Consider the following 288358-nt stretch of genomic DNA (forward strand, 5'->3'; position numbering starts at 1 on the left):
TTTTCACCCACATTTCTTGTAAACGAGGACAAGGCTGTGCTAGAATAAGCTAAGTGTTTCCACGGCAAATTCTGTGTCGTTATCAGGACTTGCAGTAAACTTACATGATACCTCTAATACGAAGCATTTATACGTGAAGGGAACACATATAGGAGCGGGAACACATAGGAGCGGAACACATAGGAACAGGAACACATAGGGGCGGGAACACATAGGAACAAGACATCCAATTGCGGGAGGGGTCGTTAAGAAGCAAAGTACAAACAAAAAATATTTGAAAGCAAATAGCAAGTAAGTGAAATTATTAGCACTCCCCAATTAACCATGGTGATATGATGGAATAGATAAACATCACACACACAGTTCCCTTCACTGCTCAATTGGTTCAAGGTGCCCCCCCTCCCCCCTTCACCACTTCCCCTCCTCTCAAGCCCAAGGGATGATCTCCTATGAACATTTTACCCCCATGCGTATGCAGTTTGTTTTGTATGATATTAATTAAGGTATTAGCTAATTAACGTAGGATAATCAGTTACATTCTAAACCTCAAACCAGTCAAGACATAGAGGCGTTCATAGCCAGGTCTCTCACATTCTTCATATATTCTATACTTTCCCGAAAATCCTCCATATTTTCCGGCCCCGGGACCCTGCGTTATGACCCCGTGACTCCTTGTCCCCCCCCCCCCGCACCCCTCTCGAAAGTCCTGTCAATAAGTAAGTGGTTAAGATGCAACCCTGTATGCTTCATGTAGTTTGCATATATATTTTGATGCTAAACGTTGGATTCGACTCTCGAGTACTTCATTTAATAACCAAACCACAGCGGATGTGTCATTAAATTATTGTGACAAATATTTCCATAAATTTGGCTGGTATAAATATTTCACTGCTAATTAACTTGTTAACTAATATGCTAAATTATAAGCAAACCCCCCAAAAGAAAACAACAACAAATTTTGGTGCTAAAATTAGCTTGTTAGTTTATATTTCTACTATAACTGGAAAGTCACTCAGGAAATATATCATGATCTACTTTCTAAAAATGAGTATGTAAACAACTAATAACTAATTCAAACTATTATCATTATTAAAATAAAATATTATTATCATTAATATTTATCAGTTCTTTGGCAGTAAACAATTATTTTTCTTTAATCTTTCCAGTCTAGAGTTCAAGTTTTGTGTACCGGAACTAAAGACCAACGATCCATGGGGGAGGGGCGGGGGGGGGGTGAGTGGGGGTTGTTGGGTGATGTTACAAGTATAACACAAGTAACCGCTCCATATACATATCATAAAATTAGTCACACCAGCTGGATATGGTATAGTCAGAAGTGTCCAACTTGCACGTAAGATTTCGAACTTGTCAAAGAGGGGGAGGGAGGAGGGGTGGAGGGAGGGTGGGTGTCACCATACCAACTTTGCGTTCGCCACTGAACATAACAATTTTCTGACTCAAATCATGTTTATAGTATCCTATTAATTTGAGAATTTGGATCGTGTTATAGGACATTGTAAACAAATAGTGTGAATATGGTTTGCATGGTCCCATATACACTTTTTAACGGTTGGGAGAAAGCGCCCCTTAAGCAACTACTTTATCATAAATATCGAAAGTTAGAGAAAACGGCATAAACACACATTCACCTATAATAATTTGTTTTTGGGATGATTGTTACTATGGTAACTTTGTTGATATGGCGTCATCATTGAAGACGGATCTATTAGCACTAAAGTAGGAATATTCAGAAATACGGACAGACACCGGAAAGGAGCAGGTATAAGTTGTACATTAAACCTGCCAAGTTAATTATATTGTAATACAAAAAATATATAAAAAAAAAACGACTTGCGAGGGAGATTTCTTTTCGGTGGCCAAATTTTGATGGATGCAGGCCATTACAGCTACGTTTGAGGAGATGACGTCATAGTATATTTTAAGTAAGCCTCACTTCTACAAGGAATTATAGTTCTTAGGAATAAGTTAACATTTTGAAAAACGAGAAATTGCCGGATTCAGACGATTTCGCTATTATTAGATTTATAGATATATGACTGCATATTTCCTGTTATTATTTAAAGTTGATTCTGATTTTCCAGTTTTCAATCTGCATATCCATGGTCAATTCGCCTCCAACGATCAATCCCTCTGTCAATTAGGGACTCATTTTATTTTGCTTATCTCACACGTCACCTTCATTAGCCCTCGGGTATTAGTAAATATCTTTATTCAATTTTCTCGATAAAGATCACCTTTTTTTGAACGGAGAAGTCGGGTCCTTGCTGCTATTTAAAACCATTATCAGTCTCAGGACACAACCAATTTACAGGTCGGAAATCTTTATAAGCTTTAGCTTTCGACTTTGCTGGCACATTTCTGTGTTTTGAAAACTTTTCAGGTAAAATAGGATTTTTTTTACTACAAATTGTGCCTTAAGTTATAATCGAACATACAAACAAGCTTGTAGAGAAGTTGGATCGACGAGACTTGAAGGGGAAAAAAAGTTATATCAATTAAAAATAGAACTAGCGGTCTACCGATCTCAAGATGTTTTCCCTTCTGGCTAAATGTTCGGTTTTGTTTAGTATTTCAGTTATTCTCTTTCAAATCACTGAAGGCAGTAGTAGTAGAAACCATCCAGGCGGTACGATCACCGAACCAGATCTCACAGAAATAAGGAATCTGGTAAGTATAAACTATTTATGGATAATGATTTCATATATTTATAAAATCATTTATTTATTGCCTTAAAATATCATTGAATTTTTTTTAGCCTAAATAAACTTAAAAGGCCAACAAAAATGAAAGAAAAAACTCCTCCACCCCCCCAAAAATAAACAATCACAGAAAAAAAAGGAAGAGAAAAGTGATGAAGTTAGTTGGATGGTTAAGAATTCTTTACATATTAATTGATATGAATAAATTATTTTCTTGTACATGAATGTACTTGATATAATTCTGGCGGTTTTCGTTTTATTATGAGCTTAGTTTCATTTTGTCGAAGAATTTGAAAAAACTTGTTGTTATGCGCCAACATTTTTCAATGTTTTCATGATTTGTGATGGAACAAGAATGAATTTGTGAGTCAAAGTCTCTTAAAAGTTTGTTCAATATATTGGTAAAACAACGTTTCGAATTAAACTTGGCCAAGTCGCTTTTTAAATCCGTAACTGTAATATAAGGGCTTTTGCGGTTTATTCCTATAGTTGTATATCTTTCTCGATCAACTTATAGAACAGTGGTTACTACAAATAAATAGTTTAAAGATGATAACTTTTAAATAACCAAATCAACTTTATTTATTAAGTCGCTATTTTGACTTCCATGATTTGTGATTTTCACACGACAATTGGTGGTAATGGAACGTACATGGCACCAGTTTTCACTCATAAATGTAATATATAGATTCGATCCTGGAACATTCTTGCGCTTACAACGGCAGATTACGGTTGTGTATATAGCAAAGGGCGCTTCGTTGCGCCTAGTATGTATTGTGCTGCACGCATTGATTAAAAGAAATTTCTCCGCTTGAAGCAACCGAAGACTTTGATAAAGACCAAAATGAGCCGATTTTCGTGATGATTAGTTTAAGTTTTCTTAACAGACATTCCAGAAATGTCTTCTCAAAGTGTTAGTGTAATCATATAATGATATACTGCATGCATGTGTAATCATGTAATGATACTGTGTGCATGTGTAATCATGTAATGATACTGTGTGCATGTGTAATCATGTAATGATACTGCATACAAGTGTAATCATATAATGAAACTGTGTGCATGTGTAATCATATAATGATACGGTGTGAATGTGTAATCATATAATGATACTGTGTGCATGTGTAATCATATAATGATATACTGCATGCATGTGTAATCATGTAATGATACTACATGCATGTGTAATCATATAATGATACTTCATGCATATGTAATCATATAAGGTTATTGCGTGTGTGTGTAATCCTATAAAGACAACACATCTTCAGTCACGTGATTACACATCTTGACAACACCACGATTAGATATATGCAGGGATAATCTACGCAAATATTTTTACAAGATTGAACAGGCAGTATAGATTCATATATAGCACTGCATGTTATAAATCAAATAATTACACTGCATGTACGATTCTGTTAGTATAGTCATGAGATTACATTTGCATAGGTACGGTAATCACGATAATACACTGCAAATGTAATCAGGTGATTATATCTTCATGGTAAATGATGCAACTATTGTGCGCGTATATTCATACTACATTGGGCAATGATGTGATTACCAACTGCATGTGTAATCATTCATGTGAATGCGATTATATGATATTTATATTCATATGATTATATGAGCTGTTTTTTTCTTCATGTAATTGCACTGCATATGTTACCATGAAAATACACCACGTATATGTATAATCATGTAAGTACATTACTTCACTTACCAGCAACTTCTTGACTGAACAATAGACAACTTTCCCAAGAAAAAAAAATGAAAAAAAAATGTGTCTATTCTATAAAAACAATCTTATTATCCCCCGTAGGACCTCTCGCGAGGTCGACCAGGGGTTAAACTCCTTTTGATTTGAACATCACATCATTCACATGTTAATTCTTTGACTATTGCAAATACATGTGAATGCATGTTTCAGTGTAATCAAGTAACACTAGTCTGTTGTTTCGTTCACTTATGAAGAACGCAGAGTGATAAGTTTACCATGCTAAACGTTAATGTCAAACGCAATGCACTATATAGCATCCAGAACGGACATACTATACAAAATCCACTGTTTTGAGACTTGATTTTTTTCTCGGTGATTTTAAATTTTAAATTTCCTCTCCATTCGTTTAAGCTTCTACAAAGTCAGCTTAACTTGTACAAGGTGCAGAGACGAATTGACCACATTTCAGAAGATGCAGGTGGACTTAGTCTGACGTCATCAGCCGAAGAGAGCTTACCACTAAGCGGATCTGTTGACGAGAGTTTGTCCGCTCTTGAACCACTATCAGCGGCTAACAAACGTGAGTTAAACCGATCTAAAAGTTAACCTTAACTCAATGCCAGTCATTATAACATGTACCTTACGATTGACCGACACGTGAAGTTGGTTTGGGAGGGGCACTCAGGGGGGGGGGGGGGTGGATATGGTGGCTGCATCCACCTGTCAATATATAATCATTGTGGGACTTAATGGTAGATAGAGCAGTCATATTCAAGAAGTCCTTTCACGAAGCGAAATGCTTCAAAACAAAGTTTTAAATCAAACATTTATGAGGTGAGTGAATTAGGGCCTTACAATTTAACTAAACGCTTATAGGAACCATACAAATACAAGACTGTATTTAATGATGAGTTTCACGTTGGGTAGATAGTTAACGGCTATTGTAGAGCTCCCAATCCGCGTGTTATTGTTACGTTTAAATCGAAATTAGTAAGTTCGTTTCCATCAATGTCTTTGTAATTACATTGCCTGTATTTGCAATATTTTCCCTCCCTTAACGGCCCATTTACTACTGCAGAAATGTGGTGAAGTAAAACAAACTTCACGTCGAAATAGTCTGTTGATTTCGATCACTAGTTTAGTTACTGCAATTTTACAACCCTGTTTAAAAACATAAATAAAGTAATATTACACTTGATCATTCCCCAATATTTATGACTTATTCGCAAGCAATAATATTTTCACAATTGTAAGAGATTATTGGTTGCCTACATATATTCCGCTTGTAGCGTTAATCATATGCAAGATGCAAATCGAAAAGAGCGCCTTTTTTATATCAGACAAAAACAACTATTGACAATTGTCAAGCTTATTATTGAGTTTTAGCATATACTATCAGAAAATCGAACAAAACCAACCTCAATAACTGCTTCAAGCACAGCCACATTTAAGAACTGTATATTACCATCTTAAACACCCCTGAAAACGACGATCACGTACATATTAAATAGGAATCTCTTCCAGGAAAATGATCATATCAAATATTTCAATCGCGAAAAACACCATTAAAGATTGTTGGCCTAGAGGCTTTTATATTGTTGAGAACTGTATATAGTTTAGGATAACGGGATCATAACATCCAGATCACGTGAGACAGAGGGTACAGCGAAATACAAAGAAATACTCTCGCTTTATATGCGAACACCCTGGCCAATAGGCTATGGATGCTGATTGTACGTCCAGAGTTCGAAACCGGCAAGGAAGGTCGTAATTACACTGTAGGCGGTATAATATATATATATATATATTTATTTATATATATATATATATATATATATATATATATATATATATATATATATATACATATATAATTGAAATCGTAATGAGTTGGAAAATCAAGAACAGTGAAAAAACTTCCAGCCTCCACCGGGATTCGAACCCGGGCCTCCCGCTTTGTACGCGGACATCCTAACCACTAGGCTATGGACGCTGATTGTATGTCCAGAGGTTCGAAACCGGTAAGGAAGGTCGTAATTCCACTGTAGGCGTTTGTCACCTGTATCGAACAATACTAGTCCTGTGTTTGGTGACATATTTTGCCTTACTCTAGAGATCAAACATGATGCTAACCAACTCGTAATCATTTGTGATTCCTAAAGCCGGATCTCGAAAGAGATATCTTGAACAGACTTTATGTTAATGAAATGGAGGTAAACGATAAAGGCAAATGAATATATATAATTGAAATCGTAATTATATATATATTTATATATATATATCAGCAAATCACTCTTAGGAGTACTGAACAGAATTAATACTTTTAAATATGAATAACATAATTGTTTGTCACATTTCTTGGTCCTCGATACCGGGCCCCATGGGGTCCTGGCCTTGAGTAGGCCTAGGTAGGCCACGGATTACAGACAATAGGAGTCGAGTAACAAGTCCGATATGACCGTAAACCTTGTACAACTCAACAGAGTCTGCTATTATACGAGCTGATATTTCCAAGGATTTTCTTTTGCGGTATTATGAGAGATCTTACTTGGTTCCTATATTAAAGGCATATTTCGTTGGCAGAGATTGTAACACTCATCCTGGGGAGGAAGGCATTCCACGTACATATGTTAGGTAGTTTAAGACCATGCATTCTATATATATATATATATATATATATATATATATATATATATATATATATATATATATATATATATATATATATATATATATATATATATATATATATATATATATATATATATATATATATATATATATATATATATATATATATATATATATATATATATATATATATATATATATATATATATAAGATATGTGTGATAGGATGTAACCTAGTTTAATCTTCTTGTTGATTCGTCCTGAATGTGATAGGTGTGTTTATTGTTTGTTTAGCCGACAAATGTTCCTTGTTTGTAGAATTTCAGCAAAAGTCAACTATTGTCGAATTAGATTAAATGTACGGTACGTATTTATCTATATCTTTTTCGAAGGGGCAGTGTTATACTTAATTTGATGTAACACAGGCATGGTCACATGGTTACAGTCCCAACGTAATTGGACTGACGGTGTTGAGAGTAAATCGTGTTATTTGATTTTCGTACCAAGACTCCTCTATCTTTAAAAAGATTTGAAGGAGAATACTATGCGGTATTTATCCATTTTTTCAAGGGAATGCCGATACTGCAATAACAGCAAACAGCGTGATTATATTACATCTGTACAGTCAGATATTGTAACTGTATGCTGTGAACTTGTTTAATTAATTAAAAGAACAAAGAAAGCCACAAAGAAGGGGCTAGGATGAGGGTCAACCAGCAATTTGGATTCTCAGGCCCTCACTATAATAAATATTCGCGTAAGATTAACAATGATCCGTCTTGTAAGTAGATTTTGACTCTATTAAAAGAGAGACTTGAAACAGAAATAGTTTATGTATAACTATGTAAGACCAAGCACAAGCACAGACAATCTCACCTTTTACGTAAAACTGTTCATTCGTATACTCTACAGTGTTAAAATTTGAATGTTGAATCCCATTATTCTGTCACCCTAAAGCCAATATTTCAGATTTTTTCTTTTGTTACTTTTTTTTTCATACTTTACTTGATAATCAGTTCTGACAGCAAACATCGCTATCGTGTTGAATATGATCAGTATTGTCAGTGTGACGTCATCATGACATACTGTGTTACATTCTTCGCTGTGTCCCGAGGCCAATAGACTGTGCTATATAATTGGAAACAATTGAAATGCGGTATGAAAATGACACACACACACACACAACCGAAGTTATATTTGTCTTCCTAATGGGCTATCATATCAGCGATAAATTGCTTATCTTTCAAAATCGTTACATATCTATTGAAAATTTCTTTTTGATTGATTCTATCAACCTTATAAACATCTTGAAAGGTCATCTGTTTTACTCTTAGTTTTGGAAGAAAACCAAATAAATGCAACTGTCAAACATGTGCTTCGCTAGGTACAAAGAAAAAGATACCGCTTTGGATACCGCAGTATATGTGAACCCCATAACTAACTGTCCTTCTTTTTGGATCAGAGATTTCTGCCATCAGTAAGGCTAACTTACCCGACGAGCTTAAATATGGTCGGTTCTCCTGTTACAGGTATGGCACTCTTCAGTGGTGGATCAAGGTTTGCTCGAAGGAAGGGGTCCGGGAGACCAGTATCGGTACAAACCGAAAGAAAAAGTAAGAAATGCCCGGCTAAACCTCTCCACCATATCCCTCAAATTTGTTTGCAGCCAATTTCTTTGTGAGAGAGTACAGACGAGGCGGAATGGCCCCCGATCTCGGAATGGCCCGGTTCCCGGAATGGTCCCCAACCCCAGGAATGGCCCCGATCCCGGAATGACCCCCGGTCCCGGAATGGCCCCGGTCCCAGAATGCCCCCGATCCCAGGAATGACCCCCGATCCCGGAATGGCCCCGGTCCCGGAATGGCCCCCGATCCCGTAATGGCCCCGGTCCAGGAATGGCTCCGGATCCCCCTGCCTGAATCCGCCACTGTTTTGTATGACTTACCAAAGTGTAGTGTTAGTAATGGGTCGGATAACACATGCGCAATAAGGGGACAGTCACCAATTTTCATATAACTGGTAGTGGTAAGGGTGAGGTGAGCTGGTTTCATACAATATAATGGAAAACACATTCACTTTCAATGCGCCTTGTACCGATGTCTAAACATAACATAACATTTATTATTATATTATTATTATTATAGGAGACACATCAATCAAAACGACTGAACAATATTAAGTTAAGTACCACATGAACTTGTTTTTACCAGCTCTTCAGAAGCTACATACGATCGACAGGTAAATTTTAAAAAAAATCGTCCGTTCTCAGAGAACATGAATTTAATGCAAATGGTTGAATTTCGTCTCATAATTTCTTTCTGTTTTACGTCGAGGACAACATGTTGTCACATATAGTTATTAGAAATGATGGAACAGAAGGTTGACATTATCATTTAGGCCTAGTAAATAAATATAGTTCAGAGGTAAGTTTAGTTCGGGGATGTAAAAGAGGACCTTGATTAGCTAAGTACCCAAGCGAAACTTGTGATCAATTCTTACATATCGTTTCCTGGGAAAATACCAGTTGAAGATGTCACAAATGCGTTACTTGTTTCTCTTTTATTTCTTTGATATTGGGTTGGGTGAGGTTCCAAGTTTTCCCTACAGAGTTTTGAAGCTTATAGAAATACCAATCAACGCAAGTGCGTTCATATCCGATTGAGTCAAACGGTTATACATATGTATGTATATATATATATATATAAATGAAAATCGTAATGAGTTGGAAAATCAAGAACAGTGAAAAAACTTTCAGCCTCCACCGGGATACGAACCACGGGCCTTCCGCTCTGTACGCGGACACCCTAACCACTAGGCTATGGACGCTGATTGTATGTCCAGAGGTTCGAGATCGGTAAGGAAGGTCGTAATTCCACTGTAGGCGTTTGTCACCTGTATCGAACAATACTAGTTCTGTTTTTGGTGACATATTTTGCCTTACTCTAGAGATCAAACATGATGCTAACCAACTCGAAATCATTTGTGATTCCTAAAGCCGGATCTCGAAAGAGATACTTTGAACAGACTTTATGTTAATGCAATGGAGGTAAACGACAAAGGCAAATGAATATATATAAATGAAAATCGTAATGAGTTGGAAAATCGAGAACAGTGAAAAAACTTTCAGCCCCCACCGGGATTCGAACCACGGGCCTTCCGCTCTGTACGCAGACACCTATAACCACTAGGCTATGGACGCTGATTGTATGTCCAGAGGTTCGAAACCGGTAAGGAAGGTCGTAATTCCACTGTAGGCGTTTGTCCCGGTGGAGGCTGAAAGTTTTTTCACTGTTCTTGATTTTCCAACTCATTACGATTTTCATTTATATATATTCATTTGCCTTTGTCGTTTACCTCCATTGCATTTATATATATATATATATATATATATATATATATATATATATATATACATACTCAAGTTTGAGAAGAGTGTGAGAAGAGTATAAGAGCAGAACATATATTTTGCGTGATTCAGCGCAAATTTCGACTCGCAATACCTGTCTTATAGAATACCAGTCTAGAAACATGTTTGTATATGTTAACATTTATTACGTTTGTACGCTTTCGATGTTTACGGTCAATTTCATTTTCCTCGTATTTTTGTTGCGGTCTTTAAGGTCCTTCCTAATTACACGCTCTAATAGAGTAGCATTAGCTAATTCTGGCAAATTTAACACGATATGCAATAATTATGAAGCTGAATTTAAAGTAACAACACACGTCAAGAAGTTGTTTACGATAATAAATTATATAACTTGATACAGGTTATGTTTTTAAAGGTCTTGTACTGGCATCCATTAGACGTCGGCTAATCTAAATATAGCTTCAAATTTATGCGAAACTCTGGGATTTTCCCTTTTTTAACCTCTGCAATAGATGGATGACTGATGTATTAATTGAGAAAAAATATAAAAATAATCAACCTGGGGGTGGGGGTTGGCGGAGAGTGGGAGGGTGGGGTGTAGGCGAGGACGCAGAAAAATGTGTTTATATCTCATTTTATCTGAAAAATATACGATTTCTGTTTAGAAATATACAATTAGAGGTAACCTGATATAAGCTCCGATTAAGTTTATCTTTCAAAGCAAAAGCGAGGGAATCGTAGAAAGCGTAAACGCAGTTCTAAATTCTCAATCAACATGCCGCTTGTATTAGACGCCCTCGGCGTATTTTTATATAAGCGTGAATTTTAAGACGGTACCGGCCACTACTATAGGGCCCTCTTAAAGAGTAATAAGCGGGGGGGGGGGGGAAGGGGATGCAAGCAACCCCGACAAATTTAGGTACGTGCTGAGCTTTTATGGAAGGTTCAAATGCGAATGAATGATTTCATAAAGGATAGTTTGTGGCCGATGGGTCGTTGAAGGCGTCTCCCATATAGGGGGGGGGGGGGTCCTCGCCCACTTGGAGATTAAAGGTTAGACGTCAAATATCGCATTCTGAGGCACAGTTAGAGCTAATAGATATTCTTGATTTTTGTGTGAGGTTCAAAATGGGTAACACCATTATAGCAATATGTAGTCTAATTCTTTCTTCCCCGGCTGAACTGTTCCCCTCCCCTCACACCCCCTAAGTATTCAGATTGTATTCATTAGTGTGTTAGTTTATTCCAGTATATCCTGTAATATCGTCCAGGTATACACCTGTACCCAACGATACTAAACTCACTAGTGCATTAAGTTTAGAGTCTAATTTTGTAGCCTGGAGCTAAAAAATATAGCTCCATGTTTGTAATGTATGCAAACATCTGAGGCTTTTGAGGATAAACATCAGTTTAATATATTAACAAGTCTTTTTACCTCATTTCATAAGTTAAGCATAACAATTCACCATCGATACTGAAAACTTCAAAGCACTTTATAAAGTAACAACAACAACAACGGCAACCACTCTTACGCCACCCCGACCCCCACCCCACCCCCCCCCCAAAAAAGAAAAAAAGAGTATTATAAAGCACATTCTAGCACTTTTGTTGAAGTATATATTGCCTGTATAGTAGGAGTGAAATGAAAGACACAGTGGTTCTACTCTAACACTTTTTATCGACACCGTTCCAGATCAGTGTGTTAGGGTAACTTACGATATGTGTATTGGGGTTCCTTGTTGCTAAGGATTTCAACCTACTTTCTCTATCACGTTTACACAATGAATTGCGGCAAACTGCATGACGTTGTTATTGTAGAAGAAAAATATTCATATTAAGTGTGCCTCGAAACAGAGAAAAAAAAAAGGCGTTTGAATATAATAGAATTTGTTTATTTGTTATATTAATGTCATCCCTTTTCTTTTGAATCTTCATCAAGTGTCGGTTATTTTGTTTCAAATTAACGAGCTATCTCAATTGCTTTGCAGACACAAGAGTTGCTGAAATGACTTGAATAAATATGCTAAAAGGTGCAAAGTATTTTGTAAATGGAAAGGAACCATATGTATATATCTCATAACGTGGTTAAGACTGTTATAGAACATTTGCAAAGGCCACATTATTTGCAAGTACTAAACGACTAACTGTTGTCATGTAAAGGTCTATGTAAAGTAGGGTCAGACCAAGGTCAGTCTCAGACCAAGGTCAGACCAAACAATTCCAGAGAGATATAAAGCTGACATCTTAAGTAGAAGTTTAATGCTGCAGACATGCTGTATTCCAACAAAACTGAAGACAAAATTTAAAATTGCAACTAATGTTTCTACAGCCAGTCCAGATTTCTAGATATTCATTTTTAATATATGTTTAATATCTGAAATACTACTTCAACGCTCAGTCGTTGACGACATTGCCAGTTTCGCGAGTCAGATCTGTGACGATTAATTCTAAACCATGCATTGTTTAATCAGTTTTGATCAATCAAAGCATTATTCTTTAATATCATACAACTAACAGAATAGGCCGACCAGTGGTTGACATCCGCCACCGTTGTAGTCTTGAAATGATCTCTTTGTACATACGGTGATATTAGTCTTAAGTTTTGTATTATTTCTGAGAAGCTAAACTAAGTAATTCAGCCACTTTAATTGATATAGGGCAATTTTTCACAATAAATAATTTTATTATTATATACCACTCATTTGTACTGCCGTTGTTTTTTTTTTCTCAATCTTTGTTTTGTCTTTGATTGTTTTACTATTCTATGTTTTGAAATTTTTGATATTTTTACGAATGATTATTAACAACTTATCGATGTTTTTTGTCATTGCAGGCAGCAAGTGTAGTTTTTGGAAGATCCTGTGCTAAAATACTGCCCTCTCACGGAATAACCTACCATACATACAGCCCTCGTACGGAATAACGTGCAATGCAGCCATCGTACAGAATAACCGTAGACCTCGAAGACCTGCCATGAAGACCTCAAAATTACCCACAGACTTAACTCAGCAGTCAGATGAAGATATATGTTACCATTATGGACACTTTTGTTTAGAGTTGCATACAAGAGGCACAAGTGAAAAGACCAGAGGATGGGAACGGATGGGGTGTGGACAGGGAGGCGGTGGGGTGAGGATAGGGAGGCGGTGGGGTGAGGATAGGGAGGCGGTGGGGTGGGTAGTATTCCCACCGGATCAAAAGAACTTTTCACATTGCTAAGTTATTAATTCACACTAGAATGGACTATGACACAATATACAACTGTACAAAAAGTTACAGGACACGATATGTCTCAGCACTTTACCTAATCATTTTATATATACCGAGGGTTTACCATCAAATGACCTATGCGGACCGGAGGAACGTTTTGCTTCGATCGTGCTGATCTCAATAGCATCAACGGATAGAGACGTTATTCGAGTCAAGCTAAGAATGAAAAGTTGATCGGCGCCCCCTATTTGTCACCACCGTAGCTGTGAAGACTGAATGTCTGACGATAGTTTCACTTACGGAAAATCATTGTAAAGGATACTTAACAGGGACAATTAATGCACCTGGTGGACATATCTATAACTATACTTTAAAATCTTAAGGGACATTCAATGTTGACATGTGTTATTTCTTTCTTTAAAATGATATACTCGGATATTTCGCCACTGACGATTTGTACTGCTCAAGCACATCGAAACAGACATATCAATGAATTGATTTTATTTCTAGAAAACGAATAACTATCTTTCACACAAGAATACCAGTTGACTGTTTCACTTAGTTGATAAAAATAATTGGTGATAAGGTTGCAAACATCGCCTCTAATGTTGCTTTCATGAGAATCGTGTTTATGGATATAATTGACGTTTTAAGAAACATTATCATCGTAAGAGAAAGATGTATATATATATATATATATATATATATATATATGCATATATACATATATATATATATATATTAAATATATATACATATATATATCATCTAGTTTATTCCGATCTCTTTAATTGAGTTACAAATATAAAAATTAATAAAAATAATTCTTTAATTAAATAATATTTAACACATAGTGTATGTCACAAACTGAATGTTTGTTCAACCATGGAACATAATTCTTTGTTATTCGTGTTGAGAACATGATTTCAGCTTCTATAGAAAATATGAACTTATGAAGAAAAATGGAAACCTCGGGTGTTTAATTATTTTGCTTGCGATGAAATATGAAATACTTATCAGGTAGTAAAAAGAAATTAATAGGATGAATAACATCATCAAGATACCCAAGCTTAACATATTCGTAATTAATAGTATTTTTTTTTTATAAGCAGTGGAGAAGTCTTTATCCAAATATCGTTTACTGGGGAACATAGCCAAAACAGATGTTCTAAAGTTACATCCTCCGAATTCAGTGTCGGACTTGGGCAATCGGACTTGGGCAATGCCCGGTGGGCCGGAAGGCCGGTGGGCTGGGGAGCCTGGTAAAAATTACAGTCCATTTAACAGTAGTTAATAGAAAAAATACAGGCGGGCTGTGTAGAAATATATTTTTATCTGTGGGAATCAGCTCATGAAATCACCATGTTAGTTAGTCTGTTAGTTCGTAACAAAGAACGTGCTATGGCAACCCGTCCGTGCTAATGGATTTATTAGTTTTTTTTCCATATTTTCCAAGCATGTTGTCACAAAATGCTTAAAAAACTAAATAAAATCCAGTCTAAAACATATATTTTTGTCTATTTTTGTTAACGTTTTTTACTTTTCTCAGTTTCATTAAAGGTGGGATCGCTCGTAATTTCCTCGTAAATTCTGTCCTTCACACCACCCGATTCAAAAATAATATCAATACTACCCTCTACCGGTTCGTCGCTGTTGTCTCGTAATTTCTCAGCAATCCAGTATTTACGGCTAGTAAGCAATAAACGGGTTCGGTTACTTGAACGGTGGCCTTGGCGAAATTCCTGCATAGTTTCTTGTCTGTGGCAGTACAGGGAGTTGTTATGGAACAACTCCCTGGTCAGTAGTATGCGGTATTACGCCGCGTTTTCGTGTGTGTTGTGTGATACAAAACTCTGTGCTTTGTTTTACGTTCAGAACATTTCACAACTAATGGGCTGTACAGTATAGGTTACGGTCGAGCTCTGCATCAGGCGTAATAGTTCGACCAGGGCGCTGCTACTCTAGGCTCTAGCAGCTCCCTGCTTTTACTCTTTTAGGCCTACCTGGTGAGCAGTCGACGTCAAGAAACAGCTCAAAAAACTATAGTTATGAACTTTATGTCTGATTTACGCTGACTGGTGTCACAAAAAGACAAACGCGAATGAGTGAAAAATATGACTGAAGTGATTACAAAATTGGGTATCAAACGTAAAGTCAAGTCCGTCATGTGTGAACAATTGGTATTTCAGCCAATATTGGTATTAATTATACATAAACAGAGTCACAGCTTACATTGTATTTTATAGATAAATATTAGTTATATATCAGGAGGGTAAGACAAAGCATTTTATGTCATATAAGACATATACCATATATAGATAAATATGTATATTTAATTATTTTTGGACTCCTGGCAACGGGCCCTTTAGGCGATCACAGAGCACTTGCCCTAGCTGCACCCCGTCCTCCTAACCGGTGCACGTAAACCCTGTCCTTGCACCCCTTGACCCGAATTAAAAAATAACGAAACTTGAACGGAAAAGGGAAGAAAAATACGTTGCCATAAGGGGCGGCTCCACCCTCTTTAGAAAGGATTGGCAAAAAGGGAATAAGTACATGAACAATAAACTAATAGTTATTTCCATTGAAAAGTGTCTCGCTGAGCATCGGCCGTCAAAGCAAAAAACTTTTTTTCCTAAATCACGTCAGTGTATTGCTTTCCAGCGTACTGTACTCCCAGAATTGACTCTCCTGCTTCTTGTTCCGAACAGCTCCCAACGAAATGCCAAAAAGTCGGCAACGGGGTTGGGGTGGGTTACCCAGCTCCACCATGGGGCACCTCATTTCGACTGACTCGAATTACAACTCGAAACTTTAACTGAAATTGGATTGAATTAAAAAAAATATATACTAGCTGTCTGCATGGATCATACTTATCTATACTATTGTGTGACCATATAGGCGTACAGGCTCTATATAGTCAACCAGGAGAGACTGGGGGAAGCTTTTTTTCTTGCCACAGAAAATTAAACATTGCCCGGAAGTTCCTAGCATGATTAATTCATTTCAAACTTCGACGGCAATGAAGGACAAAGAGAACCATATAGGCCTATGCCTGACTATAAGATCATTGAACCATCAGGAACAACTCCGAATAATCTTCCATTTGCCGATTCATTACACTGGGAATAAGGGGTGGGGGTGGGGCTTTCCATTTGATCCCCAAGCTATACAACAAGGGTGTATAGCTTGGGACTAGCACGGGGAGACTTGTCAACCTTGTGAACTTTTTTGGGGGTGAGATGCGGGGGGGGGGGGGGGAGTTGGCAAACTAAAACATACAGGGTAAACAGAGGGGAGGAAAGAGGTCAATAAAGAAAGAGTGAAAGACAGATGAAGGGATGGAGGAAGAAAGTAAAGAAAATGTGGAGATGGAGGCTATGGGTAGAGATAGATATGATATGAAAGTACAGAGAAAAAAAAATCAAGAGCAGAAAAATGGAGATCACTGGGATACTGTCAAATACACAAGAAGAATATACAATCTAAATACTGGAATTAAATAATGCACAACATAAATACAGCTTTATGACATCAACAAATCAAAGGGGAAAGATATAATGTTTCAAGGATGCTGGAAAATAAGACACAACAGAAGATGGTCATGGTTTCTGATCTATTAGGCTTCTTCTCTCTACTGCTACCAGGATGTAAGAGACCACAGGGACTCGCACAACTCTTTAAGTTGTGATGACCTCTGACCCTTACTATGCCTAACTGTTATCTTGCCAGGAAATAAATACACCAGTGCATGAGAGGAGGTGAGAGACAGGACTGATTGATCGTGTCGATAGGGGTACATGTGATTCAAGAGATAGATGTAAAGATTAGCATCGTTTGGACACTTCAAATGGGACCCCCTCCCCACCCCCCCACACCCTCCCCCACGTTCAAATCATATCCCCTCCTGGCAACGGAAATGAACACCAGTATAAATAAACCGATACAGATATTTATACACGCTGTGCGTGTAGGCCTATATACAATAATATAAAGCTGGCCATTCTCTGATTGTTACTCCTTGATTGAATTTCCCCAACCTTGCCCACCTTGACTTAGAGGGTGGCCAAGCTCCTGATTTACAGTCATAGCTACTATCGAACAAAATGGACGAAAGCAATTTATCTCAATCTGGTGATGCAGATGTATCATTAGCTGCTAATTCAACGTTTGTGAATGTCGCACAACCTGTCAACAAAAGTCTGGGAAAAGTGCTTGCCCCTGCCATATGTATGATCTCTTTTGTTCAGGATCATGTAAATGTGGCAATGTGTATTCGTATAGTCTGAGGTTTCTCTCCCATGCTGCTCCATATCTAATCCTACTGGTGACATTGGACAGAACATTGGCAGATGGCTTCTTGAGAGGTGTTGAAGTAACTGGATCAGGAGTATCTGTAGAGATTACATAAAACAATAGTTACTAGATTGCAAGTATCCTGCTATAGCTTCTATGGCTGTGACTAAAAATATACAGTACCTTTTGTTTAGAACTTATCACACTTATGCAGCACTGGAAACTGATATTTCAATTTAAATGGTGTCATTGAGTTTAGAGGACATTGAAGTTACAAGTATGTTGGTGAAACCAAGACCACCCTCAAGAAGCAGTTCTAGTCACAAGTCAATACCATGAAAATGGAGACTCCAGTAGGGGAACACTTTCAGCTCCCCAATCATACCATTAAAGACATGTCCCAACAGGTAACTAACTTCGTAGACTAACCATCTCAGACACAGTACACCACAGCAGAGATAGAGAGAGTGGACGGAGTGCCCTAGCACCATTCAACTGAATGGGCTCAATATACAGGAAGGACATGACTAACTTTATCCTGCTCCATCTCTGTATTCTGCTATAGTTTATTTGCCCTCTCTCCTTACTTAATCCTAGCTTTGTACTCGGTACTCCACAGTTTATCTAAATACCTCTGCTTTCACTGACTCCTTTTGTTCAATACACCATTAACTTCTTTCTTTGTGTTCACCATGTCCTCTCTGTTCCAGGCTCTATTGTGTCTCTTTAATTTACTGTTACTAGTCAGTTTGCCTCTAAAGAAGATCCTGATAATATCAGGCCCACTTACTTTTATAAATTCTCATACACATGTATGCTTTTTAGTGGATGAGCAATATGCTACCATCTTTTTCTTTTCTTTTGGAATTTAATGAGAATGAAATTGTATTATTTTTCTGATCACACCAGATCAGATAAGATTAGCACTGCTCTTCCAGTCTGTAATTCATGCAAGGATAAACATATAAATTTACCTTCTCCTTTCTGAGTGTCAACTGATCTTTCTGTGGTGACAGCCGCTGAGAATGCCTCTGTTTGACTTTCAGCATCTTTCCGGAAAAGATGCATTTGAAACCTATACAATGAAACAAAAAAAATTGTCTGTAAATCATATAACTGAAATAGTAATTTTACTGTACACCTCAAGCTTAATTGTATGCGTAATGAATCTGGTAATGACCAAATCATTACAAACATACATGTTGTTATCATACCTACCCAAGAAAAAATATGAAAGAGAAAAGTAACAAACAAACACTTAGGCAGATTTCAATAATAACATATTGTTAACCCACATTGATTTAAACCCAGATAAGGATGAGATATTCTTTCATACTCTTCTTCAACATATCCATAAACCGCGGTACCTTTCAAGAATTGTAAGGATAATTTTGTGTTGCCCAACTGCTTGCCCAACAACTTGAGCTCACATGTCAATGTAAAATTTACTATGTAAACTTCCTGTCTTAGTGAACTGATTGGTTTCATATCGCTAAAAGATGTCCAGTCTTTTAACAAAGTTTGATGTACACTCATTATTTACCTACTGTGTAAACTTCCTGTTTATGTGAGCAGTTGGTTTCATGAGTGAGAATTGAGATGCTAGCTTACTCCATGACACCATTGTGAAAAATTCCTGTTTACATGAATAGCTTGATTTCAGACTACCATTAATTTAACGCTAGATTACTCTCCACAAGAGATAGTTTCGGCCACCAAATTTAATAGATATTATAATTTTTGAACACTAAACATCAGATCATTCACAAGAAGCTGAACAAAAACAAGCATAGTACTGACTATATATAAAAAATATGATAACTTAGCACAGCATCATAAAGTATGAGCATCAGGCCTACACAAAAAAAACTGGTACTTTCTTACCTCCAGGCATGGCTATATAAAGGTTTATAAAGGTATAGCTATATGTACTAATATGGTCCCTCAATTTGTGAGGCTAATTTACCTAATTTCTTGCATAGCAGTTGGGTTCCTTCAAAAATCCCATTCACAGAAATGTACACATGATTGCTGGAATATTGGACAGACAGTCAGTAGATAACAGTATAACACCCTGTTGCCCACATGAACCATTAAAACTTGATTGCATATATGCTGGCTGTGGCTGACCTTAGAAAAACATAAGGTCTAGTTGCATACGCAGCGGTGTGAAAACATGTGAATCAGTTAGTAGTGATTCTAAATTATTTATGTATAGTAGATGCATTATTTTTATAGGAAAAATTGCAGGTTCATGTGGTTGTACTTGTACAGCACAGTGTGCCTTCCTCACTGGTGTATATTACAAAATTAGGGAATACAGTTACTATGAACACTTAATTCAGATACTTATTACTAATACTATAGGCCTTAGTCCTATGTTATATGCCTAGTTAATTATGACTGGGCATAGGTGAGGCTTTTCTTTCAAATGCTCATTCACAAGAATTATTCCTCAAACAAGGACAGCTGATAACAATTTAGAACCTGGAGGGGTGGGGATGAACAGATCACTTAGGCCTAGTGGTTAGAAAATATATTTCCATCAATTTGTTGAGGCAAAAAAACAGTCTACTTTTTGGTGATGAGAAGGCCCAGCTTTCCATGGCATAAATATGAGGAGTGAAACTAAAGACCCCCAGTCCCTGTCAGTCTTCTTTAGGAAGGATATTTTAATTTTTAACTGTATACAGTACAAAGTGGCTATTCTTACGACTAGTTGTAAGAATAATTTCCGACTACGCATGGGCAGTTGCTATTTTTATGATTAGGAGTACTAATTTTACGACGAGGAGTAACAATAACTTCCGGTTAGGGTTAGGATTGAGGTTTAGGGTTATGTTTAGGGTTAGGGTTACCCCTACTACATGCGCAGTTGCTTTATTTACTTTACTGCACTTGAATTTGCCTTTGTCGTAAGAATAGTTTAGAAATAATTGTTACGACTAGTAGTCGTAAGAATAGCCACGGCCTATACAGTATCCTCATGACAAGCATTCACAAACAGTGATGATGATGACTCAGTAATACAACTTACTGCTATTTTGTGCTAGGATAAGTATGATAAGGTTAGCATACGTTAGGTCCATTGGAAAAATAATGAATGATAGGCCTAGTTACAAAGCCTAGGCTCATCAAATCATGTATGTTACAAATACAATAGCATAGACACTGCAAAGTTCGAACACCTAAGCCTTAAAATACCCCAAAAACTATCTTCATTTTATTGACAGATATGTACGTACATACTTGCGCACGGGTCATTTTGGAGAGGAAATAACTGTAGCTTCCTACTTTTTAGTGATATTGGCTTTCGCTTGTAGGTTATCATGGTGAAATATTGTATTTCTTAGGGGTGTCCGAACTTTGCAGTTTTCTGTACTTCGCAATACTGACAGTTACCTAGGACAATACCCTGTAGTACTACTATGTACTAGTATTACCCTATACAGTTTTAGCCTAGCTTAGCAAATCATTACCTTTTTGTGTGATCCTGAAGCAAATGTTCTGCGAAATCTGCGTTGCTAACAGAAGTCAAATCGTGGACATGTTTGTAGAGCTCTTTCTCCATTTGCCAGTTTACGTAGGAACGTAGAAGATATATCTTCGTGGCATCTCTTCGTCGCTGTTGTTCCTTTGCACTGCTGTTTTTGTCAGGTCCATGCAACAATGGCTTTCCTCCACTTGAACCTACGCTCGTTCCAGGATAAGGTCGTTTTCTTTCGCCCGATTCTCCTTGCCCTGATCCCTTTTCCATGATTGTCACTATACTCTAGTCTAATCGAATGTATTTGTACGAAAATCGTACAGTATTCTTTACTCAAAAGGCACACAAACAACAAACTATCGCGTACGAAAATCCTTTGCGGTAAACAGCACAATATTCTGAAATGCTGTGTTATAACATTATGTGTGCATGGGTACGGGCTTGTTACGCATACGCTTGCCTGTGCTATTCACTGATCTAAATTTGCCACCGAGGTCACGTGAGTTTTCGGGGTCCCATTAAACCTCGCTGAAACCTCGAAAATGCCAGCGCCCTCTAAAAAAAGTCTACGAGCGATATCGCCTTTAAGTGTTGCTTCTGGAAAATTATTTTTGGGTCTTCTTTAAAGGATTATTGTATCCTACAAAATTGAGAAATATAGCACCATTTTGCATCTAAGCATTCCTTAACTTAAAAAAAAACCTCAAAGGGGAGGGGGACACCCCTACCCTTACACCCCTCCACCAGGATGGCGATCACTATGTAAGTAACATATCAATGCATAATGGGCAGGTCTATAGGTGAAAAATGCCCGGTCCGCTTTTAAGACCCTGTCCGCCCCCCGAATTGAAAAAAAAGCATACAACGGTGAATCCTTGCTTTAATTTTGTGAAGAAAGCGTTTGTACCCTATATTCTGTGAATAAACCTGAAATGGAGATACTGTATCTTTGAGTCTCGTACAGCAACAAAGGGTGAGGAGGGTGAACAATAATTTGATATCTTTAATGTTCTCATTAAATTACACAAAATAAACATTTCTAACACCTGGAAGGTATTTTGGAGGGTCGTTACTGTGTAAAAGTTAGTAAGGTATAAAAATTGAAATTTAATAAATGACTGGGAATATGAAATTCAGGTTTATTTAAAACGACCTTGAAATAATCAGTTAAATATCAAGTTTGATTGAAAAGTACGTTAACGTTTCGAGCAACAGCTCCCTCTTTCCAATCGTCCGCAACAGTCGAAGTTTGGTGGAGTTGATCAATTTTTTAAATTGGCTACCTTTAGAGAAACCACTCCTGATGTTAGCGCCATGTAAACAGACAAAATATTAAACATTCCGGATTGTAACTTTCGTCTAGCATAAGTTTAAGACTATTTGCTTGCTAATATTTGCTTTTAGTTGTTTAGTTAGAAGGAATGACATAACTATGAACTTCCGAGTAGTGCTATCAATATAAACAAGTAATGCGACATTCTGATGAATTAATTTGAATAGCAAACGGATAATTGATATTGCATCAGTTTTACTTTTGTATGAATATTCAACGAACTGGCGCCTTAGTTGACGACAAACGTGTACAATCTTGATGTAAGTTCTGGTTGAAGTCACAAGGTCAAGAAAATGAAACTCGTGATCACAGGCAGGGGGTAGGAGCCAGGGGGGCACTGGGGCACGTGTCCCCACCCCCACTTTTTTCCAAAATAGCAAATGTGCCCTACTGGCAAATAAAATGTGCCCCTTTGATGAAGAAGTTTGTTAATTTTACTTATTTTAATATTTTAATTATTTATTTTTAGTCTGTACATGCTATGTTTAAAATGGTATCCCATATTTTTTTGTAGCACGGTTAACAATAAACAATCTCAATAAATAGTATTGATAGCATTCTAACACATCACATATATTCAAGTGATATGGCCGGTGTGTATCGGTTGATAGCATAACGAGTGGTGGTTGTGGAATGAGAAAGTGCCCCTCTGATGTTGTGTCCCCCCCCCCCCGACTTTTTGGAAGCTTCCTTCCCCCCTGATTCACAGGCCTGCATCATACTACCAATCCTGTACAAGTTCAAGGTATCTATCTCTAACTCTTGAATTTTCTACAATGAAACCTAAACAAGTATATCCTTGACATTTGATAGAAATGTTGGTTATGAACAAGGGCGGCGGAAGCACTTTTAATCTGGGGGGGCACCAACGTCGAAGGGCACTTTGCAGAAATTCGATTGGACTGATGCAGCCAGATATTTAGTACCCTTTATAACTCTAACTTCTATCCCTCCATCAACGCCCCCCCCCCCCAAAGGAAACAATGCATACTAGCACTGCAATATCTAATGTGCAAATTGGGAACCAAGGAACAAGTTTTCTTTCGAGACAAAATGAGGTGAAATCATTATAAAGTCCAAGTCCCTGCACACGATACATGCATGAAAGCAAATGAAATATGTCAAAATACGAAAGGATGGGGTAGGTTAAGGGATATTAAAACTATACTCATTATTCATAGTAGGCTATAAATGGTTTCTGCTTATTACAAAGTCACAATGTAAAATAGCAAGGCATTTTTGAAATGCAATATGGAAGGGTAATAACACGGCAAATGATTGTATGTTATTGGCATGTGATTTTAAAACCGACGCATGCCTATATGATATGCAAATTAATATGTAAAACGCGCGCGTAGCGCGCGAAAAATTTTGGTTATATTTTTCGGGCACGTCGTTACAGCCCCCCCCCCCCCCCCCTCAATCCAATTGGGCTCCTACGCCTATGGTAGTAAACATTTAAAACTTCCCGAAATATTTCATTCGACGTGGGTTTCGCTTTGTAAACTCTTTTTTTAATTAGAAATTTGTATGTAGAAAAGGGGCACATTTTTGACCTGAGGAAAAGTGGGGGGGCACGTGCCCCCTGTGCCCCCCCGGTTCCGCCGCCCTTGGTTATGAAAGTCCCCAGTTTAACTCAAGTACGTGCTACACATCAGTGTTGTAGTCAAGGATCTTATCCGAGCACCAAGTGCTTCCGACTGAGTACCAAGTACCACAGTCCGAGTACTGCTTCTTAGAAACCGAGTACCATATATGAGGACAGCATTGCTGAATCCAAGTACAGTAAAGGTACTTACATACCAGTACTTTTGAGTACTTTTGATTTCTTATCAACAAGAACATTATGCTGCACACATGCTGAACACATGCTACACACATGCTGCACACATGACACACACATGCTGCACACATGCTACACACATGCTACACACATGCTGCACACATGCTGCACACATGCTGCACACATGCTGCACATATGCTGCACACACGCTGCACACATGCTGCACACATGCTGCTGCCTGATGGTCACTGATTGTACTCAATGGATTATAAGAGTGGAATGTGATGACCCTGCTCCGATCTTGTTATTGTTAGCCGTAATAAAAATGTCTACTTTGATATTGGGTAGACGAAGCGGTTTACTGCTGTACAGTCAGTGTTAAGAAACTGTTGTTTTGTTAACATAAGTACTCGTAAAGCACTCATCCTAAGCAAGTATCAAGTACTTTCAATCGAGTTCGAGTACTAAACAACGAGTGCTAGTGGTACTTAAACATCCCAGTAATTTTCACCTAGTGCGAGTATACGGATTACTTGTACCGAGGTACTCGTGTAGTATACTCAAGTACGGATTCCTTTTCGAATGCTTCAACACTGGTGCTGTACACATTAGTTTACAACACACAACTGTAATCCAATCGTATCGTCATCATCACCATCATTTTCATCGTCGATTCCATCGTCAACGTCATCGATATAGTCATCGTCATTATAATAGTCATCGACGTCATCGTCACTGTAATCACCGTCGTCGTTGTAATCTTCGTCATGGTAATCGTCATCTTCAGCGTAATCGTCATTGTAATAGTTATCGTCACTGTAATCGTCATCGTAGTCGTAATCTTCGTCATTGTAATCGTCACTGTGATCGTCGTCTTCAGCGTAATCGTCATTGTTATCATTGTCGTCACTGTAATCGTCTTCGTCACTGTAATCGTCGTCGTCGTTGTAATCTTCATCATCGTAATCGTCACTGAGATCGTCATCGTCATCGTCAACGTAATCGTCATCGTAAACTTCATCGTCATAACATCGTCATCATCCATGTTGCTCTCCTCATCGCCAACAGTTTTACTATGCATTAAATATATGATCAGATCGGGTAAGAGGTTATTAAGGTCCAAATTTGAGTTAAAATGTTGAATTGGAAGCCACCCGACGTGTAAGTTGTAATCCATAAGCCCTTTCGGGTTTCTCCCACATTTGTAGTCGCTTCAGCGTCGTAAAAATAATTGCTGATTATTATTATTATTAAGGTGGGCGGATTCATAACGAAATCACACATTATTAATACTCAATACTACATGACAATATCCCAGGGGATTGTACGTCGTTCTTCTGCAGAAGAGAATTCAATTAATTTAAGAGAGTTCATTGATATTATCAGAAATGCGAAGGATTATTTTAGACTGATGAAGGTGTCGGAAAACTTAAGTAACATGGGAAAAATCCATGTTTGTTTTCTTCTAAAGCTTCTCACAAATGTCTTACTACACATAAAGAGTCTGAAGAGTGTAACATAGATACGCGTTTCCTTGTTGGTAATTGTAATATATTGTTACAACTGAGTCATGTAACAACTGTCTATACCTTAAATAACATATATTAAACTATATTAATATTTGCTCGAAGTTGGGCAGTAATAATTCAATGTAATAATGGAGACATGTAATATCAGGCTGTACTAACGAATCGTATTTCCATAATCCTCTTCATTTATGTTCAAATGGGCTTATAGTGAGTGAATAACCGAGTCATGTAATTAACTACTGCCTCTACCAACAAATTATACTTTACAAAATCGCCCCATGTTTCGTTCAAAGCGTAATTTTTGTAATAACTGGTTTATGTAATAACTGATTTATGTAATAACTGGTTTATGTAATTACTGGTTTATGTAATAACTGGCTTATGTAATAACCGAATACAAATAATTCATCCTAACTTACGTTTTATAAGGGGCTTATAATATCATACGGTTACAAGTAACTACCAAATCACATTAAGAAATCGTCCTCTCTTACGTTTGAAGGGGCTAGTAATATCATGTTATAAGTTAGTCATGTATTAACTGCCGACTAAAAAATCACTTTCCAAAATCCCCCTTACCTAAAAATAAGTTTAAGGGGCTAGACACATCATCCGTTTTGACCTCCGTTATAGTTCAGATTTGAGTTTCGCAACATGTAGAAAAAAAATATACGTTAGACAGGAAGCAGCACTTTTCTTTGTAACGACTTTGTGTCGATTTTTTTTCTCAGGAAATATCATTCACCCCCAAACTGGCCACACGGAGATGTACTTCGATACATCACAAATGGCGCAATACGTCAAGATTTTTAGGGGGAATTAATTTGTGTTATTGAATCCTTTCTGTCTGAGCAGCAAAAAGTAAGACCTGCTGTGTATAGGGACTGTTGGAAACTTTAAGTAATTTTAGCAATTTCTCTTACCCTAAAATTAAAATAAAGTACAAATAACACCCGACCCATACATTTTTTTTGTCAGTTTATTTAGTGAATGGTTCAGACCAAAGTTTACAAAACCATACCTCGATTAGTAATGAATGAAAACTAACAACAGAGTGTACGTAAATATATATGAACGTATACGCGCAATGTCAGCGATATCAATAATTATTATTTCAATATTGTAAGAAGTTTCAGTTTATTTAATTGCTGGATATTCTGCTCAAGCTTCCTTGTGAAAATATTCTTTTGTATCTTCGAGATCAATCTCAAGTATCCTATTAATGTAACATTTAAACAAAAAGACCACATATTATCAGTTTCTTCAAATGGGCTGTCCATGCGCGTGACGGTTGAAAAACGGACAAAGGCTGATAAAAATAAAACAACCAATACTTATGTTAGGCTGTTCAAGTGGATCAAATTTCAGTATCAATGTGTTATGTTGACGGGTGTGAGAAAGGAACCAACCTTCCAATCAGTCCTAAAGACACCTTAAAATGAAATAAACTGTGGCAGGTACTTACATGACGTGAGAAAGGAACCAATCTTCCCCTCCTCACGACCCCTTAAAAGGAAATAAACTGTGGCAGGTACTCACGTGACGTGATATGCAAAGTGGTTTGATCTTGAAATGTAACAAATCTCAATATGTTTGTTTCTTTACAAGATATACATCAGAGAGCTAAGACTTAGTATGAAAACAAGTGCATGTTAAAGGGGATGTACACTCTCAGTACGTGTTTGTGTAACGAACAAAAGACAATATAGACTAGACTAGCGTAGACAAGATTCGAATAGACTACATTCTGGCCACACTGGACAAGGCAAGGCAAGGCAAGACAAGTCCAAAAACAGTATAATTGGGCAGGGCAGGACAGACCAGGAATGGACAGGACAGAACGGAACAGGACGTAAAAGACATGAAAAAGCAGTACTGAGAGGGACAGGACAGGACAGAGCAGGACAGGACAGGACGAGACGGTAGGTGGAACAGGATAGCACATTACATAACTGAACACGGCAGGACAGAGGACATGTTGCAACAGGGAAATTCGCATATTTTGTCAAAACTCGCATCATTTATCACATAGACCTATGAACGTACTTTGAATACGGTTGCATAAACATGTTGCCAAGGAAAAGTCGAGGTATTATCATTATAGTCTAAGGAGGATTTCGAATGAATCGGAGTCCTTGTGTACACTGCTATATATATATATATATATATATATATATATATATATATATGTATATATACACACAGGATTTGTTCATCAAACTAACATAATGTACGGCGGTAACCCGAAAAATAATTCCGTTTTATCATCATTGGTAGCACGTATTATGACCAAGACTCACATGTCTTTGGACACAATTGTGAGAATTCCGATGAGAAATGTGCGAAGTGAAAACTACATCCAGCCACTCAGTTAATCCCCCGAGGTTACGTATCAATGACCGTGTAAATAACCCCACCCCCGCCCTCCTACGAAATTAGGAGAAAAGTCTAATGGAATATTGTGCGAACTTTGCACGCCTGCGAAAATTGAAAACTGCGAAAGGGCACTGGGTGTTTGCTATCAATATTCAACGTATGGTAACACTCAACGTATAGCTAAACCAGGGAACAGTCACCGACCTCCTTCGCTGAATAATACATAGCGTCATCATTCGGCCACTAATACCAAGGCGCGAATCCAAGGCGCGAATCCAGATGGATGTAGGTGCATTCACCAGCCATTGAAATCTCTCACAAAACTTACAAGGTAGTTAGTAGTATTCCATGTTAAGCTAATTACAGACCTAATTTATCGTCTAAATATGTCTCAGAATGCATCATTTGACGTCCAAAATTTTGATTAATTTTTTTATAAAAGGAAGATCGGCCTGGAGGACCTCGGGATCACCTTGTCCTTTATGAAATCACTTGCTTTTTATATATACATATATATATATATATGATATAGTATACCTATATACGGTAACTTATAGCATGTTGTTACTCGAGTTTCACGCCTGTAGTGCGCGGCGATCATCACACAACTGGCCGTTAACATTCGTGTATGTGACCTTATCATGTTTTTTCTACCTAGCACGGTCGAGCAGTTTGTTGACATACCTATACTGTTCCTTACAGCATGTTGAATTGAATTAAAATTGTGGTGACTTGGAAAATTCAGAACAGTGGAAAAACTCGAACCCCGGCCTCCCGCTATATATGCGGACTCCCTAACCACTAGGCTATAGACGCTGATTGTATGTCCAGAGGTTCGAAACCGGAGAGGAAGGTCGTGATTCCACTGTAGGCGTTCGTCACCTGTATTGAACAAATACTAGTTCTGTTTTGGTGACATATTTTGCCTTACTCTAGAGATCAAACATGATGCTAACCAACTCGAAAACATTTGTGATTCCTAAAACCGGATCATATCCTTTCCCAAATAGTATTCGCAGTAACTGTGCGGTTCACATGTATCACTTCAATATATCTCTTTAACATCGAATCTTAAAGTGATATTCCGGTCTAACCAAGGAATTTTACACAACGTAGAAATTTTGAAATGCCAACACCACACCTGCTGACTGGACAATGATTCCATAAAAACTTCCAAGTTAAAAGTAAAAAATATATTGATTCTTGTCAAAAGGGCAAACCGTTCTTTTTATAGCTATGACGTCATATTTTAACGTTGCTATTAGTCTGATGTTCTTGTATGTATTTTAAAGCTTTCAACCTAGAACAATCCATAAAGTTGCTCGGGGGTGTTTATATATGATTACGTGTACTATTTCTCGTAGTCTTATACGACTCCGTGTAGACTATATAGTCAGAAGAATTAGTAAGCTCGATAAAAAACAACAGTAACAACAGCAAAACAAAGACAACACAAAAGTGAAAGAAAAGGAAACTAAACTACTAATCATGTCACTACACGAGTGTACGCGAAAATGCGTTATATATTAATATATATATTAATATATACAAATAATAGTTTGATAAAAAAACCCAACATATATAGTTACAAGAGTATGAAAATACATTACTTAGTATAATAATATATGAATGTAGATCCCCAAATACAGTATATAATATATTAATATAGATCCCCAAAATACAGTAATAATATATTAATATAGATCCCCAAATACAGTATAAAATATATTAATATAGATCCCCAAATACAGTAATAATATATTAATATAAATCCCCAAATACAGTAATAATATATTAATGTAGATCCCCAAATACAGTGATAATATATTAATATAGATCCCCAAATACAGTAATAATATATTAATGTAGATCCCCAAAATACAGTAATAATATATTAATATAGATCCCCAAATACAGTGATAATATATTAATATAGATCCCCAAATACAGTAATAATATATTAATGTAGATCCCCAAATACAGTGATAAAATATTAACATAGATCCCCAAATACAGTATATAATATATTAATATAGACCCCCAAATACAGTGATAAAATATTAACATAGATCCCCAAATACAGTATAAAATATATTAATATAGATCCCCAAATACAGTAATAATATATTAATGTAGATCCCCAAAATACAGTAATAATATATTAATATAGATCCCCTAATACAGTATAAAATATATTAATACAGATCCCCAAATACAGTAATAATATATTAATGTAGATCCCCAAATACAGTAATAATATATTAATATAGATCCCCAAATACAGTGATAATATATTAACATAGATCCCCAAATACAGTATATAATATATTAATATAGACCCCCAAATACAGTGATAAAACATTAACATAGATCCCCAAATACAGTATATAATATATTAATATTGATCCCAAATACAATAAATAATATATTAATATATAGATCCCCAAATAAGTAATAATATATTAATATAGATCCCCAAATACAGTATAAAATATATTAATATAGATCCCCAAATACAGTAATAATATATTAATGTAGATCCCCAAAATACAGTAATAATATATAAATATAGATCCCCAAATACAGTAATAATATATTAATATAGACCCCCAAATACAGTGATAATACATTCATATAGATCCCCAAATACAGTATATAATATATTAATATTGATCCCAAATACAATAAATAATATATTAATATATAGATCCCCAAATAAGTAATAATATATTAATGTAGATCCCCAAATACAGTAATAATATAATAATATAGATCCCCAAATACAGTAATAATATATTAATATAGTTCCCCAAATACAGTATATAATATAATTAATATACATCCGCAAATACAGTATATAATATAATTAATATACATCCCCAAATACAGTAATATAGTATATATAATCCGGCATTCACATATTGTCAAAATATTTAAATAGATGAATATTCATATTGATGCAGAAATACAGAAATAAAAGTTCAATATCGATAAGTATGTCGCATATGAAATACAAATTTAGTATCAGCACTATATGAGTATCAAAATACGTATATCTGTATACTATACCCGTTTATGCATCTCTCTTCCATAAAGTGCCACTATAATTGTTTTTCAATCTTACTTTAATTCAACCAGAGCCGCATATAGAGAGAGTTTGGCCAACTGGCGATTTGTGACGTCACACGCAAACCATGGGCATCAAAATAGGTCCAGTTGTCGTTACCAGTTGCGCGAAACACGAAAAACACCACACACAATATATAGCAGCTTTGCAAACTGTGCTCGTTGCGAACAAACGAAGCGACTCAGAATGTCAGATTTTGACAGGCATACGAGGAACAAAATGGATATCAGGTAATGAATTAGAGTATGCGTTAGTAAATGATATTTACGTTTTATCTTCACACCTGAAATGCATAGAAAACTAGCTGAAAACCTGTCATTACACTTGTTTTATTTTACGCCTCATACTACTAGTCCTACTTTAGTCATACAAACGAAAAGCACACATCACAGTACTGGCTAGGCTAGATTACAGACGCACAACTATAGCATCAGGCCTACATTAATAGATCCTTCAATTAAATAAAGTAGGCCTACACAAAAAATGACAATTTATGCTTCACTGATCTTTTCAGGTTTGCCAAAAAGTGGTTGTACCAGAGGTCATTGTATTCAACTCCAGAAGTTACATAGTAGGATTAATATTCGGCATAACTTTTTCTCTAAAGTCTAATACAACTTATACAAGGGTTGTGAATGAATGGAATGGTATGCCTGAGAAGGTTGAATTGTAAGTAGTGTGAATGGGTTTAAGAATACTTTGGATGAGTACATTAAGCATTGTAATTGGGTATGACATTTGATGTCCTCGGTTTTATTCCTCTCATATAGCCTTAGGGTCCTTAATGGGGACTTGAATGTCTCTCCTGGTCTTTTTTTCTACTAAACTAAACTATATACTTGAGTGTAGGAGTTAGCAATAGTTGGGAGTCTGTGGGCAAACCTAAGACTGATATTGTGGTGTTAATTTCTCAGGAATGTAGTACTAGGCTATAGTAGGTGCAACAGATTGAATGGGTCTGTCGAGAAAAAAAAACCTGCAACAACTGAATACTGGTGTATGTTGTAGCTTATGTATTTTCCATTAACATATATACTATATGGTCATGTCCTTAATAAGGTTTCATGGATCACACTGACATAGTGTGCCTACTTGTCAGTGTTGTCAACTGAGCACAGGGCTGATGACATCATTCAGTTTGTTATTATGCAGACAGCAAATGGCCATATTGGTAATTATTAAAATACTTATTCTTCATACTGCCCTTACTGGCCTTACCTGAACAGTGATGTATAAAAATGCAAGAAGTCGTTATGCTTTTCATTTAAGAATCGTTTCAGCCTGTCCTATTTCAAACATATGATTGGCAGGTTTCCACGTTACATAGCTTATCAAAATGGAGCTGTTCTGTAAAGCAAGAAAATCACACATATGCATGCATACAAACACACTCATATAACAATTTCTGAATATCTTTTCAGCTGCCCAAAGGTACTGGAATGCAAGCTCTGTTGAGTGAATTAAAAAACCCTCATTGTACTCTTTTATTATGGTCAGCGTAGCTGGAACCAGCAATGATGGTGATGTGGATTTGACAGTACCTAGACAAGAATTCAATAGCTGCTTTGTGTTGAAGTGGGTTCAACTTGCTCAAGGCCATGACAGGATGACGACTAGACATCAGGATGAATTATCTGTTGCAGAGCTCTATAAACCAGGCAGTTGTTAAAACATCCATTGGGTGACCCTCACAGTCTACCAAGCACTGCATCGCAGAAGCAAAATGAAGTGTGTGTGATATCTTCATCTTATGAGAGTGGAATGGTATCAGTGTGGCCTCTGTCAATTTGGCTTCAAGTCTTTGTTTTCTTGAAAGCTGAGAAGATCTTTCAGTGGTTTCACACTGACCTCTGTACTTGACAATTCATGTGTATTTGCCAGCTCAGGAGGAAGCCAGATTTTAATTACATTAACCAATGCTGACTTTTTTTTGGACATGTGGTACATCTGCAAGGAGGTGAAGGAAGCAGTTGGAGTTGCATGGATGTGGAATCTTGTTGATAGTCTGGCAGTCTTATCCACAGATTATCCCAAAGCTTCTCCACATTGCCACATTCAGAACTTATTACATTGATAAACTTGAAAATTGCAGGAATCTAACGAAGCACCCATCAAGGGAATTTGTTTGTATAATTATTGAAAGCTGTGACCTTCTGATGTGACAGACTAATGTGAAATAAAGGGCAGTAGATTACCTTGTAAATGAACCTTGTTATTGTTTGATTGTATCTAATGTTTGCAAAATTTTAAGTTGCATGCTACCAATTGAAACATAATTCTTTCTCTATTAATGGGATATAAATACTTCTCCTTAAAGAGTGTGAAGACTCCCGCACAAAGAAACGTCTCATGCCGGTTAACTGACCTAGTTTCGAATGCGGTGTAACAGAAGTGTTAGACACCACCATTGATCCCAGAAAATACACACACAGCTTGCTACCATCTGTAAATAGACATTAGTGTACAGTCAATACAAACATCACGGTCAATACCCACAACACAGTGCACATAGCAGCGTGGACATCTCAGGTCTAGATAAAAGATAACAAGGTATCAGGTTTCATTACTGTCTGCATTTTGTAGCGACAAAAAAACTTCACTTGCAAGCCATGGAAAGTAAACTTTTTCAGAGCGCTGCATGCAGTTTAGGGCGAGTCTTCAATACCTTTAAATATACTGCATCGGTTGTTGTCACTTGATCATTTGCTTGTGTGTGAGCTAAACAGTTTAAATAATATGTAAAAAAATAATACAAACTTTCAAATTGCCAGATATTTACTTGCTCAAAATCATTATCCAATCATGATTTGTTGCTATCCTTGAGTCCATTATTCAGATGATGAGGCAGATTCCCTTCAACTGTCCATGATGAAGGTAAACCCTTATATCTTAACCAACTGCCATTGAGTGTCCATTTGAAAGTTTCAAACACACAAGTGCATTGATTAAAACAAAGACTTTATTGCTGTGGTTGCAGGAACTGGATTTCAGTCTAGTAGTCACTCACCAGGTTCGTCTTTATCACAGTCTGCTAACTGTGGCTTTTTATGTTAGGAGTTTTTCTTCAGAGCACATGTCACCTTTGATTTGTAAAAAGTCCTGAAATTCAGGGAGTTAAAATTTACTAGATAATTTAAAAAGATTTTTTTTAACTTCAATCGTCAATGTGGGTGTCAGTTAAGGGAATAAGGAGGTACTGATGCAACTTTGATAAATGATAGTTGACTGCATCCAAATTAAACCAAGGCCTAGGCTATACTTTTGAAGAAGAAAAAATTAGGCTGAATTCATGTTAGCCTAAAAAGCTAGGCCAATGCTGACAATTAACACAAACCAAGATCATTTAACCATTTGGGCACTTGTTTATGGCATACTAAAAGGGTCTATATAATTAGGCCTGTATGGGTACACAACCCACAAGTTGCCAATGAGTATAGACCTAGCCTAACTAGTTTAGGCCTAGGCTACTTTGTTTTCCTTAGGCCTAGTTTAATTGGGCCTTATACTGTGCCATATTATGTAATGTGCTATAACAGTTGTAGTAATAGCAAGAATGGTCCAGGTCTAAGCCCAGGCTTAACTTATGCTTCGGGCTTAACTAAGGATTAGGGCTTTACGTGATGCCTAGAGGCTAGCCCACCCTTTTACATTAAACTAAAAGTGATACTTTTTTAGGCTAGGCATAGCCTAGGCATACAATAACTAGGAATTAGGATAACTATATGTGCGACTGAAACTGCCATGCCTATGATCAGGAGAGCTGGCATAATGAAATCGAATTTGTGGATCGTAAAACGAGAGAGAATAGCCATTACAGAAACCAGTCTGAACGTAAAATTCTCGCATTGCTTGTACATTACTCGTATTACACTAGGGCCTATGGCTAGTAGTATGGGCCTAGGCTACACAGACTTTTTTCATTAGATCTCCATCTTGTTCTTTCTACTTCCAAAAAATTCCTCTTCTTTTATGGTCAGTCGGAAAATCAAACAACAATATCCATGTTCTGACCGATTGCAGCATCCCCAGCACCATTTCTTTCATAATTTCGTACTTTTTTCGTGTACACAAACGATAGTCTATACACTGTGAGTATGCGTGTCGCCTGCTATAAAGTTTTCAAGTGGACCTATTTTACCACCCTGTGTGGGCGTTTTCCCTCTCGACCAATCCAAATCGGTTACATGGTTGGCCAAACTCTCTCTATATACGGCTCTGAATTCAACAGATATATACCGCCCTCACTACTTATTGGTTCGACCCATTCGGGCAGAGAATTTGCTTCCCTCAAAAAGTCCCGATTTTGTGCAATTGAAAACGATAGTTAACGTAGCATACTGACAGTTGACAATGGCCAAGATTTTCAAACAGCGGTCTGATGACATTTCGCTTATCTTTCCAATGCATTGACTACAATCTGTACTGGTCGTGCTTGCCTCATCTTCTTTATCTTTACTGCGCCTGCGCAGTCATATTATTCCACAGCGTCAGGTTTTATGCAGGGGTATTAATCGAGATAGTAAACTTTCATCACGTGGCCATTGCTAATAGGCAACGACGTGTACGGACGGTTCTGCATTTAGCAAACCGCTGGCTAACCAACACTTTGATACAGTTAGATATCATTTTATATTATATCGCTTAAATTTAATCCATCTTCTTCAATTAAATATGACAATTTCATTTCGACCTAAGTCGTATTTTATTTAGGTTTGGTAATCTGATTAAAATTGGCCGTTTTTACGTGAACAATCTCCACAAATAGAACAGCAGGAAAAATATAAATAAAATTGGTTTGAAGCAGTCACATGTATAGGGATAGGTTATAATGGGGAATGTTACAATGAATAATTGGGGATCGCTTCTCGGCCTTTGGCTAAGATCATGTGTAGTATCTGTTCCATTTCGAGGGGAATGGTGATGCACACCTGACGATAATCACACAGTCACAGTCCCGATGCAAGGGGACTGGGGTTAGAAGCGGATCAGTCGTTCAGTAGTTTGGTTTTCGTGCCGGCCAGGTTCTTTCCTGGGCGACTTTTTCTTAAAAAGTATTGGGGTAAACAAAAAGTATTTTTCTCTTCAATTAAACGTTCAATCCTAGCTAACCTAAAAAAGAAGAAACGAAGGAGAACAGAGAGAGAAAGATAAAACCAATAACAACTTGAATTTGAAGATAAATTGGCTGCTAAATTAAACAATATACATATCATAAAGTTTAAAATATGGATTCTTTCACCAGTACAATTCTTTTCGGATGATGAAATGTGTTTTAAGATCATGGTTATAACAAGTATACGATATAGTACAAAGTAAGTTATTGTACAGCACAATAGTATTATTATAATAATTTACAGCACACGATCAAGCGAATGATTAAGATTGATTGGTCATCACCCGTATGACGTCATGTTTATGTGTGTTTCGAGAAGCCCTGTCGCAGAAGACATTCCCTCTGGTTTTCATAGCGCAATGCATCCTTTATCTAACAATACCCCCTCCCCCCCCCCCCCACACACACGCCTTAACAACGATCTATATTAGGCACCATGATATTGAAGTTCAATTATCAAATGTGGACTATTTTTCACCATTTTCTGACGGTTCATGACAAAACTGTTAAGATCAACGTAACGTGGATATTTGCAGCAATTTTGCTTCCAAAGAAAGCAAAAGAAAAGAAATAACTTCTAGATATAATAATAGTAATCGACCAAGTATCATCATTTGTAAGGCCTCAGATTCTTAAAGATATTACGTTTCACATTTACGTTTTAAAAATTATCATCTAAGCCAATCGTATTATAAGGTTGTTTATAGTTACGACACACTTTGAGTAAGGGTGTCGGCGTTTGAATGGATAGTATTACAAGCTTAATTTACATAAATATTGCTAGCGGCTCGTATTCGTTATATAACCTCGCTATGTACTATACAAATTTTTCCTCTATCTATCCAAAGAGGGCAAATATGTGACCAGGCACGTCATATATGTATACTTATCACGTGTATACCTATATCACATTAAATCTCTCTTCTTTTCTAGAGCATTGATAATTGCATGAGGTCTTCTTTCAACTTTTGATTCACTTTAGAGTATGAAATTCCAGAAAGGGGCCTTTTAAACACAAACCCTATATCTATTTTCTTATTATATTTTATGTAATATATCGTCTGCTATGATGCTGAACCCTAAATCGAAGTCTTTCTTTTTGTCGCCTTTCCGGACAGAAACCACGTCTGAAACCTATATACTCTGACGTAAAAATGTTGACTTTAGATCATGTGTCCGTTCTTTATCTCTCGCCTGTATCTCGACACCTTAAGCCGAACATCTCCATAATTTAGCCTTACAACTGAATAATGCAACATACACATTATGTACTTAAAGGGTAACTCTTCATGTGGAAGATACAGAATTATGTACTTAAAGGCTAACTCTTCATGTGCCACATAAAAATTATGTACTTAAAGGGTAACTCTTCATGTGCCACATACAAATTATGTACTTAAAGGGTAACTCTTCATGTGCCACATACACATTATGTACTTAAAGGGTAACTCTTCATGTGTAAGATATAGAATTATGTACTTAAAGGGTAACTCTTCATGTGCAAGATACAACTTATGTTCTTAAAGGGTAACTCTTCATGTGCAAGATACAACTTATGTACTTAAAGGGTAACTCTTCATGTGCCACATACAAATTATGTACTTAAAGGGTAACTCTTCATGTGCCACATACAAATTATGTACTTAAAGGGTAACTCTTCATGGGCCACATGCAAATGATGTACTTAAAGGGTACCGTATAATTCTTTGTGTGCCACATACAAATATGTACTTAAAGGGTAACTCTTCATGTGCCACATACACATTATGTACTTAAAGGGTAACTCTTCATGTGCCACATATAAATATGTACTTAAAGGGTAATTCTTCATGTGCTACATACACATTATCTACTTAAAGGGTAACTCTTCATGTGCCACATAAAAATTATGTACTTAAAGGGTAACTCTTCATGTGCCACATACACATTATGTACTTAAAGGGTAACTCTTCATGTGCCACATACAAATTATGTACCTAAAGGGTAACTCTTCATGTGCCACATACACATTATGTACTTAAAGGGTAACTCTTCATGTGCAACCTACAAGTTATGTACTTAAAGGGTAACTCCGATGTGCCACATACAAGTTATGTACTTAAAGGGTAACTCTTCATGTGACACATACAAATATGTACTTAAAGGGTAATTCTTCATGTGTCACATGCAGTTTTCTCTTTGGTTCCATGATATTTAAAAGAATAGAACATGGGGTCAAAATTTATTTTGAGCTGATGAAAGAGTAACTTCCAAGCACCATGCCGATATTTGTATTCAATTCCCATATGACGTATGACGTTTGCCCCGTCCCCTCCCCATATAAGTAAGCTTGAAACTAACATGATGTCATCGCTACACAACGACTGGAAAAAAAGTTGTTTTGCTTGGTCCAGAAAGTGCAGTTAACAATATACCAAAGTCATTAGTGCATTCAAGGGCGTAGGAACCGGGGGGGCTGGGGGGGGGGGCGCCAGCCCCCCCAGTGAAAAATGTGGAGGGGCGGAAGTATCATTCCGCCCCCCCACTTCGCAAGTCAAAAAACCCCTTTTTCATTTCCAAATGAGAAAAAAATCTCATTTGGAGCACCAAATTGCATCTAAGGCCAGGTGAAAATACAAAATTTAGTTTACAAAATGGAGTGGGTGTTGAAGTGTGCTATATTGCACCAAATTGCATCTGAGGCCACCTGCAAATGCAAAAAAATCCAAAGGGGAGGGGGAACCCCCTCCCCTTAGACCCCTCCCCCAGGCCGGCCATCAGTCTTCAGCCCCCCCACTCAAAAGTAACTTCCTACGCCACTGAGTGCATTCATATTTGCTTTGCATCCTAATTCTGAAGTAGAAACTTGAATGTATAATCTGACGAAAAATATAAATTTCTGAGGGAGGACCCCCAGACCCCCTATATGGGAATCGGCGTCAGTGACCCCATGCAGCACGCCCTCGCTTAATAATCATTCATTCGCCTCTGCTCATCCCTTAAAGCAGGGTTTCCTAACTGCATCACCCCACAAACCCCCTGTGGATGTCAGAGTTGTCCACGAACCCCCAACTTTTTGAGACACGATCTGAGTCATTATTATACTATTATACGCATAACAGTGCTTCGCAAATTATCAAGTTCATAGTGTTATATTGTAATGAAAAAAAAAAACAAGGTGTTACAAATATTTAATTGAAAACTTCAGCTCTTTATCTTCATGACGTACTGCCATGCGTACACCAACTTCACCAAAGTCATGCGGCCTGTTTCTGTTTCATAATTCAGTTATTTATCACACATGCACGGCACGGTACTACTATGGCAACATATGCGTATGGAACGCGAAAAGAGTTTGTACATTACTAAATTATATGATATATCAGATATTAGTTCAACAAAAAGTACTCTAGTTTTGACTTTCAGAAACGTCTCACGAACCCCCTAGGACGGACTCACGCACCCTCTGGGGGTTCATGCACCCCAGTTAGAGAACCCCTGACTTAAAGGTTCAGATTCCTACATAAATCAGTCGGGAAAATGTTAATTCACTATTTATTAACAAAATCATCTCGTTTTAGCGCTACTTATAAAGACCTAATTTTACTCTGAATAATGTCTCAGAATACACCATTTTATCTGACTGGGGCACGACCTACAGACCCCCATACATGTGAGTCGGCTCCAATGACCCTGGTGCTGCACCCCCTCCTTCATATAATTCTTGATTCGTCTCTGGTCCTACCATAAAGGTTCAAGGCCTCGCTATGTAAATTAGTAGAGGGAAATTTTAAATCCCCTCCCCATTCCTGTCTCCGCCTATTAAAATCCTGCACACGACACTCCTTAGCAACACTTTTTTGCCGCGGGAAGTGCTGTAGTCAGAATAATTGTCCTTTGCTTCACCCTCAGTACATCGTTTTCACAATGTTAGTGTCCAAGTTATCAACAAGTGGTAAGCTACGCGCACCAAAAACCTGTACCGACAGTATAACGCGTGAGGAGAAACCGAACCACTTTGGAAAATTAAACTGAACCCGGCCCGCAATTACACGAAATTATTACGATGTATCGCCCGTTGTATTACTCGAGATTCTTGTGCAGACAACATTTTCTCAAATCAGTTCGGAAAGTATCATTCAAAGAATATCATTCATCAGAACATTTCAAGATTCGTTTGGAACGCCACAAATGTAAACAAGATGAAAGTGCTTCTCTTGTGGTTGAATAATCAGCCGGGACATTGTACTACTGCATATTGCATTGAAGCAACTGAAACTTTTGACCAATGCAAGTTAACTTAATAAATAACAAGATACCTTAAAGTCTAAACTTCAAAAAATTTCCAAAATTCTCATGATTTTAAATTCCATTATGAGACTATATAATGGATTGCAATAAAACAAAAGACATTTGAAGTTAACGAACTCTCCTTTGATAACACACTACGTGATTTAGATCATAGCAGTTTGTGACGATTCCACTCACTGATTTTCACGGAAATTTTGCCTGTCTATTAATTTCGTTTCACGCTCTGGTAAATGAAAAAACATGAACAACGTCATATTATCAAAACTTGATATAGGGTTTATACAAATAAACGTTTCCGGTTAGAAACATGACCGGGAACGCTGCCAACTGAATCAAAAAGAGTGTTTTATTCAGAGTAGATCAATTTGCCATAACGCAGAAAAAGAAAAAAAAAACCCAGAAAAACCCAATAAGAAGGAACGAATCCTTCGGTTCATCTGAAAATCTTTTCTTTTGGTTAACTATAAATAGTCACAAATTAAATTGATTTTTGGTGGCAAATTTAATAGGTATCAAACTGCAAATCTTCTGCGTCGGAAATTGCACTGTAAATCACACTATATAGAATGGCGTGTTTTGATGCAACGATATATACACACGTTGAATTGGTGGGTGGGTATTGGTATATATGGCTCACTGAGAAAAGTGAGGGCGGTGTTAGCAATTCATCGGCAGAGCCTTATATACAGAGAGTTGCGACAACTGAAATTTGGGCGCCATTTTGGGGCCAAATGGGCAACATACAGTATGTGTGGGAATGGGCGTTCAGGTGGATAGGGGAATTTTTCGATAGCATTGTAGAAGTGTGAGCGGGATTCTGGGTTTTATTTTTGGCCTGCTCATGTTGTGGTGCTTTTATGCGCCGAGGCTGTGTAAGTAGGGCGTCGAGTGTCGAACGGGAGGGGGGGGGGGGGAGGGATTGGCTGCGCTCAAGTTCATGGGGATGAGGTTGGCACATTTGGAAGTCCAAATTCAACAGTTGATATTCTGGTACGGTAAAATTGTATTATGACTGGTTATATATCATATTGTAACACATATTGCACAGTTGCGGAATAATGTACATTCTTCCATTGTTGCCATGGTAACCAAACAAAGCCTGTGATTGGTCAAAATTGGGATTAACTGTAACTTGAGCTAGCAATGGCTGATGAAGTTGATATTTGGACATGTGACTGGTACTGACATGGTGCACAGAATCATGAAGCTAAGTCTTTGAAAATTGGTTGCTATGGTAACTAAATGCTGCTGGAATTTGAAAGGATTTACTTCAGAATATTTTTGTATGAGAGTCAGGCTTTTATCTACGAATTTTATGTCTAATAACTTGAAAAAGCTGCATCTATATATACTATAGGATCCAAAAAGTCAGAAATTCTTCAAAATACCAATTGTGCCTCTATTACTAGGCATGGGCTTCTATTATTAATGGATAAGGCAATCGTGACCAGACAACACCCCCCGGACTACCCTCCCCCCAACAGAAGCATAAATATGTTGTCAGAAGTCGAAAATTAGAGTCGTTTTTTGGGGGGGGATTGCCGGGGGGGGGGGGAGTTGCCCGCCAACCACGGTAAAATGCTAGGCCTAGGCTCAGTCAAATTGAATTTCCTGGGTTATGTCCTCTTTTGCTTGGAACTGCCCGGTTGTAAGAATATGAATTAGGATCTGTATACCGTACCTATGTATGACATGGACAAACATGACTCCTGAGCCTAATTAGGCCTATGGTTTTCAGTTGACTCTGTTAGTTTTACCTGCTATCCTCTAACAGGACACATTGTTCTAGGAAATATTTTTACCTAGCCTACAGTGATATTTTAGTAACCTAAGTTTTCAATATTATTTCATAGAAGATAGTGGAGTTCTGGACCAGTTCAATTCAAATCATCAAGTGCAAAGCAGAATGATTAATCATTTCAATGGTGTGCCAGATCGCCACCCAAATTTTCATAAATAATAATCCAAACAAGCTCATGACTCAATGGAGTCAAGCACTTTTTCATTAGGGGGCTAGGCTAGCCCTTGGTGCTTTGTATTGCACACTGTGCTTCGTAGATCCCCGATTTGTCTTGCCACGCTGGAGCCTTCAATTTAAGGAATATACTCACTAAACTTTGCAGAGATATTTTTATGCACCTTATAACAGATCTCATCCCAACATCGCAACTTTCTTGATCAGAACTTGTTAAAAATAGACCATTTTCATGCCTGAAATTTATGCTCTGTTTTCTGTGTTGTTAACTATGTGTGTATGTACACTGCACAGTGCACCATACATAGCTGTAAGGACTGTGTGGTGTAACCCACAGTCCTGGTTATGGACTAGGCTAGGCCTAGTGTTACGAATCTTAGTTCATTGTACTAGGCCTAGGTGAAGTACTCACATCGCAAAGTTTGTGATTGGAGTTCGCCTTCCAGTGAAGCCTGTTTACTTTCGCCTCCCATGTTTTCCTCCGATCTGGGTTTGTTGGGAATCTGAACAGCTTTGACCCATTTTCGGGACGATTCGAACAGCCCCACGCTGAACAGCCAGGCATTCTGTGATGGCAGCGCAGATGTTGACTGCTCGAACGTACGTTGTTGTCGATCTTACGGCCAGAATTAGTTGGCCCCAAAATGGTGCCATGAGGTCACGTGATCGAAAATTCCCGGACCCGAGTTGTCGCAACTCTCTGTATATAAGGCTCTGCTCCACGGGAAGAGGAGGTACAGATATTATCGTTACGAAAGAACACTTGATATCAGAAATTAGAAAAAAAGTAAAATTTGTTTCCCACTAGATTAAATTTTTATATTTCAACCTGGGATATAATCATTGGCGTAACAATGAGCCTGAGGGCCCCGGCTCCTGACCCAAAGGGGCCCCCTATCAGGAGGTCCAAGCAAGGGCGTCCGCAGAAATGTACACAAGGTAGGGGGAAATCAGTAGGTCATGTTGGTGTAACACTATACTTGATACTATCTAAGCGGAGCGCCACCGTTAGTTGGCGCGGTGCGTACCACGATTTTTTTGCGCAAAAAATACTCCTAGATCGTCGGAAAAGACACTTCCCGGGCGTTTCAGGTTGCATTTACACATCGGTTATTCTGATATCTCATGTCTTAGGATTTTGACTTACAATAATTTCAGTAATGCATTATGGGTCCGTACGCAAGTGCCCCCCCCCCATTTGCCCCTCCCTGCGGACGCCCATGGGTCCAAGGTCTAAGGATTTATGCAGGATCAATGCAGGGGGTCTTGGTTTAGAATATTTGAATAGCCATTTAGCATTTACACATTGTTTCAGCGGGCAAATATGTTTTAATGCTAAAATACATCAAGCGAAGTGACAGAACAATACTATTAACATAGCTTTGTAAATTCTTTGTAACTATAAACCATGGAATGAGGATTGAGGAATTCGGCTTCTGGATACATCTTACAAGTTGTATGAGTGAGAAACAACATTCAGTCTTGCATGACTTTTTCTTTCCCAGTAAAAACGGGCCCTCCCTATCCAAAGAGGTACCCTTTTTCTGTGCATCAGTATAACGGGCCCCTTTTGGTCGGGTCCCCCGGCTCAGCACGGTCCGAGCCCATAGGAGTTACGCTACTGGATAATATTCACTATAACCTGCTAGAATACATGCCCTCATACTACAGGAATGCATTAGTATCAGGTATAGCCAACTTGAGTACATGCCCTCATACTTAGCAGGAATGCATTATTGTTCAGGTATAGCCTGCTAGAATACATACCCTCATACTAAACAGGAATGCATTAGTATGATGTATAGCCTGCTAGAATACATACCCTCATACTTAACAGGAATGCATTATAGCATCAGGTATAGCCTGCTAGAATACAAACCCTCATACTAAACAGGAATGCATTAATATTAGGAATAGCCTGCTAGAATACATACCCTCATACTTAACAGGAATGCATTAATATCAGGTATACATAGCCTGCTAGAACCCTCATACTAAACATGAATGCATTAATATAAGGTATAGCCAACTTGATCTAGTCCATGAAAAATATCACTTGGCAGTAGTATACACAGTGTAAAGTTAATTAAATCCGTGTAGATAAAGGAATATACACTTTGAAAGATCTTCTATTAACGTACGAAGGGATAAAATGTTAAATCCTGTTAAATCCTGTTTACTGAATCACCGTGACAGGATATAATTCGCCTTTGGCAGGATATATTTTCCTACTGACTGTAGGCCTATATATTGTATTTGTCCTCTTTGATAATATGCATTTCCTTCTTGGCATTATATATTTTCCATATTTGACAGCTAGTAATAATATGGCAGGGCTTGTGCAATGTTTTGACATTTCCTCGACAGGTTTGTTTGCTACAATATATATATATATATAGATATGTATATATATGTATAGATATATATTTATATCTATATATATACATACATACATACATATAAATATATATATATATATATATATATATATATATATATATAGTGTGATGTATACAATGTCCTACTGATATTATACATGAAATGTTCAGAGTTATACGTCATCAGGATATTTAGGGTTACATCCAGACTATTCGTTACTATACCTCTATGTTTGATGATCTGCAAAGTTGTGTTAATCCTCTTATTGGCCATGCCTACAGTAAGGCTTAGAAACTCTCACCTAAAATAAGCCCAAAACCGTCATTTAAGCGATTTTCAATATCAATATGAAATCATATCAAATTCTAGAAAAGCCGGTGAGAATAAATAGTCCCAAAGAAACTTAAATGTAAGATACCCTCATATATCAGGAAGATGAAATTTCATATTTAAAATAAAAGACAAAGAAATAAATTAATCAATCAATTTATAAAGACAAAAAAGAGAGTAAAAAACGAAGCAAAAAAGAAAAGAAAAGAAAGAGCTCGTTGTCACTCCTTTGATTGATTCGTATATTACGATACACAGAGGTTAAATAGGGTGCAACTTCAGTTGAAAAATGTCTGTATTGAGCTGAAGAATAAAGCACATACGAACAACATCGTTGCAGTTTTATGATATCAATTATACAACGTGGTTAAGTTATCATTCTTAGGAAGCGTTGGACCAGTTGACAGTGTACCGTAGATCTTTTAACAGTGAAAAAGGTTTTCTTATGAACTCTTTGAGTTTTAAAGAGAGAAAAGCAAAATCAGATTCCTCTCAATTGACTCCTTTTCAGGATTTTTGAGGAGACAAACATTTCAAAATTCCCTCAATGGAATATTTCAAAGTGCTCCCAAATGGCCTAGTTTTGAAGATTAAACAATCTTAACAAATATTTTGATTTCATAAACACTTGGAAGCGCAGACCAATGCGAGAAGCAATACTTTTTACAAAAGTATAACATTATTAAAAAAAAGATCATTAAAGCAACACTCTAGAATCCTCGTAGAATCGATTATAAGCACTTGCGGCACCAGCCTAGGCAATCTGGGGGTGTGGGGAGGGGGGGGGGGACTATACTGGGCAAGGAATGTTTTTTTTTAGTCTATGGGGGAGGGAGAATTTTTCAACAAATAAAATGACTTGGACACAATACAATCGATTAGACTAGCTCTATATATTTGGATAAGTACCAGATCTGTTGGGAGGGAGGGGGTGGGGGGGGGGGCAACTGGGGGAATTCCCCCACATACCCCGTCAATAAAACTACACAACTAGCAAATATGTTACAAATCATTCCATAAGGCATTGTCATGAACGAATGAATTATAGGTATATATTGTTCTCTCCATGAAATCAATTGACCTTTTGTGTTTGGTCAACACTTTTACCAAACCAACTAAACTAAACTAAAATTACACTTTACTTTAAACACTTTAATTCTTGGATTTGTCATCAAATGATGAAAATTATATTAGAAAGGTGAAATAAAGTCAGTCTACGAGTACCGCAGGGTTTTCGTCAGTAGCCGGGACCCGGGTCAAATGGCCCGCTTACTGCACGTACATGACCCGGCTACTTTGCGACGCTCAGTAAAAAAATAAATAAATAAAAAAAAATTAAAAAAAAAAAAAAATGACGAAAAAAATCGAGAGGAATAAATACCCACAACCAGGTCAGGTGTGATTGAAACTGTCACAGCAGTTAACTGTTGGTAAAAACTACAAGAAGTTGAACATTAGTAGTATGGTCGAGGAGATGAGGCCGAGGGGTGGGTGAGAGTAGAGGTAGGCGAAGGGCTTCTCTTGACATACAAATTGTTGCTCAACAGAGATAAAAGCTGAATAAAAAACAGAAGGTTCTATCACAGACCTAGTTGGGTATTTTTTGGCAGTAAAATCCTACTCACTTTGTAGGTACCGTAGACCTATTATCATTTTGTTATGATCGCACTTCATTTAATGCAGCAAGTGCGTCACACCCTTGCTAAGTTCGGTTCAGTGGCATAGCTACCTCCCTAGGCTCCATGACCCGAGTGTTAATAAAAAAATACAGGAGAAAAAAAGAAAAATAGGACAGAAGAAAGGGGTGATTGGGAGGGGGCAATATCATTGACCAAACAACTGTATATTGCACCATTTTGCATCTAGAGACTTTTTAAATTGCAATTTTTCGGGGAAACCCCCTCCCCTTAGACCCATCCCCCATGTCCGCGTACAGACAGTCCCGCCTACTTTTCAACTTGACCCACCTACTTCATTTCTTAACAAAAAACTGGTACCATCTATTACTTTATCCGGTATGACAGATGGTATGTATACAATTAATGCAAGGAGATATTAGTCTGAAGATAAGTATATTGTGATAACAATTTGAGATGTGTTATCAATTAAAAAAGAAAAGAAAAGAAAATGAAAGGAATAAAAAGGAAATTAATTTTGTTGAAAACTTTGGGAATCTATGTTCTTGTAATTAGTTATTTTGTGAGATTCTAGTGTTCACAAATTGTACTGGTGACATGTTTACTGAACACGGCAATCTTTAACTGAAATACTGAAGCCACTAAGCGATGATTTATTTGATGTACATTATAAAGGGGGCGCCACCACGTATACTTCAAAAGTAAAATCATTACAGCCTCACTGGTAGACAGCATATTACTATAAATCTAGAACATACATCCCAGTGAAACATTAACTGTAGAAAATTCTTCAACACATTTGAAAAGTTGCAAAATACAAGCACCTATTTTCATCCAAGCACCTTTCATGCATCAGAGTAAAGAGGGGACCATCCTTCCCTTTAGACCTCTTCCGTGGACGACATAACATCTTACTTCTTAGCCCCCCCCCCCACATTGTAATACTTTTAATTAACAATCCCTCTGTGCCGTATATAGTATTTTTTGTCTCCAGATCTTCTCTTGATTTCAGTGCCAAGGTTCACTAATGGCAAAATAGCGATATGTTTATGATTTCTAAAACAATGTGTTGACTAGAATTGAGACTACATGTTAAGGGAGTTTTGACTTACCTATATCAAATACACGCTTTACTAGGTCCATTTCGAACATAGAAATGCATTGTAATCATCATATGTATGAATACTATACCCCTCAACAGAACCATCCACAGAAAACGTATGCCCCAATCAATTTTAATTACCCAGATAACATCATGCTAGCGGTCCACCGGCGGCCCGCCAGCTGCACCACTGGCGGTCCACCGGCGGGGAAAGCCGGCGGAACGCCAGAGATTTGGCCGGCTTTAATCCGGCGGTCCGCCGGCGACTACGCCAGAAGACCGCCGGAGAAACGCCAGCGTACCGCCGGTGTACCGCCAGTGTTTCACAAGCAGACCGCCGAAGAAACGCCAGCGTACCGCCGGTGTACCGCCAGAGAAACGCCAGCGTACCGCCGAAGAAACGCCAGCGTTCCGCCGGTGTACCGCCAGTGTTCCACCGGCAGACCGCCGAAGAAACTCCAGCGTACCGCCGGTGTTCCACCAGTAGACCGCCAAAGAAACGCCAGCGTACCGCTGGTGTACCGTCAGTGTTCCACCAGCAGACCGCCGAAGAAACGCCAGTTTTCCGCCGGTGTACTACCAGCAGACCGCCGAAGAAACGCAAGCTTACCACCGGAGTACCGCTGAATTTCTGTCAGAGAGAGCCACTGGCTATCCACTAGCTAATATCCAGTGTTCTGGCGACCTGCTAGCCCAAATCTGGTATTTCGCCAGCAACCTGCTAGGCAGAGATCTTCACATGAATTGCTAACCAAATATCTGTGTTCCGGTAGAAAACTGTCCGTCAAATATCTGGTTTTGTCCCAGCACATTGTCAAGGGAATGCTAGCAAGAGTGCCAGCTTGTTTGGGGTGTACTACTAGAACAGAGCTATTGGTCTACCTGCAGATTTTACTGAATTACACATGCGGTTACATATGAAGAAATAATGACTAACACAGTGAAATTAGTTGCTATCATTTTATTACGCCTATAAATTACAAAGCGAGAAAATGAGTTCCAGCGTTAAATATTGCAACAGCACTAAAGAAATTCACTCGTCAACTGTTTGTGGTGAAGTCCGAGATTTTCGCCCTCCCTCACAATCTGATGCATCCTTCAGAAATCTAACCACCGCCGCCTGAATATCAGATGAAGTCGATTGTGCAGTTCCTCCGTACAGCTTCTGTTAATACAAAACACATTACACAAAACATTACATAAAAGATTGCATTCTACACAAGCAATAAAATGAAGCCAATAATGGGTTACCCGATACTCATAGCTAGGACAGTTACTACTGTTCATGTTCCACAACCATGCATCAGTTACTACTGTAACTGCTCGTAACACAGTAACATGTGTTACAGGTGGCAAGTTTTTTGTAAATGCAAATTTAAAAAAAAAAAAATTAAATTATAAAATTTAATATACTAATTTTTTTTTTTTTTAAATTACTGCAAATTTTCACCTGTCTGACTCTTAGTTCAACGTGTCACAGCTTTTTGATAATTACTGTGCCAACTGTAACACTAGCTATGAGTATCGGCTGGGGTCTCACATTATGATCACAATTGGTTAAACTACATTATTCACATTTTCACACATTTACCATTTTTTCAGTGATATACGAAATATTTCCTTTGCATTTGACAGTCACCTTCTTTCATTTTATACTGAACACATGCATTACTGTTGCAAATCCAGGTCCCATCAATTGGGAAAGAAAGTGACAATGGACTGGTCAATAAAATCATATGGTGAATTAACTTTAAAATCAATGCTGAATGCTGCTTTTCAACTGCATCTGAAACAACACATCTTACATCAAAATATATTTGTAGTAACTTATTTAAATGACCAGAATTCAATGTATATTAAAGCAAGAATTCTCGTTGATGGGGTTTTGCATTGAAAAGCTGGCCGATCCATGAGTCAAATGCACAACCCCCTCCCCACAACTCAAGGTTCTCTTCACTGCTGCTGAAAACAAAAATGACACATATAAACTCACTTTCAATTATGTATTTCATACATGCAGCTTCGCAAAGGCTGTTTTCCCAGTGGTACATGTCCAGTTCAGTGTGGTAGCAACTGCATTTGCCAATAAATCACCCATGATTCTTTTAACGCACTCCTTCAACGTGTTGCCACCAAGAATTGATAGTCTTCTCTTCTTGAAACAACAAAAAGAAAGAAAAGTTAATCAGAAACCATTCAATAATTATTATACAAACAGAAATATTCAAGTAATTCTATTTCATCCAAACTTTGGCATCTTTTGCTAATTTCTTATCAATATTTTAAGAGGAACTAGCAATGCAGTGCTGCAATGTTCCTTTCTGGGTCCAGTCAAAAACAAGATTGATTTAACAGCCCACTTTTGTAGAATGCACCGCAATGTAAAATCATTTCTGGCCTAACTCTTGTTACCTAAATGCTTTCATGTCTGTTACTACCTTAGAGTTTTAATTTTCTCCCAGGAAAAGGAAATTAGCCCCTCAGGAAATATTTTATTTTGTACAGACCACTGACACAATAAAACCTGACTTGGCTTCAAATTTATAATGATAAACTAACATTACACTCTGGAAAACTGTTTTCTGATTACTTTCCTTACACTTTTAAACTGACTTACCAAATATCTTTCCAAAGCCTTGTTTGTTTCAATAGAGTCATCCAGGTTATTAAATTCCTCCAAAGATCCCACAGGAATAGTAATGCGCTGGCTTCTAACTTAGTTCCTGAAATCCTGATCTGGAAAAATTGATAAATTGTGATTTAATCTGCTGACTCCATCTTCCTCAAAAAACAACAACAGCAGCATACTTTGGTGTTTCCATACTTCAAATTAAAGTTAACAGTAAATAAGTTCACAACAACATATTGTGCAGGAGAGGAATGGCTATCTGTGGCTCCTTTATATACTTATAATCCTTTCACTCTTAACTTCAACTGTGTCATCATGCAGCTCAAAGTTGTTATCATTATTGCATGTTTCTTGTAAAACAGTGTTGACATGCCCATCAACCTCATTTTGTATTTTCCTTGTTTAGTTCGCCAGGGATTTCACATGAGTCATTTTTTCCCTGTTAATCTACTGCAAAAAAAGAACCAAAAACAATAATCTAGAGCTCTTCATTCTGTATCCATTACTTACAATTGGGCATTAACCCTTGGATTATTATTATTTTTTTTTGGGGGGGGGGGGAGAACTATTATATAAGGTCAAATTTACATCATCAAATACAGACAAATCATGTTATTCGTTACTCTGTCTGCAGAGCTTTTTAAACAGAATAACATACCTTCCTGCTTGCCGAAAGTTGTATCTACTTTCATTGCCATTTAATTCATCTGGGAATACAATAGAGGGGCAAATTGAACCTAAACTACCTCCACTAACTATGCTTTCAATGATTTATTGCCAAGGAATTTAAACAGTTCTCCTCGCAGCACCTTAAACTTTGAACCCTTTAAAGTAACTTTCCATAGAGTTAAATAGTGGCATGCAGTACAGACATAGCACAGAGGCAGTTCAGCTATTGGGCAAATATACTTTACTTTAACTGAGGATCACTTCAATGTAGGCAGTTATTTTCTTGGAAATCATGTGCAGAATGATTCACCAGAAACTGAGCACATGGAATAGACCCAATGCAAATATTTCAAATTGACAGTAGCTAAGACAAAAAGCAACAAAAAGAGATAAGGCAACCACAATTTTTTTAGAAGCCTAGAGGCTAGATATGAAATATTTTTCATTATCGTGTTGGTTGGTATCACCAAGAGCGTAGGAACCGGGGGGGGGGGATGGGGGCGCCAGCCCCCCAGTGAAAACTGTGGAGGGGCGGAAGTATCATTCCGCCCTCCCCCCTGGCTTCGCAAGTCAGAAAACCCCTTTTTCATTCCCAAATGAGAAAAAAATCTCACTTGGAGCACCAAATTGCATCTAAGGCCAGGTGAAAATACAAAATTAAGTTTACAAAATTGAGTGGGTGTTGAAGTGTGCCATATTGCACCCTCCCCCCAGGCCGGCCATCAGTCTCTTAAGCCCCCCACTCAAAAGTACCTTCCTACGCTACTGGGTATCACTATACTCCACATGAGTACTCATAAACTATGATGACGATGACCTATTGTTCTCCAAAATGCTTAATTTGTCACAAAAACTTTGAAGCCTAAGCACTAAACATGAAATCCAAAAAGATTTAACCACCAACCCATTCCTGATATTTAAAAACAACCATACTTAGGCCCTATATTATTAATAAGGTTTTAACATTGAGTCTTAATTTACCTTCTTAACTAGCCTAGGCCTAGCTATAAACAAAAAAAACAGCACATTATTTCTTAAAAGTTATGGATGACCATGATTTTTCAATACTGTAACATACCAAATGATTTAAAACTAGGCCTAGGCCCCTAGTACTAGTGTACTACCACTACTAGTAGTAACTAGTAGTAGTACTGTACTACTAGTAAAGTAATATATATTTCAGAATATGATATTTAAAATTAGGAGGAAGCCTTCCATAGTCATCTAGTAATATTTACAGTATTAACCTTCTGCAGATAACAGTTTTCTTCTAATACAGTCAGCAAACAAATGTTTCGGCATAACATTGCATAACCTAGCTATTATACAAACAACGGTCATTAGTTTACCTTTATGTGTGATCGTTATTGCTCAGCCTAACACGATTAACACCTACAAATGTAGGCTAGGTGTAATTCATACACCGCGAAAGGCTTCTCATTAAGCGATACATTCTAGCCTAACGCTAGATTACGTCTAAGTTTATTTAAAAAATAGTCACTTCAAATACTTGCGAAATCAAATGTACAACTGTCAACCCTTAGTAAGAAAAAACAGGTACATACCTCTTAAGCAAATTTGTATCTGCAGACTGCAAGTACTTTCAAAACAATTGATCAGGATATCCAACATCGAAAGAGTTGTAACGGATTACGAAAGCGACCGCTTTTCAAACTAGCTGCTATATCTGAGGACACTGAGCATTGCGGTTTAGCGATTGGATGCCAGTTATACTAGGCTCGTTCGATCAGTGAAAAATGTTTTCTGAACTGTTTTCTCTCAACTACGCTAAATTGTTGATTAATAAATACTTCTTGGGATAGTTAAAATTTATTAAAGTATTTGAATATCGCTTATAACGTTATTGCTATTATTTATTTTAGAATTTGAATTTGTTGAAAATATTATTTTGTAAGTGTTCCTGTGGTTAAGGGTATTACCCGCCCATTTTGCCCAAATGCTTGCCAAGATTTCTTCATGTGGTATCCGTCAGACTCGTTCGATCAGTATTTTTTTTCCCTTCAAATATTATGTAGTGTATGATAATATATATTACATTGGATGGTAAGCAAAATTTAACTACTTTGAGTTAGCTCAATCTTTAATTACCCTATAGTTATTGGCGAATATAGGTTTTAGGAAAATATTATTCTGTTAATTGTGCCAGTTTGGTAAGGTAACTTCCCGCCAATTCTGCACAAAAGCTATCCAATATTTCCTCCGGCGGTACTGCTGTCGGCATTCCGCTGGACTTACAAGCCAGCTGTAATATCTATCGGTCCGTTAGCGGACCACCAGCCGTTGCCTAATAACGTATAAGCCCATGCAGCCGCACCTAAACCTGGCCTATAATACTACACAAAATCCAAGTATTCTTAATTTTTCTCTCCACAGGAACAAATATATACAAAAAGCACGGGTAAATTAGTTTAATAGAAACTCATCTTTAACTAAACTTTCACATAGAGACTTAAGATTTTGGACAGACCCGATGGCCAATGTGTATGTGAACTTGTGTAAATTGCTGAGTGACTTTCATAACATAATATTTGTGGGAAATTTTCTACGGCGTTACGCTGTCGGTCTGCTGTTGGAATTCTGCTAGGTTTTTCCAAGCAACAATGTCTATCGGTCCGTTGGCGGACCTCCAGCGTGAAACCACCGGCTCGTTTACGACGTTGATACGCTGTTGGTCCGCTGTCGGCAATACGCTGGGTTTTTTCCAAGCAGCAATGTCTATCGGTCCGTTGGCGGACCTCCAGCGTGTAACCGCCGGCTTTTTAACGACGTCGATACGCTGTTGGTCCGCTGTCGGCAATACGCTGGGTTTTTCCAAGCAGCAATGTCTATCGGTCCGTTGGCGGACCTCCAGCGTGTAACCGCCGGCTTTTTTACGACGTCGATACGCTGTTGGTCCGCTGTCGGCAATACGCTGGGTTTTTCCAAGCAGCAATGTCTATCGGTCCGTTGGCGGACCTCCAGCGTTTTACCGCCAGCGTTTTTACGCTAGCGGACCGCCAGTGTGATGCGTACTGGGTACTAGAATAACTAATATGTAGGCCACCACTGTAAGCTTCCTGCAAACATCTAATTTGTAGAGAGTGAAATAACGTTATCTAAAGAAGAAGAAGAACAAAAACACCGAATCGTCTTAACAGCAGTTTTGTTTTCTGATTTTGAAGATTGGAATTTATTACAGTTTAGAGTGTAAATTCAAGTTTCCGTTCTGGGAATAAAAGAACCATCGCTATGGTCGTTTGGAGAGATAATTATCTGTTCCCTTTGAAGTTTGATGAAACTGTTTTATTAGCCAAACTAACGTTGAACCAGAGTCCCGCGGGCGTTAGAGATGTCGGCATGTGAACCTAGCCTCAATTCTAAACCCCAACAAAGGCTTGTTTTTACTCACGATTAATCTGCTTACTAACATGTATGGAAATAAACTCCAGCCCGCCAGTATACCGCTACTTCGAATATTAGTTTGGAGGGTCACAAATTTTTGCCGTTCTAAGGAAGGGAAGGAGTGTAAAAAAAGGGGAGGGGGGAGGTGTAAGTGGACGAATAAGGGGGTTTAGATGTAAAATGGTGCTTTCATCTTCACCATTTTAGCTGTACATTTGTGTTTATATGTTGCCAGTATACACGGCTTTGTGTGCATGCGTGTGTTATTTAAAATAAAACCTGGATTATCATATACCGTACGTATAATATACCGTACGTAGCATAAACCGTACGTAGCATAAACCGTACGTAGCATAAACCGTACGTATCATATACCGTTCGTATCATATACCGTACTTATCATACACCGTACGTATCGTATACCGTACTTATCGTATACCGTAATTATTGTATACCGTACGTATCGTATACCGTGCGTATCGTATACCGTACGCATCATATACCGTACGTATCGAATACGGTACTTATCGTATACCGTACGTAAACTATACCGTACGTATCATATGCTGAACGTATCATATACCGCACGTATCGTATACCGTACGTATCACAACCATTCATTATTTGTATACTGTATACCGTAGAGTTTAAAGCTAACAAAGCCAAACTTGATTTACTTAATATACTATATAAACTTGATGATTACGTCTCCCTCAATATGTTGGAGGACTTGTGGCATTGTCCTTATAATAATACAACACAATATATGTTCATAGAAATCTATTATGAAACACAATTACCTTTTGTTGTCTTCTATTATATCTGTTGACGTTTTAATTGTATTATCATAAACCTGTACCTTCTAGATCTCTATCTGTATATTAGAGCGTGACAAAGTATTCATTCATTCACATGTAATTAACTTATTATTAGCCTACCAGTTTTTATTTTATAAAACTTTATTTGTATGTATATATATTGTATATATTTTATATAATTTTATATAATTCTTTTTATATTACCAGTAATATTTTAGCAAGGCCTTATATTAAAGTCTCATGTTAAGATGTCCTAATGATGCTCCTTCGTTTATAGTTCTTGCTTTGATTCCAGTTTTAGAAGATAAGTGAATACATCAAGAAGCCCATTGGATAAGGAGGGGGACGAAGGAGAAGTAGAAGAGAAAGAGGAAAAGGAAGAGGTGGATTAAGAGGAGTATTAAGAGGAGGAGGAAGGGAAGGGGGTGTAGGAGGAGTGGATGGGGAATAGGAGGACGAGGAGGAGGAGGAGGAGGAGCAGGAGGAAGAGGAGGGGAGAAGGAGAAAGGGGACGCAGAGGAGAAGAGGAAGAAGAAGAGGAAGAGGAGTAGGATGAAGAGGAGGAGGAGGTCAGTTCTATCATTATTCTTGCATGATTTATCCAAACTTCTATCATCCGACTTGTGCTCGTTTCAATAAAAAAAAAAAAATCTTGAACCCTCATTTCACCAGCAACCGGGATGACGTCACAACTTACAGTCAATGTATAACATCACGCTTGAAAGCAGCAATGCTAATGAAGTAGCAAGTGTATTACTCGAACATTCGAGTTTTTTAATACACAATACAACTACACAGTATTCTGCTATGAAAAGTGTCTATAGTTTCACAGACGCAATCACGCCCCCTTCCCCCACCCCCTTACCACCATCCCATACATGTGCGCAATGATATCACGTAGCTTCATTGCGATGTCATTTTGCAAAACAAGAAAACAAATCCGTATAATATTCCTGCCATTAACGATCTTCTGTACGTTCTCAACTAAGTAATCAAACATATGCTTGTTACTTATTGAGTTTAGAAGAGAAACCAAGCCTTAATTCTACTAAATTTTTTACAAAATGTTACCATGTAAAAGTCAAGGAACTTTGCCACAAATATAGGTCAGAGATGAAACCCTCTGCGAACTTGTCCCCCCTCAAACTTTTGGTTTCTTAATATACATGTCATCTCATATTTCAGAAGCCACGATGTGAGGTGGAATAGTCAGTAGCAGGTGCCTGCTAATTTCAGTTCGGTATCTTTAGAAATCCCTTTGGGTATTGAATCGTCAATCGCCATTGTAGGAAATCCCACGTCAAAAAATGCTAACGGAAATTTCAAGATAAAACTTGACTTAATGGTTTTCTATGAAAAATTCATCAGATTGAACTGAAGAAAGACAGACTGGCAAATAAAGTACTCCTCGTTTGAATGACAAGCTGACCTATTGGAATTGAAATCAATAAAATTCACTCAGATTTACAAAATAATGCTTGGAAATTGATTATGCACTATAATGTATCGTTTATATATATAGGTGCACGAGTGTGACATGCGTTCATTTAGCATACGGTGCGAAGATTGCCTTAAGAGACGAGGGGTATTTTTATGGGTATGTGCTCACATTCGGGTAGTATAATGAACCAACATGGATGTGTACTTATGCCTTAAACGAGTGAACTTTCTGGATGTTGTTTTTCCTTTCAGAATGAAGAGGGTCACGTTCAGTGACATATCACGTTATCGAAGAGACAGCTAAAATGGCGAAAAGTGTATAAATAAGTGAACTAGTGCGACTTATATAAAGAGTATTTACATGGTGCCGAAATCAGCCGAAAAGTCATTGGTTGTAAAAGGTTAGAATGGTAAGCCCATCGAGGATAAATTAATACTAGAGTGATTTTAGTTTTGATTTAATATATAATATGTCCGTCTGCCAAATAAACCTGGCTTGTATAAAATTTCGCGCTATTTTTAGTGCATAATTCAATGTACGATATACACCAAAAACGACATTCTCTTTGGTACATATATTGGCGTTCCATGGAGTACCATACTTTTATTAAGAGGATATGCCAGAGGAAAATGAAGAACGTATTCTAATCATCGTTTTCTGTACCTTTCTTGAGATAACAACATCTGAGGTTGCTATGATTGGTCCCAAAATGGAATTTGAAGCAATAGGTGTGATGTCGTCATACATATTCACACTGACAAGTTTTGTGTAAGGGTTTTCGTGAAAATCTTCCCGATCCACTTTCATTCAAAATTGGGATGCATGAACAGCATATGAAAACAGTAGTCGTTTTTGGGGTATTGATAAATTCGTATCCCTACAAACGGTTGGAACCCTATCTAATCCAAGTTTAAAACAGTATAGTAAAAAATGACGTCACACCATTTGGCTTTATGTGCATTTATGGTACAAACTCACCATTTCAACTGTTAATAACTGGAAAACGCAAAGAACGAACTGCATGCTGTAAACTTCACCAGTATGGTTAAAATATGTTCTTCTTTTATTAATTAAAAATAAAGTTTCCTCTGGACTATCCTTTTTTGAAGGTCATCGACATCTTTGGAATGCGAGTTTCTCAGGTTGGCGAATGGGAGATGAATTATGCATGCTAGATTATGAATAATCGATAAGTTACCTTTTTGGGCATGTCCTTGAGATCCAACGAATTCTTGAGATGTGAAGGACTTATACAGCTCCATATATATATATATATATATATATATATATATATATATATATATAGTCGTGAATTATCTAAAAACTAAATTAATATAAAGATGGGGAGGGAAAGGGGACCGAAGAATAATGACTTTCCTCGGCAAAGATCACCTTACCGTATTATCAGAACATTAATCTATCAATATGTCTTAATGTACATAATTAAATCGTTGATTTAGACTCGGGTGTAGTCTAAACCAACGATTGCGATGGATTGACGAAACGGTGATATAACTGGCAATCTTTAGACTGGTGATTTTAGTGATACATTATCCTACGTTACAGAGCTAGGAGGATATGAGGGATTCAGTGACATAAACGGGTAAACAGTCCTCGTATATGGAAGTACAATCAGACGGAAAGCTACAGCTAACAACACTAACAACAGCTAGCAACAGTTCTACCACCTCTACTGACGACTGTTTTGTCCTAATTCATAGTGAATCATTGCTTTTTTCTCTCTCCTCTCCACACAGGGATTTGTAATACGGCTCATAGGATCAAAAACTGTACCCTATAATTCTTTCAGTATGGACGAGGTGTTTGGGGTGGGGTGGGGGAGGGGGGGGGGGGGAGTTGCTGTTGTACCTGCTAGAAACTTCTGTATGTACTATACAAAAGTTTTGGCGCGATGCGACGAAATAGCATATACCAGGATTCAAATAGCTAACCTTGGATATTCTAAGATACTATTCATGATATTTAAAGAAACTATTCATGATATTCTAAGATACTATTCATGATATTTAAAGAAACTATTCATGATATTCTAAGATACTATTCATGATATTCTAAGATACTATTCATGATATTCTAAGATACTATTCACGATATTCTAAGATACGATTCATGATATTCTAAGATACCATTCATGATATTCTAAGATAATATGCATGATATTCTAAGATAATATTCATGATATTCTAAAATACCATACATGATATTCTAAGATACTATACATGATATTCTAAGATACCATTCATGATATTCTAAGATACTATTCATGATATTCTAAGATAGTATTCATGATATTCTAAGGTACTATACATGATATTCTAAGATACCATTCATGATATTCTAAAATAGTATTCATGATATTCTAAGATACCATTCATGATATTCTAAGATACTATACATGATATTCTAAGATACTATACATGATATTCTAAGATACCATTCATGATATTCTAAGATACTACTCATGATATTCTAAGATACTACTCATGATATTCTAAGATACTATTCATGATATTCTCAACATCGAAATATTATATATAGTATAATATAATATATAATTATATATATATCATATTTTATTAAATTCTAGTCACTTCATTTCTTTGCATTTTCAAATTGATAGATAGTCGTCGAGTCAGTTTTCTGTCTATAATTTAATAACCTAAAACTGATCTTGAAATCTTGAAAGCTGTTAAAGGTCACATCTCTCGTCCTCGTATGATAACGTTATTATATGCATATGGCATCAGCTCATGATGACAGTATGGATGACCTCAATATTTGATGACGTCAGCATAGGATGATATGTAAGTATGGTACGTGCAAGGGCGTAGGAACCGGGGGGCTGGGGGGCGCCAGCCTCCCCAGTGAAAAATGTGGAGGGGCGGAAGTATCATTCCGCCCCCCCCCCCCGCTTCGCAAGTCAGAAAACCCCTTTTTCATTTCCAAATGAGAAAAAAAATCTCATTTGGAGCACCAAATTGCATCTAAGGCCAGGTGAAAATACAAAATTAAGCTTACATAATGGAGTGGGTGTTGAAGTGTGTTAGACCCGTCCCCCAGGCCGGCCATCAGTCTTCAGCCCCCCCCACTCAAAAGTACCTTCCTACGCCACTGGGTACGTGGTTATACTGTCCAACATATCAGTAATAAGAGTTGTACGGAAGTGCAGAATGTTGCAAATTACGAACTTCTGTTTATCTCTTTCATAATACTTACATAAATATATCCCAAACCAATTTCTTAAACCCATACTCCTATCTGTACGCACCTCGTCTGACCAGGTAACTCTGTTTAATGTGCATGATTAGTAAAGCCTGAAAGCTTCTTATGAAATCATGTGATCCACTTGCTCAAAGATACCTGTATAACCAGCAATCCATAGCATAATACCCATAGCTATAGACATTCATTATAGTTTGCCCTGAAGTTACAGTTGCGCTCCTCCAAAATGCTCCCCAGTTCTTTGCCATTTTAGTTGCCCTCCAGGCGATAAGACGCTCAACTAACAGAGGAATAAAATGTCAAGATAACATTCCTCCGAAAGATTTTAATAATGAGAACATAAAATTGCTGTAGGCGGGTTGGAAAATCAAGTTCAACCAAAAAAAGATCTCTCTCGTTGGTTGGAAAAGGTCATACCTATGCCATTTTTATAGAATATTAAAAAATATAATTTCTTCTTGCTTCTGAAATAAATCCTACCCAACTGACTTCCCCCACCCACCCCGTCATTGAGAAACTATAAAATCTAACTATATTAATAACTTGCCTAAATTTACCTAACACATGGTGCTCTCGACTTTCCCTATCCATTTGATTTTTTTATTCGAGTGTCTTTGGTGTAAATTCTCAAACATAAGCGTGCGTTTTGTCGTAGATTTACGTCATAACCACTTCTGAGATTTTCTTTATAATACTTTGTATATGTTAAGGAGAAACACTCACTGATAGAATCACAAGCCATATGTCACCACAAAAAAAGTCTGTATTTTAAGCAAAACAAAAAAGAGTGACAACGAATGGAAGAAACTTACCTAATTTTTATTTTTATTTTGGTGATAAAGAGTAGGGACGATAATTCAAATTATATTAAAGCAATAACAGCTGACGACGTCGACTTGACAACTCATTTTTCAATAATGTATCTATTCATTGTTGAGTAATTGATGAAATGAATTATGCCAAGCGTGAAAACTCAATTCACATTTCGGGGCCTCAATAATTCATGGTATAAATCGTAAATGAATCAATAAATTTGATAACTCAATAACCGGTTAGAGAAAATTTATAATTAATTTTGTTTTAGCAACAATGGTATATATATATACATACATACATATATATATATATATATATATATATATATATATATATATATATATATATATATACATATATATATACATATATATATGTATATATATATATATATATATATATATATATATGTATATATATATATATATATATATATATATATATATATATATATGTATATAAAAATATATATAAGCAACAAAAGAAGAAGGAGAAGTCAATCATAGCAACGACATAACATATAGCATACAGCTATATCTGTGATAAGTAAGAAAGCAGGAAAGAAGTTTACGGTATGAGAATTGTTAATTGTATTTGGTAAAGTTGATTTATTCTTTTCATATCGATGACGTCAAAGAGTCGTTTATATGTTCTTGTTTAATGCATATTCAATAGTACCTTCAATGGATTATGACAAAACATATGATATAAAAAAAAATCCTTACAGGTCTATTCTTTTTGCCGGAACTGATTATTAACAATCGAAAATATAAAAATAACGAATGAAAGTATAAACCAATAACAATAAAACATTACCGAACATGGCCTCAGACGTGTAAATGCAGTATTTAAGAACTAAAAATATTAGGCCTACTCAGATATAGATCAAGTTTGTGGGGAAAAATGTAAGGATATGGAATATTTCATATAATATCATTGTCTAATTATGCACTATTTAAAATACATTCTATATTAGGTCATAACCTCACATTATTCTGACCAATGTGTTTCATATTCACACCAAACTGGATACTTACCAATTTAAATAATTATCTAGATCTAAGTGGATCCGATCAAACCCATTTGAATGGTTCATTATTAACGAATTAGTTAGGCTACTCTCTAAGCCACAACCGACAATTTTGTGTCCCACAAATATTAATGTACAGCAGACCGCCGAAGTAGTAGAAATTCCATTCATTAAAATATAATTACAGAATTTCCATTTCTCAAGAAAGCTATAAAAAGTGTTTCACCTTTACGCAAAGCGCCGGGCGAGGTGACCTCACTCGCAAAGATCAATTTTGCTGGGTTTCTTCTTTGGTGCGCGCGAAGTTGGAAGAAATTTGCATGAAATCACCTGGTTGATCAGCCGATTTAGAATAAGAACGATATATACGCCTGTTTACGACTATAACGTAACCAGGGGTCAAGGGTTATTGTTTGCATATACAACGAAATGAGAGAATTTTGTAAAAATCTCTGTAAAATTTTCGATTTCTTCCGTATACAATTTCATGTATTGCGTGAAATTTCCGCAAACTTAAGTAAATCCGTGAGGTATTTAATATTTTCCCATAACCGTATTTTACGCCCATTTTCGCGTGATTTACGGCAATTTCGTGGCACTTTAGAGGTATGGTAATCTATTGGGTTACTTTGTGCAAGCCTTTTCAGTTTATATGTGAATTTCCGTGCTGTGGTTTTGCTGTACCGAGTATAGTCGACCGTGTTATGCGGGCAATTTATCGTTCCTTAGTGACACATGGTACCAAAGGATTGTGGGAAACTTCAAAACCAAACGCAATCTAACTCGACACGGTCTGTGGGGTGCGACCAAAATGTGGGTTTCGAAATATTGTTAGTGGGTCGCGGGATGTTTTCTAGAGGTCGGAATATTTTATTTACGATTTTTGGAGCTTGTCAATGGATATTGATTACGTTTTTTTTTTCTTTTGAAACGTCAAATCCATTGTCCCAACTAGTGTTCATTTATTCTGAACATTGATTCTGAGGGGAAGGAGAGGGGGGGGGGAGGGAGGGGGGGGGGGGTGTCCGGCCGTTGTTACTCAGTCCTCATAGAAGATCCTGGGTCGTGAGCAATGAATGAGACACAACGATTTGTTTTGTATATAATGTTATACATTGACACCAGATGCTGCTATTATCTCATATATTTAAAATAAGATCATACTTCAGTTATTGTAAAACAATGCACATCATCTTTTAAGAGAGGTTAAGGACATTCGTATCTTAACGTTTCACTTCTACAAGACTCTGACTACGCAAAGATTATCAGGGAGACCTAACAGAGGACATTTGAGTAATTTTAGGATTTTAGAAAGTTCGAGTGCAAGCAATTTTTAAAAAAAGACACTACCAGATAACGAAATACTAAGAAATGTTGTTGCCAGATACACTTTTAAAACTGAACAAACTTTAACGTCTTAACATATTAACAGGGAGTAGTTTTCACTACACCAGAGAACGCATCATAACTGATAACAAATAGCCTTGCAGTATAGTGCCATATTATAGCTTTTGAAATAAACGTTAAAGTTATATAACAGAGACCTCATTTAACCTCACTTGAGCATGTCCAATTACTGTTCTACAAAAGCCTCCATACTCCAGATTCGAGCGGTAATTTTTTCAAGCTGAAAATTTTGACGTGTGATAAGTTCATTCCAAGTTTCGTTAACTGACTTAAGAAAACCACGTATTACCGTCTACTTCAATAGTTTGTGTAAGGTGATACGCATTTAAAATGAATCAATTATGGTTATATAAACGTCGACAATATGACAAGTCTTTGATTTTTACCGATAGAAACTCACCAAGGGCGTTAAAATGTTGACACTTTTCATTTTTTTCAACGGATCATATGAAAGGAGAAAAATTCTTGAAATTAATGAATGATTTGACAATATGTTTCTGCTTAAGCTTTCGATTGATTAGGCCTTTTATTGCGAGAACCGACCAATCTAATCAATTTATGTTCCGCTTGGTTACAACGCCAAAGGCGGCACCTACAACGTCAACTCTGATTTAAGTTCATGCAACGTTTTTTTTTTTGAGTGAAGTGGCAAAACAGAGATGGCAAAGGCAATAAACGGAAAGGTTTCACTATTTCACGGAATTTTTCCATTAAATTTGGTCATTTAAATATACGATTATTGATTTCCCATTGAAACACAACACGTCATACGTGCGGCAGGAAGGATGCTAAAGGACCAGAGTTAATTGAATTTACATAATGTTTGTAACTTTTTTTTGCAGTTTGTATAACTCAACTGACAAAGGAAATAAGCGGGGAGAATTCAGTCCATAAATTCATTTTGATCGAAATCCTCGATATGAATTTGTTTCATGTTGCTGCCTGTATGTGGTATTTATGCATATGGTTAAAAATATTTTCCATATCAGTGTAAACCTATTTGATCTTTCGTATCATTTATTGGCTTGGGAAAAACATATAACATATTTACTAACGCAAGAGTAAAAATTCATATCAAACCCGCACCATCTCAAAGTAAAAAACAAATTAAGGTTTGTGAGAGGCAAGGCTAACAGACATGGGCTGTCTACTTGAATTGAAACTGTGCGTGTTAGTAACTTCAGGTTCCATATGGAAACGTTTAAGGCCATTTGTCGCATTAAACATTGCACAATACATATAGGCTACATCACGATTCTACGATACAAAACTCGGTAAAGGCGTGACGGGGGCATCGTTTCATGTTTCTACAGACACTGTGTTTTATACACATATCCATTGACGATATTTACAGTCAAACACCCGTGATTATTCCTAATTAGTTTCATTTCGTGTTCAACTTAAGCTACAACAAGCTACTCATTTTAAGCTATGTTATCACACGAGTGTGTCGACCATCATCCTAGTACTGCATTACCACTAAGCCTAACGTAGGTCTGCATGCTAAGTAACAGACTGATAGGATAGGATACGTAAATACCGTCTTGGATCTATGAATCAAACCATGCGGAATTCATCACCTTTGACCAACTGCTATCTCTCTATACCAAATATATTGAAACTTACCGTGTCCTGCCTTAAGATTCTTTACATTTTCAGTGATTTGAATACTGTTTAACCCCCATAGCAACCGCGTTTTAGAATGTGCGGTTCAATGTACACAACGTGTAAAATTTGCACGTGCGTATGTGAATAATATTGGTAGAGTGTTTATTTCAGTGCATTACGACATTCCCCCACAACCCCCCCATGACACTAGTCAGCACAACCATCAAGCTAATTTTCGCAGAATATTGCTTTCTAGTTTATAAGAGATGAATCATATGATAGATTATTTTGACTGAGGCAATTCTAACACATACTAGAGCATTTCAATATTTATGATATTAAAGAAACACGAAAAGAAAAAGCTATCTTTGTTGACAACTGTTGCATATCAATTAGCCATTAGACGGAGATTTATCACTTGATTTTCATAACAAAAAGGCAGGCGATAAAAATACTTAACCAATAGACACAGCTTGTATGTACATGGTTGTAACGCTTACTAAATATTTAATGTAATATCGTTTGCCCTAGATCTATCGCATTATAGTTTCGACCAAGTAAGAGCGTTGTGAGTATGAGAAAAACATACAATTTCGTGGGTTTGAGGATGTTCTACATTGACAAATTACATAATATTTTTTTATTTTCAAATCCTCAGTCCGACAAGAAAACTGAATGAAAGTTGTTGTATTTAACAGAAACTAGGCACACCAAAGTAAAACAATCACTATAATTACACAATGAACCAAGTACTTAAAGGCCTGCCGGATAGCACGACACAGCAAATGCGACGTTTCCATATGGTCCAGTAAACGAACTCTATCACTTTATCTCGACTTCCTATTTCGGTTTAATTCCTGCCTGAATCATTGTTGTTTACATCAAGTACCATGATGTTCTTCCGTGAATTACCTCTGTTGCTTCTACGCCCTCTTTCATGTAGTAATATTACCACCGCTGCCACCAAGGGCGGCGGAAGCACTTTTAATCTGGGGGGGGGGGCACCGACATCAAAGGGCACTTTGCAGAAATTCGATTGGACTGATGCAGCCTTATATTTAGTACCCTTTATAACTCCATCAAAGCCCCCCCCCCCTCCTCAAGGAAAATATGCGTACTAGCACTGCAATATCCAATGTGCAAATTGGGAAACAAGGAACAAGTTTTCTTTTGAGACAAAATGAGGTGAAATCATGCTAGTTGCTAATGTAGGAATCTTCTGAATTAGAGTTTATTTCTTGATAATATCTTAACAATTTTCCATTCGAAATAGCTTTGAGTTTGACCCACAGAAATTCATTAAAAGTCAGGGGCGCAGCCAGGATTTGCAAAGTTGTATGCACGACTATCTGAGCGGAGCGCCACCATCAGTTGGCGCGGAGCGTACAAGAAAATTTTTGGTTTTACAAACCCCTCAGATGGCCGGAAACGGCCCTTCCCGAGTGTTCATCTGGTTCCCTGGCCTCTTGCTAACTAGAGACACCTCAATTTTTATGTAGAAAAAGGGCACATTTTTAACCTGAGGAAAAGTGGGGGGGGGGGGGGCACGTGCCCCATGTGCCCCCGGTTGTCTGGTGTTTCCAGTAAAGTAATGCTGGTGACAGAATATTCTCGCTCAGTTCCTTTTTCTTATAAGCTGTTACTGTTTCCACTGTAATACTCTACTCATTTCAATAGGGTCTTCCCAAAGTACCTTAGATAAATTAACTATGCCGCTATCACAATCTCCTCCTCACAAAAGTGTAATCATGTTGCTTTTTTCTTGACATTACTTTGCCACATTGATATTACTCCCTCTAAAGGGTTCTTTAGCATCTACGATAAAGAAATGTTGCTATAGCACCAATGTAGTCACACTAACAAAACTTGATTCACATTTTGGATAAAGTATTACTGTTACCACAATAATATCACTCCCTCAAAGCAGTTCTCTTGTTTCTTTGATAGAGTAATGCTACTGGAACTATTCTTGCTGCCATTTTGGATATAAAGTATTGTAAATGAACTTGCGTAGTATATTAACTTTTGAAAGCTTTTCGTTACACTGTATTAACTGTTTAAGATTGTATGGACTGGTAATGTTGCAATTCTTTGCCTGTGGAAACCCCCGTTAACCTCCAAGGTTGTCACTATGACGCAATCAATGGCATACATGGCCTTCTGTTCGAGCAGCTGAGATTCCTGGTCCCCGCAAGACGTGTAGTAGTAACTTCTCACAAACGTAAACTTAGGCCAATTGTTAGGCTAGCATAGAAGGAGCTGATTGTATTATTCAGCATCACATTCTTTGACATACAGTCTCATACAGGACGAGATTACTGTACACAATCTTATCATATTTATCAACCAAGTTGGTATGTTTCTAAAACCACGGCACCATATATAACTAGCTGTAGATATTTTAAGTTATTAGAATATGATTTTAGGCTTTTCTTAGTCATATGAATTGCTAGCACACTGCACTATTGTACTTTTTGGGCTTGGTGTTCTTAATAGATTGTTAAGTTTCAATTTATTAACATTATTTATTTGTGCTCTGAACTGCGTGAATCTGCGTGTAATTTAGTAGCGCTGCGTTAAATGGCCTTAGTTTAGTCAGTCCGTACTATAGTATTATATATATATATATATATATATATATATATATATATATATATATATATATATATATATATATATAGAAAGGAAAGAAGAAGAAGAAGGAGGCTTGGATGAGAAATCATCGCGGGTAATCATGCATTTTTGGAGAGAATCGGCTTAAATTGGCTCACATTTAGTCCTCATAATATTCTTTCCTGGGGGTGGTGCAGTATTTCTGTTCCGAGCTCTCAATCAACTGGTTGGTGGTACAAAAAATAACTTTTGCATGAAGTTATATTAATGGAGACAAATTTTTGGTAATTGTTCCGAAAAGAGTTCACTTTTATTATGCAGCATGCATGCATGCATATTATTTTGCAGACTCCTCCTATTCAATCAGAATGGACTAAAAACTTTCATCCACTAAAAGTATATTGGTCTCGTCATTTAACGCTATTAAAATAATTTAAAATCACGTAATTCCTAAATAATTGAATGATAAAGTTAACCATGAATGTCAGTGTAACACGTAATGACTACCACCTCTAAAGGTCATCCAAATGTCAATTTTTTTTTATTAAAAAAAAATTATTAATGTAAAAAGTGAATTATTACACTCACAATCTAATCATAGAATTCAAATTGAGAGGATTAAACTAGGATAGATCGTGCCTGTGGTGTGGTCTTTGGGAACACTGATCTGTCCGAATGAGATGCGGAAAGTTATTATCAATTGGTTAGCGAGTCTGTAATCTAGATTAATCCATATTTAACACGAACAAGTCGCTAAATGCCATACATGTGGCAATCTTAAATTGACTGTTTGATAATTATGTGACACTTTTAAAGGAAGCAAAATATATTACAGACTGCAAGATTGGTAATCCAATATCATTTTTTTCTTCTAACTTAGTAGATATTTTTGTCGAATTATCCCTGTAAGAGTTATACACTTATACGCACCGCCCCTTCCCTTCCAGAGTACACTGGTTAATTCTCTCTCCTCTGTTGTCCTTTTCAAGAGGAAGCGATGCCCTCTAGAACAAAACAAGTTTTTTTTAGCATAGAATGGTTGTAAACAGTAGGAACTGCAGAAAAACAACCTTTTAACTTGAATTCTACTTAACTTATTGTGATATCTTGACCACAGCGGTAGATATATGTGGCAGCTCGGCGCGCCTGGGCCCATCTTATGAGATCCTAAAAATTATTTGCAAGCATACTTTCTGTCAGCACAAGGTACAAAATGTTTCTCACGCTGTGTTCTTATAGGCATTCCCTAGGCTTTTCTTAAATGTTCCGCTTTATCGGTAGTAAGATTGGTATTTTACCACCATTTGTCTCCAGACTTCCCTCTTCAGAAACTTCTGGATCCACCACTGGGCCAGACTTTCTAGACATGCCTGTCAAAAAATGCATGTTTAGACCAATAACCCTATAGATATCTAATCCCTGAGCCTTTGAAAGGTTTGAAGTTGCTGACATTTTGAAGTATATATATATTGCTATTCTAGGAACATGTTATAAAACTGCTGCAACTTTGCCTGGCTCAAAAGGGTACTCAATGCTTATACATAAGTATCGAAGTAAAGCAGATTTTTTCCAATTAACGTTGCTACGGGAAACAAATATCATCATTTGTAAACAGACTTACCACAAGTCGAGTCTGGAAAGTCGTTTCGACGGATCTGAGTGACGCGTTCTCAATGAGTCACTTTAGCTGTTAATTCTAGTCCGGGATTTTACGGTCAAAGAACCTTTTACGCAAATGAAGTCTCGTAAATCTCTCACAAATTGTCATTTATTAAAACATATTTCAAAGTTTCCCGCCAAATCCGTCAGGATTGACCATCAAATCCATCAGCTTCATATTGTCTGCCGTTCAGTCATATCCATTTTAAAGAATTACTTTTAGGTATAACCGTGCTTGTGAATAACACAGCCGTTGTGTTTCTGTACCACGTGACTTGCGAAATAACGCGGAAACATCAGACTTGGTTCGTAAATGAAAACGACTGGACTACAAAATGCTGTAGGCGTACAGACAATTCCATCAGCTTCCCATAGAAGCAACACATACACATAAAATAAAAGGAAAACGGATAAAATTTTTGACCTCAATTAAAAATTAATACACATAAAATAAAAGGAAAACGTATAACGTTTGTGACCCCAATTTAACAATTAATGTTTTTTTTTATACATCGTTTATCTACTCTCTCGCTTACATGAATCTAAAATTTATTTTCGAATTTTTAGAACTTGTGAAGATTTTTTTTTATTATTTATACCTGCACTGAGAAGCCGATATCATATATAAATTTGTTGACATTTGAATTTTTTTAAAGGGGAGTATCGAAACAAGGAGACATTCCATGGAAATATTAGAGTTGCAGATCTAATCCCCAAATTTTGGAACATTACGCAGGTGTCAAAATGACAAAATGGGTGAAAGTGTCACACGCCTCGAAAGGATAATTTCTTTCATTGTAACAGATCGCATTAAGCAAAGGTCATTACGTAAAATATTCAAGATTTCAAAATGAGTGTCCAAACACTTCTGGCACACGGTAAATTTGGTGGTTTGAATGAAGATACGTCTTTGGAGTAATAACATTGTGTAGGCATTGTAACCAAAATATTGGGTGATATCTGCCTCCCACTGGATTGTCTATACTTACTTTGTAATTTTAAATTGGGTTTTGAGATTTTAGACGTTTTATAATATAATTGCATTAATGGTATTTTAGATTGGCTATGTTGATCATAAAGATTGCTCAATATGCCAATGTTTTAATTGTTATTTCATTTCTATTCCAGAGAAGACTGTATTCCAGTCCTAAATACTTTCTCTATACGACCTTGGCTTTTTCAACAGTTAGGATAACTCATTTGTTTTACACTTCATTGAGGTGGACAGTTGCAATATCTTCCACATCATTCAATGTACTTTAATTTGAACGTTACTGTTGGTCATGACTTATGTTAGGTCAGTGCGGTATAGTTACGTAGATTGATAACTTTTCAACGACACATTTTCGTTGGCCATAGTTAACTGCTTTTAAAGCAACTATTAGCGTTTGGTCGTCAAAAGCACTAAACGTACCAAAAACTACTCAAAAAAAGTAAGCAAAATAGATTGCAATTGATCAATACAGCATTTATCTGTAGATACATCCGTTAACTTAATATAGATACATAGGGCTACTATATATAGATACATATGGTAACTTAATATAGAAACAAAGGGCAACTTAATATAGATGCATAGGGTAACTTAATATAGATATAACGGTAACTTAATATAGATACATGGGGTAACTTCATGTAGATACTCAGAGTAACTTAATATAGATACATAGGGTAACTTAATATAGAAACAACGGGCAACTTAATATAGATACATAGGGTAACTTAATATAGATATAACGGTAACTTAATATAGATACATGGGGTAACTTCATGTAGATACTCAGGGTAACTTAATATAGATACATAGGGTAACTTAATATAGATATAAACGGTAACTTAATATAGATACATGGGGTGACTTAATATAGATACATAGGGCAACTTAATATAGATACATCCGTTAACTTAAATAGATACAAAGGTAACTATATATAGATACATAGGGTAACTTAATATATATATATAACTAGGGCAACTTAATATAGACACATATGGTAACTTTATGTAGATACTCAGGGTAACTTAATTTAGATACATATAGGGTAACTTAATATAGATACAAACAGAAACTTAATATAGATACATAGGGTAACTATATATAGATACACACGGTAACTTAATATAGATACATAGGGTAACTTAATATAGACACGTAAGGTAACTTAATGTAGATACTCACAGTAAATTAATATAGATACATATGGTAACTTAATATAGATACATTCGTTAACTTAATATAGATACATAGGGCAACTATATATAGATACATACGGTAACTTAATATAGACACGTAGTGTAACTTAATATAGATACATATGTAACTTAATATAGCAACATATGGTAACTTAATATAGATACATAGGGTAACTTAATATCGATAGATAGAGTAATTTAACATAGATACATACAGTAACTTAATATAGATACATTGGGTAAATTAATATAGATACATACGGTAACATAAAATATATACATATGGTAACTTAATATAGATACATATGGTAACTTAATATAGATAAATATGGTAACTTAATATAGATACATACGGTAATTTAATATAGATACATCCAGTAACTTATAGTACAGGTAAATATATATATCCGTCACCAGGATAAAACAGACAAGATCAATACACACAGCACACATGTACGTTCAGAGATGAAAATACTATAGGTAACTATTGGTTACAGGTTTTCTTTATGATCGTTGCAAACCTAATTAAATTTCTTTAATTACGAACAAACAATCAATGGTCTTTTAACCTATGAAAATAAAAAAATAAATGTACTAAAAGTAAATTAGTTCCTTACATCTTATATTCTATGAAAGTTTTGGCTTTCTCAATTTCTTAATTTATTTTGAAGTATTTATGTAAATCTCAGAGTAAGAAGCGGCGGAAATTGGTTTAATGCGTTGTCCTTATATACAAGCAGAAAGAGATAAAAAAGCAAAGCGATTTAAAACTTCGGAATATATTTTTTGGGTCGGCTTGAGATGTAAAAGTAGATTTGATGTTTCTATTTTCTCTGTCGATAATTAGGCAATGTTTCCGTTTTCTTGATCCGTTCTATGTATACTTCAAACGCTAAACACTCAAGTTTATCGAGAAGCTATTTCCGTGGTTACCATGAACCATCAAGGTTATTAACTGTTACGTCAAGAAATGAAAAATATTTGTCTTCAGAATTTGTCAAAGTCATGATGACAGTGCAGTTTCTTATCACAAATACCAATCGTGTCTTTCTTATCATTTGAAATGTCTTTACTTTTAATAAACTATTACTCAACCGGCGAATTCATCTCACGGTAAATTCTATACGTTAAACCCAATCTCCGTAGAAGTACCTTAATGTTATTTTCACTATAAAGTATGATCCAATGGAAGACATATTTACTAATTTACCGAAGATATGCAGGATGGTACGCCTGCATGGCTCCATTCTTTCCATAGGCGTAGGAGCCCAATTTGATTTGGGGTGGGGGGGGGGGGTGTAACGACTTGCCTGAAAAATATAACTACAATTTTTTTCGCGCGCTCCGCGGGCGTTCAACATTTTAATGTGCAAATCAAATAGGCATGCATCGCTGATTACATCGCATGCCAATTACATACAATCATTTGTCGTGTTATTTCCCTTCCATATTGGTTATCATTTTGGGGGAAGTCGTTACAATAATGATGATAATAATAATAGAAGTTTAACCATTGAAAAAAACACATTGCAATTTATTGTTCTTTCAGTAGGTGCCCGAAAAATTCTCAGCACATTGCCCGAATTTTCACAAAAATATTTGGATGGAGGGGGGGGGGGGGGAGGCTGCAGTCCTCCAGCCCCGCCTCCTACGCCTATGATTCTTTCTCTTATCATTCTATATATACTCTGCGAATTACTCTCTTGCAACCTACCTGCAACAAACCGTACTATGTTCACAAGATGTATTGCCTTAACTCCGTGAACACATAATTCACAGATAGCGGAACACATTTCAATTGCATTCGTGCAAAGGGTTACTGCATGCATCCGACCGTCAACAAAAATAAATGTTTATTTTATATCAAATGAATATCTATTTTTAAAATGAATATTACCGAACGGTAAATCTACCTGGAAAATCTCTCCTTACTTTAGCCGGTTATGAGGGTTCGAATTACGCAAAACAGTACATCGGCTATAGGCGTGACTGCTCCTATATGTAAAACCACCACCTTTACGCACTCTGTGGTTAAATAGTACTCTATAGTCGATGAATAAAAAATATTAATTAAGTAATAATTAAGAATAAGAGCAATATTGATAATTTATGAAAAGTGTAGTACATGCAAATATGTTTTCAATATTTGAATTGTGTTAAGAAAAGAGCGAAGACTTTTAAGTAAGATAAAATATATATTACTGCTATTCACAACGTTTAAATTATTTTAAAGATTTTTTAACGCAAGTCAATAGCGAACAGAACAGGTACTAACAGGTGTAAGCTATATGCTGCCAAAATTATTATTGTAACAATTATGCCTGCTATACTTACGAATTTCATGGTCAACTTACACACGCCCGTATGGCGTCTCCAAGAAGACCATATGATAGACTAATTTACTCATTATTTTGTCATTTCAGATAGCGTGTGTTTAATGATATGTTAGTTTCATAAATCGATCTGTTACAACCTCGCTTTGTCTAGAATATCCTATGTCGGTTCTTGGCACCATAATAACCCATCACAGGGCCGATAAAAGGAACTTAAATCAATCTCTCTTACTTTAAGTCAAGAACAATGGAATTAGCCATTTGGAAATTTTAAAAATTGCATTTAATGTTTAGCATATACAGTTTCTGTATATCACTAAATCAGGGTTTCCCTAACTTTATCCCTCCACGAACCCCCTGTGGATGTCAGAGTTGTCCACGAACCCCCAACTTTTCGAGACACGATCTGAGTCATTATTACGCATAAAAGTGCTTCGTAAAAGATCAAGTTCATAGTGTAATATTGAACTGGTATATCATGTTAAAACAGGCTAGTGACTGCATGTTGTCACTCAACAACAATTTTCAAGCATGAATTTATGCTAACTTCGCCTTGTGTCGGACAAAATGGAGCTCATCTGGAATTTCCAAAATAATTATAATTACTTTGGCCAACCTTTCAGTTACTTTCTCAGCTCCTTATCTTCACGACGTACTGTCATGCGCACACCAACTTCAGCAAAGTCATGCGGCCTGTGTCTGTTTCATAATTCAGTTATTAATCACATGCACGGTACGGTATAAATGGCAACATATGCTTATGGAACACCAAAAGAGTTTGTCGATAGGTACGACTTTTGTACATTATACTAAATTATATGATATATCAGATTTTAGTTCAACAAAAAGTACTCTATAGTTTTGACTTTCAGAACGTCTCACGAACCCCCTGCAGCATGGGATGGACTCACGCACCCCTGGGGGTTCATGCACCCCAGTTAGGGAACCCCTGCTCTAAGTGGTACCATCCACAGAGCTTTCTGACATTACGAGTTATCAAATATGTGTAAATATTTCACGGTTTGGTCAGATTTGACACAAACTTACAAGCTTACGATATATATAACTTTGAAATGCTTGGACGATAGTTGCAAACCTTGATATAAATCTTTTTGTTATTTATTTAATTCATCATTTAATTTATCAATCATTTTGGGGAGCTAAAATTAATTATCATATTGGGCTCAAACAGTGATCTTTACTTTAAGCGGGTGTATTCTAAAAAATTTTTTTTTTTTAAATTTCATATCCTAAATTAGATTGAACTGATGAAGTGTCCAGACTATATAAAGCAAAATAAACTTCCTTCGTGTAGATTGTTACTCAATCTAAGGCATGTACACTTTGTAAAAAAAAATAAAACAAATATAAAACAAAAACCCAAGTAAAGTTTGAGACTTCATTTTGCTATACTTTGTCACACGGAGTTATAGGCCTAACCAATAATTTTGCTATGCTAATGATTATGAAAATATTTAACCTATTAAGATATCATCATTAAGTCGTAATCCTGTATTGTTTCGTTATTTGAACTCATTCGCTCGTTTGGCTTAGTAATGAGGAAATAATCTCACGAATGTTGCAAATGTTGTGAGTACTCAAGTGTATACTATACCAAGCATGAAATTATAGATTCATTCATCAGCTCTTTTCGACAGGAATTAGTCTAAATTGCCGTTAGATCAATTTTTCGATTCAGCTCTTATGGGAGACTCAATTAACCTATTTTCCTTCTGTTTTAAAGTGGAGTTTGGAACTGACATAAGTTTGTAAATGACTTCAATCAACTATATATATGTATATAGGCCAGCTTTATTTAACAGATGAATATCAAAACTGATGATCTTCGAGAACGCTTCTGACGAAAAACGAAAGAGTTGTTTTATAATATAATCTTAAAAGTCGTAATAATAACATAAACCCGCATGTTAATATATGCGGTAGAGCTTAGCTTATGAGAGCTTCATTAAAATAAAGAAAAAATATAAGCAAAAAAATGAAAGAAGAAAAAAAACCCAGCAGTTTGCCCTAAATCGTCGATTTTCATCAATATTACCTTTACCGGTCTAGTTTTATCAGTTTTACCTTTATCGGTCTAGTTTCATCAATATTACCTTATCGGTCTAGTTTCATCAATATTACCTTATCGGTCTAGTTTCATCAATATTATCTTTACCGGTCTAGTTTTATCAGTTTTACCTTTATCGGTCTAGTTTCATCAATATTACCTTATCGGTCTAGTTTCATCAATATTACCTTAACCGGTCTAGTTTTATCAGTTTTACCTTTATCGGTCTAGTTTCATCAATATTACCTTATCGGTCTAGTTTCATCAATATTACCTTACTGGTCTTGTTTCATCAATATTATCTTTACCGGTCTAGTTTTATCAGTTTTACCTTTATCGGTCTAGTTTCATCAATATTACCTTATCGGTCTAGTTTCATCAATATTACCTTACTGGTCTTGTTTCATCAATATTATCTTTACCGGTCTAGTTTCATCAATATCACCTTATCGGTCAAGTTTCATCAATATTACCTTAACCGGTCTGGTTTCATCAATATTACCTTTACTGGTCTAGTGTCATCAATATTACCTTACCGGTCTAGTTTCATCAATATTATCTTTACCGATCTAGTTTCATCAATATTCTCTTTACCGATCTAGTTGCATCAATATTACATTTATCGGTCTAGTTTCATCAATATTACCTTAGCGGTCCTAGTTTCATCAATATTACTTACCGGTCCTAGTTTCATCAATATTACCTTTACCGGTCTATAGTTTCATCAATATTACCTTACTGGTCTAGTTTCATCAATATTACCTTTACCGGTCTAGTTTCATCAATATTACCTTACTGGTCTAGTTTCATCAATATTACCTTTACCGGTCTAGTTTCATCAATATTACCTTTACCGGTCTAGTTTCATCAATATTACCTTTAACGGTCTACTTTCATAAATATTACCTTTACCGGTCTAGTTTCATCAATATTACCTTTATCGGTCTAGTGTCATTAATATTACCTTACCGGTCTAGTTTCATCAATATTATCTTTACCGGTCTATAGTTTCATCAATATCACCTTATCGGTCTAGTTTCATCAATATTACCTTAACCGGTCTAGTTTTATCAGTTTTACCTTTATCGGTCTAGTTTCATCAATATTACCTTATCGGTCTAGTTTCATCAATATTACCTTACTGGTCTTGTTTCATCAATATTATCTTTACCGGTCTAGTTTCATCAATATCACCTTATCGGTCAAGTTTCATCAATATTACCTTAACCGGTCTGGTTTCATCAATATTACCTTTACTGGTCTAGTGTCATCAATATTACCTTACCGGTCTAGTTTCATCAATATTATCTTTACCGATCTAGTTTCATCAATATTCTCTTTACCGATCTAGTTGCATCAATATTACATTTATCGGTCTAGTTTCATCAATATTACCTTAGCGGTCCTAGTTTCATCAATATTACCTACCGGTCCTAGTTTCATCAATATTACCTTTACCGGTCTATAGTTTCATCAATATTACCTTACTGGTCTAGTTTCATCAATATTACCTTTACCGGTCTAGTTTCATCAATATTACCTTACTGGTCTAGTTTCATCAATATTACCTTTACCGGTCTAGTTTCATCAATATTACCTTTACCGGTCTAGTTTCATCAATATTACCTTTAACGGTCTACTTTCATAAATATTACCTTTACCGGTCTAGTTTCATCAATATTACCTTTATCGGTCTAGTGTCATTAATATTACCTTACCGGTCTAGTTTCATCAATATTATCTTTACCGGTCTATAGTTTCATCAATTTTACCTTTACCGGTCTAGTAACACCAATATATGTGTTAGCTCAGTGGTGTTAGCTCAGCGGAGTGTTAGCTCAGTGGTTAACACCGGTGCCTTTCAATCATAAGGTCCCCGGTTCGAGTCACTCCCAGATTAATGTATGTCGTCCAGTTACAGAGTTGTTGACAATTAACAATTCATAATCATGGACGTTAAATATGAATGTGAGAGACTGACTTCGGTCAGTTTGCGGCTTTGATAAGCCAATTAGGCTTCTTCGCGAGTTCCTGCTTGCAGGAGGATCTAATATACATACATATGTCTACCGCGAATGACACTACAGACCCCTACAGGCTACTAACATTTGTTAAAAACATTACTAATAGCGAGTAGTTAGAGTCGGCCTTATTTTATACAGTTCTATGAAAGTTTGTCGCCTAGACACTCTCATAGAATTATTACACACATTCCACTTTTCTTCATTAACATTAGCAAGCAACCATCCGGTGGGATAAATTTTCCAAAATAACAGCCACATACACACAAATGTACTTGAATATGTGTTCTTAATTTAATAACAAAAGAGCAAAAATCCATAAACTCAACCGACAAAATCCTCATGCTTACAATTTGTAGGCTAAAGGTTAATCAAGTACTCATGGTACTTTCCTTTTTGCAAAACCACATACATCATATCCTTTCCCACAATGCATGTGTATATACAAAGCTTAAGTGCTCTCCCATATGCAATTGCGTGACCAGATTCCAAAATATACGGTGCTCGTTTTATTTCTAAAGGTTTTATAATTTTTCGCATAGTATATTTCTAGAGAATCGCAGAGTATGTGTGAAGTACTTCATTTATCTCTTTGGATCCATTTTCCTTGTTCTTTAAAGGAGTAAAATAGTCTTGTAGTCGCAAAAAACAAGGTTGGGTTTCATGAGATCACGTGACCATGTGAAAGTTTGCTACAGCAAATCGTCCTATAATAATTTATATCGATGTATAATTTCAACGAAGAATTCTTAATGATTTAGGTAAATAATAATCATAACAATTCAATCGAGTTTCCATCTGTCGTTTATACATCAAATGAGTCATATCATTTACATCAAATCCCATTCCATTCATTTGTATGTACGAGTGTTCCTAACTTGCAACGTGATGTCTTATATATTAATATCATAACTTAACATTTCATACTTTTTCTCAGCAAATCCAATATTCACCGATAGTTTTATATATTTAAGAAAAAAAATTCATACAATTAAATACAATTTTCATACAATTTCATGACTGCAGTTTCCGAATCCAACGTGACATTCATCTAACATAATTTCATGTTATATCATTTCAATAGTGCATTTTGAACATTATATTTATAATATTTGACTCATGACGATTGCATTACTTCAACAAGTTCCCTAAGAAGAGATAAAAACGATAGTAAAATCAGACATCAAACGAATTGGGCTGAATGTAAACAGCAGTAGTAGCTGTTTTCATGAATGTTATTGTTTGTGATTAATTACTGTAATTTAATAATCTTCTGTGTTCGTCCTCTGTTTTTCAATGGAAACATTAAGACCTGCATTATAGTGAATGTAGTAGCCATGAGTCATATCACATGAGTTATACTCGTTCTTCTAAAATGAAAAAGACTCTTCAGTTTAACGTCACTGACTCGAATCAAGTCCGGATAGCTACTGGTGTAACGTAACTTATAGTGACTTTATTATGGGCGTAGATGTGCAGGGCTGACGAGAGGAGGGGGTGGGGTGGGGTCGTAGGGTCAAATACAGCCGCGATACCCGGGGTTGCAGGGGGAAACAATACAACAATACTTTAACTGTTCGGTTTTACAAACTTTATTGTGTCGGACTGAAAAGTTGGTCGAGTTGTCAAGTTACGCAGATCTCGACAATTTGATAATTTTCGTCAAGATACAACTTTAGGGTAAATCGATACCTCAATGAAAATATACAAATTTTCAGATAACCAGTCAACGCAAAATAACGTTTTATACCTGTTCTAATGTAGCATTTGCTTGTATTACATACGGTTGACTTCATGGGCTTATATTACATACGGTTGACTTCATGGGCTTATATTACATACGGTAGACTTCATGTGCCTATATTACATACGGTAGACCTCATGCATGGGAAGCAGAATGCAGTAGCCTACAGTACATAAATATCAATATACAATCAAGTAATGTTATATGAGTAAACCTAATTCTTGGGTTCTACTACTCGTTGCCAACGTCTGGAATGTTACTAGTGACTCAATTATACAATAATGGAGCTATAATTCGTCTCTGTACAATTATCAGCTATACTTATAAAAGTTTATTTGTTCCTTTAAAATATTGCTCTTTGAGGACGTGTGTCGTTATGGTATGTGGTCTTCTGCGATATAACATAAAGCTATTTTTTCATTATGATTTATTATGCACCTCTTAGCATACACTCCTTGACATTAAGACTAGTCTGTATTACCTTGATTATCCAATACAAATCCAAACCAAAGGGGGCAAATCTGAAATCGTTAAATGAGATGGAGCATGCCTTTAATCCCTATATGGTTTGTTGAAATATATCAACAGGAATCCTAAACCCCAAAATGACGTTTACACTTCTGAGGTTGTTGATTACAAATGACAAAAGTCAAAACAAACTGTCAAACGACGTCATCAGAAATTGCACTCTTCTCTTGCGGGTTGTTTTTACCATAATATTTCATTTTCTTTCTGATATTAAAATACAAAAAAAGTTCAGTCAAATTATTGGGCTGGTTTTCTCGATTTGTAACTCGATAGCTAAGAGCGAGGGTTACGAGATCCTAAGTTTCCAAACTCAAATTGATAGTCAGCTCAGGGCGCGGAGAATGTGTTATGAGTTCACCCCTATAAGAGTTCATTAGCGGCACGTGTGTGACGTACGTACTGCGGAAGAATGGTGAATGAACTTTATTGTCGACTGTATTGTTTAGTGTAATTACAAGATCGGCTAATGAGGTTTCTCCGACACAGCATATATCGAGGGTGTCAAAGGTTCTAGATGTCAGAGATATATATATTTTTATTTTTTTATTTTCGTTAAGCTAGATTATTATTATTGTCTCAGAATTGATTAGTTAATAGTGGAATTGACTTTTCTTGAATGATCGTGCATTTAGATTAATGCGATAAGATGGTAATGACACACGTTCTTTCAGAGTAATCGGTTACGTGCATAAGTGCATGGTTACAGAAGTGAGTTTCCAAGTAACCGGTTGGTTAACTTATACTGTAAATTATAACCGACTAAAATTCTTAGAAAAATAAAGAATTCTTAAATCATATTTGAGAAGCGAAAAGACATCGAAATCCTAAATTTAATTATCCATTTTTCCTGTTGCAATGGGCGTAACGTGTCTTTCATTAAGACAGGTAAAAGGCGGAGCCTTAGAAATATTTTCTAAAAATATAAGAATAGCTTTTTGTAATGTCACATAAGACCACATATCATAACGATACACGTACTCAGAAAGCAGAATATTTTGAAGGAAGACATATACTTTCATAATAAGTAGATAATAATTTCACAGAGATGAAATTCAGCGCCATAGTAAACAAATAAATTATAAGTATACATTGCCAAGGAATTTTAGTATTTACTTTACGAGTTTATTTACAAATTGACGTAAAAGGCTGTCTTTAGATATTTTGCAGCATGCCAACACATCAGAGTCTTACAGGGGTTTTAATGAACTCGATTGAAGTGAGGTTCTCTATTGACTATAACTAACCATGTGGCCAGCTGTGTCCCATGTGGACTATATTTTTCATTATATTTAAGCGGTTTTCGTATATCTTATGTATATGTTTATTTTGAATATATGATATATGCTAGTTACACTTTGAATTACGTTTACTGCTCTCTCTTGATCACATCACTCAAGGGCGTAGGAACCGGGGGGGGCTGGGGGGGGGGGGGGGCGCCAGACCCCCAGTGAAAAATATGGAGGGGCGGAAGTATCATTCCGCCCCCCCCCCACTTCGCAAGTCAGAAAACCCCTTTTTCATTTCCAAATGAGAAAAAAAAATCTCATTTGGAGCACCAAATTGCATCTAAGGCCAGGTGAAAATGCAAAATTATATACAAAATGGAATGGGTGGGTTGAAGTGTGCTATATTGCACCAAATTGCATCTGAGGCCACCTGGAAATGCAAAAAAATTCCAAAGGGGAGGGGGACACCCCCTCCCCTTAGACCCCTCCCCCAGGCCGGCCATCAGTCTTCAGCCCCCCACTCAAAAGAACCTTCCTACGCCACTGACATCACTAAACATGAAACCAACATCTACGCCTACGACCACCTCCCCCGCCGCCCCACTACCCCACCTCCCACACCACCCCACCTCCCCACCTCCCCAACCTTCCTAACCTTCCCAACCTGCCCACAATGATGTGATTGACCATTAGTATTGTAGAAATAATCGCTATATAATATGCGACATAATAGTGTGTCTTCATGAATCATTCGTTCCAATTTAAACCATTTTGCTCACATGATCAATTTTCATTCGAACTTACAAAGATTGTTATCTTCAAAGAGGCGAAAATACATTTCAAGATTTATTCTTGTTTTTAATACATCGCAATCAAAAGAGCATAATTATTCAATGATAAGTACAACTATAAATCACAAAGTATACTTCTTGTTCCACTGTAATGTCAACAATTCAGACCTTGTGTACCTACTATATACAGGTCATGTACAGTTCATTTTCGCTTACAGTTTACAATCTTTCATTTCAGCTATACATAATAAGACCCTCGTAAATAAGTGAGTCAAAAATAGTTCATTATAGTAATACGTGTCAATGAAATTCTTGTTTAGAGAAATTTCTATACATGGAAGGAAAGCGTTCTGAAAAGCAGATCTCACCATGATATACAAACAAGTAGGCTATCTAGTATAACTTATTTACTTGCAGAGCTATTCCACCCCCCCCCCCCTTGCCAATTGTTTTGCTCATTTCCTATTTTCTTTCCCGAACATTTCTGTGTGGGAGGAGGCACTTAGCCCTCTTCCCCTCCAGCTACGCCACAGATACTCTTGATATGAAGTTACAACCTAACTCAAATGGCCCTTTAAAATGTGACCATGTAGCAGCCATCTTGGTTTGTATACGTTATTTCAAAACAGCAATATCTATAGTTCGGAAGTCAGATATGATAATTACAAGTAAACAATTCAAATAACAGCTTCAGAAAAAGGTATTTTAGGTTTCCGTAAAATTTCAGGTTTCCATAAAGGGGAGAAATAATGGATAAGCTATAAGCACAAAATGATACCGGGCTGCTTAATATTCACATAATCTATTACAGAATCTTTAATTCAACCAAAATATATTTTTGTGATCACAACCATTTCCATGCTGTTTTGGCGGGTTATGCACGTTCTAATCTACTTTAGAAGCATAGCTTGTCTACAAAATTTATGGAAATTACTATATCTCTCATTTCCAAAACTATGAAGCTAATAATCCTGAGGCGATTTTTCGAAACTTTAGTAATGCAAGGTTCCTATATCTTAACATTTTTGAACCACAAAACTATTAAACCACATGCTTTGGCATTTTCAATTTAAGATAGTTTTAAATGTTAAGTTTGTCTCCCAGCCAGACGCTTTTAAATGATTAGGTCTGTTTCAGAAACCAACTTGAAACTAAATTAAATGATGTCTTCACTGCATCGACCTTTTCTTGAAGTGTAACACTGTCATGACTCGAATGCGGGATACTTCGTCTCGAAAAGCAAAAGCGAATATTTCTGTTTTTTATTTTTAAAATCATATAACTTTGTTACATAAAACTGATAAAGTTCGATACAACTGTGACATACCTGAATTCACTTATTGTAATATGAAGCAGGCAGATTTCAACCTGTATTAACATTACATAAGGTCACAGCACGGATTCGTTCTAAGTGAAAGTACAAACTGTACATGAAAATATTTGATATTGGCTCATTTTGCGGTCGGCCATTTTCACACCGTATATTTCCTTATAACAAATTACATCATCACTGTAGCAACGTATTGCATTTGTCTTCACCATGCAGAGAGGCTTTTTTTGGGCTCAAGCAGTTTAGTGCAATATTTATAAGTGGTAAAAATGGCCTACATTTGACCTACTCAAATACCATTTGTGTTGTGATTTGGTACTACTTCAGTTGTAAGAGATTTGAGGTGGATGAAGTTCAGTAAGAAGTCAAAGCGTTCCATTCGTATTTAACATAATGATTCCTCCGTGCATTGAAACTTGAACTCACTTCAAATGTGGATGGGACCAATTAATCGCATGCTTCTCGAGGAATAATAAACAGAGAAAATAAAAGAGCAAGGGTGGGTGGTGGGGGTGGGGGGTGGGGGTGGGGGTTGTGGGGGGGGGGGTCGACTCACATCCGCACTGGCAGACACACTGTTACGAAACTTTCCCAGTGCACATAAATATACGACATGTATGAGCGATACAACAGTCGCACATTCATCAACATTATTTCAAAAGTGTCATAATATAGCACCGGGTCATAGAAAATCAAACAAAGTATCGTTTTGTTGCCACCTGAAAAAATATTTCTAATCCTATATTCATTTCATGCAGGTCTAACTTAAACCATAATCAGTGTCTGTAGGGTAAACTTGGAGAGTTAGATCAAGTACTTTTGAAAAGTAATAGTATTTTTAGCATTTTCATCAGTTACAATTTTGGGCCAAATATCCGATTTCCTTTAGTTACAGCAAATACAAATTATTCAATTTACTACTCATTCGCAGACATATTTTATTGCATAAGAATGAAAGCAATTAACATGGAAATTAGGTGGATCTATATAAAAAAATCTTCCTAGGAAAGGGCAAGACAGAAATCCATTTATAAATGTAAACATTCAAATAGCTCTTCTGCATGTTATAGCTGTAAACTTGATTGTATTAAAACGCTGTTGTGAATTTGCTACATCATGAGGTGAACATTGAATCCCGATACCATATTCTATCGCCAAATATCGTTTAGTACAACTTTTGCGACATCTTATGAATGTATATTTTGGCTCGGCCATTTGAATGGCATCGTCATGGCAGCTGAGCTAAACACGTCTAGCTTTTTTTCGTTTTCTTTTCCAGAAAGCGAAAATCAATTATCCAGAGAGGGGAATAATATTCTTAAAAATGAAAAAAACAACGATGAGAATAAGAAGGAAAAACTATTTTGACGTAGTGGTAAATGCAAGTTTAGCTTGACAGTTCAGCAGACATTCCGAAGTATCGTCTTTCGAGACGAAATTAAAACCAAATTATAAAAGGAAAATATTATTTTTCTTCGGATATTATTTCATGTCATATGTTTAACGTTTTCCAAAGTAAAGAGGGTTTGTCTGTCAAAGCTTTACTTTACCTTTTAAGTTTTTAGAGTCGCTAGGGAGGTTCCATTTCTAGAGCCAGGATATGGATCTCTAGAGTAAGGCAAAATATGTAATCAAAACAGAACTTGCATTGTTCGATACAGGTGACAAAAGCCTAAAGTGGTTTCACGACCTATTTTACTGGTTTCGAACCTCTGGAAAGACAATGAACGTCCATTGCCTAGTTGGGATAAGTTGTTCTCATGTAAAGCGGGATGCCCGGGTTCGGATCCCGGTGGAGGTCTATATGTATATGTATATATGAACACAGATATACACATACACATACAAATATATATATATATATATATATGTTGATACTAGCTGAGACTAGTGGAACACTATATATATATATATATATATACATAAAGTCTGTTCAAAGTATCTCTTTCGAGATCCGGCTTTAGGAATCACAAATGATTTCGAGTTGGTTAGCATCATGTTTGATCTCTAGAGTAAGGCAAAATATGTCACCAAAAACAGAACTAGTATTGTTCGATACAGGTGACAAACGCCTACAGTGGAATTACGACCTTCCTTACCGGTTTCGAACCTCTGGATATACAATCAGCGTCCATAGCCTAGTGGTTAGGGTGTCCGCGTACAGAGCGGAAGGCCCGGGTTCGAATCCCGGTGGAGGCTGGAAGTTTTTTCACTGTTCTTGATTTTCCAACTCATTACGATTTTCATATATATATATATATATATATATACAGATATATATACAGATATATATAGATATATATATATATATATATATATATATATATATAGATATATGAGATATATGAGATATATAGAGATATAGAGATATAGAGATATAGAGATATATGAGATATATGAGATATATGAGATATATGAGATATAGAGATATAGAGATATAGAGATATATGAGATATAGAGATATATGAGATATAGAGATATATGAGATATAGAGATATAGAGATATAGAGATATAGAGATATAGAGATATAGAGATATAGAGATATAGAGATATAGAGATATAGAGATATAGAGATATAGAGATATAGAGATATAGAGATATAGAGATATAGAGATATAGAGATATAGAGATATAGAGATAAAGAGATATATATACATACGTACAAACATATACATTTATACTGTCAGCTAATCATGTTCATACTCTAATTAAAATGTAATATAATACACGGGTGTTGTTATTATCCCAAATCCCTCTCACAGATGAATTAAATGTTGCTGTATATGTGAGCGGGATGTTTATAAACATTGGCATTCATACATAACATATCATATAGCTCTTCACATGCATGAGCATAATAAAGATGTTATATCACCAGCTATACATGTTGATCTAAAGCGCATTGAACCAAATCATTAAACAAATCATATTTCAGAAATGACAAAAACAAATGTACAAATAACTCTCTTCTTATAGCTGTATGTTGTAAGTTTAACGGTAATGTTTTCGCCTCGGTTAGTAGTTTAGTTTAGTTAATATTACAGGTATAGTCTAATCTCTGGCAAATTTAATGACCAGATTGTCCAATCAGGGATCCGTTATACTGGATAAGATATACAACGATTTCACCAGGAATTGAAGCCTATCCTGCATAAATTAGAATCTTGTTAATGTTATACAATCTTTTCAAGTTGAGTCGTTAACGTTGTTTGCTTTTCTTCTTATCATGATCGTTTCATTATGAGCAAAGACTGACATGACATAATACATTTGATTATTTGGGTGTTTTAACCACAATATAACGATTTAAGATTTATCTTAGAAGAAAGTGGAAATCTATTTCTGTCCATTTGTGCGAACGGAACCGTGTATTAACGTGTATACTAACCTATAACGCACATAATACTACGGCACGTCTCTTAAAATGTAATAGCTTAAAAATTGCTCATACTTTCCATTAGCTTCGAAAGGAATATCCTTAGTTTAAATATATAGCGTTTGGGATGGTATTAAAACAACTTCTATCGTGTCACCAATTTAATCACTAACGGCTGGTAACAGTTTCATCGTACTAATGAATTTTTGTGTCTCTAAATTCCTGTCACACCCACAGACAAGATTGGCATTGTTCGTCATAATGACGTCACACGTTTTAACGGGTATACACCTCGCTAAGATGGTAGGTACAACCTAATGACGACGTCAGCCGTCTGTGTTGCAAATACTGTTTACCATGGTTCATCATATGACGCAAGCTGTGTGTACGTAATGCCTACACTGTGTTCCGATAGCTCGTCGCAATGATGGAGAACGTACAAATTTGACACAGTGCTTATGTACCATTTGATGTAGTAACGAGCCAGTTGGAATATTTCATGTCGTGTTAAATGGGGCTGTCCAGGGTTACAAAGCTATCAACCTAAAACGCTGTCATAGATACAGGTGCTAACGGGGCCGTAAACAGATATCTACGACTCTTGGTCCGACACCGTGTGTGCTATGTATTGTCTAAAGTGTAGTTACCGAAGCCGTAAAATTTAGCAGTCAAATGTCTAAAAATGGCTGATTGATTGTTAAACTATTTGTCAAGAAGTAATATTAAGGCTGCCTTCGCACAACAACCGTCGTCAGATAGGTTTAATTGAAAAATTCCAGAAAATGCTCAATCGTTTCCTTCAAAACCATCCATACTTCGGCTTAAAATCGTGCATGTAGTACTAATCACACGTTCCTACTGATTGATATGCCAGCTGTTAATTTAATGCATGTTGGGATTAAGAAAGATGTCATGTTTTGTAAACAAAGAACTTCTTTTTTCTTTAGAAACAGGTGGCAAGCGGTGGGAAGAGGAAGAGGCAGGTTTAATCTCGCATGTACGTCATATGTATCCCTCACCCCGCCCGTACACCCACGTTAATCAGTTATTAAATTCTTACGCGCTACAAAATTGGAAGTTATCCCGTGAACTAAATCAAGAATTACGCACGTCACAAATGGCAGAGTTTGATTACTGTTTTTTCTTAATATACATTTTTTTTTTATCAATCTTCTCTTAATTTTGAGATACAAGACTGCTATCTTGTGGAACAGTACAGTAACACCCAGTGATGTCATATCATATTTAATAATTTGTGTGGGTGAATTAACGATATCACACACTACAATTTTCTAGGAACGTACTTTATATGGATGACATGTGTCTTCATGCTCTGGTCTGTATCGTGGATCAAGCTAGTTATATATCCATTCGCCTCTTCATATTTGTGGTGTTACTACCATTGATAGTGAGATATTATACAATAAACAAATCCCTCCAGGAGAGATAAAACTCGGAGAAAGAAGAAGGAGAGAGAGAGAGGGGTGGCGGGGGGGGGGGGTGGGAGGAGGGAAAGGGAAAAGAGAAAAATATTCCACACTCTTTAGCTACAAAAATATACACCTCTTCTTCGGGTGTTTCTTTTAACCAGTTGTGCCTGCTCGTATAGATTGAAGAATAGTTACATCCGGCAATATTGATTTGCAATCTATAAAATAACTTGCGAAGGATATTTTTTTAAAGTTATATTTAATTATGTAGTCGTGTAGATGTTTATAACCCATATATCATTCACGTTTTGCGCAACAAGATAGGAAACAAACAATAGCGCCCTCACTTAATTTGTTCCCACCTTTTGTAATCTTACACTCCAACTTTAAGTCGCAACATCTCTCACTTTTGATGGGACTTACATTTAAAGACCACCCGCAGCTTATAATTGTTTTGATGATTCAAATGTTCTTCGTATGATTACAAGAGTTGTTATATCATGTGATGTATCTATGAGACCACTTTGTATAGGTGATCAAAGGGTACATGCGAATTTTCAATTCAAATGAATTATGCTTCTCAATCATAATCCACTTTCCGCTCAGTTTACTCGAGTTACTAGTGTAACCAGTGCCTTATTGAGGGCGCCGCCACTTGGACCGCGGACCGCTCCTTCCCTTAATAATCGCCATCTGATCACATATGGGAATGTGATATTTCCAACTGTCTCTGCGCGATCTGAATACCTGAGATGTGTGCACGTGATATTCAATTATACTTGATTATTTGCGTAACACAATAGTGGTAATACAGCAGTTATACCTAACAACCTTATAATGTTTCAATTGTAAAGTGACCACGTTTGTGATATGTATGTCTCTATAACGTTATAGTGTGTTTCTAGTGGTAGATTATGCTGAAATGATACCCACATATGCATGGTCACGCCAACTTTTTTTTTATAGCAAATCCAGTCCTAAGTGCAGTTTGCAGTGAACTTTTTATAAGGTTTTTCTTCTACAAAAACGTGATATTAGGTGTTAATTCACCTCAATAATGAATGGCCCTAATTATCTTTCCAATTGGTATATATGGGTATAGTTGGTAAGAGTAGGTATAGGCTTACATCTGCTATATTGAGACTGTGTTAGGTCTAGACTAGTATAACTGTCCTTAGTACACTGTAGTTCATTTATGCATTATATATGCAACAACCTAACACTACAGTTTCTTCTCAAATAAAACTATGTATCTATCCAGTTATACTTAAATCCTTTCACCACTTTATTATATCATTATACAATGGCACAAAGAACAAAACATGTATTTCGCTCTCATAACTTATCTACAACAAGTCACGTGGTTTTCATATTTTGCACTCTATTTGCACCTAACAAATGTATGTTACTTTTGCTATTTAAATTTTTGTAAATTAACCTGTAAAATCTATCCATTTAAAGACCACCGGCAGGGTTACAACAATTTCTAATTAAATACCTAATTTTGGCGCAAACAATTATTGTCCAAAGGAAATTGCTTTTCTTTGGTGTTTAAGGATCTTTTCAGCACAATTTCGAAATTTAAACACGTTTACCTAATTGGAATTTTAATGAGGTTGCTATATTTTTCAGAATTTGTTCATTTTGGGATTGTGCAAGGTACTTCAGGAGATGTGTTCTAAAACGGACAGAATGATTAATCCAATGTTTGTAAGAGAAGAAAAGCCAAAACCAATGTTTTTGTCAATGCGGTGCTTTGTATTGAGTTTGTTACAATATGTGTATACTACATCCCAGTGGCGTGCGCAAAGAGGCGTGCGTGGGGGTGGATGTGGGGGAGGGGGAGGGCCTCCAAATCCATCGTCAGTCAGCGGAAGAACCTTCAGTAGGGGAACTTTTATATTCATGTACGGGATCCAGGGGTTTGGAGAGGGTACACTCTGCTTCAACCTAACAGAAAAATTCAAAATTAGATGTAGTATGTCTAATCGCTAAAAAAAATGCGACAGATATGGACAAGTTCGGTTGCAGATATCATAAAGTTATTCCTAAATACTCAACTTCCAAACAATGCCAGATTCGTTTTCTAACTTCATTCAGGTGGGTAAACCGCCTTCGATAATGTACATATACGGTATTTTGCCTGTGAAATGTCGGCGCTACTCGTTCGATAAAGTTCCAGCTTGTTTGGTGCATACATTATACTTCCTGACAAGTGAAGCCATGCAGACACTACAAATATAAGAATTTGTTTTTTCTCCTGATATTTCAGTCTGTGACGAAGCAAACTGCAACATTCAGTCCATATGTTATTAGAAGGAGAACCTCAATTGCAAGAGTGAACGAAATATTGACCAAACCTTAAGAAGGATTTCAAATTGAACTGTAAAAGCCCTACAAGGACATAATCTTGGCGTTCTTGATAATTACGTTAGATTAACTTACGTTAGTAAAAAGAAATTCTCTGCAGATTCAAAGTCATGATTTATTGCCTTGTTTAATATTTAGTAATTACTTTTTGCGTTTTTTTTTTTTTTTTTTACTAATCACTAAAGTCACGAAGAGCCATATTTACCTTTAATAACATATAAGAGTATTTGTCGTAAAGTAAGCAAGTTTTCATTTTGTTTAGATTCATGTGGTTGAATGTATAAGCTGTTATATCTTAAGAGACAGAAGTTCATCCTAAAATCAACACAAGGAAGACTTTAAGCAGACCTTGTACTGTTGATACGTTATAGTGCAACAAAAAAGATATTTTGAGTTAAAGGAATACTTCGCCGCCTATTCCGTAGTATTTAAAGATATTAATATATGCAAAACTTCTGTATGTATGTATGTATGTATGTATGTATATTAGATCCTCCTGCAAGCAGGAACTCGCGAAGAAGCCTGTAACAAGTCTTTTTGACTAAATCAACGATGTTACTATTAATTCGTTTCTTCTTCAACACAAGCAGTGCTATTGTAAAGAAATGTATATAACGGAGCACACGTACGTGACATTCAACACCGGTTGCTATTACCAATTTGTAATTGATATTAAATCGTTACTTGAACCTATAACAGTTTTACGTTTCTCTTCTGGTTTTGTTTGTGTATGAGGTTCTGATGAGCTGACGTAATGGTCTCTGTGTTAGACTGATACATCCAGCCACTTCAATTGATAAGCGTCTGGTATTTAAAGGGTCATTTCTGTATTGAAGTGTTTAACTTTCTGTAACATATCAAAGCCATATCAAAGTGAATTTCATGCTTACAGTCGTCCTTTAAGACACGGATGTACTAAGTCTGTAAATGTGTGTTTTCTATTCATTCACAGATATATAGGTCTCCGCAACAGGTCATCATGTTCATAAAACTCGTGAAAATGACTTCTAGACAGTCGCATGGCTTACTTCACAGTCGAGATATTTACATACAAATGACTTTTATTCCAGATGAATTTGGTGAATTTCCAACTCCAATCAAGGAAAAAGCAACGCATGTTTCCCAAATGCTGACATAAAAAATAAACGAGAGAAGAATAGCGGAGCAGTACGAAATCATTGATTTAAGTGGTTACGTAATGTCATTTGCAGTATGTACCGGGTCATATGTACGCATCTACACATAACAGGTGTTCATATGAAGTGTTACATGGACCAATACAGTGTCGGATATTATATAATGTGAAGAAGGTAGAGCTACAGTATAACAAATGGAAACCAGTGATATGAACAAAGTGGGGAAGGTGTATTCAGTCGGGGGATATTTTACATACAGTCAGGAAGAATTAGACCACTCCGTCACTTGAATGCTCTGACCACGTGATGTCGGAGGTCATACAGGCTAGCTGAGGATGTGATCTAATGGTCGGTGCCTTGGTCTAAATAGTCCAGTAACTTTTATCGATGAAACTATGACGTTGAAAAAATCAAGCATGGATGCATAATAGTGGTCCTTTTTTAAAGGTAATCACTATTGACCCCAAATTTTAGCTTGCTCAAAATTGCTAGAAATTTTAAAAAGGGCACTCACAGGGGCTTTGATTCTCCAACTTATTTTTTAGATATTCAGGTTTATTACAATAGATAATTGAATATCTCAGTATGAAAAATTACTTTCGAAGTGCATGGACGTAGAATGCTGTTGAAATTTGAGCATCGCTGATCATTATTTGAGCATCTCTGACTTATTTCTATCTATTGAGGGTTATTGCAATAGATAATTGAATATCTCAGGATGACAAATTACTATCGAAGTGGAAGTAGAATGCTGTTGAAATTTGAGCATCGCTGACCCGTGTTTGAGCATCGCTGACCATTATTGGGGCATCGCTTATGATGAACATTAAAGGTAATATTACCACTCTAAGACAATTTGGATAACTTTGTTCAGAATTCAATAAATCCAAATGCTTTATAAATACTGATATGGGCAGAAATACCACACAAGTTATATAAAGATTGACGTCAAATTAATGTTATTAACATGTGTTTTCTATAGGCGTCTTTTCATTCTCATAACAAACTCCTATATGTCCTTATTAGCATGAACAAACCTTCCTACTATGACAGAGTACTTGTTGCACAAATAAGTTTATAATAAAAAAAAAACCTATCTACATTTTGTGACTTTTCGAAACATGTTTCTTCTGGCTAATTCACTCAATTATTTGGTTTTATTCCACGCTTATGTGATATTGCTTCAGGTACCAACACCTAAAATCTTGCAAATAAACTTTGATTTCCAGACAAGAGACGAATAACCTCGCTGAAAGGTGACAATATATGTATTATTTCACTTCAACACCGACGAGATACTAAAATATTCATAGTTTCCTTTACTATTACTATTGTTTTCACTTGCCGATATACGTAGACACACGTCATACATGCAATCATAGAGGCCAAAGGTCATATGAGGTAACCAGAGGTCAAAATCTAAAAGCCTTGTAATACGATTACTCCCCTAAAGTAAAGCGTGTACGAGTTTCATACATACAATTTGAATTAAAAGTTATTTGAGGTCGACAGAGGTCAAATTCTGAAAAGCTTGTAAACCTGATGATCAAAAAGTAAGGCGTATATAAAATTCATACTCGTTATGTGAATGCACCTTATTGAGTACCATACACATGTTGATTTTTGTCAAAGGTCATTCGACGTCAAAGTCTAAATACTTACAAGCATGATCAAAACTTAATCTTGGTTTTGCTACATTGGCCTATTGGTAGGTGGATCCATCTTATTACGTACAAGAACCTTGTGTTCTCAGCAAAATGCGTCACGGAATCTCTTTCTTGCTCACCATTATTTTACTAACACCATATTAGTACTGCAGCCAGGGTAGTTTACCATACCATGTCAACTTTCAAGAAAGACACAGATATAAAGAGATAAAGTTTGTGAGATTCAGCTTCGAAAACGGAAGTGGCTCGGTTCCTTTGTTAGGCATTCGGTACAGTTTGTTGCATGGTCGATCAATCAATGAACTACAATAGACCAATCAATCGATCAACTAATCAGTCATTCAATCAAACGAATAAGTAAACAAATATTTTTCTCATTTTTAATTTTCTTTATTTTGTTGTTTCTATCATTAGTATGTACAAATCCCTAGAATCAATTCATATGGAAAAGGTTTGGGCCGTTTGTCGCATTAAAACAGTGTGCAATATGTACATAATGATTCTACGATACAAAACTCAGTCATATAAAGACATTCCATTCTCTTGACGGGAGGTGGGGCGGGAGGGGGGGGGGGGAGGGAACGATGATATTTCTATAGACATTATGTTTATGCACATATTCGTTGCTAATCTATGTACGATCTTCACACAGTCAAGTACCCGTGATAATTCCTAATTACTTGTTCAAGTAAATTTTGCAACAAGCTTCTCAATTTAAGTGATCTTATCGCACCAATCTATTGAACACCATCCTAGTACTACACTTCTAGTAAGCCTAACGTTAGGAATATAGCTACCTATGGTAGGCCTACTGATAGGCTAGGCTACTTAAGTACCGTCTAAGATGTAATAATCAAACGATGCGGAATTCATCGCCTTGACCAACTACAACCTTTCTATTCCGAATCCTTTGAAACAATAGCTCACTTACCGTGTACTGCAGTGACATCCTTTATATTTTCAGTGATTGGAACTACATGTTTAACCCCATAGCAACCGCATTCGTTCGGCAAACTGGCCGTACGGTCCTACGTTGTAAAGCTAGCCTATATGTGCGATTAAGTGAACACTACATGTACTTAAACTGTTCGTGATGTGTAGCATAGCGGCAGTGCGGTATTCCCCACAACAGAGTATCATCATCCTACTCAGCATAACCATAATAACTGTCATTTTTCTCAGAATATCGCTTTCTAGTTTACACGAGATGAATCATATAAAGAAAAGTTTGACTGGCAACAAATCTAGAAAATATGAAGCATTCAATACTTATTTAAGTAAACAAACCTCGAACGAAAAAATAAGAACTTGGTCACGTGTTCTTTGTTTCAAATAGCTGTAAGATGGCGATCTGTCACTAATTTTTGGACCCCCAGTCCAAAAAAAAAAAAAAAAAAAAAAACAGGCGAGTCCGATTAAACGACTGAACCAATCAGCACAGTTTTGTACATGGCTGTAAAGCTTGTATAGTATTGTAAAGCTTGTATAGTTTTTCTAGTTAAGCGATTTGACAAAAATGTCATCATATTTTTATCTTAATTTCCCATTGCAATGATATGAAAAAAAACCAAAAAACAATTGAACCTCAATGCTGACAAGCCTTCCACTGATAATTAGCAATTACATACACTAATTAGCTTTGTAGTAATTGTTTGTTTAAAGCCAAAAAACCCCATCAATAAAACACTGTTATCTATCATATTACTTCCGTGGTCTTTGTTGTGAGGAAACAATACAATAAAAAGCACATTTTTAAATTTTGATTGAATTACAAAATATAACAAACGTATAGTAAATTTAATGTACCGCAAGATGTCTATGAAAACTTCCTAAATTTACACTCATTGCCAATCTTTCGAAACGAAAACAGTACGTATAGGTATATATACACCTCCCTGCATGGTTACACAGATCGACTGATTGTTCCATGTATGGTTTTGGAGTGCGATTTGCATCCTACTGAATTTACCAATCAATTCTATAAGCTACTTACAAACCACCAGAGGAATTCACTAAAATTTATCAAAGGATGACCGTCTAGTCACAAAATTATTTCTCATATGTCACACCCCATTGTAAACCGGTGCTATGTGTGCAGCTTTCTGTTCCACCGATTTCATATCGATATTTTTTTCTTTCAAAATCAGAGTCTCATCAAAGTTACTGGAAAACATATTCCAGCGCACATTACATTATAGGCTTATATCAGTTACTCAGGGGCAACATACATACAAATTAAAAAAAAAAAATGAATTTGACCTCACGTGACATTTATATAAGGCATACTGTGTCGTATTGCTCAAGTTTCAGGGGTTGTTCAAACGTGAGAACCTCGGATCCTTCACTCTTAATTCATCTAAACTGCACTTGATTCAAAGCCAGCAATGCCAAAACGAAAAACCGGACAAAATAACACTGTTACATGCATCGAACCAAGGGAAATGACACTTTGCAAGAATTGCTCCACTTACAATTCTGCAAAATCAGCGATCCCCCCCCCCCCCCCCCCCCCTCCAAACTGAGCTTTTATGTGCCTAAAATATGTGGTTTGCTCTCTAGCACAGCTTTAACTATTTGTGAACACTACGGGTCGAAAAGCTGCTACAGTATTTAAAGCGAGGGCTTGTGAAAATTCTCTTTCGGAAGGTATAACTTATGATCGCACTTTGCACTGTAGTTTCTGCTTCCGCGTCCGAAAATGGCTCCCTTGGTTTGAAATCTTGTTCATTGTTCGTGTACTAATATCCATTTCCCGTTATTTGATTTTATGTTTACCATTTTTATCGCTCAAAAGTTAAGACAGTCAGTTGACGCATTATACAACCACGTGACGCAAATTGAGCAGTCATTACGTTGTAGGTATAAGGAGCTGTTTCTATCACTACGATATTTTGACGTAGGTCTACAGCCATACATCTATAGTAACAACCATTACGAAAAATCAACGTGTGCAGTGTTTTAATAATTTAACATGATAAATAAATTTCGTTTTCATAGACCAAAGGAATCAACCAATGAAAAACCAGAGTGACGATGTTATTTTGTAATACTTTATATACATTCCAGACCTTTCGATTAAGTTTCGATTAAAGGATGACTTTGGGTTTAAGTTTACTGTATTGTAGACCATTCAAGCACACTGCTATCAATACAGGCTGTTTTTTCTGTAACACTTCCAGTCTCTTTTTTTTTCAGAAAAAAACCCTTTGAACAAGTGAGGTTCATTAATTAAAATGACTGAACTATTCAGTCTAAAACTACAGCCCATTTGGTCAGTTTACCAAGATGCAACACAAACAAAACTCGTTGGCAAAAATACGACTTTGATTACCACAAGTGACATGTTTACAACACATTACACATTTGACAAAGACAAATGTCATCCAAGCTTACCATGTGGTTTGTATTAAGCTATAAAACAACATGTTTTGGTTGAGTAATCAGAATTTATAAAACAATGGATTGGCATTAACATTTATGCCTGTACTGAGAAGCAGACGTCATCATTATTTTCTGTAGTCTTAACGACGCATTCCAAAGATTTTAACTTATTTTGCAGATGAATATCTTAAGAAACTCAATAGCATATTGAACCATCACCATAGCACTAGAAATATCAATTGGACTAAGGCATTCAAGGCATGTTGATTCTAATTCGAATATTCATGCAAAACAATGCAAACTGGCAGTTTGGATGAAAAATGTTGGAACCAACCCTTTAGGAAACCCTAAGCACTGGGACCTTGCTCCAATTAACCGCCTATTATCTCCTCGCTTCTGAATGCATTGTACATATTCAACGGAAATTCCTTTGGGCGCCTTGTTGTTTTATTTCGAGTGTAATAAAAAAATATTTCGTTGAGCTTTAGGAGTACTTTCGTATTTTTTTTATTGCCAGTTGATTTTTCATCCTCACATCTCAGGTGTGAACGGATAATCTCTCATGCTGTGATCTCAATAGGTTAGAATACTAATAACATCACACGTGACCTTCACAAAACGTTTTCCTGTCGACCAAGTTTACCTCTTGTACGTAATAACGATGAGACTTCTCCTTCCCACCTACTCATCATATTCTCTTTTCATTCATTTCATTTAACAATAAAAAAAAAAAATCATATTTAAAATAAAACATTCTGTTTCCTCTTTGTACACCGGATATAGTACAGTGTAAAGTCCTTTTCAACTCTTTCAAATAACATTCCATTGTGTTAAGAGTTGCCGTTCCATTCATTTTAATGATGGTTCTTAACGGCCACCGTAGATATAAGCTTCCGATAGTCAGGTGAATTCTATAAAACTAAGGAATCAACAACGGATCCTTTCTATTCCAGTCCAGTCGAAGTACAAGTGGGTGATCGAAGAAGTCTTAATTAAAGTTCCGTCATCGAGAACACTTTTCAAATCCGAGGAAGAAAATCAAGCCTCCTCTTTTTCATCGAGTTTTATTTTTCAAAAAGATCTTTATTTTCTCAAGCCGAAGTGAAGATAGAATCCGTATCAAGAGATTTTCAATTTTCCTTGGTCGAAGTACTAAGACCGACATCTTGGCCTTAAAAAGAGATCACTTGTTCTTCTTGACTTAGAAAACAGCCAAAGAAACGATAAGTAAAGACTTAAAAACAGAAGCAGAAATGATCATGTCAGGTAAGACGAATTTGGTTATCCTGGTGTTTGGGATCGTGATAACAGTGGCCGCCGCCAGAAGTCTGGATTTACGAGACTTTAACGGAGCCCCTCAAGAACCAAATGAACAAAATTTTGAAGATCTAGTTAATGAGGTAAGTTTGATCATTAAAGATGAATTTAGAACATGGTTGCCGAGACAAATATGAAGAAAAGTACCTTATCGCCAGAAATTCAAACAATTTGCATCAGAAAAGAAGTTTAAAACGGTGTTATGTTTGTTTAAAATATTGTCAGGAAAAAAAAAGACATCATGGCCGGATTGGTTTAAAAGTAAGCCGTGAAGATTTAAAAAAAAAAAAATGAATAAAACCTGCCAATATTGAATGAGCATTAATGAGTTGTGTTTTTAAAGAGATTTTTATAAACTGAAAACTGGCTTAGTATGGTGACAGTTTATAATACAATCATTGACAATATATTGTTCTAGATTATCAACAGTACTTTTGGTGTTTAACAAAGCAGACGACAGTAGTGACCAAATATTAAATATTGCTGTAAAAATAGTAGAACTAATTTTTCATATGTAATATGTTTTACAAACCTTTCTTTCTCATCAATGTAAAAAAAACTTTAAAAGCAAAGCTTTATCTGATGAAAACGAAATCTCGTGACCCATGATGCTCAGGTTATCAGTTGGTTAAACGGTTCATGTTTAGATACCTTCCTGTTTCTGTTTATGCATATCATATATTGGTTCTTGTTCTCTGTTTTTGTAAATTGATTTTATCACTTCATCAGTGTTATACATCAGTATATTAGAACGCTATAATATACACATAGTGTCAGTGGAATCGCACCGTTTACCAATAACTCTAATAAAAAAGATTAAAAATATACATTGAAAATAGGCGAACATTTGTAATAAAATTTAATGAAACAATTCAAAGGTTCGTTTGGCCCCAATTAGGAGGAGCATTTTGCTTGATATAGCTTTTCTTGTTAAATGCTGCCGTTGAGTAGTCTGTCATCACGAATGCTTTCAATTCATCTGTGTTATCGTTATTAGCTTACGTCAGCTCAAAGACCACAGGGGCCTTCAATAGGCAAGATTGAATTTCTATTATTTTATGCCACGCTATGCTCTTTGCTGAATGATTGGGCTGCTAAGTGTTATAACCATATATCGTAACGCTTGCATACCAACAGAACTAACAAAAAATTGCGTTTACTCGGTAGAGATATAAGCTACTTGTTGATACAAGAAAGAAAAACAGTTTGATAAAACTAATATGAGAGACCAATTTCCTGAAAGAAACGAAACGAAATATTGTCTTTAGAGAACAATTTTATTGTGAGAAAGCTGAATTACAACGAGACAAAAATAAAATAAAAAATAAACAATCAAACACACAAAGAAACTCGCTATATGCAAACGCTCTCTATACGAGTGATATCCAAATTCAAAAAATAAAGTTTGTTATGTATTTTTGCATCAAGAGTAACATTTTGATTATTTGTCGTCAACTTTCTTCCCTTATAACGGTTATTTTGCGATATAAATACCTAAAAATGCTATTAATTAACGCACTGTCACCTGACTACATGCTTGGCGTATCGTTAGTTTCGTTTTGTAAACTATATTTACCGTGAAATACCATATTTTCGTATCGTTTCTCAGTAGAATATGTTATAAAATTCGTATGTCATCAGAGTTTAAGTCTCATCATGTCTCAATAATAATATAGTAAAGTGTATTTCATATGCGAAATTAGCAATTTCATTGCTACTGTAAAAAAGTAACACGGAGATCATGTGAAGCACTTAATAAAGGTTATATATATATATATATCATTTATACAATGTTCAAGTTGAACGCCAATGTTGAAATGCTGATCCAAACAGCCCTCTCGTACATGAACGTCCATTTGTAACAATATAGTTATTAGTATTATTCCATAATTTTGCAAACTGAAAAGACACAATATTATCTCATCGCAAACTTACATAATCGTCACAACGAGCACGATATCCAGATTTGGCTAATATCTTTAATAAGCCAATTCATGGAGCCTGACTTATTGAATTTTCATTGATACAATTGTTTCTTTTGGGCGATTAGTTTCATTCTTTACTACTTTCTTATTGCAGTAATTACAACATATATTAAGCAGCACCGTATTATTCCGCACATCGCTGAACAAATACTCTCATCCGCCATAAGTAATATAGACACACGCAATCAATATCTCTTGACTTTAAAACAGACTTATTAACTGTATTGACCAAAGCTTTAGATGGTGTTTTATACAGCGCAGAGTAAATTTGGTCTTCATAAACACCACCAGATAGTCCCTTACTACTTTGGGAATGGTCGAATATGAACGTTGCTCTGCACTTTGTGGGTTTTCTTGGATTCATTTAGAACATGACACCATCTTAAACCCAAAAGGTGATAGATTTGTCCTCCCGGTATTGTGCCGTGGATGGCTTTCCTCAGTTTTGTCATGTTGCGTCACTTTTCATGTATAGATGGAGGGCATTTTAACAGCGTTCTTAATAGTTAATACAAAACGTTGAGTTTACTCCTACCATTTTCATGCAAAGGCATGGTAATATGGTTCAAGAGTGAAGAAAGAAATAAATAAAAAAGAAAGAATAAACTGCCTGGTTAGAGGTTATACAGCATGTTGTAAAAAGTTGTCGTAATATCCAAACTTTCTTGATCACGTCCCTTATTTCTTAATTAATCCGACTTTCACGCCGTTTGGATTAGGTTTAAAGATGAGCTTAGTCTTAAATTCTAATCCAGCATTAGGTGATTATTACGGTATATGACTCCGTGCTGATCAATATGAAAATTGATTGATTCATATAGAAGGAAATATATCCCTTAATTTGATCACTTTCTATTTCTTGTTCCGTAGTAAATGGAAAAATTGTTACATAATATGATATTCGATTGTTTATAGTCATATTCCCATCTCTACTTACAACAACGTGGCAAAAATTGAAAGAGCAGGGTAGCTATTGCCAGCTTTGTTTTTGTACTATGTACTATTCCGTTCTATATAGGCTACGTGTTTCTCCAGCACTGTCATGAAGGACGATGGAAATTCTACTTACCGCCCTCTCCAACAATTATCATGAATGTTAATGTGCGACTCCATTGACCACCTCAGTATCATACTACTTCCCTATTTAATTTGGCAATCCATTCACTGCCGCAATGTTCTACTGACCGCTCTCTTCAACAATTATCATGAATGTTAATTTTGCGAGTCCATTGACTACCTCAGTATCATACTACTTCCCTATTTAATTTGGCAATCCATTCAATGCCGCAATGTTCGACTTACCGCCCTCTTCAACGATTATCATGAATATTAATTTGCGAGTCCAATGACCACCTCAGTATCATACTACTGCCCTGTTTAATTTGGCAATCCATTCACTGCCGCAATGTTCTACTTATCGCCCTCTTCAACAATTAGCATAAATGTTAATTTGCGAGTCCATTGACCACCTCAGTCAGTATCATACCACTGCCCTATTTAATTTGGCAATCCATTCACTGCCGCAATGTTCTACTGTACGCCCTCTTCAACAATTATCATGAATGTTAATTTGCAAGTCCATTGACCACCTCAGTATCATACTACTGCCCTGTTTAATTTGACAATCTATTCACTACTACCGCAATGTTCTACTTACTGCCATCTTTAAAGTAATTTACATTGTCAGATAATTTGACAAGCCAGCGACCAGTTCATTATTCTCGGTACCTGTTCTGACTTGAACTTCCATACTTTTGACGCCTTTCGGAAGCATCTCCTTTTGTATTACACACCATCAAAATGGATATTGGCTTTTGAGTCTCAACACGCTGTCACTTGATCACACTTTAGTGCAGACGGATTTGTCACTTTCAGTTGTGGAATTGACGGCTGGTAATACTTTAGACGTATCATGTATGAATTGGCGTTAAGTTAAGTGTTCACCATGGTGCTAACATATGTCAAAACGTTAACATTGTTTTCTTTTTAACTTTGCTTTATATTATTTAGTTTGATTTGTCAAATGTAAGCTAGCTCAAAAAGGAAACTATAACTACTTTACTATTAAGTATGAAATAAAATAGCGATGATCGTGCATGAACGAATCAAAAGTTATAATACTCATTATAATGATAATATAAACATTAAAACAGAAAACAATAACACGAGAAAAAAAACTGTTACGTCCCCATTCATGCTGATATTATGACTCAGTATACACCAGCAGCCTAATCACACTAATGTACGCTGGCTAGTGGCAATGTGTCTGCCTCACGTGTCATCTAAAATTCCATTTAGGACACAAATGAATACAATAGATTGAACTTACTATATTCAGGCAATTGTTTAGTCCATTAGTTTCTTCTCCTTAGAGAAAAATACAGTCCTCTAAATTATACGATTTTTGTCGAAAGAAGGAATTAAGAAAGCGACAGCCGCGAAAGGCTTTTACATGTTATTTTCTGTCAATGTCTGCATGTTAAAGCCTTTGCGTATAGGCGACATTCGAATACCTTCTTACTGTATTAGATCTACAATGGTTACAAATACGATACGTTGCGATATGGAGAAAATTAAATATGAGTTTGAAATAATGAAATATGTAACAATATGAGCTCTACAAAGAGGTGTGCCAAGCTGTTTCACCTTCTGTTGATACAAAATGATTGTCCGACCAAGTTAGTAAAATAAAGAGATTTTTCTTACCAGAGTGTTATCATTTTTAATATGTGATGCTGAAATGATTGGGAATATAATTGGACGAAATTAAGCTTTTTTGTGTGAAAAAGGTAAAATATAGAGATTCTTTGTATATATGCCGAAGGTTGTTATGAAATAAAGCGGACCTTGATAGCTTTGCTGAATATGAAACTCAAATATGTTACATGTGATTAATCGATTAAGTACCAGAAGATATCTCTCATACCAGAAAAAAAAGTCTATTGACTGTAAATCTCAACGACTGTCGTGATTTACATGTATAATAACCAAAACTTTTGCGTTTTTTTATCAGAATAATCATACAATTTTCTTCACAAATGTACTATTTTCCCTTCAATTTTACTACCGTTGCAATTAAAAGAACATACTTGGTTGGATTAGACGAGGAAGATATTTTTTGTAAATTTCGTGCATAATGAAAAAAGAAAAGATAAACAGAGTACGATTTTTCTAGGTTGGTATAAGAAAGAAAATAACAAATATTGTTGTTGCACTTTTCCCTGCATAATCTTCAAACTGTTTGTCATGAAAGGAAGGCGAGGTATGCGAGAGGGTGGATGACTAACAAGAGAGAGAGGAGGTGTTAAGTGATATCAAGTACCTAACGAGAATAGAAAGACATTTAAGGTGATACCGAGTGTGTTAGGAAAATAAGATAAAAATACTGCAGAGAAAAGCGGAAAATAGAGATTGATTATGAAAGTATCAAGCAAGAAGGGAAATCAGTGTTTTGAAAATCATATGTCAACTCGTGTGATGACGTAAGATCTGAGCGGTATTTGATTGTATTCGATAACGGAGAACATATTGCATTGTTCATAATGCGTGTGCATTTTCTGGAAGTTGCATATGTGCAGTTTGTAATAGATTTGCGGTACGAATGCAAAATTCTGCACATGAGTACAATAACAATTCCCGTAACGTGAGTACCTACGCGAGAGTGTATAGGCTGTAAGAGTGAGTACGAGTTCGTGTACTTAATCTTACGACCTACATGTGTAACTATTAGATTTAAGAATTACCTCGCGTACGAGTAAAACTCCATGGGGGGGGGGGGTAGGGGGGGGAGGAACGAGTACAGGCAGACAGGAAGGAATGGACAGGAAGGTATCAGTGCGGACTCATGTACTACTAGTCTGCTTTCGAACATATTTCTTCAAAAGGTCACTCTACTTACTTACAGTAAGTCTGCAGTGATAAATGAATCCTTTATTCCTTTTTTTTTTTTTTGGCAGTGAGGCGATCCCCCCGTTTATAGCGCTGTTCAGTTCCAAGCTTAATTTGGTTTTACTGAAAAGGCTTAAAATGGCAAAAAGTAACAGCATATCTCTTAAAGTATTTTTGAAGAATATTTACATTTATGTTAATTTAAAATGTTGTTTTGATGTTAAGACCAGTTTACATGGTAAAATAAACTCTAATGAAGGTAGTATTCAAGGTTATCAAACTTCGAACTTTGTCGCACATTATTGCTGCACCGTATATATACTGTTAGTGCACAATGATCACGCTTTCGAGTCGTGATTTCAGTCTTCCCCTGCAGAATGAATGTCGGGCAAATTTTGGGCCATTTTATAGATGAAATCGAGTTTTTAAGTGAATTACCCTGCCGCCACTCCGTTACTAGAGTGATATTCACTCATCTCAGTGATCCTTACCAAATCGGTAACTAGTGTGTGTTTAAAGAAGCTTATCATATTTGAAGTGATATATGTATATATATATATATGTATATATATATATATATATATTTATACCGACACTGCAGTTGCAATATACAGCTTAAATGCGAATATCAAAATTATCTATTTCTTTTCCGATGTTGATTTAAAGTAAAACGGAGACTAACCTGGCCAGTCAAAACCCCAACTGAAAACAATGCAGTCATCACACCTTACAACGGTTCCATCTATTTTGTTACATTAAGGCCTCTGGCGTCCCTATAAGTATCTAATATAAAACCGTTGACTAGAATAGACTTTCAAGTTTTATCGGTGAATCCAACTAAAATACAACATGCCTCTTTAAAATGAGATTAATTAATGAAATACAGTTCATAAAACTCTCGGGATCTCGACGATCAATCCTTTTATCCTACAACCCAATTCGATAGCTAACATTGTGTGTTTTTACACCTCAAAAACACATTTTTCTCTGGTGATTTGCTTAACCTTTCTATTCGATTCCATGACCATTAAATCTTTCAGGCTGTAGGATATGTTTCAATGTTGTAGGTGTATATATCGCCTGCAGTAAGCCTCAGGCATACAGGCATCTAACAGGCGTCCGAAAATTGCGTGCATCAAGCCTATTGAACATGCCTACTAATGTCTCAATCACGCGCACATCAAGCCTCAAACATGCATTGAGCATGCGTCAAGCATGCGTGCTGAAATATCAATGTTTATATATATCTTGCGCCAAACTTGTGCCTATATACGTGTATCAAGTATAGGTATAGGTAACACAGTTGACAAAACGAACAGGGAACCAATCGTGCAAGTATACTACACCATGGTCGTACATCTAAGAACATGCGTCATTTCTAAGGATTGGACGAGTAAATCAAGTACAAAGTATACTTATAAAATAATCACCGACAGCCTATTGTATAGAGGAAAACGCTGATGGTGAAGTCACCAAGAGTTCTAAAAGTTATATCTCATTAGCGGAGTGTGATGCAAAGAGATGAGATTGGTACAGAGATTGAGAGATCGAGAATGAGACAGGGAGATGTCGTGAGGGGTTGGGGGGGGGGTGTCAAGGGGTCAAGATTAATGCAACCATAATATCAATAATGTTTTTGTGTCTACGGTGAATTGTTACTTCTTACGACTTTAAGATTACTAAACAAAGTCATATCATATACTGATTATCATATCCCATTTATAAGTAAACAATAAACAATGAACACATAAAGAGTTATTATTGTCCCTGAATCATATACCAGAAAATCGAAAACCTTTAACCTGAGCTCGAAATTTATCCATCCTTTCACTGGCCTTTCCCACAGAGCATTTTCTATCGCCATAATATTGAATGTTGTTTTTAAATAATGCAAGTAAGGTTAAAGTACTCTTGTTATAAGATTAATTTAAGAGTAATACAAATAGCGCTTCATTCAGGAATAAACAACTTTCAGCTTTTTTGTGTTTTGATTCTATGTCATATTCTTCTTTGGTCATGTAGTAAAACCAAACAGACTTAGCTTCCCTACTTATCACGACTTGATAATCGATACAGCGCTTTTCATGAGTATATTTCCAGGTCTTATAAAAACGCAGTTCTCATCCTTTTAAGACTTTCATCACGACGTATACAAAAAAAAAAAAAACGATGAAAAAAAAAAACGATGAAAAAATAAGAAGATGAAGAAGAAGAAGAAAAGAAGGAAAAATCGAAGTGGCCTTGTTTGCTCTCGAATGATTTTCAATCTAGCCGGCGAGGTTGATATTTTAAAAGAAAGTGTATCAGATCCGGACTCTACCGGAATGAATAACTGTTGGCAATCTTTTGTATAAAGAGAACAATGATTTTGTTAATAACATTAATTTGCGACATATACTGTAGGGAACAATTGTTGGTAGAAAAGGCAAGATAAAGAATGATGGAGGAAAACAACCAGGAATTATATATGGAAAGAAAGTCCGCTGTGTCCATAAATAAGTTTTTTATATATTATGTTTTTTAATAAAATAGTAGGATCATATCAAATACTGTGTTTCCTAGCATGCTTAGTCAGATATTATCCCAATTGGGAAAACTACTTTAATAAAAATTGCATATACATTGCAAATCTTTGTCACTTTGCTTTCAATTACAATCCAAAAATAGTAATACGATACCCAAATAATGCATATTCGTAAAGTGAACTGACTAAAAATTGTTTGTCACGTCAATGTGGTAAAAAGTAATTTGCATGATGATGCCGCGACCACAAACAGTTTTGTAAATAATTATTCTGTGGTGTATACATAAAATACCTGCTGCAGGAGACAAAACACAAGGTTTGTACATAATTAAATGACAGACAATCAGTAAAACATATACAAACTTACCGATAACCTATACGGGAAGAAAGCCTGTGACACAAACACTTAAGAAAGTGAGAAAGTTGAAAGTAAAGGGTAACACGTGTTTGTGGAAGGTTAACGGGGCTGATTATGTTTCAGTAAATTGTACAACCCTTGTGGAGACTATCTGCCTTATGCTTTCCTTTTTGTTATCGCTGACGTCACTTGAACATTGTCGAAGGAACGCTGTAGGAACTTTTTTTCTCTCATGGTTCAGTCCATTGGTTGGCGTAATCACATTGATGCAAATAATATCATACATGGTCAAACACTTAATTCAATCCACAGACCTATGTACAAAGAAAAGTAAATCGGAGGACATCCAAACAATACACCTTAGTATATAAGGAAAGTTGATATATTGGTATGGGACTCTTACCTGCTATAAAATACCATCCTAAAATCTATATGCATTTTGATAGACCGTGAAGTTACCAAAATCAATATTCAACATCAACCCATCGGCTTCCCTTCGGTCTAAACCAAGCACAGCGAAGCCACTCTAACGTGGCGACTGCAATTATTGTCTTACATACCGTTGCAGTTCTATTCAGTTTTAAGCAGTCTGTGACAACCGATACGTTAAAGTCATAGAAATTCTCCTTATTCCGTAGCTGTGACATATTTTAATTGACTGTATAGTTTTATTTGTTTAGTTCCAATACTTTACCTATGATAACTGTTGACGCAACACTTAAGTCATATGACCAACCGTAATGTCAACATTTTATCAATCTGTCTTTACTTTCCACTCCAGAAAAGTAATCACAGATTCTCTTATCAATCACACATACTTCATTTTATCGCATCCTTCAACAAATATAGCTTGTATTACAGCTGACAATAACAGTGAAAGACAACCCAATGTACAACGCATACGCAGTAAATGGCTAAATGTTTGGAAGATAAGGACAAAAGGGCAAAAAGAAGGAAAGAATGAATAACATTAACAAAACAGCGAGATAAAATAGGAATAAAATCGAAGTCTCTGTTTTTTTTGGCGAAGATGTAGTTTAATATTCAGAAGCGTACAACTCTAGGTCCATAACTCATTTTATTGTTGAAAATATGTAGTTCCGAATAAACGCTATTCTGTATATATTATTATTATTAGTATAAAATAGAAGAAATAAAGTGTTAATGCACCGATTGTTCCAGTCGTTTTACGTATATTACTTTTGCACCTGAAACAGTCTGGGCAAATTGACAACATTTGAAACCAGGGGACGATGCCCACTGTCTATCAATCGAAACATTATGACAGTTTAGAATTCGCCAGGTTATAGGAGAGGTATAGGTGTGTTTTTGTTTATACAAGTATGACAACAACACTAAAGTTTATAGTTGTGTATGAGTTTTATGGAAACTGATGGTTTTACATTGCAACATCTAAACATGTTACTCCTGCATGTGGTCCAGTGATGTGGCCGAGTGGAAAAAGGCGGTGGCATTTGAAGTAATAAGGCTTAGCAATCGGGAGGATCGGGGTTCGACCCCCGGCCAGACCATAATAAGGTGGGTTTTCCATCCAAGAGCAATCTACGGTTTCCCCATCTGAAATGACTGTCTAAATTGAAAAGATTCCAAATTTGAGTTGAAATGTTGAAGTGCATGGAAACCATCGACGTGAAAGTTGTAAGCCCATCCGGGCTTCTCCCACATTCGTGGGGAATACATAATGCAGTAAACCATATTTCTATACCGTCCACGTAATTGACCTCAGGTCCAGTGACAGCGTTAAATGAAATGCAACCCAGAAAGATTAGATATCTGAGTCGTCCATACACGAGTGTTAGTAAATATTAGATTGTGCCCAAACCTATAACAATGGCTAACAGATCGATATGTTTGACACATATTGCCACAGAAATATTTCATTTCAGATTTGAAAACTTTGTCAATGTTGTCGGCAAGCTTTTTGTTCGAAGATTTAGTTGTGTCCTTGGAATTGTTTTCATCCAAAAATAAATATTTTCATAAACTTATTAAAATTTAAATAAAAATGTCCTTGTCTTTTTTTATTATATATCGATGACATCTATAAAGGTTACTTGTTCCACTGAATGACGAAAATGGCTTCAATTACACCGGAATTACGTCATACAAAATAAAACAAGGTCATTACCTACAAAACCCAAAATAAAATATTCTCTAGAACAACGTAAAATAAATATCCGCGTTTAATTACTTTTCTCCTGTTACTGAAAACTGACAAATAATTAAAACTTAATTATAAAAGACAATCAGAGAGAACTTATATACATTTTATCGACCGCGTTTAAAAGCAATAATCTCACCGTGAATTAGTTTGTCTTACCTAAAAAGGTGTGGATTTATTTATATGTTCGTGAATCAATAATGTATCTGGTAAAACGAAACATGATATTTGTAGAAGCACTCTCTAATGATTGACAGAGATATAAGAAATTAATATTTTAAGAGGTGAAATATGACGTAATGATAACGAAATGTATTTGAAATTGTCTAAACAAAAGCAGTGTATGATAAAACCAAGGTTTCGAAGAAGTTTAGAGATTAGAAAGAGACCCGATAAGTGTTCTAAAGTTAACTTGTTTGCACCTTAGTCAATCAAAGTATTGCATAAATAAATACCAACGACGCAACAGTATATCATATAATGCCATCTTGCAAGAAAGTTATCAACTTTCCTATCATTATAACGTTGAAAGTAGGTCAACGAATACAGATCTGTGCATTTTGACGGTCTATAAATGATTAATCGAAATATGAAGACCTTTCCAATAAACTTTCAAGACCAGTTGATGTTAAAGACTCAAAGAATTCTTCGAAATTACCAATTTAATGAAATTGAAGCAGGGCGTGAAGGAGGCTATGCATGAACACCATTCAAGTGTCATTCAGTCGCGTAATATAGAAAGAAAAAAGAAGAAAGATAATGGACATTGACCCTTTCCTACAATGATGACAACTTTGAATACACTAGGTCGGTTGATACTGAATAGATTTGATCTGAAAGAAAGCACAGAGGAATTCGAAAGAGGTTTGTTTCAACACTCACTAATAAACACGATGTTACAAAGGTCAGTCTTGGCATATTTTTCTACACCAAATATCTCACTCACACGCGTAAACTAATCCCCTTTAGCAGTGTATATTTAATTCATCGTTTCCAAATTATATACTATATCTAATTAGGTCGATGCGAAATGTCCTTTAACGAGCATGAAAGATTTCTTTGTAAATTTCCATAAAATATTTAATGAAAATATTCTCATTTGCAGCAAAATTTGAAAAGAAGGAAAGAAATCCTGTGTGATTTCCCTTCAGTGTTCCAGAGATATTTTATTTGTTACATTTCATGCATCAACTTTGGGTGTATCAATTTGTCATATAATATTTATTCCCGAATTCAGAATAATTGAATGATCTCAACGGTTTAGCATCAATTTGGTGATAAATTGTTTTTCCTGACCATTGCCCCCACATACTTAAATAAAATCTGACCATTGATAAATAACGTTTCAACGGGTATTGGTCCATCAATGTATAGTTATAGTGCTCATTTAATAGTTAAAAACAATTTAAAAAACAACAACAATATTACTGACTAATATTTTGGAAAGCAAACTTGAAACTACTAAGAACTTGTTAACATATTTCTTAAGCGTTAAAAGTGAAAATAGTTTCATGAGGTATATATATTTCTGAAACCAATTCACAATACTTTTATAATTATGACGACATACCTAACTCACATTTAGAACTTTTTAACAGATGTATTAAACATAACTCTAGTTTAAAAAATGATTCTCTTTGCTACTTTACCTAGACTACTGCTCTCAAAAGTGAATTCATGTTTATTGCTATTTGTTTCTTTACTATTGATTACATTTTAATGATAATATTTGTCGATGTTCTTTGAGTTACACTCGTATTGTAGAAATACCCTACGTAATTCGTATTTCATGGATAGTTATTGCACGCTAACACACATGTTGTACGCAACATCATTTCTACTTCAACACACCTATATATGTTAACGGGATTTACCTGTGTATATGTATCACAATGATCCTAGTACCGGGTAGAACTCAGAGCTGCACGGGGTTGTTGTAAAACGTTACCTTTAAACACTCTGAAATCAATGTTGACTTCTCCTAGTTCCTCAATGATCTTGAAGTTATAGGATTGAACTCGAAACTACTATCGAATTTGTAGGTAAAACACTTTTAGATCAAAGCTACAATCTCTCCCAGACCAACATTGATTTTGTGTGTAATTACATGGATATGTAGGTTATATGGATACATTGCTTTTAGGAATGTTTCTTAATTGCTAAAAAATAAATTATCAAAACTTTTAGCTCAAATATAATTTGAAAAACACTTTTACAACGCAGTCGTCAAGACCGTGCTTCATTGTTTATAGCAGTGGTGACATGGCGGAGGTAGAGGTTGGGGCGGAGATAGGGTAGGTAGGTGTGGGGTGGGGGTTGGGGCGGAGTTTACATGGGTAGGACGGGGTAACCAGAGGTGCTTTGAACCCTTAGTAGTATCAATTATACATGTTCGTAATATGACGTAAAGATTTGTTTGTCGTCCTGTGAAGATGCTTATAACAAAATGAGGAAATGCTTTACGTTAATAACGGGTTGATCGTAAGAGGAAGTGAGATAAAACTTGTGAGATGATAGTTTAAAATATAATTCCTTTTGTACATGATCTGAGATATTTATGGTATCCGGTGAACCACAACATTCCCCTATTTCATAAAGAACTTGGAAATATGAAGAAAACAGAAAGTTTATGTGTGAAATATGTTCCGCGTTTAAATTATGTTATAAAACGATGACAAACAATAAAAATATAATTCATATTTCCATACTTTATTAACACCAAGCCTTTACAAATATCAAGAAATTTGTTTAATGTTAGTAATACTCTGTATCCGTTTCCAAGTACTTTACGAATGAAACCCGTCCTTTAATCAGGTTAAATGGCTGGTGAAGTATTAATTTTACCTTATATGTGATTAATGATCATATTTTTTATAAAGACCATACAACGTGAACTAATATATTTGCGATATTCTTTTTGTTCATATGCTCCTTTTTTGGTTCTGTCAAGATGTTGACAAGAACCCTATAATAGTCAAACAACTTTATTTTCGGTAGAGAGTCACCTAACATGTTGGTGAAAGCTCAAGAGAGCAGTGATAATCTCATTATAGGTATCAAAAAAAGAGCGTCAATTTGAAATGACACAGTCAAACTAGATGTACGATAACTAATCAACAGACCACATTGATCGAAACCTGTGGAAGAGAAGGAGGTAAAAATTCAAATTTTCCCCAAAGACTTTTCCTTCAGGAAACTCTTCTTCTTTTTTTTTAAACGGTAATTACTTCTTTATTGATTAATGAAATTTCACATTAACCAGAGTATATTACGGGCGAAGGAAGTTCCCCGAAGCAAATGCTGAGAAGACTAATTGATTTAGCATAGTTCCATGGTAATTAAAGTCATGGAAACACGGCTTGAACGTTTCTCAAGGAAAAAACCCTAAGATAGAAGGTTTATAACCTATTTTTTTTCTGCTGGTTCCATTTGTTAATTGGTCGTCTCTTATACGCGTAACGATCTTTTATTTGGTTTTTCTATGGAATCTTATTTGGGTGAACACTTAAATACATTATGCTGTACTCAATATTTCACCGCAGGCTAGATATGACAATTTCCATTGACTTCCTCTGCGCACGCTCTAATTGGAAGCACTTTATCCGGAGATAGCTTGTATAAAAGTGTGAGGAACTTCAATGAACAAATGAACTGTAGAAAACAGAACATTATAGTTCGAGATGTCATGGGATGGGCAGATGACGTTTCGTTTATTTAGTTGAACTTACCATGAGTTTGAATACTTTAAGTTATGTTCATAATAACTTATAATAATTTATTTTTATGAAATATATAAATAGTGCTAAAATGGATGATGATTAATTTAAGCAAATAGTTAGTAATTAACATACAAAATTGATATGCTAATAGGTAAAAAATTATTTTACATTATATATTTTATATTAAGCTTAAATGTTACAGAAACGACTGAGTTATTCGTAAACCATTTTTTCTGATGGTTAAAGCAGACTCTTTTCTTTATTTTTCATTACGGCTAAAAGCAAATCAACAAGGCAATGACACTACCACAAACACACATACTCGGCAATATGTTCTAGGACCGATACATTAACACATACTTTATAGTCACTGGCAATGTTATTCCATAACTGTCCAAATAATTAACCAGTTTTCACAGTGGCGGAGCTAGGGGTATTGGTCAGGGGGCGAGAATGGTCTGTAGGGGCGCTTTCGACACTACCTAAGCGGAGCGCCACCACAGGTTGGCGCGGAGCGTACACAATATTTTTGAGTAAAGATGCTCCCTAGATCGCCGGAAATGACCCTTGCTAAGTTGCAGATAATGTGACAAATGTCAATAGGTAGATGAGAGCGCAACAAAAAAGTCAATAATCGCGAATAAGTAAAAAGTGGTAAAAAGCTGAAAAAGGCGCCAGTAGTCCATTTGAGTCCGTCGGAGGGGGGGGGGGGCATCCGCCCCCTGACTGTATGGACGCTCCGCCACTGAGTTTTCATAACAAGAATTAACCGTCATTACTGAACCAGTTCATATTTATATTTCAAGACAGGGCACAGTACATATATTTTCCGAGGGAATGGGATTGCCGCTTGCCAACGCCCATGGATATAAGTAAAACAAATAGAACAGAACAGTTGATTGGTAATATGAAGACAGGGATCAAAGGTTTGGAAATCCGAGGAGAGTAGAGAAGTGGAGCCGAAAAACACCCAACAAAATACCAACTGAATAATTAACATGTTCATACGCAGAACCTTTGGTATACTATAGTAAATTCATTGACAGCTATTTGCTCTCTTTCAAAATGAATACCCGCAAACAAAATAGAAGATATCATTATCGAAAGTTGTGAGAAATGCAGATAGATTCACTCATGCATGCATCAAAGATGTAGTGATATCTTTGAGAAAAAACAACGTAAAAATCTTTCGCACGTTGATATATAACTACCGAGGTTGTTATCAAGAAGGAGAGATATCAGCCTAAGTAGTTAATAGAATCATATCGTTGCTTGTCAGGAGTTGTCACATATTTTAAAGACATCTGACAGACAAGGGGACTTTTGTTGGCAACTAATGTTATGGGGACGACACGTGGGATATAATGATTGACTTGAAGATAAGTGAATATTGACAAGATAAGGGAAACCTGAACATAGTCGCAGTAATACCGCTAAAGGGTAACTGTTTATAGATTCGATGACTTTCACTAAATCATGGCAACTCATGTCGGGAATATACATGTCACGTAAAAGTGCGTATAAACGATGGCTTCCCTTAGCATATAGTGGCTGGAACAACAGCAACATCTTGCAGTATATGAGAGAGATAACAAAAATTGTTTACCTTCTTATTGAATATTTGCACCAAAGTACAAAGGTCTTGATTTAGAGCCGATATTTTGCGACTTATTTTACCAGTTTTAAACGTTATCTGTGATATACAATGAGGCATTCCACAATTTTCCGTTCAAGAAAATACAGTGATTTGTGTAAAGTATACCATTAACATCACACACTGCTCTTGCTCTTCGGCAGGGTGCAAAATAAATCCCCTTTTTACCCTTTAAAGGACAGCTGTGACTCATGCTTGTATAATACACAATAGGTTGACAAAGCTTTTAGTTAGCAGTGTTCAGATGGTGCATAACGAACAGTCTCCGTGTGAACTCCCTAGTGATTGGACAAACTGTACAGATTAGACAATGCGTTACCAATCTGAGTAATACTAAGTCCGTCTTTACTCGACACGAAGAGGAAACGAACACATCTTTATCTAACAAAAGAAAGTAACTGCTACTGAATTAATTAGAGCTAATTGATTTAATGGGCAATTGACGAGGATCTCTTAAGTGTGTATTTGAGTACGGTCTGCCTTTTGCAACTTATCGCCGGACCTTTTCCAACTCAAGGTACGATATGTGTCCCAGTGGAGTTCAATGTGAGCTCCAACGGGGCTCTTGCATGCTGGGGAAACTTGGCATGTTAATTCTTGTATAAAATACACTAATTTAAGCAAAAAGGCCGATACACGGGTTATAGACTGCATATTAAATGTTGACACAAAGTTCGAATCCAGGCCTTCGGACGCCCGATGACCTTCTGCGCTATAGCCAATGATTGAAGTTATATCTTCAGTGGTTAAAACTTCATATACTTTAGGCCAAGCATGCAAAAGCACAGTAATAGTCCGGTCTGTGACGTATTTTGAATTAAAAATACTTTCAGGCATGGCAGAGCACTCATTACTTTCGAAAATTGTTCAAAATGTATTTTATGTTCCCTCCCAAATAGTTAAAGGCATTATCTTGAAAAAATATCCCTTTTTCTCACAGACAAGCCGTCAGAAACCGACCGATGGCTTTGGGTTAATTATTATTGATTGGAGGAAATTACAAACAAATGTTTCATTCGGTTCAGCTGATCCTCAATTAAGGAGGTATAACCAAGGGAATATATCGCCGAAATTTGTAATAATATACTAAAGTTGTCTTTAGTAATCTGTAATATTCTTGTTGAACTCAACCAATTTTTCCCCAATGTGTTTTTGTTTATTAAAAGGTCATTGCTCGAAGCTGGGTAATACGAATAGAATATGAAGACCTATTTCCCTTTGTCTGCTAACTAAACTGTTCAACGCTTGACCGAGAAATCACATTTGCTTAGCAAAATCGACCCTCCCTCTGACTAACCTAAGAGAAACTGTTAAAGTATTATGTCATTTGCCACTTTCTCTTCCGGAATTACCATTGGTATGTTATAATATAAGATTATAGCAAAGAGTGTAGATTAACATTAAATCTCTTTTAAGCATATTCGATCAATAACAATATTAAGAACAACTGTCTAATCCTTTTATTTTTAAAAATGGAATTGACAGTATATATATATATTGTTAAAAATCCTTTTAATTTTGCGAGTTCTATGTCCTGTTCTTTATCATGTTATGAAAAATACTCTCAAAAATATCCCTGGCCTCGTTTTGACATCTGAGTACGAAAAGCGTATATCACGAGTAATTTTTTGTGTATGATTACACATCGTTTTCAAATCACCTATACTTAACATTTAATGAGGTGGTATAAAATTATGTGAGTACATTTTCTTTAAAAATCTAGACTTTTATTGCAAGACTCAAGGCTTTATCTTGTAACCGTTCATTAACTTCGAATATAATATTTACAAATATTGATTTGTTCCTTACTTTTCGAGGTTCATTAATGCTTATCATTATACCTTTTCCTTATTACGAACCTCACTGATGAGTTAAGTGACATCATTAATGTGCTAAAAGTGTGTAATTTAAGTTATTTTAGATACAAATCAGATCCTGAGGTCTCACCATGGTCTCATTATCATTTTAATCTTGACCAAAAGGTGAATATTTCGTTCTAGTTATCTCGCCTCCCATCGGATTGCTTTCTTATCACCGTTTCTATCCTCTCGTATGACGTTTTCATGAGAGAAAAAACACACTTCTATTACAAACAGAATGAACAGAGAATCATCATCAACAGAAGGAAGCAATTACCCTATATTTCTCCTCGTCATTATTGCTTTTACCTTTCAAATATTTGGTCATTACCACATATCAGGTCATTTTATATTTAGGTCATTAGTGTTCTACATAGGGATATGTTAGGTAAGTTACAGTTTCCCTCGGGATCTGACAATATAACGCCAAGGCCGACGTATATGTAAACTAAAGGCATAAGAAAAATATGCTAAACTGTTTATTGTATCTCTGAGATGAATCAACGAAATGGAAAAAAAATAACGTGAAGGAGGCGTAGATTTGATTTACGATAAAATACTTTGGTCTGTGCGTCTGTAAAAAGAAGAAATAGGATAAAACTTGGTTAATAAGTTGACACAGCGTCAATTTTTATTAGGGATATGAAACATTTTCTAATCAATGGACATAGAGAGGCAGTTATTGTGGAGGATCTGGCATATTTTTCTAGGGTTGAAAGAGTTGGATATCCATTGGCTACTGGCCACATCACGACTCTCATTGAACGCATAAGCACATGTGTGTGTGTGTGTGTATGTAATTATTGTCCTGGTTATAAGCAAACATTGACTGTTTTACTTGTAATCATTCACTTAATTTAATATTTGTATGTCACTCGTTGTTGACGATGTACGCAATTCAGTGATATTTTAATCACTGTTTAATCCAATATCCCTACAGATTAATAATAATAATAGTAGATAAAATAGCTGTCCGCGTCAGTTTAGTACGGTACGTTACCACGTGACCACCGTCGAATGCCTGATAGCAAAATATGTACACGGCTGCTTGGCCAAAATTGCTATGATTCTCTGCCTCAAAGAAACGACAGAGAAGTTAAGATTACACCCTGCTATTCGTCGCCTAGAGAGAAAAGCACAAGTCCGAGATGACGGCTCTAAAACGGCTCCCCATGTATTCTGAAGATTACAGTAATCTGAATTGAACGACTGGGGTTACTTTGGGTCAGTATGCCACTCGGCAATGTTAACGACCCAATGTCGAAATTTCACCTGCAACCGTTCCCGACAAATCTGATTAAGACCCAGTAATCGACACATTTCCGACTGTTATTTATTGATATGAGCTGTCAGGATTTTAAGTTTGATCATAAATGACAAAACTGATCTATTCAGAGAGAGACATTACCTTTTTCTTCACCAGCGGTTTTTCATTAAAGAACTTCAAAGATGGAAAGGCCAAATTGATTTGTTTGGTGAGGTTCATGATAAAAGAAAGCAAAGAGTGTGATTTATTTATATAAAAGGTCATCTCCTCTTTTTCGCGGAGTGTCCTTACGGGTAATACAATGTATTCTTCTTCAAATTCCTACTTTATGCCGAGACTGATTTCTAAATTTCTTTCTTAATTCTGTAATAAAATCGGACGACCTAAAATGTGGTGTACCATGAAGAAGGATGATCATGAGGAGGTTATGTACTTGTTTCAAGAACTTACATTTATGTTGAAAGATGTTAAAGCAGCTATATATGGAACGCTAAACGGCTCACCTTTCTGACTATCTTTATCCGACTATCGGGCATGTTTGAGGAGTGGGGGGGGGGGAAATAATGATGATCTTTCAAATAGTATATATATATAGTTATATTTAACGAGATGTTACAAGGCATACATTTGGAAATCAATTAAAGGTTCTTATTCTCCATATAATACTACAGACGTGGTCACTGATTTTAAAGTATTTCGCATTATCCTTTGGATACCAGAAAACGCAAGTGTTCATGTTTTACGTATTACATGATTCACAATTAATTACATTCTTTTTAGACTCGATGATTCGCGTTTAAAGATATTTCGTATTACTGTTTCACATTTATAGGTAACTGCTAACTTTATCCTGACGTTATTTTGTAGACTATAGGCTTCTTCCTATATATTATACTAGCCTATATAATATTATATTTCTCATAGGTCAAGATGCCCGAACAATTCTCGAGATAGTAGCCAGCCCTATGAATTTGTATATTAAGGAATTTCTCAGTTAAATGTTCCTCATTGAGGTATCCTTACCAACACGAGAATCGAGAATTGACCTTGCCTACAAAAGTGTTACCGTAGCTCTCAAGTATCATCATCCTGACAAATATACTTTATAGACTTAACTGTGTACGTTTGTTCATGTTAACATATTACTGTTGTGATACTTAGTGTATCCCACGATACTAGAGACTTGAACAAATACTGTTTTTTTTTTTAGTTGTAATTTAAGCGTAAGCCACAATGCCCATAGTTGTAATTTTAGTTTACTTGTAGGCCAAAATGCGCCCACGAGATTCGGTATACTCCAATAGACTTTGTCAGTACATGCCTTTCTCGGTATACTGATCCTTATTGGTAAACAACATCCAAATGATACTCTATATTAATGTAATATGTATTTTTTTTTACAGGGAATAAACATCCTCGAGAGGTTGTTAGCGAATTCATGGCTTCGTTTTGCTGTGTTACTTACTACTTTTTTTACTACATCTAAATTTATTATGCTCTTTTTTCAAGCATTAATGTTCCTCGCATCTTCTCAAATATTTCTACGAGGTGACCCAATTAAGCAAGTGTAATTACTGAGATCAGCTTTGATGCTGCACAATTAATCTTTTCAAGTTATCTTATCATGTCTATCTGTACATTTAGTACAGGGAGTCCCTTGATAAATACTCCCAACAAGAATGAGGTCAGCCGTGCGTCGGGCCTATCTTCCTATCGTTATTACTTCATGCATGATAATCAGTTTCCAGATTTGCATAATTCTCTTGTAAAGCCTTTTGTTTTAGCAATGTCGAATTGTAATGTAAGACAACAGTATCGTCAAAACGTTTTGTTTTTATACTTACTGCAAACCTAGACTAAAGTATGTTTTGTTTGTCTTTATATATTTAATGTAATATTAAATGCAATATTGAAATTAGTGTGCAGTCTTAAGAGTAAGGCTGCTCTAGATTTGGTTTATGCTTTTGGACATTTTTTTCTGGTAAACAAAGAACAATGATCATCATTTTAATTTGATTACTGAAATGTGACCTTTTGTAGAATGCAGACTACATAAAACCTTATTTTCAATATCTAGTAAGCGTTACCCTATTTGAACTGAATGAACCATGTAACTATAACTAAACGGAATAAGAAGAGGGAAGAACGTAGATTACAAATAACATTGAATTCTTAAATTTGTTGATCAATGTTAAAAGAAATATTGAACTTTTTTTCTGGAGAAGACAGTTTCCTTACAAATAAAGCTAGGTTATATCCCTGTACCATAGAATAGTATGGTAGGTCTACGCTCAGTGTGAGATGGTTTTGTTGATCCTTGTCTCAAATTTGGTAGAGTCTGTTGTAAAATTAATGCCACAAAGTAACAAGAAAGTAATATCACTGGCATATTACCTTCCCATTTAATGAATTACATTAATATTATTTCTATATTTTCATATTCATATAAAAGTGGAACGTTCCATTTTAAAACTTGCTTCTATCACAATTCTTCCGGATAACTACCAGTTTCTACTACAGAGTTACTTTGGAGAAGATGTCTTCGGTGAACTCTTAAATGGTCAGTGTGTTCCTCTTAAACGACAAGAAGGTTTAAGCTTCACTAGGTGGCATTTCATACCAAACTATTGAACTGTTCTTACTGGGTGCAATTCTAAAGATATTTAGCGTAAGATGTCATAGCATGCGCAATGAACTTCTTGTAGTTGTGCAGTATGACACAGTATGACACAGTATGACACAGTATGACACAGTATGACACAGTATGACACAGTATGACACAGTATGACATAGTACGACACAGTATGACACAGTATGACACAGTATGTTGGTAAATTTAATAAAATTTTGTGTAGAAGTAAGTGGACCTGACGTTTCGATCCTAGCAAGATCTTCTTCAGAGGCTGAATGACAAGTATAACAGAAACTACAAGGGACAAAATACAAGCACAAAATACAGATAGTTTAATGAGCAGGGTGAACACAAAAGATATTGATGTAAGAAGATTAAGAGGATTCGTTTACAAAGAGTGGAGAGAAGAAAGAAAAGAAAATAAAATAAAGAAACCAATAAGGGGAAGACGAGAGGTAAGAGATCAACCGTAGAAGGACAAAGAGAAGATTAAAGGAAGAGGGTGGGGTATAAACTGCAGAACGACAAAGACAAGAAAGTGTGAAGAAACGGGGTGGAAGAGAGCTAGGAGAAGAGATGTGACAGAGGGGGAACTGGGGAGGGGGGAGAGGGGGAGCAGAAGAACGATTAGTCATGTCCTTCCTGATTTTTGAGCCTCTAAAGAAGATCCTGCTAACATCGAAACGTCAGACCCTCTTACTTTTACACATTCTCTTACACAGGCTCTTTAGTGGATAAGCAGTTTGCTAACAGTGTATGTTTTCTTTCAATAAAACGTTAATGACAGAGCGGCATCAATCATTAGTCTCTCCTATAACGCAGCAAAGTGTAGCCAACAAAATAAACGGACGAATGAATGTCTCAACAGCACAGAGTAGCCTTAATTATATAAACAAGAGCTTATAGTATACGGCTTATGATTATCATGATAATGTTAAGTAGCTTAATATCAGAAGTGCCATGCATCAATTACCCCAACAACCTACTGCAGCGTCTAATTAATAATTTTTTTTAGTAAAATTCAGTTACGATTATAATGCATGTTATATGGATACAATGAGAAGGCGACTGTAAAGTATTATAATGGGAGATGTGGAATTAAACGGATACAGTTACAAAATTGACCTCAAAATCAATCGTGAACAAGTAATCCATCCGATATTCATCGATAATTTGTGTAAACGGAAACTGCATTGTTTAGGCATTGAATTCTATAACTTTCCAATTCTCCTTCCTTTTCATCTGTTACATGGAACGTAGTCTCAGACAACTAACTGACTAGACCTGAAGAATGAAGTAAAATGTGAAAGTAAACCATATTCTATATCATTAAAAATCTCTAATTAGCGGTACAATTGGGATCGCCTTAGTAGTACACACCTACTGAAAATGTAAGGAAGCTTGTAATGTACATATACTGATTTTAAAGTATCGTTGTTTGTATTTAAACATTTACCGTTTGAGTGTTTTTTTAAAGTTTGTATTTAAACATTTATCGTCTAAGAGTATTCAATCCTCCACCAATTTAATACAAGGTATTCTGTTCAAGTGATCTATGTAAATTCTATAAATGTGTATACCTTCGATAAAAGATGTTTGAGCTGATAGTTATCTACACCAGGTAATTTACTTAGTAATATGAAGATCAGCTCCAGTGTCTGATATCTGAAGAGATGCCTATAAGCCATCAAAATCAGTGTTTAAAGTCTGTAAGCTATAAAGCTGTGATGTTTGTCTTAGAAATACTAGTACGATTTCATTCGTTTTTCATTTCCTCCATAAAAATTAATAAAACAAAATATGAATATTCCATCTGTTCAAGAAACCTGCATTGGACTTTGGAAAAAGTGATAAAAGGAACGAAACGAGCTGTTTTAGTGTGTGGAATATAACCTTTAGGAATTTAGTTGTTTGCTTCCCTTAAAGCAAACTGTGATATCTTGCGTCCATGTCATTTATTTTATATGAAAAAGTAGCGTGACCCATTGATGGCAGTGTTTGTTGATGGCTCACTGGCTGTTATATAGCGTTTTAATAAAACTTCTTACCACAGTTATGCTATGACATTTCTCACCTACTGACGCACTCGTTTGATCATCGTCAGTATCAGAACAACATTTCTGTCACTCGCTCTCATCAGAAGTATGAAGATGAACACACAAAAATGACATATTTACTAAGAATGCTAACTTTCCTCTTCGTTAAAATGATATGATAGAAACAACAACAAAAAAAAAATCGAAGAGGAAAATTGGTATCCTTCGTAAATAAGGTATTTATTATTCATCTTTATACTTCTTGATGAGAGTGATTGACAATAAATGCTGCTCTCATAATAATCCTTGGATACATTATTTATGTTCAATTAATGTTCTCTTATTGTCTAACTATTTACAAATTCTTCGTCCATATATCTGTATCTTCATGATTCTTGTTTCCATAATTGTTTTGTTATTGTTGTTGTTGGTGTCGTGGTTGTATTACCTCGGTAAAATTCTTATGACCGCACTTTAATTTGTTATTAACAACGTACATCCATTTCGTTATTTCTATATTGATATATTACTGTATTTTCACACTCTACAACCTCTAAAAAATGGTTCATAAATCAAATGCTGAGGCAACTTGAAACATAAGTTAAATCTGTCTCTCATTGTTCCATTTCATACCATAAACATGTTATTACAGTTTCAGATCTTGCCGTCGGTCGTATAAATTGTTCACGAAAACTTTAAATATCATATTTAAAGTTATATTTTGTATGATGACGTAGTATGCTCACTCACTCATTTGTAGCTATCAGCGTCAGAGGTTTAATCACAATTATGATAGCAGATGTTTCGTCTCAGCAGAAATGCTTTCAGAATGTTAGGAATAAATCAGATATCTCGTTCTCAAAACATGTTTTAAATCCCACTAGGGGATTTATTGTTCGAAGCTACATATAGGTAATCGAAACGTATAGTAAGACATGTTATGCCGCAGTACCTTCAAGTTGACACATAAATCAAACATTTCATTTGTTACGTTAGTTGGAGTCATTTAGTATGAAATATTAGAAAACTTTCAGGTAATTGCAATATGAAAATAAAGCTTGGCATAATTCACGCAGTCGATCAGGTTTCAAAGTAATTAATAAATATTTTGGTACCTATGTAATTAATCATATGATCTAGGACCAGAGGTCAATCATAATACATGTTTTGCTTACCACAGTCAAACAAGGTCCTTGCCGGACAGACACCAATCCTTAAGTCTATATATGGATTACTTGAATACGACATTACATTCATAAAAACCAGAAATGCATTAAACATTTCGTTTTATGGCATCAAATTATTCTTCTCGAAAATCCACCAAGCAGTTTCATTCTCAGTGTAATATGTAATTTAGTATTTAAATATGTGAAGTATACATACGGTCATATTATTATATCTGACGTGCCGATCATACATCACTCATGACACTTTACATATCACTGTAATATATCATACACCATATATCATGTGTTTCAATTGACTGTCACATATTATAATTATTATTATTACATAATTTGATACGAATATGATACACATTGTCTCTCAGTAACAAGCCATCACGTGTCATATAGCGTCTGTAATATTTTATAAGATGCCTACCATGTATAATGCATTACGTAATATTTCAATTCCCTTACATCCATACGGGACATATTACGTAAATAGTAAGGCAACATTATAACCCAAAGCGTCAAATATTCATCACATGTTTAATCCTTATATGTAATATAAACTGCTGTAATGTATAATGTAATACTTCCCAACATTCATAATCGTCGAGTGCATACCATAAAAAAACGTGAAATATTATGTATACCTTAGTAGTGTAACATTATGATCAATAGTGTCGACCAGCAATCAACATTTACGTTACACATTAAATATATATATAATGAAGTAGTTGATTGCCGTTATATACATCCAATGAAAACCAGGCATCCAAAAGGGTTATATCTGCTCATCGCAAAGGGACGCTATAACAATATAGGAAACAAATGCTATCGGGCATAGTTTCTCTTACCCTGATAAACAAATGCTATCGGGCATAGTTTCTCTTACCCTGATAAACAAATGCTATCGGGCATAGTTTCCCATACCCTGATAATCAAATTCATTGAACAAACTTGACGCAACATTAGACAGTAACGTATGGTATCTATTTGATTGGCCATGGCTAATAGAATTCCGTCATGGTTTCAACTTTGGAAGGAATGAAGGAATCGCAATTTAATAAAACAATTCACTTTCTAACTTGGCTGTGTAAACAAGCTTCTCTTTTTCTTTAATAAAATGAGGCAATGTCTCTCAGGGTGTCCTGTGTAATTGAAAGGTAATATTGATAGCCTTCTTTCTTCTTCCCCCCAAGATGGGTGTTTATTAGGTTAGAATCGTTATGGGAACCTGTTGTTGTCTGTTTTGTTTCTTTAGGATCTAAAAAGCAAATGTTAAGCAAATCACATTGGGTTCTAAATCTAGATGTGTGTGTGTTGTGCTTTCTGCTACGATAGCACGAAGTTGGCAGTTCCACAAATGTAACTTTTACTTTCAAATTATCATAAACAATTATGCATTCGACATCATTATCGCGATATAAACACTGGTAGGAAGAAATGTGTATGGAGTGATGAAATGAGATACACCTTTGACATTTTGCGCATAACCCCCCCCCCTCTCCCACCCCAAAGAAACATACCCTATGTTCACAGTCTTGTTTGTTATGCTGTTCGCCTGTGTTTGCTTACATGTTGTGACATTACAACATGGAAGGAAATGAAATGGCACAGAGGAGGTTTTGGGGATATTAAAAAAACAAATTCTCATCAACAAATTCGATTTCTTTTCCTCGTAAACGCATCGGGACTTGCGTTTATTCCACAAGTTAAAGCACATGATTCCCTGGCTTCCTGGATTCAAGTGAGAAGTGATGAAAAACATAGCCAACGTTTCGTTGAGATCAAGGAAACATCTTTTGCTCAGAATTTCTCTTCGTATTATTTAGTTACACGTTTATTGAAGAAAAGTATTACTACTAACCCAAGATTCTGTCATTCCCAAGGGAAACAATTGCATCCGTAAAATTGTCCTTACCCCATCTCGAGCCGACCAGTCAATAATTTCAAATACTAAATTTCAACACTGTAACTTGAGAGAAAACTTTCGTACAGAGAGCTATTTTTAATTAAATTTTTCCCTTTGGTATATACATTTTCCTTTGTCTTTGTTATCGGTATTTAAGGTAGATTAATGTTTCTCAAGCAAGTCACTCACACACCGTAATTGTACTAAATCGTAAAATGTTGTCGCGGTTTAAAATACCTTTTTGGGTTGATTTCCGTTGGTATTCGAATTCAAAATCCCCAAGCACCGAAGATAACTTGACATCCTATAATAATATTGATTTCAAATAACAAAATGAAACTTTCCAATTTCGTATTGTACCTTGCATGTGACTATGACCAACACAGCAACAAAATGGAGATCTCGACGAGCAATGTGGAATGTTTCTGTTTGATACTTGTATTTTTGTCCAAGTCATTCTAATTTCAATGAACAAAGTATTGAATTCTGGTATTTAATAAACGTAAACTTGTCATAATAATAATAATAATAATGAAAAAAAATATAGCAGTTATTTTTAAGACGCTTAAGCGACCACAAATGTGGGAGAAACTCGCAAGGGCTTATGGATTACAACTTACATGTCGGGTGGCTTCCAATCCAACATGAAAGTCAAAAAGAACTACATAGCTGTATCTACCTCTGTATAAACAGTACACATACGGGAAGCATTAAATACTTATATCAAGTGTTATATGAACGTTTAATCACTTTATCAACATTCATATGTCCATAACTGCAAGCCGCGAAGTATTTCTTACTTGTATCTAGGACGTTTTCAACATTGACATAGGTCAATAGACTATTTCGCACACAAAGTAACAACATACTGCCTGTCTCTAGGTGAGTGAACATAGACATAGTGAGCATAGTGTACATTAGACTAATCATTGGGCTATGCCCACTTCACCTGTGTACATGCATAACCTGAAAATAACATACTTTAACTGTTTTCGATGAATATACAGAATATCTTGGACATGGATATTTCCGTATCCATCCGATGTATCACTAAAACTATAAATACAATGTGGTGCATCCGTTATATTGACTTTTAAACACACAAATTCCTTTGTTTTAGATTAATGATACTATTAACGATTTTGTTTCTGTTAACGATATGTTAAACCTTTGACGTTCGTTTGGGGGACTTTTCAAGCTGCACGTGATATTTATTTACGGGAACCATTTATCTCTCTTCAAGCAGATTACTAATTTACTTTATGGTCGTAAAAACATCAACACCAAACTGATTTCACCTTATACCAAAGCCATATACTCGAGAGCGATCAAATTACTACTTGGGAAATAAATTTAACTATAAGGGGCTACTCTGTCACTCAGGGAGGAGGTTGTTTTGAAACTGAAATTGTGATTGGCAAATCTAAAAGTCAAACCAACTTCACAGATACACAATTTGTCAAAGAAAGAAATCTCTCTTGACTAACTGCTCATCTGATGAGCAGAGATAGAAGTTTCAAGTCCCCTCACCTTTATAAGATTACAAACTCCTATTTCACTATTAATATTTCAATGTTGGGGGATAATTCTTATAAATGTAGACAAATACATTAACTGATGAACTTCCAGCTGCATGGAAAGCTCATCAAACTTTGAAATGTTTTTCCGAATGGCAATAGTGCTGCAGAAATAGTAATGAAATCAGCTGTGTATCATTAATCTGCGCATCTCTGGATAACCTACCAATTGGCTTCACAGCTTAGTTAGTATATTACGTCACTTTATTACCCAAGCCGAAGAATCCCGGTATAAAGACCAAATCAAGTTTCACTTGATCTGACGGAGCAGTAATTGCTTTTCGTTTGCTAAACTTTTTAACATAATGCAATGTCAGACCGAGAAGTCCTCGTTTAAGGTTGACCAATCCACCGCTACCAAATGTAAGACATACTTTGAGATCAATACACTATTTTGGCTGACGCGTAGGACACACATCACTGGTCATAGGTGAAGACATGGGGATGCATGACCACCCTTAGTGGCTTGGTAAATCAGTTTCACAGCACAAGTCCTATAAGACAAGGTAATCTCTGAATATCCAGTTTCTTATTTGAGCCGACAAGAAATACATTGCAGTAATCCAACCTAGAAAGAATCAGGGCGTGGACATGATGGGGTAGCGTCATACTCCATGAATGTGCATATTTATGAAATGGTATATGCAGCTAGAGCAGAGGGAGTTTGAGATGTGTTCAGCATTGGGAGTAAAAGGTGACCACTACTTTCTGTCATTGTTGGGTGGGTTGATTACTTTACCACCAAGCATCGGGGAGATGATAGATAGATAGATTTACTATACTGTGGTACGGCGATATTATTATCGTTAACTCATTATTTGCCTCATTTTATCTTTAGCACATTCTGAGTCATCTATGTTTACTAAGCATGCTAATGGCAAAATTAATTGGAGAAGGGTGTTTGGAGTGAAAACTCATGGTTTTCATATCACCCGCATGATGAAAACGTCATACTGTATGAGATGTTAAATATGAATGTTGTACATGGCAGATTCCACAGAGACGCCTGCACGACGAAGCTTGATGGAAGCTTATGGATCTTGTCCACGGTTTAACGTAGTTTGGAAAGTATTCCGATGGTTGAGAGAACTTTTGTTCTGCCTGACAAGAATGATCTATTCCCCACAGTACCTTGTATGCTGAGTCCGTCAAGTCTACCTGACATAATAGAATGATTCACACTGTCAAAGTTATTGCTTAAGTTCACTTGATGATAAGATTGATGGCATCTCTGATAAGTTATGAAAGTTAGACACAGTTCTATTGTAATCTTTTTGGAAGGATAATTTTGTTTTGGCGTAGTCATTTATTTGTATTCATTGATTTGTTTCTTACGTTTTAATGTGAGCACAAATGATGAAAGATGACGTAAGTAAAGGAACGACCCGCCTACATATTTCTAAATAGTCAATATACAATTCAACATTCGGAAGATTACATATGATACCCCCCGAAAAAAAAAACAGATGCGCTCTCCATTACACCTCGTCATATGAAAGTAGCTAGATATAGGGATGCCAATTATGTATTCTTTTTAAGGCCTTTTAACTTCATTCAAAATTGCACCACATTCAAGATGGACTAAACCTTCAAGTCCTTAGGAAATAAAAAAGACCCTTAGTTAATCTATGCAAAGAGGTTTCTTAATCAAAATGAGTTTTCTCTTAATCTTGAACACCAGCGATGATATCGTGATATTGAATTCATATATTCAATTTAATTTTGAATTGCATAACGCGTTAGTTATTAAAAAATTCCTGACTCGTTGAATGACACAACAATGCTGTATACCCAGAACGAAACATGACATGCCCATGAGTTAATTCGTTGCATTATGGTAAGAGAGTTTTTTTTTTATAGATTTCTTATCTGTGACAGTGAAAGATAGGTTTTCATTGACTTAGTATCAGAAGTGGACGAGTCCCTTGCTAAAACTTTAAGGAAAGGTTAGGAGCTTATTGACGCCGTGGAGGTGAGAAAAAGTTATTACAAACTGAGCAATTTACGTTTGAAAGGATCCATTTGACACTACAACACCCTTTATTATACCCATAGGACCATAATCGCTGTATTTGGAGCATCGTTGTCTGTGATGATGGAGTTAGAAATTAAATAATAAAAAAGAAATCTTTTTACTGTTCAGTTGTTTCCCCTTGCATCTAAATGTCCATAACCCGAGCATCGGTGATGTATAGGTTTTATTATGCATGCTTTGAGCATTGCATTGTTCTTGTGCAAGATATCATCTCGCATTAATTTATTGATCCATAACCCACTTTTTGCAATGTATTGATCTTCAAACAAACAAAAAGTATAAAAAAAATCATCGGTCTACTACATTCATAAGGTTTGAAGAAGATGAAAACCTTTTAATTTAAGTGTTTGAATAGACTGGAAAATCATTTAAACTGATCGATAAATTTTTTGAAAGATAAGACAGAATCACAAAAAGCTAAGTTTGAAAATTTACCTGTGATTAAAGTCTTTGCAATGATAACACCGACAAACCTTTACCTTCACATAAGGAAGAGAATGAAAAGAAAATTGGGACAAAAAGAGAAGCAAAAATAACACCCATTCCACCGGTGAAGATTTACAATGGCATTTTAGAGAAACGTGATCAGTGAAAAAACATCAAATGGTTCCTCAACAGTCGATGAAAGACAGATGGCTTTGTAAATTTACGTCGAGCTTCGTCTTGCATCAATGACGAGAGAATTTGATAACACCTTCAAGAAAAAGCGAAAGTCTAATAGTAAATAAATGACACGAGGTAATGTTTTCACGAGTCATTACATCAGTCAATTAATTCGGCGGGATTCTGACAGGAGAATCCCTTCACGGTCAGCTAGTCTCATACGTGAAACATCAACTATTCATTTATCATAGAGGCCAATTCTGTCAAGTGTTCATAATTATTATACCTATCATCGTATCTGCGTTACGATAAAAATCGGTTAGATCAATTTTGCTTGTCTAAAAACTATATTTATATTAATCCCGCTTTAAAGTGGAGTCACAGTTTGTATGACTTTTGTCAGAGCATTTTTTTACTAACAGATATAAAACGAAAACAGAGATTGAAGATGAAATGGATGCCTTAATTCTCAGCGGAATAAATTATTACCAACAATTCAAATAAATAAATAAGTAAATAAATAATTAAATAAATAAGTATCTGACCTCAAAGTCCTTCGTCAGATGAAACTGACGAACAGTGACAACAAAACATTTTTGATATACAATACCGATAGAAGAACACAGATCAGTTTATAGTTTATCTCTCGAAGACTCACAGTACAACCCATTCCCTTGAAATAAAAAGTGCGACAACCGACTTCATTCTGAAGTTGTGCAATAATTTACTTTTGAAAGTAAACTTTACTTGCTCATAATGTTTTGGTGGGATGTTTTGGGAATCAGATGTTGACACCTATGCGCCAATTGCAAGTTTTATACAAATCGCATTTGTACCTCACACCGTGTTTTGTCAACTAGTCTTTCGTTGAATAAGCTTCTTAGTATTTTATTTCGTTGCTGACTTTGTCCTCAAATGAAATTTGAAATAGTTGAATATAAGTTTATTAGTTCTCAGTATGTATATATCGATGATAATTTCACCCCAAACATATCAGGAGTTATTTTTGATTTTAGTTAATAATAGTTTGCATTCTAACTGGTAAGGATATAATTACCTTCGGTAGAGAACACTAATTTACTAATCAGCTCGTACCTGAATTCACTAATCAAAAGCGGTCATTACCCAATCAATCCATTACGTTCATGGCGTTCCCAAATCATTCTTTATTAGCTTTGCTTTGATATGACATGTGGGGGAAAATACTTTTATTAGGGATAAATTTGTTACTGTGATCACTAAAATGATACATGACATTGATAGTTCTGACTCAAAAAGTTTTCTTCTGCATGTAGATATAATTTAGGGCTTGGCATAAGAAAGTTGGATAAAAAGGAACTCCTTTACCGTTATACCATCTTCTTTATCGAATAGCTTTTAATCCCAGAGGTTATTTTCATTTCGAACTTCAGTCAATTCCACTTTTTCTGTAGCTTTAAAGCTTAGCTGGGGTAGTACATGGCGTTAAATACTTATACGTTACAGTCTTATTGGGGTTTCGTAATGCGTGGTATGTTGTGTTGTACGGAATACTTTATTAAGGATTAAATTGGCACGCAGTAAGTTCTGCTGTGGTGCATTGTATGTTACGCTCTGGTTACGAACGTATACACGCGAAATTTGTTGTGTTGCGCGGTTCGTACTCATACGATCGTGGCACACACGGTTTATTGTGTATGTATGTTGCATGCAATGGTAATTCGTAGCGGCGAACGCTCTACATACATGGCCGTTGTATTCTTACCGATGATGAGTGGAGCCAGAACACATGGTAGTTATTACCGTGTCATAGTACGTACAAGATCTATCATATTGTAGGCCATACGGTACTGCATGATTCCTTAAATTCAGGAACATGAATAGTAGTCATATCAACAAGCTCTTAAGAATACTGTCTAGTTTCTGCAGTATGAATAATTCAATGGGAACTTACATAATAATTGTTTACATAGTCTAGTGTGTAGTGAGGAGCTTGCTCTTGTCAAGCTCATCAGCCTGGTTGACAGCATACTCCCTCTTCGTATAGTAACTTTTCACAAACGTTTCTCAGTAAAATGTGGGTTCTTTTCTTGAATTGGCATTGCTATTATGGAGTAGTATATGAATGAATAAATGAATGTAATACGGAAACATTTCATCGCCTCTGATTTATTCATTCAAAGCTTGGATTAAATTATGCACACAATTTTGTTTTTGCATCATTACACACGTGGAAATGAGCCCAAAGCCATTCTGTGGTAACAATGTAAATTTACAGTTAACGATGTAAGTTGTTTATATATTAAATGTAGATTCCCTCTCAGTATTTCTGTTACCCTTTCAAGTCGTTTTTTGACATATTATATCTGAAAATGTTAATAAGTAGGGTAATATGTGCCCTACCTCTTGAGATATTATTCTTTTTTTCTTAATTTTTGTGAGATTTATTTCAACTATTCGTTAGAAGACAACCATTGCCTGTTTTTGTTATGCTTTGAAAGATATAGCTCAACATTGCGTATTGAAAACAAAACATCTATGTCACTGATAAGAATTTACGTTATTAATCTTTCTGATTGGGTTTCTCGTTAATAATCTTCTTATTTCGTTCTCTCGTTATCAATCTTCTTAGTGCCTTCTCTGTTCTTACAGGAGGAAATCATTATCTGATGAATCAATCGGTTAACAACTTTTAAACAAACAAGTAGAGCAATCTAACATCGGCTTAATAAACGTAACTAGCCATGCATGTATATATGACGAACCCTCAGCAAGTATTACTAACAAAAATCCTTTCTTTAATAAGATATTTTAGAAATATCCATTTTTATCCTGAATTCTACTTTAAATTGCATAATTATGGACACGGGGTTCTTCTCCAGTGACCCACTTCAAGGCTGAAGCCTTATGTGTAGATATCTTTTATAAAGTAAACATCTTCAGAAAGCTTCTTGTAAGGACAGATGGCATTCAAAGAGCAAATACTACATAATAGAGACACTTGATATGAAAACATCCTGAAACAAGAGTACAGATGCAATGGTCTTCCTAGCATTTTGTGTTGTTTCATGTGCATCCCTACGAAACTGTTTCGATTTGCGAAACTCAAATAACTCAAATAGTTTAACGATATGTTGGAGGTGTAAGCTTATAGATTAAATCACAATGATTAGTTACAAGGCAAATACCAACTCGGAATATCAAAGTTCGTTATCTTTTTAAGACCAACGCTGAGAAAACAAAAAACACGTTTTACCTGAGTTGTTGAGAATGGGAATCCCACTGCTTTTATATTAATCATACTTATAATACTTATAAAACCACCAGTGTTTACTATAACTTGGTATTACGACTATACGGTGTCGTTTACATACGGATATGTATTCATGAGCTGAAACAACAGTACTTTATCACTGATTAAAAGCTTTATGAATATGAGCGTGTCTAGATTTGCATCATACTACACTAAGGAATCTCACGGATGATCAGAGTTGATGTGACATAACGCACGGAGAGATAATTTTAATATATATATATATATATATATATATATATATATATATATATATATATATATATATATATATATATATATATATATATATATATATATATATAATGTATTATAATGTGCGTTGCCGCAAAACAAATGACAATTTATACTGAAGAGTTATATACTATATAACTACGGAGAGGATATAACCTGAATGAGAATTGTCAATAAACAATAACTAACTAAACAGATTCATCTACGAACTTAAATATTCCAGTACCCATCATGTTCAATATGTTTATGCTAACTTTTTATAAATATATTTTTTTGTAAGTGAATTTGATGAATGCTATATTTTTAATATCTACCCATGTATCCTTTATACTCTGCAGTGTATTGTTCTCGTGGTATTATTTTAATTAAGTAATACATATCTTGATTTGTATCTAGCATATTCCTTAAAAAATAAAGATCTAGTCAGACGCAATACAGAAATATTAAAAAGCTATATGAAAGAAATGGATTGACATTGGGTAAAACGAAGAAAATGTGGGCGTGAAATGTGAAGAGTATATTGGGGGGGGGGGTAGGGAGGGGGAAATTTCTATAAGAATGTGCGTGAGTTTCTCAGTAAGACAAATTTAATGTGACTTTATCAATTGAGATATCCAATAAATTTTTCAAAGCTAGAATGAAGGTTGCGGATAATTTTTTTTTTTTTTAAAGATTTTAACATATAAATTCAGAGACAGATTACTTTGTAATAAAAAGATTCGCAGCAAATATATTTACAGATTGATACCATTTTTTTTCAGTCAGTACCGGTATTTTATACATGCTAGCATAGTAAACTGCGCTGAATGTTAACACACGGGCTACATTGGTATACATTACTAGAGCAATCTTTGTCAGTAGTGAGTCTACCGGACTATAATTTATATATATTGATATAGATACGGAATGTATGGTTTTTCCCCTACTCATACGAGAAGACCTATGGAAAAGTTTGCACATGTCTGTTTCAATTTTGTGACTCTGAAAGTTATCGCTGAGTTCAGTTTGCTTCGAAAATGCTCGGTTAAAATTCGATCAATATTTATCCAACTGTCTGTTTGACGATTAATGGCAATATTAGCAAACCAACTGTTAAGCGGAAATCGTTAACTCGATTACAGAAGAGCCCGAAATGCCGCCCAAAGAGATTCTATTCAAATTTTGTGTCAATTTAGCAATTACTTGTAGTTGGCGTCGTGCTTCATTTAATTAACAACCTCACCGCTAGGCATTGCGCCTTGCGGTCAAGAGAACACACTAGTTGACGTAGAGATCAATACAGACGTCGCCATCACGAAGAAAACGAAAGAGAGAAACCACCATGGAGTGCTCTGGGGTTGAACACCATATCTACGTCACCTCGTCGACACGCCCATGCAGTAACCGACGATCGCTTTTGAATAGTTCCTCTCGTGACGGCCTGTCAAAACAACAGGTGTTGTTGATTACTCAAACTATAATTACGCCAAAAATAATTGTAGTTAAGCCACCTAAAAAGTGCACTGCATTGACTTTCTATGATATATATTCCATTATCAATATATTTTACAGACTGAAAATAACTTCGAACCTTCAACGGGATAAGATGTATCGTATAGTCTCACTAACACATGCAACTACAAAATGTTCAAAAAGAAACCTAATTAATATTTACTCTGGCAACGACACGTGGACATTCGAATAAACCATATAGATTTACCTCTTTCCCAGGCAGTAGAATATTGATCGAATATTATTTACATAATCGAACGTTGATTGTTCGAACCAATTTGAATATTCATCACGGATACGTTAATTATAAAATTAAATTTTGTTCATTGCCGATTTGTCTACAGGTCCTCGTGGTAATTTGTTCATAGCGGGGATATGAGAATGAACGGAATTTAAAGTGCACCATCCTTTCGATTCCACATCAAAAGAGCAATATTTGCAGGACTACTAAACTTTAATTGCAACTTTTTTTGATAAAATGGGACACCGTTAACTCTCAAAATGAGCTTTACGCTACCATAACTAAGAGTCATATACACCCCTTGATATTACATCTTCTTGAAACTCGTAAAGTGTACCACTTATCATAGCTATCTGGAGAAGAGAGATTTAACTCCGATAGATGCGAGCGGATGATGATTGGCTGAAAAGGTCTTATTTATCTTAATTGCAAGGCATGCCATCTGTCTTTATTTCCACAGTCTCTTATATTTAAAGCAAACAATAATAAAAGAAATCGTACAGTTTTGAAGATAGGTTATGTTTACTACCACTGTATCTATCACTGTGATATATTTCTCTCTTTGCTCACGTTGGTGTTTTAAGCACCGTAATATTTTAGATTTTATGATCTATTTATTAGAAACAAAAATTGAGTTAACAGTGCAATTGAATTTGTAACGGAAGCACTTGTTTAAGATATATATGGTAAAAAAACACAATACACAGACGAAACCTCGTGAAAGTCTGCCAACATTTTCTGTCATATTAAACTTTTTTTTTAAATTGCAATATTTAGATCACCTCTCTAAGACTTTCACGCGAAAATATACATTCTAGTTGATATTAAGTCACTATATAAGCTTACAAAAGGCGATTGTTTTTTTTTGCTCAATTGGGCAGGGGGAGGTTGGGGGAGGGATAATAGCGTTGTAATATTATATAAAATTATCCGCAAGCAACCGCTTTAACACGGTATTTTAGGCGTACCAGGACACTTAAGAATTCACCAGAAGCAAAGGTCATTCTTAAGTGATGCCACGAGACAAATAGAGGGATACAATCAGATAACATCAGGTACTAGCAATGCCTTACGGAATCATCCAGATAAAGTAAGATATTTTCCTACACTATGAGCAATCGAATACAAAACTCAAGAAAGTCTTAATGTCAGATCACGTCTCACGTATTGCAAAAAGGGAACTATTTTATATTTGTGTCTTTTGCTACAACATTTGTTCTTTTTAAGATTACCATTGCGTGATCAAATACTGTTTTTCTCCTCTTGCTCAGGCTGTTAGTTCGTACTTCTATCCCCCTCCCTTAGTTCACATGAGGGGAAAGGAAAAATTCTTAAAGCCTGGCTAACAGCATGGCTAACTATATGGCGTATTGTTTACTCTCTTTAAAAACTATTAATTGCGCGTGCACATTTATACATAAAGTATACGTTTCAGTGTGGAAATTCCTTTCAATATCTATGTATCGATGAGGATTTTACACTTTTTTACTCTGAGGATTTTACACTTTGTGATATTAGGTCAAGTTTCTTTCCACATTCTGCTACCAGAAATTCCAGTAGATGATCGGATCGCAGAGCAAACATTATAACCATGCATAAGCCACAAGGAATATGATGTGAAAGTGTCCTTATAGTAGAGTTAAGTCCGGGACCAAAAGGCTATGTAGAGTGGCGGGAGGGGAAGGGCGGGAGGGGAAGGGCGGGAGGGGAAGGGCGGGAGGGGAAGGGCGGGAGGGGAAGGGCGGGAGGGGAAGGGCGGGAGGGGAAGGGCGGGAGGGGAGGGAGGGCGGGAGGAGCGGGGATAATGGGACTCCATGAATATCTCTTTCCCAATGTGTGGGTGAGATTTGTAATTGGAAACATAAAAGAAAGTGAATTAAAAGTAGTTCACAGCTGAACCAAACCTGGAAAGCCAAAACTCATTAAATAGATAATATCGTCTGCGTTCAACCTTTTCCTGATAGTGTACTTCAGACGTTTGCATTCTTGTTATATCCATACGGCGGTGTGAGGAGGGGGTGGGGGAAGGTAGGAGTGCTCGTTACCTATAATTGTGCATAATAAGTTTGAAGGACGATTCTGACAAAAAAAGACAATCGTCTTTTAACGAGAGAACTCCCAAAGTTTCAACTGGTTCTCCAACCCTGGAAAACAGGTTCTTATACCTCTTCCTCTCCCTCCTCCTCCTCTTCCTCCTCATAATCCTAATCATCCTACTCTTCATCATCCCCATCATCATCATCATCATTATCATCATCCACCCACACAGATTGAAACCTTATTGACGATACTAAATGTTAAGCCTGAAATGAAAAATTCTAACATTTCAGATTCAGAGTTTCTAGTCCCGGGTGTCATCACGAAAAGTTAAGAAGAAAAACAAAATCATTGCCATACCGAACGATGTAGAAAATTTGTTCAGAAGTAAAGATTTGTCTCAATCATTGGATACGACGTTTGACTCACTGGTATGATGATAAGTAGGTCAATCTGAGTCCCGAGTAGTCCTAAATCTTATCAAGCAATTTTCACGATGCCTCTCACTTGACAAATCAAGAGCGTAATATCCCTGATACGGCCTTCACTTCTTCTAGTAGTTCTTTTTTTCCTCCAAATTTATCAACGTGTCCTACTTTGCTTAGAAATTCTAAACACCAGTGAAAACTAATGGAAGCCTAAGGATGCGGTTGTCAGGAACGGAAGCAACGAATTCCACAGAGGATAGCAATTCTTCTTTTAACACATTGTTTTGGGTACCCAAACTTTTCCTAAACCTTATCATACAGTCAAAATGTTTCCATATTAGATTTTGGGAGATTGTCAAAATGGTAACAAATTGCGTTTAACCGAGGGTTACGTCGTTTTCACACTCAATTAACGAAACATTAGACACCAAACGACACAGCCAAAATCGACATTTTTAATCTGGAACACATTTCTACTTTCAAGAATGACCTTAGTTACACTGTATATATTTAAGTCCATTTTATTCCCAAATCATATAAAAAAGAGGGAGGGGGGGGGGAGGTGGGGGAAGATAGGAGAAGAAGATAAACAAGAAGGATACAGAATGAACCGGGAAAATAGTCTGATGATTGTAGTTAACGTTATGACCTTTTTTTCCATATCTGGCCTAAATCCTCATAGTCGAAACAGAACGTGCGAATTGTAAACTTTTTTACTATATACCCAGAACACTTCATGCTTGCTAAACCAAAAGTATATTGAGGTGTAAATGGTCATTAAATTTATAGAACCTAACAACGGTACTTTATCTCAGAAGTCTGAAGTCTTACTTGACCACTTCATGGTTTTATGTAACTGACCAACCATAAAAACGATATTTTATAACTTCCGACGAAACTGTTCAAATTCTTCAGCTCCTTCATTAATTGAAAAATGGCGGTTGTTCTAATAGGTGCAAATTTATGACATTTGTTCTGTCTTCAGATCAAGGTGACTTTTCACAACAACTAGATGACATTTGGCTAAATTCCCACGTACTATCGTTCAACTGAACGGTCATGAGGTCAATGATAAATGAGGAATACAGTACAATACAATACAATACAATACAAAACAATACAATACAATTCAATTCAATACAATACAATACACTACAATACAATACAATACAATACAATACAATGCAATACAATACAATACAATACAATACAATTCAATATTATCATTGTTTTCTCCGTAAGTTAAATTAGTAAAGTATCATGTAGGTTATCTCTGGAAATTCTGACGTACGTACATATTTCTGATACAATCGTCATATACATCATTTGTGTCATACTACATAAGTAGCTAATTTCAACGGACATCCGTTGTTGGTGAAAGTTTAATAACATTTTTTTATTTCTATTCTTACTTCCCTTTCTGTCTCTTTCTGGCAGTAGTTATTACCGTCGGTTTGTATTGCATTAACCTCTTCCGACGGTGCCTTCGAGGCATTAGTCTCCTGTACGACTCGCTGTATATTTGTGTTAACTTACACGAGAAATGAGGCATCAATCTTAAATGGTAGACTTGCACGACAAAGTATCAAACGTTTCCAATGGATTTAGTTATGTACTGTATCAGAAAGCAGGTCAAAATGTCTATTTTAGTTGGCACTCCTCACTTTACGAAATTACCGGAGGGTCTTACTTTCATTCGCTTTGGTTGAAAAAAAAAAAACTCTCTGAAATAGGGCAAGAAGTACCTTACTACTTTGGCGGAGGCTTCTAATGCATTAGGCTATTTTCTTTCTCTTTCCAAGATAAAGTTTGTGTAGTCTCACAAGTCAAAAGAAAGGTAGATAATACCATTAACTTTGGAAGCATTTATTCGACACCAAGTCATACTGCAATTAAATGTTGTAGATCCAGAAAATATATGATTCCGGTTGGTTACCCATTTATAGCCTACGCATCGCATCTTTAAAATATATATATTACGGAGTAAATAGTGGATATTTGCACTTAATGCATGTCTTGTTTATAGATGTTTGATATACCTATATAGGTTATGGCACTGTAAATAATTTACAATTCAATTCAATAGATAATGAAGTCCAAAATATTAAATACAGAGCTTGTGAAACCAAATATATTGATCCAACTTCAAGTTTCATAGCTTGTTCAGTTGTTGAAATATAGATCAAATAGGTTTATTTCCGCCTTACTCTGCAATATATATAAGTATATTGCTGTGTCGTTATCCCTTTAATGAAAGTGGTCGTTTTATGTGAAGCAGTATGAATAGGATATCCTCTTATCTAGCAACTCATGTTTACGTGTATTTTGTTTAAAGGTCATCGAAATTGGCAGTAACTGTATGCTAAAAATAGCGACCATTTTCCCAAAATATGGTACTTCCCTGGACGTTCTGACCCTTGACATTATTGCCAGACATTAAGGAATATTCCACTAGATAATAATTAAAGGTCTTTATGCGGAGGAAAATTGTGATGGATGCAAAATGCTGGTGAACTTCTTACCGCAAATGACAATTGACCGACATTCAGCATAATTGCAATCACTACTTGTTACTTTAAGTAATATGAAAGTCTATACTTTTCCTGTATTGTAGTAGTCGGTTCTCCAACACCGACACCCGGATGCAATTAATAGATGGCAGTAAACAGCCAACCTTAAAGTTTTGGTGTTAAGGAAAGATATACAGCTTCGTTTCCGTGAGAATATTTCACATAACATATGATATTTGCTCTTTTTTGTTTGTTACTAGTGCTGAAATGGTATGTATACATAATATATATATGTATATATATATATATATTTTTCCAAATATATATTATATATATTGGTTTCGCGAAGTGGAGCTTTTCCGGTGTAATAATGCTGTAATAATCTAACAAACCATATCCGATACAACAATAATCATATATTTTCTTGCTATGGGTGGAGCATCATATGTGTAATTAATGCAAGAATGCAAGCAAGTGAATTCAGATGCGTGAGCATATAACGAACTCCTTTAAGCGACTGTCACTAAATATGACGCCCATAGACAAAAACAAAATCCTTTTGAAAGAAAGCGGATGCCATTGCTTCAGATTACGGTAAATTATCTAATGATCTAATGTTCATGCACTTGAGGATACTTATCTGAATTTGTGGCCTCGATAGAGTTGCCATGGCTTTCTCTCATTGGGTGTTATTCTAGATTGTATTCGACTATTTCTGGAGTAAGGTTATATATTTATATGAAAATACGCTAGTTGTGCTTGAATTGACTAACCATTGAAGGCATTGGATGAGGTCCTAGGGGAAATCAACTAATGAAACTCATATTCTTACAATTTGGTACGTGACAAAATGAGAACTGTAGTGGGAGGTAATTCCCATCACACGTATTGAAGAATATCTGACATGGAATAATGTTTAAGATATCACATCACTCATGTTGCCATGTTGTGTATAGACTTTATATCCATAGGTCAGATCGATCCCGAGGGATACGATCATACCTATACGAACACTCTTGATAGTCCATATATGAAATTAAAGCTTAGGGCGAATTTCATTTTTGTAGTTTCAAAGCTTTTGTAAAACACGCAGTGAATTTGCGTTAAAAACAATACAATCTGATTGTCGAATAACTCAGCGTATGAAATGTGATGTACACAATTGATACTGTTGATATATAAAAGTTGTAATTCTAGGCATGACAAGTTTCAATTTTGGACTATCGAAATGTATGCATCTTTGTTTGCCAGTTTTCTAAAACAGAAAATCTAACCGCCTTTTGTTTTTCATTTGGTTGCACTTTATCAAGCTTAAATACTTTTCTCTACTACATGTTCTTGTATATTGGTAATCTTGGAAAGTTATCTCGTTCCTGTAATACTTCGTTGAAATGGTATAGTCCAATTGGAGATTTTTTTCAAAAGACCATTATGAGTTTCTCAACTTTTTTTCTCAAATTTGTAAAAATATTACAAAGTGTGCCAAGTAATGTTCAACAAAAGATTCAAATCATTGAAACACGTCTTCACCGTCTATACTCAATCCACTTAGTGGTTCATTCCCAAAACTTGAAATAATTTGGTCATTTACATAGACATTTTGGCAGATATTGCAGTCTAAAAGCATTATATTTGAGTTATATAATGATACGAGTCAAAACTGTAATACTCGTGGGTATTTGATGAACAAATTGATGAGACTTAGGTGCTTCAAAAGCCTATATACTGTACTGTTGAAGAACATTTCAAATCACAACAGAGTGATCTTTCAATAGTTTAAAAAAAAAAAACCGAAAGCAAAACAGGTTTCTGCGACTGCTTTTCTCCGAGTAACAATTTCACGCTTTGTTCACACTGAAGGTTATCTTCATCAATTTCATTTGCCGTGACCTTCAGGCTGGCTTGATTTGTCTTGTAAGTTATATGATGTTGTCCTTTAAACTAGCAATTAAATATGCCGTATGCATCGACTTCTAACTTAGCATGATTATGATTAAACAAGGTCAGACTGTTTACATTATTAGATATTAATCAATATATCTATATCTATATATACATACATATATATATATATATATTTATATTTATAGAGAGAGTTAGATATTTTTGAAGGTTTAAACATGGTCATTTACACCTGAAGCAAAGTAATACAAGAAATAGAACAAAAGGAAAAAATTGTGCCCGATTGAATAAGTTGTGTTCTTTCAATTGAAAAACATTTGTGTATTACCTCAAAAGTTAATGTTTGATTGATTTCTTCAAGGAGTGAATTCAAAATCTAAATCAATGACACTATAAAATATGGTTGGATCTAATGGAACAAACAACATTGACTGCTTTCGTTTAGGCAAGAAGCCATTTTTGTGGAAAACAAATATAAATCCTTGTTTTTAATTTGAGTAGCCCACTAAATACGTTTTTTTTCTATATCACCATCTTAATGTGTGCTTCTGTTTTGAAATATAGAATATGCATTTTTTTTTATAATAACATCGTCGTGTATATGTCAAAGCGTAATTCTGAGAGTTGAGCGGAAACCTGATCCCTACACTTAGTGACGAGATTTATGTATGTTTACTTTAAGCCACAATTATAATCGTGGACAAATTATTACCCCAATTGGGTCACCGGCTTAATTACAAACCAAATCACACATCTTCACAGTCAGCTTTAGCTAAACTAAGGAAAACAAATTGACAGTCTTGTTATAGTAATACCATTAAAAGACTTTGGGAACTATACATATAGATGCTTTATTCTTAAAAGAAAAACTTGTGAAGTAAAGTAATGACCAACCTCCATTCTAGGAACTGTTGTCCAAGTAAATACATCTTGCTCTGTCACAAATTGCACAATAGTCAATGTTGATTGGAAATGTTTTAGAAGGAAATATGTCGTTATTTCGGAATAACTTTCTGTGCGTAAAGTCCAAATCGCATAAAGCACATACTTATGCAGATGTCACTGTATGCCTTTTAAAAAATTCTCTGACAACAAATTTAATTCATAATTTGTTAAGTGTAGCGGCTAAACAAGGATTTTTTTTATAAAGGAGAGGATAATGTATTTAGGCAGATTCCATATTGTGTTGCTGTTGGGTGGAGGGGGGGGGGGGAAGGGTTTTACGCAGAAAGCAAATCAACATTCAAGTGGTGCAATATGAGGCGGTAGTTTAAGTTTATAATTATTTTCTAATCACAAGTTTGTCCTACTAACTGTTATAACTACTTTTGATTATTTGCGTAATGTTGAAGGAGAGGGGGTGGGGGGTGGTGGGGGTGTATACTCACATACCCTCGGGATCCTCGTCTGAAGAGCTCATACATTTTTAATGAAGTCACCATTAAGTATAACTTCATGAACATTTTATAAATAGTTCAATGTTGTCACGAACGAGAACCATGCAAACTGAAACATCAGGAGTTTACATTTGAAATGTCTCCGCATTGAATGAGGGATACCTATGTTCCCTACTGTTATTACGGACATAACAATGAACGATAAGCATGACCCTATTCACCCTATTCTACCATCACGTCAAAGTTGTCAATATATTATTTGTCATATGTTTATAACACGTTGAGACTTGCATAGGCAATGTTATCTGACATCTAATAAATAATTAGTTTTCAAATGACTCTATGAACTAAATTACAGTGCTGAGATTAAACTGCATGAATTATATAGGCCACTGCACATATTTATTGTTCGATAACGAATGAGAAGTAAAGTATGAATTGCAATATTGAAATTAAAGGGTTATTAAATAGCAACGTTTATTCGAGTTTTTGATAGCCCCTTTCATATTTCGTGCTTCCTATATATTTCGCAGAACACATACCGCATTCTGTTTGTCATATTGTGATGGTACAAATTTGATTTGAGGTATTTACAAAACAAAGTGGATATATATGATGAAGAATGAAGAACTCATAAGTTTTGAAATATAAACCTTTTGCTTTCTTTTTGTCTTTGCCAGGTGCCCAACTCTCCCTCAAGAACAATAAGCCAACGTATAAAGGACGAACTTATGGCCAAACTGCTAGATCTCCTCGGAAAAGTTGGTGACAACGCTGGTCCGTACGAGTACATTCCGCCCATGAACACTAGACCCGAGTTTTCCGACGATGACGCTGCCAGATTCGAAGAAGGAAACCTTTCCAAGAGGAGTAAAAGTCGTTACAACAACCGTTGGTGCAACCTGGTGGACATCTGGAAGGGTCAAGGTGGTTCCAATCACCGATGCCGTTAAAAAAGTACTAATACGATGGTTTACATAGTTATACATACTGTAGCAGAGAACAGCTGTCAGTTATCCGCTAAGTTGATTTTCACCATGTCCAGTCATGTCCAATGGCACAACTTGGCCTTATTTTTGTCTTTGGATGCTGATCATTGGATTTAAAGGTGGTGGGTCGTGTAGTCATGCGTGACGTCACACTGTACGGTGTCCACGATCGTAGAACACTCTATCTCCTGATACGTTGCACGAGGAAACCAGACTGGACTATATAAGTTGTCATATGCTAATTCATAGTTTAATTCACACCTGTCACCGCCACTAAAATATTCTTCCCTACACATTTTACCCCGTTATGAAATGAATAATCAGATTTAAGGATTGATTTAATTGAGAGAGAGAGAAAGAGAAAGAAAGCAACAGAAAGAGAAATATGCTTTAGCAATTATAAGAATAAAATCAAATTTCCACCCACACTAAACATGATGTGCCTTTGTGTATTTCAACATCGCATGATAGCATACCCTTATCGCGTAAGTATGCATTAGTGTGTACTGAAACATGGGTACATGGTCCAATTAGCATCCTCCGCAAAGACATAATTCAAACCAAAAAAAAAAAAATACGAATGAAAGAGAGAAGAACACCAAGGAATAAAGAAGAAGCAGATGGAAAGGAAAAAGACACAGGATAAAAGCACTTAATTGTAAATGTTAACATACGGCATATCTTAGCCTACACCTATTAGAAAAAAGGATGTGTTGTGACTCAATATAACCTAACTTATTGAAACTAACACGGCTAAAACAAAAACCATCTATTAAGCAAAGCCATTTTGATGATATATTCAAATATATTCGAATAAATAATGAGTATTCAAGATAAGTCTGTTCTCTTTCATTGGTCAATCTATAAAATGACCAACGTTAATTGGTAATTTGTTAAATGTGTCGGTACAATGTGTCACAAGACCGTGTAAGAATGGCAAATCAACCCCGGTTTGGTTTTAAGCTGCCTGGCTTAAGCTAACGTTTCGGGGCGTTAAGAGGAAAGAACATCATACGTTATAATGGTATCAGTAACAAGCCATATTTAATCAAATATTATAGTCACTATCATATCCTTGCTTTCAATCGAATTTATCTGCATTTGACTATGAAACGATTAATTATATGTTCGATTAACAACATAAACACTCATTGTATTGTCTTACATTGTCTTGAGATAACTTTCAAAGAATGATATAATGCAGTTACAAAATATTGAACTATTGAACAATTGATAGGTTCATTAGGTAGTCAACGATATATAAAACCTGTCAATAATTACCAGAAAAATGTCGTGGAGTAGCATATATTCGGTTCATTTGTTTCAACATGCACCTTTGCGGCGTATTTAAATATCTTAATACTCTGCAGGGACTGAGGTAAAATATGGAGATTTATTTAGCGGAAACCACGTCCGTCTACAGCAGCATTTTAATGTTAAGTCACTTGTTTGCACTTTGCATCTGTAAAAAAACGTTAACGAATACAAACTCAAGAGAGACAACAATGTACCTTGATTAATTTATCTTGTTACTTGAATGTAACTTGCATTTTTATTAGAACATTATATAAATCCTCAGATTAAACACAAACTGCTGCTTTATGACATTTGAATTTTTTCTTTGTTTTCGGATAATTTGAACAGTAAGAGCAATTCACATGAAATGAATACGATTGTTTCAATTGTTAATGTTATCTGTAAATGTTCATCTACCTAAGATGCTATAACAGTTATTGCATATTATATCGTAAAGATATTAAATAGCGTCATATCACATCGTTTTCATTGGATGATATGATATTGTACGTCAGATTCAGACATTTAAAGTATTTAGTGGAGTCTTATTATACTTGTTGTAAACCTTCTTGAATAAAACATAACATTACGAAAGACTGATCCTTCGCACAGATCGTTCTTACTGAGAAGGATAGGTTGTGTCAGCTATTTTGTTGTAATGTTATTGAAAAAGGACGTATCAGATTATTGTCCTCGCACATGTTGTATGGTATACCTCAACATTATATACAATGCTTATACTATTTTGTCAAAACACTCTATTATTTAACTCCATGTAACATGTTTATCTCTTAATTTCCTGAGGTAATATCGAAGTGGGTAGGAACCTTCTTTTCCAGATGCTATTTATGTAGAAAAATCCCTCGACTGGAGATTTTCATTTGCAATTTGTTATGATGTAGTACAATGGTGTCAACATTAAGGACCTTACTTCAGAATTGTTTGAAGTAATTTGTGAAAATAGCATTAAAAAACCTTGTCATTACAATAAGTAATTAAAAAAAAAAAACAGCATTTTATTCGTTGAAGAGTTATTGGACACGTATTACAAATTATGACCCACGCTAATAACAAATATCTATATCCCACAATGTCTCACTGTGATGGGTTGTATTTGGTAAGGTTTTTAGAGGCAGTGTACGCCGTTATGTTCTGTCATACATCATAAAGCATTTGATCTCGTGTTTAGAGACCGTTTGGTCGTAAAGTAAGTCTAGCTTCGATAAAACAAGGAAAAATCAATCTGATGCATACTTCATCTCTTTTCGATTTGTATATTAAGTTGATAGACATCTCTCAGCATACATACTACAAAAAATGGCATATCACAAAAAAAATTAATGTGACAACATGAAGTGTAAAATATGATATGCAATGTGAACTTATGTGAAAGTCAGGAAAATACAATATTTCTTATACTTTATATTACATCATATAAGTATTCGCTGGTTTGAAACAAAAATACAATTTCCCCCTCTGTTTAATATCTAGAGCCTGTCAGTCAAAATGCTCTATATCGGACCTCTATAGTATACATTTGTAATGATATCTTCTTGTGCCATGTATAGACAGCTTCATGAATAGAAAAAAACAACAGAATGTGAATTTTCATATTTTTTTCCTGTCGGTTTTGCCTGTTGTCTATATTCATCTGTGTAAGAACGAGAGGAACGGTGGGTGGACTTTGGTATGTTGATTTTTAGTTGGCGTGCAGGGGGGGGGGGGGGGGAGTGGGATTGGGGTCGATTTGTGGAAGAGTGAGCAGGAGGGACCATTTATCCCTCGCACCGGGACATGAAAGTACAGTATGGAAAACAGTATCTCATCTGGATGACATTTATGCCACGATCGTGAATATTCATGACAGACTTACGCCCATTGGTCCTTATAGCACTCAAGAAAGAGAAAGGTTGTATTTATTCATTCACTCATTGAAACATGTGTAAGCATTCAATTCGTGAAATTACTTGGGTTCAGTTGCACAATGATGTAGTTTCAAGCCACATTAACATCCCGTGACAATACACAGTTAAGAAGTTTCCTTTAAACGGTTTCGGCAATATTACCTTTGACTTTTACAAGAACTAATATTTTGAACAGATGACTAAAACACATGAACGCCCTTGGGTTAATTAGCATACGTGCAATATATGAAAAACTTAACTCGGTGATGTATCAATATCAATGTTACAAAGATGAAGATATCATGCATAATTATGTAAAACCTTTCAGCTAATCTCTCATGACTCTTGGCAGCAAAATATTTAGAAACAAGGAACTAAAAAGTACACGCAGCCAGTGTTACCTCCTGACGAACAGTAAAGTTTGGAATTTTGAAACGTTGGAATTTAGAGTGTTGAAAGAAAGCAAAAATCGAACACATATACAGTCGAGGGCGTAGTAAGTACTCTATGCATAAACATAAGTGTTATTGGCTGGTAAATAGCAACTTCTTATCACATATTGATATAAGAGGTGCCAAGGCTGCACAGTCTCAGTTGGATATCAGATCAGTTGGATAATAGTGCCAATGAGGATTAGTTGGTTAGTGCTAGTCTTTTAAGGAAATATGTCAACAAATGAATAAAATATGTACACTATATTGTGATTTCACACCTTTATAAATGTCCTTACTCTTAAAGTTCTAGTTTATGTAGTTTGGACGAAATATGAGCTGTTGGTTGATGAAAGCTAGTCAGGGTAAAATGGCGCTGGCACGAAGGAACGAGGATATATCAGAATTCGATGACTACTTCATGTCATAAACGTTTTTCCGTTTCTTTATAAAGTCAACCGGTTGAATCTTCCTTAAAAGGATGAAATTTTACATGTTTGTCATTAATTGTAGGACGTATACGCAAAGTTGAATTCTACGTGGAACTTATTTTAGAATCTGCAAGTACTAGGTTCTCCAATTGGTCGCTCTTCAATCCTTGAATGAGTGTTTCGCAACATTTTCTATAATGGCCTAACTAGTTTAGCTAATTTCCATTTAGAAGCAGCTAAGTGAATTTAACCCATATATGGATATTAGTTGAAATGAGGGATACCCAAATATATGAAATTACCGTGGTCAGACCCGATTACAATGCTAAAGTGCTTGTCCAAAGCTTAGTTACTATTTCACACAAAATTCAATCGACACTAAGTTCATAACAAAATACTCACTATTTTTAAACAAATGCATCTTCCTCTCTAGTAGATATATTTTATTATCTGTATAAGGGCCCCATAAGTTACGAAGTTAAGAAACGAAATTCCCACAAGTATATTCCTGGAGGCCACAATCCTTCCAATTATTCTAATATTTCGAGGGAAGAACAATTTGGTCCATGAATTACTTATTGAGACGATCGAACAATACGTGATGGCAACAATGAAGTATTTTTCTCTTTTTTTTTTCGATAGAAATGTCATTAGGCTTTTCTCTAGTGTATCGTACTTAGTCATTCTTCTGTTAAATAATTCATCAAGTGTTTCAGTGCAAACACATCAAGCAAGCATTAACAGAATAATATTTAAAGGATAAATCATGAAAGAGATCAAGATTGATTGCCAGCCATTTCGCTTGAACAAACACAATTTAACACATTACATTCCTCTGGGATGGACTGTCGGGACCCCCCCCCCAAAAAAAAGGGGGATATAACGAAATTCTAATTAGCTTAAAATCTGGATACACAAACTATAATAAGGCAAGGATTCAAAGGGCACCGAAAACCACGTTAAACCTTACAATACTTTAAAAGGGCCCTACGATACATTAAACAACAGTGATTTTTCACCTCATTATCAATACTTTCAGCGACGGGCCAAAGGTAAATCAAAATTTTCTTTGAAGAACAGCCACCTAACATAGAGACAGAGTACGAAACCCAGCAACTGAATCCAATCTGAAACCTCAGCACCCATATATTGAAACTGCAACCGTGCGATCATGACCGTCTTACGTCCAGTCGGGTATCACGACCTTTTTTTCTTCTTTTGGACTAAAGGGAATACCGTATTTCTAATTTGGAGCCATTTTCTGAACGACAAGGTTGTGTATAAACTGAAACCACATTGTATGTTCCGTTACACTAATCCTCGAACTCTCTAGAAAGAAACCAACTAACTGCCTAGTTGCCCGGGAAACATGCCGCATGTAAAATAGCATTGCATGTTGCACTAACGATTAGAAGTGTTCCTAGCTGTTCCCTTTTTTTGTCATGCATGCAGATGCCGTATAGGTATTCTGGAATTTGGTTTTCAAAAAAATATTCATCAAGTCAAAACAACATCAACGTTCACATTGTGTATATGACTTACTGAGCTTAATCTGCTAAAGGAACCACGTGATGTGACAAAATGACTAGAATAATAATAATAATATGAATAATAAAAAAAAAAAAAAAAAAAAAAAAAAAAAAAAAAAAAAATAATAATAATAATAATAATAATAATAATAATTATAATAATAATAATAATTAAAATAAAATAAAACTGTTAGCAAACTGCTTATCCACTAGAGAGCCTGTGTAATAGAATGTGTAAAAGTAAGTTGGCCTGACGTTTCGATCCTAGCAGGATCTTCTTCAGAGGCTAAATGACAAGTTACAGTAACAGAGGGGACAAAAACACGCACAGAATACAGACAGGTTAATGAGCACGGTGAACACAAAGAGTTGCGTTCACCGTGCTCATTAACCTGTCTGTATTCTGTGCGTGTTTTTGTCCCCTCTGTTACTGTAACTTGTCATTTAGCCTCTGAAGAAGATCCTGCTAGGATCGAAACGTCAGGCCAACTTACTTTTACACAATAATAATAATTATAATAATAATAATTTATATTATTTTCATTATTATAATAATAGTAAAATAATTCAACAAATAATCCGTTAACGACACACTAAGGATTGATACAAACCAACCCGTAGATGTTGATGATACTTTTAACAGCTTTCCTATATATAACCATAAAAGCATTTCCCAGTTTCAGAAGTAAAGAGAAAATGAGCATATCCTACAAGTCTTAACGGTTGACGAGTTTTATAAAGCATAAAAAAGCAAACCCATCTTAAATGAAATTACTTTAATACAACAAGCGGTATGATGTAAATTGTGTAAATAGTCTTCATGGAACGTTCCCGTATTGATCTTGTTCCGTAATCCTCACAAACTTAATAGAACAATTCACGGCATTCAAATTAAATTTTAAAAAGAAGATACTATTAATATAATACAAAACACCAAGTTTTAAATCAATTGCATTACCACGTCGAGTGATATCTAACATTGAATAACTCCCTTAAGCGCCATTTAATAATGAAGAAGGACGAACTAGGATATCACGTTGTGCATATTATCTAAAGTAGTTAGCGCGGTACTATTCAAACTAGATTGGATACCGTTTGATATAAATGGCATTAACCAACAATACGTACCTACATGCCTATGTAGTGTTGTTACGACTCACTTTGTTGATTAAGCTCCGTCTATCAGTATTGTGGACTACATTTTACATGTTCGAAAGTGCGCTGAAAGTGTTATAAAGTGCTTCAGCTCGTAAACACGAACATTGGACCGAATCCTGACGAAATTCAGCCTGTTCGCCGCCGAGTAGCAGTGATGACAACTAGGGTAGTTGCTAGTAATGGCGTTGGTACCAGTTCCACCAATACTACTTAACTCCTTTGCAGAATAAGCGTCATTCTTAAACTGATCCTCATCATGAGACGACCTTACTTATTTTAAGTTGGTAGGTCGCAAACGTAAACTTGTCGGTTCCAATGGCATAGAGCCATGCTTTATATCTACTTGGTTCCTTTTGTTGGTCAGAAATTGGGAAAACTCGCCTATGCTCGTGTTTTTGAAAGCCTATTTGTACAACCAAATACTTGGCACAACGACATTCCCACAGATAGTTATAGCGTGGGTATAGCATATGCCCAGCTGTGTTTACAAAACAAAATGAATGGATGATTTACACACTACAGGAGCTATGAATACTTATGAAAGTATCCGTCGTTGAAACTGATAACGACTTTGACATCAATTTGCAATCGTTACTTAAAAATACGGATTCTAAGTTACACTGTAAAAAGTGTCTGGTGATGTAACAGCTTTAAACTGTTCACCGACTAAAATTAATTTTGTTGTTAACAAAGTTTGTTGTCCATTTACAAAAAGGTAACAACATTTGTAAAACTTCATAAGTATACATAAACTACACTCTCGGAACAAAACATGAGGCTCGATCCAAGTTTTCATTGTGCGGCAGAAGTTGCTACCCTAAATCTTGGATCATAAAACGAGAATCGGATTTCGTACGTTGTTAGAATTAAATGATAATAATGGCATATACGTTTAGTCTTATGCAATCAACGAGTCTTTGACCGAAATAGTAAAGTTAACGACTGTGTTGCAAAGTTGTAGATGACCTTTGTACACTACAGTGCAGTGATGCTGACCGCGCGCACCGAAGTCTCTGTAATTACGGTAAATTGTCATCATTTCAAAGCTTTTCAGTTTTATTTTAATCAAACGTGAGTGCAACTAGTGGTTTGAGTCATATCTAACTACTTTTTATTGACGTAAGGGTTATATTAAACGTTCTTTGTTTGGAAATAAGCAAAGCAGGTAGGCTAGGCTTACAGCACAGCTCGCTGTCGGTTCATTGTGTGCAGGTTAGCATGAGATGCTACGGCAGTGCAGTATGTTAGGCTAGCATATGCGATCGCTTACATCTAGCATATCGTCGTAGCTGTTTTGACAATCATACCAAACATAAGCTTACATTCAGTTTCGTTTCGATTGGCTATGTTATAACGAGGCCCCAGTAGACACTGATCTCTAATCAGTGTCTAGGCCTTGCTATATAGCATTATAGATTATCTTAACAAACTTCTTGATAGTACTTTCAGTTTGAAGCCACCGATCGGCATTAAATCTTGGGGAGTCGTGAAGACCTCTATGGCACGCCAGATGGTAAACTTCAGAAAAAGGCAATCTAGGCAAGGTTTGTGGTCAATAAATTGTGTTCATTGACCAATACTAGTAGGTCTATCACTTATAAAGCAAGATTTGTGACTAAAAACCATTACCGATCAATAAAACCAGGTTTTCTAGTCTGATAAATCACGTTTATCCAGTCAAAAATCGGAATTATCTAACATCTCTGCTAATTTTTTTTCGCGTTGAACTTTGAAAACTATAGTATCGGTCGGAATTTTTTTTTTATTCCTTGCCGAAGGCTAATGGATGCCCTGTATGCGATGGGGATGGTCGGTGTATGTGTGCGCATATGTATGTGAAGCCTTGGCTTATAGACACGATATCTCAAGAACCAAAGTTGCTTGAACTTCAAACTTGATATGTAGGTATATCCCTTGGCGAGTAGATGATCCCTATTGTCAGTAAATAGATGTGTTTGTACTTCCATCATGTTACAACAAGTAAATTGGGTTAGGCTTCTTCAACTACCTAATCCAGGCATATTTGTCAGGATATTGTAAGGCTTAATTAACTATCATTATTACTAATAGTTATTAATTTTATTATTATTTGTTTTCAGTGGGAGAGGGCAAATATGGTAAATGAAATATTAAAATAAAAATTCCTAAAGGAAATTCTTTGTAAATGTGAATTGTGAGTATTGGGAGCAAGATTTGTGTCAGGCAAAGCCTACCTCCTAGCCGCCCCCCCCCCCTCCAGAACTGCGCCTGAGTTACTAAGCCCATGTTTATGTCATGAAGAGTTGCTGCATGTACTGTTTTATGCCATACCAACCTAATATCAGCACGGATGTGGTGAGTGTTGGTGTTATGAATTATGCAAAGCTGTAACCTACTTCCACTATTAACTGTCAATATATGTAACCAAAAATGTTTTTTTGATTTTCTTTCATAGGACAGGCTTTAGCTAGACATGAGATCAGGGGCATCGGATATGTAATGTGTTGTCGGAGAGCCTAACGCATATCTCAAAGGTTTTTAATTTCCATATGTTTTTACTCTCTTGCACATGGTTACTTCTTCATGTGTTGTTCATTATGATACTTCTGCTAGAAAGCTGTGTCAATACAGGGGTAATACAGGCTTCTTCAAAATCAACCAAATTACCAAGTTACGTATCCTGAGGAAAATTGCAAAATAATGTTTGCAAGTAACTCAACTTTGAAAAGTAACTTCTACCGAGACCATATGGAGAAGATAGAATTGAAATACACCAAAGATTATGTAATAGACTGTTTGATGTACAAATGCATTGCAAATTACAGTTTTGCAGACACTTCCTCTAATTTCGCAGATTTAAAAAAAAATCATCTTGTAGAGCATCTAGAAATTGGTTTCGAAGTATTTTGTTCATTTGAAAATTGCACAAACAAATTCTCCTCCAGAAATACTTTAAGATGTTATCATATCTCCAGGAACCATCAATCTACAGTTGATAACTTTACTGAGACTGCAACAGTTGCAGGAAGCCCCGCATGTAAACTACTTCAAAATAGACATGATGAAGATATTGCTAACCACAACAATTACCATATGATAATGATTCTGAAAATATTGCACTGTTGTACTTAAATCTCCACGCAAAATTTCTTGTTCAATATTCTACTTTGCAGTATATAATTGAAAACATAGGGATATCAGCGGTTTGATATCAACGAAAAAGAAACCCAAAACCATTGTGTGATCTGAGTGAAGAATGGCCTTTTGTTTTTCTGACACCCTTCCTAATTGAAAACCCATTTCTATGAGCTTACACGCATTTCTTGTAAAACGTTTCAGACCAACTTGACAAAGAAAGTGGACCCACCCCCTCTAGTATGTCTTTGTGATACAAAACAGGGCAAAAAGGGAACAGAAGATGGAAAAGGCAAAAGAGTCTGAACAAATGGAGCAGTGTTTCACCCTCGCAGCAGTGTTTATCCCAATGTAAATATTTTGGAGAAGACAAAGATGATGATGTTCAAAGAAGTAGAGGTATATGTACCCATTTTTAACAGCTAGTCCTGGCTAAATTGGTGCGATATTTGCATTTCTTATGCTAGGAATTTTTACATTATAATCGCCACTAAAATAAGGAATTTGGTGAAATAGGAAGTTTGATTGCAGAGGCATTTTGTAAATTAAAGAGCAGAAAATATGAGTTTGATGATTGGTACATTACAAACACTATTGACCTCTAGAAATTCATCCAGAGTGCAAGAGTTACCTTTGCAGGTTACGCTTGCGTATGTTATAATAAAAGACATTGCTTTTAAAATGATAATCCATGAATCAATATACTAAAAGATATTAATCAAAAATGCTTTTGTTCTTGTGTATCAGTGGCAATCCATTTCTAAGAAATAGAATGGCAATAACAGTCGATCGGGAGCCTCTCCTCTGTATCTTACACCCATTATTGCTGCGTTGAAGATGTTGTTCATGAGCTATTATGTCTTCAACATATGCTATCACACAGAGGTTGAAGCAACCATGGAAACATTAATATTTTTAATATCACCAGCTTTGCTTGTTGTCATGCACCACAAGTTGTGGCAGCCTACACCAGTTGATTGTCATATCGAAGACAAAATTCATGTTGATACCCTAAAAGTATTTTTATAATTTTTAGTATAATTTTTGATAAGTTTTAAAATACCAACATATAACCACAAACCCATTTTAGCCCAACAGATTAATACTATAGATGTTGTACATAATTTCAACTGCAGAGATATTTGGAAACCTCATGTGTGGGTAGGACTAAAGTAGTTTATAAGGATATTCCCTCTTATTATTATTATTGTTGTTTTTATTATTATTATTATGATTATTATTATTGTAATTATTATTGCCATTATGTTTGTTAGGGTGGGGGGTTGGTGTAAAAGTTATTCAACTTTTATGAACATGAAGCACCGAGTGTGATGCACAAAAATTCACCGACAGCCATTGCAGTGGCATTAATATGTCTTCACAACGTTAAATAGCACATTTATACACTGACCCCACAAACTGTTGTATTCAGAGAGCAAGCCAGCATAAGATATGACCTCATCAAATGACAGCTTTAATCTTCATTAACTTCTGATTGGTAGGTAGCCAGACCAGGCTTGGGCGGATACTCCCCTTCCTCTGCTGTTACAGGAACTGTGTGGATTTTTTTTTACTAATTTAGGTAATTAATTTTACCAAAGTTTGAATGAATTGAGTTTTTAAACACAATGGTGCTTTCGGTGAACAATGATAGATTGGGTGTATGTAACCTTTTTTTTTAAATTATCCCCTACATATGTCGGTTCGAGATTGATCCAGGAAGAGGCTCCGAGGCAAAGAAATCACACAGATGGAGTATCAAGCCAAAAGTCACTTCACTTTGTGAGCGGATGTACAGAATAAGATATGCAACACATGTGGTTCTACTCTGCGCTATCTGCAACTGGATTGACAAAGGGTTCAATGTGTTATTGATCTTGAGGACGTGTAAAAAGTTCAGCCACATTAGCCAAAAGTATTAAATTATACTTCAGTTAACTGCGTTTCAAATTTTGCTTACTGCCTTTTACCCTTTATTGTTTTGTTTATTGATTCCTCCATTTCAAGATTCATGTTCCAATGTTACTTTAGTTGACTTTTAACATACTCAATAAACAATAATGTTATCTGTGTCCTTAATAAGTCTTTCAACCAAGCATTTTTATTTTCTCAAATAAAAGTATGAGTCTGTTCAGAACAAATTCCATAGCTTTCCAGTACAAATTGATTTTTTTCAATAATATAAAAAAGATCCCAAGGTTTAGCAATAACAAGTAGATGTTCTGATTGTTATGTACCCCCACATGTTGAAAAGGGTTAGGTTGACCAGCATTACAATGGAAGTTCCACCACTGTGACATTGACCATCGATCCAAATATTTTCTTTTTCTTTCTAGGGTATTACGAGATATATATATTTTTTCAACGCATTGGTAATCAAATTCACACTTTATCCCTCTTGTGGAATGATATCTAAACGTTTGTGTAACAAAAAAATGCAAGCTTAGAAACTGTGTTAAAACTGTACACGTTAGTGAACTATTATATTGTTACATTTGTTGTTTGCCGTGCTAATTCCACATTTACTGTATATGTTATCTTAAAAGTCGGAGAAAGTCGCTACTCAACTGAAATATCAAGAGAGAAATGCTCAAGAAATAATTCAGTAGGTGCTCTCAAATATGATAATTCATACTTCACATATCATTTTAGCAGTATTCACTATCAGTGCACAGTATAACTTTAAGATTCCCTTTTTTAAAGTAGCATAGTCGAATGGATATTCAATTTCGTTCGTAATAGCGTGAGTAAAATTTTTCAATAAAAGCACACTCATATACCCAACTTACTTCATCGCCATTTTTCTTCTGCATGTCATATTTAACATTCATACCGCATGATAGACTTTGAGGGCTCCGAAGAACGTGCAGATAAAGATAAAGAACTGCAAACACGAAACGGAGCGAGACGGAAAAAAAACTAAGCAAAATCAGCAGTTTTAATTACGTTAATGGGTGATCTCAAAATAGGATTTTCTTGCCTATAGCTGATCGGATTGTTTTCGACATTTTAGATGACTCTAACGTTAATTATAAGCCCATCGGCCTCAAACAAAGCGGTTAGATCACTTTTCACAAATTAAAACATTGCCAACTGTTTCAACCCCCGAATATCTGCTTGCACTTTTGATGCGACTTGACCAAGTTACCGGTGGGTTGTGGTAGAGTGCGTTTAGTTCGGGTTAAAGTGTCGAAGGCACGAATTTCCTCTTGATCGCCACAGATGCTAGTTTTATGCGAGGCGCCACGTGGCTTGCTTGTTGTAAGGCCCCGGCGCAGCCGGTTGGACACCTTGACTTTGGTGACAATCGGTGTTCCAGTCCTGCTCCCTGAGGGGCAGGAGGGGGGGGGGATCTTCTTCTGGTGGTCAACAAGTCTTCAAGTTTCATTAAAAGCGACCAACTTAAATGAACTCATTTTAATTAACTTTCGCTACGAGCAATTCGTTTAATATCGTGAGTTTGTTTGTACTAGCTTACGTTGGAGGGGGCAGAGTGATAATAAGCACTGCCAAGAAGACACATTGATTCCCACATAAAGGCAAAATGATTATTCAGACGGCGTGCGTAAAGAAGCTAACGCATTTCTTCAATCAATGACATTACTTTAAATACGTCTTGGGATGACAACTACCACCCCCTTTGAGTAGTAACAACCCAGCCTTTCGCCTTACCAACCTATAATTTTTGCATAGCTTTCGTGAGTACATTCCCCATCACAGCTCTTAGGCCAATATGACCTGCTACCAACATGCACCGACTTGAAAATGCAACCGTTTTCTGGCTCACCCATAGAGAGAAATCGACGCCCGCCCATCAACCCATGTATCGCTGTAAAGGTCATCGGTCAGAATAGTCAAAAAGTTGAATCTATCCAGGTTTTCACCCTAGTTACGTCATCACTGCCGATTGGAGACCAGAAACAATGCAGTATGTACACCATCATATCAGTTGTGTTTCAACTCCACTAGAGAAGAAATTATGAAGAAGTATTTGTAGACTATTGTAGACTAATAAAATAACTTCACAGTGTTTTGCTTTTCCGCCATTAGACACATTCTGGTTTTACATAATTTGATTTTTTAAATAACTCATTACTAATATGATTATGTTGTTAAATTCGTATTCGTTTGTACATATCGATCGTATCCGGTGTTTTGTTTATACTTATTTGTATTCGATATATCATAGCTATCCTGCGTGGGAAATCAATATTTCAAGCTGTTTATAACATCGGCCTACACGAGAAAAATCGCTTGTAATAAATTCGATCCTGCCTCGTAAAACCTGACAGGTATTTCATGCATCTCAAATCAAGGGATTCATAAACACCTAACAGTCGAATCCTTTAGCACAAATTGGAACTTTAACAGACAGCTATTTTCGTATTTTTTTGACGCAATAAATAACAATGTTAAATAAACGCATGCGCATTGCGAGAGGCCTCAGTACTTCATTCAGAGCACGCAATATGGTTCACACAAAGGTTACAGTCACTTTCAGTGCGATGTTTGTGGGCGTTTGTAACAAGACTAAGAGTTGGTGGGTGGATGGCGGGAATTTATTCTAATATGGGTTAAGAAGCCCACGTTTCAATTCAGTTGTATCTAAAAGAATTCAAACAAAAGTCTTAGAAACGCTATCAAGAGGTGCCAACGATGTAAATTTCATGTTATTAATATATCAGCATAGCAAGAGAAGAAACATACGTGTTAAGTGTATACTGTCTTGTTAGCATCTTTATTAACTTAGACAAACGGTGCATTGGTCTATGAATTTATTCACCACACGGTTGAAGAAAACAACATTATGTGAGACAACCTGGATGGAAAAGTAATGGAAAAGTACCATACGGATACGGCTGTCCTTATTGAATGCCATCCTTTGGGGCAACATAATAATAGAATATATGAACATGTATGCTATATTTCTCTTTCTCCACACCTGTATACCTGCATATCCCAAACAAATTCAGGAATAATGGGGGCACTGCAACTTTCTCCTAACATGGCCAAAGCTTGGTAGAGGTCAGATAAACTCTTAACGGTCCAAATACAACACGGACACTTTTTTAATAACGTCTTACAAAATTTAAAATGCTTAAAGTCTAATTCTGTTCGTATTTTGTGGAACTAAACATCTTTAAAGGAAAGTCACATCTTGTTGAAGAGTCTGTGGTATTGGCACGTGAAAAGCATATCGCCCAATCATTGGCTCATCGAGAATAGTATGATTAATTTTAATATATTTGCATTAAGTTACATAAAACATAAGTAATTTATTAATCGCCGAACTGTTGAAAAGTTGCATTACTCTGTCAGTTTGCAGTTTGTTTTCCTTCTCCAATAAATGTGAAGATGTCTTGTTTTGAATCTGTTTCAGAACACGATGGGTTATGAATACATAGGAATGTATTAATCGCAAGTTTCAGCAGTCATTACAATATCACTGACACCTTTTTACATTGTTAAACTGCATGAAGATCGTCATATCGTATACTGAAGAGAAATCCATGCAAAGCTACCGCAAATTAGCAAAAACTCATATATGTCTTTATAAGCCTATCTATAGCCTATATAACAACAACGTTGCTATAAGGAGGAACATCAATGAAAAAAATTAACGATAACAGTTACTATTATTTATAAACATTTTACAAAACTATTTTCCTGGAGGCTTTTTCACCTCTCCAAATGAATACCAAACGTCTCAAGATTAAATTTAACAATTAACATTCTCAACGAACCAAGGTTCTCTAAAGAAGGCAGAATAGCAACTGTCACAATTTGACAACGGTTTGACCATTTTAACAATATGTATATGTATATATATATATTTATATATATATATATATATATATATATATATATATATAATTATATATATATATATAGATAAATATATAAATATATATATTTATATACATATATATATAGTGATATATATAGCCTATATATATATATAGGCTATATATATCACTATATATATATGTATATAAATATATATATTTATATACATATATATATATAGTGATATATATATATATATATATATATATATATATTTATATATTTATCTATATATATATATATATATATATATAGGCTATATATATATATATATATATATATATATATATATATATATAGAGGGGATCATTTGACTTCTTTGACAGTTCTGGAATCAAAACATAAGATATACATTGAACGCATCAAGATAACGCAACAAGTGGATTGGGCTGATCAAATGTGAACAGCTAGTCGTCTACTGACTGGCCATTTAAACTCTACAAAGAAGCCACAAAAGATCCCATATCGTCATGAGAGCGTCTTCTTTACTAAAAGGATGCTCAGATTTGAAGCAAATAAGGAAGCAGTACAGTGGTTTACGGTCTAAGCTACGTTTCATTCAGCTAGGGACATTTACTGTACTACTAACAAACATGAATATTGCAAATTTTCCAGACTTCGGAGAGTGACGTCATGTTTTACGCTATAACGATGACGGCGTTCATGACGACGTCTGAAAAGTAAACTCCGAACCTAGAGTTTAAAATAAGTTAATAACTACTCACGATTCGGGGTTGAATTCATTGTTTTAATAGGGAGGGAGAAGGTTGGCGTGTTGAGAGTGATTTCGAGATAAAGTAGCATTTATGAGACCTCTGTGACTGGCCGAGCAACGCATAGAAAAGTAGGCCTACACCAGTCCAAGCGAGTCAAAGGGGTGATGCCTTCACACCCTCCCCCAGTATGTATGCCCTTCCAAGCTCAACAAACACGAGCACCCTAGCATAGATCTCAGTTAATGAAAAAGACATTGAATTCTTCTGACTTCTTTTCCTTTAGAACATTTTGTAAACTATTAGAAGCACTTTTTTTTTGGTCCTGCCAAAAGATTTGAGTATGTACATAAATTTGACAGTCGCTAGAGAAAAATCGATTTCCTCCTCTAAAACTAAAGGAAACTATCAAATTAAATTGAACTTATGGTAAGTGAATTCATTTATTGTGAATAGGAGGTTCTGTGCAAGAGACGAGCAATTCTTGTAACAAAACATTCATGGGAAATTCTGAAGTGAAACGAAATAAGGCCCGTCGCGACAAGAAATATGATTCGAGTTATTAAAATCGAACTTTTCCATTAATTTAGTTTTTAAGAACTAAAAAGAGACAAACAATTTTAAAAGGAAATGAATGTGTTTAGATTTGAATACTTAAATTCCTAGATTTACTGTTCCATTGTAGGTCATTATTGCTTAAATTATACATTCTGTAATAGAGGAAGATTGGCAAGGCTATAGTACAGTTCTTCTTTTTCTGGTATTGCGATGTACGTACACGAAGACCATAGAGAATACAAATAGGTGTTCCCTCATATAAGCTAGTGTAAACATTGCAGAACTGTAGACAGGAAACGGCAAGCTAGCAAAAGAACAAGAGAGAAGGCAAATGAATACGAATAAACACAAAGTGGGGGCGCTATGACTATTTCCATTTTACGCTCGTTCCCTATTGCTGCTAGCGACTGCATGTTAGAATAAATGTAACTTGAACAGCTGGTTAGCCGGGATAGAGGAAAGTCAAAAAATATTCCGATGTATTTCTAGACTCATGCATGTTTACATTTAGCAGTGTGATATCTTTAGCGTCCTATCACGTGTATGACAAGCAAAATGCTCTTAAATCGAAGAACATGGATTATCGGTAGAAAAACCATGTTTATCTACTGATAAACCATGTTTATCACTCGATAATCCATGTTTATCGACGTACAAACATGATTATTGCCAGATAAACATATTTTTCCGTGAGAAACATGGTTTTTCGAACCATAAACATGAATTTTCAGTTGATATTCCAAGTTTTTTTTCTCGATTATCCAAGTTTATCGCTCTAAAATCCATGTTTATTGGCGATAAATCATGTTTATCGCACGAAAATCTATGTTTTGTAAACAGATAGACAGTATTTCTTGTCGATAAACCCTTTTATCGCTGATTAACCACGTTTTTCGACCGATAAACCATGTTTATTGCCGAAAATACATGTTTATTTGCCAATGGCAAATTCATTGGAGATAAATGAAACTGATGTAAATTTACCGGAACTACTTCCAAACCTCTACAAGTTATATTAAAGTATGTGATTTGGTTCCGAAGCCGCACGTGGACGAGCCGTACCAAAACTTCATTATGCCCCGGCCCTATCTATAATGACGAACAATGAAATATGGTCCCTGTTACCAATGTGAGATTTCATTTTGTGCTCAGGGTACACTAAGCCTGCCCGTTGCCGATAATTATTCCGCACTTGTGTATGTGCGGGACCATAGCTATGTTCCTACGCGATAAACATGGCAGTAGTTAAATACTTCATGCAACGTATCTCCCGTTCCTTTTCCCATGTCACTGTTGGAAATCATTTCAACAATTTTACAATTGGCTGAATAATAAATCCAAACTTATACAAATTTATACATTAGATAAAATAAGCACACTAAAAATCCTCCAAAGGTTTACAAAGTTAGCTTAGAATGTGTTGCTACATTGATATATGAAATCATCACGGTTGAAATACTCCGTTTATTTGAAAACTATATTTATCAATTTATTTCAATTAAAGTTGTACAACCACAATTCATAAAAGTTAAGACACGTAACAGTGACGTAAAACCTTCTGACGTCATTTAAATGGCGTTAACAATAAATTTCGACTAACTGGAAATACAAGAAAAAACCTTGGAAGTAAATTAAGCAATAAGTTTATAATAAGATTTAGTAAATCATGAAAACGGCATCAAATCAATTATTTTGAAACTTACGAAGCGTCGATTTTCACTAGTAAATGTCAAAAATGTCTCTCGGTTTAGGAGACACACCACTATTTTTCGTAGGGGGGTGGGCGGCTAAAATGTTAAGTTACCCTGGGAGAGGGGGATGAGAATAGAGGTATGACAAGAATGGAATGAGTAGAGGGGTTTTCCTCCGGTTAAGATATTTAGTGAAACTAAAGTTTGTTTAGAATGCAAATATCTGTGCTATATTTTGCAAACTGTTTGAGAAGTTTCATTTGTTATGCTGAACCAGCAATTCAAATGATTAACTACCACGCCTACATATAGTTTGTGCGTTTTGTCAAATTTACTGCTGTTGGTGTATTGAGTAATCGTCATATCGTGAAAACAGTAAAAGTGAATAAGATATGGTCAATTAGATATTTGTCAATAATAAAAAAGTTGAAAAATATTTCTGTGAAAGACTCTACAGCTTCGAATGACTTATGTGTCAAGCGATTGTTAAAAAGTTCACGCAAACGCTGTAACATGTGCTCAAAATAGGCCTGTATGGTGACTTTATCTCTGAAATACTATTACCAAATGTGTATTTACTATTGTCCCAAATGAATAAAGTACGAATAGTTACGATACGAATTGTCTTGTACATTAAGGGTATTAAGGCAGATAAGGTTGTTGACTGACAGGACAATATGTTGTTGAGCTGGTTCCCTGCTTGGTTGGTTGACCTGCATCCTGGTGTTATGTGTTTGCGGTTGTTAAAGGTGATGTAAATTGCGGTTGCTTCTCCTCCTTGTTGTTGTTGTCTATTTCTGTAAAGGTAATGTTCTCCTGAATGCGATGATGATTCCTCTGGTGTCTGTAGGTCGCTTGGTGATGATGTGAAAATCTGACAAATATGGCTGGCGGCTGTGAAATGTTTCGTTGAAGAATGCTATGTTGATATTCGTGTTGTTCTTGTAGTCCTGTACTTCTTGTAGTTTATTGTTGATGGAGTTGGCGTTGGAATCCATTATACTCAGTTGGTGGGCCATTTACTTCAGCTTCTTCTCTTTCCTCAAGTTGGTTGGTGATATAGTTTCCATGGAGCGACGTCTAAGGGCTATCTGGAAATCACTGCCTTCTAGGTTTAGACCCATGTGCTTCTTCAATTTGGTGGAGATGGTGGTGATTATGTTCTTGTCACTGAAAATGGATGACCGGCTGATGGGCGGAAGTACTGAAATCAGGATGTCGGCGATTAGAATGGCGAGGTTTCCTTTCATGTTGTTGAGTTGTTCTGTTGTGTTTTGGAGTAGCGGTTGGAACATGGCTGAATTGGCTTCAGCCGTTTTTCTTCTGGACTTCTTATAGTTGTTGGGAGTGTGCTTCTTGCAGTTCCTTTAATTTGTTTCTGGTGCTCCTCCCGTAGTTTTGTAATCTGGGACTGTGTGTCGATGTTGGCTGGACGATCAATGGCTGGTATTGGTTGACGGTCATTGGCTGGCTTCTGGTGTTGTCGTCTGATGGAGGAAGAATTATTTTTGGTCAGTTCCCTGATGTATTTGGAATATACTCTGTAGCTGGTTATGTGTCCTCTGTGACATTATGCCCGTTTTGGTAGATCTCTAGTCTTGGTGCATTCAGCTAGACTGTTTATATGATGCATGTTTTTCGACGGGTGAATTCTGCCGATAGGTGACCAAAATTTGGTCTATTTAATAGTTGACTATTTAATAGTTGACAGTTGTCACACTGGATGATCCTTCTTGTTGTTCTGACAGTCTCCATGAACTGGTGTTGTCTGTGGATGGTGATTCCTTTCGCCATAGAGGTTGAGGTCTTCTTGGTTTGGAAACGTCAAGGCAACTTTCCAGATCGGAGTGTTGTTTTTTTGATAAAGAAGCATCTAACTGCGGTTGCGTTGAGTTTGTTGATTTTTGAAGCTTCAATGAAGATGTCCTTTTCAGGGATGTTTGGGTGTATTCTTGTGTTGATTCCTTCAATCTTTGGTGGGCGGTCTGTTGTTTGCCGTGGATAAGTGGCCATTGTTGTGTTAGCAGTATCTTCTGGGTGTCGATGTTGATTGCTGCTATGATGATGTTGTTTCTCAATATTCGGATTGATGTGACTGTGGCGGTTTGGAACCTGCCTTCGATGTAACGTCTGAGGGTTGGTAACTTCGTGTGCGATGTTGGTACGTTTCTGAGGATGACTGGGTGATGGGCTCTGGTAGTGTAGGTTTGAGCTGGTGGTTGCTGTGGGTTGTTGTTTTGCTGGGCTGGTTTCTCCAATGTTCCTGAATCTATGGGGTGTGGCTCTGGTTCCTCTTTCTCTTGCCAGTAACTTGATGAATTATGCTATAGGTTACCTGATCCATTATTGATGTGTTCCAGACTTTGCCAGTGTCTCTCAAAAACTCTGACCCCAAAATCCTGAACAGAATGACCAAAGTGCAATGTAAATTCCATGAGGCAGGATGATAACATGACTGGAAAGATAATTGGATAAAATGGCTGGAAAGATGATAAGTTGATTGGATTTCCCCGGTGCTCGTTGAATGTAGCTGACAGTCGTAGGTAACTGCGACTGGTAGACTGTTGTCTCGTTGGGTTTCAAGAGAGGAACATGAGAGGAAAGTACTGATAGTAGGGTTGTTAGTTTAAATAAATGTCTTCAGTATATATGGTACTTATAATGCTCGGTAAGTCATGTCTCTTTTCTTATTGGACATATACTGAATTGAGTTACTTATCATAACTTCTGCTCCCATCCTTCACTACTACAAAAGGACCTCAAATTATTTCACTTGTTTAGTAAAAAATGTAATTTTGGTAATACATATTGATTAATTTCATCTGGCATAGTTTTCACTGCATATGAACATCTGTATTGAATTCAGACTGTATAAATACTCGCCTTGATAGATTTGTACTCTTACTTGGGTTATTTCGGCGGAATGGAGTAAACACTCCATTGGAAAATTAAGTACTCATGCCTATAGAGCTGCCTACCTGTACTGGTACTCATATCTAGGGTAATTCTACTAGTAATCATGCTGTGTTACTCGTACTAAATAAATGATTGCGTTACTTACCATAACTGTTGCCTTACTCCAAATACTCTGCATGCCAGGTTACATAATTCCCATATAACTCACATATAAACAACAGCCCTTAGGCAGTATACATTCGTTCCTCCACCCCAACCACCCCACCCATCTCCGCCTCTCCCCGAGCAGGTCAAATATTCACATCTCCAACTTGGCATTTCCGGCTCTCACTCTTCTCGTCGTCATTACTTTGAGTTCTGACCGGAAGTTCGGATTTCCGGCTATCTGGACTCGGAATCAGCTCGTACTCAGAGAATATTGGACTCGGGCTTTTTTCGCTCTCGGACCCTTTGGACTCGACTCCTCCTCGGTAAAGGTGGACTCGACAACAATAGACACGTCTAGATTTTCCAACTCATTGTCGATATATACATGTATCTCCATCTGTCTCGATTTTTTCATCTTCATTACATTCATTGTGAGGTCAGTCAAGTCACCTAACGGTTAACTTGATCAGTGTTATTTACGAGTGTCTGTCACTTAGAATAGCTATCGAATATTCCGTTTCCAGCATACCTTAAAGGTATGACGTCAATGTGACGGAAAACGTGTGATAGTGACATAAAAGTATTAGGCAATACCACGACACCTCTATGAGAGAGTTTCGGAGAGTGCCGTATTCATTGACTTCCTTCAATCTCCCTTTTCATTACCATATGAGTAACGCCGTTTGTCCCTTCTTATCTCTTCAGGTCAGTAATCTCGTTTTCTGGTGTCCAGATAATTGATCTGATGTCGTCAGGTAATTAGTCTAACATTTTAGACGTAACGCAACTGCTGGACTAATTCCCTTGGCGAATATAAAGTCTTACAACTGTTAAAACCCTTACAGGAAAACCAGCAAAATTCTTTAACAAGTTCTTTTATTTTTTTACAATCACTTGACATTCTTAAAAGCAACTCAAACAGCTTTCGGCTCTCTTTTAGTAAAGGAATGTTTCCCGCCCTTAAAATTTAAACACGCGTACATTTGAATGTTATAATAATTGAGCACTTGAACATTTGGACATATAAATCCTTGAAAACTGGAACATTTGATCCCTTTTAATACTCTCCAACACTGGAACAGTTCATCACAAAATTTGGAGATTTGAATATTTGAAGGCATTGACAATTACCCATATAACATCATGTTACAACATATGCATGTCTATCAGTCTATCGCCAAAAAGTCATAACAAGCGCTTAAGCTACTTTTTGAAAGTATAATTCCTTTGCAAACATCTTTAATGTGCTAATTGAAATTTGGAAGAAAGGCGATATGGTTAATTACTCATTAAAACTTTAATTATAATGAAAAACCAGAATTAAACACTGTTTAACGTTGGCGAGAATACTTTCAGCTGCTAAGATTAAGGAAGTTCCAGGATTTTGCACCTGCTTATCCTTATCACCAAAAACATGTAATCAACAGGTATAGAACGAAATGATTGGAACGATAATGTGTAACGTGTAGGCGAAATATTTCTTATAACACATACTGTGCCGAATTTAGATCAGAAGTTCAAATAAACAATTTATCATGGAAAGTGATTTTCATAATTTTATTAGATTCCCCCATGCCATACTGTTTCAGTGTAGTGAAGTAATTCTTTATTTAATATGGTTAGAAATATAATGTCAGAATGCATTTACTGGCTCAATAAGTAACAGTGAGAACTTTTGAAAATTGTAACATAAGTAACTGTTAGATAACAAACTATTAAACTGCCAAGACAACAAACAAGGTTTCTAGGTAACGTAAGGATATGATTGTCTTGTAAACTTATACGTTTAACACGTGTACAATTTAAAAAGAAATGTTGAATGAAATGAAACATACAAACATATTTTTCCCATTTCTGTTAACATTTAGAAGAGTAAACCATTCTATGCTATTGTTTTATATTGAAGCGTATCATCAAAGAACCATACACAAACCTTGTCCCAACTAAAGAAGTTCTGTACAATTTCGGTAAAATACTGCAGAATGGATGATTCACTAATTCATTATTTGCTGAATAAACCTCAAAAGATATCTAGTTGTATCAATAGAAGTCGGTATAGGTTGAGTAGAGTTACCGCAATTTAGTACACGCGTGCAGACTATAACAATAACGTATATTAATTAAATTATTAAGATCACTCAGTCGTAGCATATATAGGTATAGAATAACAGAAGGCGCAGGTTATCTAACCACGTTTCGTTTTAGATTCTTACCGTATTGCATTGTGGTAAGCTATCCTATTACGTACGGTACGACTTCAAAAAAATGACGGTTTGGAAGGAAAATAGAGTCAATTGACTGGATGCAACACGAAGCAAACTATTAGTTTCATCTAAACATCATTCGTGTTAACTCCACCGATATTCATAATCACTCAGAAGCCGGATCAAATACCATAATGTAACTAGACAGTTGTCACAAAATTTAATATGTTACCTATACCAGAGAATTGTCCTCATAAGTTTCTGACAGCTGTAGAATGAGGACATATTTGTGCATGTTTTTTTCTAAAATAAGGCAATCGGGTGTTACGAGTAACCACTAAAGTGACATGTCGTTTCGTTTGGGGTTTTCTTTAGGTATGTGTGTGTGGGGGGGGGGGGTGGGGGGAGTGCAAGTCCTTAGGTCTAGAAGTGTATTTCTGTGTACTTTTACAGTTCTCTGTTCTCAATTCACAATACAAATAGTATATACTTTTATAAACAAGATTGTTACAACGAGTACTCAAATTTCCTTTGTGCAATGTAATTTATTTATATATTTAGCACATGAACATGGAAGTTTTATACTGAGATCAAGATTGTGTAGTCATGCAAAGATAAAAAAGATATTTTATATTTTCATATCGGAACAAAATGACAAATGATGAATATTCTATATCATAAATCTTTTACATTACATTCCTCTTCGAACTGGTGTTGCTATAGTCCGACAAATAATGCAGACATATTTCCCTTTCATGATAGTTAAACGGTCGCATGAGCTTCGATTGTAACATTATCAATTTGGCCAAGGCTACACCACATATTACCGACGATTCAAGAAACATATAATTAGTTCAAGTACAGCGACTGATATAGCAACATTAGGCGGAAGAGAATATTCTAAGAATACGGGCTCTGGCTTGATACTAAATTAAACGAAACGTAAGGTAAAATTTACCAATCACAAGGGTTATCGAAAACACCTGATATATTGATGATACAAAGTGGAGTAATGCAAATTAAGCCCGCAGATGACTCCCGTGCACGTACGCGTGTGTCTTGATGCCCAAAAGGTGTTTGTAACTGATTGGGTTTATTTGTGCTCTATTATCTCATTCTTTCATCTCGATTGACCTATTTTAAGAGTAGTTTCTTTTTCTTTCCGGTAAGAACTGTAAGTGTATATGAAGGTGAAAAAGGAAACTTGTATGCAATGAATTATCAACGTTTTAGGACGAAACTTTGAACAAAGTCGGTGAAATTGTCCAATATTTCCAAATAAATATACTTTACCAGCATGTCATGATTCAAAAGACGTCGTATTTGTGGTCCTTGAAACTGACGTATCACCGCTTTCAGAATACCTTGGATTTTTTTGCAGTACAAAAGGTAGCGGTATAGGCTAGCAGTTGGGCTAGTAAATTGTAGAGTTAGTTTCAGTAGGAACTATAAACATATCTTCTATCTATGTGATGTGCAATACACACCTGTAGACATAGTCATTCCATACCTGTTTACGAAAGCATAACACATACCTCAAACCTGGCTTGACTATAAGTTTTGCACAACAGACACATTAGCCATAAGAGAAACTAACATTCTGTTTTGAGGAACATTTATTATCCATGCAAGGTACCTCTTTCAAGAAATCTTTATCGCTGGTGTGCAATTATCATTTACAAATTGGAAGAACTACGATACACGCACTCTGTTCCTTATCTGCATACTAGTGGAGGATGAGTAACTACTCGAAACAGCTTTGCATGATAAACGAATCAGATTGCATGTAATAGTAACTTTAATCAGACGTTGGATGAAAATAACAGATACTCGCTGTCAATAATATTCAGTCATTGATGTACTTATCATCTCCTTGGCTCAATGGTTTATAAAGTTATATTTGGGAGATTGTATCGAACAAGTGACAAATCTAAGAGAAACAATGAGAACTGTAAACGAAAGACTGATGTTATACTGAAACACAACTAGTACATACTTTGCATTCGTTCTTAATATCGCTAGTAATAGAGTTGAAGTATTTCAGACCAAACAGATGAAAAAGTGGACGAGGTGAGCATTTATTACGTAACATGTAATGGACTTTATCTGTTTTTCAGCCTCAGAGATATTCTTCTCATGGTAGACAGTAACCTAGGGGTGTAATGAGGTAAAAACTTATAAGGTTGATAAATTCTTCGAATAATAGTTGATATTTGAAAACCCCCATGCATACAGAGTACTTCATTAAATAACATAAAACAGTATCTGAAAGACGAAATGTGAAGACTCTAATAGAATCATATTTTGATTTGAAGGGAAGTGCACAGAATCACGTATGTGTTTAGTACATTAACGTCAACATGTCACTGTTTGCCGGGTATTTTTATTTTTTAGCATCTAACGAGTTTACTTGATCTTATTATTGGAATCACAAGTGTATCCGATTTAAGCAAATATCTCAGGTCAATGTGCCTCTTTCAGATGTTGTCCCATCCTGTTTTGATGACTGTAATACGTTGTTTACAAGGTAAGCAGTGATCACAATATTTTCAGGAAGTGTTATACGGAATCGTTTACTAAAGAGAAAAAGACAGAACAAGCGATTCGGTAAAGTGCTTTTTTATCTACAAATTCATCTCACCCCTGGGTGTCGGTCGATATCTTGCAATACGACATCAGAGAATTGTTGACTGTTCTAGTAGCAGCCTATCAAAACGTATAGATAATCAGTATCGCGCTGCAATGTGAGCATTCAAATATATGTGTAAAAGTAAGTTGGCCTGATGTTTCGATCCTAGCAGGATCTTCTTCAAAGGCTAAATGACAAGTAACAGTAACAGAAGGTACAAAAACACGCATAGAATACAGAAAGTTTAATAAGCATGGTGAACACAAAGAGAAAGATGTAAGAGGATTAGTAGACAGGGGATGGAGAGAAGAAAGGTAGAAACCAAAAGGGGAAGAGGAGAGGTAGGGAATAAACTAGAGAACGACAAATATTGAAAGGTGTGGAGAAAAGGGTGGAAGAGAGCTATGAGAAGAGGAGTAAATGGGCCGGGGGGGGGGGGGAGACATGGGGAGAAGGAGGGGGGACAGAAGAAAGTTAGTCATGTCCTTCCTGAATGTTGAGCCCATGAGGTTGAATGGTGCGAAGACGTTGCATCCACATCCTCTCTCTGCTGATTCGTACTAGGTCAGGACGGCTACCTAAAGGTCACATCACTTGCACAACCACTAATATCATATATCTGATCTCGTGTAGAGTTTGCGGCATCCAGTATGTTGGCGAAACCAAAACCACCCTCAAGAAGCGATTCTATGGTCACAGACCCACAGTGAACACCATGAAGATTGAGACCCCTGTTGGAGAACACTTTAACCTTCCCAACCAAACCATTGATGACATGTCCCTGCAGGGGATTGAATCCAGTTTATTCCCTACCCACTTCCCTTTAATCCTCTCTTTGTCCCTCCACTAATTACCTCCTGCCTCTTCTCTTCCCTTGTTGGTTTCTTTCATTCTTCTCTCCATCCCTTCTCTACTAATCCAATTACATCCCTCCCTTTGTTTTCTCTTTCGTTGGGTAGAAATTATTGAAATAGGTTATAACTCACTCAAATTAGAAGCTAGTTCTAGGGTGGTCTTGTCAAATCCGTGGCACTGTAGTGTGCCAAAACAAATTTACAATTTGAATAACTTATAAAGTAAAAGACGGTACAGCGATGAGTTGTTAACAATTGGGATAAGTTTCTATTCCTTTCACTTGTTTTGTCTAAAGTTCTCATTTTCGTCTGGAATATTCTTTCAACAGTACAGTTAAAGCTATCTCATTGTCTATGATTTACTATAAATATTGCTTAAATAATTCGTATATGAAGCTAAGTTTCATCGACTTAGGATTCATTCATTCATCAAAACTGTCTGTCTAACGGCATAGTCCATTGGTTTTATAACATTAATCTTGAGATGCAAATGGCTGGTATCAATTTGAGAATTCTCGTCAATTGCGGATTAACGTCAACTGGTTTAACTGTGAGCCTTTAAATGCATTTTGTAATTTTCGTCGATTATATTTGGCCCACCAATATAATGGGGAAGGGGCAAGTGGAGGGAAAAATCTGACTGGATGGGGGCATAAAATACCTCCAAGAACAACAAATGAACAAATAGAGTGATGATTACCCTAAAACCGCCGAATTTATTCTCTGAAACAGCATTAATCTTTGTTGCGTATGTTCCAGTATTAAAGGTATAGATTAAAAAATAGGAAGCCCTGAACCAGAGAGGCATTAATTTTAGACAAAAGGTTATTTGAAGACAGTTTGTCGAGATATTTGTAGAATTACGAAGAATGATTTTAACACCCCCCGTACCACTGGACCCGACAGATGGATGGATAGGTTTGACACCTGTTAGTTTTCGCACTGCTTTATGCTGTAAAAGCAAGGCAATTTCTAACAACTGTAGACTGCATTCGGGGAACTCTCACGTTAGTATTGTCAAAAATAGGAAATGTTAGTTGGATAGGTTTGGAAATCTTAAGTTATAGAAGGTCATATCTTCCTAAGTGTTCATATGAACAGTATAATCATTTTCATAACAATACAATTATGTTCCCAAATTTAAAATTAGTGACTACTTGGTTATCCAGTGAATCTTTTCGATTCAACATGATTTTCCAAGCCCCTTCCCCGACATATATCATTAATATAATGAATAACGAATAATAATAAATGAAGAAGGCACTTGAAAGTATCCATACATATGTCAGCAACACCCCCTTCCTTTTTATAAACTTGTAAGTGGATATCTACACTTCGATTGCATCTGAAGGTAGCTTTACAGATTGTTACCTTTATTTGATGTGACAATATACCATCAATTAGTGATGTTCGGAAGCTTAGAGTGACAATTACCATCATGATATCTGACTATGGCTTGGTTGAAGACGACCTTAAAAATTGAAAATCGTTGAGTTTAATTCTTTTCCCTTGCAGGTTATTCTACCCCCTTTAAAATAACTAATATTTTACATAAGTGTATAGCTTCAAGTTTAAAGCAAGCTTAAAATTCGGACTTTTGTCAGCCACCCCAGAGAAGACGGATAAAATCAGTCGGATTTTGTCAGCAACTTACCTGTAATTATTGTAGTGCGCATGCGCGCAACAATATCGGGATAACTAGCCCGCTCCATCATCTACATGGCTGGCTGGTGAATGCCAGCTGAACATACACTATTCATAGTAATCTCAAACTCACACGTTGGCTACGCAAGAAAAAATTCCCGACCAAGAGTTGCAAAGAATTGTGGCGGCGAACAGTTAATTCTGCACACGTAAAGAAAATAGATCTCCTAGAGTAGCATAGTTCTTCAAAACAGTAGGTAAAATTCTCTACTTTGGTTCGTTATTCTCGAATTGAACAAGACCGGTAAAACTTAACGCATTTGAGTTAACAACATCTTGTTACAAGGTTGCAAGCAAAAAATGTGAATCGTATTTATCCTCAACGACTCGGCGTTATCAGTACTAATTCAGCTCTTGCAACAAAGGCACTTGTAACGTTATAATCGTACGTATATGGTTGGCCGTGTACGTGTACGTGTATGGCATATAACGTGGTTTGGATGATGACCAACCAGTGCCAGGTAATCGACCAAGCAGTTTTTGATAGGCCGGAGAGTTACATTTGTGCAATGATATACACTAGACATGTACATTATATTCTTTTGATTAATATATTAAGTGTAAACTTTCGCCTATGCTGGTTGTCCGGTTAAACTGTGATGGTTTTAAGCATTTCTTCGTTTATGATTGCAGACGCGTGCTAGCTGGAGTACTGCACAATATATCTTAGCTTTGGTCTACTCTAAGGGACCAGTCGCCGTGCTGGCTTCTTCGTGACCGAAATAGCTTCAAGAAACCCTCCATTGAATATCGACAACTAACAAACTTTCACCTTCACCACGCACTACAATTACATGTATTTGTATACAAATACTGTTGTTCTAGCAGGGAGTCGTTATATTCCATAACAACTCCCTGGTTCTAGTTTACAACTGGCATTAGAGCCTTCTGCTAAATTAAGGCATGATTGGAGACCGTCAATACCTTATTGAATCAAAAGCTGATGCGTTGATTTATTGTCAATATCGGACAGCGGTTTTTATGTATTGGAACACTGGTAATCTGATAGTTAGCTCTCGGGTAATAATGCATACTAGACCAGTTTCCAAAAATAAAAATAATAAGAATGGAAAAATCCCACATATTCTTAAGATCAAATGTAACAAGAGCCCAAGGGCACTGTGGTTCGTTGCGTAGGGGTATATGACAATACACATAATATTATCATAGTAAGATTGGTCCTACTTGTACCCATTAAGTAACCAACACTATAGCCAACACTTTGTGATCACAAATTCTGATCAGATTTATGATCGGAAGGCACTTTTGAGATCTGAATATGGCGTCGAAACTGTAAGAAATATAAGGTCACATACAAGCGGGTCAACAGATATGATAACATAGGTGACCTCTGATCACATCAAGGGCGTAAGAACCGGGGGGGGGGGCTGAGGGGGGGGGGGGCGCAAGCCTCCCAGTGAAAAATGTGGAGGGGCGGAAGTATCATTCCGCCCCCCCCCCCGCTTCGCAAGTCAGAAAACCCCTTTTTCATTTCCAAATGAGAAAAAAAAATCTCATTTGTAGCACCAAATTGCATCTAAGGCCAGGTGAAAATACAAAATTAAGTTTACAAAATGGAGTGGGTGTTGAAGTGTGCTATATTGCACCAAATTGCATCTGAGGCCACCTGGAAATGCAAAAAATTCCAAAGGGGAGGGGGCACCCCCTCCCTTAGACCCCTCCCCCAGGCTGGCCATCAGTCTTCAGCCCCCCACTCAAAAATACCTTCCTACGCCACTGGATCACATGACCGTTAACTTTGAAAATGTTCCACCACCCCATTCACAACTTGTCCCAAAATATCAATTGTGTCAGACCTTGGCACTGGGAGTTAATTGCATTAAATGTCTAAACATTAACTTTGAACTTGTATAATTTCACACACGAAGGTCACCCGGGGGTTAACCTATTCACATTTATGATCAGAAGGTACATTTGACATCTGAAAATAGTATCGAAACTGTAAAAATCCCCAAAACACTTAAAGGTCACCAGAGGGCAAGTTGAGGTCAAGGGTCACCCAGATGCGGGTCGACAAGTGGGTTACATTGAAGCAACTCCCAACCCTAATGGACAATTCATTCTCAAGTTATCACAAAAATACTAGTTTTTTATCATTAATTGACCTTTGGTGACCTCGGATCACATGACCGTTAAGTTTGAAAATATTCCCCTATACCATTTGCAACTTGTCCGAAAATATCAACCGTGTCACACCTTGGCACTGGGAGTTATTGCACTAAAATGTCTGCAGATTAACTTTGACCTCATATAACTGAACCCACAAAGGTCACCTTGGGTCAACTTATTAACATTTTTGATCGGTGAGACGTGAATATAGCATCAAACTATAAAAATTCAAACAATTTTTTCTTTGCCCATTTTCTCCCACCAAAATACTCGTTTTTTAACATTAATTGACCTTTGGTGACCTCTGATCACATGACTGTTAAGTTTGAAAATATTCCCTTACACCATTTGCAACTTGTCCAAAAATATCAACCGTGTCACACCTTGGAACTGGGAGTTATTGCATTAAATGTCTGAAAATTAACTTTGACCTTGTACAACTTTGCACACGAAGGTCACGCGGGGGTCAACCCATTGACATTTATGATTAGAAGGTACCTTTGACATCTGAAAATAGCATCGAAACTGTAAAAATCCCCAAAACATGTAAAGGTCACCAGAGGTCAAATTGAGGTCAAGGGTCACTAAGATGCAGGTCGACAATTGGATTGCATTGAAGCAACTCCCAACCCTAACGGACAATTTGTTCTCAAGTTATCGCAAAAATAGTGGTTTTTTATCATTAATTGACCTTTGGTGACCTTGGATCACATGACCGTTAAGTTTGAAAATGTTTCCCTACACCATTTGCAACTTGTCCCAAAATATAAACCGTGTCACCCCTTGGCACTGGGAGTTATTGCACTCATCGCTGAAAATTAACTTTGACCTTGTATAACTTAACACACAAAGGTCACCTGGGGTCAACCCATTGACATTTTTGATCGGTGAGACGTGAATATAGCATCAAAACTATAAAAATTCAAACATTTTTATCTTTGCTCATTTTCTCCCCCCAAAGTACTAGTTCTTTAACATTAATTGACCTTTGGTGACCTCGGATCACATAACCGTTAAGTTTGAAAATATTCCCCTATACCATTTGCAACTTGTCCCAAAATATCATCCGTATCACACCTTGGCACTGGGGGTAATTGCATTAAAGGTCTGAAAATTAACTTTGACCTTGTATAACTTCACACACAAAGGTCACCCGGGTGTCAACCCATTGACATTTTTGATCGGAAGGTACCTTTGATATCCAAATCTAGCATCAAAACCAAACATTTTCGTTTTTGCCCGTTTTTTTCTCAAAATATGCATATTTTTTTTCTAATGTGACCTTTGACCTTTTGACCTTGGTTTCAGATGTAGTTTGATCTGCTGATCCCAAAAAACAAAACGACAAGTCTGTACAGCCATCCTAACTCCGACCGAAAAACTTTGACCCCATATAACTTCGCACACAAAGGTCACACAGGGTCAACCTATTGACATTTATGATCAGAAGGTACATTTGACATCTGAAAATAGCATCAAAACTGTAAAAATCCCCAAAACACGTAAAGGTCACCAGAGGTCAAATTGAGGTCAAAGGTCACCCAGATGCGGGTCAACAATTGGATTACATTGAAGCAACTCCCAACCCTAACGGACAATTCGTTCTCAAGTTATCGCAAAAATACTTGTTTTTCAACATTAATTGACCTTTGGTGACCTTGGATCACATGACCGTTCCGTTTGAAAATGTTCTCCTCACCAGTTCACAACTTGTCCCAAAATATCAACCTTGTCGCACATTGGCACTGGGGGTTATTGCAGTTTTAATATTTTGGGTTTTTGGCCTCTAACTGACCTTTGGTGACCTTCACAGGCACCAAAAACAACAGGGCACACCTTCTCCATATGGCGGATCTATAGTCCAAGTTTGGCCTCAATCCAACATTCCCTCATTGAGATAGAGCGTACCCAAGCAAGTGTCACAGACACACACACACACATACACACACAAACCTGACTACATAGGTTCCTTTTGCTTAAGCAAGGAACCAAAAAATACGAAACACATACAATTGCTATTTTCACCAATTACTTTATTTCAGATTTAGCGACGGACGTATTCTTAAAAATCGGTAACATCAATCATCCGTCACAGTAACATTCATTTACACGTTTTAAAACTTACAAATAAAATAGTACTGTAGGGTACACATGAGAGTTGTTCAAGCCTGTTTGTCTCTATTTCAACTTAACAAATTGAATTCATGATTTTGAAATGATATACATCTATGTTATTTAATTCAGTTGTCATGATTGCTTTAACTTTCAATAGCACGTAACTGCCTGTAGTTTACAACTGGCATTCAGGCATTCTGCTAAATTAGGGCGTGGCTGGGGACCCTCATTACCTTATTGAATCAAAAGCTGATGTGTTGATTCATTGTCAATATTGGACAGCGGTTTTCATGTATTTAATACTAGTTATCTGATAGTTAGCTCCCGGGTAATATTGCATACTCAACAATTGAATTCATGATTTCGAAAGGATATACATCTATGTTATTTCTATTCCAGTTAACAGTATATATAATGATATTGCAAAAGCTATGAATGAAATCACTGATTAGAAATTTCTAAAATAGTACATTCTGCAAAAATATTCTTTGGATAAAACTGACCATACTTGATTGTAGATACATGATTGGGTGGTCTCTACCTTATTTTAAAATAACTCTCATCACCTGTGTTGGTATATTGATACTATCATACAAAATCAATCACCATAGTCAACATGTTAAAAACAAAATATATCAAATTTGGAAGCAAAGAGAACATGATCTGTTCCACAAGAAGAAACATGAACAAGAACTAAGTTAATTAAAAGCAAAGCCATTACGTAGTTACCATACATGACAGAGATAAACAATATCCACACACAGCTTACAAATACCTTTCCGCATTTGAGATATGTCATAGCCTGAATGGCTGTAAATTTCATAATGAATTTCGGTGTGTTTTTCTTTCGATACTTTCATGTTGAATGTATACACAGTACATTCACAGAAGACAATACCAACATTAGGGTAAAAAGTTGAAAATATAAATATCTTAGCATAATGGAGCAGTGACAAGACCAACCTCTATTAAATAAAATGAAGAAAACATTCAAAATATAGAACAGTTGTGATTCAATGATAGTTTGACCGAATCAACTGAGAAATATTCAAAAATGAAATCACAATTGATCAAGTTAAAACAAGTGTTAGGTTATTCAATGATATTTTGACCATATCAAAATAAGACCACAATCGATCAAATTCAAACAGGCTTTAAAAGTGCTTCAATTATAATTTGACCAAATTAACTGAGAAAGGTATTTTATCCCAGACAATGAAAATGTCCAGCAAATAATTCATGACCCATTATATAATGAACCACCAAGGTACATAGGTTGACCAAATATGCATTTTTATGAAATCAATTACAGCAAAGACTGTTATGATATATGATGGATAAAAAATATTTTACATTTTGTTTCAAGTTGGTTTTGTACATCTTCGGTTAAAACATTTTCTTTTAGTGCATTTTCAGCAAATTAGTTATAGACTATGGTATCATAGATGGATTTGTGTTGCTTAAACACTTTTGTATTCTGTTTGTAAATGAGATCTCCAAGTACAACATAGGTCTAAAGATATCTTATATTAAGATAGGAACACCTGTGTCATGTCTACTCTCAGTTGATGGTCCTTTTTATCATGGCATTCTGTGCAAACCAATTTCAAGTTTTTCATCGTAAAGAGAAGCTCATAAAAGTAATCCAAGTTAACCTTCCTAGAAGAATCCTTGATAGCTTTCTCCAGTTGAGGCAAAACTTCTCTACCTTTCTCAATCCTGTGGGTGGCAACAAGAACAGTTTGCAAATCATTTTAGAAGTATAAGATAAGAGCACTTCATACTACTTGTGCTAATACTGTAATGTAAATGAACCTGAAAAAAGGAAAAGGGAGCATTGTGAGTAACAGCAGATTTCCCAACCACCATTCATCTTATCCTCTGTCTTCTTATTACCCTTCACCATTACAGGAGTCCCTTAAACAATATCACGACTTTCATAGTCAGTACTCTAGAAATAGATACATATTGCTCCTGTGAAAGGCAAGTATTAATGTAACTTACATTGTAGAGCTTGTACAGTACTTATAAGAAGATAATTATCTTTATTTGTATGCAGTTGCTAGGAGACATCCATAGTTGTCATGCTACAGTAATAGACTGTATATAGTAATAAGATGGTTAGGTTTCTGTTGTCTTTTGTTTTGGCATGTGCATGGTTCCAATTTCCATTTAATATATATATACAGGTAAATGGGAAAAAAAAACAATCCTCTTCTGAAGGTTTACAAGACAATGAACCGCCATCTTTAACAAAACCAAAACATTAAACATTTAAGACCTAAAAACCTTAACCCATTATTAAGATAAGATTGTTGACATAGAACTTAAATAAAATATCACATCACTGAGATATTCATGTTTGTGACTTGAGACAGCTCAATTATTGTAACCAATTGATGCACAGTTCACAAAATACCATTCACTTGAAACCTTGAAAGTGATGATTGAGTGTTGAAGATTGGACTTTCACAGTCCCATATGATTTCAGCTGTCCTTTACTTCACTTTAATGCTTCTGAGTGTCAGATAATCTGATGAACCAGACTGATATAGCACTCATCAAGCTACCAACAATTTATAGCCCTCAAAATGACACTTGGGAGATATTGATAGATATGAAGATTCTTATTCTAGCAGTGTGTCATTCAGCAGGTACTAGTACAGAGGGGCAAAACACTGCTCATGGGAATCTGTATACTGTAGATCTGAAGAGGCCTGTATGCTTCACTATATGGAAATCTTGTAACCAGGAATTAAGATGATGGGAGAGAAGCAAGACACTTTGTGCACAGGCCAGCAGGACACACCAAAACTCACTGGTTTGGGTATTTACGAACGACGATACTTACCTGTCTCCTACAACACTAACGCACATTTCCTAGTCTACCTAGACGCCACTGGTATAATTTTAGCACTGTGCCCCCGGTGACCTCTCCCATAGGTCACCGCGCACCCTCTCTTCCTTCCAGATTTGCCCCATTCCGCTGTGGTCGTGAAACCGCAGCGGGGAGGCCCGTGTCGGGTGGGAGAACCCACCCGAGAGGGATGCGAAAAACCACGCCGAAGCGATCGTGATCTGCTTAAAGGATGAAAGATAGTGTGAACCAAAGCAATAATACGATGCACGAGGCACTCACCTGGTGAAGGTTAGGTTGAGAGCGTAGATGTCGTGGTTCGTTCGGCGTCCGGACTGGATGGATATGTCCTTGGTGGATATGTCCGGATGAGTATGTCCGGCTGGATATGTCCGGGTGAGCATGTCCGCATTGATATGTCTGGTAGGATATGTCCGGATGGATATGTCCGGTTGGAGGTGTCCGGTATATCCGGGTCTGTCCGGCTGTGATCCAGCACATACTATAGATAACTTATGAGAGAAATATGATCTACCAGTATTGAATGACAAGCTTGATTGTTTTACTGTTGGCGTTGTGTCGGGCTCCTGAGTTCCGCACGTGGCGGAGGGAGGTGGGTGAGACAGGTAAGTATCGTCGTTCGTAAATACCCAAACCAGTGAGTTTTGGTGTATTTACTTCACTCCTCTCTTACCTGTCTCCTACAACACTAACGCACAGAGTGGCACTGCTACGATGGTGGGAGGCCCAACGGGCGGGACCTGCCCGCCGGAACGCCCAACACCGTACGGCCAAACGTCGACTCCGAAGCGACCGTGTCCGTTAGGTAGGACGCGACGAAAGTCGAGGGGGTTTCACACGAGGCCGCCCGGAGGATGTCATCCACCGGGACCCCTTGGAACAGGGCCTTCGATGCCGCCTGGCCTCGAATGTCGTGGGCCCTGACCGGTTGGTCTGTCTCCGCATGGAGGCGAATTGCCTGCACCAGCCATCTGCTGATCGTTTCTTTAGAGGCAGCCGAGTGAGGGCTTGTAGGTAGTATAAATAGGGCCTGTGATGATCTCAGGTCCTTTGTCCTATGTAAGTACCATTTGAGTGCCCTCACCACAGTTTGTCCTCCGCAGTGTCGGAGGTCAGGGACAGTTTCGGGAGGAAGATGTCCCCTGGTATGAAGGCAAGCGTCTGGTTCTTAGCAAGGAACCTGGGGTCCGGAACCAGACGCACGCCTTGGCTGTCAAAACGGATGTGTCCTTCTGCTGTGGACAATGCGTGCAGGCAACTCCTCCTCCTGGCGGAGGCAGAGGCCACCAAGAATAGTGTCTTGACGGTGAGGTCCCTGAGTAGGGATGAGCCCATTGGCTCAAAAGGTGGACGGGCTAAGTGATGGAGCACGCCATTGATACTCCAAGCTGGTGGAAGCTTACGATGCATGGGCCTGCGGTTGGCCATACCCTTGAGGAGGGCCGATAGGCGCGGGCAGGTGCCTACCGATGACCCATCCGGGAATCCCGAGTGGATCGCTGCGATAGCCGATCTGTAATTTCGAATGGTGTTCGGTTGTTTACCCTCTTCAGAGGAGCATGAAAAAGTCAGCTAGTTGTGCCGGAGAGGTAGTATCCGGACGGACCTGTAAACGGGAACACCATTCGAAGAATCTTGCCAGTCGGGAATCGTAAGTGTGGACGGTGCTTGGCCGCCTGGCTGACGCTGCCATGGCGGCAGCGTCTGGAGAAAAGCCGCTCGCTCTGAACCGAGCCCGGACAACGGCCACGCAGTCAGGTTCAAGGACCGTAGATGAGGTAGGCTGACTCGGGTCCGGCCCAAGCTCACTAGGTGGGGTGAGTCTGGAAGACTGCGTGGGGTTCCTGCTAGTAGGTCTAGTAGCATTGGAAACCACGTTAGTCTCGGCCAGTAGGGCGCGATTAGTAGTAGCCGTGTTCGGGATAGGTTCAGTTTGAGTAGCACTTTCTGTAAGAGGCAGAGGGGGGGGGGGAGGCGTACGCCTCCATCCCCTCCCAGCTGATCGAGAACGCGTCCGACGCCCACGCCCTGGGGTGGAAGGTCCAAGTGCAAAATACTGGGAGCTTGGCATTGGTCGCCGAAGCAAACAAGTCGATGTTCGGAGTCCCGAACGGGCGGAACAGGTTCCGGCAGGTGGTTTCCTGTAAGGACCACTCCGTTGGGGTCTGGGCCCCCCTGGACAGGGCGTCCGCCGTTAGGTTCTCCCTGCAATGTGCGAGGCTCTTAGAGAGATGTCGTTGTCTCGGCACCAGAGCAGGAGGTCCCATGTCGCGGCACACAGTGATCGGGACTTCGTCCCCCCTTGCCTGTTGACGTAGGCCACTACCGTGGTATTGTCGCAGAAGGCTGTCACGGCGTGGCCCCGAAGGTGACACTCGAAGTGGTGGAGGGCTCTGGATAGTGCCTCCAACTCGAGCGCGTTGATGTGGGCCTGTCGCCAGGTTGGCTCCCATTCCCCCGAAATTGTCAGATCGTCCAGACACGCTCCCCAGCCCTGTAAGGAAGCGTCTGAGGAGATAGAGATTAGAGACGTTTGTTCTCGGAAGGGGCGTCCCTGAGCCCAGTTCTCCTTTGTGAGCCACCACGAAAGGTGGGCCGTGTCGAACCCGTTCAGGGGTACTCGCTTGTCGAGTACGTCCCGCTCCTGGTCGTAGTGTTCTAGTAGGTGTATTTGGAGAGGTCGCATTCTGAGACGGCAGAATGGTACCACGTCCACCAGACTGGCCATGAGGCCGAGGGCTCTCATCTAAAGTCTGGCCGGGGAGGACCGCCTGTTGAGTAGGCGGCGAACTGTTTGTTGGGTGTTGGTGACCCGTTCGGAGGACGGTCTCACCCAACCAGTGTGAAAGTCTAGAATTGCACCCAGAAATTGAATGGTCTGGGTCGGGATGAGATGTGATTTTTCCCTGTTGATCACCCAACCGAGTTGTTCGAGGCGTTCTGTTGTGCGATCTAGGTTGAAGAGTGCCTCTTGGTGCGACCTCCCCGTGACGAGCCAGTCGTCGAGGTAAGCATATAAGGTCACTCGGCTTCGGCGTAGGTCTGCGACCACCGCGCCCGCTATTCGTGTGAAGACTCGCGGTGAGGTCGATAGGCCAAAGGGTAGTGCCACGAAATTGTAGGTTTTTCCTTTGTACGAAAATGCTAGGAAGTTTTGAGACTCGATTTCGACGGGAATGTGGAGGTATGCGTCTTTGAGGTCGACAGATGTCACCCACATTCCCTTCGCGAGGTTCGGTATAACTATTGCGAATGTCTCCATGCGGAAATGAGTTGGCCGGTTTTAAGTTGAGGATTGGTCGCCATGACCCGTCCTTTTTTGGTGTTTAGAAAGAAGGACGAGTGGAAGAGTGGTCCCTCCCCTTCCGTCGCCTCCACTATTGCCCTCTTTGTCATTAGCGCATGGAGCTCGCTTTCGAGGGCGATTCTTTGGCCCAGGTCGGTGGGGACTGGGGTGTCCTTTCCGCCCCCCCCCTCTGGGGGAGTCCGAGAGAACTCGATGGGGTATCCCCCGGGTCCATCTCTTTCCAGATGTTCCGGAATAACTGGAGCCTCCCCCCTACCGCCGGGTACGCTGTAACCGTGGTAGGGTGGGTTGATCGTCTCGACGCGGTCGCTCGTCCCGGGAGAGTCTGCAGTATCTCTGCCCCTGAGGGGAGCGTCTTGGTGACCTGTCTGGTCTCCCGCCCCTGTAGGATTTGGAGGCGTTGCCGCTGCCCCGCTTCCAGTAAGCGGGGCGTTGTGCCCTACCCCATGGGGGTCTCGATTGATCTGGGCGTCTGTAAGGGCGTGACTGTCTATCACCCCTACGAGTATCCGGGCGGGAGAAGCCCGACTTTGACAGGGTCTCTCGCCGTTCTAATTCCTGCTTGACGGTTTCATCGAACTGATCGTCGAAAAGATCCTCTCCCAGGATGGGGAGGTTCGCCAGTTTCTCTTTAGATTCTCCCGCTGGCCAGTTTACCACTGCCAGTACGTTTCGTCGGCGGGTTTCCACCGAGCGGATCGCTATTCTTGCGAATTGGTCGTAGACCAGCCTGGCTAGTGGGCCCAGGAGCCACAGTATCTGCGCGGCTTCGCGATCTTGAATTTGATCCGGGTCTTCTGGCAGCTGCTGGTGATGTCGCATAAGGACTTCAGCTGCCAGAAGGAAGGTTGACGCGAATTTCCTCCCAACTCGGGACGACTGGTCGAGCTCGAACAGTGTATTCTCGAGTCGCTTACGGTGTGGGTCCTTAAAATTTCCACCTGTCAAACCCTGTTCCGCCTGAAGGCGGTCAGTCGCGTCCCGCGTGATCGAAGGCGGGTGGAAGAGGTTCTTCCAAGTATCCTCCGGCACACGGAGTGCTTTGTCCTGCTTTGCAGGGAAGGCTGTCCACCTCCGTTGTTTCTGTAGAAATTTGACCCGTTCGAAGCAGAGCGGGTCTACAGGGATGGAGGTGGAATCGTCCTCCGGCGCCTCGTTAGTCGAGCGCAGTTTCGACGATGACTTTGGGGCCGAGGGTCCCGCTGGGGAGTCCTCGAACCCCAACCGTTGCTTGAAGATGTTCGCGACTTTCGCGATGAGGCCGGGTGGTAGGGTAGTACCCCGCGGTTCCACCTCCTCTTCCGATTCTGATTCGGGGAACCGGTTGCCTTGAAGTCTTCGAGGCGGTCCCCGAGTTCTGAAAATGCTTCGGAGGCCTGAACCTTCAAAGTATCTGGGTCCGGAGTGATAGAGGACAGATTCCTCGGGACCCGTGGAGGCACGGTGCCTAATTGGACGGGATATTCCCGTACTGCCGGAGGGATATCGGCTACAGATTCCGCCCGGTCTGGGACCGGTTGTATCGTCGCGGGGGTCAAGTGTTGGACTAGCGGCGATAGGACTGAGGTGAGCTGCGAAAGTAGCCACGCACAGTCGGCGGAGGGAGGTCCTGTGGGCGGTGGCGGTGCCTCCGTAGACCTACGACGTCTCTTTCTCCTAAAGCCTGTGTCCGAGTCCGGTGAAGACTCATCGGGGACTGACGACGGACGACGCACCGGCGAGCGGCTACGTGTCCCCGGCTCCTTCGAAATTGACGCAGACCTGACTGTCTGGTCTTGAGGGTCGGAGGGCACAACAGAGGCTCCCGCAGTGGGAGCGGCCCTACCCTTAGCAACCGAGTTAGCTTTCGGTGCCTTCCCCTTGGCTCTGTTATAGGTCTTTGGCTTGACCTTAGCCTTAGGGTTCGAGAGATTCTCAGATCTCGGAGTTGTCTCTGGATCGGTGGTCCGCGGGGTTCGCGGTGTAACCTCCGGAGGTTTGTCATGGACCGCGGACTGCGGAGCAGTTTGGTCAGGAGCCGGAGTTGGCGACGAGGGTGGAAGGTGGTCCAGCTGGAGCTGCAGGCATTGACGCTTAGCTTCCAGCCAGGCTTCCGTCTCTTTCCAGTTAGCCTGCGTGAAGGTCACGCAGATGGAACAAGGGTCCCGCCGAGAGCAAGATCTGCACTGCGGGCATAGTGCGTGCTCGTCCCAGGCACGCCCGGGACGAAAAAGTGATCACGTTGCAATTTTGATTGAAGTCCTCCCGTCCTTAGACATCCTGAATTCCTATACTGTAGGAGGAGAATAAGTCGGGAGAAAAAAATAATACGAAAACCGCGAAAAGAGCGGTTTGAAAAACGAGACCTACACACAGAGTTTCTCTGAAACAAAACAAGAATGTGAAGGTCTAAACTCCCCCAAAGGGAGCTCCCGGGTGGCTGTAAAAACCCCCCAAGTACTTCCCGTGGAACTCCAAGGGTAAAGAGAACACGGGGGAAAAGAACCTAGACAAGTAAAAATCAACAAAAAATACGTGAATAGGTCTTAGTGGTACCACACGTAAGTGCAGTGTACAGGTGTCTCGCACAACCCGTACACGTGTGAGGTACCGTAATGCAAAAATGAGGCGAGATCCTAGTTGTTAAAAGAGGCAGAAAAACTGCCGAAAACAAGAGGATACTTAGCGGAACTTGGGGAATCCTGTAGAAAACTTTGTCAAGAACCTTCGTCGTTCAAGAGAAGCCGGATACCAGCAAGCAAAACTCAGTTTGGCGTTAGAGAAAACGGAGCTCGAAAGACACGCGTTTTCCTTCGGAATGGTAAATTCGGAAGGAAGAGAGGGTGCGCGGTGACCTATGGGAGAGGTCACCGGGGGCACAGTGCTAAAATTATACCAGTGGCGTCTAGGTAGACTAGGAAATGTGCGTTAGTGTTGTAGGAGACAGGTAAGAGAGGAGTGAAGTAAATCCTATTGTATCAAGAGGGCAAACACGTACTGTAATATGTACACAGTGTACAGTAGAACGTTATGCTTTATCCTATCATGATTGCAATCCAGACATATGTACTGCATTGTACAGTTCAAAGCTTTGTGTCATTTCAAAAATGATGAATTTTTCAGTATTTTACCAAAATGTTTACATTTATTACTAATCAACTGACGGAATTCTCTAGGTAAAAATACTGTAGATGCACCACATCAGTAACCAAGAGCTTAATTACTGATCAAATTTTACAAGATAATAATCAATAGGTGACATTTCGGAAATTTCCACATCTTCTGTGATATGTAGACAGAAGTGCCAAGACCATAAGAGACAGGTGGGAAGGGCAATGAGACGGGGGGGGGGGGGAGGGTGACTATCAACAAGACTGGAAGCAGCATTTTGGGGTTATTCAGCCACTTGCAATAAGTTAACCAACTTTTCCATATTGCATTCAAAATAGAATGGCAAATGGTTCATGAGACAGTTTTCTAGATCTGTAGTTTCACCCAACAAATGTTTACTTACAGTAGTCAGCAATTTAAAATTTGACCAGATTCGAAGAACTTTTTTTTCCTGTTTCTAGTAAGTTAATCACATCAGAAAATCAGTTGGTTTGCAGTATATTTGAACTTCCAGATTTCTTCTTGCTGGTTGATTTGGTCCAAAATGGATCAAAGGCAAAGAAGCAAAGAATTGATATGACAGGTACTTAAAAATGGTGGTACTCACCGATGATCAAGATTCCAGAAACTGAATAATTTGCAATATCCTCGATTCAAGTAAGGGTTAATGTGATTGTTGGAGTCGCAGCTATCTTCATTGTATGCTCCTTTGCAGTCAAACTTCCCATCACGGTTGCAGAGTTTCTCATTCCCCTCATCATACCTGTCAAAGCGCTTGTCATAGTAACTATTTTCTGTTAGCTTACTGCTGAACTTTTTTATCACATCCCTTTTTTTCTGTTTCATCTCTTCGTCATCGTTCTTCTGAACTAACTTTTCTCTTGTCTTAAAATAAAAAGAAGACAAATCAAATAACAATTGATATGATTGTCTTTTATCCTATGATTTTCTTTATGCTTCAATAAAATTCGGTGGTACAAGTTTTTGATGCTACTGTACCATTATGCTAGATGCTACAATTCATGAAAATTGACCCCAGAAAGTTAAACATTAAACTGAAATAGGTTAACTTATATACCAGAGAATTTTACATGATAACATTTAAGTGAAGTGAAATAAATACATAAATAAACAAGTACATTGTAGCATTAGCTGAAAATTGTATTTGAATTTTGGTTTATTCAAACTCACATCACTCAAATAACTTTTAGTCCTGGTCTTTGCTTTATATCTCATAAACTGGGATTTGGTTTTATACTTTCCATCGACATCTTGAAGATAAAAAGAAAACAATCACTGTAATGGCATGATGAAATTATTAGTCTCATTACACCACTTGTAAACCTTTTCATTTTCATTTCATTAACGTAAATTACAACAAGACAGCCAGCAGGTGGAGTGATAACTTGCCATTTGCTATGAGAACAGCTAGTGTGATTGTCTACTTTTGATTGCAAACAAACTTTCACCTCCAGACATGACAGTTGACCTCTGGTACTCACTAAGGTGAATCTAATGAAGTTCACACGTCTTTAGGTTTTGAGTAAAATGTGCTGACAACGGTTTCAGACTTGTGACCACAAAAGACTTTGAACCTATATGAATACCAATATGGGTTCTTTTATTCAATAAATTGTATGAAGTGCATCCAAGCTTTGCTTTTGATGTAATTGAGCTTGCAAGGTTTTGTATAGTTGAACACTGATTCATAAGCTTAAACGACCTATGAACTCTATAATAAGGCAATGTAATTACTAACCGTGGAACTATATACTGAATTTGAAGCTGTTTCAAGCTTCGTTTTGTAATGAACCATGATTGGTTTTCAGACTTTGACCTCAGTTGATCTCAAATGACATTTGACCTCCACAATAATCAATAAGGATCTTTTACTCACCAAAGGGATCCACACAGCAAGAATGAACTTAATTCAAGCCTTACTTTGTGTCTTATAGTGCTCACAAGGTTTTCGGACTTTGAACTCTGCTGACCTCAAATGACCTTTGACACTCAGTCATTTCCACAGGGTTTTTGTACTTACTAAAGGAGATTAACATACCAAGTATGAACCTCATCCAAGCCTCAAATTGTGACTTATCGTGGTTACAAGTTTTGCAGACTATGACATCTGCCAACCTAAAATGATCTTTGACCCTCAGTAATATTAACAAGGTAGTTTTACTTACCAGGGGAAATTGACATTGCAAGTACGTACTGCAAGCACACTTCACTTTGTGAGTTATTGTGCTAAAAAGCACAAGGGTCACAATAGATACACATCGCACAGATAAAACACAACTACGGAAAGAGAGCATTTTGGTTTGTAAATGCCTTTCAACCCTCAAAACTAAGATAGCTATTGCAATTCTGACACCAGATTCTGAACCATTAGGTTGCAACTTATGTAATAAAAGTTTATTATCACCCAAAATTTTTCAATCAAAGTGGCAGCATTTTCAGTGAAAATATGGTATTGTGCACTACTTTTCAGAGGATCATAACGTCTGAAACTCTTGGGTTACAAAGCTTTCTGTGACATTGTGTATAATGAAACATTTTGCGGAGTTTTACGAACCAGAATAGCTAGCTCATCTGAGGATGTTAGTTTGCATGAAATTTACCCAGTCACTTGAGCTTTGACTTCTTTCTAAACTGGTCTGGTAGGTTGTTATAATGCAATGACTACAATGTCCCAGTTAAGTATTAAACAAACCCCATTACATCAGTATTTGCATCAGAAACAAGTTAACCAGACCAGTTTTGCAACAGGTTACTTTGGATTAAATATAATTCTACCATTCAAAGAAGGAAATGTAATTGTCATATTCTAGTTAAATCAGCTGAGTATAAGTTTACAAATAGAAACATAACACAATGAATGCAGTACTGTATGTCTCTACCCATCAACATACAGTTCATTTAAATCTATAAGAAATTTCACAAGTCCACTACAATTCTGACCTTTGAACCATTTGTCATCGTCTTTTCGATCTTCCGCCATGTTGCCGCCAATTCCTTCGTTCAAATCTTGTATCAATTTTGCTCGTTTGGGATTGTTTTTCAAATAGTCTGTCAATATGTCAGGCTGGCTACTGTGGCATTCTTCCAAGCTTTTAAAAAGATTGTTGACTGTGTCTGTAATGAATGGAAGTTGATAAATTAGAACCAGATATCATTTAGAAACATGTATTTTACTTTGACAGGTGAGAATGGTCATGACAGATTAGGGCAAATTCAATCTCACCTTCATCTGCTCTCATATTTCTTTAATCTTAAATATTAACTAGAGAAACTTATATTTCACATCACTGCACCTTTATTTATTACCTGGAATAAATTAGTGTAGGTCAAATATGCAAAACTATGAATTTGAAATGCAGATATTCAAAGGCGGCCTGCAGTTCCCCATTTTATTATCATCAAGTTAAAAGAATTTTCTGGTGACAACCCAATGTGAAACTTACATCAGAGAGAAACTATTACACACTGCTGACTGAACATCTCATCTCAATATCTTGCCCCTAACTTGAGATATGAACAAATTCATTGAATGTAACGTATTTTGACTCCCTACACTGTCAACTATTGTACACACCAGGAAGGCGGTTCACCATACTGTAGGTGGTCTGTGATATGTCATTTGGAAAAATGCTCTTCAAAAGCTTTACTGAGGATATAACTATCTTCTTGTTGATTTATCCTTGATATGATTGCTTCGAGCTCTGTCTAAGTTTGCAGAAGAAATATACTGTATGTCTCACTACTCATATTACAGCACAATTAAAGCTAAATTCATGCTTCATGACCCACCCACCCACCCACCCCTATCTCAAGCAGAGTAGATGATATATTTGTGTTTATGCCAAGAGTTAATTCAGAAGAGTGGTACTTAATTCATTGTTAACACCAGAATCCTATATTCTAGAAACTGCTAAGAGGATCTATCTAGCTCACTGATAAAATGCTCAACTTTGAACCACTTGTGCTACAACGACATACATTTTCCTTTCCTAATGTAATCATGTGAGTGTCAGATAGATACCACCTGACCATTTGTTTCAATTGTGCATACAGTTTCTGTAGTGTTTCTTTCAAATTTTGTAAAAAATTGGTATCGTGTGATGTCAACAAGTCCGATAAACTCAAGTCAGGTCAGCTCACAAATCATTGCAAAGGCAAGTCAAGTCACAAGCCAAGAAAACTTTGACTCAAGTCTAACTCCCCCCTAACCAATATTTCACCACAATTATGCTAACAGAAGTTACTTAAAGTAATGTACTTTGGATTGATTCAATGTAACTTAACCTTTACAAGTTGACATAGAAAAAAAATGATCAAAATGTCCAGGGTAAACTTTTAAGGATTTTTCTGTGGAAAACCAAGTCTTAATTAACCTGTGGTTGCTCAAAGAAATGAATGACCACTGTTTATATGGTATTAGTGATGTACAGTACTGATTTCGCTTAACTCCCGTTAAAATTTGTTAAAAGGAAAATAACCGAATTTCCACGTTTTGTCATCGAAATTCCCCGATTTTTATCGAAATTCCCCGAATTTTAACGATTGGTTATTTCAGTCATTTCCTTCGTGGAATTTTCAACGATACGTTGAAATTCTTTTTTAAACGAAATAGAAGGTCAATGTGTGGTTACGCGAAACGTCGGAAAACGAGCAACTTCGTTTATTAGTATTGATTAGACTTTGGAACAGTCGTTTGAAGGCAGGAATTTTCTCAAGAGCATTCCTGTACTTGCATGAGTAGTGACACTCAAAGAAACATGTAGTGAAACTGACGGGGGACGTTTTCTAACTGTGATCCCAAACACAGTGACATAAGTCTTAACTTCGCCAGGACGTAAGAGAGAATGCAGTCAAAGCTATGTACCACGAGGCACCCTTCCAGATAAATTAGAGTGCTGTTTAACCATTTAAATAACAATGAATGGACATATAAACTTGGTTTACTTGCAGATTACGAAAAATAGTTATTTTTTAGAGATGTAAATTTGGTTTTTTATTAGAGTTGGAGTATGAAACTTTGTTTCTGAGCGAAAACATGTAACTTGAAGCAAAATAAAGATGCCCCGCCCATTCTGCGAGGACGCTTCCATTTTTCAAAAAGGCGTTTTCTCTTTTTATTTTTTCTATTTTGTTTACTTTTAAACATGAAAATTATTTTAAAATATGTAAAGAACTTAGTAATGTACTGCAAACTATCTATAAAAACAAAAAACGATGTTTTAGGCATGAATAATGTGTTAAATATAACTAAAGTAGTAGGCCAATAGTCATGAGCTCATGATGATAGTGTTGTCAATTCGTTTTCTCAGTTTATATTTGCGACATATCACCCGTGTACATCGATCAATGGCATGGTGAAAACCCCGTGTGAAAATATGTTGACCCCAACAGACGCAAATGGCCATTCTAGAAAGTACCGTCATAACATTAACAACACAAGGCCAGTTTGCTCTCTCAGGTCCGCACGTGTACAGCCATTTTTTCACACATGATATTATGCTGTGCATGCATTGCGGGCGCGATTGCGGCAAACATAAAAAAAAATGAATGAAAATGAAAAACTTACGATATTTTTTCACAAATATTGATGCTTAGATAAGTGCTTCCTCACAATCAACGAGCCGCCCTAAAATTCGCTCCGCTTACGGAAAAACTTCTATATATATCAGGTGCGTATCCAGGGGGGGGCGTTGGGGGCGCGCGCCCCCCGGGTAAGAAAAAGAGGAGAGAAAAAAAAGAGAAGAAAAAAGGGAAAAGGAGGGGGAAAGAAAAGGAGGAGAGAAAGGATGGGAAAAGAAGAAGAAAAAAGAGAGAAAAAGGAGAAAGGGAGGGAGTAGAAGATAGCTAAGACTTCGGGAAGAGAAAGAGGAACAGTCATAGTTAAAGCGCTGATCCCTATTATATACACAGGGTAGCCAGTGACAGATCAAGGATTACGGAGGGGGTGTGCGCCTCACCCTACCCCTTACACCAACAACTCCATTTTTGACGTTTTTTCCCCCTCTCTCACTAATGTATATAAATACTATATATGGTCTATCATAACGCGCGTGTGTGTATGGACGCCTTAAACAATTGTACAATTGTGCTATATGGAACCAACTGTGGCTGGTCTTGAACTCGACGGGGTCGTCGGGAACATGACGCATTTCGGGAAGGGGGCGACCGCCCCCCCCCCGAGCAAATTTTCTTTATGACATCGCTAGTAATTTCAAAATAGACAATGCTTAGGTGCAACTTACAAGGCCTGGGAAGTGTCATTTCCAGCGATCTGGGAGGCATTTTCGGCCAAAATTTTTCTTGTACGCTTCGCGCCAACTCATGGTGGCGCTTCGCTTAGATAGTTTGCATACAGGCTTCGCCCCTCCCTTGGCAATTACTCGCTACACGCCTGTTCGAATTTGTAAAGCAAAGAGCAGATATAACATCATATCAGTGAGCATTGAAATGCCTGTTCCACGATGAACAGCCTCAAAACTGTCTATGTGTGTAGTCGAAGGCGTAGCCCAATTGGATTTGGGGCTGTAACGACTTGCCCGAAAAAAAAGCCAACATTTTTCGCGCGCTTTGCGCGCGTTCAACATATCGATGCCAATATCATTGACATTGCATGGCATCGTGTACCTTACGGTCCGTGAAAGTAGCACAGTATACCGCCGGATGCTAATGTAAACAACCAAATGTCTTATCATGTAGATGGAGAAAAAGCATACAGATCCATTTATGTCAAACTCTCTTTTACAGTAGTAATGTCGGCCAATCTTAGAACTTTATTTTAATTACCAAGGAGATAATTTTTAAGCTATTCATTGCTATTTATTTTTCTCTCAGTAGGTGCCCGAAAAAAATGGGAAAAAAATTGGTTGCGGGGCGGGGGGTGGGGGCTGCAGCCCCGCCTCCTACGGGACCTACGCCTATGTGTGCAGTGTTCGGTTTCGATATACCTGATATCGGAAATATCTGCTATTTTTCATTTCCTTCAACGAAGTTTTATATAGCCATAATAAGAGGTTTTAATATTTGTACACCAATAAATTAACTGTGTCTGAATTTTCCAAAATTTCCTCACCAACATTCTTCATCATACTTTCCTCTACTCGTGCAATTTGTACCTGTCTATTAGGGGTTGAAGGAGGTTTTTCCCTATTGGTTGTCCATAGATTGAATTTTGTGCAACATTATGGGTATGTTTTGAAGTGATTTTTATTCACGAGAAATGTGAATTTTCAAATTCTCAACAAATAATGGGCTTAAAACCTTGAAAAGTGGGGCTTTCGGATATTGTGGGCCGTGACGTAGAATCGCCTACAAAAGCAATGATCCATAGGACATGCAATGAGGTCGAACATGATGTGTGACTGGTGACAATCTTCAAAAAGGTTATGGATGGAAAAAAAACTTTTGGGAAATACTTGGTTCTCAGGCAAAAGTGTACATTTGGTTGGTCAATTTCAAGCCCGAGAAGTGTCATTTCCGGTGATCTGGGGGGTATCAAAACCAGAAATTTTCTTGTACGCTCCGCGCCAACCGATGGTGGCGCTCCGCTTAGATAGTAATTCGCGCCCCCCGGGTTAGAAAATCCTGGATACGCGCCTGTATATAACAAATGGAAAAACCCGAGTTTTTACACACATAATTCCCACTGACATTGGTCACAGAACATAAGTAGGTCATTGACATTCGAACTTGGCAACTTGCCCAAGTTCATCGCACCATGGGAACGACACAACACATTGAACATGATGTTATATTCTCCCGCCATCTGGACGCCGAGTGTAATATGCAAATTATGAATGGTACTGCGCAGCGTGGTTAAATCTTAACCTATTGCGACACAAATTTTGGGAGGCTGTTGTTTGAAGTAACTTTTGTATCAAATGTAAGGTACTGTATCATGTATGTGACACAAGAGAAAGAAAATGAAATCGGAGGCTGCTCGAACCAGTTTCAGCTTGATTTTTACAACCCATCGCACAACACGTGCGTGCGTAATTTGTTTTCTTAACATGACTTTTAATGAGTAAGTAGGAAAGGTGTTTAAGTTTGCTAATTTATGCGAGTTTTTGTTTAAAATCTTGTGATTGATAGACAAATATATTGTTTTTTTTCTTCAAAAGTTACGACGTTGCCGAAGGCCGAGTTATATAAATTCAGTGATCTGAACTTCTGAAGACCACGAATACTGATCATGTGTGTTAGGCAATTATTATTACACGAAAGGTTCGCAATATTATTGGGCCTAATTAGTAATTAACATACATTGATCGTTGTCTTGCTGCCTGAATTGCTACCAGCTGGAAAAGAAAACCTTAATTATTGTACTCATAACGTCCTATTTTCATTAAAAGTCCAGTAACGGTGCGTCGAAAAAGCCGCAATCGGGAAACGGCGTTTAACCGACCGGCAGGCGATACGGTGAAACGGTTAGCGAAATATCTGATAGGTCACACCCTTATTTAAACACACACAACAAAACGCCCTTATTCAATGAAAATATACTGAAAACCATATCGCAAAAACACAAAATCGCTTATAACTCGAAAACGGAAGGAGACATCGACTTTTGTCGGCTGTATAGGGATTTCCTAAACCGAATTTTGATGCGCTCTATCCACCTGTGTCATTTACGAGCTTCTCTGACGTAAGCTGCAGTACGTAATTTCTCTGTACCAGTTCCGCGAAATTTATTTACGCAGTAAACATCGTTCATTATGTTTTCTTTCACAACGAATATTCAAAGTTGTGCTCCACACGCTTCACAGATATTATGTCGTTCATTTTCAATTCTACTTTAAAATTACATTTTCGAACGATGCATTGCATGCCTTATCAAGCATTCCTGATTAGTAAAACTAAGGAAGGATATTCAAATATATATTATTTTCATTTGACATGATTTTATGAGTTGTTCCACTTGAAAAACGTTGATAAAACTGAAAAACAAAACATTTACTTCTCATGTGACGCATACCGGGAGACTCATAAAAACTTCCCCTACTCATTAAAATAAACTTATACATGCCGTTAGGCCAGTTGAAAGCCGTCAGGCCAGTTGAAAGCCCTCCCCAGTAATGTTTGATCAGCTCTTCCCAATATACAATACTCAAATAAGCAATGAAAATATATTCATTTTCCACAGAAATCTACCCAACGTGGGCCCCAAGTCACTGCTTTATTTTCTTAGTAGTCATGGAAACAATTGTTTGCAACTCTCTTGCTGTCCAGGTGTTTTCAAGTTTTATTAATAGCACGACTTTTGATTGGTTCATTCAAGATAAACTTTCTATCCCTGCTGGATTGTTCTACTTATATATATATATGAATGAATATTTGGTTTTCAATTAACTAAGTAACAGATAACATCCATTCCATTACGAACAGTAGGGGTAAAATAATGTTTGCTTCTAGAGGCAGCCAGCCATGAAGGTTCTGCAGTGCTAAACCCCCCACGAAGATAAATACTATGCTAATTAACATAAGGTAGGCGTGAATTTGACAAAGCCAAGTTTAAGATTGGACTAAACCTTTCAAAAAAGTTTGGCGGTGGGGATATCCAGGGTAGGGAATGCACATGTAAGCAGCATACTACAGGTGGCCCAGACCCAGGCTGCGACCTTACCAGGGCAGTCCATCTGCTTTCGCGGGTAACTTACAGTAACAGGTTAGGGGGAAAATCACAGTTTTTTTTTTTTTTTTTTTTTTTTTTTTTGCGTGCATTGATGTCGGGGAGATTTTTTGGACGGAATGCGCTCTCAGAAAAGTTTGAAAATGAGTGCGGTTCTGTAGTAAACGGTACTGTAGTACGTCAAGTAACAGGAATTTATTGGGAATAAAGATCTCTTTAATATCCAGCTACGACTGTTTCATTGTTGATATTTTTTTCTTGTTTTTTTCTGACACTGCGTTCCTTGGTGAGTTAACTTAAACTTATCCTAGTTTAATACTAGCCTATAACTTAAGAGTCATAGAATGTGCTTGTTACGATCGACCAAGACTAGTTTTTATTATCCTAGCCAAATCATTTTTCAAACAACTAGTACAGAACTTACTCCGTCTTATATACAATCACACTTTTGCAACGTTTGTAATATTCCTCGGCAACTTCTGGTAGAGTCTGAAAACGGCTGTAGTTACACTAAGGATTCTACACAAGTCACAACCTTGATATGTCTAGAATTGCCTTTGCGGTTTTTGATCGCGATAACTTTCGTGGAAATTTCGTTGAAACTTTGTTGACAACCGTGCCCGCAGTAGTCTAAATCTTGTCAACGAAATTAACCGATTTTCAACTTTTTTTATCGATTTTTAACTTTTGTTATCGATCGTTGATTTTTTTTCAACGGGAGTTAAGCGAAATCAGTACTGTACAGGTTTTGCAAAGTGATAAGAGAATGATGACAATTTGTCATTTCATCTATTTTGCAGTATTACTGTAAGTTTAAAGTACAATGCAATCTGAATTTAACATTTACAAAACTGTAAAACTAACAACCTCCTACTTATATATGATAATGATGTCACTCACTGCTACTGTATTGGTTGTATAATAACCACCATGGACATAAACATACTGTAATGAGGCCTAATTCCCATTTACTTATAGGATGATGATGTTACTCACTGCTTCTGTATTGGTTGTATCATAACTACTGTACCATGGACAGAACATAATGTAATCAGGCCTAATTCCCATTTACAGTACTTATAGGATGATGATGTCACTCACAGCTACTGTATTGGTTGAATAATGACCACCTTGGACATAACATAACTGTAATCAGGCCTAATTCCCATTTACTTATGGGATGATGATGTCACTCACTGCTACTGCATTGGTTGTATAATGACCACCATGGACATAAACATACTGTTATCAGGCCTAATTCCCATTTACTTATAGGATGATGATGTCACTCACTGCTACTGTATTGGTTGTATAATGACCACCTAGGACATAACATACTGTAATCAGGCTTAATTCCCATTTACTTATAGGATGATGATGTCACTCACTGCTACTGTATTGGTTGTATAATAACTATCATGGACATAAACATACAGTAATCAGACCTAATTTCCATTTACTTATACTGTAGGATGATGATGTCACTCACTGCTACTGTATTGGTTGTATAATAACCACCATGGACATAACATACTGTAATCAGGCCTAATTACCATTTACTTATAGGATGATGATGTCACTCACTGCTACTGTATTGGTTGTATAATAACTACCATGGACATAACATACTGTAATCAGGCCTAATTACCATTTACTTATAGGATGATGTCACTCACTGCTACTGTATTGGTTGTATAATAACTACCATGGACATAACATACTGTACTGTAATCAGGCCTCATTCCCATTTACTTATAGGATGATGATGTCACTCACTGCTACTATATTGGTTGTATAATAACCACCAGGGACATAACATACTGTAATCAGGCCTAATTCCCATTTACTTATAGGATGATGATGTCACTCACTGCTACTGTATTGGTTGTATAAAAACTACCATGGACATAACATACTGTAATCAGGCCTAATTCCCATTTACTGTACTTATAGGATGATGATGTCACTTCACTGCTACTATGGTTGTATAATAACTACCATGGACATAACATACTGTAATCAGGCCTAATTACCATTTACTTATAGGATGATGATGTCACTCACTGCTACTGCATTGGTTGTATAATGACCACCTTGGACATAACATACTGTAATCAGGCCTAAATCCCACCTACTTAAAGGATGATGTCACTCACTGCTACTGCATTGGTTGTATAATAACTACCATGGAGATAACATACTGATACCAGGCCTAATTACCATTTACTTATAGGATGATGATGTCACTCACTGCTACTGCATTGGTTGTATACAGTAATAACTACCATGGACATAACATACTGTAATCAGGCCTAATTCCCATTTACTTATAGGATGATGATGTCACTCACTGCTACTGTAATTCCAAAACTTACTGGTTTGGATATTTACGAGTGACGAGCTTACCTGTCTCCTCACAACCTTAGCACCTCATTCTACCGTGCCTATAAAGTCCTGGTAAATAAATAACACTGTGCGCCCTCTATGACCGGACCCCCCTTCCGGTCCCTCCTCCTTTCTCATGAGACCATTCCTAAAGAGTGGCCTCACGGACACGGGAGTGGGGGTGGCAAGGTCTGGCCACCCCCAACGACTCCCGTCGAATTAACTTCCCAAAGTGAACCCCTAACAAAAATTCACTGACGCCTTCCTAGCAGGGGGGAGTGTAACCCTCCCCGGCGCAGCGGGAAGGGGGGACACTCTCCTGAACCCTGCAGGCGGAACTACCCCTTAAACTAACAAGGAGCCTAAAGGTTTACGGTCCGCCACTTGTTACCTTTAGACCAACTTAGGTGAGAACGTAAGTGGAAGACTATGTACGCAAACGCATACGAAAACACCTAGGTACACTCACCGATAGACCTAGTCGATGGCTCTCTGGTGGAAGGTGGATCTGTCTATCTGGTGTGAAGCTCGGAGTCGTGAGTCAAGTCGAGCGACCGCTCCTCCGTCCGGCTGTGTCCCACCACCCTCTCGGGGGAGGGAGGCGGGAATGGAGACAGGTAAGCTCGTCACTCGTAAATATCCAAACCAGTAAGTTTTGGAATATTTACTTCGCTCCTCGCTTACCTGTCTCCTCACAACCTTAGCACCGAGTGGCACTGCCCGATGGTGGGAGGCCCGAGGGGTGGGACCTGTTACCCACCGGACCTCGCATCACCGCGCTACCAAATGCCGCTTCGGCGTGTAAAGTGTCGGTCAAGTAGCAGGCGACGAACGTAGTTGGAGTTCTCCACGCTGCTGCTTTGAGTATGTCCTCTATCGGGATGCCGGCGAATAGGGCTGTAGAGGCCGCGACCCCTCTGACGTCGTGAGCCCTTGGTCGGGAGGTCCCCGATGTGAACGGGCGTATGATCTCTACTAGCCACCTGGATAGAGTGTCTTTGGAGGCCGCTGCGTAGGGTGGCCGTGGTATGATGAAGAGAGAAGTTGATTGTCTTAACTTTTCTGTCTTGCTCAGGTACCACTTCAGTGCCCTGACTGGACACCATCGTTTGTCCTCGGCTACTGATGACATGGTCTTAATTTCCGGGATGAAAATGTCTCCTGGCAAGAAGGTCAAGGTCTGGTTCTTTGCAATAAATGACGGGTCTGGAACCATCCTTACCCCGTGGCCCTCAAATCTGATGTGATTCTGCTTGGTGGATAGGGCGTGGAGGCAACTCCTCCTTCTTGCTGACGCAACTGCGACGAGGAAGAGTGTCTTTTTTGTGAGGGCAGCCAGGGAGGCGTTAGCCATTGGTTCGTATGGTGGTCCTGCCAGGGCATGTAACACTGTTGAGAGTCCCCAGGAGGGGGCCAGCCGTCTGATCTGTGGGCGACGGTTCGCCATGCCTTTGACGAGTTGTGCAATGTACGGGTTATTGCTCAGTGTGGAGCCATCTGGGAAGCCCTGGTGGATGGCGGCGATGGCCGACCTGTAATTCCTGATAGTGGAGACTTGTTTCCCTTCTCCAAAGAGTGAGAGGAGGAAGTCGGCTATCTGTGTCACAGAGGCAGCAGGCAGCAGTATCTGTCTCGGTCGGCACCATTGGTCGAACTTCCGCAGACGGGAATCGTAAGTCGCTGCGGTCGTTCCCCTTCTAGCGTCGGCTGCCATCGCGGCAGCTGCTTCTGAAAAGCCTCTCTGTCGTAGGGAAGACCGGACAGCCTCCAGGCAACTAATTGTAACCCCTTGATGTCTGGGTGGGAGAGAGTTCCCTGTCTCTGGGACAGTAGGTGGGGCTTGTCCGGTAGACTCACTGGGACGTCCATGAGGAGCTGAGGGATCTCGGCGAACCAGGGTCTGCGAGGCCAGAACGGGGCTATTAGTGTGAACCTGCCCTTGGAGTTCTGAATTTTTCTGAGGACTTGTCCGATCATACACAGCGGCGGGAAGATATACGCCTCCATGCGGTCCCAAGAGAGGGACATTGCGTCCGTGTGGTAGGCCAGGGGGTGGAATCGTCTGGAACAGAAGGTCTGGAGTTTGTTGTTCTTGTGTGTTGCGAACAGGTCTATCGTGGGCTTGCCGAAGATCGAAAAGATTCTGTCGCAGGTCTCCTGTTCCAGAGACCATTCGTTGGGGTCTATGTGCCCCCTGGATAAGGCGTCCGCCATCACGTTGAGCTTGCCCGCGATGTGGGAAGCCCGTAGGATCGTACCGGAGTCCTCGGCCGCTGTTATCACCTCCCACGCGAGTCGGCACAGTCTCTCTGAGTGGGTGCCCCCCTGCCGATTGATGTAGGCCACCACTGTCGTGTTGTCGGTGAAGATTGTGGTTATCGTTCCCTGTACGTGGTCGTTGAAAACTTCCAGGGCTCTTTTGACCGCCATCATCTCTAGGATGTTGATGTGGAGAGATCTTTCTGTTTGGGACCACGTCCCCCATGCTGTGCGATTGCTCCAATGAGCTCCCCATCCGGACAGTGACGCGTCCGTCGTTATCGATGTCATTGGTAGCTGTATCGCAAAGGGTACCCCTGAACTCCAGTTGTTTGGGTCGAGCCACCATCGAAAGTGTTGGGTGACCTCCTCTGACCTGTAGATGAGCGTTGTTTTGTCTGGGTCTGTAGGGTCTGCGGACCTCAGGAGGTGCAGTTGCAGGGGTCGCATGTGTAGCCTGCACAGTCTCACTATATCGACGAGGCTGGCCATGAGTCCCAGGGCCCGGAGCCATGTCCCCGTTGGTGACCCCCGGTGTACCAAGATCTGTTGTGTGGTCGCCTTGACTGCCGCGACTCTTTCTTCTGAGGGTCGGGCTACCCCGGTGGTGAAGTCCAGTATGGCCCCGAGGAACTGGATCGTCTGGGAGGGCGATAGTCGTGATTTCTTCTGGTTCACGATCCAGCCCAGTTCTTGAAGGGTCTGGAGCGTTTTGTGGACGTTGTTGGTTGCTTCCGATAGGCTGTTCCCTACTACCAACCAGTCGTCTAGATATACGTAGAGGGTGACTCCTCTTTTTCTGAGGTAGGCGACTACTGCTCCCGCGACTCTCGTGAAGGTTCTGGGAGCCGTGGCTAGGCCGAATGGGAGCGCCCGGAACTGGTAATCTTGTTCTGCGTACCGGAACGCTAGGAATCGTCGGTGTTCTCTGTGTATCAATATGTGCAGGTAAGCGTCCCGTAAGTCTACGGTCGCCGCCCACATGCCCTTTCTGAGTAGGGGTAATATTAAGTTTAAGGTCTCCATACGGAAGTGTTTTGGTCTGATGTGTTTTGTGTTCAGGGGTTTTAGGTTTAGGATGGGACGCCAGGAGCCGTCCCGTTTTTTGGTCAGAAAGAAGGAGGACCGGAAGAGCGGTCCCGTCTCTTCCGGAACTCTTGTAATTGCCTGCTTGGCCAGCAGGGCCAGAATTTCCCCTTCTAGGGCTAAGCGTTTGACGGGGTCCGTGGGTGTGAGTGTCTGCCTTCCTCCGCCCCCGAAAGGTGGGCTGGAGGAGAATTCTATTTTGTACCCGTGTCTGACTGTGTCCAACACCCACTTGTCCCCGCCAATAAATTCCCATTGCTGGGAGAAGTTTGATAGTCTCCCCCCCACCGGCGGAATGGCCGCGGTGAGGTGGGCACCCCTAGGGCCGGGCGGCGAACGCTGGTCGGATGGAGGAGCGGTCACTGTCCCGTCTGGTCGACGTCGAGCCTCTGCCTCCTCTGGGGGCCCAGGGGCGGGTCGGACGGAAGGCTGCCCCCCGGCTTCTGCCTCTGAGAGCTCCTCTGCTCATAGATTTGGCGGGTGCTGCTCTCGTTCCTCTAGGTGCTCTGCTCTCCCTCGGGCGGAAGGGTCTGGTTCTCTGGGTAGGTGGGGGTCGGAATTCTGATTTGGCCAGAGTCTCCCTTCGGGCCACCTCTTCCTGCAGTTTCTTTTGGAAGCAGCCCGCGAAAAGGTCTTCCCCGAGGATTGGTAGTTCCAACATTCTGTCCTTAGCCTCCGTCGAAGGCCAATGGATGGCGGAGACGATGTTTTGTCTACGGGCCTTTACGGACCTGGTAGCGATCCTTGCAAATTGATCGTACGCGAGCCTGACGAGGGGGCCCAGCAGCAGGAGGAGCTGGCCCGCTTCGTCCCTGGATACTTGGCTGCTGTCCTCAGGTAGTTGTTGGTGGTGTCGCATGAGGACTTCGGCTGATAGCATTAGTACCGATGCGAACTTCATGCCCGAACGGGCTGCCATGTCTACCTCTACCAAGAGCTCTTCTAGCTTCCTCTGGTCCGGGGTCTTGAACACGTGTGTGGATGAGGCCCCTTGTTCGGCTTTTAGCCTCTCCTTGGCCTCCTGGGGGATGGTTGGAGATCTAAATAGATCCCTCCAGGCCTCGTCAGGTACCCTGACCGCTCTATCTGCCCTGGCCGGGAAGGCCGTCCACTTGGTCTTGTTGGCAATGGCCTCAAATCTGTCATAGCAGGTTGCGTCTACTGGTACGGTAGTTTTGGGCTTATATGACGCTTCGCCGGTCGCTGTCAATTTTGATACCCGGCCCGCCTTCTGCGGTTGCGTCTCGGGTTCCTCGAACCCCAGGTGTCGTCTAAATATGTCTGCCGCCCGTGTTATTAGCTCCTGTGGGAGGGCTCCTCCTGTCACGGGCGCCTCCTCCGGTTCGTAATTGTGGCCAAAGCTGTCCTCCATAGGATCGTAGTCGAGAGGATCTGGATCTATGGGCTCCCCTTCGTCCTCCAAGCCGGAAAGATTCACCGACGCTCTGCAATCCAGAGCGTCTGGGTCCGGGGCCGGTTGCGGGGTCATGGTCGGTACGGGGCTGGTAGGGCCCGGTGCCACGTCGGCTACCGTGGACGTCCTTTGCTCCAGCAGGGGCCGTAGCAGGCCGGTGAGTTTAGATAGCCAAGCTGGCTCCTCTTCCTGGTGCCGTCTCGGGGACCGGCGCCTCCTCTTGGATCTTCTGTATCCATCGTCGGAAGAGTCCGAGGACTCGTCGGAGATTGGAGAGTATCTCTTCCTCTCCCTCCGTCTTGGGGATTTTGTATGCGACCCCGATCTCTCCCTTCTGGGTCGGCGGGAGGACTCTCTCTCCCTGCTTTCTCGGGCCGGGATCTCCGTCGGAACCCGCCTCTCCGGCTCCCTGTCCGGCTCCCTGGAACGGGACCGGCTCCGTCTCCGCGTCCCCTCGGTTACTCTCTCTTTTGGACCCGAGCCTCCCACGGCCGGCAGGCCGCGCTCTGTGGGTTTGTTTAGCTGCGGCCCGGACTGAGACGGAGTCTCCAGTCCGGCCGAGCTGTGCCTCTGCTTCGGAGGTCTTTTCTTGGCAGGAGCCTTGCCTTTGCTCCTGCCCTTCCCTCTGGCCGTAACTGATCCGGACGTAGCCGGGGCCGTTAGGGGAATTCTTTCTCTTTCTCTTTCCTCTCTCTCTACCTCTTTCTCTCCTTCGGCCCTCTCCTGGCCACTCTCCTCCACCTCTCTCTCTACTACTCCCTCCTCCTCTCTATCTCCCGTTATTCCTGGAACCTCCGGCGCCCCGATTGCGCTCGGGATCGAGTCCAGCCTTCCCTGGAGCTTGCTACGTAAGCCCTCAAGCCACAGGTCGATGTCCTGCCACTGAGCTGGTGTAAACTTAATACACACCAGGCAGGGGTCTCGTCGAGTGCAGGATCTGCATTTCGGACAAAGGTCGTGTTCGTCCCAGGCTCTGCCTGGGCGAAACATAGAGCAGTTGATGCACTTCAATGGATTGCGTGACATGCTGAATAACTGGATTAAGGAAGATTACTTCTTAGTGATAAATGAACAACAATAGAAGCTTAACGTAAGAAGGGAGAACTAGGGAGGGAATTAGGCTTAGGTGGAGCGTAGCGTAACCTAGCAACGGTAAACAAGGTAACGCTACGGGGTGGCCTAACAAGAAAATGCAAGCTGAAACGAAAATGAGAGAGCGAGAAATACATACAAAAAGAGTGAAATATGAATCCCCAAAAGGGGGACGAGAGAAAACTAATTGGGGGGAAGCCTCTTTGCTTTGTTGCGAGTAAACAAGCTATGAAAACACACTAACAACAACACGCCTCAGCGTGGGGAGGAATAGGGCGGGAACCTAGGCAGTTTCGCGGAACTGCTAACCCCGCCGCAAACCAACCCGAGGAGGAACGCACTACGAAAACAGTCCCCAAAACCCTCCCTTTTTGACAAAAAGGATACTTATCGGTCAGGAAAGGACTGTCAAACTTCTAAAGATCCGAAGCTAAAAAACTTCCGGCGATCGTCGAAGAAAACCAAGACAAATTTCCAAGGAAACTATCCACAAGAAAAATATGCGTGTAGGCACTTGGAATGGTAGAATGAAAAAGGAGGAGGGACCGGAAGGGGGGTCCGGTCATAGAGGGCGCACAGTGTTATTTATTTACCAGGACTTTATAGGCACGGTAGAATGAGGTGCTAAGGTTGTGAGGAGACAGGTAAGCGAGGAGCGAAGTAAATTTGGTTGTATAATAACCACCATGGACATAACATACTGTACTGTAATCAGGCCTCATTCCCATTTACTTATAGGATGATGATGTCACTCACTGCTAATGTATTGGTTGTATAATAACTACCATGGACATAACATACTGTAATCAGGCCTAATTCCCATTTACTTATAGGATGATGATGTCACTCACTGCTACTGTATTGGTTGTATAATAACCACCATGGACATAACATACTGTACTGTAATCAGGCCTAATTCCCATTTACTTATAGGATGATGATGTCACTCTCTGCTACTGTATTGGTTGTATAATAACCACCATGGAAATTAACATACTGTAATTGGGCTTATATAATTCCCATTTACTTATAGGATGATGATGTAATTCACTGCTACTATATTGGTTGAATAATGACCACCTTGGACATAACATACTTGTACTGTAATCAGGCTTAATTTCCATTTACTTATAGGATGATGATGTCACTCTCTGCTACTGTATTGGTTGTATAATAACCACCATGGACATAACCTACTGTAATCAGGCCTAATTCCCATTTACTTATAGGATGATGATGTCACTCTCTGCTACTGTATTGGTTGTATAATAACCACCATGGAAATTAACATACTGTAATCAGGCTTATATAATTCCCATTTACTTATAGGATGATGATGTCACTTCACTGCTACTATATTGGTTGAATAATGACCACCTTGGACATAACATACTGTAATCAGACCTAATTTCCATTTACTTATAGGATGATGATGTCACTCACTGCTACTGTATTGGTTGTATAATAACTACCATGGACATACAGTAACATACTGTAATCAGGCCTAATTCCCATTTACTGTACTTATAGGATGATGATGTCACTTCACTGCTACTATATTGGTTGTATAATAACTACCATGGACATAACATACTGTAATCAGGCCTAATTTCCATTTACTTGTAGGATGATGATGTCACTCACTGCTACTGTATTGGTTGTATAATAACCACCTTGGACATAACATACTGTAATCAGGCCTAATTACCATTTACTTATAGGATGATGATGTCACTCACTGCTACTGTATTGGTTGTATAATAACCACCTTGGACATAACATACTGTAATCAGGCCTAATTACCATTTACTTATAGGATGATGATGTCACTCACTGCTAATGTATATATTGGTTGTATAATAACTACCATGGACATAACATACTGTAATCAGGCCTAATTACCATTTACTTATAGGATGATGATGTCACTCACTGCTAATGTATATATTGGTTGTATAATAACTACCATGGACATAACATACTGTAATCAGGCCTAATTCCCATTTACTTATAGGATGATGATGTCACTCACTGCTACTGTATTGGTTGTATAATAACTACCATGGACATAACATACTGTAATCAGGCCTAATTTCCATTTACTTATAGGATGATGATGTCACTCACTGCTAATGTATATATTGGTTGTATAATAACTACCATGGACATAACATACTGTAATCAGGCCTAATTCCCATTTACTTATAGGATGATGATGTCACTCACTGCTACTGTATTGGTTGTATAATAACCACCATGGACATAACATACTGTACTGTAATCAGGCCTAATTCCCATTTACTTATAGGATGATGATGTCACTCTCTGCTACTGTATTGGTTGTATAATAACCACCATGGAAATTAACATACTGTAATTGGGCTTATATAATTCCCATTTACTTATAGGATGATGATGTAATTCACTGCTACTATATTGCTTGAATAATGACCACCTTGGACATAACATACTTGTACTGTAATCAGGCTTAATTTCCATTTACTTATAGGATGATGATGTCACTCTCTGCTACTGTATTGGTTGTATAATAACCACCATGGACATAACATACTGTAATCAGGCCTAATTCCCATTTACTTATAGGATGATGATGTCACTCTCTGCTACTGTATTGGTTGTATAATAACCACCATGGAAATTAACATACTGTAATCAGGCTTATATAATTCCCATTTACTTATAGGATGATGATGTCACTTCACTGCTACTATATTGGTTGAATAATGACCACCTTGGACATAACATACTGTAATCAGACCTAATTTCCATTTACTTATAGGATGATGATGTCACTCTCTGCTACTGTATTGGTTGTATAATAACCACCATGGAAATTAACATACTGTAATCAGGCTTATATAATTCCCATTTACTTATAGGATGATGATGTAATTCACTGCTACTATATTGCTTGAATAATGACCACCTTGGACATAACATACTGTAATCAGACCTTATTTCCATTTACTTATAGGATGATGATGTCACTCACTGCTACTGTATTGGTTGTATAAAAACTACCATGGACATAACATACTGTAATCAGGCCTAATTCCCATTTACTGTACTTATAGGATGATGATGTCACTTCACTGCTACTATGGTTGTATAATAACTACCATGGACATAACATACTGTAATCAGGCCTAATTTCCATTTACTTATAGGATGATGATGTCACTTCACTGCTACTGCATTGGTTGTATAATGACCACCTTGACATAACATACTGTAATCAGGCTTAATTCCCATATGATGATGATGTCACTCACTGCTACTGTATTGGTTGTATAATAACCACCTTGGACATAACATACTGTAATCAGGCCTAATTTCCATTTACTTATAGGATGATGATGTCACTCACTGCTACTGTATTGGTTGTATAATAACTACCTTGGACATAACATACAGTAATCAGACCTAATTCCCATTTACTTATAGGATGATGATGTCACTCACTGCTACTGCATTGGTTGTATAATAACTACCATGGACATAAACATACTGTATCAGGCCTCATTCCCATTTACTTATAGGATGATGATGTCACTCACTGCTACTGCATTGGTTGTATAATAACTACCATGGACATAACATACTGTATCAGGCCTCATTCCCATTTACTTATAGGATGATGATGTCACTCACTGCTACTGCATTGGTTGTATAATAACTACCATGGACATAACATACTGTAATCAGGCCTAATTCCCATTTACTTATAGGATGATGATGTCACTCACTGCTACTGTATTGGTTGTATAATAACTACCATGGACATAACATACTGTAATCAGGCCTCATTCCCATTTACTTATAGGATGATGATGTCACTCACTGCTACTGCATTGGTTGAATAATAACTACCATGGACATAACATACTGTAATCAGGTGCGTATCCAGGGGGGGGGGCGTTGGGGGCGCGCGCCCCCCGGGTAAGATAAAGAGGAGAGGAAAAAAAAGAGAAGAAAAAGGGAAAAAAAGAGGGGAAAAGAGGAGGAGGAGAGGAAAGAAGGGAAACGAAAAAGAAGAAAGAGAGAAGAAGGAGAAAAGGAGGGAGTAAAAGAAAAACGCGAAGACACCGGGTAGAGAAAGAGGAACAGTGACATCATTACAGCGCTGAAGGGTAGCCAGTGACGGATCAATGATTTCGTAAAAGTGTGCCTCACCCTACCCCCTTACACCGACAACTCCATTTTTTTGACGTTTCCATTTTCCTCTCTCACTAATGATCTATATATATACTATATATGGTCTATCATAACGCGTGTGTAGAATTGTGCTATGAAACCAACTGTGGCTGGTCTCCAACTCGACCGTGTCGTCGGGGAACATGACGCATTTTGGGATGGGGGCGACCGCCCCCCCCCCCCTTCAGCATTTTTTTAAATGATATCGCTAAGTAATTTCAAAATAGAAAGTGCTTAGATGCAACTTACAAGGCATGGGAAGTGTCATTTCCAGCGATCTGGGAGACATTTTCGGCCAAAATTTGCTTGTATGCTTCGCGCTAACAAATGGTCCTGGGTAGTGCCATTTCCAGCGATCTGGGAGGCATTTTCGGCCAACATTTTCTTGTACGCTTCGCGCCAACCTATATATGGTGGCGCTACGCTTAGATAATTTGCCTACAGGCTTCGCCTCTCCCTTGGCAAATTCCTCGCTACGCGCCTGTTCGAATTTGTAACGCAAACAGCAGATATAACATCATATCAGTGAGCATGAAAAGGCGTTCCAGGATGAAAATCCTCAAAACTGTCCGACTTGCCTGAAAAAACAAGCAAAAATTTTCGCGCGCAAAGCGCACGTTCAACGTGTCGATGTCAATATCATATAAGCAAGCATCGGTTATTACATCGCATGCTATCATGTACCGTATGGTCCGTTCAAATTGCGCAGTATACCGCGGGATGCTAATGTAAACAACGACATGTCTCATGTAGATGTATAAAAAGCATGGAGGTCCAATTATGTCAAAAGTTTCTTTTACATTAGTAATGGCGAATTAGGGGCTGCACCCCCGCCGCGCAGTGGTGGAGCGTCCATATGGTCAGGGGGGCGGATGCCCCCCCTGACGGACTCAAATGGATTGCTGGCGCCTTTTTCAGCTCTTTACCACTTTTTACTTATTCGTGATTATTGACTTTTTAATTGCGCTCTCATCTACTTATTGACATTTGTCACATTTTGTTGGTGTAATATGGCGATGACACCCTATTCTTCGTTTATCTGCAAATTAGCCAGGCCCTGAAAGGGTCATTTCCGGCGATCTAGGGAGCATCTTTACTCAAAAATTGTCTGTGCGCTACGCGCCAACCAGTGGTGGCGCTCCGCTTAGATAGTGTCAAAAGCGCCCCTACAGACCATTCTCGCCTCTCCTGACCAATATCCCTAGCTCGCCACTGCCGCCGCGCCTCCTACGCCTATGTGTGTAGTGTTCGGTTTCGGAAATATCTGCTATTTTTTCATTTCCTTCAACCAAGTTTTATAATAGCCGTTATAAGAGGTTTCAATATTTCTACACCAATAAATTAACTGTGTCTGGATTTTAGAAAATTTCTGACCAACATTCTGCATCACACTTCCCTCTACTCGTGCAATTTTGACCGGTCTGTTAGGGCTTGAAGGAAGTTTATCTATATTGGTTGTCCATAGATGAAATTTTGTACAACATTATGGGTAAGTTTTGAAGTGAGTTTATTCACGAGAAATGTGAATTTTCAAATTCTGAACAAATATGGGGCTTAAAACCTTGAAAAGTGGGGCTGACGGGTATTGTGGGCCGCGACGTAGAATCACCTACAAAAGCAAAGACCCACAGGAGATGCAATCAGGTCGAACATGATGTGTGCCGGTTTGACAATCTTCAAAAAGGTTATGGATGGGAAAAAAACTATTAGGAAATACTTGGTTCTCAGGCAAAAAGTGTATATCTGGTTGGTCATTTCAAGCCATAGAAGTGCCGTTTCCGGTGATCTGGGGGGTTTCAAAACAAGAAATTTTCTTGTACGCTGCGCGCCAACCGATGGTGGCGCTCCGCTTAGATAGTAATTCGCGCCCCTCGGGTTTGAAAATCCTGGATACGCGCCTGGTAATCAGGCCTAATTCCCATTTACTTATTAGGATGATGATGTCACTCACAGCTACTGTATTGGTTGTATAATAACTATCATGGACATAACATACTGTAATCAGGCCTAATTCCCATTTACTTATAGGATGATGATGTCACTCTCTGCTACTGTATTGGTTGTATAATAACCACCATGGACATAACATACTGTACTGTAATCAGACCTAATTTCCATTTATTTATAGGATGATGATGTCACTCACTGCTACTGCATTGGTTGAATAATAACCACCTTGGACATAACATACCGTAATCAGGCTTAATTCCCATTTACTTATAGGATGATGATGTCACTTCACTGCTACTGCATTGGTTGTATAATGACCACCATGGACATAACATACTGTAATCAGGCCTAATTCCCACCTACTTAAAGGATGATAATGTCACTCACTGCTACTGCATTGGTTGTATAATGACCACCTTGGACATAACATACTGTAATCAGGCCTAATTCCCATTTACTTATAGGATGATGATGTCACTCACTGCTACTGCATTGGTTTTATAATGACCACCTTGGACATAACATACGGTCATCAGGCTTAATTTCCATTTACTTATAGGATGATGATGTTACTCACTACTACTGTATTGGTTGTATAATAACCATCATGGACATTAACATACTGTAATCAGGCTGTATTCCCATTTACTTTTACTGTAGGATGATGATTAGTGACGATTTGCAGTAATACTGTACAGATTATACAGGGCCTAAATTTGGTACTGTCACTTAAATCATGTGGGTTCTTTCACTGATGTTTCTTAACTGACTTCTCATCTGTTCCAGTTCATAATGTCAACTAGCAGAACATTTATCCAGAGGGCCTTCTCTTGGGCTGGCAAACAGTAAGAAACACTGGTATTTAGCAAGTCAATAGTCAGAATGTCCAGGCACAATGATGCAACTGACTGGGTTTAACTAATTGACATTTGTTTCATATCTTTAGCTCAGTGTTCAGTGTGTGTATGTTAATTTGACCAGGGTTACAAAATGCCATGCTACTATATAGCAATATAAAAAAAAAAAAACATTACGTTGCACTTACGTTCACCATATCTAAACTTGAAGATCAGTACTGTGTTTGGGTTTAAGGATTGAAAGTTGTCTCTGTCAACTTTTTTGTCACCCTCGAGGATGATTTCTTCAATCTGAAATAAGACATTCAAACTGTGAATAACTCACAACTTCATTGATTGTACATGTAAATAGGCTATTGTTTCCATTAAGCATACTATACAACATTTCAGGTCATGATCACATTGAGCTATTAAATTTTACATCATAATTACAGTCTGGTTCAATGCATCCAGCTTCAAAAAATTACATCTCTTGCAAAGTTTGGTTAAAATTGTTGCAATTTTATTGGGAAAAATAAAAATACATAACTACATAACTACATAAATAAATGAAAACACAGAAGGCTAATAGTGATTCCTTGCCTTATAAGTTTTTAAATTGTATGGAATGACCTGATTGATAGAGCAACTGAGGAAAATGTGTCCTATTTAAGTTAAGCACCAGAACATCAGCAAAGAGTTCCAGACACAACTTGACCCTTGGCAAATTATGTGATATCCTTCTGAGAGTTGTTGACAAGTGGCAGTCATTAATGGAAGAGCAAAACCCTCTCAGCCACTTAAAAAAGCAACTTTCAAATCGTGGGGACAGTTTGTGACATAGAAAAGCCATTCATCAATGAAATGGTGCTGAAAGTTTAAACAATGATCTGAGGGGGATACCAATTCTCCTAATTTCATTTTGGCACTTTCCCAGGATTTGCAGATATTTTGAGTGATGAATGTTTCCTCTGAAATGGGGGGGGGGGGGGTAGACGACTAGTTTTTTACATCAATTTCAGATTTCATTGTAGCTAAATAGCAGAATAGGTAAACTGAAAACTTGGACATACTAAAATGAAACAAAAAGCTAGCAGTAGTGGTAGGCATATAATCCACCTGATGGGAAGTTATTCTGATCTTTTAAATTATTCCCAAAGCTTAAGTTGACAGTTTCAAGCGTTTTAAAGATATATTCAGTAAAATACCTCAGTAAGAGACACTCTGGTAAGGATGTCTGTAACATTCGAGCAAATATGTAACGGTCATCTGAGATGACCAAAATCAGCTTTGGCTGTTGTCTTGACAACGACCAGTCATTAACATAAAGTTCAGATTTCATTGTAGCTACTGTAGTGTTCAACCGATTAACCTAATCGGAATCGGAATCGGTACGAATATTGCATAATCGGTACATAATTGGAATCGGTAAAAATTACGTGGAATACCAGTTATGTCATACCGATTATTAAAAAACATATGGAAGGTGAAAATATCATTATTCAAAAACATATGGAAGTTGAAAATATCAACTGATGAATTAGGTTTGTTCTTTTACTACGAAATATTAAAAAAAGGCACCCCCTATACGTCTTTCACAATGTAATTTCATCAAATTAGGCTGCCGTGGTCGCCGATTTTGCTTCCCTCGTGGTTATTGACTTTTTCATATTTCTTGGCACAGTAAGCATAGCAGCAATAGCAATTTCGCAAATTCAGGAATGTGCTGGACAGGGTAGGAAATAAGCGGGGGCGACGGACGATTCGCCCTCGCAAGTGCTAAAAAGCCCTCCTACTGTAAAGCACAATTACGAGTGCGAAAAAGAAAAATGAAATATAACAATATCGCCCTCGTTATATCAGGTGTCTGTGTAAAATTAATTGTGACATGCGTTTGCTTTAGCTAGGAATTGCAGTTGCATCGCGAATCGCGCAAACAGTTTTCTCACATCCCGCATCAAATTTGAAGCAGTGCGAGAGGGTCGCGCACAATCACCGGGAACTTCCCGTGGTAAATTACGGCCTGCAGTACCAGCGAAAATAACCTAAAATCCTCACAAATCTCCGACCACATGATAGCCTTACTTCACACTAAATCAACTGCATGGAAATATAAACTTGACATCTGTTTATTCGCTCTAGTTGTGTCGCAAATAAAAACTAAAAATATCCACGGAAACTGCAATCTAACGTAATCTAGTGTGGTTGTTAGCCTAACAACCACACTAAGTCAATGGGAAATGTAGCCTAACCATCGGTTTGCAAAAAAAAAAAAAAAATTGCGTAGCTTAGTTTACAACTTTCAATTTGCTGGAAATCGGCATTTGTTTGGAAGGTAATGTAAGTGATATGTCTTATAGAGGGAATGTTATATTTTATATTGGAGTAGTTTCTAGTTGTTATTATTTCTTTACATCGATCTGGTATTACATTTTAGAGTAATTTTAAACAAGTTACGATGGTACAATTTGCTTTTCAGTTTGATTGGCCTAAGCTTACACATTCTAATAGAACCTGAATGGAGTTATATAGGTAACGCATAGGTATGTTTAACTTCAAGTTCGTAACATTTCTATTTGTTCATAAACGGTATCATACTGAAAATAAGTACAAAATTATGTCGGAATGAAGGCAATATGTCATTAAAATTTACACTTTGGTAAAGATTGAAGATGGATGGTTTGTCTGAGATACTTTTTGAGATGGATATTTTGAGTAACTATTCTTAGCCCATATCAAGCCATTAACAGGTGACATTCACGTCGAGGTGGTTAGGCCATTCGCTTAGCACAGTGCTGACTAGGTAGGATGTCATATCTCCGTATTTTGGAAATTTCCGAGAAACTCCAGAGGTAATTTGGTACATACAAAATGATACCTTAGAGCCTTGTATAACAACGAAGCAAAAGGAAACAGGGGAAAATCACAACAATAATTGTTTCTGTCAAACTTTATTGCCGATTTCGTATAAACAGGATATTTTCTCATCTTCAAATAATCGGAATCGGAATCGGTACGATTATGAAAAAAATAATCGGTAATCGGTATTTTCTGTTCTGCATAATCGGTTGAACACTAATTGTAGCTAAATATCACAAAAAGGACAATGAAAAAATTGGTACCAGCTTCTTCACTAATTTGGAGATACTGAAATAAGATAAAAATAGTCCACCTTATCCACCTGATAGCAAGTTTTACTTGCCCAAGTACGGTGTTCTATTCACCAAACCTCTACATCTCTCGACTATTACGTAATATTTTGTGTGACTATGTTTGGCCATACTGCAAATTGTTCAGCTTCAGCTACTTCGTCCATGTTTGAACATGATTGGCTTGTTGAACCCTCGTGATTTTGTGTTATGTAATTAGTCCTTTCCAGTGTCCATTTGGTGTATACATATGTACATTGGGCGCACACGAAGAAAGGACTACCGGCGTTGGTTGCGTAGTATATTTTACATGCCAGATATTTAGTGCTTCTGAAATTACTTGTACCTTGTGAAATGGTATAAGTATAACTTTATATTTTAAGTATTACAATTTGTTCTAGGGACCAGTTGGAGTGGTTTTCGATGTTCTTGATGTTTAAACGGCTAAAGAGGTATGTTGGTAATGGTCTTACTTTGCTATTTTGCTACATCGCTTTCTAACAACCAAACTTGTTGTTCAAACAAATGAAAGGTAAAACCTTGTTTTCCAGGGACAACTAGAAAAATCCCCCCAAATCCCCTCCCCCCCCCTCCGAATATTCTTGTTGTTTCCACATGAAATGAAAACTATTTTACTTTATTGCATATTTGAGGATACAAATGCTGTCTACCAATGCAGGTAACAATGCTATTGTACATTCTGCAATGAGCCAACTTATTCAACCAACCTCTTCCTCTCCTAGCCCCAAACGTTTGCGGCCTTCAACTACCAGTTCCTCAAAGGTCTCTGCTTTTACTTCATAAATCCTGTTATCTCCACTTTTCTGTACTTGGTATGGTGTCTTCGTGGCCATTCTAAAAATAAACGAGAAACATACAGGTATATCAAATGTTCACCCATGTTTCCTCTGTTGATAGTATCATTGTGTCTGTGCTGCAGTTTATATGTATATGAACAGTACGCTCCATTAGAGGGCCTGTAGGTAGTCTAATGTTGACGCAACAGATATTTGGCCAAAATATTTGGCCGCTTACATTATTATGCCATCGTTTAGTCTTTGCAATTTGACTAACTGTTCAAAATTCAATGTTAACATGAACACTTTCTACATTTTTACTGAAGAATGTTAGCTACATAAAACTCTGCTATGTATTATGAACACTCATTGGATATGACAGATTTTTACAACACAGATCATAACCCCCCAAAACTAACAATTTTCCAAATGGGAGGGGGACACCCCCTCCCCTTAGACCCCTCCCCCATTTCAGTCACCACTTCCAGATCCGTCGGCAAATCAAATTTGACTTGAAATGTGCACCAGATTGCATCTAAGGACGTTTCAAAACTAAAAATTTTCCAAATGGGAGGGGGACACCCCCTCCCCTTAGACCCCTCCCCCATTTCAGTCACCGCTTCCAGATCCATCGGCAAATCAAATTCTCCACCCCCCCCAACAAAAAACCTTCGCTACGCCCCTGAATGTTAAGTTTAAAGGTTTTCACTGAAAGTTTTCAAATCGAAGAGAAAATGTCCCATCATATTTTGTTAACACCGCACAGCACATGAGAACTTTCCATAGGGCTTTTACTTCTTTATATCAAAAAGGCAAACCCTTTTACACAGTTCCCATTGAGCTTGGTCACTGACAATTTACTAGTTTTACAATTTAAAGTTAATCGGTATTGCCCGAAAATAATGGCCACGCAAACAGGCATTTCGATGGCATTGTAAAAGAAAAGTGATACACATGCACTGAGAAATGTAATACTTTTTTTAGTATATATACCCTACAGTGACTGTGAATAATATTGAAAGCCTCTAGGACAATTTACTTTAGATCATATCAATTATTCAGTCAATATTGTCAAGCTTTAAAACTTCATTTTTTCTTCAATTTCGCCAAGGTAGTACTTTCATCATATAAAAATATACCATGGGCTATTGTGAATATTTGTAACATTGATGTTATACTGTAGTTGTGCAGGCTACCTACAGAGCAAACAGGCCTACTGGCAAACTGGCCTTTCAGTCTTGAGCCTTGGCAGTAATTACTACAGTAGAACACCCTGCAACTCAAAAGTAACACAGGAAATACCTGGCTTCACAGCGAGCAACGTTGATACGGTAAATATTCGGAAAGTTTTCCAGAACAACACAACATGTGTATGTCATTATTCCATACGAAGTACTGAAGATCTTTATTCTGGAAAAAATGCTAATTAAAAGTCCAATCAATTCACCATGGAGTGGCTCAGCTAAATTAGTAGCCAAAGTTTGATACAGTCCAAGATGCACAAGTTTAGCACTTGAGAAAGACACAATGCATGTTTATTTCATACATTTCACATTGTATTAAAGATTGAAAGCATGTACCAAAGGGGTTATATGTTGACGCACTTGGTGACTTTATGACAATTTACATTAAGGCCTAGGCCGCCTAGCTTTATATATCTATAGGTACTTGTACCATACCACACTTAATGTACTGTACGTCTGCCTGAAAAGTCATTTACAAAAATAGTCCTACCGTTGATCTAATGGAGTGACTTATGTTTAGTCATCATTGTTGTTATGCTTTGATGTTGAAGAGGAAGAAATAAACTACATGGGGGTAAAGCAAGTGTTCACAGAGCCTGACAGAGAAAGCTGGCAGATGGGTTGGGAGCACTGTTGCATCTTCTAGCTCCAAATCTAAACATCACGGTGGCAAGAACTTAATGTGCTATGATAGCCATCAGCTACAGTATCCTACTGTAGGTGGGTAGGTTGTGTCAATTGAAAACTACTATATATCTATATATAGATGCTGTAGCAGTAATGGAATGTGACAAATTTATTGTGTAAGTTAGTGGAGCAATGAATTGTTGTACGCCGCCTTTTTAGGCAAAAGCAAATTATGGGCTAAGATGCTTAGTACATGTATGCTAAGCTGACATTCCACTTTCAGGAAAGACCTTCCATGATTTTATGAGTATTAAAGGGTATGAAGACTTGCGCACAAAGAAACTTCTGATGCCCGTAACCAGGCTGACCTAGTTTCGAATGAGGTAAACAGAAGTGGTAGACACCAGGTTCCTTTATCAGAGGTGGCACACGGTTTGGGGCGAGTCTTCAATGCCTTTAAGGTGAAACGTTGACATATAGACCTGTGATTGCAGGGATATAGATTGTTGGGCTCCTTTTGTCACAATGAAAACTTTTTTATACATGCTTAATTATTGTGAATATTTGTGATGGCTTGGCGGCTACCAATGATAAACAAAGGCCTATTTGCATGGTCCTAATCAGCCATGTGCTTGACACTAGCTTCACTAAGCTTGCTAACCAATGCACTGCATATATTTTGTTGTTTGGATAGCACTAAACTTGGGGTAAGTTTATTAAAAACATGAGATGTGGTTGTTCCAGTCTAGAAAACATAGGCCTAAGCCAAGTATACTAATAAAAAGCAATTGTAGAATACCCCAAAACTCACGCTTCTTGGGAACGACAATATATTGTTTATTATTGGGAATCCTTGTCATAATTTGTAAGATTCAAGAGTTGCTGCGAATGCTGTAATTAAGCACTAAATATGTTAATGATAAGCTTACTACTTTCATCAATTATTGACTACGGATGAATAATACCTGTAGGTGAGTAGCCTATACTAGCCTAGGCTCAATGAAAACTAGGGTCTTGAGAGTCCCTAAACAAGCATTGAAAGTATTGTACAGGCCAAGCTTGTTGGCCACTGACAAGCCTACGTGATGTGTCTATGATTTTTGTACCTGAATTTTACTTGAATCCGACTAGTCCTGAACTGGGGCGGCGTGCACTACTCTTATTCAGATATTTTACCTATTTAAGTCGATGGGTGATCGATGAACCGCAGATCTCGCTTCTATGGATACAGAACGGTATGTGAAAATAGGGGAAAAAATAAACCAAGTGATTGCTAGGAAAACTATCTATAGGTAACAGATCGCTGCAGCGAGCTGTTTCGTGGCTCAAATGTAATTTCACGTACTTCCGGGTATGTATGTATGTATGTATGTATATGTGATCTTCCCGCAAGCAGGAACTCGCGAAAGAAGCCATGGAGACCCACCTGAAGTTAGCAGGATATTCTGCTGGCAGGATATTTGGTTGAAGCAGGGTTGCCAGTTTTCCGGATACATTGTCGGTCAAATTGAGACCAAAAAAAGACGCCAAATTTGTATTTAATATATTTTTAGGTAATTGAACTTTTGTGTATGCATACATGACCGATTACAGCCAAATTGCATAACCTAAACATATTTATGCCGGATCAAACATACTGGATTTTGATAGATGCGACCCCTGGCCCCGTATCAGGACACATCTTCACCATCTCATTGCCGTCCTTATGCCCAAAGAGGGCCCTATTCTCTGGATAGTCGTAATATCAGTATTGTAATAAGACTGTCTAATTATAGTCAAATTGCATAGACTGAACATATTTATGCCGGACCAAACATACTGGATTTTCATAGATACGACCTCTGGCTCCCTAACAGAATACACTTTGACCCCCTCATTGCCGTCCGTATCCCCATAAAAGGGCCCTATTCTCTGGATAGTCGTAATATCAGTATAGTACTAAGACTAGTTAATTACAGTAAAATTGCATTAACTGAACATATTTATGCCGGACTAAACATACTGGATTTTCCTAGATAATCTCCACGGCCCCGTATCAGGAATGATTTTGATCCCCTCATTGCCGTTCGTATGCCCAAAGAGGGCCCTATTCTCTCGAAAGTCGTAATATCAGAATTGTACTAAGACTGGCTAATTACAGTTAAATTGCATAAACTGAACACATTTATGCCGGACCAATCATACTAGTTTTGGATAGATACCGTCCATGGCCCCGTATCAGGAATGATTTTGACCCCCTCATTGCCGTCCGTATGCACAAAGAGGGCCCTATTCTCTCGATAGTCGTAATATCAGTATTGTACTAAGACTGGCTAATTACAGTCAAATTGCATAGACTGAAAATATTTATGCCGGACCAAACATACTGGACTTTGATAGATACGACCGCTGGCTCCCTAACAGAATACATTTTGACCCCCTCATTGCCGTCCGTATGCCCAAAGAGGGCCCTATTCTCTCGATAGTCGTAATATCAGTATTGTACTAAGACTGGCTAATTACAGTCAAATTGCAATAGACTGAAAATATTTATGCCGGACCAAACATACTGGACTTTGATAGATACGACCGCTGGCTCCCTAACAGAATACATTTTGACCCCCTCATTGCCGTCCGTATGCCCAAAGAGGGCCCTATTCTCTCGATAGTCGTAATATCAGTATTGTACTAAGACTGGCTAATTACAGTCAAATTGCATAGACTGAACATATTTATGCCGGACCAAACATACTGGATTTTGATAGATACGACCCCTGGCTCCCTAACAGAATACATTTTGACCCCCTCATTGCCGTCCGTATGCCCTAAGAGGGCCCTATTCTCTCGATAGTCGTAATATCAGTATTGTACTAAGACTGGCTAATTACAGTTAAATTGCATAGACTGAACATATTTATGCCGGATCAAACATACTGGATATTCATAGATACGACCTTTGGCTCCCTAACAGAATACATTTTGACCCCCTCATTGCCGTCCGTATCCCCAAAAAAGGGCCCTATTCTCTCGATAGTCGTAATATCAGTATTGTACTAAGACTGGCTAATTACAGTCAAATTGCATTAACTGAACATATTTATGCCGGACCAAACAAACTGGATATTCATAGATACGACCGCTGGCTCCCTAACAGAATACATTTTGACCCCCATATTGCCGTCCATATCCCCAAAGAGGGCCCTATTCTCTGGATAGTCGTAATATCAGTATTGTGCTAAGACTGTCTAATTACAGTCAAATTGCATAGACTGAACATATTTATGCCGGACCAAACATACTGGATATTCATAGATACGACCTCTGGCTCCAGTAACAGAATACATTTTGACCCCCTCATTGCCGTCCGTATCCCCAAAAAAGGGCCCTATTCTCTCGATAGTCGTAATATCAGTATTGTACTAAGACTGGCTAATTACAGTCAAATTGCATTAACTGAACATATTTATGCCGGACCAAACAAACTGGATTTTGGTAGATACGACCTCTGGCTCCCTAACAGAATACATTTTGACCCCCTCATTGCCGTCCGTATCCCCAAAATGGGCCCTATTCTCTCGATAGTGGAAATATCAGTATAGTACTAAGACTGGAAAATTACGTTCAAATTGCATAACCTAAACATATTTATGCCGGACCAAATATTTGCACAATGCTGCATCAAACTGCTCCAACGTATAATAAAGGGGATTTTGAAATGCAGCGTTTGGTCAAGACAAATTGGTGGAAACACGGTATACCATGTCCCCACCACTGAAAAAGTTGGTGGGGACGCGTCCCGCTGTCCCCAACAGGATCTGCGCCCATGTATATAACACCCGCGCATATATTAGCACCCAACAAAGATTGGCTAATTGTTAAAGTCTGCATTCAGGTGCGTCGCTAGAACATTTTCTATGGGTGTAGGGTATAATTTTGCCGACTGAACTTGAGTTATGTGCCGACAAATCCGACAATGCGCGAATCGCCAACAGAGCGCGAAGCGCGACGTCGACAACGTGGGTGCGGGATTCGGTTCTAGCACCACTGGTGGAGTTCCTGGGCGAAGGTAACACAGAACGTGCGTCATACGACAAATGAAAACGCGCGGAGCGCACTTAAAATATTCATTATATATGCACGAAAGGGATATAAAAAGGTACACATTAATTGGTTCATACATACATACATACCAAAAAAGACAAAGCGAGCGAAGCGCGCACAAATTTTCGGTATATTTGCACGAAATGGGTATGTACAGGAAAATAAAAAGTAAATGCACATGCTAAAAGATAAAGTGTGCCGACTGCTCATATATATATATATATATATATATATATATATATATATATATATATATATATATATATATATATATATATATATATATATATATATATATATATATATATATATATATATATATATATATATATATATATATATATATATATATATATATATATATATATATATATATATATATATATTTATATATATATAGGATATATGATTTAGAAATCATATATGACCCCCATGGAACTATATACAAAGGTTATCAAATTTCACACAATTTTCAAATCTATTCGTGTGTGTGGCTGAGTTGTCCTCGGTGCCAATGTGACTTTGGTGGTTAGATGTCTTCATGGCTGAGCTATCTCATGTGCCGGGATGTCCTTAAACCCCATGTTGTTACGGTTTCAATTGTAGGCCCTACTCCAGTTAAAACGCATCAACATTGACATCATCTACAGAGTAGGGAAGGTTGACCTAACAAAATGAAACATCCTGACCAGTGGCGTAGCCAGGATTTTGTGTATGGGGGGGGGGGGGGCAATATGCAGGACTATCTAAGCGGAGCGCCACCATAAGTTGTCGCGGAGCGTACAAGAAAAGTTGAGGTTTTCAAGGTCCCCAGATGGCAGGAAATAGCACTTCCAGGGCTTTGTTAGCCCTGTCAATATCATCATCATTATGTGTTTTGGGGGTTTACAGGGGCGATTTCTTATCATTTATTCCACAGGTACCCACAATTATAAATTGCAACAAGGCTAATCCCACCATGAAAGGGATAAGTCCAGCTAAGCCCTTCCCGAGGACACTAACTCGAGGGCTGCCAACTCTCCAACCTAAGAGGGTTGCCAATTGTAACATCGGCCAGGGCTGGCAATTTCGAATAGTCTGTCAGAACGTATTCGATTCGACTGTTTGCTCGAGCACACATTCACTCCAGTAATCCACGGTGTGCCGTTTGCATATATAGACAGAATTATCACGCACGGTTAGCACCCCATCGCAGCAATGACTTATGATTATGAATGAGTCATCACAAATCCACCGAAACTTGAAAGTGTGAACAACTTTCGCCTATAAATAGACCTGGGGGACTTCCGTTGCAAAACCGTCAGTTCAGCCGCGCGATGCTGTGCCTGTCTAGTCTTTCCTGTAGCGTTAGTGATATGAATGTATCCTACGAAGTCTAATCTTAGCGTCTGTGTGGTAGCCAAATGAATGAGTGTATCGAATCTGCTGGTCCAGGGCCGGGCTATGGCACGGGTCTGTGCCTAGCCTGTGGGCTGCACCTTGGCCAGCTGACTGTTGCCAGTTAATGACCTCGCATTGCCAGAAACTTAAAAATTTTCCGACATCCGTGAAGGGGGGGGGGGGGGCATGGCCCAATGGCCTCCCCCCTAAATACGCCCCTGATCCTAACAACTCCTGGGTGACTTAAAGCATTATGCAATTCATACAGAATATCAGTGTCCATAGTTGCAGAACAGATTGAGCGTGAAAGCGTATCAAGGGGAATGTTCTCTTTGCCAGGGCGATAGATGATATCAAAGACATAGCAAGATACTGGACAGTTCCATCCGCCAACGCATTATTTTCTCATTCCAGTTGGTTAAATTGACGTGACCTATAACTGTAGGTTTTAACCAACTAGAATGAGTAAACACAACAAGCACCGTGGTCGAAGGTGAACACATTTAAATCCTGACTGTGGTCCAGGGAGCATATGATAATATAATATAATAATTATAGTTTCCTAATTGCATGATAGACAAAATAATATCAACGTATTGTAGCGGGAATATAAATCTTTACGTTATTTATAAGGTTAAGGCTACGTGTAGCTAGAAAAGTACTCAAGTACCGTATAAGTAGTGTAAGCAATGACATAAGGAGAGAGTGGAGTCGGCAGTTCAAATGGTCATTGAAGGCCGGTTATTGGGCGCATATGCAACAAGTTGACTTTGGTTGTGGTCGCTCGTAGACAAATTCAGATCGAACCTGCTGTTTTAGAAAGAGGTACTGGCAACATTTGGGAGCACTCATCCAGATGGGCCCGTGGATAATGTGTGACCGGCATGATGTAACTGGAAATTATAATGCAACCAAAGGTATAGCTTACCAAGTGGTGGCCAAGGGCATGTCCCTACTAGATGCTCACAGCAACCTCGCTACTTTAAAGGGTATTACGTCATATACAATAAAACATAGTGATATGATGTTACTGGTTTATGGCCCGGTTGTTAATTATGCCATTAAATATAAGTAGTTTTTTATCCTACATTCTACATGCGTGTCGTTAACTGTGTACATATTGAAGTATATCATGTAGTATAGACAATTATAGCCTAGCTTATAAATGTTGCGATAGTATCGTGTATTTGGACCAATTTATTTATGTATTATAGACCATTTGCCCAGATAGTATGAAACAACAAAACTTCGTGAGCATATATACTGGTACTCCAAGGTTTAACTTATGAGGTCTTTATTAAACCTATGGTAGTTTTTACTGAAAATCAAGGTAAGCCATTTCGACAAATCAGCATAAATTACCAATCACAATGTAAGTAAGTACTCAGAACTTCAGATCTATAACCAGAAAGAAGAGGTCAAAATAAAGGAAACGAATCCTCATTATTTTTTAAAATTAATTTTATGCACAGATCTGGCTTGCTCTTAAAAATTGGTCCCGTTTGGCGTTTACATGACCCTCTAAACCAATTTATGCTGAATAGCAATACTGCACGATTTTTAGTTTTCTATAATACTAAAGATCTTTAAAAGAAGTCATAGTGTATTTCCAATGTGTTTCCCAAATGATCACCAAGGCAGTTATATTTTGTTCAATGTTGACTGTTAGCACCTATTGAGCTATACCCAATTCCATTATGAAGTACGTTAGGGCAAATAATATAGTGAGGCGATGCAATTAAAATGAGACCATATCTGCCTATAGCATCTACCACCACCACGACGAGATGAATTTTATGTTACCATATCCCTGACCTTAAATAGCACCCGTTCAATGTCCCACCGTTGGGCTCCACGAAAGTTACTTAAGTTAATAAGATAAATGGATGAATAAACAATACAAAGAGATAAATTACTTGTATATTTGTTTCTCACATTTTTTTAATCGGTGTCGAAGGCGAACTGGCGAAAGGAATCTATGTAGTCATGATGGTGTGTGTGTGTGCGTGTGTATGTCTGTGACACTGCTTGTAAACACGATAAGTAAAGAACGCAAATATCTACAATACCTGGCATGTATGTTGCCCATATTGTTCTTAGTGCTGTTCCAAGGTCATTTGGGGTCAACAGAGTCAAACAATGAAAACCTTGTAAACACGTGAACTTGATAAGACAAGGTCATTAGAGGCTCATATTTGGTATGTAAGTTATGAAAAATTTGGATGTAATCGGCAGCCGCTCTTAAGTTACATTTATACTATTATAACCATCTTGGAAAGAATGGAGCCTTCTTTAGGGATATAGACGGCAACGAGGGGGTTGAGCTGTTCCGTATAGGGGGCTATAGGGGTCATATCTATCAAACTCCATTATATTGGCTCCGGCATAAATATGTTCAGGCTATTCCATTTGGCTGTAATCGGCCGCCAATCTTAGATTTTTACTTATATTACCACTATCGAGAGAAAAGGGCCTTCTTTGGGAATACGCACGGCAATGAGGGGGTAAAGATGTGTCCTGATACGGGGCCAGGGTTCGCATCTATAAAAATCCAGTATGTTTTGTCCGGCATAAATATGTTGAGGTTATGCAATTTGGCTGTAATCGGCCGACAATCTTAGATTAAAACTAATATTACCAATATCGATAGAATAAGGCCCTCTTTGGGAATACGGACGGTAATCAGGGAGTCAAAATGTTTGCTGATACGGGGCCAGGGGTAAAATCTATAAAAATCCAGTATGTTTGGTCCGGCAAAAATATGTTGAGGTTATGCAATTTGCTTGTAATCGGCCAGTCTTAGTACCATACTGATATTTCCACTATCGAGAGAATAGGGCCCATTTTGGGGATACGGACGGCAATGAGGGGGTCAAAATGTATTCTGTTAGGGAGCCAGGGGTCGTATCTATCAAAATCCAGTTTGTTTGGTCCGGCATAAATATGTTCAGTTAATGCAATTTGACTGTAATTAGCCAGTCTTATTACAATACTGATATTACGACTATCTAGAGATTAGGGCCCTTTTTTGGGGATACGGACGGCAATGAGGGGGTCAAAATGTATTCTGTTACTGGAGCCAGAGGTCGTATCTATGAAAATCCAGTATGTTTGGTCCGGCATAAATATGTTCAGTTAATGCAATTTGACTGTAATTAGCCAGTCTTATTACAATACTGATATATCGACTATCTAGAGAATAGGGCCCTCTTTGGGGATACGGACGGCAATGAGAGGGTCAAAATGTATCCTGTTAAGGAGCCAGGGGTCGTATCTTTCAAAATCCAGTATGTTTGGTCCGGCATAAATGTGTTCAGTTAATGCAATTTGACTGTTATTAGCCAGTCTTAGTACAATTCGATATTACGACTATCTAGAGATTAGGGCCCTCTTGGGGGATACGGACCGCAATGAGGGGGTCAAAATGTATCCTGTTAGGGAGCCAGGGGTCGTATCTATGAAAATCCAGTATGTTTGGTCCGGCATAAATATGTTCAGTCTATGCAATTTGACTGTAATTAGCCAGTCTTAGAACTATACTAATATATCGACTATCGCGAGAATAGGGCCCTTTTATGGGGATACGGACGGCAATGAGGGTGTCAAAATGTATTCTGTTAGGGAGCCAGGGGTCGTATCTATGAAAATCCAGTATGTTTGGTCCGGCATAAATATGTTCAGTTAATGCAATTTGACTGTAATTAGCCAGTCTTATTACAATACTGATATATGGACTATCTAGAGAATAGGGCCCTCTTTGGGGATACGGACGGCAATGAGAGGGTAAAAATGTATCCTGTTAAGGAGCCAGGGGTCGTATCTTTCAAAATCCAGTATGTTTGGTCCGGCATAAATGTGTTCAGTTAATGCAATTTGACTGTTATTAGCCAGTCTTAGTACAATTCGATATTACGACTATCTAGAGATTAGGGCCCTCTTGGGGGATACGGACCGCAATGAGGGGGTCAAAATGTATCCTGTTAGGGAGCCAGGGGTCGTATCTATGAAAATCCAGTATGTTTGGTCCGGCATAAATATGTTCAGTCTATGCAATTTGACTGTAATTAGCCAGTCTTAGAACTATACTAATATATCGACTATCGCGAGAATAGGGCCCTTTTATGGGGATACGGACGGCAATGAGGGTGTCAAAATGTATTCTGTTAGGGAGCCAGGGGTCGTATCTATCAAAATCCAGTATGTTTGGTCCGGCATAAATATGTTCAGTTAATGCAACTTGACTGTTATTAGCCAGTCTTAGTACAATTCTGATATTACGACTATCTAGAGATTAGGGCCCTCTTGGGGAACACGGACCGCAATGAGGGGGTCAAAATGTATCCTGTTAGGGAGCCAGGGGTCGTATCTATGAAAATCCAGTATGTTTGGTCCGGCATAAATATGTTCAGTTAATGCAATTTGACTGTAATTAGCCAGTCTTATTACAATACTGATATATCGACTATCTAGAGAATAGGGCCCTCTTTGGGGATACGGACGGCAATGAGAGGGTCAAAATGTATCCTGTTAAGGAGCCAGGGGTCGTATCTTTCAAAATCCAGTATGTTTGGTCCGGCATAAATGTGTTCAGTTAATGCAATTTGACTGTTATTAGCCAGTCTTAGTACAATTCGATATTACGACTATCTAGAGATTAGGGCCCTCTTGGGGGATACGGACCGCAATGAGGGGGTCAAAATGTATCCTGTTAGGGAGCCAGGGGTCGTATCTATGAAAATCCAGTATGTTTGGTCCGGCATAAATATGTTCAGTCTATGCAATTTGACTGTAATTAGCCAGTCTTAGAACTATACTAATATATCGACTATCGCGAGAATAGGGCCCTTTTATGGGGATACGGACGGCAATGAGGGTGTCAAAATGTATTCTGTTAGGGAGCCAGGGGTCGTATCTATGAAAATCCAGTATGTTTGGTCCGGCATAAATGTGTTCAGTTAATGCAATTTGACTGTTATTAGCCAGTCTTAGTACAATTCGATATTACGACTATCTAGAGATTAGGGCCCTCTTGGGGGATACGGACCGCAATGAGGGGGTCAAAATGTATCCTGTTAGGGAGCCAGGGGTCGTATCTATGAAAATCCAGTATGTTTGGTCCGGCATAAATATGTTCAGTCTATGCAATTTGACTGTAATTAGCCAGTCTTAGAACTATACTAATATATCGACTATCGCGAGAATAGGGCCCTCTTTGGGGATACGGACGGCAATGAGAGGGTCAAAATGTATCCTGTTAAGGAGCCAGGGGTCGTATCTTTCAAAATCCAGTATGTTTGGTCCGGCATAAATGTGTTCAGTTTATGCAACTTGACTGTTATTAGCCAGTCTTAGTACAATTCTGATATTACGACTATCTAGAGATTAGGGCCCTCTTGGGGAACACGGACCGCAATGAGGGGGTCAAAATGTATCCTGTTAGGGAGCCAGGGGTCGTATCTATGAAAATCCAGTATGTTTGGTCCGGCATAAATATGTTCAGTTAATGCAATTTGACTGTAATTAGCCAGTCTTATTACAATACTGATATATCGACTATCTAGAGAATAGGGCCCTCTTTGGGGATACGGACGGCAATGAGAGGGTCAAAATGTATCCTGTTAAGGAGCCAGGGGTCGTATCTTTCAAAATCCAGTATGTTTGGTCCGGCATAAATGTGTTCAGTTAATGCAATTTGACTGTTATTAGCCAGTCTTAGTACAATTCGATATTACGACTATCTAGAGATTAGGGCCCTCTTGGGGGATACGGACCGCAATGAGGGGGTCAAAATGTATCCTGTTAGGGAGCCAGGGGTCGTATCTATGAAAATCCAGTATGTTTGGTCCGGCATAAATATGTTCAGTCTATGCAATTTGACTGTAATTAGCCAGTCTTAGAACTATACTAATATATCGACTATCGCGAGAATAGGGCCCTTTTATGGGGATACGGACGGCAATGAGGGTGTCAAAATGTATTCTGTTAGTGAGCCAGGGGTCGTATCTATCAAAATCCAGTATGTTTGGTCCGGCATAAATATGTTCAGTTTATGCAATTTGTCTGTAATTAGACAGTCTTAGCACAATACTGATATTACGACTATCGAGAGAATAGGGCCCATTTTGGGGATACGGACGGCAATGAGAGGGTCAAAATGTTTCCTGCTACGAAGCCAGTGGTCGTATCTATCAAATTCTAGTATGTTTGGTGCGGCATAAATATGTTAAGCTTATGCAATTTGACTCTAATTAGCCATGATAATTTCATGATAAACCGTTATAACTTGTTATTAAAAATGATCACTTGACCACCCATCATATGAATCAGTGCTACGATTTATTTGAAACAGTACACAAGTTAGTGTTTTCTGGGGTTTTATTCTTGCAAATCTAGCGTTTATTTGTCACATGTCGCTGGTCACCCTGGCAAAAAATGTTTTCCCATTGACTTTGTACACGCTACAACTCCCAAATTTCCACGTTGACTTTGTACACAGAATATCCTGCTAGCAGAATATCCTGCTAACTTCAGGTGGGTGCCATGGAGGCTTGTAGACTCGCAAGCTGACCGAACTGATTCTATATTACAGCCCAGTCCATTACAAGCTGATGGCACGATTGGATGGTAATAACAATGTTTTGGAAAATATATATATATATATATATATATATATATATATATATATATATATATATATATATATATATATATATATATATATATATATATATATATATATATATATATATATATATATATATATATATATATATATATATATATATATATATATATATATATATATATATAGGCGCGTATCCAGGGGGGGGGGCTGTTGGGGGCGCGCGCCACCCGGGTAAGGAAAAGAGGAGAGAAAAAAGAGAAGAAAAAAGGGAAAAGGAGGGGGAAAAAAGAAAAGGAGGAGAGGAAGGATGGGAAAGGAAGAAAAAAAGAAAAAGGAGAAAAGGAGGGAGTAGAAGAAAGCCAAGACCTCGGGAAGAGAAAGAGGAACAGTCATAATTAAAGCGTTGATCCCTATTATATACACAGGGTAGCCAGTGACAGATCAAGGATTACGGAGGGGGTGTGCGCCTAACCCTACCCCTTACACCGACAACTCCATTTTTGACGTTTCCATTTTTTCCTTTCTCACTAATGTATCTATATAAATACTATAGGTCTATTATTATTACCTACAAAAGCAATGATCCATAGGACATGCGATGAGGTCGAACATGATGTGTGACTGGTGACAATCTTCAAAAAGGTTATAGATGGAAAAAACTTTTGGGAAATACTTGGTTCTCAGGCAAAAGTGTACATCTGGTTAGTCATTTTCAAGCCCGAGAAGTGCCATTTCCGGTGATCTGGGGGGTATCAAAACCAGAAATTTTCTTGTACGCTGCGCGCCAACCGATGGTGGCGCTCCGCTTAGATAGTCATTCGCGCCCCCCGGGTTAGAAAATCCTGGATACGCGCCTGATATATATATATATATATATATATATGCGCAGTCTCAACGGAGTAGAAATTGATCAAATATGCATACCTTACCAAAGAAAATGACAATATCACTGTGCAGTCCGAATGTAAATATATTGAGGAGAAAGTGATATTGAAATGTATGCATAATATATCTGCACCGTATAATAACAGCAGATTAGTGTGTAATAAGAATGGCAGTGACAAGGACTACTGCATCTCAACTCCAAATATTACTGTATACGAAGATTTACAAGTAACGGTAGAGCCTCAGACTGTAAATGTTATTGAAGGAAAAAACTTCAGTCTTACATGCAGTACATTTCCTCGAATACAAGCATCAATCGAATGGGATTTATCTGGAAACCGAAATGTCATTTCTAATGCCAACTTGTCTCAATCATCTAACGGATATGAGTCGATAATGCTTACCATTAGCTTTCAAAATGAAACAAAATTGAAAGATAAATATTCGATCAAATGCAGAGTAATCGCAGAATCAAAGAATATAACTTAGATGGTCACCATTCACCGAACCATTGAAGAAGAATATCGTAAAATATTAACCGTTATTATACCATTTATACTCACTTTAGTGGTTATATTTGGAGTCATTTATGTAACTTTGCACAGTATAAAGCTCACAGGTGTCGCAGAAAGATAAAGAAATTGACGACATTGATGGAATTGGTGGAAGAATTAACGTCAATGAGAAGATTGAGATGCAAATCTCATAAAATGATTCTGACCTCGTACACAATACAGTGCACGAGACTCAGTCGTAGAACTTTTTGAAGGCAAACATGTTTTATAACACCAAAGTGAAAGGTATAAGATCGTGAATATTAGGAAACATGTAAGTAACAAATGTTCGTTGATGTTGGCTAGAATAATATGCCTTTAGTTGTGTATTGTATTTGTCATTTTCAGCGCTTTTGTTGGATATGGTTGAGGTTTCGATTGACATACTTTGACAATAAGTGCAAAATTCATTGAATTGCATTTGAATTATTCCGATGGTGTTTGCAATAGGAATACATCCAATCAGCAGCTGTATTACACTGAGATTTAATTTTAAAACTGAAAACAAAACAGAAGATCATAGAAATCGAACCACCGAAAGACCGTGTGATACACCAAAGTACACTGCAAAAACTCGGGTGTTAAATTTAACACCCATGGTGTTAAATTTGTATTCTTTTTGGAGTGCATATTCCTTTTCTTTACACCACAAAGGGTGTTAAATTCATTATCTTTGGTGTTGATATTGTTACTCTGGTTGGTGTAAAACTAACACTAGCTGAATTGATTTTAACACCAAAAATGGTGTTATTTAGATCTTCCCACTGATGTTGAATTGCAAGTTTTTTATCCAATCCAGACAGTGTTAATTCTGTTTTTTTGTATAACACCTTTCCAAGGTATCCCCCAAGTCTGGGCTGGACAATACGCATAAGCAATAAACAACAGATAAAAACCATAGATGCCATTTTCAGTGTGTTACACGTTTTTATATTCATCTTGGAAGCATCAGTTGTACAGAAAACACCTTATCAAGTGCATAAACAAGAATGAACAAAAGCTTTTCTAACATGAACTGATTAGAAACTTATTTTGTAATGAAGATAAATCAGATCATTATGCTTGCATATTATAAATGCTTAAAGTTAATATTGTACCTTTGTTTCAAACTGATAAACACATGCATGGAAACCAATGGTGTAACGCTTTAATACCCTGATGTATGTATAAAATGTGTACACTGTGTATTCATATCTTTACACTTAAACTATAACACAGTGTTACTTTGATAATTATATGTTTGAACATAACTGAACCATTAGCAATCACATAACACTGATTAAAAGGTAATTTGTAGCATGTTCTCTAATATTCTAGCTGGCGAAACAAGTTAATCACTGTTCACAGATAAAACAATTGTTGGAAACGAACACTGACTGGGTTACTTCAGTCAAAAAATGTGCAAAATTAACTCATTGAAAAATTATGTGCCTTGGACAGACATAAGTGTGATGATCACATCTGGATTGACTCCTCAGTAATGACAGTGGTTTGAAGTCAACAAGTTCACTGGTTTTCCTGACAACAGTCTGCTGCGGTACTGCCTCTTTCACAGCACATCCATGAAACAATGGTTTGTAAAACAGTGTGCTCCAAACAAAACTCTAACGAAGTTTTGTATGGTGGAGTATAAGGATCGCGAGATACAATGTCTCAATGTAACAAGGAAAACGTGGTGAAAATGACTGATTGAAGGTCAATTTTGACCGAAAATTTTAGGTCACTCGCAAATTACAAGAATGTGTAAAAATGAGAGTGCGACAGTCGGAAAATTTAAAGTGCGACAGTCGCAACCCCCCACACCCCCCTCTAGCGATGTACATGCCCATGACAGACATATCTCCCCCGTACACTTGTAAATGCATGCAATCCACAGTCTAATTGCATACATGACACCAGTCAGAATACTTTTTGTCATACTCGCAAGGCCTGGAGTAATCTTGAATTGTCGAAATTCCTCTATTATATGCGCTGTTGAATTCATAGCATTGACCATGTTTCTCCTCACTAATAGAGTATTTCTCATCTTCTCAAAGACCAAATTAGAATCCGTAGATACAGCAGGGGTATGTTTCATCCAGTTTACATCTGCTGTAGTGTTATCTTCAGATTGTAGGTTATCAGACACAGCAGGTAACCCTTACCAAACACGAATATATTCGATAAGTATTCGATAAGTATTCAAAGATTTCCTTAGTATTCAGAAAATCTACCATATAACACACAGTACAAAATAAGTATTCGAATACTAATACGAATAACTATAAGCCTTCGTCAGAGCCGAATTATGTAAATGAGTTAAGTATTCGAATACCTGTTAGGTATTCGAATAGGTATTCGAATAGCTCTTTGAATAGCTATTCGAATAGGTATTCGAGTAGCTTTTGGAATAGCTATTTGAATACTTAGCTCATTTACATATAAGTATTCGCTCATTTAAATAATTCGGCTCTGACGAATACTTATAGTTATTCGAATACTTATTCGCTAGTATTCGAATACTTGTATGCTAATTAGTTATGTTATGAAGGCTTAATAGGTTTCTGAATACTTACTTGAATACTTATTGAATACTTGTATGCTAATTAGTTCCAAGTAAGGAGAGTTAGGAATTTGGCCAGCTTGTTGTCCTAGCTTCTTGATTAAATCTGCTATTAAAAGTTGAATAACATTCACAAGGAATAAATATCTATTTGAAATGGAGTATTAAGCACAGAATACTAAAACAGTAGGTCTTATGAACATGATCGATGAAATTTTGGAAACGCTTCAGCTATTAAATCCTCCGCGGTATATTTCAAATATTTTTGCGCTGTTCAAAGTGTAAGGGTGTTAGCCACTGAAAACAAATGATTGTTCTTGATCAGAGAACTCTGGGTTTGGTTGGAAGACCAAACACAGAGCAGATACATCAAAACTGGAAAACTCAACCGGATTGGATCAAAAGAAATTATAATTATGAATAACAAACAATATTCAGCTGATCTGGGCCCAGTCAAAGAATTAAATAAAATAACTTACAGTCGTGAGGTCACACCCAAATGTTAAAGTAAATACACTTAATTTAAAAGTCTGTTCTGGTGAGTTGGCCTGCTGGTGACATCAAGTATTCTACGACATCATATCTTCCACGACATCAGATATTCCACAACATCAGAAATAGTTAAACACAATAAATGGTATTATGAATGTCCGATCCCAACAAAGTATTATCCTTCAATTTATAAGCAATGGTGTCGCAGGGTATCCTTCAGTAAAATAATGTCAATATCCTCTGTAGTAAAATAATGTCCTTTATAAGAAATGGTGTCCTGGAATATACTTTATTGTAAAATAATATCCTTTATAATAAAATAGTGTCCCAGACTGTCAGTTGAATATCACAACTTCCATAAAATGATAAGGACTACAGTAACTTGAACTATGTAAATTAAGGTTTAAAACAAACTATCCAGCCATTAAACTATCTTTCTCTTCTTTTGCAACTGCCTTGCTCAGATACTTATAGCCAACTGCCTAACTCCTTATACCCCTCACAAAACTCCCTTTGTTACTAAAATATACACACACAGACCCCATTTCCTGTGAGAGCTAATTTCTAGGAAGAACAAGATAGTTGCCTAGCAACCTAGAAGAGGTAGAAGTGTAGAGGTTTTAATCCACAAGACAACATACAAATATACTGTACAAATGTATAGCCCCTCTGTTCAGTGGACAATGCACCTAATAAACAAGTAAAACTATGGTACAAAACAAAACTTTATGTAAGAGCTGACCATCTTACAAAAGGAAATAAGTATTCGAATAGGCATTCAATGAAATAGGTGTTCGAATACTTATTGGAATAGCTATATTTAGCATTCTCTAAGCATTCGAAGGAAAGAAGTATTCGAATACCTATTGGAATAGTTATTTTAAGTATTCAATTAGTTATTCTAAAGTCTGAATGCTTAAATTTTTGAAATACCAACTATATAGCTATTCGAATACTTAGCGAATACTTAGCGAATACTTAATAGTTATTCGTGTTGGGTAAGGGTAATGCCCTTTTAAGCATGGGGTCTCCATCTTGCTTGCAGGCAGGGTCCTTTGGAGTTATGTCTGATTGTTCAGAATGACGTTCTCCTCTATTGACGTTTTTTATCCTTGCTGCAAGGAATCCTGTATTGGTTCTTTCATCATAAAAAGCTTCCTGAAAATAATAATGAAATGTACTTAGCACTAGCTGTGGTTCATTTTATGTACCACTATCTATTTGGAGACTTCTTAATAGCATTTCCCAAGTTAAGCTGTAGGTTGAAAATTGCTAGGAGTTTTCATAGACATCTTTACCATCAAAAACACTCTCAGAAATTATGAGTACGTGGCAGTAATTTTAGTTTGAACTAGCAAAACTACAGCGCTTATACAAGAGACCTTTAACCACAACTTCCTCTATTTCTACTGAAGTCATGGGCATCTAAAGGAAGAATTGCAAAGGGGGGGGGGGAGATGAAATGTTTTCCATGGCAATGTCCAGTTCCAAATCATGCAACATTTTAAGTGAGAAAAAAGTTCTCCTCTTGCCCTGGAAAGATCATGATACCTATAATGTAAAATTTGACTGGCCCTGTATTAGACAAACCATTTCCCCTCCTATACATGTATGCCATTTCCCTGCATTTAATGTTAAACTATTATACTGCAGAACAACTGTTTTGAAGTATAGTTCCAAAATTTACGATAATGTCCCTATGACAGCGAGTGTTTAATCCACAAAACCCTTGGTGGGGGTCTTGGGTCCTCTTGCAGTTTATTTAAATTAATTACTTACATGACCTGTTGGTGTGTATGGGTCTTGAAGGTTTTCAAACAGGTTGACAATACCAACTGCATATTTTCTTTTTGTGACCGTAGGTGGAGTCCGTCTGTGATGGTAGATGTAGGGGGAAATAAAGTGTAATATAGTGTAATATTATATTATATTATAATAAAGTGTAATATCAGTGTATTAGATGTTTGCCTTACTAAATGAGTGATTACTTAAAGGCCCTTTTCTCTCACCCCAAATCTGCCATAAACCTGCAATACTGGTCAGTTCAAATGTTATGTATGTCTTAAAAACAACAATGGACCAATGCAGAATTTAATAACCTGGGCCTTGAAATTCTCTTGCACAGAGGAGAAAAGGGTCTTTAAAGGAGTTCAGCTATCTGCTGTCTAGGTCAGAGCTCCCAAATATAACATGCTTTGAACTAGGAAAGTTTCTAACATAATGAAATTGAACTGCCAGGGTTAGCCCAACTAAGTTTGTGTACACAATTTCAATAACCTGTGTCTTTCAGCATATGGTATTGTCTGTGGAGAATATTTAGAATGAAAAGCAATACCTGGTGTTCAATGGTTAATACTGTCCTTGAAAGGAAACACATTTTTTTATATTATTGTGCTAGTTTGGGGCCAATGCAGCAGATCTTTAAGGCTAAGTTTACAATGGATCTCCAGCTCAGGATCAGATCTGACAAAGCAACAGACAACTCATTCTGTAACGGGAACATACCAATTAGCCTGGTTGAAAATTTACACAAGTGTGGCAGTCAGAAATTGCTACTGCCACACTCCAATTTTCCAACTATCTTCATGGGTTGACCATCTAAATGTTTCATCAATGGAGCACTTACATACTTACAACAAGTGTCAATTAATCGATGTTCATAGACATGTTAAAGTTTTAAACATTTCATTGCAGCAATCATGATTTTCTATGTTTACAACTACAAAAATAAAACTTACCCATGTACTTCCATCATGTTAGCAACTACAATGTTTACCAACAATCTCCTGGACAATCTCCTCAGACACTTTTGGGCTCTGTATTCAGCTAAAACAGTGGCTCCACTTGCACTTTTTTGAAGAACTGCCCTTATGAGCTTTAATAAAGTGTAGAAAAAAATACAAGGATACTTGAAAGTTGTAATGAACTTTAGAGATTCATATTCAGTGCTTTTGTAACATAAATTAGTAAAAGACCTACATTCTTTTTATTTTAATATTAGTATTATTGTTTTATAATGTCCTCTGTAATCCTAAATTGGATACCCAAAGACCATTCCAAATCCAGAGATCACTTCTACAGGAGATATTCCCAGCATCAAAACATCAGTCCCACTTATTTTACCACCAAATCCATTCATATTTTACATTGGTGACACCCACCTCAACCCATAATGTTTAAGGCTACATCAATTTGTTAGGTTATTGACTGTTCAGAATCTTGCAAGTTAATAGCAAATATGAAACATCTCAAAAGTAATATTTCTGTTCAGTCAAGATGTCAAACCCCAAATCCAACACCAATGTATGCTGCTTCTTGAGTTGTTTTATGCTATATCCAAAGTCTTTGGGAGCAATGTGGATTCAAGCATTATCAATAAATACAATACATTTTCACAAAGATTGTTACATGCTAAGGAGGATACCAAAACTTGCTAATTGGAGCAAATGTTTTGCCAAGTTTCAGGTTTCCAATTAATGGTAAGCACTTAACATTAAAAGAAATTTTTAAATGTGATTTACCTCAGCTGCCTCGTTTGTTGTTACTTCTGTTTCCCTAAATCTTTTCATGGGAGGTGCAGAACTGGTGGAGGGAAGATTAGCATGATATTGAGTATCATCTTCCTCAGAAATTACATCAGTATCTGAATTGCTGTCTATTTTAACCCTTGCAGCTGCTGGAGATACTAAATAAAAGAAAATCTGCTGTTAAGCACATATAGCTAGAGGTAGGTGAACACATTTCTTGTAATGAATAGGAATGTGCATTTTCGAACAATCCATGAACTGATACCCGGTCAAATATTTCAATCGGTTAACCAGTAATCAATCCTACAACCACACAAAAAATGGCAATTAATGTAACACATTGATTTCAAAACTTCACAGAACTAGTCATAAGAACCAGACATTAAAACTGCCGCAGCGCTGCTACCCCTTAGTTGCAATTAAGTCTTATATGTTTTGCTGTACTTGCATATATATATATATACCCTCACTACATGAGATATTTCTTCAAATCTTCTGTGTTTTACGTTTGGGAATTGCCTAAATTATGGAAAAAACAATACAACGCTGATGAACTGCAGTAAAAATTCAACGTTCAACCCTTGTTATCTTGACCATATGATCGCGACTGCCACTGTATAAACTATGCTTACACACTACTCACAATGTGGTATGGAAAGTAAACAAAATTCCCAATTTGGAATGCTGGGGATCAGTGAGCCAGTCTGAGGTGTTATCCACCAAACGAGGCGAAAAACAACAACAAATGTCATTTTTGAGGGACCTCTGGGATCTTCTCTGTGACAAAAGGTATAGGCTTATTCCTTCTTAAGGAAATGTTGTCAGAGATCCCACCACACTAATTTACATACATTACACACTAATTTACATACATTACACACTAACTTACATACATTACACACTAACTTACATACATTACACACTAACTTACATACATTACACACTAACTTACATACATTGGGAACACATCTGGTTATTCATGTAAGCAGAGTATTTTGCATTGTCTGGAGCTTCCTTATTTGCCACTTACCCCACTTTTCACCTCTCTTTAACACCATGATTGCTGTGTTTGGCTCCATTTCAAGGAGAGGTACAAGAGAATCTTCATCAAACTCTGCTCCATCCTCTCTATCCACAAGTATCACATCTTCAGCAATTTTGAATTTCTTCTTTGCTGTATCATATATGAAAGAAAATACAATAAACCAGCAAGTGTCATACGCATTAAATTTAACAGCCCTTGACCTTGTATCATTAAATTTACTCCCTTAAGCTGGCCTGCACAGAGAGCGTCATGTCTAACTCATGCTCAAAGTCATTTTTCTCAGCAAATTGCATGTTTGCAGGATAGTGAATACAAACAGAAACATAGTGACAAAATTTTGGGGCTTCATTTGTCTGAATTTGTAATTCAAATGGCGACCAACTGCTGATTTATTATGAATTTGCCCTAACGAGGCAATTAGCCAACATTAAATGGTAATAAAACTACCATGTAGACTGCAATACATTCACCGTACACATGCCTTGCAGAAAAAGCCTACAGTAAAATCATATAGACCTGCAGTACAAGGTTTCCTTTTGAAATCAAGATTGACATTGTAAATATGTAATGAAGTGCTTCAAAATTATCTACTTTTTTGCCTTCTAAGCATGTACGCTAGACATATGCTTCCTTTCGCAGTCAAAAGTTGGCCAAAACCAACATAACAAACAAGCTTTACATAGTTTCTTTTAATCTAAGATATGCAGTCTGTCATCAAGTGGCAATATTGGAAATCATATAAGGCCTATCACATATTTGGTCTTTGTGTAGGCTAAATCTGCATCAAATGTTCTTGTGGATTATTGAGGGATGCAAACTACTAGGCATGAAATTTGATGCCCTGTGGCTTTCCAGTGTAACAATTTCATTTAAGCCTACTAGTACTAATAATAAAAAAGTCTATTCGTGAACACAGAGATTATTAGACATGCTCAACAGCAAGAGATTCAATGCAACTTATTTATTATGTCTTTTGACAGCAGCTTAACGCAGCACGAAACGATTGAGAACCCACCTCAAAATTATATTGCCTGCATTATAATCAGTGTGATGATGAGTGTGAGGCTATTTAAGGGCCTTAGTCTAGTTTTGTTGGTGGCCAATAGAACTGTAGGCCTAATTTACAGTAGGGCGTCCTTATTAAGTTAAACTAGCTGGGGTGTAAACTATACATATAGGCTAGGTCAAGTCGTCGACGACCGTTTGAACTGGGCTAGGCTACATCATACATGCATTATATTCGAGACTATGTAGTATGGAGTAGGCCTATGGTATCACTATCACTCTCCATTTCACATTGAATTAGTAAAAGGGAAAGAAGTACTCTAATTTAAAAGTGATACATATAATAGTGATACACAGCCCTGTTCAAGGGAAAATAGTAATTGAACTGCCAGTTCTATAGGCCTACGCAATGATATATAACGTTACAAATGATCTATAGGCCTAGGCTTTGGGCCTCTAGAGGCTATAGGGCCTTCGGCCACAATTAGCCTAGGCCTAAGTTACGCAATAGGCTTCCGGTAGGCATCTGCCTATGATGAAGTTATGAAAGGCAACCTTCCCTTGCCTCCGTAGTTTGCCTATCCTTTCACGAGAAAGTTAAAACCTATAGTCTATACACAGATTATCTCCAAAAGAATGCATACCTGTTTCAATCAAATCTCTGAATTCCTTGAACACCACAACTTTCCTTGCTTCATTTTGAAATAAACGAACATTTTGCCCCCTTCGTTTGCACCTCGTCTGCTTTGCGCAACTTTGGCTGTAACAGCTTCGCCGACGATATCGATATGATAATTACTGCCACTACTATGGACCAATTAGGAGTCCCGGTTTCTATGACATAATGTATTTACGCGTTAAGGAGAGTAACTTGGAAAGGGATTGGCTAAAACTTCTACCTGAACGAGGTTGAAGGTCAGATTGCATTCTCTTTGGCGTCAAATCAACACTGAATTCAACACCGAAAAGCTAAATCCAAAATGTTAACACTGCAGTTTTTGCAGTGTATATATAATGTCAGAACACCGTTGTCGATATTAACTTTTATGTAACATCTAGCTGATAGGACAGGCAGGGACGTCGCTAGAGGGGGTGGATGGGGGTGGCATAGGCGTACGGGACCATTTCAGTTTGGGGGCAGAACTTTTTGTGCCCGAAAGTTCCCGTGACACTATCTAAGCGGAGCGCCACCATCGGTTGGCGCGTAGCGTACAAGAAAATTTTGGGAACACAATGCCTCTCAGATTGCCGGAAACGGCACTTCTGAGGCCTTGCAAGTTGCATCTAAACATTCTTTATTTTAAAATAAAAGGTTTTAGAAATTTACACTTCCCAAAAAATTTGGTATATTAGAAGAAGAAAAAATGGTAACATCACTTTGAAGGGGAAAAATGGGACATTATATTTTTTAAGCTCCTATTTAGTTACCTTATTTATTATTTTAACACAGTACTCAGCTACCTCCAGAAAAACAAACATTGTTCAACGACACGTAAGCGGGATAATGTCGCTGTGTCGGGTGAGACTGCAATTTGTCTCACAAAAAAAGTATAAAATATAACAAAGAATATGATAAATCCGTACTTCTATGCTTGTAGGCACCCCCCCCCCCCACCATCCATGAAAAAGAAAATGTTTCTTCTATATACACTCATGTTGGGGATATCCAGGTCAAGGGCGGCGGAAGCACTTTTAATCTGGGGGGCACCTACATCAAAGGGCACTTTGCAGAAATTCGATTGGACTGATGCAGCCCTATATTTAGTACCCTTTATAACTCTTATTGTATTATCTTATTTGTGTATACACATCACTCCATCAACGCCCCCCCCCCCCCCCTAAAGAAAAATATGCATACTAGCACTGCAATATCCAATACGCAAATTGGGAAACAAGGAACAAGTTTTCTCTTGAGAAAAAATGAGGTGAAATCATGCTAGTTGCTAATGTAGGAATCTTCCGAATTAGACTGTTTTTTTCTTGTTAATATCTTAACAAATTTTCCATTCGAAATAGTTTTAAGCTTGACCCACAGAGATTCATTAAAAGTCACGGGCTTAGCCAGGATTTGCAAAGTTGTATGCACGACTATCTGAGCGGAACGCCACCATCGGTTGGCGCGGAGCGTACTATAAAATTTTTTGGTTTTACAAACCCCTCAGATGGCCGGAAACGGCCCTTCCCGAGTGTTCATTATGGTTCCCTGGCCTCTTGCTAACTTGAGGCACCTCAATTTTTATATAGAAAAAAGGCACATTTTTAACCTGAGGAAAAGTGGGGGGGGGGGGCACGTGCCCCTGTGCCCCCCGGTTCCGCCGCCCTTGGTCCAGGTAAACAATTGACTAGTTAGAAAAAAATTGATCTTGCAAAAAGCGTGGTAGCCCAGATGAACTGCGCTTACGGTGGTGTTACACGGAAATACTCGGGCATAATGATGCTGAATAAAGAAAATCATGGAATTGTCGGGCAAAAATTTGAAAAAGATTCGGGCAAGCTACTGCATATTTATATTCCAGATGACAAGAAATTCGGGCAAAAGTCCTGAAAAATTCGGGCAGCCTAAAAAAAAAAATATATATATATATATATATTTTTTTCTCCTCTTATAGGACTATTATTCAGGACTATTGCCCGAATTTCTTGTCCTCTGGAAATTTGGGGGGAGGGGGCAGTCTGCCCCCCTGCCCCCCGCCTCGTACGCCTATGGGGGGTGGGGGTGTCTCACCCCAAGCTTGGTAAAAATGACGATACTTGGAAAATTGGAGTGCGACAGTCGGACTATTCATATATTCCTGTGATTGTGAATGACATAAAAATTAGTCATATTACCACGTTTTCCTTGCCACCTTGAGAAATTGTGTCTCGCGATCCTTATACTCCACCATACAAAACTTCGAACGACTTCGAATGCTCGACTTCGAAAAAAACGCCTAATAGTACTACTGTACAACCAGTCAGCTTCAATTCGGTTTATTGATGTACTCATTTTGCTATAGGTTGGGTTGACCCTGATCGCTCGATTCAAGTAAGTTCAGGATATATATTGTCTCTATGGTTTATCATTGCTTAATGCTGATCTACGGAAGCTTAAAAGTGCCATCAACATAGGAAAAATTTGCCCCATAAGAGTTGTCATTTTTTCAGTAAATTGTTTAGATAACAAGATATGTTTCTTCAACAATCAGAAAAATTGGAATGCTAAATTGCTTTAACTGAGCAATTAAACCAGTTTCTTTCAAAATGTTTAATTGACAACTTATCATATCTCGTCAATTGGACATTTTTCTGCAAATGTTTAATTGTTCATTTCATTCCAAATGCTCAGTTGGAATAAAGTGAACAATTAAAAAAAAAATACAGAAAATGTTGAATTGACGACATACGATAAGTTGTCAGTTAAACATTTTGCAGGATATTTTGCAATTGCTCAGATGGAATGAAGGGAACAATCGAACATTTTGCAGAAAATGTTGAATTGACGAGATACGATAAGTTGTCAATTAAACATTTTGCAGAAAATATTTCAATTGCTCAGATGGATTGGATTGAAGTGAACAATCGAACATATTTTTTATGTGAGTGATAAATAGCCCCGCTCTCCCGCCCCCCCCCCCCCACCCCAAAGAGGATAATGTTGAGCGCGCTAGGAAAAAGCACTGTAATTTTTTGGTAATTCACAATGTCGTCGAAAATAATTTGTTGAAATAAAAGGTTTTCCCCCTTTAGACATTAACATAGCTTTTGTAGTTAGTAGTCTATGTAGCCTTCAAGCAGATAACTAATACTCAGTTCCTTACTTGCATAGCCAGAGTGAGTAATAAGTTTGTGAAGTGAGTGCCAGTGGGTACAAATGTATCGAAAAATGTTCGGAACAAATGTGCAGTCGCGGAGGATGGGTTGTCTGACTGACACTGACCGTATCGTTGACGAGTAGCGCGGAGAAGGGAGTTAACTGTTTGTTTAACATGTGGGACGCGCGCGAAGGGCGCGAAAAATTTTGGTTATATTTTTCGGGCAAGTCGTTACAGCCCCCAAATCCAATTGGGCTACTAGGCCTTTGACTACACACATAGACAGTTTTGTGGCTGTTCATCCTGGAACATGCATTTTCATGCTCACTGATATGATGTGATATCTGCTCTTTGCTTTACAAATTCGAACAGGCGTGTAGCGAGTAATTTGCCAAGGGAGGGCAAAGCCTGTAGGCAAACTATCTAAGCGTAGCGCCACCATAAGTTGGCGCGAAGCGTACAAGAAAATTTTGGCCGAAAATGCCTCCCAGATCGCTGGAACGACACTTCCCATGCCAAGTTGCATCTAATCATTGTCTATTTTGAAATTACTATAGCGATATCATAAAGAAAATTTGCTCGGGGGGGGGGGGCGTCATGCGTCATGTTCCCCGACGACTCGGTTGCATTCAAGACCAGCCACAGTTGGTTCCATAGCACAATTGTACAATTGTTTAAGGCGTCCATACACACACACGCGTTATGATAGACTATAAATAGTATATATAGATACATTAGTGTGAGAGAAAAAATGGAACCTCAAAAACGGAGTTGTCGGTGTAAGGGGTAGGGTGAGGCGCACGTCCCCTCCGTAATCCTCGATCTGTAACTGGCTGCTCTATGTATATAATAGCTATCAGCGCTGTTATTATAACTGTTCCTCTTTCTCTTCCCGAGGTCTTGGCGTTTATCTTTTACTCCCTCTTTTTCTCCCTTTTCTCTCTTTCTTCTTTTTTATTTCCCTTCCTTCCTCTCCTCCTTTTCTTTTCCCCCCTCTTTTTCCCTTTTTTCTTTTCTTTTTTCTCTCCTCTTTTCCTTACCCGGGGGCGCGCGCCCCCAACGACCCCCCTGGATAAGCGCCTGATATAGTAATTTAAACACCAGTTTAAATCGAGACTGATGGCCCGCCAAAGGCTTGAAGTTGGCACTCCATTTTGTATATAATACACACACACAAAATCGAAAATATGAATAACTACGAAGACTAGCAGGAGAGAGACAGCTATGTTAAAACCACAAAGAAAAAAACAATCCCCAATTAACTCCCATTAAACCCCACTCCCCTTCCTCCCCCATGATAAATTAACAACAAGTTGATATAAGAGATATGTATAACAATACATTCTACAAAATCAATCCAAGTACTGCAAAATGAAAACAAGAATTGGACTTGCACTTAAAAGTACAGCTGTCAACAAGATAACGCAAGACGGTTTTTCTAAAAGATTGAATGCTTGCAAGCTTAGCGGTTACAGAATAAGGGAGGTTACGGAGAGTTTTACATTGTGAAGAAGTTTGGATGGTGTCTTGATGCAGGAATGTAGACTTTCAAGTATTGTGGATTAAGAAGTGTGTGTAAATTAGTTTGAAAAGTAATCAGGTAAAAGCCCGTCGTGAATGCGATAGGTTAAAATAGCAATACTGGCGTTTGTTATGTTAGTAAGTTTCATTATAGGTTCAGTGACTTTAATAAATGATTTAGGTGGTCACGTGGTTTTGGAAAAAGTGACGTGTCTGATAGCACATCTTGTAGAATATTTAGCCTATTCAGTTGAGAATGACTAGCACTAGACTAAATAACCGTACAGTATAGCTAAGGTGGAGAGAGAAAGTAACATAGATTGTGCGGAAAACATTTCTAGTGAGCACATGCATCCTTCAGCCTTCCTAGCCATCGAGGTAAATGAATATGGAGGATTCATGTCAATTGGGCGCGCGCGTACCATGCATGGAGGGTCATGTGATGTGTTCCAGGGTGGTACCAAACTGATATTTCTCTGTAGCAGTTCGAGAACAGTGTTAGTGACTTCGTGAAAGATTTGCACCAAGACGGATCGGACATGGGAACTAACGGCGTAAGAAGGTACTGGTACTTCAGGCCTACGAAATAGTGCTTATATGCTAACGTTCAACCTTATTCTCTTGAATGAAGGGAGGCCTTCTATATAATAGATCTTACTTATTACTACAGCTCCAGGGGCAAGCTTTGTCTCAAATGGACTAACGTTATTACTATACTTGCTATAAGTGAATGTAGAAATGGGAAATGTGGGGAAATGTTTAGTTCTGTGCAACCACGGAATTCTCCATGGAAGAGAGCCTAATGCTGCTCGACGGGAATATAGCTATTACGTTAGGCTACAGGCACGGTTATTGCTATAGGTAACGGGTGTCGTCTGCTGCTCTAAGCACGCATCCACATTTACGTACTAGTTGGGTGAAATCATCATGCGTAAAGGGGAGAGTAATATATTAGTACCACCCTGGAACACATCACATGACCTTCCATGCATGGTACGCGCGTTCGCGCGTATTTACCGTGTGATAGTTTCTCCAGATTCATTTACCTCGATGTTCCTAGCTTACCAACGACTTTAGCAATCTGAGATGCAACATTAAAAATATGATCGCTCCCACGATAGCTAATAGAATCAATATAGGCTCCGAAGAATTTAAAATATTATCAACATGTTACAAAGATTAAAATCGATGGAAATATTCAACTCAAAACTACCCTTGCTGGTTAGGTCATTGAAGACCATCTATAACTCATTTTTGCCACATTCAGTGAGAGTTTATTTACAGCAAACCAATAAATATATAGCTTAAGTTCACGACATACACCAGTTTCTCCAGACGATGTGGGTTACAGTCACTGAAGAAGATATTCGTGTCATCAGCAAACAAGACAAGTGAAGCATTCTTAGATACATAAGTCAAGTCATTAATATACACGATGAAGAGACGGGGTCCCAGAATGGAACCTTGAGGAACACCACATTTTACCTTTCTTAGTTCTGGGTTAACGCCCTTCAAGGAAGTGAATCGCTCTCTGTTAGATACTGAGTATAGCTTCTAATCCAGTTATGTGAGACCCCTCTGAAACCATAATGTTCTACTTTAATAAGGAGAATTTCATGATCAATGGTGTCAAAGGTTATTGACAGGTAGAGTAAAATCCCAAGGGAATTTTCATTTTTAACTGAAGCTTTGTTGAGTTTGACCATGGTGTCTATAAGAGCAAGTTCTGTAGAGCGGCCAGGGTCGGAAGTGATATTGACAATTTGGCAGCAGGGCCTATATTATATTTTTTGAAGTAGCTAATAATTTCTATCGTACATTAGTCTTTCTGAGATCTTTGACAGACAGGGTAGGGCAGAAATGGGACGATAATGAACTTATCCTTTTCAATTGTATCCCAAAATTCAAGTAATTACCGTTGATCATAAACCCCGTTTTCAATTTGTTTTTAATAGGAACTTTGAAAATGATAATGTGTATATATATCTTTTAAGGGGAAAGGGGTGAATTACGTCCTCAGAACACTTGAAAATGGTGCTTCCCGTGTGAAAGGGGATACCAATATGGTTACATTGCAATAACTGCATAACACACACAAGCTTTCATGAAAAGCAACTTTTTGGACCTTCCTTGTACGATAGGGAGTTTACTATTTACACAGAGGCATTTACTTAAGTTTACTCTGTGGGGGATATTTAAGTAAATAAAAAAAAAATCAAATTCAAGTTTCTTTTTCTACATTGTGTAGACTTTGCATTGAGAGTTATTGTTAACATCGCGTTTAGCCAATCTTGTTCGTATATATTACATGCAGTTCAGGTACGTCGTTGATCTAGTTGGGATTACACATATCCTCAGTTCTTAAAGTAAACCTAATAGCACATGCTACCGATTTATCAGATTTGTAAGCACGATCCAGTATTTACTGTGGTAAAAACTTTAGTTTTTGACCCCTGATTGACCTTTGTTGACCTTGGATTATATAACCGTTATGTTTGGAAACGATCCCTTGCCCCATTCACAACTAGTCTCAAAATATTAACCATGTCGGACCCTGTCAGTGGTAGTTTCACAAGTTATTGCCATAAAAACACATTTTGACCCATAATTGACCTTTGGTGACCTTGGATCACATCACGATTATTTTGGAAAACGTGCCCCTACTTCATTTACAACTTGTCCTAATATATCAGCCATGTCTGACTTCGTGACTAGAAGTTGTTGCAAAACGTAGCCTAATTTGGCAGTGTTTTGCACATAAGCAACCTTGAATGACCTTGGATGACCTAAGGGTTTCCATCAAAAATGTTCCCCCTGATGATGTGCACTCTGTCTTAAAATCCCAACCTTTATGGACGTTTGGTTCTCAAGTTATTGCAAAAATACTAGTTTTTGACCCCTGATTGACCTTTGTTGACCTTGGATTATATAACCGTTATGTTTGGAAACGATCCCTTGCCCCATTCACAACGAGTCTCAAAATATCAACCATGTCGGACCCTGTCAGTGGTAATTTCACAAGTAATTGCCATAAAAACACATTTTGACCCATAATTGACCTTTGGTGACCTTGGATCACATCACGGTTATTTTGGAAAATATGCCCCTACTTCATTTATAACTTGTCTCAATATATCAGCCATGTCAGATTTTTGACTAGAAGTTGTTGCAATACGTAGCATAATTTGGCAGTTTTTTGCACATAAGCAACCTTGAATGACATTGGATGACCTAATGGTTTTGATAAAAAAAAAATTCCCTTGATGATGTGCAGTCTGTCCAAAAATCCCAACCTTTATGGACATTTGGTTCTCAAGTTATTGCAAAAATACTAGTTTTTGACCCCTGATTGACCTTTGTTGACCTTGGATCACATGACCGTTATATTTTGAAACGATCCCTTACCCCATTCATAACTACTCCCAGAATATAAATCATGTCGGACCCTTTCAATGGGAGTTATTGCTTGTTTCAATATTTTGGTTCTTGACAGGCACCAAAAACAATTGGGCATATCTACTAAATGTGGTACTCATATACACCAAATATTAGATTGGTTCAAGCTTCCCTACTTGAGATATCGTGTTCACAAGAGAGGCGTCACACACACATATATACTCACACACCCAACACACATACATACACACACACACATACACACACTTTCCGCCTGCACTGCATAGGTTACGATTGTCATCGAAACCAAACACAAACATGAAGAAAATCTTATGCACGATGAATTTACGGTGTATGCAGAATGCAGACAACGAACGAATGAAATTTACACCTGAATGCTGTTACTAAAATCAACATTAAACATAATACAACTTAATTCTGTACAATAATAAAAAAGATTATGGGTCATAGGGTTAGTGGTAACGCTGGACGAACATCAATGAAAAATCGATGATCAACACACTTCCAGAGTTTTAAAGCCATATAAAGATTGAAGCGACTGATCTTACCTGGAATTTGACAATTCACCCATGCATCTTCTCCATGTTCGCAATTATGCTGATACCAACCATTGTGACTGCCTTGGGTAAGCATATATTCAGACCCATCACATCTAACGTCGTCCAACATAATAGGACCAGATCCCTCGCCATAGTTGGCGCTACCACCATAGCTGTCAACAGTAGGGTACCCAAGTTGTCTGCATGCAACCTGGGCGTCGTCCTCTTCCCAATCATCATCACAGACTGTACCCCATTCTCCATAGTGATAGATTTCAATACGTCCAGAATATACCGAATAACCATCTACAAGTCTTAAGCTGCCTTCGATGGGAGATTCTTTTAATGAAGAGAAAACGATGTCTCAATCTTTATTTAATGACATCCGAATAAAACTTGAGACTACGTGTTGGGTACATGTCCCTGCACGATGTAGTCCCACGACACACACGTAAATCATCCAACAGAACATACTACGACTTCTAAACTTGTTTTAAACTATCATCGAATATATAAATATCCAAGCCGTTAATGAATAAGTGGGCTCCATGGATAATGACGTATATATATATATATATATATATATATATATATATACGTCATTATCCATGGAGCCCACTTATTCATCAATTTCTTGAGAGTAAGTAGCTGCCTAGAGCTCTAGACTTACTTGTTTGGATTATTGTATGCCGTTCCATCAATTTGGATTTGATGATTTACATAAACGTTACTTGAATAACTCATCACACTACTAAAAACTGTCGTATTGGGTGTATGTGTATTGTTCGTCTTACTGTCAGTGATACAGGGAAGCGACCGGTAAAAATGAAAGGACAGAAAAAAAGGGGTTTTCTAGAAAGTAAAAGAATTATCCTTTAAATTAGTATAGTTTATGTTAACATACCAAAAGTAGAGCACGTGAGTGCAGCATCCTGACTGTGGCTACATCTGGAAGTTGCCCAGTTATTGAAATAACAACCTTGTCAGTACCATTCTGTTCCGTTGAAACTAATATAGCCCACTATTGGCCCAGATCCTTGACCAAACCGTACTCCATTGAAATAGGTATCGAAACCACTATATCCCAGCTTGCGACATATGACGGTGGCATCATCATAGAACCAATATTCATCACAAATGCCCCATTCTCCTAGGTGAAAACCTTCACTCTTCCAGAATTAATAGAGTAACCATTTTTTAGGCGGACATCCCCTTCGAAACCTATTGATACATAATACACAACACTGATAAAAATGTAAATGTAAAGAGAAATATTACTTTATAAAGATTGATCTTCCTGGCAGTATCATTTATGAAATAAAGAACAATTCCTTTAACAATGTTTGACAACTTTCACTAAAATGAAAACCAAATCTTGACCGTCTAGTTTGTCTTGTTCCCACCAAATCGAATCTTCACGCTATTTTACGTTTCACACCTAGTATAGTTTGATCTTGAACAGTATAGAGGTTGGCCTGGGATGCAGTTATTTTACAACGCTAAGCAGCTTCATAGGCATATGGGGGGGGGGCAGCCGAATGGATTATGTCTTACATTTCACGAGTGGCTGTCCAATTTACAGTGTTAGCTCAACTTTGAAAGACAACGCTGAAAACGTACCTGAAAGACATCTTACACCCACGTCTTCATAGTGTTCACAGTAAGGTGTGTTCCACGTATTATATGAGCATTGCTGCCAGTGAGCTTCATCTCCATCACAATTCATTTGTTCCATTATTGGACCATATCCTTCACCAAAGTAAGCCTTGTCGTATAATTCATCCACGTCACTATATCCTAACTGCCTGCAGATAACTTCAGCATCTTCTCGTTGCCAATGATCGTCACAAATCGTTCTCCATTCATTGTTATAGAAAATCTCAACTCTGCCTTCAGTTGGCACGGATCCGTCAGCTAGTCGAACCCTACCATATTCTGATTTTACAAGGAGAATCTACTTATTTATTCATCACAATCATGTATATGTTACGGACAATGATCAATTTGCCGATTAGTTTATTACTAGATTCACCTTGCAGATTTTTCAGGTAGAAAACCAAATCGTTCTTAGTCACATGGTATACCTCAATCATTTCTTAAGTCAAATGTTTTCAAGTCAATGCATCACTTCTTGTCGATCTTTATAAACAATGCATTAATATAAGGCTAATAGCTATATATATATATATATATATATATATATATATATATATATATATATATATATATATATATATAAATATATATATATATATATATATATATATATATATATACCACCATACACAGAACCAAAGTAAGCATCACCTATACTGCCTGTGCAGGTTCTGAGTATCCAAGTTGTCGACAGACTACTGTGACGTCTGGGTTATCCCAGGCATCGCAGACTGTTTACCATGTTCCATTATAATATATCTCCACACGTCCCTCATTTGACCTTGATCCTCCCATCAGTCTGACTCCACCGTTGGTCTCCCATGGTAATGGAGATGTCATGTAAATACCTGAAGAGGGAAAAGTAAAAAGCATCATTGATAACGAAAATCAGTGAGGTTAGAAATTCTCATTTGCAAAGCCTACCATGAAGTGTCAGATATTCTGCACCCCCCTTCCCCGATTAAAACTGGGAGGGGAAAACAATAAATAAAGCATACTTAATACATAAATATATAATTTGAATAGTTTGTTTCAAATACTAACATATTGCACAACCGGCAAATAATAGATAGGGAGTAAGGTAGGCCCTACGCATATACTAAATTTCACAGCTATCAGGCTGACAGTTTAGGAGACATTTCCACACGACATTTTGTATATAACATTTGTTAATACGGTATAACTTTTCAGAGGCTGACATCATACAATAAATACACCATATGTACACCCTATTAAAATGTGTTACCTCATTGTGCCCACTTATGCTCACTAATCCAACAAGTTCAGTTCAGGTTTTTTTTCATACAACCAACATGTGCTACTGAAATCGTCAAACAGCGTCATGAATTAGGTAAAAGTGTTCCTTCCTTCTGGGATGAGAGTTAACCCCACCCCACAGTTCAGTTCAGTGCCACATGGTTTGTGAGGTGAGATGCAAGTTTAGAATAATTCTTGCACAAATTATCCACAGCATACATTATCTTATCCCAACTATATTACATGTCGGGGATTAGCTAGTCACAGATAACAGTAAGTGAATGAGAAGTTGGAAGCCTGGAAATACGTTTATGTAGAACATGTAACATACAACGGACATGTCCTACTGAAACCGAGACACCGCGTCATGATTTAGGTAAGAATGCTTCTTTGTTCTGGGACGAGAGTTTACATCAGCCCACCCCACCCTTCCAATACAATTAAAGACACTACGCTACTTAGGTTATTTGACTTGCTTTTCCTGTAACTGGTCTCACTTTGCCATGCAGGAAACGCACCAAACACCCACAAAATACCGCAACAAGCAACTTTTATCTTATATTGGGTATATATTGGTGACGCTAAACTCTTTGCTATACCGTATACTCTCCTAGTAGCCAAACTGTCTAATATATCATTGTGTCAGTCACCCTTAACAGTAAATCAGCATTGTATATGTATAAATAGTTTATCGGTTAAACATTCTACACCAGCATCCTCCCAGTGAACAAAATTGTGACTATACCATCCTTCATTGGAGCAGTACTCCAGTCCTGTCTCGTAACCAACGTATTCAACTCCATTGAGCAAAATGAGCCACGAGCAGCGACGGCTGATAGAATGCCTAATTGACGACAAACAACATTGGCGTCCTGTGATTCCCAAAAGTCGTCACATACTGTTCCCCATTGTCCATCACAGTAGATTTCCACTCTCCCGTAGTAGTAACCACCATCACGAAGGCGAACTTGTCCAGCAGCTGAGAACAGATGGTACGTATGGAAATACACTTATTCTTGGTTACTCTAATAACACAAAATTGTAATTGTAATAGAACGCTTTATACTATTGGTGAAATGACTTGCTGATATTACCATGTTTTATTCTGTTCAGTATTTCGTATCTTAGTCGTATCTAGGAGTGTATATAAGAGATCGCATGCTTAATCCATTTTGTCACTATCCTTCCAGACCCATGAATTAAGACTTATAACAACTGTAGTTGAATAACGCCTGTGATCCCTTTAGTTGCTGATACAATAGGATTATACTTTTGGTAGCAGTAATATTATACACACCAATAGTGTTTTTCTACAAATCTATTTCTATACTAGTGCCATCAAGTTATTACTTATCTTGTATAATTGTTAATTGATGCTGCTGTTCTTACCCTTCCTCTTCTCATATGAATAATTGTATGAATTACTACGTGGGCGGACAGCTTGACATGTTATTCATATTTGTAGTGAAACAAAACTCGGGGAGAGACGTGATACCAGCACGAGCAAGCAATGACTAATGCTTGTTTTTAGAGACATATAATAAAAGTTTGATTAACGCTGCAATTAGCATTACTTTTGATGACACCATTTGATTTCGAACGATGCACTAGATTAGCCTATAACCCCTATATATATCTATATATATATATATATATGTAGTCTGTTCTAAGTATCTCTTTCGAGGTCCGGCTTTAGGAATCACAAATGATTTCGAGTTGGTCAGCATCATGTTTGATCTCTAGAGTAAGGTAAAATATGTCACCAAAAACAGAACTAGTATCGTTCGATACAGGTGACAAACGCCTACAGTGGAATAACGACCTTCCTTGCCGGTTTCGGGCCTCTGGACGTGCAATCAGCGTCCATAGCCTAGTGGTTAGGGTGTCCGCGTACAGAGCGGAAGGCCCGTGGTTCGAAATCCGGTGGAGGCTGAGAGTTTTTTCACTGTTCTTGATTTTCCAACTCATTACGATTTTCATTTATTTATATATATATATATATATATATATATATATATATATATATATATATAAATGTATGTCGTTTACCTCCATTGCATTAACATAAAGTCTGTTCAAAGTATCTCTTTCGAGATCCGGCTTTAGGAATCACAAATGATTTTCGAGTTGGATGGCATCATGTTTGATCTCTAGAGTAGGGCAAAATATGTCACCAAAAACAGAACTAGTATTGTTCGATATAGGTGACAAACGCCTACAGTGGAATTACAATCTTCCTTACCGGTTTCGAACCTCTGGACATACAATCAGCGTCCATAGCCTAGTGGTTAGGGTGTCCGCGTACAGAGCGGGAGGCCCGTGGTTCGAATCCCGGTGGAGGCTGAAAGTTTTTTCACTGTTCTTGATTTTCCAACTCATTACGATTTTCATTTATATATATTCATTTGCCTTTGTCGTTTACCTCCATTGCATTAACATAAAGTCTGTTCAAAGTATCTCTTTCGAGATCCGGCTTTAGGAATCACAAATGATTTTCGAGTTGGATGGCATCATGTTTGATCTCTAGAGTAGGGCAAAATATGTCACCAAAAACAGAACTAGTATTGTTCGATATAGGTGACAAACGCCTACAGTGGAATTACAATCTTCCTTACCGGTTTCGAACCTCTGGACATACAATCAGCGTCCATAGCCTAGTGGTTAGGGTGTCCGCGTACAGAGCGGGAGGCCCGTGGTTCGAATCCCGGTGGAGGCTGAAAGTTTTTTCACTGTTCTTGATTTTCCAACTCATTACGATTTTCATTTATATATATTCATTTGCCTTTGTCGTTTACCTCCATTGCATTAACATAAAGTCTGTTCAAAGTATCTCTTTCGAGATCCGGCTTTAGGAATCACAAATGATTTTCGAGTTGGATGGCATCGTGTTTGATCTCTAGAGTAGGGCAAAATATGTCACCAAAAACAGAACTAGTATTGTTCGATATAGGTGACAAACGCCTACAGTGGAATTACAATCTTCCTTACCGGTTTCGAACCTCTGGACATACAATCAGCGTCCATAGCCTAGTGGTTAGGGTGTCCGCGTACAGAGCGGGAGGCCCGTGGTTCGAATCCCGGTGGAGGCTGAAAGTTTTTTCACTGTTCTTGATTTTCCAACTCATTACGATTTTCATTTATATATATTCATTTGCCTTTGTCGTTTACCTCCATTGCATTAACATAAAGTCTGTTCAAAGTATCTCTTTCGAGATCCGGCTTTAGGAATCACAAATGATTTTCGAGTTGGATGGCATCATGTTTGATCTCTAGAGTAGGGCAAAATATGTCACCAAAAACAGAACTAGTATTGTTCGATATAGGTGACAAACGCCTACAGTGGAATTACAATCTTCCTTACCGGTTTCGAACCTCTGGACATACAATCAGCGTCCATAGCCTAGTGGTTAGGGTGTCCGCGTACAGAGCGGGAGGCCCGTGGTTCGAATCCCGGTGGAGGCTGAAAGTTTTTTCACTGTTCTTGATTTTCCAACTCATTACGATTTTCATTTATATATATTCATTTGCCTTTGTCGTTTACCTCCATTGCATTAACATAAAGTCTGTTCAAAGTATCTCTTTCGAGATCCGGCTTTAGGAATCACAAATGATTTTCGAGTTGGATGGCATCATGTTTGATCTCTAGAGTAGGGCAAAATATGTCACCAAAAACAGAACTAGTATTGTTCGATATAGGTGACAAACGCCTACAGTGGAATTACAATCTTCCTTACCGGTTTCGAACCTCTGGACATACAATCAGCGTCCATAGCCTAGTGGTTAGGGTGTCCGCGTACAGAGCGGGAGGCCCGTGGTTCGAATCCCGGTGGAGGCTGAAAGTTTTTTCACTGTTCTTGATTTTCCAACTCATTACGATTTTCATTTATATATATTCATTTGCCTTTGTCGTTTACCTCCATTGCATTAACATAAAGTCTGTTCAAAGTATCTCTTTCGAGATCCGGCTTTAGGAATCACAAATGATTTTCGAGTTGGATGGCATCATGTTTGATCTCTAGAGTAGGGCAAAATATGTCACCAAAAACAGAACTAGTATTGTTCGATATAGGTGACAAACGCCTACAGTGGAATTACAATCTTCCTTACCGGTTTCGAACCTCTGGACATACAATCAGCGTCCATAGCCTAGTGGTTAGGGTGTCCGCGTACAGAGCGGGAGGCCCGTGGTTCGAATCCCGGTGGAGGCTGAAAGTTTTTTCACTGTTCTTGATTTTCCAACTCATTACGATTTTCATTTATATATATTCATTTGCCTTTGTCGTTTACCTCCATTGCATTAACATAAAGTCTGTTCAAAGTATCTCTTTCGAGATCCGGCTTTAGGAATCACAAATGATTTTCGAGTTGGATGGCATCATGTTTGATCTCTAGAGTAGGGCAAAATATGTCACCAAAAACAGAACTAGTATTGTTCGATATAGGTGACAAACGCCTACAGTGGAATTACAATCTTCCTTACCGGTTTCGAACCTCTGGACATACAATCAGCGTCCATAGCCTAGTGGTTAGGGTGTCCGCGTACAGAGCGGGAGGCCCGTGGTTCGAATCCCGGTGGAGGCTGAAAGTTTTTTCACTGTTCTTGATTTTCCAACTCATTACGATTTTCATTTATATATATTCATTTGCCTTTGTCGTTTACCTCCATTGCATTAACATAAAGTCTGTTCAAAGTATCTCTTTCGAGATCCGGCTTTAGGAATCACAAATGATTTTCGAGTTGGATGGCATCATGTTTGATCTCTAGAGTAGGGCAAAATATGTCACCAAAAACAGAACTAGTATTGTTCGATATAGGTGACAAACGCCTACAGTGGAATTACAATCTTCCTTACCGGTTTCGAACCTCTGGACATACAATCAGCGTCCATAGCCTAGTGGTTAGGGTGTCCGCGTACAGAGCGGGAGGCCCGTGGTTCGAATCCCGGTGGAGGCTGAAAGTTTTTTCACTGTTCTTGATTTTCCAACTCATTACGATTTTCATTTATATATATTCATTTGCCTTTGTCGTTTACCTCCATTGCATTAACATAAAGTCTGTTCAAAGTATCTCTTTCGAGATCCGGCTTTAGGAATCACAAATGATTTTCGAGTTGGATGGCATCATGTTTGATCTCTAGAGTAGGGCAAAATATGTCACCAAAAACAGAACTAGTATTGTTCGATATAGGTGACAAACGCCTACAGTGGAATTACAATCTTCCTTACCGGTTTCGAACCTCTGGACATACAATCAGCGTCCATAGCCTAGTGGTTAGGGTGTCCGCGTACAGAGCGGGAGGCCCGTGGTTCGAATCCCGGTGGAGGCTGAAAGTTTTTTCACTGTTCTTGATTTTCCAACTCATTACGATTTTCATTTATATATATTCATTTGCCTTTGTCGTTTACCTCCATTGCATTAACATAAAGTCTGTTCAAAGTATCTCTTTCGAGATCCGGCTTTAGGAATCACAAATGATTTTCGAGTTGGATGGCATCATGTTTGATCTCTAGAGTAGGGCAAAATATGTCACCAAAAACAGAACTAGTATTGTTCGATATAGGTGACAAACGCCTACAGTGGAATTACAATCTTCCTTACCGGTTTCGAACCTCTGGACATACAATCAGCGTCCATAGCCTAGTGGTTAGGGTGTCCGCGTACAGAGCGGGAGGCCCGTGGTTCGAATCCCGGTGGAGGCTGAAAGTTTTTTCACTGTTCTTGATTTTCCAACTCATTACGATTTTCATTTATATATATTCATTTGCCTTTGTCGTTTACCTCCATTGCATTAACATAAAGTCTGTTCAAAGTATCTCTTTCGAGATCCGGCTTTAGGAATCACAAATGATTTTCGAGTTGGATGGCATCATGTTTGATCTCTAGAGTAGGGCAAAATATGTCACCAAAAACAGAACTAGTATTGTTCGATATAGGTGACAAACGCCTACAGTGGAATTACAATCTTCCTTACCGGTTTCGAACCTCTGGACATACAATCAGCGTCCATAGCCTAGTGGTTAGGGTGTCCGCGTACAGAGCGGGAGGCCCGTGGTTCGAATCCCGGTGGAGGCTGAAAGTTTTTTCACTGTTCTTGATTTTCCAACTCATTACGATTTTCATTTATATATATTCATTTGCCTTTGTCGTTTACCTCCATTGCATTAACATAAAGTCTGTTCAAAGTATCTCTTTCGAGATCCGGCTTTAGGAATCACAAATGATTTTCGAGTTGGATGGCATCATGTTTGATCTCTAGAGTAGGGCAAAATATGTCACCAAAAACAGAACTAGTATTGTTCGATATAGGTGACAAACGCCTACAGTGGAATTACAATCTTCCTTACCGGTTTCGAACCTCTGGACATACAATCAGCGTCCATAGCCTAGTGGTTAGGGTGTCCGCGTACAGAGCGGGAGGCCCGTGGTTCGAATCCCGGTGGAGGCTGAAAGTTTTTTCACTGTTCTTGATTTTCCAACTCATTACGATTTTCATTTATATATATTCATTTGCCTTTGTCGTTTACCTCCATTGCATTAACATAAAGTCTGTTCAAAGTATCTCTTTCGAGATCCGGCTTTAGGAATCACAAATGATTTTCGAGTTGGATGGCATCATGTTTGATCTCTAGAGTAGGGCAAAATATGTCACCAAAAACAGAACTAGTATTGTTCGATATAGGTGACAAACGCCTACAGTGGAATTACAATCTTCCTTACCGGTTTCGAACCTCTGGACATACAATCAGCGTCCATAGCCTAGTGGTTAGGGTGTCCGCGTACAGAGCGGGGGGCCCGTGGTTCGAATCCCGGTGGAGGCTGAAAGTTTTTTCACTGTTCTTGATTTTCCAACTCATTACGATTTTCATTTATATATATTCATTTGCCTTTGTCGTTTACCTCCATTGCATTAACATAAAGTCTGTTCAAAGTATCTCTTTCGAGATCCGGCTTTAGGAATCACAAATGATTTTCGAGTTGGATGGCATCATGTTTGATCTCTAGAGTAGGGCAAAATATGTCACCAAAAACAGAACTAGTATTGTTCGATATAGGTGACAAACGCCTACAGTGGAATTACAATCTTCCTTACCGGTTTCGAACCTCTGGACATACAATCAGCGTCCATAGCCTAGTGGTTAGGGTGTCCGCGTACAGAGCGGGAGGCCCGTGGTTCGAATCCCGGTGGAGGCTGAAAGTTTTTTCACTGTTCTTGATTTTCCAACTCATTACGATTTTCATTTATATATATATATATATATATATATATATATATATATATATATTAATATTAATAAATATAAAATTAAAATAGGTAACCGAATCAACAAAACTGGACCCAAAACGGCTTTTGTGACAATCAAGGACCACATAGAAAACTTTCAAAATAACACAAAATGCAGGCTAATAAACCCAACAAAACCTGAAATGGAACGAATGGCCAAGGCCATCCTTGACCGCATTAATATAGACATCAGATCACTGACAAGCGTGAACCAGTGGAGAAATACAACCAGCGTATACTGGAATGGTTCAACAATTTACAGGAAAAGAGCAGTCTCACCTTTCTGGTCTTCGATATTGTTGAGTTTAACCCCTCGATAGGCAAGGATCTCATACACAAATGTTTAGCATGGGCCAAAGCATACACCAGAATCAGGGATACCGAAACGAGACTATCATGCACGCAAGGCGATTTCTCCTTTACGATCACAAGGGCAAGGCTTGGGAGAAGAGCGACACGGGTAACCAATTCGACGTCTCAATGGGTGTGTTTGACGGAGCGGAAGTTTGTGAATTGGTGGGACTATTCATTTTGAACGAACTAGAGAAAATCCGCGACATCACTAGCTTTGGAATATAAAGGGACGATGGGCTAGCAGTGATGAGGTCATGCTCAGGCAGCAAAGCAGACAGAATACGAAAAAGCCCTAATCAAGATTTTCTATACATGCGGACTAAAAATCACTGTCCAAACGAACTTGAAGACAGTCGACTTCCTTGACGTCACTTGAACATGAATACCGTCGAGTACCAGCCCTACAGAAAACCAAACAACGAACCAGTCTATATAAGCCAACACTCGAACCACCCGCCCACAATCATGAAGAACATACCGCGAGCCATCGAAAGAACAGTCTCTGGTCTATCATCTAACTAGGACACATTCAAGAAAGCAGCACCCATCTACAATCATGCCTTCCGGTCAGCTGGATACAACTATCCTATCAAATACCAAAAGCAAGGAAAACGAAAACACCAAACAGAACAAGAAACGTAGGTCAAGGAAAATCACATGGTACAACCCACAATACAGCAAAAACGTAAAGACCAACGTTTGGGCGGACTTCCTTAAACTCATCGACAAGGACTTCCCACAGACCAACAAGCTACACAAAATCTTCAACAGATCAACAGTCAAAATAAATTACAGCTGTATGAGAAACATGCAACAAATCATCAAGTCACACAACCCAAAGGTCATGAAAGAAACGAGCCAACCCCCCCCCCCCTCCAAGGAAAAGACATGCAACTGCCGAGAAGTAGACAGTACCTACTACGCGGCAACTGCTTGGTAAATGACGTCATTTACAAAGCCACCGACGCGTCACGTCAGGTACGGACAACGCGTAATACATAGGCCTCGCGAGCGGAGAATTTAAGAAGAGATACAACAGCCAGACCAAATCATTCTGACACGACCGAAAGAAACGGAACTCTCTAAACACATCTGGCAACTCAAGGAAGGGGAGAAGGGGAGAAGGGGAGAAGGGGAGAAGGGGAAGGGGAGAAGGAGGGGATGACAGAGGAAAAGTTATTCATGTCCTTCCTGAATGTTCAGCCCATGTGGTTGAATGGTACGATCGTACTTCGAGATGCATCGTCTGCAGCCACCACATTGTTGAATCCAATTCCATCACCAGCCACAGCATGCAATTCACACAAAAGACTAAGGGTCACATCACTTGCATTACCACCAATGTCATTTATCTGATCTCTTGTAGAGTTTGCGGCATCCGGTATGTTGGCGAAACCAAAACTACCCTCAAGAAGCGATTCTATGGTCACAGATCCACAGTCAACACCATGAAGACTGAGACCCAAGTTGGCGAAAATTTTAACCTTCCCAACTATACCATTAACGACATGTCCCTACAGTGGATTGAATCCTTAGGTAGCCGTCCTGACCTAGTACGAATCAGCAGAGAGGGGCTCTGGATGCAACGCCTTCGTACCATTCAACCTCATGGGCTGAACATTTAGGAATAACATGACTAAATTTTCCTCTGTCCCCCACTCTTTCTCCCTCCCGCCCCCTTTTCACCCATCTTCTCACAGCTCTCTTCCCCTCCTTTTTCTCCACACCTTTCTGTCTTTGAACCTCTCCAGTTTATTCCCTACCCTGTTCCTTTAATCCTCTCTTTGTCCCTCCACTCTTTATCTCCTACCTCTCCTCTTCCCCTATTGCTGTCTTCTTTCCATCCATTGTCTACTTATGTCCATTGTCCCCTTTCACCTATCTCATTGTGTTCAACGTGCTCATTAACCTGTATGTATTCTGTGTGTGTGCTTTTGTCCCTTCTGTTACTGTTACTTGTCATTTAGCCTCTGAAGAAGATCCTGCAAGGATCGAAACGTAAGGCCAACTTACTTTTACACATTCTATTACACAGGCTCTCTAGTGGATAAGCAGTTTGCTAACAGCTTTATTTTATTTTGATATTCAGCCGCTCTGTTACTGTATCCCTTCGGGTGATCCTCCTTATCTACTTTGTACTTTGTACTTTGTATTTGTACTTGTATTTGTATTCTTGTGTTTCATTTTTCATTTAATTTTTATCATCTACTCATCCCGCTGCTTTCACTATGTCTCATCATTTTCTTTTGTTTCAGAAACTCAGAAAATTGATGCAGAAATCCCAGCGCTATTCTTTCCATCTTTCCCACTACAGGTTCTACTCTCTCTCTCCCGCATTATTCCCTCAGATCTACAGGTTACACACCAACCAGCACTAGGAACACTCCCTCCAGAACTTCAGAGAGAGTGGAACCGATTCTTACACAGAATCTCCATTCGTTTCATCAACATCCTCACCAAACACTGCCAATCGTCTTTAGATAGCCTCAACGTTGATATCCTGAGGCTGAAGCTTGAATTACAGTCATGCTGCACAGACGATGAATGAACCCAGTACACTCACAAAATTAACAGTGATATTTACACTCTTCTTGATTCTGATCCCACAGTTATTTTCTCCCAGCAGATAAAACAGACTATCACTGATATGTACCAGCGGAACCAGATCTCTAAGAAGGCTGTTTCTTTCCTTTCTCCCACAGACTGTAAGGCAGTCAGGTTTTGTATCCTACCCAAAATTCACAAGCCTGGTAACCCTGGTAGGCCTATCATCTCAGGCAATGTGTCCCCACCGAGAAGATTTCCTTGTTTGTGGACCACTTCATCAAACCTCTTGTTCCTCAGATTAATTCTTATATCCATAACACTCCAGATTTCCTAAGGAAACTTGAAGATATCAAGAACCAAATCCCCAGTACAGCCATCATCGGTACTTTTGACGTCACTTCTCTGTACACTTACATCCCTCATGCTGAAGATATCGCAGCCACGTGTGCAGCCCTGTCTAAGAGGGTCCACCCTTGTCCACCCATCTCTGACATCAAAGTTCTCATGCAACAGGTTCTCCTCAAACAAAACTTCACGTTCATGGACAAGCATTACCTTCAAAGACACGGGACTGCCATGGGAACCAGGATGGCTCCTTCCTTTGTATGCCTGTTTATGTCTTGCCTTGAAGAACGCATGCTCAGTACGGCTCCCTGCCGTCCCCTTATCTGGTGGCGCTACATTGATGACATCTTCTTCGTTTGGACCAGTGATGAGGATAGCCTGCTCACCTTCATCAATCACATCAATTCTTTCTACAGCACCATCAAATTTACCTCTGATTACTCTCACCAACAGGTTAACTTTCTCGATGTGACTGTTCGCAAGGAACACAGTTCTCTCTCTACAAACTTTATACACCAAGCCCACAGACACACACCAGTATCTCCATTCTTCAAGCTGCCATCCCCGTCACTGCAAGTCTGGAATTGCCTACAGTGAAGCAATTCGTCTTCGTCGCATTTGCTCTAACAATTCCTTTTTCATTCGCCATACAGATGCTTTGAAAAAACACCTAACTGCCAGGGGCCATAGTGCCAGAAGGGTGCGTGAAGCCATTCAGAGAGTCCGCTCCCTTTCCAGATTATCCATTTTGGCAGTGAAGGACAAAAAGGGACGAGATTGCGACAGCAAGCTGCCCGTGGTTGTTACTTTGCACCCAAATCTTCCTCCTCTTCAGAAAATCACCTCTAACAACCACAACATTCTCCTCACTTCAGATAGACTTCAACGAGCCGTCCCTAAAAACCCATTATCGCCTTCAGACGACCACGCAACCTACGAGACCTTCTTGTGCGTGTTGCTGTTCCACCTCTAACTTCTAACCCCACACCCATTCAGCATGGTACTTTCAAATGTGATCGTACTTCGAGATGCATCGTCTGCAGCCACCACATTGTTATTGTTGAATCCAATTCCATCACCAGCCACAGCATGCAACTCACACACAAGACTAAGGGTCACATCACTTGCACTACCACCAATGTCATCTATCTGGTCTCTTGTAGAGTTTTCGGCCTCCAGTATGTTGGCGAAACCATAAACACCCTCAAGAAACGATTCTATGGTCACAGATCTACAGTAAACACCATGAAGACTGAGCCCCCAGTTGGGGAACATTTTAACCTTCCCAACCATAGCATTAGCGACATGTCCCTACAGGGAATTGAATCCTTAGGTAGCCGTCCTGACCTAGTACGAATCAGCAGAGAGAGGCTCTAGATGCAACGCCTTCGCACCATTCAACCTCATGGGCTGAACATTCAGGAAGGACATGACTAACTGTTTCTCTGTCCCCCACTCCTTCTCCCCCCCCCCTTCACCCATCTTCTCACAGCTCTCTTCCCCTCCTCTTTTCTCTACACCTTCCTGTATTTGTCCCTCTATTCTACCCTGTTCCTTTAATCCTCTTTTTGTCCCTCCACTGTTTATCTCCTACCTCTCCTCTTCCCCTGTTGCTTTCTTCTTACCATCCTTTGTCTACTTATAATCCCCTTTCATATATCTCATTGTGTTCACCGAGCTCATTAACCTGTCTGTTTTCTGTGCGTGTGTGTGTCCCCTCTGTTACTGTTACTTGTCATTTAGCCTCTAAAGAAGATCCTGCTAGGATCGAAACGTCAGGCCAACTTACTTTTAACACGATGGAAACACTTCAGCTCCGTTACATGTTGATATATAGTTATTAAGTTAAGATAACACAAAACAGCCTTAAACCATGATGGAAAATCCTAGCCTAACCTCTTATACTTCCGATTCTGTTATCACTCTGTTCAATTTCGTATTTATATGCCCCCTCCTTGTGTAAACTAAAGAGCGAAGTTTGAATTATCTGTCAAATTTGACACGTAGAATAATACCATAGATTTTTACTGAGAGAAAACACTTTTCTGTGTGTTACAGGTATATTTCGTTTCTTCGACATTTGACTTTTAAGTGTCCATGGCATTTATAAACAGATTAACATCAAGGAAATGAACTGAAAATTTATTTTAGTACAATTTTTGTCGTATGCAACCTTTTTATTGGATAAAGGTCCTTGTGGATAAAGGACTCGTGATAGCCTACTGCTGGTATTGCCTCTATGAAGAACTGGCCTCTGGTGTGTGAACGAGGTTAGCACATACATCGCAAATACAAATTCATGTGTGATCATGCTGTAGGAACGTAGTGTAGGGAGTGATTTTCGAATACTATTGCGTAGTTTTGACATTTCATATTTGATTCATTTTTGCTTTTCAGTATACGTAATACATTTCATTGGGCTTAGTAGGCCTGATGAGCAAAACACACACACACACACACAAAGACACTATGTTTTTACTCCGTCATAGGCGATGTATGACTATACTTTCAACTTTGAACACAACTGAGGGTTCGGGCAGTCTATTCGGTATTATCAGTAAGACTATGTTTCCGTCATAAGCAGTTACATTTTAGTAATATGTCTGTAAACGGTTACACGTAGAAAAGGATATGTACTTAAAACAGTTGAACCTTGGTAGAATCGTGCATCACTTGAGCTATGACCCCATAGTTTGTGCATTGTCCTGCGTCGAAGTGACATAGCAACACGAACCGATGTGTCCATTTCAAGAAGTACCAGCAACGGTCACTAGAATGGTTAATTTCATAATATTCAAAGTAAAAACGACACAGGGACCGATATAACGGTCGTTGCGGTATGCGTACTAAGTAGTATATATACTAGTATTATACACTTTATACTGTACAAAGTTATATAGCAACTGTGGTTCGTCAAAAACACATGGAAATAATTCCGTCAAGAAGATATTAAACAAACCGTTAACTTTTGTAGTATACAATGAATCAGAACGTGAAACATTACCTCTTTTGGAGAATGATTTTTAACTGTTCTTTGAAGCGTTTATTTCTTGAATAATGTGAATACTCTGATGTATCCCCGATCAGTAACGGTAGGCATGTCCTCAGGGACGAAGCTTAGGCCTCATGTTTGGGGGGGGGGGGGAAGGGAGGTAGTGGCTGAAATTCCAACAGGATGGGTTTTGAAGCCAGAAAATTCCGACTCCTGCCTTTACCCCCCCCCCCCCCCCTCCGCGCTACTCGTGAAAGATACGGTCAGTGTCAGTCAGACAACCCATCCTCCGCGACTGCACATTTGTTTCGAACTTTTTTCGATACATGTGTACCCACAAGCCCTCACTGCACAAACTTATTACTCACTCTGGTTAAGCAAGTAAGCAACTGAGTATTAGTTATCTGCTTGAAGGCTACATAGACACTAACTACAAAAGCTATGTTAATGTAACAAAGGGGAAAACATTTTTTTCAACAAATTATATTCGACGACATAGTGAATTACCCAAAAATACAGTGCTTTTTCCTAGCGCGCTCAACATTATCTTTTGTTGGGGTTGGGCGGGGGGGGGGGGGGGCGAGGAGCGGGGCTATTTATTACTCACATAAAAAAAATGTTCGATTGTTCCCTTCATTCCATCTGAGCAATTGAACAAATTTCTGCAAAATGTTTAACTGACAACTTATCGTATGTCGTCAATTCATCATTTTCTGTAATTGTTTTACATTGTTCACTTTATTCCAACAGGAATACTTGATAGTTTTCGTCGCTTGCTCTAAGCTTTCCCCATCAGGTAACAACGTATCTTGCCCTTTCAGTGTCGTAACATTCTTAGAACTTTCAGGAGGGTTGCAACTTGCAAGTCAGAACTAATGTATCACCGGTGTAAGCCAAGAAAGTTCGATCTATATTAGACTTTGTTGTATTGAAAAACAACGTTTCGTCTCCTTCAACAGCCCGAAGGTAACATCAGTTCAGTAATACCATGAATGACAGAAAACGCTTCATAGCGCAATATCATAGCGCAATATCATAGCGAAATCAATATAACGACTGAAAATTGTGAAGATTAAGCATACACGTGTGTAGGTGTAGTGTGAAACATACGATAATACATTTACTTCAAGGAAGTAACTGAGTGAATGCTCTTCTTCCCTGATCGTGTATGCAGTATTTTGTTTCGATTTCACTTTTCTTTTTTACTTTTCCACGAATACAATTGTGTTGTCAATGTGACCATGGAGCTATAAACTGTCCCAGTTTATAGCTCCATGATGTGACATACAGAACATCCCATTACATCTCCATCATCGCCGGTTCAACATAGCCATACTGCCAATTCCAAAATATTAGTGTTTATTTGATCAATTTTTACTCCGTTGGGAGCGCATGTAAGAAACTTTGTAGTGAATGGGTGTGTATAATCAATGTAAATTTCTTTGTTCGCGATAATTATTAATATACTTATGAACACTACTAGCAGTTTACAGAGTCTCTACAACATTTAACAGCCCCATTAAAAGGCATTTCATAATATTTAGACATAAACCTAAGCACATCGTGACTCCCTTAATCATCTCTTTCAGTTCTGACAGTTTCCCAGTTTGTTGAGGTACTGCTTTTCAATTGGAAATGGTCCTTTGGTAAGATATGACCAACTCAACTTTTATCAACAGGGAAACTTGTATATACAGACCTTTTTTTTGTAAAAAAAACATGGTTTGTTAGATTTCGAGTGTATAACTTGACACGCACGGACAAGTACATGCTTCACCTACTCAGCCAGTTGGGACAATTTTCTAATGCAAGTACCCACGGCATGCTTTACTCTCATATCATGATTCAAACTACTTGTGGTGACAGAATGAGCAGTTACGAACCACTATCTAGTATCAACAGGATATTCAGCTTGTACTATCAGTGCCCCAAGTACTTTGAAGTGGGACACGAAAAGTTCAGTATTTAGAAAAGTAAACAAAACAGCTATTCTTTACTAGACGATCTAAACACGGCTTGGGGTAGAAGCCAACTTGATGATGTATGTATGTGTGTATGTATGTATGTATGTATGTATGTATGTTTGTATGTATATGTGATCTTCCCGCAAGCAGGAACTCGCGAAAGAAGCCATGGAGGCTTATAGACTCGCAAGCTGACCGAAGCCAATCTCTCGGCACACATCCATTTAACGTCCATGTCGGGAAGTTGTTTTTGAACAACACCCTTGCCAGACGACACACATTGCTGTCGGCGGGGAATCGAACCGGGGATCTCATGACTGGGAGACGCCGGCGTTAATCACTAGGCTATACACTCCGCCCTGATCACACTCCGCCATGATCACAGCACTATGTAAAATTAGAGGAGGTTGTGGGCATATATGATATAGAGTTCATTTATAGATAACTCTAATGTGATACAGTAACGAGTGCAATAAGTAGGTGGCTGTGCAAATACGCCAGAGCAAAGAAAGGAAGCTCTGTGACATAACTGTTGACGGTCTCGACCTGCATGGTCTCGACGGCACTTATTACAACCAGGGAATTGTTCCATAATAATAATAATAATAATAATAATAATAATAATAATAATAATAATAATAATAATAATAATAATAATAATAATAATAATAATAATAATAATAATAATAATAATAATAATAATAATAATAATAATAATAATAATAATAATAACTAAGATTTACAATGCGCTAATTATAAACAAAATTGTTGTCAAAAGCGCCATACATATAAATATGAATAGAAAAAAAGCAAACATAATAATGCAACAATGAAATATAATAACAAATCAAATTGATAAATGTTAAGCATAGAGGTAGGTTTTCAGTTTAGATTTGAAAAGTGATTTATTACGTATACATTTTAAATGGTCTGGGAGGGAATTCCACAATTTGGGACCAGAAACTGAAAAAGCACGGTTGGCATAAGTAACCCCATTGGTCCTGGGTTCAAGGAGGGTAATACATTTTGACTGACGGGTGGCACGCTTGTATTGCTTTACTATTATAAGTTCTGAAAGGTAGTCTGGAGATAAATGGTTATAAATACAATTGTAGATTAAAATAAGGACTTTGAAATGTATACGCGTTTCAATTGGAAGCCAGTGTAATGCTTTAAGAAGAGGGGTAACATGTGTTAACTTAGTTTGCTTGAAGATAAGTTTGGCAGCCCAGTTTTGATTTTTTTGCAAACAAATTACCAGATTTTTGGGAAGGCCAATGAAAATAGAATTACAGAAATCAAGGCGGGATTTAACAAAAGCATGGATTAATTGCTCACTCATTTCTTGGGAGAGATATGGTCTGACTGATTTAATATTCCTTAAGTGTATACAACAAGATTTAATGACATTAGAAATGTGCTGTTCAAGAGAGAATTTTGAATCAAGTGTTACCCCTAAGTTGCGAGCCTGATGCTATGGATTTACAATCACTCCGCATAGATTTAAAGTTATGTTTGGTAAGGGTGTCCGTCTAGACTCCCTATTACAACCTTCTTTGATCGAACAGTGGAAACGTGATTAAAAGCGAGCACTGCTGGCTGAGTTGTTGTGATAGACAGCTTCTGTACCGTAACATTCAACTTCTTATGGTTACGTGATCTCTCGCTCAACCAAACATGTCTAGCCTGGAATTACCAGTTGAATTCACCTTACCGAGGCGAGTAAGCACTACTGGCTGTATTTGTACGTAGGCTATGTAATATGAGGAAAAACTCATGCAGTGATCGAATATGGATGTAACTTCTTTGAGTATTAGGTATATATTCTCTCTAGTATAGTATCATACTAGTTAATTCATTATGCATTGCTTTAGATCACTTACATTCTCATTTATTTCTGCTAATCATCTTTGAAAGTTTCGATAACGCATCACTCGTTCACACTCCAATATAGAAGTTTAAGAACATGCCGGTCGCAGATAATGGTGTCCTGCCCCCCCCACCCCACCCCACAATCAAACTATTGATCCTACCTCCAAAATGCTCACGCGTAATAGCACACTAGTATTGTGTCCATACTTACCATAATGACATATACCGATTTAATTTGACATATCATCGATTTAGACTGGAAGATTTCGATTTCAATTGACATATTCCGATTTATTTCACATACCATCGATTTACTATTGGTATATGTCGTTTCAAATCGATGAGATGTCCAATTAAACTGGTATGATAAGTCAATGTAAATCGTCATCTACCAGGTGAAATCGATAATAAGTCAATTTAAATAGGTAGAAGTCAATATAAGCTGCCAGAAACTGGTAGAAGTCGAAGGAAATTGGTATATGTCGATTTAAACGGTATATGTCAATTCAACACGATTTGAGACTGATGGCCCGCCATACTGCAGTGTGCCTATGTGTATTTGGCTAAAAGTATTCCTATACTGTATATATATATATATATATATATATATATATATATATATGTATATATATATATATATATATATATATATATATATATATATATATATATATATATATATATATATATATATATATATATATATATATATATATATAGATCCATGTGTTTGATTAGACTAGCCCAGTTTTCACTGAGATACTTGCACCTCGTTGACATATCAGTTTTTTCAGCCTTATTATTTCACCGAAATCTTTTTGCAAGTTATTGTCCATAATTACCATGGACATAATCATGATGGACGCTCTTGCTAGCTTGGTAAGTTTGGAACTATTAAATTATTCGCCCGCCTTGTCAGGTGACTTCACGTGATGTAACCATAGGCGTAGGAGGCAGGGGGCTGGGGGCTGCAGCCCCCAACCAACTATTTTGGTGAAAATTCGGGCATATGCTGAGTATTTTTCGGGCATCTACTGTAAGAAGAATAATTTGCAATGTGTTTTTCGAATTTTTGGGTGAAAATTCGGGTAATATGCTGAAAAATGTTCGAGCAACTACTGAAAGAAGGATAATTTGCATTGATTATTTTTCAAGCACCTACCAGTGGCGGAGCGTCCATACAGTCAGAGGGGGTGGATGCCCCCCTAACGGACTCAAATGGACTGCTCGTGCCCATTTCAGCTAATTATCACTTTTACTTATTCGCGATTATTGCCTTTTTTATTGTGCTCTCAAATACCTATTGATATTTGTCACGTTTTGTTGGTGCAATTTTCTGACAAAAGGCGATGACAGTACCTATTTAGTCATTGTTTATCTGCAAATTAGCTAGGCCTGCAAAGGTAAATTTCCGGCGATCTAGGGAGTATCTTTACTCAGAAAATGTCTGTATGTTCCGCGCCAACCTGCGGTGGCGCTCCGCTTAGACAGTGTTGAAAGCGCCCCTACCGACCATTCTCTCCCCCCAGATCAATTCCCCTAGCTCCGCCACTGGCACCTACTGAAAGAAGAAGAATTTGCAATGTGTTTTTCTATGGTTAAACTTATATTATTATTGTTATTATCATTGTTGTTGTAACGACTTCCCCAATAATTATTCCCAATATGGAAGGGAAATAACACGGAAAATGATTTTTATGTTATTTGCATGTGATGTAATAAACGATGAATACTTATATGATATGCACTTTAACATGTGGAACGCGCGCGGACCGGGCGAAAAATTTTGGTTATATTTTTTTCGGGCGAGTCGTTACAGTCCCCCCCCCCCCACAAATTAACAAATTAAATTAGGCTAATACGCCTATGGATGTATCTTCACATGTCAATCATCATGAACTCGGAATTTGGAATAATTTAATGAGCTAATTCAATGATAATGTCATTTTAAATCGGTAGAAGTCAATTTAAACTGCTAGAAACTGGTTTTAGTCCAATGAAACTGACTTCTACCGACTTAATTCAACATATCATTGATTTCAACTGGTAAAGTTTGGTTTAAATTGACAAATACCGATATATCTTTGACTTTGATTGACTTTGATGTTATAGTTCTCGGTGATATTAACATGTGTAGTATTAAGGCAGATGATAAGTATAAGAACTACCAAAATATTTTGAATATGTCTGGTTTCAAGCAGTTGATATATACTCCTACAAGAGTCACTGACACATCATCCTCAGCCATTGATCATGTTATATGTAACAATATGAAAAAAAATCCAGCAATATGGGGTCATACCATATGGTATAAGCGACCATTACATTGTTTATTGTACAAGGGTAACATCAAAACCAAGTCCCATAAAGGGATTCAGATTAGGTCCCTAAAAAAGTACAATAAGGAATATTTTGTTGATGAGCTGAAAAATGTTGACCGGTCTTCTGTTTATATGTCTGACAATGTTGACGAATCGTGGGTATGTTTCCGGGGTTTATTTGCCACTGTTCTTAATTCTGTGGCTCCAGTTAAGGAAGTTAGGATCAAAAATCAGTCTGATTTTCTTGAGAGTATTCGTGAACGGGACAGTTGGTTACGTAAGTCCCGGGGGATACCCACTCATCTGAAAACTACCAAATGTACCGTAAGATGCGCAACAAAGTTCATAATGACATAAGAAACGCCAAACGTCATTACATGATTGAAAAAATAGACGAATACAAAGACAAGCCTAAAGAGTTATGGAAACATCTCAAGACTCTTGGCTACCAATCAAAGTCTAATGCATCATCAAATACTGTTTTAGATGTGAATGGCGAAAAATGCCATGATAAAAAGGATGTTGCTGATCATTTCAATCATTTTTTACTCATGTTGCATCAGATCTTGTGAATCAACTTCAAAAGCAAGAGTTTAACTCGTACGATGTGGACTCACCTGTTTTTAAAAATCAGTATAAGAGTGTTGTTCCAGATTCTTTCCAGCTTTAAGAAATTAATGAGGAATTTGTCCTGAATGAGATCCATAGTCTTGACATAAGTAAAAGTACCGGTCTCGATGGTATACCAGGGCGTTTTATTAAAGATGCTGCTGAGGTTATTACAGGCCCCATCACACATATTATTAATGCTTCTTTAAGATGTGGTGTTGTTCCTAATGACATGAAAATGGCAAAAGTCATTCCTCTTCATTAAAAGAGAAGTAAGCTTGAAGCTGGAAACTATAGACCAGTGAGCATCCTCTCTGTTGTGTCAAAATTCTTAGAGAAAGCTGTTTTCCATCAACTGAACGATTATCTGGTTAACAATAATCTCATTTACCAATTCCAATCTGGTTTTAGAGGATCATATTCAACCGACACTTGCCTTATTCATCTGCAAGATCATATCAGGAAACAAACTGCCGCTGGTAATTATACCGGCATGATCTTATTGGATATCCAAAAGGCGTTCGACAGTGTAGACCATCAAATTTTGTGTAATAAGCTGTCCGCAGTGGGTGTCCACAGTACATCATCAGACTGGTTCCAATCTTATCTTTCTGGTAGACGGCAAGTTGTTAGCATAAATAGAGTTGAATCTGATCCTCTGACCATTTCTTGCGGGGTGCCTCAAGGCAGTATATTGGGCCCCATTTTATTTCTTTGCTATGTAAATGATATGCCAAACTCCATCAATTGCTTGCTTTTACAATATGCCGATGACAGTGCTTTAATTTACTCTGACAAAGATCCTTACAATATTGGCAAAAATCTTTCATCTAACATGGAGGGTGGCAATAAATGGCTCATTGAAAACAAATTGTCGTTACACATGGGTAAGACCGAGTTGATTTTGTTTGGGACGAAACGTAAACTTAGTCAGTATACTGACTTCTCGATTGTTTGTGATGGTCAACTGATTAAGGCCAAACATTATGTTGTTTACCTCGGTCTGGAGTTAAACCAATACCTTGATGGCGAACACATTGTTCTCGGTATTATTAGTAAAACAAATTCTCGACTCAAATTCCTCTACAGGCAAGCTAATTATTTTAATCAAAATGTGAAAAAGACCATCTGTACAGCCCTTGTTTTTTGTCTGTTCGATTATTCCATCTCACCTTGGTATGGAGGTATATCTAAGTACCACGCTCGTAGATTACAATGTGCCCAGAACAAAGTTATCAGATTCATTCTGGGTAAAGATTTTTATTATCACATTAACCATGCTGACTTTAAAACTCTTGGTATTTTGAACATCAACACTAGGGCTGAACAGCTTCGTCTTAATCATGTTTTTAATGTTTTCCATGGTACCTCTCCAGTTTATATGAGAGAGAGTTTTATTAGAGTAAATAGTGTTCATAGCCATAACACAAGAGGTAGTATTTTTAATTTTCAACTTCCCAAAATTAAAACGCACAGTGCTGGGTCTTTTTATTACAATGCAATTAAAAACTGGAACAGGCTACCTGAAAACATAAAATACATCCTGCTGAAATACAATTTCAAAAAAGATGCCAAAGCCTACCTTTTAAATCATATGAATGTCTAGCTTGTAAATATCTTTCTTGTTTACAGTGTTTGTATGCATGTTTTGGATGTTTTAATAGTTTATTTCTTATCTTTTGTATTTTTATGGTTATAAGGACCCCTTTGGAAATAAGCTTTTAGCTTAAAGGGTTATCCTTGGCATGTTATTTTCTTTTTGATGCATTTAAGTATATTCCCATCTTGTATTTTAAATGTTTATCTTTATGTGCAATTTTTGTTTGTACGTAGAAGAAGAATGATATCTTGCCGAATAAAATAAAATCAAATCAAATCTTACATATCATCGATTTAAATTGGTATATGTCATTGTGTTGTGGGTATTGACCGTATAACTGTATGTATCGACTGTACACTAGTGTCTAATTGCCGACGGTAACAAGCTGTGTGTGTATTTTCTGGGATCGATGGTGGAATCTACCACTTCTGTTACACCTCATTCGAGACAGATCAGATTACCGGCATCAGACGTTTCTTTGCGCGCGAGTCTTCACTCCCTTAAAATCAATACAAGTCAGTTTAAGCTGCTAGAAACTGGTACAAGTCGGTATATGTCGAATCCCTACGACTATATATATTGTTATGTAACCCACTTATTCATCTACCCTATTACGTAATATAAGTTACCATTCAAGTCTCCGAGTCTTCCGATTGTTACGATCCCAGATGTGCTCACGCGCTCTACATAACTGGAACTCGCCAACAAAGTGTTTCTGCGGACTTCATGAATATTCATATCTTACTGGAACATTCCTTTACACTCTGGGTATAAAAGCCGAAGACGCCCGATTGAGCGCCCTCTCCGTTTTCTCCGTTCGTTCCGTTCAGAGGTTGTCGCCACACCTCTGATGGTTCCTTGGCTTGATTACTGTGCCCATTTTAAACACAGTATATATTTAACTCTATACTTTTGTCGGAACTCCGACCTACTCACTCTAATGGATTCGCGTCGCTCTATCTGAACTTTATCTACATCCAGCCGAACTACTGCTAAAGCAAACCTGGACACTATCCGCCTAGAACTATAAGGTAACTCAAGAAATAAGCAGAAACTCTCCCCCCGGTTCTCCAAGTCCAGAAAGACGTTAATTGAATTAAGAATCTATAGTTATGTATTATGTTCATATTTATACTTTGTTCTGCCATGTAAATAGCTTATTAAATGCTTTAAACTTACTTTCATCCTCGTGTTCTCCTTTTTATGTCACGTGATCTGTTCTCCACATTAAGTCTGAGAACGGTCACGTAACATAATTGGGGGCCTATCCGGGAATTCGAATTAGACGAACTTCCTTAATTCAGACATTCATTATGTCTTTCGATTTGAAAAAGTTTATCGATACGCCATCTATTGATGAGCTCAATTCTCTTAAAAAATCTGACATTATTCAGGTTGCCAAACATTTTCAAGTTGACTTTAAAACGAACATGAGAAAGGATGAAATTAAGAAGTTAGTAGCAGAACATTTGGTTGATGAAAATGAATTAGAGGAATCGGAACTTGGGGATTTGTCCTATGTGAGCTTTAGTCAGGGTGCAAGCACGTTAGAGTTGAGAAAATTAGAGCTACAACTACAAGCCCAAAAAGATATTAAATTGATGGAAATTGAAATGGAGAAAGAAATCAGATTGAAAGAATTAAATTTAAAATCATCGGCTGCAGACCCTGGCTCACCCATTTCCCTGGTTTCTGGTTTACACATCAGTAAATATTTGTCTCTAATTCCTAAGTTTAAAGAAGTTGATGTAGACAATTTCTTTTGTCATTTTGAGAAATTGGCGCATTCGTTGTTATGGCCAAAAGATAAATGGGTACTGTTGATTCAAAGTTCTTTTATTGGCAAGGCACAAGAAATTTATTCTGCATTATCTCTGGCAGATAGCCTTGATTATGATATTGTAAAAACAGCAGTTCTTAATGCTTATGAACTTGTACCTGAAGCGTATAGGCAAAAGTTTCGAAATTTCAAGAAACAACCAAATCAAACTTATGTTGAATTTGCTCGGGTGAAAGAAACTCATTTCAATCACTGGTGTTCTTCTAAAGAGGTTCAGGAATTCGAGGAACTGAGACAACTTATGCTGGTTGAAGAGTTCAAAAACTGTCTAAGTAACGAAATTAGAGTTCACCTTGATGAACGCCAAGTTGATTCTTTATCTAAAGCTGCTGTAATGGCAGACGATTATACCCTCACTCACCAATCTTTTAGAAATGTAACAAATAAGTCGCATCTTAATTATGTTAGGGCTAGTAATCCTTCCAAGTCGTATGATTCTGTTAACAAACGGCAATCATACCCAAGTCGCAGAAAAGACGACTATGTCAGCTCTAACAGGGTTGACCCTGGTGTACCTGTTTGTGGTTATTGTCGTAGGAAAGGTCACCTAATGGCAATTGTTTCAAATTGGCTAGAAAGAGAGAACGGGAGAGGGAAATGTCACCAAATGCATTAGCAATTGTAGATAGATCACCCCATAAGCTTGTAACACCTGTGAGAACTGGCAAAATTACTAGGCGTACTAATGAAATCCAAGACGAATTTTTACCATTTGTCTCTGATGGTTTTGTATCTCTTAACGAGGATCTCCCGCCTGTGAAAATTAGGGTATTACGGGACACGGGTGCTGATCAATCTCTGCTATTGGAAGGCATATTGCCACTGTCTGAACAAACATCAGCTGGCGGAGATGTATTGCTTCAGGGGGTGGGGTGTATTTCTATTCCTGTGCCAGTTCATAACATCCATCTTCAATCAAACATTGTATCGGGTATGGTTATGGTGGGTGTTAGACCATATCTTCCTGCAAAAGGGGTGCAGTTTCTCTTAGGCAATGATTTGGCAGGTGGCAGAGTAATAGTCAATCCAATTGTCATTGACAAGCCGAGCACTTGTGATAACACAGAGCAGTTACAGAAAGAAATTCCTAATCTCTTCCCTGCATGTGCTGTGACTCGCGCTATGTCTCAAAAACTTCAAGAAGTTTCAAATTCGGATCATTCTTCCTTTTCAAACGAGACTAACTCCAAACATAGGGAGTCTCCTAAGAAATGTCCTCCAAAAGAGGCTTTCCATAATTCCCAAGCGGAATTTAATTTGGCTGATACCTTTTTGGGTCGCCTTTATAATGATCCCGACCCTCCTTTGGGTCCCCTAAGTTCGTTACCAAACGGTGTGAACCAAGAACAGTCAAACTCTGTTCCTTTTGAGGTGTTCTCTTCTGATTCCCTGTCAAGAGAACAACTCCTGTTAGAGCAGGAAAAAGATCCTGAACTAACCTTGCTGTGCGACAAGGCAATCACCGAGGACGAAGCAGAAAACGTCCCGGTTTGTTTTTACCTTAAAAAGGGTATATTAATGAGAAAGTGGAGACCACCAGATGTATCCGCATTTGATGAGTGGCGAGTTTATCACCAAATGGTCGTTCCTAAAGTCTATAGGTCTGATGTATTAAGTTTGGCACATGAGACGCCTTTTTCTGGTCATCTTGGCGTTAACAAAACATACCACCGTATTTTGAATCACTTCTTTTGGCCAAATCTTAAGAAAGATGTTTCTTATTTCTGTAGAACATGTCATACATGTCAACTAGTGGGTAAACCGAATCAAACAATCCCACCAGCACCACTTAAACCAATTCCCGCTTTTGAAGAGCCTTTTAGTAGAGTGATCATAGATTGCGTCGGTCCTCTACCGAAAACTAAATCTGGTAACCAGTATATGCTTACTATAATGTGCGCATCGACAAGGTTCCCCGAAGCTATTCCTGTTAGGGATATTAAGGCTAAGACCGTGTGTAAGGTTTTGATTAAATTCTTTACTTTGGTTGGTTTACCAAAGTCTGTTCAATCCGATCAGGGTTCAAATTTTATGTCAAGAGTTTTCCAACAAGCTATGTATCAGTTGAATATTAGACAAGTTACATCTAGCGCTTATCATCCACAAAGCCAAGGTGCGTTGGAAAGATTCCACCAAACATTGAAGAGTATGATTAGGACATATTGTTTTGAAAATGTAAAAGATTGGGATGAAGGTGTTCATTTCTTAATGTTTGCTGCCCGAGAGTCAATTCAAGAGTCATTAGGGTTTGTCATGTCTGTAAGTTCAAGTACAGACTTCACAGAGCATGTGAGATTGCCAGAGAAAACCTAAAGAGTGCTCAAAATAGCATGAAACTTAGATATGACAAACGTGCGATAGATATATATATATATATATATATATATATATATATATATATATATATATAATCTCTGTAACTAAAATTTACATTGTATTGAATCTATGTGTTTATTCGTGAAGTGATAAACCAAAAAAACAAACCAAAAAAAACACGAAACGAACCGTGCACGTCACACATAACATTGGCCACCTTATATATGGAATGAATCACTTCCGATCCAACACATGGATCGTTGGAGAAAAGGATGCATTTTGCATCCTGACCTCCGTACACCTGGTATACATATATGATCCAACACCATTTGTTATCGGTCGTGTCTATTGGCACGTGCACGTGCCAATAACAACCGTTATTGTTACGTTGACCAGGTGCGTATCCAGGGGGGGGGCGTTGGGGGCGCGCGCCCCCCGGGTAAGGAAAAGAGGAGAGAAAGAAAAAGAGAAGAAAAAAGGGAAAAGGAGGGGAAAAAAGAAAAGGAGGAGAGGAAGGAAGGGAAAAGAAAAAGAAAAAAGAGAGAAAAGGGAGAAAAGGAGGGAGTAGAAGATAGCCAAGACCTCGGGAAGAGAAAGATCCCTATTATATACACAGGGTAGCCAGTGACAGATCAAGGATTACGGAGGGGGTGTGCGCCTCACCCTACCCCTTACCCCGACAACTCCATTTTTGACGTTTCCGTTTTTCCTCTCTCACTAATGTACTTGAACTCGACCGAGTCGTCGGGGAACATAACGCATTTCGGGAAGGGGGCGACCGCCCCCCCCCCGAGCAAATTTTCTTTATGACATCGCTAGTAATTTCAAAATAGACAATGCTTAGATGCAACTTACAAGGCCTGGGAAGTGTCATTTCCAGCGATCTGGGAGGCATTTTCGGGCAAAATTTTTCTTGTACGCTTCGCGCCAACTCATGGTGGCGCTTCGCTTAGATAGTTTGCCTACAGGCTTCGCCCTCCCTTGGCACTTACTCGCTACACGCCTGTTCGAATTTGTAAAGCAAAGAGCAGATATAACATCATATCAATGAGCATTGAAATGCATATGTTCCACGATGTACAGCCTCAAAAACTGTCAATGTGTGTAGTCAAAGGCGTAGGAGCCAGATTGGATTTGGGGGCTGTAATGACTTGCCCGAAAAAAAAGCCAAAATTTTTCGCGCGCGAAGCGCGCATTCAACATGTCGATGCCAATATCACATAGGCAAGATCGGTCATTACATTGTATGGCATCGTGTACCGCACGGTCCGTCAAAGTTGCACAGTATACCGCCGGATGCTAATGTAAACAACCAAATGTCTTATGTAGATGGAGAAAAAGCATACAGATCCATTTATGTCAAAACTCTCTTTTACAGTAGTAATGTCGGCCAAGCTTACAACTTCATTTAAATTACCAAGGAGATCATTTTAAGCTATTCATTGCTATTTATTTTTCTTTCAGTAGGTGCCCCAAAAAAAATGGGAAAACAATTGGGGGGGGGGGGCTGCAGCCCCGCCTCCTACGGGACCTACGCCTATGAGTGAAGTGTTCGGTTTCGATATACCTGATATCGAAAATATCTGCTATTTTTCTGTTCCTTCAACAAGATTTGTAAAAGCCATTATAAGAGGTTGCAATATTTCTACACCAATAAATTAACTGTGTCGGAATTTTCGAAAATTTCCTCACCAACATTCTTCATCATACTTTCCTCTACTCGTTCAATTTTGACCTGTCTGTGTTAGGGGTTCAAGGAGGTTTTTCTATATTGGTTGTCTATAGATTGAATTTTGTGCAACATTATGGGTATGTTTTCAAGTGATTTTATTCACGAGAAAAGTGAATTTTCAAATTCTCAACAAGTAATGGGCTTAAAACCTTGAAAAGTGGGGCTTTCGGATATTGTGGGCCGTGACGTAGAATAACCTACAAAAGCAATGATCCATAGGACATGCAATGAGGTCGAACATGATGTGTGACTGGTGACAATCTTCAAAAAGGTTATGGATGGAAAAAACTTTTGGGAAATACTTGGTTCTCAGGCAAAAGTGTACATCTGGTTGCTCATTTTCAAGCCCGAGAAGTGCCATTTCCGGTGATCTGGGGGGTATCAAAACCAGAAATTTTCTTGTACGCTCCGCGCCAACCGATGGTGGCGCTCCGCTTAGATAGTAATTCGCGCCCCCCGGGTTAGAAAATCCTGGATACGCGCCTGTTGACGTACCAATAAGCATCGATATTCGCACGAACATGCTTGTGCTTATACACAGTGACTTTGCACACGAAGGCGTACCAATAAGGATTGTTATTCGCACGAACGTGTATGTGGGTATAAGTAGGCATATAGTGATTAGAAAATCACTGCCAATAAACATTTATATTCGCACGAATATTCGCACGAATCTTTGTTTTAATTGTGGCCTCTTTTGGCCCCTTTTTGCCTTTGATATTATGGCGCCCCTTTTGGCTTTATCGGCTCTTAGAAAGTCTTCTCTAAGGGTCATGCAAGGCCGTTGTCATATTCAGGGACGTAGCTTAAAGGGGTTTGGGGTGGTTCACCCTCCCAACTGGGAAAAATATGATGGTGGCAGGGCAAAAAATTACATGTCGCTGGGCAAATCAGTATTGAAAATTTGCAATAAACCAAGTAACAATTTCACAGGGCAAAGCTAAGGGCCTTAACCTCCGAATATTTGATATGAAGTGATGCCCCTGGTCATGTAAGAGTAGGGTATAGTTTTGATTATCGTGGCTTAATTAGCCCCGAAAATTCACCCTCTTCCGACGCAGCTATGACAGTTGATTTGCACGAGCTTGTTCTTGTGTAGTAGTGCACGAGAGAGGTATTTTTCATGGTATACGTTACAATGTAATTGTAATGGAATATGTATGTCTAGTTTTACTCTATCGAGGCGGTAATTGAGTTTTAATATTATCGTTATTATTCAAAATCGAGGCGGCACAGACAGGCAGGCAGGGCCGTAGTATCTGGGAGGGGGCAGGCGGAACATGTCCCCCAAGTTTTCAGCAGATGATTGAAAATCTAGTGTGTAGTTGATGTAGTTTTGTGACGTAATACATACGTTAATATGCTGGCATAGTCGCAATATTGACTGAAGTACAAATCATATCGAAATTCCTTGCACCTAACCCCCCCCCCTCCCCTCTCCTTCCCCACACATCAGGCGCGTAGCCAGGATTATACCAAGGGAGGGGCAAAACTGTATCTAAGCGTAGCGCCACCATGAGTTGGCGCAAAGCGTATAAGAACATTTTGGCTGAAAATGCCTCCCAGATCGCTGGAAATGGCACTTCCCAGGCCTTGTAAATTGCATTTTAGCATTTTCATTTTTGAAAATACTAGCGATATCATAAAAACATTAAACAATAAACAATATGCTCAAGGGGGGGGGGGGGGGCGGCTGCCCCTCTCGATGTGGAAAACTAACCTCCCAAGGGGAAGAACTATTTTCAAGTTTTAGGTATGAATTTTGAAGAAATTTGAAAGAAATTGTTGTGTTTCCTGTGGCCCTATTGTGGTACTAATCATAATTATTTTTTTCACTTCATAGATTTTTTGTCACTTTAATTTTTGGCATGTTATGCCTACTTTCTTTGTAATTTGCCTCCTCTACTCAATTTTTTTTCGTAAGGGCTATGACACTTAATTATTAAAGATGGTAGATTATCAGTTGGTAAATCACGTCGATGAAATTTCTTGGCCCTTTTTGTTCGAAGAATTAAATAGAAATCTGTTATAACATTTGAAGTTGCAATCTTAGAAAAGAAAATTCATTGCTCAAAATTCACTGAAAACAGATTTATTTCATTATCTTTCACTTTAACATAGTGACAAAAATCAAAGACTATAGAAAACACTCAACAAAATTTGAAACTTAATGTATGAGAGCTTGGTAACTAATGACAAAAGTACTTTCCACAACACCCCTTTAACTTTCTGCCTAAGCTCTTCTCTCAGCCTCATTCTCCCATCCCCAAAGTTGCAGTCTGAGTACGATATATGAAACATAAAATGGAGAGCAGAAACATTTACAGAGGAAACATTTATTAGGTGAAAGGCACACTTTGGGTAATGGCAATGCTTTGGGTAAATACAAAGGTTCATTAAAGGCACACCATTTATAAAAATATTTTACAAATCTTCTTGAAAAAGATTGTTACCAGACAGCTTTTAGTTTCAAACCAGAATTGCTATGGTAGGAAAATTGTACTGTCATCTGGATACTATCAAACTAAAGAAAGACATAATTGTTTCCTGCAAGTAAACAAGATAAAAGGCAATACATCAGTAAATGAGATACACAAATACTTAAGCAAGACACCAATTCTAGATAGTTAGTATAATCTTTAAACACCTCTGATTTCCTGTTTTAACTTTGTGCTTAGTTCTGTGTGCCCTTCATTTCCATATTGAACTCCAAAAAATGCTTTTGTTTTATATAATAAATATCATATCAGAAATGAATACTAAATGAAAGAATACAAATATTTACAATAAAGCAAGAAAACAATTCTAGAACTTTAAACACCTGTACTTTGGCAATGATCTAAGAGCAAGTTTCTACTTTAGTCATATGTGGACCCCTTGTTTATACATAAATAGTTATGTTACAAACTATCCTTCAAACTTACTTGAAGAATATTTTCCACATATGAAAATATTGAATAAACCTGGTCATCCTGCATCTCCCAAGTAATAAAGTTAAATGCCAAAAAAAAAAAAAAACTTTTCATCCTTATACTATCAAACAAAATGATAAAAAGGAAATATTTCCTGAGTTTTGGATGAAACATGAAATGTTCGGTGTTTGATTAAAAATAATACATCAGACATGAATACTAATGAATACACATTAAGTTGGTTAACAACATATCCATTATAAATATTATATCAGAAATGAATACCAACAATTCTTGATAGTTTGAGTAATCTTTAAACACCTCTACTTTGGCAATGATCTGTTTTAGTCATACGTGCACCCCTTTTCTATACACAAGTATGTATGTTACAAAGTATCTTTCAAACTCATTTGAAGAACATACGAATGGAAAGCACAAAATGTTAGTCCTTAAAGATTTTCAAAATAATAAAAATTTGAATAGCACATATAAAGCTTAGTAAAGTAATCATACTGTTATCTGACTACCATCAAACATTAAAATATGAAAGCCATTTCCTGAGTTTGCGAGACAAGAAAGAGATGCATGAATGTCTGAAAAAAGTATTGCATCAGAAATGAATACTACATGAAGTATACAAATATTTACAATTAAAGCAAGAAAACAATTCTTGATAGTTTGAATGATATTATAATACCTGTACTTTCAATGGCAATGATCTAAGAGCAAGTTTCTGTCATATGGGCACCCCTTTTCTATACACACATACGTATGTTACAAATTATCTTTTAAACTTATTTGAAGAACATTTAAATGGTAAGCATTGGCATAAAATGTAATCCTTAAAGATTTTGAAAAAAAACATAAAAATCTGAATAGCACTATTAAAGCTTATGAAAGAAATCATACTGTTATCTAAATACCATCAAACACAAAAATTTCTTGAGTTTTGGAACCAAAAAAAATGCTTGTTTGTCTGGAAATAAATATTATAATGAATAGTAAATGAAGTATGCAAGTATTTACATTAAAGCATGAAAACAAATCTAGGTAGTTGATATAAAACTCCTCTGCTTTGGCAATGATGAAAGGGCAAGTTATAGTCATTTGTGCTCCCCTTTTTTATATACTTAAATAGTTATGTAACAAACTATCCTTCAAACTAACTTGCAGAAATTTTCCAAATATGAAAAATTGGAACAACCCCGATAAAGTTTAGTGAAAAACAAAATTCATATTGACCAATTCATATTTCTCACCCTTGCACTATCAAACAAAATGATTACAACCTTAGTTTTGGACGGAAATTGTGATGCTTTGCTGTTTGATTTAAAAATAATACATCAGATATGAATACTAATAAATATAAAACAGTAAAGCTTCAAACGATCCTTAAAATTGATTGAAAAAATACATGAATGTAAATCATTGGCATAAAATAGAAGTCTTTAAAGACTTTCCAAATAATAATAGTTTGCATAGCACACATAAAGCTTAGGAAAGAAGTCATACTTTCATCTTACTGCAGTACTTTTGAACATAAAACCTAAACAAGTGTTTAGTCAGATGGCAAAATCTTTTCAAACGCACCTGCTTTGACAATGATTTTGGTTAATTATAATAAGATCAACAAGCTTTGAGATAATTTTTGGAAGTCTATGAATGTAAAGTCATAGGATAAACCATCCTTAATTCTTTTTACAATATCAAAATCTTTAAAATGAAACTTCTTCTTTGGCATTAGTTTGGTTGAAAGGAAAAAGTAAAATTGTAGAATGAATGGAAAGTAGCAGTGGCAAGAAATATAAAAATATTTTTATGATACATTAAACAAATATCTTTCACATATCATGGTCATGTGACTGAAGCTGCAAATATGTGTACTTACACTTACATGAAGGGTGAGAAACCTTAATAGAGCAAATATAAGTATCTATGCTATTTAGATATGTGAAGGTTATTACGTCCTTAACACTCGAAAGGTAGAATCTTTTTCAGAAAATTCATCCTTTTTAGATCCAACATGAAGAGTAATTATCTGAACACTATACAGCTATAAAAAAGTTTATTGAAAAGGGGTAAATACTTGGTTTTGAAATAATAAGATGTGTCAACAGGTGTAAGTAATATATATGCAACATTGTTGTCTCTGAAAGTATGAGAAATAATATCCTGCAGTAATTAGACAAGGGTTATGGTAAAGACGCAAAACCTTCTGATAATAAGTTGTTTCACCCTTTCAGAAAATAACAATAAACAATTCACAAACAAAGAGTTTGCATAAGAAAATTTCATATTCAACCACTACAACCTCATCAAATTTATGCATGAAATATGCAAACTATGGAGTTAAAATTCAAAATGCTGTTAAATGATCAATCTTTAACCGATTTAAATGATTTTTTTGTCATTTTCTTTATTTTGAATATTTTAAAGCAATTTAGCCTATGTGGCATGTCCATAGCACTTTAACTGCTAAGGTCAAATGTTTTGCTCAGTGGTTTGATAAACCAGTGGTGATGTATTGGCTCGAATTGAAACCACCAGGAATTGAACCCAGGAATCTAGCTTGCATAGCCAAGTCTTTGACCATTTAAGGTCACTTTTTCACATCAAGTATAATCAAAAAGTGAAATCATGGATTCCTTAAAGCAAGACCAGATTTCATTAAATTGTTTCATATATGAGACTTGTAATCAAGTTAACATTAAGAACCAACTTCCCATTAAATGTATGCTAAAAAGTAAATGAAAACAAACGTATACTTGAGGAACTTCCTTACTTTTACTTGAATACCATGAAAATCACTAACTATGATATGCACAGTACACAATAAAAAGAACCTCTTGGGACAATAGACAGACTGACACATTCAGTGTGGCACCATCGGTTGCAAGTGTCGCACTGCACCCACTGTAAAAATTGTGATCGGGATGGCTTTCTACAGAATGGCATGTCACACATGCTGTCTTTGTTAGATCGGGAGTTCTTCAAAAGACGTCTTTTGATATACTTCCGGTACCATGCAGCATGAAGTTGTCTCATAACGGCAGGGTTCACACCACACAAGAGGGCTTCTGCATTCTGTATTAAACAAAGACAAAATTTATTTTGCATCAGCTTGACTAAAATTGATAATTCACTTATCTCAAAAGTGAGAAGAACTTTATATAGACTTGTATACTTGGTACAGTAGATAGGCTGCCCATAATGAGTAGATGATCCCTATTGTTTTTCATGGAGGTCAAAAGTGATTTCAGGTCAAGAAATGTCCAAGTCTGAAAACCTTGTTTACCTTTTATCTCAAGGAGTAGAAGATAATTGAACTTCAAACTTGATATGTTGGTAGCTGTTGGTGAGTAGATGAACCCCATTGTTTTCACAAAGGATAAAGGTCATCTGAGGTCAACATGTCACAGTCTGAATTGAATGTAATGTAATCCAAAAATTGCAAAATATGTTAGTAATCAAATTAGTGCAAGTAGAAGGTGACTGAACTTACAAACTTAGTTTGTTGGTAGCCCTAGTTGAGTAGAGAATCCGTCATGGAGGTCAAAGGTCATTTGTGGTCAAGAAATGTTGAAATTTAAAACCGTTTATATATGATATCTCAAAAAGTAAAACTTTGTAGAACTTTCTATGAAGTACAAAGGTTGCCCAAATTGAGTAGATGAGCCCTATTGTTCTGAAAATATTGTTAACATGATGTCTGAAGAAGTAAAATTGAACATCAAAATAGTACACAGTAATTTCACATGAAACCATATCAATATTAAATGACAATGCATGAAAAAGTATATTCTGTGGGCAAGGAATTTCTAATACTATTGGCTTTAGCCATGGAATTTCCAAGAAATTATTGGAACTTTATTCCAAATGTATAAACAGTTACTATGAATATCTGCCATATGTGAAATTTTTCTGATCAGTGTTAAGGAAAATGGAAGAGTCACAAATAAATCTCTATTTTGTGTCTAGTATAGATAATGAAATAAAATTTAAAAGCTTTTTTATTATTTTTCAAGTAGTCGAGATAAAGTTGTTCCTGAATTTAAAAGGACCAAGCTCAGAACAAATTTGGCCTAATGGGATTGTTTAATATAACCCCAACTACCAGTGCAGTCTGTGATGCTCCACCTATATATTACAAAAATTAGTTTACCATCAGAACAAACACTCCACAGCTGTGACTGTCATATTGTTGGCCACTTTTAGACGTCACTTTTCGGCAATCTGGTAGCTGAAAAGCTGTCTTCTGGTTCCTAGTCTGTATGAACTTACTTCCAAAAAATATATAAATAAAAGAAACATTACCAAAACACAGTTTTGTCATTACAAATAACATTGTAAATCATGTTCCCATGTTTAAAGTGCTATGGATACGTAGATGGAACTTAAGCTCAATTGCCTTAACAATATATTGAAAATCATGAAAATGACAAGAAATTTCATTCATATCGTTTAAAGAGTGATCATTTTACAGCATTTTTAATTTTAACTCCAAAATTTGCATATTTTATGCATAAATTTGATGACTTAGTACCGGTTGAACATGGAATTTTTTAATGTAAATTCTATGTTTTCGAATTGTGTAATGTAAGTTTTTTGAAAGGGTAGAGCAACTCATGATCACAAGGTTTGAGTCTTTACCATACCCATATCAAATTGCAGCAGGATTAGTCCTTCTCATACATTTTAGAGAGTGAGATTTAAGAAAACATTTTAAAGAATTTTGACTTTGGGATGTCACACTGGTCATACGTCAAAAATTTAGCATAAAAATAAATTTGATGAAACTTTGTTATGTCATAACTCTAAAACTAAGCAAGCTATTTTCAAAATTTAGAAACTAGCCTGCTCAGATTTGAAAGCTGTGTCGATTAATGTAAAAAATTGCTTCATGTCCATAGCACTTTAAAGATCTGTGTCACAAAAGACAAATAACCAACCACTTGCAGACAATTCTTTCCGCTTCAAACTTGAATAACTTCTTGTATGAATATGATGTAGACTTGGCTTTTGGCTTTCTGAAAGGAAGACATCTGGATCATCGTGATTACCTATTGGCATGGGGTCAAAATTTGCATATATGCATGTACACAAAGTACATACTCATATAACAGTCGATATTCTGATTCGTCAACTGAAAATATACTCAAGATCTACATGGTATGTATACTGACTTCAACAAATGTACATCAGCAGTGCATCATAATATAGCTAATAGTGTATTTTACTTATTGTCTATATTGTAATTTTCACAAATTATTGACAAATTCAAACTATGCAAACCATGAAATCAAAGGAAGCCTCCAACTGTTATGTCTCAATTTTAACACTTTGTTTGATAATTTCTCTCCCATAATTTATCCTAATGTAAAACAATGGTAATATGCCACTAATCTAAATAAATTAAAGAAGAAGAATATCCAT

General features: G+C 37.6%; 7 protein-coding genes, 4 long non-coding RNA genes, 1 other non-coding gene and 1 pseudogene across 17 annotated transcripts in view; 5 read left to right on the forward strand and 8 right to left on the reverse strand.

Annotated features, from left to right (window-relative positions):
* The first annotated feature begins 2329 nt into the window (after positions 1-2329).
* LOC139976496 (uncharacterized) lies at positions 2330-13554 on the forward strand. 2 transcript variants are annotated; one of them, XM_071985300.1, is made up of 4 exons: positions 2330-2688; positions 4855-5023; positions 8604-8687; positions 13275-13554. In XM_071985300.1, the coding sequence occupies exons 1-4, from the start codon at positions 2551-2553 to the stop codon at positions 13307-13309; spliced, it is 426 nt and encodes a 141-aa protein (XP_071841401.1). In that variant the 5' UTR covers positions 2330-2550; the 3' UTR covers positions 13310-13554. The 2 variants fall into 2 exon arrangements, with proteins under 2 accessions (XP_071841401.1, XP_071841402.1); XM_071985301.1 differs by lacking the exon at positions 8604-8687.
* A 3513-nt stretch (positions 13555-17067) lies between these two features.
* On the reverse strand, positions 17068-22032 carry LOC139976273 (uncharacterized). The gene is made up of 3 exons (XM_071984916.1): positions 21427-22032; positions 18922-19022; positions 17068-18045 (listed from the first exon to the last, which is right to left on the reverse strand). The coding sequence occupies exons 1-3, from the start codon at positions 21702-21704 to the stop codon at positions 17843-17845; spliced, it is 582 nt and encodes a 193-aa protein (XP_071841017.1). The 5' UTR covers positions 21705-22032; the 3' UTR covers positions 17068-17842.
* A 9568-nt stretch (positions 22033-31600) lies between these two features.
* Positions 31601-33789, forward strand: LOC139975879 (uncharacterized). Its single transcript, XR_011795940.1, has 2 exons — positions 31601-31812; positions 33004-33789. It is a non-coding gene; the product is annotated as an uncharacterized lncRNA (long non-coding RNA).
* A 2650-nt stretch (positions 33790-36439) lies between these two features.
* On the forward strand, positions 36440-36525 carry LOC139976586 (U2 spliceosomal RNA; annotated as a pseudogene).
* A 12829-nt stretch (positions 36526-49354) lies between these two features.
* LOC139975903 (uncharacterized) lies at positions 49355-53524 on the reverse strand. Of its 4 annotated transcripts, none has more exons than XR_011795944.1 (4): positions 53272-53524; positions 51026-51144; positions 50402-50563; positions 49355-49573 (listed from the first exon to the last, which is right to left on the reverse strand). It is a non-coding gene; the product is annotated as an uncharacterized lncRNA (long non-coding RNA). The 4 variants fall into 4 exon arrangements; XR_011795946.1 differs by having other exon boundaries at positions 51026-51487; XR_011795943.1 differs by having other exon boundaries at positions 52785-53524.
* A 32580-nt stretch (positions 53525-86104) lies between these two features.
* Positions 86105-86176, forward strand: Trnac-aca (transfer RNA cysteine (anticodon ACA)). The gene has a single exon. It is a non-coding gene; the product is annotated as a tRNA-Cys (tRNA).
* A 12110-nt stretch (positions 86177-98286) lies between these two features.
* On the forward strand, positions 98287-147483 carry LOC139975972 (uncharacterized). The gene is made up of 2 exons (XM_071984291.1): positions 98287-98738; positions 144268-147483. The coding sequence occupies exons 1-2, from the start codon at positions 98592-98594 to the stop codon at positions 144538-144540; spliced, it is 420 nt and encodes a 139-aa protein (XP_071840392.1). The 5' UTR covers positions 98287-98591; the 3' UTR covers positions 144541-147483.
* A 30361-nt stretch (positions 147484-177844) lies between these two features.
* Positions 177845-219283, reverse strand: LOC139976121 (DNA fragmentation factor subunit beta-like). Of its 2 annotated transcripts, none has more exons than XM_071984559.1 (7): positions 219099-219283; positions 215983-216109; positions 212315-212417; positions 190184-190357; positions 188414-188493; positions 187830-188107; positions 177845-179666 (listed from the first exon to the last, which is right to left on the reverse strand). In XM_071984559.1, the coding sequence occupies exons 2-7, from the start codon at positions 216106-216108 to the stop codon at positions 179477-179479; spliced, it is 951 nt and encodes a 316-aa protein (XP_071840660.1). In that variant the 5' UTR covers position 216109; positions 219099-219283; the 3' UTR covers positions 177845-179476. The 2 variants fall into 2 exon arrangements, with proteins under 2 accessions (XP_071840660.1, XP_071840659.1); XM_071984558.1 differs by having other exon boundaries at positions 219029-219282.
* Positions 202918-205769, reverse strand: LOC139976206 (uncharacterized). Its single transcript, XM_071984726.1, has 2 exons — positions 205492-205769; positions 202918-205039 (listed from the first exon to the last, which is right to left on the reverse strand). Exon 2 carries the CDS (start codon positions 205036-205038, stop codon positions 202918-202920), a length of 2121 nt encoding a protein of 706 aa, XP_071840827.1. The 5' UTR covers position 205039; positions 205492-205769.
* A 13468-nt stretch (positions 219284-232751) lies between the features above and the next one.
* Positions 232752-237619, reverse strand: LOC139976387 (uncharacterized). The gene is made up of 7 exons (XM_071985092.1): positions 237533-237619; positions 237219-237355; positions 236260-236353; positions 235492-235638; positions 234258-234285; positions 233367-233585; positions 232752-232783 (listed from the first exon to the last, which is right to left on the reverse strand). The coding sequence occupies exons 1-7, from the start codon at positions 237617-237619 to the stop codon at positions 232752-232754; spliced, it is 744 nt and encodes a 247-aa protein (XP_071841193.1).
* Positions 237620-238016: 397 nt separating this feature from the next.
* On the reverse strand, positions 238017-240748 carry LOC139975854 (uncharacterized). The gene is made up of 3 exons (XR_011795927.1): positions 240702-240748; positions 239038-239181; positions 238017-238165 (listed from the first exon to the last, which is right to left on the reverse strand). It is a non-coding gene; the product is annotated as an uncharacterized lncRNA (long non-coding RNA).
* A 7556-nt stretch (positions 240749-248304) lies between these two features.
* On the reverse strand, positions 248305-260363 carry LOC139976388 (neurotrypsin-like). Its single transcript, XM_071985094.1, has 6 exons — positions 260354-260363; positions 252984-253217; positions 251749-251829; positions 250946-251260; positions 249335-249664; positions 248305-248369 (listed from the first exon to the last, which is right to left on the reverse strand). Exons 1-6 carry the CDS (start codon positions 260361-260363, stop codon positions 248305-248307), a joined length of 1035 nt encoding a protein of 344 aa, XP_071841195.1.
* A 25187-nt stretch (positions 260364-285550) lies between these two features.
* The window catches only part of LOC139976456 (uncharacterized), a 4397-nt gene continuing 1589 nt past the window's right edge, over positions 285551-288358 (reverse strand). Inside the window, exons 2-3 of the long non-coding RNA XR_011796141.1 lie at positions 287088-287205; positions 285551-286009 (exon numbers count right to left, since the gene is read on the reverse strand). This is a non-coding gene — a long non-coding RNA (uncharacterized lncRNA). The remainder of the gene's footprint in view (positions 286010-287087; positions 287206-288358) is intronic.

This window comes from Apostichopus japonicus, chromosome 11 (genome assembly GCF_037975245.1).
Source record: "Apostichopus japonicus isolate 1M-3 chromosome 11, ASM3797524v1, whole genome shotgun sequence".
NCBI lineage: Eukaryota > Metazoa > Echinodermata > Holothuroidea > Aspidochirotida > Stichopodidae > Apostichopus > Apostichopus japonicus.

What these genes read in the sequence shown, in the direction of transcription:
- LOC139976496 (XM_071985300.1), top strand. Translation starts at nt 2,551, where the DNA reads ATGTTTTCCCTTCTGGCTAAATGTTCGGTTTTGTTTAGTATTTCAGTT. An exon ending in ACTATCAGCGGCTAACAAAC is followed by an intron (nt 5,024 to 8,603) that starts GTGAGTTAAACC and finishes CTCCTGTTACAG; the next exon opens with GTATGGCACTCTTCAGTGGT. An exon ending in GGTACAAACCGAAAGAAAAA is followed by an intron (nt 8,688 to 13,274) that starts GTAAGAAATGCC and finishes TTGTCATTGCAG; the next exon opens with GCAGCAAGTGTAGTTTTTGG.
- LOC139976273 (XM_071984916.1), bottom strand. Translation starts at nt 21,704, where the DNA reads ATGGAAAAGGGATCAGGGCAAGGAGAATCGGGCGAAAGAAAACGACCT. An exon ending in CTTCAGGATCACACAAAAAG is followed by an intron (nt 19,023 to 21,426) that starts GTAATGATTTGC and finishes TTCATTGTATAG; the next exon opens with GTTTCAAATGCATCTTTTCC. An exon ending in TGACACTCAGAAAGGAGAAG is followed by an intron (nt 18,046 to 18,921) that starts GTAAATTTATAT and finishes TAATCTCTACAG; the next exon opens with ATACTCCTGATCCAGTTACT.
- LOC139975972 (XM_071984291.1), top strand. Translation starts at nt 98,592, where the DNA reads ATGATCATGTCAGGTAAGACGAATTTGGTTATCCTGGTGTTTGGGATC. An exon ending in TTGAAGATCTAGTTAATGAG is followed by an intron (nt 98,739 to 144,267) that starts GTAAGTTTGATC and finishes TGTCTTTGCCAG; the next exon opens with GTGCCCAACTCTCCCTCAAG.
- LOC139976206 (XM_071984726.1), bottom strand. Translation starts at nt 205,038, where the DNA reads ATGTCACGCAATCCATTGAAGTGCATCAACTGCTCTATGTTTCGCCCA.
- LOC139976121 (XM_071984559.1), bottom strand. Translation starts at nt 216,108, where the DNA reads ATGGCCACGAAGACACCATACCAAGTACAGAAAAGTGGAGATAACAGG. An exon ending in CAAGTTTAGATATGGTGAAC is followed by an intron (nt 190,358 to 212,314) that starts GTAAGTGCAACG and finishes CATTCATTACAG; the next exon opens with ACACAGTCAACAATCTTTTT. An exon ending in CGATGACAAATGGTTCAAAG is followed by an intron (nt 188,494 to 190,183) that starts GTCAGAATTGTA and finishes TTTATCTTCAAG; the next exon opens with ATGTCGATGGAAAGTATAAA.
- LOC139976387 (XM_071985092.1), bottom strand. Translation starts at nt 237,619, where the DNA reads ATGAATGGATTTGGTGGTAAAATAAGTGGGACTGATGTTTTGATGCTG. An exon ending in TGATCTCTGGATTTGGAATG is followed by an intron (nt 237,356 to 237,532) that starts GTCTTTGGGTAT and finishes ACTTTATTAAAG; the next exon opens with CTCATAAGGGCAGTTCTTCA. An exon ending in ACCCTTACACTTTGAACAGC is followed by an intron (nt 233,586 to 234,257) that starts GCAAAAATATTT and finishes GTGTTTGGTAAG; the next exon opens with GGTTACCTGCTGTGTCTGAT.
- LOC139976388 (XM_071985094.1), bottom strand. An exon ending in TACTGCTCCAATGAAGGATG is followed by an intron (nt 251,830 to 252,983) that starts GTATAGTCACAA and finishes TTCCCTCTTCAG; the next exon opens with GTATTTACATGACATCTCCA. An exon ending in ATCAAGGTCAAATGAGGGAC is followed by an intron (nt 251,261 to 251,748) that starts GTGTGGAGATAT and finishes TTGTAAAATCAG; the next exon opens with AATATGGTAGGGTTCGACTA.